The sequence below is a fragment of the Acanthopagrus latus genome, chromosome 22, assembly GCF_904848185.1.
Source record: "Acanthopagrus latus isolate v.2019 chromosome 22, fAcaLat1.1, whole genome shotgun sequence".
NCBI classification, from domain to species: Eukaryota; Metazoa; Chordata; class Actinopteri; order Spariformes; family Sparidae; genus Acanthopagrus; species Acanthopagrus latus.
Window position 1 is genome coordinate 18,232,795 of NC_051060.1, and position 216,245 is coordinate 18,449,039.

At 42.3% G+C, this 216,245-nt stretch overlaps 9 protein-coding genes and 2 long non-coding RNA genes across 21 annotated transcripts; 7 read left to right on the plus strand and 4 right to left on the minus strand.

Moving 5' to 3' along the window:
- Positions 1-1,063: 1,063 nt before the first annotated feature.
- On the minus strand, positions 1,064-22,838 carry LOC119012260 (cAMP-specific 3',5'-cyclic phosphodiesterase 7B-like). The gene is made up of 14 exons (XM_037085909.1): positions 22,697-22,838; positions 22,467-22,616; positions 18,800-18,860; positions 9,604-9,693; positions 8,411-8,574; positions 8,267-8,330; positions 7,999-8,094; positions 6,893-6,993; positions 6,029-6,160; positions 5,828-5,919; positions 5,410-5,554; positions 5,221-5,317; positions 4,959-5,039; positions 1,064-4,868 (listed from the first exon to the last, which is right to left on the minus strand). Exons 2-14 carry the CDS (start codon positions 22,485-22,487, stop codon positions 4,645-4,647), a joined length of 1,368 nt encoding a protein of 455 aa, XP_036941804.1. The 5' UTR covers positions 22,488-22,616; positions 22,697-22,838; the 3' UTR covers positions 1,064-4,644.
- A 2,792-nt stretch (positions 22,839-25,630) lies between these two features.
- On the plus strand, positions 25,631-40,903 carry LOC119012266. Of its 2 annotated transcripts, XR_005072421.1 has the most exons (15): positions 25,631-27,598; positions 29,068-29,124; positions 30,225-30,271; positions 30,386-30,445; positions 30,835-30,897; positions 31,892-33,804; positions 34,775-34,861; positions 34,989-35,026; positions 35,163-35,255; positions 35,687-37,404; positions 38,362-38,418; positions 38,524-38,564; positions 39,170-39,238; positions 39,354-39,410; positions 40,107-40,903. It is a non-coding gene; the product is annotated as an uncharacterized LOC119012266 (long non-coding RNA). The 2 variants fall into 2 exon arrangements; XR_005072422.1 differs by lacking the exons at positions 30,225-30,271; positions 30,386-30,445.
- A 168-nt stretch (positions 40,904-41,071) lies between these two features.
- On the minus strand, positions 41,072-46,209 carry mtfr2 (mitochondrial fission regulator 2). The gene is made up of 8 exons (XM_037085911.1): positions 46,059-46,209; positions 44,861-45,045; positions 44,582-44,686; positions 43,989-44,113; positions 43,058-43,266; positions 42,647-42,932; positions 42,315-42,498; positions 41,072-41,635 (listed from the first exon to the last, which is right to left on the minus strand). Exons 2-8 carry the CDS (start codon positions 44,930-44,932, stop codon positions 41,591-41,593), a joined length of 1,026 nt encoding a protein of 341 aa, XP_036941806.1. The 5' UTR covers positions 44,933-45,045; positions 46,059-46,209; the 3' UTR covers positions 41,072-41,590.
- Positions 46,210-46,236: 27 nt separating this feature from the next.
- On the plus strand, positions 46,237-49,128 carry armc1l (armadillo repeat containing 1, like). Of its 2 annotated transcripts, none has more exons than XM_037085913.1 (7): positions 46,237-46,368; positions 46,808-46,985; positions 47,393-47,484; positions 47,771-47,954; positions 48,062-48,178; positions 48,332-48,406; positions 48,516-49,128. In XM_037085913.1, exons 2-7 carry the CDS (start codon positions 46,833-46,835, stop codon positions 48,708-48,710), a joined length of 816 nt encoding a protein of 271 aa, XP_036941808.1. In that variant the 5' UTR covers positions 46,237-46,368; positions 46,808-46,832; the 3' UTR covers positions 48,711-49,128. The 2 variants fall into 2 exon arrangements, with proteins under 2 accessions (XP_036941808.1, XP_036941809.1); XM_037085914.1 differs by lacking the exon at positions 46,237-46,368 and adding an exon at positions 46,392-46,635.
- An 86-nt stretch (positions 49,129-49,214) lies between these two features.
- On the minus strand, positions 49,215-75,096 carry si:ch73-217b7.1 (ensconsin). 7 transcript variants are annotated; one of them, XM_037085905.1, is made up of 19 exons: positions 74,437-75,096; positions 61,978-62,142; positions 61,795-61,872; positions 61,002-61,165; positions 60,051-60,168; positions 58,887-58,997; positions 58,017-58,112; positions 56,643-56,762; positions 55,319-55,491; positions 54,198-54,352; positions 53,694-53,926; positions 53,390-53,540; positions 53,133-53,304; positions 52,938-53,042; positions 52,805-52,855; positions 52,677-52,710; positions 52,104-52,215; positions 51,827-52,011; positions 49,215-51,110 (listed from the first exon to the last, which is right to left on the minus strand). In XM_037085905.1, the coding sequence occupies exons 1-19, from the start codon at positions 74,480-74,482 to the stop codon at positions 51,100-51,102; spliced, it is 2,280 nt and encodes a 759-aa protein (XP_036941800.1). In that variant the 5' UTR covers positions 74,483-75,096; the 3' UTR covers positions 49,215-51,099. The 7 variants fall into 7 exon arrangements, with proteins under 7 accessions (XP_036941800.1, XP_036941796.1, XP_036941795.1 ...); XM_037085901.1 differs by lacking the exon at positions 74,437-75,096 and adding an exon at positions 69,172-69,796 and having other exon boundaries at positions 52,104-52,212; XM_037085900.1 differs by lacking the exon at positions 74,437-75,096 and adding an exon at positions 69,172-69,792.
- Positions 74,439-87,119, plus strand: LOC119012268. Its single transcript, XR_005072424.1, has 3 exons — positions 74,439-74,577; positions 76,364-76,480; positions 86,288-87,119. It is a non-coding gene; the product is annotated as an uncharacterized LOC119012268 (long non-coding RNA).
- ppp1r14c (protein phosphatase 1, regulatory (inhibitor) subunit 14C) lies at positions 85,625-109,045 on the minus strand. Its single transcript, XM_037085915.1, has 4 exons — positions 108,366-109,045; positions 89,050-89,133; positions 88,212-88,244; positions 85,625-86,133 (listed from the first exon to the last, which is right to left on the minus strand). Exons 1-4 carry the CDS (start codon positions 108,600-108,602, stop codon positions 86,059-86,061), a joined length of 429 nt encoding a protein of 142 aa, XP_036941810.1. The 5' UTR covers positions 108,603-109,045; the 3' UTR covers positions 85,625-86,058.
- A 1,229-nt stretch (positions 109,046-110,274) lies between these two features.
- Positions 110,275-113,364, plus strand: iyd (iodotyrosine deiodinase). The gene is made up of 5 exons (XM_037085912.1): positions 110,275-110,577; positions 111,481-111,678; positions 111,782-111,941; positions 112,103-112,259; positions 112,445-113,364. Exons 1-5 carry the CDS (start codon positions 110,379-110,381, stop codon positions 112,625-112,627), a joined length of 897 nt encoding a protein of 298 aa, XP_036941807.1. The 5' UTR covers positions 110,275-110,378; the 3' UTR covers positions 112,628-113,364.
- Positions 113,365-113,771: 407 nt separating this feature from the next.
- sec63 (SEC63 homolog, protein translocation regulator) lies at positions 113,772-128,088 on the plus strand. Its single transcript, XM_037085908.1, has 20 exons — positions 113,772-113,895; positions 114,816-114,915; positions 116,326-116,440; positions 116,705-116,817; positions 116,922-116,983; positions 117,326-117,384; positions 118,264-118,314; positions 118,428-118,536; positions 118,758-118,852; positions 118,988-119,120; positions 119,867-119,959; positions 120,125-120,270; positions 120,376-120,523; positions 121,676-121,758; positions 121,939-122,007; positions 122,197-122,352; positions 122,459-122,632; positions 122,771-122,971; positions 124,697-124,801; positions 125,580-128,088. Exons 1-20 carry the CDS (start codon positions 113,772-113,774, stop codon positions 125,715-125,717), a joined length of 2,274 nt encoding a protein of 757 aa, XP_036941803.1. The 3' UTR covers positions 125,718-128,088.
- A 2,693-nt stretch (positions 128,089-130,781) lies between these two features.
- scml4 (Scm polycomb group protein like 4) lies at positions 130,782-149,913 on the plus strand. Of its 3 annotated transcripts, none has more exons than XM_037087160.1 (7): positions 130,782-131,161; positions 137,078-137,369; positions 142,274-142,476; positions 144,034-144,163; positions 146,285-146,497; positions 147,474-147,619; positions 148,217-149,913. In XM_037087160.1, exons 2-7 carry the CDS (start codon positions 137,117-137,119, stop codon positions 148,340-148,342), a joined length of 1,071 nt encoding a protein of 356 aa, XP_036943055.1. In that variant the 5' UTR covers positions 130,782-131,161; positions 137,078-137,116; the 3' UTR covers positions 148,343-149,913. The 3 variants fall into 3 exon arrangements, with proteins under 3 accessions (XP_036943055.1, XP_036943057.1, XP_036943056.1); XM_037087162.1 differs by lacking the exon at positions 130,782-131,161 and adding an exon at positions 139,386-139,446 and having other exon boundaries at positions 137,245-137,369; XM_037087161.1 differs by lacking the exons at positions 130,782-131,161; positions 137,078-137,369 and adding an exon at positions 141,244-141,438.
- A 236-nt stretch (positions 149,914-150,149) lies between these two features.
- LOC119012489 (mitoregulin-like) lies at positions 150,150-150,992 on the plus strand. Its single transcript, XM_037086378.1, has 2 exons — positions 150,150-150,388; positions 150,685-150,992. Exon 1 carries the CDS (start codon positions 150,215-150,217, stop codon positions 150,383-150,385), a length of 171 nt encoding a protein of 56 aa, XP_036942273.1. The 5' UTR covers positions 150,150-150,214; the 3' UTR covers positions 150,386-150,388; positions 150,685-150,992.
- The last annotated feature ends 65,253 nt before the right edge of the window (positions 150,993-216,245 follow it).

A 216,245-nucleotide genomic window follows, 5' to 3' on the forward strand; every position in this document is an offset into this window, starting at 1 on the left:
AGTGGTCGGATGACATTTAAGGAAAAAAAAAAAAAGGGGGCTCTGTTTGCAGTGTCAATATTTACAGTGACTCATGCAGGATGAGCACTGACTGACTGGGGTGGATGGTGTGTGTGTGTGTGTGTGTGTGTGTGTGTGTGTGTGTGTGTGTGTGTGTTTGAGCTGGAGACAGAGAGACGGTAAAGCCCAAATTATCAGTATGAATGGACGTCAGATGTCTCGCTCTGATGAACAGATTTAGGTGCACTCAAAAAAAAAAAAAAACATAACTTTCTACCTGCCTCGGAAAAAAAAAAAAAGCCCCAGAGCACTGGAAAAAAAGTTGAGTCGTGGCGATCTGAAAAACAGCGCAGATAAGATAAAGTTTAGAGAAGGTGGCCGGGGCTCTAATCCGTAATGTGATTTAATAGGTGACCAATCACAAGTGGACCCTGGGACGTCTGTCACAATCTAACAAGCCTCGTTCCTTTTGCATTGCAAATCAGAGATATGCAAATGAGGGAGACACAGGCACCACTCTGTATCTCTCCCTGTGCTTTCCCTCTTTTATTTAGACTAGTTCCACATCTCTTTATTCTTTTCTTTTGCATACCGAATCCCCATTAATCCTCTTATCATTTATTTCCCCTTTGTCAGACCTTTTTAACTCACTTGTAATTCCTTATCGAGCTCCGCTTCAGGAGCCATCTGCTTTCTGTAAATAAAAAAAAGATGCCAACAGCCTCCCTGATTCAACAGTGTGACTCATTCGGCTTCACGTTAAAGCGCAACTTGACTCTTGTTTGATTTGAACCCTGTTCTTCTGTAAAGTTTTTGTTTACATGAGCTCACGGCCCCCCGAGCGACGCTTACATCACACAGATCGCCATGTTGATTCACAGGTGGACTACTGTATTTATACTGTAAACAAAGCAGCAGGGAGAGGCGCCCACAATCCCCCCCCCACCCTCCCTCTGCTGTCTCCTGCAGCTTCTCTGCTACTGAAATGAAATGCTTTGATTGCCCTCTAGTGGTGAAACGCTGGCAACGTTTTCTTTGAACACACAAGCAAATACGCATGGGATATCTGAGGCATTTGATATTTAATTAAAAAAACAAAACATTGATTTTACTGTTCACAGTGCTCAGAGGTTGGTTGTCAGAACAGAAATGTACAGTCAAGAAGTCTGATGACCCGTCCAAACACCAAAATACAAATTCAGATTCACTGTCGAGTCGTGTCTTTGTAGGACATAAGTGCAAACATCTCTGTTAGCTCAGGTGCACTCTTAGGCAGGGCTACTTATACCAGAACAAGTATGAATTTTGGAAATCATAGGCTTTGTCTGATAACTACAAAGATGTCGGTGCCTTAAAGGGGCACTGTGTAGTTTTGGAGAAGAAATCCAAACTCAGAATTTTAATATCTACAATATCAACGAGGTAATAATACAAACTCAGTGAATAAGTGAATACACAGGCTGTTCTCGGAGGGAAAATAAGGTCCCCAGATCACTATATGAAGCTAGAAAAGTGGCAGGGTCCGCCACATATAAACAAAGTAAAACAGTGTGTAGCTGTGTCGTCCTTGAAGGTCAGTCAAAACTACATAGTGAACCTTTAATGGGTAAATGGGAAGTACTAGTGCATATGTGAAGAAAACAGTGTAAAGCCTGTTGTGGCTCCAAACGAAGCTGCATGTCATCTCATAAACTGCCTCCTGTGATGTCAGCCAGTGGCTTGGCTGCATTGTGGGTAACGTAGGCACCAGATAGAGAAAAGGGAAGAAGAATGTGTGGCATAGAGGAGGGGGGCGTCTCCAGTTCTGCTGTATCGATTTGATTTCAAACTATCCATAATGAGTCCAACGCTTATAATGTTAAACATCGGGGCGGCATTACCCACAATGCAGCCTGGCAATTGAGTGACATCACTGGAGGCAACTTATCCAATTTCACCAATGTAGTAGTTCTTCCCAAGACCTGTAAACACACTGTGTAAACTTAGTGGAGTTGCTCAGTAAGGTAGCTAATGTGTACTGTGGCTATCTCCTGCTTACAGTAGCATTAATAAGAAGAGGAAACGCAGCTACTAATAGACCTTTAGCGACATAAACTTCTCAACTCAAGAATTAACGCTGCACTTCAGCTAACGTGGTCAAGATGAGCTCCGGGTACTCAGAGAAAATGGAAAATGTGAACATATATGACCCGTGATGAAGATCATGACTTAAAGCTCTAGAACTGAATGGACCTCGTGGTAAGATTGTTTTCATGTTGGTCTGACTCGCTTGAGTTCTGCATTTAAAACCAAGAAGAGACCACATGCAGGATCCTTTCAGGGGGTGAACAACAAAAACAAAAAACACTCCTGTGCAAATTAATAAAGACGTTTCAAAGTTTACAGACATGTTGGTATTTATGTTTTAATTTTGATTCTTTTGTGTCCAGCCTTGTTATAAATACCAATGGACAGGATATACCGTCTAAAACCACCTGGACACGAGTAAAAGTTCAACTTCTTTTTAATAAGTAAGATAATTGTATTGAGTCTGGTATAATAATCACTCTGTCTTAAAAAACATACAAAATACTTGTACTTTATAGTGAAACCAGTATGGCTCAGTGACCCTGTTTCAGTGCTGACTCTGAGAGGTATTGAGCGGCGGCCCGAGGCCCCCGGTCTCGACGGCAGCGATGTGTGACTTACAGAGAATAAATGCAGACGACATAGTGGGTTTTTCAGCGAAGCTAATGAGTGCTATAGTGAAGGCGTCTGAATAATCTGCTTAGAGCTATAGATAGATATTTATTAGCTTCATTGCACTGCACCTCAGAGAGGAGGCTTCTATCAGGTTAATAAACTAATGTGTGTGTGTGTGTATTTCTTTTAACAGATTTTCTGAACTAATCTAATCCGTAATCTAAATACGCTGTACGTAGAACACTGTGTGTCAGCTGGGTTGTTAGAATCATAAAGCTCAGGTTGTTCCTCTATAGCTCAGGGAAGACGTGGGGCCTCTGTTAGCACCGTGTACACAGCATCAACTTAAATCTTAAATGTGACGGCCTTAGCTTTACATATTCAAAGCAGAGTGGTTAAAAAAAAATTTAAACAAAAAAAAACAAACAAAAAAAACATTGGTACAGTTTACACTTGGACCAAAAAGTATTTGGAAATACTTAGTATGCTCAAATTAGCATGTGGATCCATGTCATGACTGAGATTATGGATATAAAATTACAATCTTAGACGATGAATTCTGTATATTTTGAATATTTCCTGTAACAGGCATCTCAATTGTCTTGATATTGACTGCACGATATCCTGAATCAGATATTAGATTTAAAAAAGGTATTTGCAATTACAGTTTGACCCAAGTTCACGTGTAAAAAGAAAGTCAGTACAAACGCCTTACAGAGGTAACGGAGGAGCGAGTCGATGTGTCAGAACAGTACATTGGCACCGTGGCAATGCTGAATGGGTGTATTAACCCAATCTGACCCTGATACTGGGTGAAAGATGAAACAGGAAACAAGCTGCTACGACAACGTGAGTGTGTTTCAGCACAATGCTATGGCTGAAGAGAAAAACTAAACAGGCAGAGACTGTACGAAAACCATGTCCAAGGTAATGATGAGCTCCAGTACAAAATGTGTTGCTGTTAAGGCTTTGTTGTAGTATGAGCTTGTAAAGTGAGGTTCTCCGATAGATAAATGCACCCATTAAGTTGTTACAAAGGCAACACCAGTGTAAGAGTTGCGTTTCCCCAATATCCAGTAAAAAGGTCGATACACTGCAGAGATTTTGGCATGTGAAGTGCTGAGGTCGAACGTCACAGTATGTACAGATTATACTGCTTGTAACACATGAACACAAACACTTCTTTAAAACATCCGTCTGAGGCAACTCCGCATCAGTCTTTAACCGCATCGGCCGGCTCAGTCCATCTTAAACACAGATTACATTGTACATTTTAAAGTACTCGACTTAGTGCTGGAGTTAAAAACACACCTCAGTGAAAAGTAGACAAGTGAGACACTTGTATGAAAGAGCATCCAGAAGAAGTGCGAGCTGTACAAAAGAGAAAAAAAGTGAAAAGAGCATAATACAGCGTGTATTGTCTAAAAGTTTAAAAAGTGTAATATAGTTGGTATATTCATATATTCCTCTTTTTCTTTTATATATATATATAGATATATTTTTACGTCATCTCTTCCTGCACAGTCCCACTGTATATAATTTTGGCTTTTTAAATTTCTTTATTGTTCAAGCAGCATTGTGCAAACACTTTAATACTGTCTTCATCGACCTTTCTCCTGCAACAACCTTTAAAATTCAATTCCTGCTTTATCTCAGTTATGTTGAAGCAGATGTCACGGGGTTACAGAGAAAGGCATGACTTTGTCAAATTGGCATTTATTTACTAAGATCCATCCATCTGCCCCAACCTCGAATCTTTCTCCTTCTTTTATTTTTTCCCTTGCAGGACTTTGGTCCTCCGCTCCAGCAGAGGAAGCCCTCTCTCCATCCCGCCCAGTGCTCCCACTCTCAGAGCTTCTGATCGACCAGCAGTGGGAGAAAATATGCTGGAGGACAAACAAGGAGCTGGATCCTCTCCTCCGTTCACAAAGGAAGATAAAACAGAAGACACGCGGAGGAAGATTACGGGATGTCTTCCCCCTCTTCTTCTCCTCCACCTCCTTCGGGCTCAGGCTCGTCAGCGTGGGAGTGCGTCTCTGTGTCTGAAGGTGTGTGTGCGTATCGCAGGCGGCTCCAGTGGGCCTTGTTCTTGTGCAGGTGGCCCATCATGGTCTGGCTGAGTGGGCTGGGCTCGGTGAAGCGGTGCCACTCCTCAAACAGAGGCTCCACGATGTAGGAGATAAATCCTGAGAGAAGCACAACAAAGGCAGATCAATTGAGGAACTTCAGTTCATGACTCGAGACAAGACTGCGTATATACGTATATGTGCACTCACCTATCTGAATGGCTGGGACAGAGTCAGCCTGCTGGTTACACAGAGGACTAATCTCCAAGTCAAACTTCCTCTCCAGGTCACCTGTCAGGTTCAAAGCCAACATTTAGAAGGCAGAATCCAAATGTGTGAAACTTAAGACATCAATCAATTATAAGGACAATTGTATAAATCCTCACAGAAGCTGACTAGTTCAACAACAAAGTCCTACATCAATTTCTTGATTTATGTTGAATTGTGTTAACTGAAAGGACACGTTACACACCCTGCCTGTAGAATTCCTCACACACCCTCTCACTCCACTGTCGGCTCAGCTCCCAAACCCGACACGGATTACAGACGTCTGCACACTTCAGAGCAATCTGACGGCACGGACGGAGAGATTCACACATGAAGTCTACACAGTTACCATGTTGGTGGAAAATACATGGTGTAGGGTCTGTGCGCAGTGTACCTGCAGTATAAAGTGCCTGTGTGAAGCCAGCTGGAGGTCCAAGTCCTGGTTGTCCAGATGTTCTCTGAATGTCAACAGGAACTCATTCTGCCTGCTGATGTCTGTAGCCAGGATGAGAGAGCCCAGCTGCTGTTCCATGTCCTGCCTGTAGGGGAGAGGAGGGGCGCTACTGAGACAAAAACAACACTAATGCACGAACAATGTTTATTCTACCTGACCACCTCTGCAGGCAACATTTGTGGGAATACTTATCTAGATATATTATTTAGCTCTAAAGATTTACAGTGTCTGTGAATTGTAAAAACCAGTACACGTCTTGGAAAATAAAAATTAATTTGAAAAAAAAAAAAGGTTTTACATTTAAACAAAAATAATCTAAAATATTGATATGAGTCTTATAAACCCAATGTGTTCTTACGAAATGTCCGCAGGCAGGTGGGACAGCAGCCCTGACTCTCGCAGCATGCCCACAGTGGATCTCCAGTGGTGGCTCTCCAGCACAGACGTGTTCTGTACAGGACGGGGTCACATCCAAAATTAGTTTCAGAATCAGACACAGGCTGGACACTAATCAAACACAGGTCAACCCCACACAGACACATGTCACGGCTGCGTGTACCTGGTAGAGGGATGCCAGGTGGTGTCTGGTCTTGATGAGGAAGGGCTGATTGACCCCAGGATGGTCCACATCGTGGGCGGCTGCTGCCATCAGACCCAGGAACACGTCCAGAGGACTCAGCTGCTCTGCCAGCTGCAGAGAGCGAGGGACACGTGCAGTCATTTCAAATGAACTTGACTGCTAAGCTTCAGACATTCAGGAATAAACACCATGAAGAGCTGAATTCATAGTGGTTATCCTGACAGCTGTGAGTTTCCTCGACGTTGTCAGTTAATTGATGATGACTAATAAAACTTCCATTTGTAATTGAAGTACAGCAAAGGACCTATTTGAATACTTATGTCTACAATTGAGTAACTTTAGCTCAAACTGCTTCCATTTTGTACTGCATGCTCAAAATGATGGATTTTAATTCATAACAACCTTTGTGTGTGTCTCAGGGTGAAGATAAATGCTTATAGCTCAGTAAAAGACAAAATGCCATATTGATCGGAGAATCTGCAGGCTTGTGAGCGTGTGCTCTTTGTCAAGAACACACTGGCATGTGTGCTACATTAAATCCAATTTATTCCAAGTGCTTTTAACAAAATAGGTGCATCACAAAGTGCTTTAGAGAGCAACAGAGGACACAAAAGCAATTACTGTATAAAGGGAAAAGATGCGAAGGCACCTGATCTGGTCAAAGGGCGTGTGGGCTGTGGAGGGACGTGTTGTCGTGTCGAAGTGAGAAGGAATTATCCTTCAGCAAGAGACACTAATAGGATCTGTCAAGGAGAAGCTCAGGGCTAGTGAAGCCTTGTAGGTGGTGTGAGACAGAAGGAAACGGTGTGTGAGTGTGTGTGTGAATACAGTATGATTCATTACCTTGGGCTCCTTCAGATAGCAGTACATGGCTTGAGTGACATCCGCAGCGTGAACAGCATTGTGATAGGGATTCTGGGAGTGGTAGTCTTCTTGCACCATGCCTGGCAAGACAGGACACAAAGAAAAAACCCCATTGAACAATCTTAGCTGATTATCAGAGCAGACTGTTGTGTGTAAGATCGATGTTGTCACTCAGCAGGGAATGTTTAAAAGCACAATTTATATTTTTCTTAACATGTCTTCGAATTGCAGATGTTGAGCAACAGCTGCAGTGACCCAGTATATAAACTGAAGCCATAACAATCTAGATGACAGAAATGCAACGCAAAAATTCGATCCATCAAATTCATGAAACAGCCTTTAATAAAGCCTTTCTTTACTTGACAGACCTGTCAAGTGACCCCTTTGGGCAGGTTCTCTGTTGTTTCACGAGGAAGTGCTGGTGCCTGAATCATCACATGGCTGTGTACTCATTCATGGTAATGGGAGCATTATTATTGCCTGCAGACTCACATGTACTTTTGTCCCGCACATAGTATTCATTGTGTTTGGATGCGTGTGCTTCTGTAAAACCTTTAGCACTTAGTCTCCATAACAACACGCAGCTCATTGTTGCTCTGCTGTGTCTGATAGCGCGCTTTAGCATAGTTTGGATACTGGATTAATATTCACTTACAGCAAAGCCCCTTTGTTTTTATTATTGCGAACATAAACACGGTGTCTCTTTTGTGATGACTGATTGGCAGACAAAGGAACAGTTGACGTCAGTCTGGGCTTTCCTGAAAAGTTAAACCCTTCTCAGCTTTCGAGAGCACGCTGGCCCGCCAAAAAGGCCGCTGGGTGCACTTTTTACAGAACAAATGCTTTCTTTGGGGCTGATGATCAGGTTGACACCTTGCGTGGCAGCTCCTGCCAGTGCATGAATATGTGTGAGAATGGGTCAATGTGGCGTGTGTCGTAAAGTGCTTCTTAACAACTATTTTTCCCTGGTGTTTAAACAGACATTTAAACGTAAAATATTTGAATAGTCCAAAAGTAGGAAAATAGTCAAAACTGAGAGCAACTTAAAAGGCGCAGCTATTAACTGACACGTCTGTGCGGCTTACCGAGAAACCTGTGCAGTTTGACCATGTCCAGCTGGAAGTGGTGAATGAGACCGTAGACATTGAAGAGATGGCACATCAGAGTCACCAGGCTGTTACCTAAACCACACAAGGTTATATTTGAGAATCTCATTTTGCAGTACTTTGAACTTTTAACCATCGTTACACTTACACTTGAACAAATATAATATAAAATTGAGACTTTATGATAAAAGATATTTAAATTAATGAAGCATGTAACAAATTTCAGGCGCACAAGAAGCCGTCTTACCATTAGTAAGACGATCGAAGAGGAAAATGTCAAAGTTCCAGGTGCCTACTTTTGATAGCATGTGCTGTAAGAAAAGAAACTGTTTTCAGAACAGATGTGTGATTCACAGCTGATACACACAGTGAGTGTGTTGACTCGTCTTACCGCAGCTTGTCCCAAGTAGTCGTCGTCCAGTAGGTGCAGTGACCCCGGGGTGTGGGGCACCAACCCCCTGAGCAGCCTGGAGGCGTGGCAGTATCTCTGAAAACTCAGCAGACGCCTCACCTTTCTCCTTGTGCCAGACTCTACCTCCCCCTGCTGGGCACTGGCTGAAATAACATAGTCAAGTGATTTACGTCCCCCAACCATAAGGAGTTCATGACAAATGTTATGTGACAATGTAGTCATATGTGTCTCTGACCAGAAACCAAGGAGTAAATTAATGCAACTTCATGCTTCATCAGCACACAAATATGTGTCTCACTTTTGTATGTGTCTTTATGGTGTGCTATATTTTAGATAGTTGAGTGGTTAAGAGTGCATGCCACATACACAGCAGACCCCAGTTTGAATCCTTTGTTTGTTAGTTTTTAGGTCAGGAGATCTTTTTCAAAGCAGATGTGTATTTCAGTGGTTGGTGCCTAAATAACTATTGTTTAAAGGGTTGTTTAAATATAATTTATTTAATTCAAGATACCAAAAAAAGGACTTTCCATTAGGTCACCTTATTATTCATTTCAGATATGCTCCTCACAGTAATGTCCTTGCAGCTTCCCTTTATGTTAAAATAAAATTTCTATCTGTCCACTTAAATTCTGGGTGCACCTAGCTACAATTAATGCAGTCTAGCACAACCTTCATGTGATAAATCCTCCCTTTGTGAAGGCTATAATGTACAATTTTTTGACTGTTTTACGAGAGGTAGTGGATCATTTTGCAGGCTGTAGTTTATGGTGCTGTTGAACCATATTGCACAGGTGTATCTATTATTTACTCAATATCATTCACCTCAGAGAGGGTGGGTTAAACACCAGAAACACTTCTCTCAATTCAATCATAGTTTTAATGTGATTTTAGAAAATTGTTGCAGGTGATAGTTGTGTCAGTGGACTCTTGCTGACTTGGCCAAAGTATTGTATCCTGTTCTATATTTTAGATGGGTCACCAGGAGGGTTGGGTAGGGTTTATATTTGAGCTGATACTCATCTTAGTACCTTCAATTCTGTACCGGTACCCAACCCCTGTGTCTCTTTTAGAACTTTACTCTCTTTGCAATAATAAAAATATCATTTCAGTTGTAAAGTTACGTCAACAAATACAACCAGCATTGATTCAAACTCTAGTCAGGAGAGACTTACTTTTGAGGATTCGCAGGTCAATCAGCGGGTAGGAGCCTCGTCTCTCAACCAGCAACACACCAGCATGACCAGTGTTCAGTCTGCCATCGGCTGCAAACAGACAGGAAGTAAGAGGTCAAGGTGAGGAAGACTGATGAAGAAACATAAATATTTGGTGTTTTCACTGAGGCTCTGCTGTGGTAATTTCTGGCTCCATGAATCCATGCATCAAACTTTCCAGGAGGCAGCAGAGAGAGAGAGAGGGTGGGTGTTTAGGCAACAGAGTAAGAAAAGCATGTAGGAGCATCATGGCTGAACGATAAGCGGAGCAGTCAGAGGGGTGATGAGAGGACAACGGAGCAAAGTGTCCCACAGAGCTGCACATGTCCCAGCAGTTATGTTCGACACGATCAGCCTCATAAAGTCCGATTTAGAGTCGTTCTGAAATCAGCCTCTGTGAAACAAGAGGATCTTTGACATCGCTGAATCACCAGGACACCGTGCATCTGGTCCCAGTTTGCCCAAGCAGAATGGATTTCATGCCACGGTGCAGCTGTTGTGACGCTCATCTGAACACTTTGTATTCATCACAGTGAGGCTGCCCTGACTGCGTACGTTCTGTTCAGACCGTAATTACTGTTGTTTTCAGTGTTGTTTCACACTGATGCCGATTGCCTGGAGTGATCTCGAGGTGATGTACGTTTATGTAAAGTCCCCTAACTGCAAAGAATCAACATGTTTATTGTGCATCTCTCAAACATACATAAAGGGAAAAAAACGTGGATAAAACATCTGACTGAGATACGTAGAAAATATATTCTAAAATAATTAAATCACAATCAACATTGTGTATCGACCGGCCTGATGGACTGATGTATGCATATTAAACAACTTTGTGTCTTTTATTCATATGTTGCATGGGCCTATGTACTTCTGTACACACATTTTCTCATGAATAGATCAGGACTGCAACCAAAGATTATTCCCATTATCAATTATTCAGATGAATTTAGTCTAGAAAATAAAAAAATAAAACGTTGAAAAATTGTATAAAAATGGTGACTGAAGTCTTCAAATTGCTTCTTTCACTCATTAACAGTTCAATACCAAGAAATTATTCACTTAATCAGAAAGACAAAGGAGGGCAGCAAATCCTCACATTTAAGAACCTGGAAGCAGCAGATGTTTTATATTTCTGCTTGTAAACTGACTGAAACAATAAATCTATTGTAAAAATAGCTGGCAACTGAAATCTCTGTAATGGAAAGATCATTTTTAATTTGAGGCTTCAGGATTATTTGGGAAAAGTGGAAGACATACTATTTCCTGAAACACCCCCCTATTGCTTAAAGAGACACAAATTTAGTTTGAGGATAATACCATATTAATGAGGTAATAATACAAACTCTGAAATATAATTTTTTTTACATAGGTGAATACAAAACAAGCTGCTCTTAGGAAAATAAGGGAGGTGGCAGGGTACGCCACATGTAAACAAAGTGAAGCAGTATGAAACTGTGTCGTCCTTTAAGGTCAGTTTGTTTATTCAGTCATAAAAATGGAGTGTTTGTTTATTTGCTTTGTTTAGGCAAAAAAAAAAATAAAAAAATCAAATCTCTCTTTTTCTGATTAAAATGTATTCCCTAAAACTACATAGTGCACCTTTAAATGTTCTTTTTAACAAATTCATTATCATTACTTCATCATCTTTACATTATATTTATTTATATATTGTACACCCCCCCCCTTCTCTACAATGCATAAACATCCCATGTTCCATGTTTGTGCTCTAGAATTACAACATGACAAGCAAGAAGAATGGATCCCTCTGTAGTGGTACGTATGAAAAAGACGACTGTCTATGCTGTTGGTACTGAATGATTCTAAGACATCAAACACACTCTTGTTTATGTCTGCAGAGTCCTTGAAGCACTCTTCTCCATTTTAATCCTTGCCGTATGGGCACCTACTCAACAAAGAAGGGGAAAACAGCAGCACAATGGATCCTTGGATACTGAATACTGCCTCTGTTTAAAATGCGCAATTCGCACACACCCCGAGGCCCGAGACAACAAGACACAACAGAGCTAGGCCCTAAGTCACAGCTCACATGCACGCACATGCAACTTGCACTTGAATAAACTAAAAAACTGTGGGAATGCTGAATAATTTACAGATCAGATGTGAGGGGAACTGGAGCGTATCATGTCCCAGAGGTTGCAAAATCAACATCACCTCTTTGACTCCGCAAAACAGCTCAACTACCTGTTAATGGGGTCGGAGTCGCTGTGGTGACTCCCTCGGGGGGGGTTGCCAGATCTTGCCTCGCACGTGTGGGCTGCCGAAATGACAGGCAAGAGTTTACAGGCGGGTGGTTTTTTTTTCCCCTCCTCCAATGTGTGCTTGTGCTGTGTAGGCTAAGCAGCTATACATAAAACATAGGGTGGAAAAGCGGCACCATTCCCTATTTATGCATCTTATAGTCGGACAAACAAATATAAACCGCTTGGGGGAAGTGACTCAGACTGCTAAAGTGAGGCAGAAGAGTCCCGCTGGCCTAGATCGAGCAAGAAAAAGGAGAAAGCCGCTTTGCTTTTTCATGCTGCGTGCAGGCTGCCAAGGAGAGGAGGAAATACATCATCAGGAAAAGAAAAAAACAAACAAACACTGCAGTAACGCTCAGATCACCCCCCTCCAACACACACACCACCCTCTTCGCTCCATACTTCTATTTCATGTGTCACTCCATTCTTTATTCCTCCCCTCATTCTCTCTCTCCCTCACTACCTTCCTCATCATCCTTCATCCCTTCACAACACCCCCTCTCTCCCCATCTGAGCCATCCTCTCTCCTCTCCTCTCCTCCTTTCCTCTTCCTTTAACTCTCTCTGCGGTAAATAGGTCATTGTCTCTACGCAGCGCAAAAACTGGGTCATTTAGGATGAAAACGTGAATCAGTTGAAGAAGGGTGTTTGAAAGAATGCACACGCGCCTCATCAAACACTCACTGGCCATGTATACACACTGACACACACACAGACTTGCAAATGAGGTTAAATCCCTAATTCCAAAAAAACAAGATCACCCACTCACACTCACATATGGGGCAAAGATATGAACATGTTTGCTTGGTTTCTCTTGAATCTGTGGGTGTTTACAGCACATATAGTGCTGTGGGGCTGTTAGTCACACACACACACACACACACACACATCTCTGCCATACGCAGCGCCAACACTTGAATACAAACAGTTAGAAAACACACGGTGGCAGATGATGTTTCCTGCTGCTTCCTTTAACTGGACACCTACAGCGTGTCCACACAGCTGGCTGGAATATCCACACATAGATAACTCGCTGACGGGGCTGATACATTTTTTTCACTCCACCAAAGTTCAAAATACGCGTTGGTTGGTGTGGACTATTTTTTATTACTCTGAGGAAACTCATGATGATTAGTGACCGTCGACTGTACACTACTTTTCAAGATGCATTGTTGGAAACTTTGAATCAATCATTTAGGGTATAATAAATCTCATTTTACATTCAGACAGCACTTTTAGAAATATAGTACACTATATGGTGGGTAATGAGTGATTTTGGACACAACCAAAGTAATGGAAACGAAAGGTGTCCTGGCATAATGCTGACTAAAATATTTTTGACATCGTCACCTACGATGAGTCGATAAGATACGTACATTAAGTCGATAATGTAGTTATGGTGACAGACCTAGTTTGGTGCATAATAACATAAAATTTATAATAATATAAAAGTGACATTATCTAAATGTCTTGTTTTGTCCAACCAGCAACTAAAAATCCAATGATGTTCTGTTTAATATCAGGATAGGATTAAGGAAACCAATTAATAGTCACACTTGAGGGGTTGGAATCTATTAATATTGTCATCTTTGCTTGAAGCTGTGAGTGACAATATCAATCTAGAGGAAGTAAAAGTGGCCACAAAGTTTCTGTAGATGAACCTGTGGAAGGATTATTACTGGTTCTTTCCATGCAGAACCTGAAGGGGAACTGTGCCTTATTTATTTTTCAAATACAGTGTCTGACCCTCTACTTCATGTCTGGCTATGACAAATGTCTTCACATTAAAACTGAGAATTTTGTAACATATTTTAATAAATGTTTTCAAGGTTAATCAACTATTTCACCTGTAAGCTCGAGTTAAAATGCTGCTGCACAGTCAGTTGTTCATTTTCTACCTAAATTAACTTTTTCAGCAGTTTTCGGTCCACATTACGGTAAATGTCTGGATGACTCAGCCGTGACTAGATCTCACAGTGTCTCGACACATGTTGTATGTGGAGAAATCAAATAATGGGCAGATAGCCTTTCTTGCTCTGTCGTGGGAAGTCATCAAACGAATGAGGTCACCACAACGCACAGGGAAAGTCACAGGCAGTGAACAGCGCGCAATTGTCCATTTTCCACCTTATGAGTCACTGCTTGCGCACAGGTAATTCCCCTTTGTGTGAATCATCACTCTTCAAAAACACATTGAAAATACATTGTACACGCTGTCCAATGTCTGTAGTCAACTGATTACTGATTCAAGTATCACCCTCTTTATATGCCAATATCAAACTCAAGTCGAGTCGTCAGTGCGTCATACTCATTTCACCAAATGGCAATGAGATCATCATTATCAGAAAACATTTGACGGTTTCATTACTTATGTCAGTCTGACATTAACAACAGAATGATATCAACGTTTGAGGCAGAATGTCAAAGATTAGATCATCAAGACAGATCACTAGTTTAAGGTCAAATCATCACTTCTGTACTGAACTCGTTTGCATTCACAACTGGCAACAGGATTGCTTTGTGTCACCGGTGTTACACTCCAGACAGACGGACAGTGGCTCGACTGATGGCGTCACGTCAGTGTCATCGGTCCAGCTGCAGCTCACCAGATGGTAACGCAGCTTTATTTAATGGAGTCTCGTGGGTTTTACAGCCCAAATCCCCTCGCCTCACTGTCTGCTCTCCCTGGATGTCTGAACTGCCGTGAACCTCGTCTCAACCCACGACACTTCTGAGCACACGTGGACGTAAACATACGGCCAGAGGCGTGCTTGTCAAAGATAATCTGTCACACACACGCAGCTGTCAGAAATGAAAATGTGCACTGAGGCATGGTTGAACATTCACAAAGAAAAAGTGATGCACAAAACAAGGCCAGGGACCTTACTCATACGCCGTGACCTGCCGAAAAACATGACCAAGATTTCAACAATTAAATGTTCACAAAATGTTCACATTGTGAAACAATGTGCCCCAAAGTGTCACCCATTCTATTATGAATGTGTAGCAACCACAGTGAAACGAAAAAAACAAAAACAAGAAAAGAATACATAAGGAATTAAATATTTATCAGAAATCTGCCTCCCCTGAGCTTTAATGTACGTGTATTATGTGCAAATTACCTTCCAGATGAGCGCTCCTGTCTTCCAAGTCATGCTTCACCACATCTATATCTTCCTTCTCTGCTTCCACCCAAGTGCTCGCCTGACTTCTCTCAGGACCCAGGGGGCCTCCCCTGCGAGCCCTCCAGGCTGCCCTGAGCTGTCGTATGAGTGCTGGAAGCTCCAGGGCCAGCGACAGGCCCCCACCGCAGGTCACTGGAGGCATCCTGAGAGGACCCCAGACTGGCGAGCGGGGGGCCTCATCTGGACAGACCCCGACTTCTACCCCGACGCCCAGACCAGAGTCCCGCATCCTGAGATCCGGGCCCCAAAGCCCCTCCAGCACTGGCATTTTCGCACCGAACAGAAAACGGATGGATGACGGGCAGGTGCACGGAAAGGAGGGATCAAAAGTAAAGACGGGATTGAAACTGACGGAGGGAAGAGAGAGAAAGTGATGCTGGTGAAAAAGAGAGCGGGAAAGGAAAAGAGAGACGGCAGAGGGAGAAGCTCACTGTCAGGTAGCCATAGGTGAGGAAGAGGAGGATAGACAGGGATAGAAGCAAGTCGAGATGTAGGACAGTGAAAATACTGACCGCAGGGAGAGACAAAGAGGAATGGCTGCAGAGTGAAAAAAAAGGCAAAACAAAAGGAAGCAAGGAGAATCCAGAAAGAAGAAGTGAGAATCCGTCTCTTTCCCTCTTTTCCAGAGTCAGCCACTGACGGTCTGCTGCCTGCTTCTGCCGCATTCTCTCTACCCTCTACAGTCTCACTCGCGCCGATGTTGTTGTGGAGGCTGGAAGCCCCTCCCCTCCCCGCTCGCGGCTTGCGTACACACTCTCTCTCACTCTGCCTATATGCTGCGACGGCGAGGGCAGACGAATGGGATTTGCGCGGATGCCTGTGGTGCTGTAGGTTCACGGACACAGCCTCTGTCCGTCTCACAGTCAGGTCGGCGGAAACGCAGAGATGTACAAATATGAAATGCAGCATCCGATCTCAGTGTTCGAGATAAGAGAGTCAGAACTGTGCTACAACTATCCTATTTTTTTCAATTATTCAAATCATAGTTCAGAATAAAATGTTGAAAAGTAATGAAGAGTAATGACAGAAGCCAGAATCAGAATCCTGGAGCCCAGTTAATGCCGTCATATTGCTTGTTTGGTCCAAACAAGTGTGGACTGTAATGTTCAAATATAAATTAGAGGCACACTCAGTAAATCACATAAAATCATATTAGCGGAGTCGGACAGAACAGAATAATCAACTCATTCTGCTTGAAGGTGAAACAAGATAAACGCTAAGCAAGTCCCCCTTCGTTAAGGCTTCACCAGCATGTAAACACATGAGTGGATTTGTTTTGATTTATTTGCTCTGAATGACTAAACCAGCCTCAGGTTTAAAACACAACTGGGACCTCTGATAGAAGCCGAAGAACGAGATGTGATGATCGAAACGGGAAGTCCTTGGAAAAAAATGCTCCAAGCAATGTAATATAAGAACAGAACACTAACTGCATCCAGAACTAATGTGAACTAACAAGATTCCCACTTTTTCATGAATTCTAAGTCTTGCCTTAGCTGAGTCTTGTTAAATGACTTCAACTGAGCAGCTTTTAACTCAGATGACCTAGATATTCATCTGGAATTTAATCCACTCGCCTCCCGTTGTCTTTCAATGTCACAAACACGGCCGAGAGGCATCCGGTGGTCAATTTTGTGAGTAAATAAGACCTATTTGTTCCTCTTACACACATGTGATCATGGAGGATGCAGCGCTATAGCCATTAGGTTTTTCCAGGGAAATGTTCCCTTGAGAAACAATCACATGCAGACAAAAATACACACACACACACACACGCACACACGCACACAGCACCTTGGCTGTGGACTGTGTAGTTTTGTTGCAGCTATGATCAATGATTTGAAGTTGTAGTGCAAGTTTAGTTTTGCCTTGTTAGTTGTAGTGATATCATGAGAGATACTTTGTACTCAAGCAAGTTAAATCCATAATACAACAGAAACAACTTGATTTATTTAGACAGCTAAAGCTTTAAACAGCCGTGAGCATAATTTATGATTACTGAAACCAGCAGAGGCTACGAACTTTAACAAGCTTGACTATTTTCATCCTTTTCATGATGCTGTTTGCTCATTATCTAGAATGAGGTGAACTCAGGTGAACTGATTTTTTTCACTATCTATTCATTGGCTGATTATTCACTCAGCTTATAAAGATAAAGATTGAAAAATACTCCAGAGCCAAATGTGATGTCTTCAAATAGCTTCTTTTGGCCAACCAACAGTACGAAACACAAAGACTCCTCATTTACTATCGCAAATGATATAGAAACACTGCCAATTCTAAGATTTAGGAAGCTGGAACCAGCAAATGTTTTGACATTTTTGCTGTCTGCTGTGCCTCTTCCCGTCGTAAATATCTAACACATTTAAGAAGTGGCGCCAAGATCACAAGGCAAAATGTGATGATAGGAAAAACATGATTCTTTGAAGACCACACACTGAAAGTTTATTATCGTATCATCAACTGACACGGACAATAGAGAACACAGTATGTCCAGTCATGCTTCTAAATTATAATTCTAACCAGCTCATCAATCACACAAACAACATCATGCTGCCACTCGCAAGAACAGATAAAAATCTGTGGCGACTAGGAAAAATCTTGCCTGTAAAAAAGTCCTGTTGAATGTGACTGTACTAGTGAGTATGTGAATAAAGCTGCAAAAGAATAATGGCAGAGGACAAATGGAGCTTAATATTTGTAACTGTGTGAAAGTGTGAATAGAAGCCATGTGACAGAAAGTAAGAAACAGTGAAACACTGATCACAGTACAGAACGAGAGAGAGAGAAAGATATCAGGGAGTCAATGAGGGCAGTGGGAGTCTGGATGAGTAAACTTGGGAGCCGGCCAGCCGACTACTGGCACCAAAAGAAACCACACACACACACACACACACACACACACACACACACACACACACACACACACACACACACACACACACACACACACACACACACACACACACACACACACACACACACACACGTTAGCAGGGCTTAGCTGCCCATCAAAGTGTTTCACTCCCTTCTAGCATGGCATCAAATATCTCATTAAGTCAGACAATCATACATTAGGTGAGAAGACACAGACTTCAAATGACAGAAACCATGTCTGGGAACAATTTACTTGATGTGTAATTTGCGTTTTTTGTTTGGCCTATGTTCCATCTGCTTACAAAGAGGGGACGGGGGTTTACATTTCTGCCTGTTGGTGCTGCAAGTATGTCAACACATTAGTGCACTTTTTCACCTGACTACACCTTAATTTTTATCATACGCTTAAGGTTGCTTCACACTTACTCTGGGAACTTCTAAACAACTTGGAGGGGAAAAATAGCTTGAGCTACATTTCAAGGTCTGAGACTGTGATAATAAACGGCTACATTTTACTGTCTTCGGTTCACAATCTACTCCAATAAACACAACTGGAGTAAAACTCAACGTGGGCCAGACACAAGTTGGACTTTCTCCAGAGTTATGAAACTTACTGTATTGAGCCACTCAACTGGACAGTGTACACAGAGATAGCAGAAAAGTGCCTCAGTGTTTGACAGAGATTACACTGGGACAAATGTGAGCTGCAGCATGAAGCACTGCCACCAAATATTTGGACACTTTTTGCACTATTGATTGATTTGCTGCCGACCACATACTGTACATGAACACTCCTTTGCACTGTGGTATTCAGGTCAGTTGGGGTTCTTACCCAGCATGCGAACTTGTATGGCATTCTGCTCCGACCTTTTAAATGCGACTGCTCCACACCTCTGTGGCAGAGAAGAGAGAGAGGGAGAGAGAGAATGAGATTAATATTACAACACCCCAAAATACACACTGCTATCAAAGAGCATCAATGAACCTCGCTAATAAATAGAAACTGTGCGAAGAGTCATGGTGACCCTCTACTATTTTTCTGATAAAGTGATTTTAAATTCAATTATGAATTCTGAGTGTTGCCTTGCACGCATTTTTAATGTTAGCTTAATGTATTGTCTTATATCCTTGGAGGCATCTGTTTAAAGGCTTTGTCTCATCATAGTAAGAGTGGGTAGGTGTTAGAGACGGTGGCATCTGTCGTTTCAGTAGCGACGGTCTGTGTGTTAGCCAGCAACACTGAAAAAGTGGGTCAGGCAGCACGCTGGCATAAACTGGCAAAGATCTGGACGTTAATCACAAGCTTCCACATGGCTGGTCCTCGCGGTCAGGGGTCTCAAGTTATCTTTTTTTTTTTTCAGTAATTTTCGAGTTCAAGTCACATGTTGTTTTTCTCCTCTACAAAATACTATCAACAGACAGAAACAGTATAATAGATCAAATTCACAGGATTTTCCACCACAGAAAGTCAATGCCATTGCATCATAACCCCATCCTGTAAAGGCTTATACTGTCATAGTGAAACATTCACTCTCATCACTGACAAATCGTAAATAGTTAAGGTAAATGACCCCGATAGCCATCATCATAACAAAACTTAGAGCTGTGACTAACAGTCATTTTCATTATCATCAATTTCCCCAAGACCAAGATGGCATCTTAAAAACACTACAAGGCAACTCAATTTAATACAGATGCCTTTCATAAGGAAACAAGACCTTCAGTGAGAAGAGTAGCTGCCTCTATATTACTTTTTTTTTCTTATCTTTTTCAAACTTCAGTCAACCAGGAATATTCCAACTGAGATTTCAAATCTCTCTTACAAGGGGGGCTGTTTTGGCACCCCCCCACAGTTTCTGGGTGCAACATTGAACCGCTGTTTTAAATGCAAATACCCGTCAGACATCATGTAGGCGATAACTCATTGTGTCATTAACTTTTAAAGCACTTTCACCAGAGGAAATGCAGGTTTGAGTATACTTTTTCTTCATGCCTGTCAATTAATTCTCATCCAGGTCAGATCAATCACTGAATTTGAACTATGTTTGTGAGGATCACTGAGGGGTGTCACAGCCTGATGAAGCTGCTCTGTAATTATTGGAATCATCACTCTAAAATAGCTCAAAAAAAGGTGGTTTTTTTTCCTATTTCACGTCTGATTCATATCAAGCCTCGATTAGTGAATCCCTAATTATCAAGATGCCTGCTTTGTAACTTCATGCCTCCGCAAAAGTAATGTGACAAGTATTTTCCATCGCTGTTTTTAGATTAACACCAGACAATACCTTGCACATCTCTTTCTGACAAGTTAATATTGACGATCAGCAATGTGGTTATCTGCCACTGTACCCTGATCTGAGGTCAGTGGCCAATGACAACACAAAGTAGTGTGCTGCAGCTCAGGCAGACTCGGTACATCGTTCAAGTGAGGTCATCTATTTATAATAGCTAGTAATGGCTATAATAGTTATAATGGCTCAACATCTGTGTGTGAGAGTTGTGTGAGGACAATGAGCAGTGTTAGTTTAGAGGAACATGAAGGCAAAGACAGGAACACATTTGACGTGACCTATGGACACAGATCAGTCATCTCTTCTTATACACACTGGATCTATTACAGTGTTTAACGCTGGCCCTGGGGAAGAAGACGGTCATAAAAGTGCACCTTGAGTAGGTGGATTTACATTAAAATTAGCTCACAGTTGTTCACTGGCAGGCAGGAAATGGGTGGGTGGAGACAAACCAGAGGCAATGACGCTTCACTCATCCAGCCCACGTGGTTAGGGCATGTTTACAGGATGCCCTCTGTCAAATGTTTTTTCCGTGATCTCTAAGAGTGTGTTCACATCATTACTCACCTCAGCTCGACAGCTCCCAAGTCAAACTCTATTTTTGCTTATGGCTGGCTCCTGTCAAACTGTTTACATTGAACAAGTCTGTTCACTGTCTGCTGTATGTTCACCAAAAATGGATTTGGAAAAGTTTGGGACAAAATACATCCCACTGCTGCTTTTGTGCGTGTGTAGTAGAAACAAACACATTTTAATGTCAACTTTTGAATACATTGCTGCCTTGGTATGTGTTCACACAAAAACACAAGAAGTGTATACAAGAGGATTAAAATAAGGTTGAGAAATAGTAATCCTATTTCAATTTTCCAGAGGAGTAATAAAAAAAGCAACACATAAAATGCCAATGATTAATGCCAAATTAACGCTTACATATTCTAACACATATAGAATAATGTCAATAACAATTATAAGCTTTGATGGGTTCCTTCTTACCTAAGAGCAGACATGTCAAGTCATTTGGTTTAAGTGTCAAGGAAGTTCAAAGTAAGGACAAGTCAAGTCAAGTCAAGTCACAGGTTGATTCAAGTCAAGCTCCTGCAATCTTACCTGCAGCATCTGATCTCTGTATCTGAGAGCTAATTAACTAGAAAGTGGACAAACAACTGCTTCTAAGGACAATCACTCAAAAATCAAGTGGTTGCAAAGTAATCCAGGAACTCTAAATAATAAAAAATATCAAAATATTTCGAAACATCTGGCTTGTCAGTGGTGGAGGAGGAAATCAGATGTTATATTCAAGTAAAAGTGGCAAAAAAACACACTGTGAAAAATTCTCTGTTAGAAGCAAATGTAAAGCATAATACATATTATATTGCTGTATTATAATTATAAAAGCATTATTGTATTTATCTTAACATTTCAGCTTATAAAGAAAGGGCCAATTTGAAACCGTGTGCAATATGTAAGATTTTAGCTTAAAAAAAAATCATGAATTTAAAAAAAAAAAAATAAAGATTTGAAATACTTTGTTTATATGTGGCAGACCCTGCCACCTTTCTGCTTTAAACTGCACTCTGGGCACCTTATTTTTTCTTTGACAACAGCTTGTTTATTCAGATATGGAACAAATAATAATAATAATAATAATAATAATAATAATAATAATAATAATAATTTCCTCACTTGCATTACTACCTCATTAATATTGTAAATATAAAATTCTAAGTTTGAATGTATGTATGTATGTATGTATGTTTTAAGTATTCATGTTTTCAACACATTTTCTGAAGCTACATTACCAACACCTGGCTCCTGGTCTACATGTGGTCTGCAGTATCCAGGTGCTGCAGGTGGACTGCTGCTGTAAAGCTGTCAATACACTGACGTGACAGATTGCAATACTACACAAGGCCCATCGCTGCAGCTTATACAGTAGAGGAGGTCATATATGAAGAAGACAGAACCAAAAAATGACTATTCCTACCATTAAAACACCAAGGTCACCATAAATGCACTTCCTGTTCACAACATTTAAACTCCTATGACAACAACAATCATAGTATAGAGCACAATTCATCATTATAAACACTTTACAGGAACAGTATATGAATGTAAACACTGCTTTTCGTGGGCCTCCTTCAAAAACAACTCGAGCCCGTGTTGTCTTTTTTTTGGACCCATATGTCGGTGAAGTCACGGTCTACGTACCTCGACCATTAAACAGGACATTTAACCATCGCGGCCGCCCGTGGATGCCAGGTGAATGCGACGGCGCGTGCCGAGTGTTTTCATGTCACGGGGGGCGCACGAGTGAGCCGCATACAGCAGGACGAAAGGTGACCGTGCCCTGACTGACACCTGTTTAAAAAAAAACAACACACACCAGCTACTTCATCCTCCTCCCGCCGCTGTGTGAATGTGTGTGTGTGTGCTCCGACCTTCTTCGCTGAAGACAGTGTCGGCTTTTTAAAGAGGCGAGCAGAAGTTGCTTTTTCCGCCCGTCGCGCGTGTCGTGTGTGTTTGTATGAGCTGCTAGTGTGAGCCGCAGAGAGGAGATGAGAGGGGAGGGGCTAGATGTAGCATAAGAGGGGCGGGACCTGCGTGGAGTGGACCAATCAGAGCAGGATACAATCTCTGGCCTCGGTTAAATGACAGTGCTTTTATTTTGGAATATATTGCTATGAGATTGAGGCGGTATTTTCACAATAAAAGGTTGTTCCTGATTTGTGAAAGGGCCAGATAAATGCACTACAGGGTCTCTGGGGCAGAAAAGCTGCAGGCCCCTTTTGACCCTGTTTTTGTATCTGTCCTGGATTATGGTGAGGTTATCTATGGGACACATATAGGGTAAACACTAAATTTGGGAAAAAAAATGATTTCAGTTTCAGTGCTCCATACACTTGGAACATTTTACAACATACATTTAAACTCAGTACAGTTATACCTACAGGTCAATTTAAGACTTTTATTTCAAACTACTCAGCGTGTGAATGTAACTGTTTTTAACCATGTGCTGTCTTGTATGATTGTCTGCCTTACATCTTTTATGCACCTCTGTTTTATGTATATTTTGTCATGTTCGTTTGCTTGCAGTTTCTGATCCTCTTCAGCACCTTTTTTTTTTTTACCCATTTTATTTGTATTATGTCCTACTGCCTTTTATCTGTATTCATTTTTATGTACCCACACTGTGATTATGTTCATTGTTCCTTTGGAGCTTGCGCTCAATGGCTTTTCAGAGATTGAAATGAAGGTTGAATGAATGAATGCATGAATCACAGTCAAAGTCAAAATCAAAGATAGCTTTATTGTCAATTCTTCACATGTACCAGACATACAATGGAATCAAAATTGTTTCTAACTATCCCATGGTGAAGACAAGACAAGACAAGACAAGACATACCTAACACTAAATTAAACAGTAAAGTGCACAACAAATAGAGACGACAGTAATAAAGTAAATAAAGTGCACAGTGGATGAAGACATTTTACTGATAATAAAATAAACAATAAAAATAATAAAAAGTTCACAGTGTAAATGGAAGAAGTAGCAGTAAAGTTATTATTGTTGTAATAGTGCAAAGACAGTAACAGCAGCAGAAGTTTTCTGGCGAATGAACATGTCAGATTTGTAATGTTTCTTGTCTGGGCACAACATATACTGTTTAGTTTATTTACTTGCAGAAGTACCTTAACCCGTTTTGCTAACAGAAAGCAAAATGGGTATATATGTTCATATATGTTTACATACAGTATATATTCATATATATGTATGTGTAAATATGTGGATATGTATGGTAAGTGGACGCTGGAGAATGCTTACTCAAATCATTATAACATACATAATTATTCATGGGAACAGTACATGTTTATTGAGGACAAAATAAATCAATATATAAGCTATAACACACAAGATTGTTGTGGATAAATCAAAGTATAGATATTAGGTTATAAATGGACTTTCATTTCTATTGTTCTTTTCCAGTCTGCTTCACAACACTTATCACATTCACCCATTCGCACACTGATGGCAGGGATAGTCATGCAAGGTGCCAGCTGCTCACCAGAAGCAATTTGGGGTGCAGTTGCCTCTCAAGGACTCACCCTTTATATTCTTATTTTGATATTGTTCAGTGTACAGACTGAAAAGCCACTGAAGCCATATGACTGTGATGCCAGCAAAAAAAATCATTTTGCGAAGCATGTTAATACTGAGGGCAAAGTTCAGGCTCTGATTCAGAAATCATACAATAGACATTTACATTTAGCAGACGCTTTTTTGCCCAAAGCGACTGACAGTTCAGTAATTCATACATACATTCATACACTGATTCTGGTGGCTGCCATGCAAGGTGCCGACAAGCACATCAAGAGCAGTTTGGGGCATAGTATCTTGCCCAAGGACACTTCAACATGCAGACCAGGGGAATCGAACCAGCGACCTTCCAATAACAACTGTCATCTGTATGCGGTTGTTTTCTTACTGTCTGTAATCTGTGAAGATGACCCTCATGAACGTTATGCAACACTTCCACTAATAATTGTGCAGCGTGTGTGTGAGTGTTCATCTGAGACCTTTTGACCTCACTTTACTGTGTAATCCCTGATTAGTGCTGTCAGATTAGTGTGTGTCATGCTGCTCACAACAAAATCAACCTAATGTCAGCATCCTGCGCATGTATCTGTGTGTGTATGATGGTTTGGGACAGTCACGGTTAAAAATACTGCCAGTCCAATCCAATTTAATTCTTTAGTTTACACATTCGTGGAACCAGCTGAAAATGAAACACAGGGAGATTCGACTGGAACATTGCAGTGAGCTTTAATGAACTGAAATACCATCAATTTAAACATGATAACACAATATTTGAACACACTAAAAGTGTACAGAAAAACATTTTTTGGCCTGTCTGTTAAAAGACAAAAAATCACTTATCTATGTGTTTAGTGTCATCACACGTGTTTATCACAGAATGTTGAAACCATGAAGAACAAAAAACTGCTCATGTGCGCATTCACAAAAATTAAGTCAGAATTTCAGAAAAAAAGAGGGACCAGGAAAAGCTACTTTGAATGTATGTATTCCTGAAGGAATTATTCATCTGTAAAACAGACTCATAAAGCTGCAGTTAATAGATTAAATGTGAAAGCATGGGCCTGATGAGCAACAGTGACATCTGTTGGAACAATTCAGGTACTATGTAGAGCACATACAGTACACATTCTCACATACATGAGTGAGTCAATGTCATTTAAAGGACTAAAACTCCAAAACACACCTAGGTATGAATCCCTGGACACAAACACACACACACACAAATACACACACATATACTGCGTGTGTGTTTTTGTATAACTATATAGTATAAACTGTGTGTGTGTGTTTGGGTTTTGTTGTCGGCCGAAATATCTGTTTTATTCATTTATTTAATTCTATGACTCAATACAATAGTGCACAATTATTTATTAGCAGTTCACTGATGTTTGCTAGCTCGTTAGCAGCTGCTTGAATCTGAGTCAGTGAGAGAAGCTATCAATGCAATGTATTGTTCCTTAGCTGGCAGGGTTTGGGTTTTTCATTTTGCTGTAGTATGAAGCGATCTCTGGTACATCAATGGTTGTACATGATGCCTAAAAATAGATTATATAGTTAGCACTTCTAACTCAAAAACCATGATTGTGAGTGATGGCAGCAATCATGGTATTTGAGTTAGAAGTGCTAATTTCGATATCGATATGCTGTGAGCTTTGCTATGGTCAGTCAAATTTGATGTTTGTAGCTCCGTGTAGCTGCCATCAGCTAGTAAGCTCATCTGACAAAACTGTTACAGAAACCTGGGACTTGTATTTACAGCAAGGGTGTTGTACTCAGAAACTATTCAGTCCAAATTCTACTAATGAATCTTATTGTTATTACCATCACAGGTCTTGGAGGTATGTTATTCCAAACTTTAAGTCATCCATCACTCTCATGATTGGGGTCTACTGTTATCTGTAAGTGTGGAGTGTCATTTTGGATGAATGTGAATTCCCTTCATATTGAGCATCTTATATAACATATCTAAATGCTTGCATTATGATTCCTCTTCTGTAGAATAAAGTGAGTACAGTTTACATTTCAAACGTTCACTTAGATGTTATTTTACAGATGACATCTACGTGAACTTTTGACTCTGACTTAACCTCCCAGGATGTGGGTGAGTAAAACCACAGGCTGCAAATGTGCGGCTGAAACAATGCACTACTTTATTTGAATACGAATGCATCATAATTTTAATTGTTGGATAAGCCTTGCAGCAAAGTTTCAATACAAGTCACCAGGATCATTATTCTTTAATAAAGGGCCAAAGAGAGCCCACGACATGCTGGAAGGAACAGTTTATGGGCTTGTAAATAGAGAGACTTTTCCTATACATCCTAAACTTAAGCTTCCTTAACATTACACTGATTTACTTTAGAACAAAAATGAGACGTAGCAAGTACTGTGATGAATTTAAAAAATAGTTTTTAATGTCATCCAGGCATCCTGAATGGGTTTCAGTGTTGACTGTGTGCTTGTGTGACAGCTATAATCAAATCTGCATTTGACACGAAGAAATCAGACGTACTGAGCCCTTTGCAATTTTCATGCACTGCAGCCCTGTGAATTTGAGTCCATCAGTTGCAGGAGATTCTCCAACATGACAAGCCAGTGGGGCTCTAAGATGAATTGTTTTAACATAGACTTAAAATAATAAATACAATTTAGAAAGTCATATATAGCATGAAGATGACAGCAGTGGTCTGTTTCTTCATCAAACTGAGAAAGCGGACTGTTTGTAATTGTGGCAATAACACCTGTCTGTTGTAAGTAGCTGAGGCAGAAACAACATGGGGTTGTCATACCATACCAAAGATCACAAAAGAATTAGATTTAGGCGACTGTGACTTGAGCACATCAACCTGAAGACTGAAGCACGTCTTCTCCACAATGAGGTTTTTTCGGTTTGACGTTCCTCACATACTTTCCTTGTGAACGGAAACAAACCAAACCCTCTCTTACTGTGACATACAAAAGTGAAAGCACCAACATCTTTTCTCATTCTTGTCGATCACCATAAGCAAGGAGATTGTCTCATGTCACCCCGAGAGTTCACAGGTGAAGAAATCGCAACACCAAACCATCAACTTGGTGGTATAATTCAGAAGTTAACTCTAGTAGACTTTTATTAGGCATCTCTACTTCACCAACAACAATGGTTGTTATTTATCTGTTTTTCTCAACTGAGATGGAGAACAAACATTTACCAACATGAAGAGAAGAAAAGAATGGAACCCATATTCTGTGCTCAAGAAATGAGGTAAAGTTTTTGTTTTTTCTAGGTTTTGGGGTGATGAGGAACAATTTTATGTACTTCATTCAGGAATGTGTGATGTATTGTGTGTCATCAGCATAGAGGGAAAGTCTGATTAAAATGTGCTTTACAGATAAAAGTTTTTGTTATTTTAAAAGTAAATAATGATTTCTTTTGTAAATAAATACCTGTGCTACATAAGAAAATACTATAAACACTATAATATGACTTTTACACTAAAATGATTGTACAGGTAAATCTGCTTATATTTGTCAGTGAACTCCTTTTCGTTGCCTGTGGGCAAGTTTGCCTTTCTGATTTTTTTCCCCTTGTGTGTCCTGTTTGTCATCATGAAAGTACCAGAAAAACATGGAACAGCAGAAAGCAGAAGATTGTTTACTTCATCAGAGTACATCCAGAAGACTTGAACTTGTGTTAAAAAGTCTTTATAATATTCTCAATTGAACACAAAATAGTTTAACACATTTATTCAGGAGCTGATAATGAATTCAACAAATTTAAAAAAAAAAGGTTTTAACAAAGTTGTTGAGGAGTGAGACATCTCACTTTTTTATGCTCTCTGATGAGTTGCACATGCGTGGTACTGATCAGGAGCTGACTCGGCTCAGACCACACTGAAGTTTCAAAGAATGGTTACTTTGTAAATATCTTTAACTTCAATCTCAATTAACAAGGCAATGGCCATAATTTCAACACAATTCATAGCATTCTGCTGAAAAAGGAGATTGTGTCCATCCGGAAATTGTGGTCATTACAAGCCGAACCAGAGGTGCTAAATACCTGTGACTATTGCAGGGTTAACCGACCCGCAGTAAATCCAAATAATATACATTAACATTTTCACACAAAAACAAGACGTCAGTGGGAATAAGTGGTGTTTTTTGGCCAGTATGAAATAGTTATAAGTATCTTTCGGGCAGTGTGCAGACATCTCACTTCAGCGTTATCACTGATGCTCGGTAGATGGGAACCAGTGATGTTTGCCCTTTTTAATTACTCAGAATGAATGATAACAAACATACCCATCACTTACTTGGCTGTAGACTATGTTAAAAAACATGTATATATGTGATATGCTCTAGATATTGAGTATTTTTAAAGAAGCACTACGTAATGAATGACGTATGTGATGCATGACAGAAAAACTTGACACCCACAAATCCTCCAGCAAACAACATGACGCTTCATTTGAAAGTAAGAAAACTTTGCTCAACAAACATAAAATAAGTACAAGAGGTAATGATAAGGTAAACAGGTACATTTTCTGATTCAACTTTGTCAGCAGCAAGGAAAATTCATGTTTTGGATTGGACTGAAGGACTGTCGACATAAACATGGTTAGCTAGCTCAGTTAGAAAAATGGACGATCATCACTTCCTTGTTACACTGGAAAGATTTGGTTTAGTACTGTTGTAAATATATGACAATGCATATTTCTTTAAATAAAATTGCAGGCATCTGTTGAAACTGGTGGGATCAGTGTTGGCAATGAACTTATCCTTTCACTGGAGGTAAGTGTTTTACCAGCTAGTTTGATGGGCTGGGAGCTTGGAGCAGCCCTTAGCTACGGTGTTTGCTGCTACCCCTTTTTTCACTATAACTTAGTGTTAGCCTATACCTTGGACCATCACCAGCTGATGATGAGCACCACCAACTTGGGCCATTCGAAGCTGCAACTCTTCTCTGTTTTGGCACGTCAGTGGTGGAATGAACTCCTGACCAATGTCAGGACAGCAGAATCACTCTCCATTTTCCGCAAAAGAGTCAAGACTCATCTGTTCAGACTTCACCTCAATCCTGCATAGCACCCCTGAAGACACCTTGAACAGTGTGTCTGCATGCATACACATGCACACACACTGTATGCAAACTTTGATCCAGCTAGCAAAGTAGCGGGCATAACAGCTAGTAATTTTTGCTAGCAAGCTAAAACATTATTATTTCAATATATAAAAAGCAATTATACGTGTATGTCACTTTGTTAGAGGATTGTGTACATAATTTTTCATTAACTGAGTTTAACATAGTTACTGTGAATCACTATAGATCATGAAAAATCTTTAATGAAGAGGACTTCTTACCCCAAGTCGGTGGCTCCAAGAGATTATCATGCTAAATATTGTTAAGTGTCAGTTTATTAATTAATCTAATCATTGTTAAATGGCTGTTGACTATTCTTAAACCTAATATACCTAAAACATACCAAAAATAAAAATTTGAAATTTGATTGAAAGGTTATCTTGGGCTCAAATTGAAGCTTATAAAATAATTATTTTTTACAATAATTTGTTAAGTGGGTGTAACTGTTTTCGTATTGCTACTTTCCCCTTTATTTCTGGAAACTCCTTGCTAAATGTCATACTTATTTGGCAACTGCAATTCTAGTACATTAAAATTACATTTACAGCATTTTTGCCAGAAATGTGTCCCCAAAAAATGGTTGGGGAAGAACAAATTGCCCTGTGTGGGGGTTGCTGATTATCATTAACGTGTTGTGGCCTAAGTTATGAGCTAAGGGCTCCCAGTCCATTAAGCACAAAGATATGGTTTTAAGAAATGTAATATAACTGTGAGAAGTCTTTCATTATGTTTTTGCTCCTTACATGGCCAGGTTACCCATGATGAATCGGCCTCTGGTGACTGCAAAGACCCTTCCAGGTTAATATACCTGGTGCACATGCAATAATTGAACATTTCACTTTAATAATATTTTCAATCAATATCTGTTTTGTTTTATTACCTGTTAATGTTGTACTTTGACTGATTCTGTAGACCATTCCAATCTCCCAGTTGGGACGATAGTGACATGGAGTGGGAGTCTTCACAGATTAGGTAAAAATGACTAGATTCTAAACTATTCAACTCCAAAACAGGGTCAGGCCCTTGCCCACTAGCAATGCATGACAGTAATTGACACTGAAGCCCTCTACCATCGTAACAGATTGATTTACTGCTCTGTGCACCAGAGAGCGCAAAACAGGACTGTGTTCCCTCAGAGTTGCCATTAGGTTTTAAAGAGCTGCCCAACCATCATTTTGATGTAACAAAATGTGCCTTGAAGTAAATTTAGCTCAAAATATTTCTGTACTTTGATAAGGTTTTGATTGCAGGACTTTGACCATGTGGTATTGTTAATTAGTATTAGTTTTTACTTAAAACATCTGAACACCACTACTTATTTGTGTTTTAATGACTTTTTAATGGCAAACATTGTCATGCAGCAATGTGGCACCGTCTAACTCCACCACAGAGGATGAGATCCCGATGGACACAGACTAGACAGGGTAAGAAAAAACCCTCATTTTGAAAAGATATTTCAGTTGACGAACAAATGGTCATGAGCATTCTCATGTCTAAGCTCTCATTTCCCCACATAGAATGACCACTTAGTCAGCTGTGACTTTATAGAAAAAAAATATTTTTTACATTTAACTGCCTGTTAAATATGATGGCAACCAGCTGCTACACTCATACAACAAGTCATATAACACGTAATGTTAACGTTTCACATGCTGGTAAGTGTATTTACTTCAGACGCAGCCAAGCTTGCTGTTTCACCCCATGTTTTCAGTTTTTGTGCTTACATAAAGTAGTTAACTCCTGGCTGAAGCTTCATGTTTAACATACAGACAAGATTGTGATTTTTTGCAAAAAGTGAAGCTTTTTACTTAAAATGTTTTGTAAAGCAACAATGTAGGCTGTACAATCCACTCAAAGCTTGTGTTTCTTTCAGAAACGTGTTAACTAATTAACTAATGAACAGCAAGCTACAAAGACAGTTCTATTTTGGAAACTATATTAGGAACATGATATCTCAGATTATTAAAATAAAATAATAATCCAGTACACACCAGGACACAATGGAAAAAATTACATTATAAACAACAAGGAACAAACTACACCTTTCGCATTAAGCTTTATCACATCACTTGCTTGATTGCTAATCTGTGTCTCTTAAAATAAAGTGCTGATCAGCAAGTAATTGTCGGCGTAACGACAATTCCACCGTACAAAACTACCAACTGACATTAGCAGGTTGCATTAGATGATGAGATCCAAAAAATCTTTACATCAGAAAAGCAGTAGAAAAAGTTGAAAAGATGCTAGGAGAAAAAAGGGAGGGGAGGGCAAGGGCTTGTGCCAGGAGGGGTTAAGAGGCTAAACTCTACCAACATATGTTACCTGTAGACACAAAAATACAGTGCAGCAAAGAGCGCAACAGATGAGGCAACATACAAAATGCGTAGTTATGACCGTTATGTTATCTGTTATTAATAGGGGCCAGAGGATCTTCATCCAGCCAGCTGTCTGAAATGTGAGGAGAAGAAAGATTTGCATTTCCTGTCAAGTCAAGAGCAATAAATAAATTGATCAGGAAAACCATCTTGTCATTCTTTGTACTGTGCTCAAATGCAACATTCTATATGCTGTGTTTATAGAAAGTTTTTTGAACAGAAACTTCTAGGTAGGGAACACGCTTATGTAGTAGCTTACATCATTTTTAATTTTCTGTTTTGATTTAAACAATACGGAGATACACCAGTGCTATTACTGCAGTTTTGGTATCCATGTGGACAGGGAGGTTATAGGTAAAGATGTTTTTGCATTATCAGTATAAAAATATTTTAAAAAATCACTTGGCAAATAGATGGTTAGTTGGCACATATCAAAACCCAGAAATGTGTTAAAAAAACTCACATTTACCAAATCCTCAGAATTTCAGGAAAAAGGTGCAGAGACCGGGGAAAAGACTTAGACTGAAATTACTGATATTTAATTCATTTGTAAAATAGACTCAACAATGTGAAAGTATTGTCTTGAGAAGCATTACTGACATCTGCTGGAACACAAGTTGAAGTTCAGCTACTACTGTATGTACAGCACATACTAATATGAGTATGCCGAGGTCACTTAAAGAACTAGTACAAGTTTATATGCTGAACAAAAAGGTTGCAATAAAGCAGCACTAGAGGGTGAATAAAGGTGGCAATTCAAATTGTGATCTATTTCCTTTTCTTTATTTCGTCAATACTACATAAGACAAACAAATCAGACTTCTAGCATGATATGTGGCACTTTAATATTTAAATAACACTTAAATTCTGCACACATCTCACGTTTAATAATCCTGCACCATTAAGCTAACATTGTAACAGTACAACACATGGTGGCATTTATGTATAATGCTGTGCTGGGTACCCTTACAAATCAAATCAAAAAATTCAAAGATGAGCAGTTGAAAAAATGAGTATAAAAAGAAATGTAATTTTTTTAAAAAAAGCTTTTGATATTTTTTTACTTGGCAGTATTTGAGAGAGTTGCCACTACCTGTCTTGCATTTTCATTTACAACCATTCTTCCACCAGAGGATTCAGTGACAGGAAGACATTATAAAAACACTTTCTCTACCGTAATACCACTAAGTAATGTGCCCTGCAAAGTCCTATGTAATTGAGCCTGTGATTATAACGAGCAGACTTTGCTCTTACTGACTGTTTGGTCAAATGCAACTGATTTCTCTTGTTTGTAAAGCTTTCACAGATCTTAATTGTAAGTTAAGTCATCTGTTTATCTCATGACAACAGGATAAAAATGGTGGTATTGTGCATATATTTAACCTTAATTTGTACTTGGATGATTATGAAAAATGTTCAGGGCTATCGGCTCTGAACTGTAAGTGTGAAATGTCATTGTGGATCAATGTCCTCAATATTATGTGGGGATCTTGTATAATATATTTAAGCACAGTTGCAGTTGTGATTCATTTATACATTGAGAGCTGGAAAACAGGATGTGGGTGCACAACGCTTTCTGCTGGTGAAGAGCAAAGTGCCTGACCGAGATGAAGGTGTAAAGTATATAACAAGTCTCCTCCCACAGGTCGGGTTGTGGGTAGCACTGCCTCATTTCATTTCCCTGCAATGAAAAGTGAACTGCCAGAACTGAAGCAGTCAGACACAGAAAAACACAGAAGTCAGATTGAATTTCTACTAAGGGAGATTGCCTCTTCTTGGGCAATAAAATCAGATGGTATTATATATCTCTAGTAGACCTCTAAAAGACATTAGGCATCTCTACCCCATCAAATGAGGATGGATGTAAATTATCTGTTCTTGTTAGCTCAGACAGAGGACCAACGTTTACCCATACGATGAAAGGAAAGGACCGATGTTCTGTGCTCCAGAAAAGAGGTAGGCTACATTTTTATCTTTTAAATGTTTTCAGGTGATGAAGTACAATGTTATGTCCTTCATTCTGGAATGTGTGGAATCATATGTCATCAGCATATAGGGAACGTCTACTCGGAAACGTGAATTACTACATTTGTAACTGGAGATGAACTAAAGATGGTAGTTTTGTTATTTTTTATATAGATAGGGAAGTACTTTTATATCATTTCCGGTGAGTGTTCTTGTAAAAATAAATAATGTTGTAGTAAGTAAGAGGATAAATCATGACTATGAGATTCTTCCTTGTGCAATAACAAAACAAAGTCTGAGAATTTTCTTAATTGTCTTAAAATTTCTGTACATTTATACAATATCCCATGAAATATGTTACACTACCGGGTCGTGACGAAACCACGTCGGTATGACTTACCATACGTTGCTTGCAGACAAAGAAGGACACACAATGGACTCCGTTAATGACAGAGCAGAAAGTGTAAGTTTTGAATTGAGGTTGATGTGAAGATACCTGTACAGGTATTATATATATGGAAATACTGCAATTCGGGATGATACGGTCCGTACTTAGATGTGGAAAACTTGGTGAATTGATCAGATTCGTGTCCCTTTGCTAGCATTAGCATGTTAGCACTTTGACATTTCCACATTTAAAGGGTCAAAAGGGTCAGAGGTTTCATTTAATTGTTACTTTACGAGACACATTTAAGTTGTAGTCACGCTGAGGGTAGGGAAGGCAATTCTTTAGAAAGATAGTTGATTGTTGAGTCACGAGTCATCAAATACCGATGCCAGATATCAGCATGTTGAACAAAGTGTGGTGGCAGTGGCTGTCGTTTTAGTATGTTGTGCAGACACGTCCATTCAGTGATATTGTATTCAGCAATGCGCTCTTAAAGTGTAACAGTTTGGTATCATAATATGGGAATTATTTAATACATTTCATTTTCATAATACATTTTTGATAATATTACAGATTCCTGCTCAGTGCGAAAGCAATCCTAATGGAGATCATGGTGTTGTCGTCTATGACGATAAAACAGTCCGCATGTCTTTTCAACAAGTAAGTTTTATAACAATATATTTTAAGGGCACAGTCAAAATATTTGTAGGTATATAACAATGGTAACAATGCATTTTTATGTAGCATATGTTATGTGTTTTGTTTTGTTTTTTCATTGCATGGTCAGGATGCAGAGTTGACTAATAATGGGCAGCGCCCTGCCAGGTAAGACAAGGCAAATTTAACAATAAGATGATACAAAGTGTTTTACACGTGTAGTGTGTGAACTTCCTTTAATTTATTCTTACCAATATCTATATAATGGCAAAACTCTAATCTATTTATCTCTATGTGCATGTAGTTCTGTGCAGCCTTTCCAACCTGGCCATTTTGAGAATGAGGACTCTTCCACGGATAGGGATGCTCTGGAGACCGACAGCAACTCACTAGCCAGGTAAAGAAAAAAAGGGGAGGTCTTTCAATTACAGTAAAACATGAGGCTTTTCATTGGTGCTAATAATTGAATGTGTTTTACTGCTTTGACTTTCCTTTTGTGTGAAAAAGCCAAAGTGTAAAATAAATACTCACACTACAGAGTTAAGTATTTGATAATGTGTCAGTGCAAAAGGAGCTGCGAACATGTGGTGGCAAACTAAACTTTATGTTAATTTTGCTTTCATGTTTGCTTTTTGTTTTTTATTCAGTCCCATCTAATTTCTAACATTAATGTGAAGCCATGTTTTTGCATGTGTTTATTACTGATTATGATAATTATAATTGGTCAAGGTGTTTAAGTTTTCATAAAGTAAGATAAAATACATTTTATACCAGTGGATTTAAGATTGGTGGTATGAAGTCATTCTGAACTTCTGTTGTATTTCCCAGTCTTCAGGAAGAGGAGGAGGAGGAGGAGGAGGCAGAGAATGAAGGGGAAGACTGGGTGCATCTACAGCCATCATGCATCAACGTGGATGACAAGATGGATGACAAGAGAAACTTGCATGTTTAATGTCTTTGAAAGGTCAACAGTTTCCCCTGCTTCCTGCTGTTGTGCTAAGCTAAACCAACATACACACACTAGGTTGGTATTAGACTCTTAATAAGATGAGATGAGACAGTTAGTGAGTGAATTCCCATAACTAATTTTTTATGTAAAGCATTAACCTGAAATACACTAAACCTTTGACAACAATTGAAGAAAAGCTATATGAGAAATACCCTTGATTAATTTTGAATATCCAACACACTTTATATTTTGGTAAATCTGTACCATGGAGTGCAATATTTGGTAGCAAGGCCCCTGTTTGGTTCAAATACACAGGCTGGATTACAAATATAGTTTTTGATACTATGCTATACTATATAATCTGCGTAAAATTGATGTAGTTACAACAGTCAAACCTATCCCTCATGGAACATAACTGTTGAAACATTGTAAATTTCAAACTCATTAAATGGCACTTGTCATATCCTTTCAGAGCCTTTATTTTTTGAAAGTAAAAAACCCTCTAATTCTACATTCACATCCAGAGTCACAAATGATTACACTCTTGACGTTGACTAGAGATTAATTGTGAAAATCCATGGTCTGGTTTGCGAAAAATCAAAAATGAGGGTTAATGACAACAGATTTACTGACCTTTAACTGTCTGTGTAAAGCCACGCATATTAATCACAGTGAAATTATAATTTAAAGGTTCTGTTTGTTAAAAGAATGATTTTTGAGTCCCATTCCCAACTCGTCAACTAGCTCAAACATGATTTTGGCATGAGCTTTCCCTTAAAGGACTGAATTGTAGGAAAATTCTATTATTGAGTCTCATTCCCAACTCTTCAAAAACTGACGCTTTGTGATTATATGACAGGTCGGCCACCATCCCAAAGCATTTTTGACGATTTTCACACTAAAATCTTGTTTGCAACATATGGCTGATTGGTTGCACAGCTCAGAAGCAGGAGTGAAAAGTGAAGTGAAATCTGACTTTCATAAAGGCCACAGTTGAACATGCAGTGGAAAGAAACACTTTAATTCAATAGTGCAGGTCAAATTGCAATACTTTACCTCTCAAATTCTGCAAAATCCCTCACCACGTGTAATGGAAGGGAGGAAACTAGGAAGCATGAGTAATCTGCAACCAACTAACCCTGTCAGCCACTGTGGACAGTCTGCTGATCTTCTAATCTAAGACACTGAATCCAAAGAGGACAAAGAGTGTGACTACTAACAGTTATTCTGCAGATTCCCATGAAAGCAATCGTTTCTTTAAACATTTACCATATGGTTAAGCAGCCTTCATAATATGTGAAAGGATGGGTTTTCTTGAGAACTGAAACTGACTAGTTTGCTGATCCTAGCTGAAAATGCAGAAGTTTTAAATCCAGAAGTGGGAGTGCAGAAGTAGTCATTAGTCATTTGTGTCTGTCACAGGCATTTCTTTATCAACTATTTTGGGTGTTGGCTAGTTTAGACAGACACAGATATCGAACCACTGAGTACAGATGTCACCGCAAATTCTCTCAGCCGAAGCAGTGGACCAAGGCAGAAAGACAATGACGAAAGGAAAATCTAATCAGTGTTTTGTACAAGGATCCCAGGAAAAGAGGTATGTCATATTTCACCATAAATTGCCATAAATTGAGAGAATGTTGTCCATCATGGTGATGATTTTGATTAACCAGACTCGAAACTGGTCCAACTCCTTGTTACATGTCTTGTGAACAAACTGCTGGAAAACTTAAGCAAGACAAGTCCAAACAGTCATCATATGTTACTTTGTAACAGAAGAAAATGTTTTTACAAACTCTGATTCAAATGAAAAATAATTGTTATAGCACAAGAACCTTTTAAGACGCTAAACATTGTTGTATGATAAACATTACAATACTGAATTCAGTTCGGAACACTAGCATGATGACGCACGTCACCATTTGTCACCAAGCTTTTGAGAATGATGGTCTGAGGATGATACTAACTAACTAATTTGAAGTGTGGGGTGTTAAATCTGTAGGAAGAGTTCTTTAAGTACAAGGTATGGGAATGGGTAAAAATAGTGGTGAAAATCAAAATGGCCGACTTCCTGTTGGACTGAGAGTGCAGGGACGGTTTTTGTGCGTCTGGTCATAGCCAGATTTGACGTCACCACGTCGCCATTGCTTTAGTTGAAGAGGAAAGAGAGGCATGGCGGGCTTTACTGAAATACGGGACCATGTAAGATTACACATATTAGGGCTGACATGAACATAATCACACAAGTATTTGGTGTAGTATGTAAAAGTACAGCAGTTTGGGAAGTTAGTGTTTGTATTTAGAGGTGGATTAACTTTGTGAATTGACCAGAAAGAAGAGTGTTCGTTTGAAATATTAGCATTGTTAGCATTGTTGAGTACTCCGATGTCAATTTGAGCAACCTGCTGTGAAATAGTACAGTTTGGTATACTTTGGTAATTTTGCAATGTGTTTTTGATGATTTTGCAGATTTCTATTGAGTGTGTGGAAATAGATTTCTGGCTGTTGTCGTCTTTTATGATATTACGGCCATTTTTTTGAATTTGTACTGCAGGTTTCTATTGAGTTTGGTGGTCATACTGCTCACATCATCCGTACCATTCGGTTAACGGTAAGTTTACTACCGGAAAGTCAAAAATCAAATATGCTTTTAAATCATGTAACATTGAATTTGTATGTATCTTTCATCGTGTGTTTTTGCTCCTTACATTGCCAGACCGCCAATGGGAGGACTCCTTCTGGTGAAGACCCTCAAAGGTTAATATGGTATTATTGTCTAGTGCACTACATTTTGCATACACAATGCACAGACATTTTTACTTTGGTAACATACCTAGTGGGAGTCTTCAGATAAAACTAGGTAAAGATTACTCGATCTAAGTCTTTTAAAAATATATTTAACACAGAAAGTGTGTTTTACTGTCTTCCGAATAGTTGTTGCAAAATCTTTGCAAGACCCTACTTCAGACACAGTCAAAGGAGTTGTCATCATCTTTACTGATCATTTACACTATTACACCGATTCCACATCCATTTTTTTCTACCATGTGACCCTGGAATGGCTCCGTAAATGCAGTAATAAATAAGCCCCTCATCCTTGCGCTGATTTTAAATCCAAGAGCATGGATTTACCAAATCATACACTGTTTACAAATCTGTTTCCATGGATTTCCCTATCCATTTTTCTTTCTACCATGTAGCCTTAGAAGTTCTCCTTAGCATGAAGAACTTTTACTTGCAGACACGTTTTTTTCAGTGTGGTATTAGTATTAGTTTTTACTGTTTACACTTTTACTTTAGTAACATTTTAAATCAATATCTGTTTTCTTACCAGTTTATGTTATACTTTGTCTGTGATGCAGTTCTGTGAGACCATTACATGCTCAGGATGAAGAGGAGCCCATGGAGTGGGAGTATTCAGACACGATGAGGTAAAAAAATAACTTGCAAAAAAGTATTTTCAGTGTTTTCTATTCATTTTTACTGTTCACTGTTCATTTGTTTATGAATGACTTATTAAAGACAGATACTTTGTTCTCCATGCAGCAATGTGGCTCCAACTGATGACGAGATCCCGATGGATACAGACTAGCTGGAGCACAGGTATTTCAGTTCTATCTAAGACTGCTAATAATTACTGAACCTATGATGATGAACAAGATAATCATTTGCTGTTACACAGTTCTGTATGGATTAAACATAAATCATGAAGAACAAGTTAATTGATGAGCCTCAGAAATTGTAGTTGGTGGATTTTGTTCCTTCAGAAACAGCCAGGATAGCTGTTTCCACCTACTTGCAGTCTTTATGATAAGCCAAGTTAACTGTGTCTGAGCTACAGCTTCATAATTAACATACAGACAGGAGACTGACTCTTAACAAGGAAATTAATAATCTTGATTCTAATTCAAACTATTAATTTTAAGTAACAATTGCACAACAGTTGCACAATCCCTACGAAGACTGTGTTCGAAATCATAAACTAATTAAGTGAAAGTAATAATGACTTTGCTAGTAAGCAAAGTTTAAGCATGGCAACAATATTACCTCAAATTATTAACTGAACTTTATTAATGACTTCCTTTTACATTGACAGTCAAGCATGATACTATCATCTGTTATCAGTTATACTGATTACCTGTATACCACATATTCTTTGAGCACTCAGCTTTCTCTTGTCTTCTGTTAACCCTGTCCCATCTGAAATGCTGGGATCAGATTCCGAATAAGCCAAAGTTAATTAAATGGATGAAGTAAAATATTGATGAATTGACTTGCATTTCTATTTTACTTTTCCAGTTCCAACTTCCACTGATCACGACAACCCTTTCTACCTACTGGGATACAGCTGCCTAAGTATTTATGAATGCCCTCTATGGATTATTTGTTGTCCAGATCCGTCCATCCATTGTCAACCGCTTATCCGGAGTCGGATAGTGGGGGCAGCAGCTTCAGCAGCGAGACCCAGACTTCCCTTTCCCTGGCCAGGTCGGCTAACTCTGACTGGGGAGTTGCAAGGTGTTCCCAGGCCAGAGAGGAGATGTACTGCCTCCACCTGGTCCTATGTCTACCCCTAGGTCTCCTCCCAGTTGGACGTGCCAGAAACACCTCCCTAGGAAGGCACCCTGGTGGCATCCTCATCAGATGCCCAAACCACCTCAACTGGCTCCTTTCCACGCAAAGGAGCAGCAGTTCTACTCTGAGTCCCTCCCGGATGGCTTAGCTTTTCACCCTATCTCTAAGGGAGACCCCAGCCGCCCTGCGGAGAAAACCCATTTCAGCTGCTTGTACCCGCAATCTCGTTCTTTCAGTCACAGCCCAACACTCATGACTGTAGGTGAGGGTAGGGACGAGGATTGACCAGTAGATCGAGAGCTTTGCCTTCCGGCTCAGCTCCCTTTTCATCACAACAGTGCGGTGAAGCGCATGCAACACCGCACCTGCTGCTCCAATTCTAGAGTCAATCTCACGCCCCATCATCCCCTCACTCATCAACAAAACCCTGAGGTACTTTAACTCCTTTGACTTGGGGCAAGGACTCATTACTGTCTAAATGTATTGACTAAATAAAGTTTCTAATGAATATGTGTAATCAATATGTGCTTTTGTGTTTGATTGTCTGTATGTTCTTATAATAAATGATTAATATTTCCTGTAGAGAGAGCCTGCACCTCTTCATATCTCTGGCAAGACTCCCTCATTAACTAAAAGTGGATTTGGATGAATACTGAAATATTACAAAACATGCAAACAAGAACACCACAAAAGTTGATCAGTGCATTTTAATAAAAACAAAATCCTTTGAAACAGCAGTTGCATAGAATAGAGCAGTGTGAATCTCAATATCCATTATTCATCATAATCTGGGTTGAGGTAAGAATTAAGGCCTCAAAAAGTGACTTTAGAGGCATTAAGCTGTAGCTAGAGGCTACAGTGCCTACCTGCTTATACACATTATGTCCTTTAAAAAGATTTCACTACTGTATTAATAACACTGGAAACATAAGACTCAAATGGACAAAAACAATAACTGTACCAAACACCATGTTCACAGCAATAGCTCTGACAAAAACACACATTCAAGCCTCCCAACATAGACACTCATTGTGAGACAAACTCTCTTTCACAAACAAAAGGACAGACAAAAATAAAAAATGAACTGTGAGTCAGTAGCTGCAATTGTAATCAGTTTGTGAGGCACATCTGGGGGAGCTGCAGTTGGGACTGTAAATCAGACATCTGAATTTTGAAATTTTGGGCTGAGAAGTTACTATTCAACAGGATCAGAGGTGGAGGCGTCCCCGACTTCGTCTGATATGAAGAGGAATCTGCAACAGAAGAATCTGATTAACGAATTTGAACAGTTAAATCAAACTCAGACACAATCAAAAATGCTCTTTGCACTGGCCTGGTTATACATCATTTAGCTGCCTTATGTTTAAAAAATAATTCAAATGAATGGTTAATGTCAGGTTTGTATTAATACGTAAGAAATAGTGTATGGTGACACGGAGAACAATTAAAAGTAAAAAGCATGTACATAGCAGGAAGACTTACCTTGAAAAATTAAAAAAAATAGATTAGGTTCCCCCAAAAATGAAAACTGGGTCATTATCTAGTCACCCCCCTGCTGATTTTTGGAGCCTCTCAGCAAAACAGAGTTGAAGCATTTTTTTCTTCAGTTATTTAAGAAAACAATGCGATGTTGTTTTGCTCTGACTCTCCAGAAATGTTTTGCAGACTACAAAACCTCATCAGACTTTCTATTAGCATTGGGGTGAGTACATAATGGCTGAAAGATACACCTGTAATTTTGCTGCTATGGTAAGTCAAGTACCTGCTGTCATAATGTGGACCACTGAGCCCCTTTAAAGGGACTGCATCACACTGGTGATCTTGTTCATTCATAAATTTGTATGATATTGATTCATAAATCCCTTTGCAATTTCTCTGATATACCATGGAAACAGGAGTGGGAGTATGGGGTCCATCTCCCAGAAAACAAACCTTGGGTGATTCAGGACTGCCGAAAGGTGACAGTTCCAGTGAATTCTCTTTATCAGAGGAATTGTTGTGACGATGCTGGGCAAACTTTCTCTTTAGTGCTTCAGCAATAAGAGCAGCTGGGTCACTGAGAGATGCTGCACCTCCCTTACTGCGTCTCCTTGTGACTGGTGTGCCTCCTGGTGATCTAGAAAGAAAGGATAAGAAATGCATTGTTGAGAGACAGAAAAACTAACCAACAGGCAAAGAATTAGCACATAAATCATCATATTTTAGTGCAATAATGTTGGTCTACTATCAAAAATGAACGTGCACCCATGTTCTTCCAATCCTACCTCTCCACGGAACGTAATTTAACTTGATTTAAGTCCTTAAGAACATCCAGCATGGAAGGAATCCCTTTAACTTCCAAGCCAGACTCAAAGCCTTTCTCGTTCTTCCTGCGCTGACGGATCAGCTCTGATACAGAAGCATTCTCATTGGAGGAGTTTGGACAAGGAGGAGGAGGAGGTGGAGGTGGAGGTGGAGGTGGTGGTGGAGGAGCACCACAGCGAGGTGTGGAGGTAAGAGCTGGAGGAGATATTAGAGGCGTGCCGGGTGCATTCTGGGACTCGATCAGACCTAACAAAATGTAAGAGTATGCAAATGTTGTTACATTTGCTTAACTTTTAAAAATAAATCACAGCATAACATGCTGAATACATTTGCGTCTTTACTGAAAAGCTTTAGTCACAAACAATGTCAACCTGGAGCCGGAGCAGCAGTAACAATCATGGCTATCTGAGCTCGCAGTTTGAGCAGCTCATTTTCCAATAGTGTGATCTTCTTCAGGGCATCTGGATCGGTCGCCTGCCGTACAGATCTGCCTCCTCTCTGGGCTTGATTCAGGGCCGGTCCTGGGTATCTCACCACATCCCGATTTACAGTACTTTGCTTCTGTGGAGGCAAATGGTTCCTATGGAGATGAAATATTCAGTTTCTATTTAGTTTGAACACTTTAAAAGAAGACCATACATGCGCTATATATATGTATATACAAAACATACAAAAAGTCCAATCAATGATTTTCTTTACACAGATCAGTGTTGTCCTGCTCAGACAGGCTTCCCAAAAGTACATCACCAGTTTATAAATACACCTGTGTTTTTATACCAACCAGAAAGAGAGTGGCTATGTTTACAGTAGCATGAACTAACTAATACACCTGTCTACAGAAAGCAAGCTTTTCTGCTTGCTTCAGAAAAGAAGCTTTATGAACTAAATCAAAAAAATGAACGGCTACTCACACGTTGTGCAGTACACAAGCGTCACTTAGCAGCTACACTAACCATTTTCATCATAGTAACCACAGAAAAGTCTATATTAGTACTTTGCTATGAACACTAAATGCAAACATTACCTGGCTGAAACACTTACTGAGTTGTCTATTGTCTTGTTGTTCCTCTGAGCAGCAGCAGCAGCCAGTGACACCCTGAGCTTCTGCCTGTCACTATTCAAATGCTACAGTGGACTCGGTTGCATGCGCATTTGACTCATCACATTTCGTTAAATATACAAACCACTGTCTTGCTCATGTTAGGAAGAAATATTTTGTCTGACAAACAGCCTATGTGGTTATTCTACACTGTAAACTTGCACTCAGCAATATTAACTTGTTTGATTTGTGTCCGTTCTTACCTGGTCTTGGCAAAGCTTTCCCCCTCATCCTCAAACACCCAGAGTACGTCAGCGAATGAGGGAATGGCTGGTGTGTCCGCGGGGACGTCGACACAACCATGGGGCTTGTAGGCAAGCAGAGGGACCTAAGGACGAAACATTGATGAGGAATGATGACACACTGGGGGGCGGACTAGGTGACAAAGACAATAGAAAACTGCAGAAACTATAAATGATTATGACATAAAAATAAAATCTAACAAATTTCAAAATCATAAACATGTATACATCATTCCACAGAAAAGGAATATAAGAATGAAAAGGAGAAACAGGGAAGTTGCATAACTATAGAACAAGCGAATATCTTTGGTGTGTCTCATGATAAAACAGAGTCTGAACAATATAAATGAGCACTTGCTAATGACAGGAAACAGAATTGCTTCTGTTTAGGAATTACTATGTGACAGTTTAATTCAGATTACATATTTTCTTTGTCAGCGTTGTTATATTCATGTAGAAACACATTGTTGCACGTAAGCAGACAAAACCATCATAATAAACTGGACTGAATTTGAGTGGTAATGTTCAGTCTGCTAGAAAAGTGGAATGGGTACCTGAAAGTGGACACGAGGTTGAGGTGCCAGTGGGAGGTTGGTCCCAATCATCCTCACAATGCTGCGATACTGACCGCACAGCTGACTGTCCCACACTGGAACCAGCTGCAGAGAAGATGACACAGACACAAAAAATAAGACCTCGCTAAGAAATGCCATTGGTAAGCACATTGATATCCCTGGATGCTGGTTTGAGATTCAGTAATATGATAATAACAGAGGTGTGTGTGTGTGTGTGTGTGTGTGTGTGTGTGTGTGTGTGTGTGTGTGTGTGTTCACCATATCTGGAGACACTCCAAAGTACTCCAGGACGATGCGCAGCACATCCAGGACATCCTCTAATAGAGACATTGGAAGGACTTTTTTCTTTTTGCCAGCTGACGACTGCTGAGCTCCTCTTTCAGCTGACTGACTTCACAAGAGGTCAACAAGGAATGGATGCCACTAAGTCACATACTTTACACCTGAAACAAAAGACAGCACACAGGAGAAGAATTGAAAGCCAGTACTTTACTGTCCTGAAGACCACAAATCGAGCCACAAAACTGAGAGGAGCTTTGGACTACATGCACATCCATCACCTATAAACTACTTCAAGAATTTAGGAACCTTATGAACCTCCACCTGCCTATCACTTGTTTCCATTTAATTGTATTCTGGAAAGGGGCTATATAATTAAAGGTGTTGTATGCATAATTGGTCACCTATCAATTTCATAGTCCATTCATAAAAGGGGAGGCATATAAACAGAGTAAGTTAACCTCTAACTGTAGGTGCAGTTAGCTAGTAAACTCAGCTATCTGTGCAGTTAGCATCATAACAGCTGACTCTGCCTGCCCTGGGGGCATGTTGGTGTTATTTCTTCACATGCTGGTGATAATTTGTTATTTTTTTTCATTTGAAATTTGCCTGCTCTATGCTGAAATATTTTTAACACAAAACAAACATCTACATTTTTGATAATGTACAGCTAAATGTGTGAATTAAACAGCTTTCCACCTGAGGCTGTGCTGGTGAGGGGTTTAGCTGTCACTAATAACGAAACTGGACGCACCACAAGGACAAAAAAAAAAACAAAAAAACAAAAAAACTCCCATAGTAAAAGGCGCTAAATTCAAATAAAACTAATTTAGGATGACAAATATTCTCCTGTCGTCCATTTTTGTCCCAACTGTCAAAAGATGTCACCTGGCGGCATCACAGACTGATGCTCGGGGAGGCAGTTGTCTCTACTTAAGGTTAACGACGGATGCTGACTCGGCTGTAGACTCGAAATAAAAGCACATTAGTGGATTTTTTTGTTTTAACCTTAAGAGTAACCTTCTGTTCAGGGCAGTGCAGGTAACTTCAGCCTGTACAGGAACCGCAGTGTGTTCCTCTGTTAAAAAAAGCTGCATGGCTCATCAAAACTCGGATGCGCGACGCTGGAAAACATGCGGGGAAAAGCGGATAAATATATATATTTAACTGTTCTTACCGTACTCGTTTCCGTGTCGAAACGTATTTTAAGAGCTACATTTGTCTGAGACATTCATAATAACTACTAACATGAACTGTTACTGCAGATAAACAGTAAGAACTTGCAGCTTCCTTCTGAGCACGAGTCCAAATCGTTACAGTCAAATAAAGCCGCAGTAGCAAAAGCTCCTCTGATTGGCTGGAGAGGTGGAGAAGCCAATAGGAGTGTGCGATATTGCAGCGTCGGCAACGGCTCGCCGACCAATTGCGTGTCAGGAAACACTGGCACCAAATTTGTATTTTTGTACACGAGCTGCAACTTTTCCTCGGTAAGAAAACACTGCTACATTAAAATTTCACCCCATTTATCGCATATTTAGAGCATTGATAGTGTTACAAGTTGTATCATCAACACAGTTTTATGTTAAACGGTATAAAGAAGCAACTGAAGATGTATTTTTTAAAAGGATGCCACCTTCCTCATTTTTCGAATGTAGCTAACGCTAGCTTCTCTAGCTAACAAGCCAGAGCGTTAACGCTCACGCTGCGACTTGACAGGAGAACTGAATGTGTCGCCTTTAAACCGATTTAGCCGCGTATGTCTAGCTTTTCTTGCTTAAAAACTTCAAACTGTGACCGTAAAGAGTAAATGACTATCGCTTCCTCGTTTGAATTCGTTAAACGTCCGCACAGTATATTTTGTCGATCGTTTAACGTTAAACGTTTGATCATGCTCACACTTTAATAACGTTATTCTCCCTGTCTCAGTTTCAGGTCTGGTGAAGTAACAAAGATGATGGATGCACTGTCAGTGGTGAGTCAGCTGCGGGATCTGGCTTCTGAGCCGCAGAACCGAGAAGTGATTGTCCAGGATCAGGGCTGTCTCCCCGGACTGGTTCTGTTCCTGGACCACCAGAACCCAGACGTGCTGTTTGCAACTCTTCAGGTGGGTGAAAGAGGTTGCCTTTACTGCCAAATGTTTTCCAAGCTTTAGTATTTTTTTCTCAACATTCCTTAATGTGATTTCCTACTCTTAGGACAGATTAAAAAATCAGCCTGCAGAGTCATTTGAATCATGATAGGAATCATATTATTTCAAGGCATGGCCTTAAAATCATATATCTATATCTATATATATATATATATATAGATATAGATATAGATATAGATATAGATATAGATATATATATAGATATATCAATGTTGAATGATGAAAAAACATCTATTTACAAAGGCTGCTTAAAAATTAGAAAATGATGGAGTTGTATGGCGGGGCAGCATGTTTTGATATGTAAATTGTATCATAGCTCTGTATATTTGAATCTGTCTTTTTTAACCTTCCCTTGACCTCAGACCCTGCGCTACTTGGCTGAGCTGACCCCCAACATCTCTACCATGAAGAATGAACTGGGTATGATGGTGAGCTTGGAGAACCTTATTGGGAGGTGAGCTGATGGGGTTTTTTTTAACTGTCCTGGTGATTTGCTGTCAAGCTGTCTGGAAAGTATTTTCGTGGCATGTTTATGTGATTCTTCATGTACATTTGTAGTTCAATTGGCAATGAAGAAAAAAGGCAGTTCTGAGGTAATATCATGTTATATTCAGTCACCATAAAACATAGGATTAGGGATTAAATGCATTCAAATGATCAGACTGAAGTGCCATGTAATTAACTGATAGCTGGGTGGTGTTGGGATCAACTGGCATTAAATATAACATGTCTCCATGTAGGGAGGGACTATCTGTTGACATCTCAGCCTTGGCCAAGGAGGTGTTCAACATTCTGAATGCACCTGCTAATCCCTTGCCATGCACACCTGTGAGGCAGCAGAGAAAAAAATCCCAGTTCTTTATAAACACCTCCAACAAGAAGGCCAAATCTGTCACTCTGCACATCCAGGGCCTGGACAGCGCTGTGAGTAGGCTGACTGACACAACCACACACACGCACTCATATGATAGCGATTGTTTGTGGTTATTAGGCCAGCAAAGGAATAATAACCATGTCCGATTCTCATCCAGGACCAGCGAGGCTTGTGTGAGGAGGCTCTCCTGAAGGTCAGAGGAGTGATCAGCTTCACCTTCCAGATGGCTTCCAAGAGATGTACCATCCGTATCCGCTCAGACCTGCCCACTGAGGTAATACTCAATAATATTTACATTTGGTATTATTGCATTGTCAAACTGATACACGTGGTGCAGGAATTTGGCGTAAGAAAATGGCACAGCTTATTTCTGCTAGATTTGAATTAATTCCAGTTATTTTCTTGGCCTGTGTTTCCTAATTTGCAGAGTTTGGCATCAGCCATCGCTGCCACCAAAGTGTTGTCAGCCCAACAGGTGGTGAAGAACGAGGCGGGCGAAGAGGTGAGTGGTGGGCAAAGAGCACACCTTTTGGTTTAACAGTATAATATTGAAGTAATAAGAGTGGATAAACCAAGAAACTAGAAGAATTTTAACTTTTTTCTCCCTTCAGGTTTTAATCCCTTTGAAGTCTTCCGGAGTGGAAGTGCAGCAAAACTCAGCCATACCAGACTACCTCCCAGAGGAGGAGGAGAGCCCAGAGAGGGAGGTTGACCGAGCAATTTCTCGCACCACAGCGAAGGACACTTCTAGTGGCAGCTGGCTCAACAGTGCTGCCAGCTTCCTCACCAAAACATTCTACTGGTGAGACTGGTGCAGGTTGATTCCCTGAGTTGTGCTAAAAGCCCGGTCCTACTGCTGTATGTTCCTGGAATGGACATTACTGGATGTTACCAATCAGCAATTTGACATCAATTCTTTTGAAGAACTACAAATTGTCAACTTTGTGTTTTACTAATGTGCTCACCTACTCCAATGGAGGCACACACACATGAAAAATATCTTCTGTCTTTGGACTTTCATAATGCTGGTTTCTATCCAGTGTTCTCATTTAATGTAAATATTTTCTGTCAGTTTTTCCAAACTGCCTGTTTCCTCTCTATCTGTAAAAAAGTGTTTTAAAAATGTTTGCTACTTTTCTCTACAGTTGGAAGAGTCTTTTACAGTGTATCCTGCTGTAGTTGTACTGGTTTATTCTAAAATAAATCAACAAAATATCACATGTATTCAGCGTGCACTGCAAATGTTTTATTTCCTCTGTGCTTTGGATAAAGTACAAAATGATTACAATACCACATGAGTGAATAGGTAATCAGTTCAAAAAGTTTTATTTACTTGCCAAACAGTACAGCTGCAACAGTTGTACAGTGTTTTCAGCTTTACAGTGGTTCAAAGATCTCATCCCACAGCCCCTCATCTGAAGTAAAGGGTTTGTTAGTTTCCAAAGCCTCGAGGTCAGTCTTAGTAAAATATATCGACTTTTAAACATAATTTATAGGATATCTATGTATAATGTCATTTACAAAGGGACTTTGCTTCCGTTAAAGCAATTTATTTGCGAGCAACGTCAAGTCACCGTGATGATGACAGCATGCTGTGTAGTACTGGCAAAGACCAGCACTACATAATCAAGACATGTAATCCTTCAGAGGTTTCTTTCCATCAGGGTCAACAAAGAGGAAACTAAGTGCAGCAGTTTCAAACCAAATGCTAAGGGAGCAGCGTTACTGAGAGAGAGGTGTAGTGTTTGGGTTCCAGTGTTTTACTTGAATCCCTCGTTTGTCTTTCTGTCATAAAAAGTGTTATAAAAAGTACAAACTGTTTGACAGTATAGCTCTTATATGATGATATAACAGACAAACATTTCATACTTTCAACATAAATCAAGAAAAGGAAGCCTCTGGAGATTTCGGGCGTGTGGCCAGAATGTCAAAGCTCATATGGGAATGTGTATCTTCATTGAGTACAAACAAGTCACCTCATTCTTCCTATGATGCGGTAAGGCAAAGGAACATCAAAATTAGCAGCATTTCTTCTTAAATCCTTCATCAAAAAAGAGCAAATTAATCCGATTATTTCAAAGCTAACATCACAAACTTAATTAACTTAATTGTTTACTTGGGCCAAAACAAAGGTTAACCTCTGACAAAAGGTGGCTGTGTCCTTCAAGACCGTACGATGCAGCATCGAGGGGGTAAACAATTGAGAGGAAAAAAGCAGGACTTAACGTCAAAGCAGATTTTCTTTTTTTCTTAATTTTAACAGAAAGCAAAGACAGGATGAGGACGAAAACAAAGAATCACATTTCATCTGTACAGCAATTAAATAGAACTAAACAAAAAATCAGTAGTTTTCACCCTAATTCTCAGTTTTTCTGAGAGAACAGTATTTTCATTTTCTCATTAACTTGAGCTCCAGGACGCCCCTGCCTCACCCCAGTAATAACCTATAGTCTTAAACACTGTAGACACAGCAAAAATATATTACACGACACTTTCCTGTAGGTTTAATACAACTTCATGCACTCCTACATCCCATTTCTTCTCTAATGTTTCAATAGAAACATGAGAATTAGGAGGTTCCAGTCAAAGAGAGCAAACTGCGTTAATGAAACCCTGTAATTCAAAGCCTGTTGAGCGAGTTCCAGTTTTAACGCCACTGATTTTGTCAGTCTGATTACAGTGTGTTCTACAGCGACAGGGGAAAAAAAAAACTCTTCAAGTATCACGGCTGAAGACTTTACAGCTGATCTCAGTTTACATTATTATTAGTCTCTCATTCTCTCTCTTACACACACAAACACACATACACACATCTCAAGAGATTCACATGATGGAACAGGTGCTCAATGGCCTCCTGTGACTTCAGGACATTCGCTTCAGAATGAGGGGTAGTTTGGGGCTGTACAGAGAACATTAGGACCAAGTGTGATCATGGTCAGAGACAGAGAGGCACGTCTCCCCACACAGTTTGTAGGGGGACAGGAACTTCTCTCTGGAGATGCTTTTAAGGAGATCTTTGGAGGAGACACCATCTTTGGGAAGTGGCCGCGGTGCGCTTCTGTAGCATGACAAAGTAAGTAAAACCTCTGGCTGTGACGCAGCGAGTCCTTCCTTTGTACAGCTCTGTGCTACCTCTCTCTGACCATCTCACTTCCTGTCTCTCTGGGCGTGGAATCATCTCGGTCGAACAGGGCATCAGGCAACATCTAAAACACATGGACAACATAGATTAGTGGCAGTTGCTATGAAGGTTAAGGTCCATTAAAAAACACCTCTAGCTCTACTCTGTAATATACAAATAACAAATCATGCTCAGCTAACTATGAGTTGTGACTAACGCCTTGTTTCCATACAGTTTTGTTTGTTTTGATTAGTGCCAAATGTTTGTGTTCACCTGCTCTGATACTGAATATTGTTGTAATATTAAACCCTGACTGGTATTCTCAGTTGCTCAGGACAATCTGACAAACATCATAAATGTAAATTCAAATGTAAATGAAGCCAACTGCCCATTCAGCTCACAATGAGGGTACAGTGTGTGAAGCTCAGAGGAAGAAGAGAGGATGGATGGTTAAGCACTGAACTTCCATAAAAAATGGTCAAAAGGAATGTAGCACAGGTCAAGATATCCTCTTTTTGAGTGTGACTAAAAAAGCTTAAAAAACATTTAATCCTACATTTCCCATAATGCTACAATAGGGTTCACACCAAAAGCTGAACACAATGAGCAAGGGTCAAGTTAATTAATTAATCATCGTACAGAACAGGCTTGCCCTTTTGTGCTACTCTCAAAATTATTTAATTAGACATAAATTAATGTGTAATAAACACTAACTCCCCTATAATTACATCTAGAGAATAAAGTGATGCTGATGACATATGAAATAAGTTGAGGCAAAGCAAAAAGAGGATGCTTATTGACCTGGACCCTGTTGGGCTGATATGTCCTCTATTCCACTGAGAGGCTTTAGGAGACCGTTCTCTCTGAAGGCTACAACAGGAACTCTCTCCTCTTCCTCTTGATGCTGTGCCTCCTCCTCTCCCTCAGGAGGAGTCAGCCTGGAATGTGAAGGCAGTTCGATCACCTCTTCAAACTCCCCGTTCTCCCTGAGAATGGAGGATGGAAAGGAACATGTGTTAAATTCTGCTCTCAGTGCAGTCATGGACAACATTAGTGTGAGGATTTACATGACATTTACCTCTGGTCAGGATGGCTCAGCTCTGAGGTGTTGGGGTTCGGGTTGGAGTCAGGCTGGCGACCGTTACTACTGTGCGTCGGTGATGCGGTCACTGCAGATGGACTCGGAGCTGCTGATGATGATGAGAGAAAACCAACACATCAGTCAGAAACAGCCTCGTGTAAATGACTACAGGGGTTACGATTTAAAGTGACAGCTCACCCGAAAATTAAACAAAACTTTTTTTTATTATTCATCCACCTAGATTGTTTTGGTGTGAGATGCGAGTTTTTAAGATAGCGGCCGTAGAGATGTCGGCTGGTGCAACAGTAATGTCTTTCCAGAAATCACGCCCCAGTTACTCTAAGATAACCCACAGACCTTGTTGTGAGCAGTTTCACGTAGGAACTATTATTTTTCTCCATGTGAACATTAATTGCCTCCTTACTTGGCTGTTATCTCGAAGTTACCCACTCCATGAGAAGTCGTACTCTTACTTCTATGCATTTATTATTTTGGGGTGAAATGTTTCTTTAAAGTACAAAATAAGAGCAAAACTTATACCTCTTGTGGTTACAAAAAGAGATAAGTTACCTGCACTGTCTCCATTCCTGTTTGGGACAACTTTCTAGAGATGGAGAAGAATAAACAGAGAATGAACACTCAGGAACAACATTGCTTCTTCGTGATTAGTCAGATACAATATTTCTCAGAGCCGTTACCTTCTCTGCTGTGTCTGAACGTCTTGTCCTCTTCATGATCTCCTCCAGACGCTGTTGGAAAACAAGATCTTTTACATGCACTGCGCCTGAGGGATATTAAGACAAATGACGTTTGTGTGAGAACATGCGTTACCTTTTTTCTCTCCAGGCGTTCGGCCTCCTCTTTCTGAAAGTGTTTCTCCCTCTCCTGCCTCAGTCGTTCCGCCTCCTCTTTCTGTCGAGACTCTTCCTCCTCTTTCTAATACACAAACACAAACACGGTTTCATATTGTGAGAACGACAGACTTCTTGGATGCCTCTGCAAGTTCACTGTTACACTCTCTCTGACCTGTTTCTGGAGTCTCTCTGCCTCTTCTCTCTCTCTCTGAAGTCTCTCTTCCTCCTCCTTCTTCTCCTCCTCCTCCTCCTTCGCTCTCCTCTCTTCTGCCAGGCGCTGAGCCTCCTCCTCTCTCTTTGCTCGCTCCTCGGCCTTCCGGCGAGCCATCTCCTCCTTCGCTAACCTGTACAGTCAAAGATGCAGATATTATTCATCTCCTTGCACTCTAACAGATCACATTCATATTTACTGCAGCTCAGTCAACGTACCTCGCCTGCTCCTCCTGTTGCCTGCGCTCCTCTTCCTCTCTCTCTCTCTGCTCACGGGCCAGCCGGCGATTCTCAGCCAGGATTCGGCTCGCCTCCTCGGGATCTGTGGTGCCTGCTGAGGGCTTGTAGGCTGGGGGACTGCTTATATTCTCTAAAAAATATTACAATTTAAGTTATGAGCATATAATCTAGAAAACGATAGAAATAAATGTTTTCACCCAAATATTAAAAGCACTGCCAAGACAGAAAACATCTACGATTCACTACTGAACAGAAATTCAATCATGCTATTCAATTAACTGACCACTGGATGCTGTTGCTGGTATATGATCACTACTTGACTTGTTCTGCCCGAGCGGCTGAGGCCGAGGCTGAGGAGGACTGAGGACCTGCTCTTCCTCCTCCTCTCCTTGGGCTCTGGTGGGCTGGGGGATCTCGGGTGTGATCCTGAAAGGACGAAGATTTCCAGGGTCCTCTGCTCCCGGAGACTTAAGCAGCTTGGGGGTTGGGGGCCGCCCTGCTGACTTTTGTGGAGGCCTGTGTGCAGAAAGAAGAGCAGCAGTTGGCTTTACAAGTTACTAGTGTTTGGACAGTTTTCTTGGTGCCTAGGTTACTGATGCCATCCATTTTACCTTCATCCTAAAAGTTTTAAAATAAGCATAGCTTGAAAGAAAACCCTCACCCCAACATCACATTCATAGTAATGCTGCACAAAACCTTATAAAGCTTTAACACCATCTTGCTGCTTTCAATAATCCAGAACTACAACCTGTAAGACTATTTATGGGCCTCAGTTGTGTTCTCCTACCTGCCAGGAGAGGTCGCTGTCACTTTGCTGGTGGGGTTAGGGTTAGTCTTTTTGCCCAGTAAGGAGGAGCACTTTTTGGGAGGCAAAGTCAGAATGGGAGCCAATGGTAGAGACAGGTTGCTCCATGACTTCCTGACATGGTCACGGTCCTTGCTCTATTGGTGCAGGAAATGGCAGGAAACAAGAGATTAAAAATTATTACTCAAAATGGCCTGGAAGGAGTCAGCAGAATACTGTCCCTTATACTGTGTAATAATATAATAGTGCTTAAAAGAAGTGTGCTTAGCAACACAGAAAGTAATCAGGTGGTATAGATGTTGCCCAGACTCAGGTGTCGTACTGACAGCAGCAGACGATGATCAGTAACAGGATTTGAATGAGACAGCCTTCTTTTGGCTGTGCTTGACCTTTGGCATCAGGCCACGAGGCCAGCATGAAAAAATAAAACCTACCGTAACTGTCGACAGAACAATAAACCTTCTTTAAAGCATTTTACAAGACATTTATCATCCTCAAGGTGTAGAAATGATTGGTGTTTGACATGCCAAACCTTAACTCAAATCAACACTGGACCTAGACATTATGGCACATAAGTGCTACAACTGGTATATCACCGTTATGCTGGATTGGGTCCAGATTATGAATGTGTTTGTGTGCACGTATGCTCACCGCATGTGTGTCTGGGTCACTATGTGGGATGGAAAGTACAGAAGATGCCCTCCTTCTAAGACTTTAATGGTGTAAGCTGTGACACAGCAGCAACAGACAGATGGACAGAGAGGAAAATGGTGTGCGTGTGTGTGTGTGGGTGTGTGCGTGTGTGTGTGTGTGAGTGTGTGAAGAGAGAGAGAGAGAGCAGAGCCACACAGATACTCTTGATATATTGCGTGTGACTGATCTGGGACATTATCAGCTAGATAAATGAGAGGAAAAGGAGCAAAAAGCCATAATTAACTCACGAGTGTGAGCATTGTGAAACACCCCTAAACAAATGCATCATTGTTGTGTATGCACAGAGACTGATACTCTGTCATCTGTCAACATGGAGATCAGAAATATCAAAGCAGGGGGAAAAGAACAAAGAAGATTATTATAACAATCTCTAGAGGTTGATGACCCACCTGTATGGTGCCAGTGGTCTTCCTGCGGGCAGTCTTGGCAGAAGACGAGGCCGTCTCCCTGCTGAGGCTCCTGTCGTGGCTGCGGCAGTGAGGAAGCGGCTGAGCCTGCAGGGCCTTAAAGGACATGGAGCCCATGGGGTGGCAGGACACTGAGCGAGGACACACAGGCATGGCTACGGTGATGTACGAGGTGAGAGTTTGGAAGTGTTTTGAGGAAGGTACGGATCAGGGACAGTGTGAGGATTTATGGAATGTCAGCAAGGGTTTGATAAATGGGAGCACGTAGAGCGAGAGATCAGGAAGGAGAGGAAGGAATGAGGAGGAGGAGGAATTAATAAATGGAAGCCAAAGGTTTGGGAGGACCAGCAGAGAATTGTAAGGGATGAGAAGAAGCCGAGAAGAAACAGAGAAGAAGAGAGAGAAGACATTAGTGCTACTGACTGGAAGCACAGCTGCTAATATACTGCAAACATCACTTGGGAACTATCAGTCAAAGAAATTAGTGTTTTGTTTTTAATAGAGGAATTTAGTAGTGTTGATTGGCCAGGTTAGAGAGTAAAATGTGACAACAAAGCCAGGATGTAATATGGAAAACATTCCGTTCACTTTCTGCTTTATTAAACCTAGGGGAGGGGGTTTGGCAAACCAGCCTCTAAAGAGTCCCAGTGTTGGAAGCATCTCTACTTTCCAAGATTTTGTCATTCAGTCAGAATAAACTACTAAATATAGATGCATTAAACGCAGACACTACATCGAGGAAGTGAGCATGCAGCAACATTCCCAAGCAAGTACACTGTAGACAAGAAAAACAAGATCAGTGTGCTGTGTGAGAGTCAATACGAGTGAGTTCTTGTGTATGTGAGCATAAGAGTGTGTAATTATTTAAAAAAAACACAGAAGAACAACAAACAGGCATAAATACACCAGAGTTGGTTTCATGCAAACACACAAAAACTAAATCTAAAGCCACTGTTGCCATGGTAACAATAGAGGGAGACAAGGAATGATATCAGCAGGGGAATATTTCCTGAACAGCTTACTTGTTTGTACCTTTGTGTATGCATGTGTCTGTGTGCGTGTGAGCTTTGAGTGCCTGATACAGGCTGGTGAAGGAAGTTTCAGACGGTGTAATGCTTTAAGTCTGGCCAAATCTGATTAACATCCAAACTGCTCTGGTCCAGAGACCAGAATATAAACTGCATTTATACTTTCAGCACCATGAGCTGTGATTCTTGGTTTGGTGTGCACTCTTTAAGCCCCTGTTTCACTCGCTGCTGACCACAGGAACCAGGAGGGTCTTCCATGTGGGATGTGTGTGTGTTACCTGTTTGCTCCCCAGACAGACTCATGGCGCTGCGGCTACGAGCCAAGTAGGAGTGTGTTGGCTGCTGCAGGCGGTTCACCACGTTGCTCTCCCATGGCGTCAGTGGAAGACGGCGCAGGCCTGGACACACACATGTAACATTTGAGCTTTGATAACGACTTAAACTAGTAACCACCCACTGATTAGCCTAATCAATCAGGCAAAGCAGATTAGAAATTATGTGCAAGCACTGTATACGTTACTTAGTCTTTTCCTCACACTGCTTTGCAGTGAAGGCAAGAGCCAGTGGTAACCATGCACAGGCTGCTATGTTACACCTCACACCTGCATGCACCAGTTTGTTAATTATAAGGGGAAGCAAACAGCCTGAAGTGACATGTAAACCAATAGCAAACAGAGGGAGGAGAGCAGTCATATGACCAGTGCAAAACAGCATCTGCATTTTGTAAAATGGTCTCAAGCATTACTTAAGCTTACTTACTTAAATCTGTGAATTAATCTGGAAAATAATACAAGAATGTTTTATGCAAGTTCAATTATTTGGCCATGCAGGGTCCTTGATAACTGGGTAGGGTTGTTGCACAACATTTGCAACTTATAAACCACAAGTTGATAAATTAATCTTCATGAAAACCTGATTTGCCACTTAAAAGAGACAAAGGACAATTTATCAGGCAAAACATGCAGCATTGCATTCTCTGATAATAATGTAACTACTATCAGAGCATGCAGAATAAAATAAATAATAAATAAAGCTAGGGGCAAAGACACAACTGGGCTGGAAACTGCATAAAGGAGCCTGGATTTCTCATCTACACTACCTTGTTTTCAAGCAATAATTAAATGGTTTGTGTCTGATGTTTCTCAGTGTCTGTCTAACATGAGTAAAACTTGGCACATGGGTAGAATTTATATCTATAATTATGCTTTCGTCCAATTGTTAAAATGTGGGTGCTGATGCTGCAGCTGGGATAAAAACAGCACTACAGTGTTCCCACAAAAACAAAAAGATTATCTTCAGAGGATTAGAGAAAGGGGTCACGCTAGAGGGGGGAGAAAAAATCTTGATCCCTCTGATGAAACACAGAGGTGCATGAACATATACAGTATAGTGCATGCTATTAGCTGAGTGTGGACCCTGGAGTTGATTATCATTACTGTAAATAATGAAGATCATATATCTAAAGTCTTATTTCAGCCGTTAAATAAATGTCAACAAGGTTCAAAGCTACAAGGATACATTTGCAGTTGAAGTGAGAGAGGTTTATTTCACAATTTCTTTTTGAAATTCCTCAGCAGTTTCCAGCCCATGATCTCATAGTGTGCAACATAAAGTATGATAGACCAAACTGGAAATAATTCCCAGAAAAAAACCTGTGTTTTTGTGCTGGGGGGTCCTTCCTTGTTGTAGGCGGGGTTTAGACTGAGCTTTGCTAATGACAGGGGAGGAGGCTGTTCTCATCTGTAAGCCTGTCAGCAACATACGAACATCAGAGGATACGTGATCTTACTGTTAAAGTCGCACTTACGAATAGTTTGACACTCTGAGAATTAAGAGATATATTTACACGACTCATTTATTTGATGACTGAATATGAAGCTACAGCAGACAGTCTGTCAGCTTAGCATCAAGAAACAGCAAGCTTGGTACCGTCCAAAGATAACAAACTAACCCTACTAAGACTCACAAATTATGACATTACTTTGTCTTGTGTGGGTGAAGTGACGTCCTGGAGTCTTCACTGCCTAGCATCCTCAGGGTGACGTGGGTAAGATTCTCATAACACCGCCACTTGCCACTGATACACTTCTTGTTTGTGCAGATTAAAATGTGTTTGTCAGTGAGCTTTGTACATGCTGGTAGGCTTCCTTTCACACAGGCGGTCCAGCTGTTTCCAGTCTTTATGCTAAGCTAAGCTAACTGCTGGCTCTAGCTTCAAATTTACCATAGAAACATGCGAGTGGTAACAATCTTCTCGGCAAAAAAGGAAAGAAGTGTATTTCCCCAAATTCTGACCTGACTCTTTAAATGTATAATTCTATCTTTTCTCATTATTACTGCATCCTCAAATCTCAGTTAATAGTTAATTAGTTAATACAGTTAAAAGAAAACAACTACAAGTACCAACACTGCCAAGAGTCTATCTTACAACAAACACAAATGACAGAAGTTGCAGCCAAATGCTGACCATCAAAAATGTGTACTGTGTCTTGATATTTGTGTGTATTGATCATTTTCATTACCTCGGTCCGGTGAGTGCAGGAGTGTGGCTGAGGATGAGGAGAGGCGTTTGGTAATAACAGGGTCTGTGTGTTTGGATAAATTCATTGTGGACACTGACCGTCTGTCAGAATCTAGAAACAAAGAAGAAATGTGGTAAAAGCAAATTAATGGTTATATAAAAGACAGAGGACTAGGGAAGATGGAGAGAGAGAGAGCTGTATCCAGCACTCTCTTTGAAGGTTCACTCTAGTCTATTTTGGTTAAATGTGGTTAGATGTGGAAAAACTACCAACATGTAGCTAAAGGGGGAAAATATTAGAGAATGAGTTAGTGCTAAATGGATCTTAAGTTGTCTAAAAAAATGAAGCTAAAATGGTTTGAATGAATGATCCAGTGTCTTGGGATACACGTTCAAGTTACAAACTGGATTGCTACATGCAAATAAAACAACAAACACTAACCACGCCATTCACACTGGCCTACATTTACACTAATGCCCGTGAGCTAAGACGGTGTTGTACAGTTACAGTGCTAGAGCCAGCGGTCTAACGCTGGCTGGCTAACTGACTCAGTGCTATAATATTCACATTGGGAGGTCATTCCGTATCTGCGGTAGAAACTGAAAGCACTCTGCATGTGCTCCAGTCCAGCAAGGTCGAGTGGATAGAGGAAAGCCGACTCGACAAAACCTGGACCAGGAGGGGAGAGGACAATGACAGAGAAACAAAGAGCCGAGAGGAGATAGAGGGAGATCCCAGAGCGAGGGTAAGAGAGAGGGAAAGTGAGAGATGGTGACAGTAAGGGAGAGAGAGAGAGAGAGAGAGAGAGAGAGAGAGAGAGAGAGAGAGAGAGGCAGATCAGGGTGTGAGTTAGCAGTAACAACAGCTGGCAGGGGATCTGAAAAGTTCAAATACAAACATGGCAGAACAATACTGACACGCAGAGGCAGGCAGACATATTTACACAAGAGACATCTCCCCGATGTCTGACATCGGGGAGACAAAAGTATTCAATGAACCTTAAAACACTCAAGAGGAATAGTAGCACTGCAATACGAGGAAACATCAATGGCGAGACTGGAAGGCAAGAAAATGTGTCTCAATAATTTGTAATAATAACACAAGTGAGAGTGTTGTGAGTCACTGCCGTGATCGTGTATAGGTGTGTGTGATGTGTAAAAGTACCGGCTGGTGTGCTGGGAGTGTTTGTGTGCAGTGCCCCTCCCCAAGACCATCGGTTGGGCTTCTGTCTAGTTCTCTGGCTCCTCTCCAACGTCCGCCGAATCACCGCCTCGTGACGAGCCTTCAGTCACAAAAACAACAATGACAATATCATCACAAAATCAGCATTAACTCAACAACCTCATATGCAAAAGCAGAGCTGCAAGACAGGTATTTGTTGCTTCAATGGACACCAGTTGCACACAAGTACACAGAAGATAAAATCTAAATTGTGATTATGCAACCTGCTCAAAATGAAAGTGAAATCCTTGAGCTTAACTCAGACTTGTCCCTAAAATTAATAACACCCAGGAAGGGATGACATTGTTTAAGCTGTTGCAATTTGTGTACTAGACACTATAGTTTTATGAATTATTGTTCTTTTATTACACATTTTCATCAAGAGCACAACAGTGAGATTTAATAAGAAATACTGTTTGTTTAGGGGTGTGATTCCTTGATTGACTGAGGCCTCAGCCCCCAAAATCAGCTACAGTGATTGCCATATGCTCTTTTCATCTAATTTCCAACCGTAACTTTAAGTCTTTATCACAACTTGTATTTCATACTGTAGCTTTGATAACTTCTGAAATCAAGCCCAAATGAAAGCTTTAATACACCCTGTCAGAAATCCACAGGTGACATCATAACACAGACAGTACCTCCATGTTTTTCTATATCAGACTGTAATATGGGGTTATGAGTAAAAACTAGGAATAAGTGTGCAGATAGGAGTGGGAGAAAGTTCAAAGTCCAACTCACTAAAGAGGAAAGGGGCACAGGGCGTATCAATGGTTCACTAGAAACAGCCTGTTCATGAGGATGAGAAATATGTTGCACACAAAGGGTTTGCATGCATGTGTGTTTGTAACAAGATCATAATCATGGGTGTGCACATGGCCGTGTGTGTCACACCTTGTCTTCCTCCATTTTCTGCCGTCGTTTCTCCTCCACGGCAGCCCGTCTCTTGTCCTCCTTAACCCTCTGCTCCTCCAGCTTTCTCTTCTTCTCCTCAAGTTGCTTCTCATAGTGCTGCCTGGCTCGCTCCTCACGCGCCTGCCACTGGGCCTCCTTGATGGCTGATGCACGCACATACACACAAACACAATCAAGAATAATAACGCCTTGACGCACGTGCATTTGTGTTTTCACATGCTCAAGCACACAAACATAATCATACGCTAAAACATATACCGCATGGATACAGACACAGGCTTATAGCAGCAGTGTGATGGGTCAGCTGTAGATCATGTGACTCGGCTTTAGCTCTCAACACAACTAAATCCCTCAGACCCTCAGCTGGGGCCAGTGGTTTGACCACTGTACTATACAGTGAACATGAACGCACGTCAGCGACAAATACATACAAACACAAACAGGCCACAACTTTACTAAAGCCCATTTGTTGCTGTATGTCATTCAAACCCTCCCACAAAAACACACATTCAAAACATTAGCCTCCCTAAACCCCGTGCCATGGCCTGACCTATTATGTAACATTGGTGCTATGGCAACTGGGGGTGCCTGGCTTCGGCCTAGACTTTATGTAACAACCAGTGAAACGGGCACTTCACCACAGCTACCAACCAAGCTCAGTCATGATATGTTGCGGGAAAGACAAAAAAGTAAGTGAGGGATGCTTTTAAAGCCTTCTGTGCACTAATTTATGTTCTACTCTCTGTCACAGACACAGTTAAAGAATACACACCATTCTGTTTCTCACGCTCCCCGCGACGTTCACGGGCTAACCTCTGTCTCTCGTCAATCTTGTTGAAGAGCAACGAGTCTGCAACACAAACAAGTGTTAAACAGCAGGATAAGACTGAAGACGACAGAAGGTGTCCTTTATAATGTCTTTGTATAACTTTTTCCGATTGCCAGTGTGACTTACCTGTCTTGTTGGGAGCATTGTTACTTGGGCTGCTGGTGGTGCGAGTCGGTGTGGGGGTGGGGGTGGAGGTCACGGTGGGGGTGTAGGTCTGCCCGGAGCCCGCCGAGCTAGGGCGGGTGGCTGAAGACGCTCTGCCATCCTCCGATCTATACTGGGAGTAAGACGCTAGAAAGAAAAACAAACAAGTGTCAACGGTAAAATGACCACCAAGAAACCGAAAGAGAGACAAGAGAGAAACACGAAGAGAATTGTACAGAAAGCTTCAATGTTCTAATGAGTTCTCATCCAAAAATACATTCATAATCTTCCACAGCTCAAACTGGCAATGGCAAGAGACAACATTTTTTGCTTTACCTTATTACACATGGTTAAATAACACCATCCACATATAGATTGGTTTGATATAAAAATCACTTTTGCTGTGCTATTCGGCCTGCCACTGGGCTCGATGTTTCCTGGGAAAATGAGGGTTGTCTTACAATCAAAGTCTGTCATTGTGCAACCGAAACAGCAAGAGGATTTATTTTCTCCATCCCATGTAACGGTGGAACAACTCTTGAAACTCTACACTGCAAAAAGGAAAAGAATGCTGCAGAGGCAAATAGAAACCAAGGTAAATTACATCACTTTACTGAAATGCAGCATTTAAAAACCAGCAAAGACAACACTTACGGCCACGGCTCAAAATAAACTTCATCCATCAACCAAATGCTGATAAAATGTTCAAATGGCCTGTAGATTTGCTTCACTCACCAGCAAAAATATTTGAATATCTCCTTCATGCTTGCAACAGAAGTCAATCATTTACACTTCACGTCATATTTTTTTCGGGTCATAACGTTTTTTAAAGACACATTACACGGGTTGTCATAAGGGCTTATGATTCAAGTTTATGTGACTTGGACTTGTGCAGTACCAGGAGTAACCCATGCTAGATGTCGCATAGAATGGCTGAGTGTGTCAGGAAAGGAAAAGGAAGTAAAAGCAAAAATTGAACAAGGGAGGTTATCTGATTAAAAAGGTGTGCTCTCAAGCTCCACAGGGTCTCTGCAGTGCAGCCTGACAGGAAACAAAATAGGCTCAAACAATATATACTGTTCTTCCTGTATCTCAAATGTTCCCGGTGTGTTGCGGTGTTTTCACTCAGCTCAGAGCTAGGCTATTGATTAATGGCACTTCAGGCTCAGGGTGACTCAGCAGTTTCAGGTCAGCCTCCTGGACACAGACGCAGAGCTTACCATCAGGCCTTATGCAGAAACAGATAAGCCTGTCCCAAATAAAAAGCTGGCTAAATTAGTCAAGGATTTGAGGACAGGCAGTATTAGAGTGACAAACATGATCAAAATTTGCTGAAAGATTTATGACATTAACTAAAATAATTATAACTATATGCAAAAGCAATGATGGAGTGCAAAAATATGTGTTCAACATCTCCTCTGTGTGAGCGTGGTGAGAGAGAGAGAGTTAAGTCTCCTCAGAGACCAATCTGTCCCAGAAAGTTGAAGACGAAATTAAATCCTTCCCTCTGACCCAGACTAAACTACACATGGACTGTACCTGAAATAGCACAAGCTACACAACCTATTCTACATATTTTTATGTGGCTTCTTTATCTCTTGGCTTCAGTGACATGTTAGCTCAGTCGGGTAATTAAAGAGGCCGATGGAAGTGAGGAGCAAAGTACAAGTTTTACATCCACAGCGGTCTCCTATACCTTGATGAACATCTTGGCTCAAGATCTAATTTGTATGCATTTAATGCAAAAACGACAACTTCAACTGGATCCTCCATTTTTCTGCCTTATTCAAGGCTAATGCTGACTTACCATCTCAGCTGAGTTTTGTATGATCAGACATGCCCGTATGATAATCAAGCTATATGTTATACTAATGTTATACATATAATACAATATTAAAGGAAAATCATAGCTAATAAATAAAGATTATGGAAACATTTTAATAATAGATAATGGCCTAAGATGGATCAAATCTTTTTGTTCCACTTCCTAAAAATAAAACTGTATATCTGACAACACAGCTTTTTCCAGGCTTTCAAATGCTTTCATGGTCTTCATCACAGTAGATGGATTATGCAGTGATGGAGAGTATATGATTTTGTGACAGTGCTCAGCAATGTTTGAGTTTACTGGATTTTGGTGCCTCTGCAATAAATAAAGGGCAAAAAAACAAGAATGATTCACACTTCGTTCTATACTTAGGCAGAAATTGCATAAATCTAAAGTGGCTCTGCGGTTTCCACCCGAAGACACTGAGATTTTGTTCGCTGAATCACAAAGGACGTGCTGGACAAAACATGAGGTAATAGCTGCAGAAGTATTGCATGTCACTGTCTATGGGACATCTACAGAGGTGTGCACAAGTATTAACAGGTCTACCCTGCCTCAGGTGCACCAGCCTTGGAAACTGGTTTTTATTACAGCTATTGTTATAACAGGAAAGGCTGGGCTAGGCAGCGTTCCAATAATGTCTAGTCGATGTATTCCTTCCCGTAAAATCATTAGCTCATTGAGCGAGGAGTGTATTGGGCTGCGGTCAAATACTATACTGGAGATTTGTCAATGGCCTTCAGGACCTTAACAATGCAGACAGGATGTAATTCAAATAATTATGTCATATATCCTGTGGCTCTTTATCAAGCAACTTCCACAACAGGTCATATGACCCTTAGTCTACATCAAAAAGAAACACAATGAGGAATTCTCTCGATTTATTCAAGTTAAATTCTAGAGAATGATTAAGTGGACCTTCTGACAAGCTGAGTGGGCCACTTCACAATAAGCCAGCGGTGACAGGCTGAAGGCAGAGCTACTTTCCTCAATTTGACAGCTTGAACTGGAGCACTTCACTGACAAGAGCTGGGGATACACAAATGAGGAACAATTCCCTTCTTTGAAATGTCTGGCACAGAAACACAAAGACGCAGACAAGAACAAGAGGGACAGAGACAATTGGGTCAAGAGGGGAAAAACAACCTGTACTATTTACACTGAATTCATAACTTAGTTATGTTTTCTTAGTGTGGTCCCTATTCACATTACTTGGAAGTTCAATAATAGCCAGATGTTCGCTTATCGATCGATTGTTGTCGGAGGTGTGTGATATTTATCATTTCTGTGAATGATACAATGCTATGTGAGAAGCACATGACTGTTACAGACAATGCACATCTTGTCATTACTTTTGGATTCGATAGTGGCAGATTGATGAAACAAACCACCTCTCTGGCAACCCATCAGTCATCTGTAATAAGGTTTTACACTGACATCTCATCAATAACCCTCAAGCCCTGCCACAGCTTGGCTCTACACATTCTGTTGATGTTTCTCGCTGAGTAAAGGCCTGATGCAGCAGCAGCACCCTCAATTCGACTGAACATACAAAGAAGCCAATGTGGCATTTTTCTATCACCTAGTTTCCTAGACAGAGCCTGCCAAATCAAAAGAGAGTTGTGACATTACGGGCATAATGCATATAGAAGAGGTCAGCTGAAGTCAAAGGGCAGAATGGGGTTTTTGTTTGGTAACCCTAAAAAGAGAGTGACTTAAATAACTCAAGCCTCACAAAGAGAGAAAACGGTCATAGAAATGGACGAATCCATGGTCAGATTAGGACTCCAACCTGGATCCATGTACTCACAGTTCACATCAGGCCTTCTACTTGTAATGCAAGTGTTCACCCCCCACACTAAGATACTAGCTTAACTTTGAAAATCATCTGTAATTCATCTGCCTTTGCCAAAAGGGCAGATTTAGGGCCAAAACCAAGTGCTTGGCTTCGGTCACTGCACTGTCTGACAGGCATCTAACTAACTTATCAAAAAAAAAAAAAAAAAAACTTTCATACAATGGTTCATAGTCTCCTAATGCTCCATCACACGCAATGTGTGTCCTCTGTTGCCTCTCTCAGCCTCGTCCATCTGTTGTCAGGGTCATTAAACAAACAAGCCTCAAATAGCAGCAGGCATATTTGCTTGTGTACACTAGACCGCCATTTAACTGCCTTTGCAAATACACCAAAGACAATTATATTTGGAGAATAGTGCCAGTGCCCAGTAATAAATGTCCATCAGCGAACTTCCATAGACCACCTTTTGCCATGCCAATACAATACATACAGACTATATTCAAGGAAAAAACAGCATTGAAAGAGTTTAAAATTCTTCTAAACTTTAAACGGATTTAAACAGAAACAATGCAGAGTGTTCAGTGTCTTCAAATCCATATTGGGTAGACAGTGTGGGACTCATATGTACACTCAACGTCCTGAGTGGATGTAGACACTACAGCCTGACCAGTATATAAGCCAAGTTATATCATCTGCCAGTATTTGCCTATCACAGATCACTGCAAAAATGTGTGTCAATGTATCAATGTCAAAGTGTTTTACTTCCCAATACTGATATTGGCATCAGCCCCCAAAATTAAATGCACTTTACTTCAAACTAAATGCCCGTACTTCAAAATCCCAGCCATGTGTCATTTTAGAGGAGAGCGCCAAAACAACACTGTCTTGTTATTTAAAGACTTCACGGTTCACTTCCTACCTACAGCTTATACAATGCCCATTTATCACTTAATTATGTGGAATTCCTTGGATCAAATCAAAAAGTCTTTACCTGGATTTTGGCTCATGATTCCTGGGGTGTCAATACCAGGATGAGACCTGTTTAACCCCTGGTTGGCGTCCCACTCCGACTAGCCGGATTGCAGGGCCAGAATCAACATTCCTACTTCCTGAAAACATCCTACACAGCGGAAGATAAGCTTGTATCCAAAGTCCATGGTGCAGCGAGGGAAAAAGCAAAAAGAAGCAATACCAAACAACCCAAAAAAAAAAAAAGGGGACCACCCGAACTGCTACTTTTTCAGAATAAAGGCGAGAGCTGGAAGGGAGAAGGAGAGAGGGGTCAGCTCTGGTCGGTGACACTGTCGCTGAGAGCCGACTGAGTGTGAGACAGGTTGTGGCAACTATCCAACCCCCATCCTTTTGTCCATAAATGTGTGTGTTTATGTGTGTGTGTGTAAAAGAGACAGAGAGTGAGACATAGGGAGAGTGTGACTGTTTAATCTGCCCCTCCCTCCCATAGTGCTGTTGTGCTCCCCACCCCCAGTCTATCTGCATTCACTGGCAGTCAGATTAAATGGTCAGAGTTAGCGATTAATGCTGCGCTGTCCGGGCCAGTGGGTAGCAGGCGAGCTCACTGTGCCGCTCATGCCTCCCCTGCAGCCTGAGAGGATTAGCCACTGCTAATGCTAAGCTAAACGCTAAGCTCCAGCCAACAGAGAGGCAAAGAGGGCAGGGGGTGGGATTCCTTGTTTCTATCCCCAGGACAGGCCGTCGGGCCTGGATAACAGGTGCCTTAGAGGACGGGGCGACTGCATTTGTTGCACATGGCAGGTACAAGTTTCAACTCAGATGGTAGGAGGTTGGTCTAGAGTCACCCTATCACTCAGTAGTTCTTCACAACAGGGCTATGAATAATAGACACGGCTGTCGCCCAGTGCTGAAGTTTTGCCATCTCTTCTACAGGATGGTTTGACAAGGAAGCAATGTTGACAGAAACTTTGCCAACTTGTCGTTAATATAAATTTAGTGTTTGCATCTAATTTAATCTGAGATGACAAAGTCATAGATTCACGTTTATTCAGTATGTCAATCAAAACCTCATCTTAGCTCATCCAAACTACTATTCACATAATTAATCCTCTCAAATACTGAAGACTGTAGAGTTGAACAACCTCGCAGTTACCTGATACTTTGAGATCATGCTTGCTGCAAGATCTCACTCTCAGTCATCTCTTCATTTTCCCTCTTCACTCCGTTTATTCTCCTCTATTATTTATGGTTTAAGTGCTCGTCCCGTGACAAAACTGCAAAACCCTGAGCATGAGAATCATGTCTTGTCCTTATTACATTATGTAGCTGGTGCAAACACTTAAGTCATGTTAGCTAAGAGCTGGAATAAGACTGCAGACTAAGTGTACCTGAATGAAGTGAAAAATAATATAAACTTAATATTTATGTCACTGACTGCCTTCCTGTCTGAAATCAAGAACCAAATCCTACCTTTACAAGTTAAACCGTAATATGCCGACAGTAAAACTTTTAAAAAGAAAAATGCAAGGAGGACAGGTTTGGTTAACAGTTTCTCGCTTGCATCACAGCGCACTGCCAATCCAGAAGGACCCTGAGAAGTCCAATTTATTCATGTTGATTGATCCACATTGGCCCAAAACACAAATCCAGTGCCTTTATGACCCAGACTGTAAAACTACAAAACACAGAAAACATTGCTCATAGCCATTTTCCTCTTCTTTTAGTTCACTTCTAGTTCTTTAGACCTTAATCCTAGTCAGACAGAAATGGGTTACTGAAACCAACTGTCTCTGGAAATGTGACTCAGCGACACTGAATTAAAAGATCTAAAATGACTGAATAGATAAATGAGAATTCTTCTGATTTCAGATTTTAGAAGTTCTGGAATAAACCCAAAAGAACAAGAGAAGATCAGTGAAAACCATTTGCACATTCACACCCGCTGTGACTGCAGACACACGCTGTCCTGTTGACTGACCGCTCTGCTTACTGATGCACTACAACCGCATACACGTGTGAAGTGGACTGCACCTTCACTCTCATCTGTTGCCCTTGAGTTGACCTAATCTTGCCTTGTCAGCTGGTTTTCATGCACAAATGCGCGCGCACACACACACACACACACACACACACACACACTCCTTTCTCATCAGACTTGTCAGCCACCCGTCTTGAAATGGCTGAGCTTGATGGTTAAAATGACTTTTCCTCTGCAGGAGCAAACACTATACACACACATGCACACATAGATATGAAGTAATGTAATACAATTACTTTCTTACTATCCCAGTGCCTGGCACATATACTCATCACTACCATCCTACTAACAATTACCCATGTACACTTGTTTTTAATGCTCCACTCTTTCTGATGTTTTATTCAGTGTATACTCCTGTGACTCTCTGGCTAAACATCACTCTGCCCCAGTTACCTTTCTGTCCCACATATTAATGCCCTCACACACTCACTCACACACATGCAAAATTTAATGAACAGCACAAAGTACCAGAGCGCGCAAACTCATTGTGCTCTCCACTTACAACCCCTGTCAGTTTCCCTCAGTCATTTCCTTCCATACCTTTTTTCTTCTTCCTGTAAGCATCTCTCCGTTTCTGCCCCTCATCTTCCTCATTGATGGTGAAGAGAGCCGGGATGGCTGAACGGCTGCCTCCCTTCTTCAGTTTTCGCTTGCCCCTTGTGCTTCCACCTCCACTTCTTCCTTGTTCGTGTCCTTTACTATCTGGCATCGCCTGCCCTGTTGCTAACCCTTGAGCCTGTGGCTAACTTACCCAGCCCCTGCCCATCCCACCCTGCAGTGAAAGGTGGGGGGGGGCAGGCTGGTGGTTGACGCGCGAGGATGGTGATAGATGGGGCCACCCGTTAAAGTCTTCTTCTCAGTGAAGATGTAGACAGCTTACAGCTAATGCTAACAGCTAATTCCTCTGCATGCACATTGTTGCTCTGTGTCTGAGGCAGCAGAAAGAAGAGAGAGAGGAGGAGAGATGGAGGGCAGAGCAAAAAGGGCAGGAGAGATGGAAGAGGTGAAACTATGAAATGTGGCAAATGAGAGGAAAGGTTAAGGAAGGGGAAAGAATATGGTGCAGAGAGATGAGATGAGGGAGAGAGTGATAGAGATACAAACAGAGCTGCTCACTGTGCCATGTCCACACTGCCCACGATGGCAGTGCCAGGCATCGAGAAAGAGTGAAAGAGCCAGAGAGTGCGACAGGGTCTGAGGATGAGCTCTTGTTGTCTGGCTTAGAGAAGAAGACTTAATCCATACGACTGGCTCGGTAGAGAGCTAGAGAAATTGCACTTCTCTTGACTCTCTCTCTCCTCAAGAGATGCTGCTGCTGCTGTCACTACTGCCACTGCAGCCCCTCGTTTCCCTCCTCGCCTCTCCCTTGCTAGGCCTATGCAAACTTGTCAGAAGAATCACATCACACAGGAACTGGCTGTGGAGTGCACTCACACACACTGACCCACAGATAACGCGGGTAAAAGAGGGCAGCAGGGCGGTTAAAATATTCAGCAGGAATCCAGCGGAGGAAGGTGAGCCGGTACCAGTTAAGGGTTTCCCTGACAACAGCAGCACATGGACCACTGACGCAGTGGATTTGAGACAGCAGAGGACAGGCACACTTTAATGTAATGTATACACACACACACACATACATAACTAGGGATGCGCGCCTATGCACAGCAAACCAAACAATGCAGTACTGGAACTGCCTCTCTGGAAGGGGTGTGCTCAAAGAGCACATGGTATATGTCCCCGCCCCATTCTCCACTTAAAGAGCCACCAGCTATTTGGTATGGTAAATATGAAAATCATGTCCTGGTGGTTCCTTACAGGAATACACAAACACAGAAGTTCCAATATTCAGTGCATCAACATTCATATGAGCAGTACTGTTGTAGCTGCACTGCAGTTACAGATTCTCAGACTTGAATTTGTGCTTCATTTTCATTTCATACACTGACACTGCATGTGCAAATGCACTGGATATGATGGGATGAGAAATAAAGTTTAACCTGGCAGAGACAAACAGCAGGGCCGGTGTCATGGAAGCGAGGGAGAAATCATTGGCTAATAAAGTTATTACTGCTATTATAAGCCACATTATTGGAGGCCTGTCCAATAACAGTGCAAACATCAGCCTGAGCAACCATGTGGCATGTGACTGTGCTTGCTTATCTCACATCTACCAAAGCAAATACACACAGAGATTAAACACCCAGTATGACAGCTTGAGTCTTCCTGCCACTAAGACTCTGTGGCTCAGAACAGCCACGTAACGAAATGATTAAAGACACAACCGACAGGCACCTTGGCTGAAACCCAGTGCAGGTGCACTTCTTGTAGCTGGCCTTACATTTAAGTCAACTATTGCAAATGGCCCAATAGACAATATCTGCAGACTAGCATTTATTAAAGAATTCAACTGATTCCCATTTCTTTCAAATATGTATCTGGTGCATACTTGCATCCAGGGCAAGACTTGCTGCCTCATCTCCCTTCGGGAACACATGCTGCACAAACACACATACCGGTATTCATGAAAGAGCAATATGATCTTTGTCCCCACAGGATAGAGTACTGCTGTAATCCTACACTCAGACTTAAACTGGATAGGCTAGGCTACACACCCTTCTCACACCTTGTGGATATGTGTAGAGGAGGACCAGACATGAGAACAGATCAAATGCAAACAGATACATTTGGCAATACCTTTAAACTACCTTCTTCTTAATTGTAAAGAAGTACAGCAGAGCAATTAGTAGATACGGATTATGAGTTTTGTTCTAAATGCAGTAGTTAAGTAATTTTATTTCAAAAATAAAATACTTGATTTTTCTTGTTGCACAGGATACAAGAACATGATGGGTCGCTAATGTCAGAAAAATTAATTAATGAAAAGCTCTTGCCATGAGAAGTTTCAGTTAAGGCTAATCGGTTCATCTTACAGCAAAGAACAGGCCAAGATAAAAAGCTATGTCTTATCTCTGTGTCCTCCACTGGTGCCAGGTTTTCAAAAACTGTGACAGGTAGACACTTGTTGACATGACCGAGCTCTGAAGTGTCTAACTGCTAGACTCTTCAGAGCTCAGAACTGATTTTTTATTGGTTGCTACTGTAAGACTCTAACAGTAGCAACCAATAAGAAGTCAGTTTGCCAGCTGATATAGACAGAGATATGAAAACTGGTTCTGCCACAGTTTGAGAGAAGACATAAAAAGCATTTGGGGGCAGGCATATTATGGGCCAACAGACTGGAAAATGGCTGATATGAGAGGACGGCTGATAATCCTGCAAAACAGTGATCAAAACATTAGAGTCAGTGTCAGTATTTTTGATCAAAGTTGCAGTGGTGCAGTGGACTGGATATCTTGAAGCTCACGGCAGCAGGAGAGTAAAAGATATATAATACGAAAGGAAGCTGTTTATGAATATGAGGCAGGCAGCAGGATTGGAAAGCATGAAAACATAACAATATGGAAAAAGGAAACCAAGAGTTTGCAGCACAGTCACTTGAGACTGACATAAGTTTTTATTTGTGGGAAAGTTGAAAGATGATGATGACTATGTGGATGGAGAGGAAAGCAAAAATAGTAACCAACAACAAAGCTGCTACTGTAATCCTACAAATGTTAAGTCTACTATTTGTTAATTGTTTGTCATTAAAAGCACTGATTACTGCAGAGTAAAATTGTTAAATTTTGCGTAGCCTCCAGTGAATTCTAGGACAGCATAGATTAGTGCCGAGTCCTCTGGAGGTGTTGTGGACCAAACAAACGGTAAAAGATCCCTGTGGGATACTTGATAAACTCAGTGACACACCCACGCAACCAGTGTTGGGAATGACGGTGAATAAGGATGATGATACTCAGTGTGGTAAAATGATAGATCCTCTTTTTCTGCATTTCGTGCAACCATTTGTGGATAAATGGTTCATTCTTTTAAGATCTGAAATAGGGTTCCTAGTTGAATACTTCCAAACCAAACCAGCACATTTCCTTGTGAAACATGTGGGGTAACATTATGGACACAATGTCCACAACAGCGATAATATTACGAGTATGAGTACATTGTAAGACAATCATCTTAAGATAAATCATGATATCAGTCTAACTGATGAGTACATAATGTCCCTAAAATGGAAAAGAGCAAAAGTTATGCACTTAATGTGCTGTGGTGTCGCAGAATTTGATATGAACAGGGATCAAACAATGTATAAAAAAGTACATAGGGTCTTTGTACCATTTAAAAACATGCGTGTGTGCACACACACACACACACACACACACACACACACACACACTGCAACTTGTACATTCCAATGTAAACTGGCATAAACTGGCAAAAGGCCAAACTCCCAGAAAGTAATACAGCGCCAATCAGATTTACTGGAGTACATACCACAAGCAGTTACGAAGTAGTGACTCTGGCCAGTCAGGGCTTTGTTTACATTACCTGTATGCTTTAATAAAAATACCGATACATGGTGCCATCGTATTGATAATCATATGGCAAACGGAAGCATTACGATGTACTGCCTTACTGAAATGTTTGTCCCAACCCTATTTGCCAATGACCATGCAGAATTCAAAAGCTGTCATGAATTCAATGATTAAACTCATGTTCTATAACAGATCCAACATTGAAAACCTCAGCAACAACAACAGAGCATCTTAAGGTGGAGATGGCGTCAAGTTTGTCGACATTGATGGTTGCACTGATCTGATGTACAGTGATGTCACCGGAGGTGTTTTGCCAATTAACAGCTAATTGAAAACCACCTGTTGTGTCATCATTTTATATAAGCGAGGTCTGGCCAGAGAGGAAACATGCAAACACGACTGAACTCTCCGAACAACAGAGAACTGTGCTGCAGAAATTGAATCAGCCCTGTTTGTGATGCAAAATTGAATTACAAATTAAAAAAAAAAAAAAAAAAAGAATTACCCACAATATTCTTGTTTCTGTGATTCCAGCGACACCACTGGTGATAAGTGGGTATAGCTTTGATGCTTTTTAACAATTGAAAATTAACTGACAGCAGCTCAAACACTGAAAAACAATGATACAAACACCACTATTTGCATTTGCTTTAAGGTTATTACAATGCTAAATGATTGAGATTAAAAGTACATAACACCAGACAAGAGTCCAACAGAAAAAGAGGGTAAAAAGCGAACTGTATGGAGGCTGTGAGTGGCCATTTTCAGTCCTAATGTTAATTTAATAAGTGACACCGCCATGGATTTACTGTTTAGGTTGCAGGTGCGCAGTTACCAAGAGTTAAAGATAAGTTTGGGGTGTTAACAGGCCAGTCCAAACCTGTGTGGACGGAATTAAATATGTTTTAAAACACCTGTACCAGCCAGAGAACAAAGTTGTAGCCTGAAGTCACATCGCGAAGCTAGCAAAGCCTCTGGTCACGTCAAGGATTCACCTGTCAAGTCAGACTGAAGGAGCGCCGCGACCGGGCGACAAAATGTCAGCAACAGGTGTCTGAGGAGCTCAAAATATCTGCCGACGACAATGACGACGACAACCGTAAAACTGACAATATCTGTGTGGTTCAAAGGGGGAAAACAAAAGTTCGTGTGAAACAAACGTACAGCAACCTGTTGAGTGAGTCGCTTGATAGTTAATCCCACTCCCGTGACCGACCCGGCTCCGAGGACTTCAGTCTCCCCCGGCATTAAGCGTTCAAACACGGACAAACTCAAACGAAACACCTCCCTCCGACCGGCACGTAATGGTTTGAATAACAGCTCGTCCGTGTTTAAAAAAAAAAGTTTGTGAGAGTAAACTTTGCTGTCGGTGGGAACTCACCTTGGGACTCGGGAGGAGATGCGTCGCTGCCATCCTGGTCCGCCATTTCTCCTGACGTCAGCTGAGAGGGATCAACGGCAGGAACCCGAGGGGACCTGCCGGAGTGATCCTGAGGCAGGCCGGGCACCCTCCCACGGACAGGTGGGGGTGCGACACCGGCGAATAACTCAACTAAAAACTACAATAAACTCATAGCAGTGTGTTATAATTACATACGAGAAGCAGAATACACCTTTTTCACTCTATTAGTATGAGTCATTCAATACATTTGCATCATTTTGGACCTTAAATGCAACTTGGAGGCTAATTAGCATTAGCTGCTACTGTGTAGGGGTTGTAGTCTTGCCCAGCTAGCTAATAGAGTTTGTGTGAATAATGATATAAATACTGACTGGGGAAAAAAGGGACTGCTTGATAAACTTGAGATGTCGCAAGGTGTACAAGTGGTACTACACAGTGTCAGGTCTGTCTGAAGTATGCTGACATCTACTGGCACTCAAGGTGCACCAATATAGTGACAGCATTGTTATGGTGTCTGTGTACAAGTACATTTGCTCAGGTACTGTACTTAAATACAGTTTTGAGGTACTCTCACTTTCTGCTTCCACTCCTACATTTTGGAGGCAAATATTGCACTTTTTACTCACTACATTCATTTGATGACTTACAAGTTACAAGTTACTTTACTGCATTTTTTAAAATCAAAAGGTGTACTAGTCTTTCACTTGTAGTTTTAGGAAGAAACTCTGATCAGATGAGAAAAATCTTGATTGATTGCTTATCATGACTGAATAAACGTAAAAGTAGCAGTATTCTGTATGTCAAAAGCAAAAGGACAATAGTTTTTTCTTCAGAAGGGGCACAATGTAGTTTAATGTTCAATATTAATGAGGTGATAAAACAAAGTCAGAAATATGTGGGGTTTTTTCCAGAACTGAATAAATAAGCTGTTCTCAGAGGAAATTAAGGTCCCAAAACACAGTTTGAAGGTAGAAAGGTGGCAGGGTCCGCCACTCTCTCTGTTCTTTATTAAAGAGTATTCCCCAAAACTACATAGTGTGCCTTTTAAAGTACCAAAAGTAAAAGTAGTGATTATGCAGATTGGCCAATCTCAAAATAATGTGTATCATAATTTTTGATATATAGTGATACTTGTGTATGTCACTGTAATGTTGCAGCTGGAAAAGTGGTGGTGTTCTCAGTAGACATTTTGACTTGTAATATAAGGAAAGGCCCAGCTGTTGCTAATAACATTAATGATGGCTGACACCTCATAACCCTGTGTATATGTGTAATTGTAGCTCTCCTCTGAAAATTGTGTAACATTTGGAGGCACATAGTTTACACTGGACAACAGATTTAGTTATAGCCAGAGGTTTTGAACAGGCAAACCAAAAATGACATTTCTTTAGTGACCTCATTGCTGTTGTCCATTGTGGCCAGCAGAGGGAACACTTTGCTTACTTTAATATTGTTTGACTCATCAAAACTGTACTCAATCCCCTTTGTGATGGTTCAATACTTTTCTCATTAGGTTTCATTGGTACATCAATACAATGTTTAAATCAACATTATCAGCTAATTGCAGACCTATGAAAATTATTGAAGTGCTGTTTAATGCCTTGAAATATTTACACATGAATAACAGCAGCTTTGATGAGTCCATTACATGCCATTACCACAAATTTCCCAATTCACCAAACACCAAAATCTGGCTCTTGCCAAAAACATAAGTGAACAACACAGTGCATGGAAGTATAAAAGGCTGTTTCACCTCATGAGGCATTTCAGTTAGACAAAATGAGACATGAGTCAAAAATAAAACAGACCACTGTTATTTTAACTAACCCAGTGATATTTGAGCAAGGATTTACTGTTCCTGGCTGAATGTATGCTAATCTCTGCTCATATCGCTGCTATTTGCCAGACTGTGCAGCCCCCCCCTCTCTGGACCCCCAGTAAAATGGCTACTCATTGGTGCACAGCAAGCTGCAACCATGGCAACCAGCTGTTTGGCATGGAAGGAGGAGATGTTGGCCTGTAGGTATGTACCCCAAGACTCACACACTAACACACAGACACACTCTTCTGGGGCTTGTCTGTGGTGCCTGAGATGGAAAGGATGGGCAAATGATTACAAAGAGAAAACTTTACATATTTAACAGGCTTGTATATGGTTTAACTTAAGCCCCTCATCCCCCTACTTATTTTTCAGACAAAAGCCCTCCAGAGAAAACCACCCCCTGCTCTTCTTTTCCTCTTGAGTGTCTGTCTTTGTGTGTGTGCTTGATGTCTGTTTTTTCATTTTTCCCATGTGAAGGTTGGTTGTGAGTTACAGGCTTCGGTCAGTAGGTGGTGGTTAAAGCCTGGGGTGATGTTCAGGGTTATGTGTGTTTGACTGCATTCACATGTGTATGTTGAAAGCCTCCCTGAACTGTCTGTAATTGGCTCTCAAGGGAGGCGGATCTTGAGATTCTTCCTACACAGGAGTAGATCCAGACCATAAAAAGAATATACACACTGAGTCTCTGCATGGCACACAGTATTTACCTGCAGAGCTGAAGCGAGGGCAGACAAAGAAAGGCAATGCATTTCCACTTTCAGATGCTTATCCTCGCTGATTAATGCTCAACTGGGGCCGGGGCGTGGGCTGCTCAGGAATAAGCAGATCCAGGAACTGATTGATTTTGAGGACAAGCAACCTCTCGGCTCCTCACTGATTTATTTGGATTAATTTGTCTTTGTGCTTGCACATGACATAGAGCAGGGGCTGGCAACCGACGGGGTGAAGGTCAGATAAATTTCCAGGTCAACCAGGCTGGTTTCACGAGCGAGATCAACGATCCAGAAACAAGCTGCTGTTTTTTATACCCAGAGGAATGTGGTATTAAAGCCCCTTAAAACTTGGCTCTAAAGCTTTACACTAAGACTTTCTATTTATAACAGAATGTTTTGATGACGTGGGGTAAAAGTAAAATCAAGACATCTTTACGCAGAGTTTTAATGTTGTTTTTCAAGGAACGTTGGTCTGGCAACATGGGCATACAACTCCACAACTGTCATCCAAATTAGAATTTTAAAAGAATCCTGAAATCTAATTGCAAGTGTGCATATATATATTTTTTTCGATTGAGTCCCACCTCCTTCAAACCAGTGAGATGAGGACAGATAAAAAACACAAATCCCCAAATCTTTGCCAGGAAATGTTTTGTTCATGTTAGGGCACATCGCTCATAGTAAGAGGCTGATTGAGAAAATACATTAAAGGTCCAGTGTGTAGAATTTGAGAGGATTCACTGTCAGGAATAAAATATTATACTCACAGTTCTGTTTTAATTAGTGTATACTTACCATGTACTCACTCACCAGAATCCTTGTATTTTGTAACCTTAGAATGAGCATTGTGCTGCCTACCGTATCCCAGAATGGACAAAACCAAGCATTGACTTGGGACAGGGCCTATACAATTTGAAAGGGAAGGAGAGGGGGATTCAGTTGGTTGCAATTTTTTAACCTGGAGGCTAGATGCCACTAAATTATACACGCTCGTCCTTTAAAGTCTCATATGTGGGTGAAATTCAACTCTTTGAATCAGAGGAGAATATAGGAAATAAACTATATAATTATTGTTACCACCTTATTATGTCAAAAATAAGAAGGCTACATCTTTTTACCTTGTGTCATGTAAAATTAAACTTTCCATTTGAGTTTACATTCTGTAGCAGGTTATTAAAGCACGCTCTGTATTGCACCTGGCGTTGCAATAATTCTCACAGCAACTGAGGGCAGCACAGCAGCCAATTATGCGGTGCTGAGCAAGTGTAGAACATCCAGGAGATAATGAAGTAAACAATGCATAGGCTGTAAAGAAATTCATTTCAAACCAGCTTGCGGACACATGCCTCCGTGCTGACGGTAGTAACACATTGCCACCTACAAAACGCTCATCTCATCGAGTGAGCAGATGTCAGCGTGGTGGTGATATCACTTCAGCGATGGATTTTCACAGCTTAGCTTCCATAATCTTTTCCTTGCATAAAGTGCCTGAGAAAACAAGATTGTGCTTGATTTTTTTTATTTATTCATTCAGTGTTGCAGATGTTCTCATGGTGGTGAAATGACATGTACATTTGTAATTAATGAAGCACATTAATATGCAGGTTTTATCCGCTGTCATCAAGCAGCCCACGTAGTGTTACAATGCTGCATTTTTAAAGAGGAGGTGCAAGCATATGATTAACTGTTCATCGTTATCGCTGTGATTGCACCACACGGTACATTACAGACTGTAACCGGGACTCACTTCTGTTCCTTCATCTTATCACTTTTCCTTTCAGACAGACTCTTTGTGTCTCTTTTTTCCCTACTTCTGTCTGGGTAGCCCCGGCTCTTTATCCTCATGTTACCTTAGCAGCAGCAGACAGACTGGGACCGTCTCTGCATAGCAACAATTCACTCCAGACTAGTTTAGCCTCCATGCATACATTCACAGCCTCTTTATACAACAAACAATGTCAGTGCAATGGAGTAGTAACACTGCTTTGAACCCAACGTGGGATACAATTATGTGTGCAATTGGTCATTGTTGTTATTATTACGACATGTAGTCAGTCTTTTTTTCTTCTCGAGATGAGATCTTTATGTCTGGATCTGAAATCTCAAACTTTGCCTGCAGTTCTAACCTTCTTCTCCCCTGTTAGACTTTTCTGTTGTTGTTTGTATTCTTATAAGGGTGCTAAGCACGTCTGTGTTGTTTTGGTAGCATAGTGATAATAGCCCCTTTAATTATCCCTGTCTCTACATAATTCACTAGAAACAGATGGCATAATGGAGAATGATCTGAACTCACCCCCTGCAGATAGACAGATCCCCCACTAGGACTCCCCCCCCACCCCCATGTTGTCTAAATAGACTTGCCTTGCCTCTGAGCACACACACACACACACACACACACACACACACACTTCTCTGCACTCCGTGTTGTATCTAGGTATGAGATCCTTTACTGCGGACCAATCTCATCCCTCCGATTATGTGCAGAAAGGGCCAATCGCAGCATAGAAAACAAACCACAAAAACAAGCAGTTCATACACAAACAGGCCAGCAGACATATGGCTATGTGACCCAAGTAAATAGTGCTATTAATTCTAAATCCCTGCATTTAATCCCTCCAGTGGTCACAGTGGTATTGTCTGCACAGTGTTTACAGCAGCATTGTTTACTGTCTGACATCCAGGCATTTATTGTGTTGCGTAGGGCTCAGGGCAGTACTGGGCTATAACGCATCAGATACATAAAATCTAGGCTCCGTATGCTCCCCTGCTGAGTATTGTCTGTTCTAATGATTCAACAGAAGCTACATTAAGTAGTTATAATGGCCTCTATTATAATGTTTGCCTTCTTGAAGATGTATGTACCATTTCTGCATTGATTGTACTAACATCATCCCAAATGTTTCCAACTATTATTCCAACCAACAAAAAGTGGTGGGTTTACTCAAAGTAACACTGTGTTTAATTTGGCCATCTGTCACTATTGCTTTTGGGAAAACATCAGATAATACGTCAGAGGATGAGGAAGGAAGTTGTCAAACGTGGCTGAACATAACGTGAATAAAAATCTCATACTTTATCTCGTCTGTGAACATTCTGCCCTAGTGCCTGTTTTCATCTGCAACAATGCAGATTGTTTAACATCAACTCCCATGATCCCATGCTAATTACATCTTTTCTTTTGAGAGACCCCTAGCGGTAGAAATTACATACTGTGCATTTAAGAATTTATCATGACAAACATAATCATAATGTTTCATTAATTAATCTGAATTAACAAGTATAACAGTATACCATTGATGGAATGTAACTAGGTACATTTACTCAGATTATCTACTTTGGTACATTCTTTACTTGAATATTTTAATATTACGCCACTTTGTACTGCTCAGAGTGTAATATTATATATAAACTGGACTAAAAGACCTACCTTTATATAAAGTAGTTAAAACTAGGAACATCTCGACCAGATACAATATTTAAATGCTCCATATGTATTGATACATTTGTATTGGGAATCTGGTAATATAATATATGGTGTAACATCAGTTGGGGAGACCAATACTTCTGCAAAACATCAAACATTTTGACATTGTTGTACTGGAACTTATACTTAAAGTTGCTGCTGTGAGTTATATATTTTCATTTGAGTAAGTGTTCAATAAATGTACAATTACTGTAACATGATAATCGTGAACAAAGTAAACCTTGTTTTAGCGGACTACAGAGCAGCTTCATGTAGTCATAATAAGTTAAAAGCTCCTTGTATGTTTAAGACAAGGATCTGAGTACTTCTTCTTCCATTGCGCACCAGACAATTATCACCTCCTTCCCCCCAGTCATGTCAGTGTGTGCAAACAGAGGTAAATATTAGTACAACAGCTTTGAACTTGAACTTTCTTTAAACTGCTGCAGACTGATGTGCTAAAGCAAATTCCCACATATCCAGCCAAATCTATTCGCCTCCAGCAGTAGTTGAGGCAGCAGTGGTAGAAACGGTCAACGCTGGCAACAAAGTCTTGTGTGATGTTGTACACGCCTACATCTTTTTTATGCTTGAGGAGCAAGAGTTGTAACATTTATGTCTGGAGTGCTGGAAAATTGAATGGGCTCAGTGTAGTGAAATTAAAGAGATTTCCCACGAGATACACGGCAGGTTTTATTCCACACACACATGCATGCTGTGCAAGTGGAACACGTGCATGTGTGTTATATAGTATTTATACAGTCAAGGCAGGAAGGTTGTTCTCAGGGATTTGCTTGTACTTAAAGTTGAAGTAGAATAAAATATTCAGTCGTGGCCAAAACACATAATCTCACTGGAAATTACTCAATCTGGAGCAGTTTCTTCTGGCCCTCTTTACAGTTCACTTTGTTTGTTTGTAGCAACTTTTCTGTCACAGTGAGTTAAGTAGAGGAAGGGCAAGAGAGTCCTGCCTGCCATGTCCTCCTTACCCACAATGCAGCAGGTCCAGTGCGCAGGGTAAATACAGCTTTTTGACATGGAGGTGACAGAAGAAAACATCACCTCTTCTCTCCCTCTCCCTCCCTCTCTGTCCGGGTAATCAGTGCTGCTGTACAGCTGCATTGCCTGTCATGTGAATGAATGAGCTGGCTACCACAGCGTGACACGTCTGCCCCAGCATTTTATCTGATGCTGCAGTTGGGTTCCACAGCAGTGGAGACGAGATGGGATCTCTCTCCCGGGTAGGGGAGAAGACAACGCTGGTATCACCCTATCTGTCATCTCGCTCCTTACCGCCCTGGTCATATATACAGTCTCTGTCTGTCTTTTTCCATTCTCAATCTGCGCCCCCTCCTCTCTCTCTTCTCGTCTCCCTGAAGTGTTGGCATGATGGATCGCTGCATCCACAAGGGAGAGAGGGGGAATCATAGTGAAGTATAAGACGAGAGTGGGGGGGGTCGAGGATCGAGAGAGAGGGAGAGAGAATGGGAAAATGAAGAGGGGGATGGGAGGACATTAAATTTACAGAAGGGTCTGCTGGGCTTCTTCACATTAGGAGTTATGATGTGTTCCTTGAAAACAGACCGTGGCTTCGAAATGATAGCAGCTCATAAAAATGACACTCCCTTGCTCTCGCCAGTCTCCTCTCATTTCATCCATCCACATCCTTTCTTCTGCCAAACAACTGTCTCCATTCACATCAGTTTTAATATTCACAAACACCATGACCGACAGTGACTCGAGGACGGCGCTGGTGTGAGATCTGCTGGTGTGCAGCCAGCTGACTGGACCGACCATGCCGGCTGGCTTGCTGGCTGGCGGGGGGGAAGCTCCCGTCTTTAACCATTCTCCTCACATTCACCTTGCAGTCCCAATTATTCAAGGCAGCGTGCGCGAGCGATGCGCTCCCTGCCAGCCAGCCAGCCCCAGCTGTGAAAAGTGGGTCATGGAATTTAAAGGCACACGACGCAGCCTCGTTGCACCGCACAGTCACTCTGGCACCGCTCCGGCTTTCTGTTCCTCCCAACATGCAGCAGCAACAGCAGCAGTGCGCCGATGTGTGCGTGCAATTCTTGTTCCTGCAGTGTAATCAACAAGGCTGTTTGGGAATGTATGTCAGTGAATTAGAAGACATTCATTATCATGTTCTGTTGGTGTGTGTCTCCCTCTCTTTCTGTTTGTCTCCTCTGTAAACTAGCCTATATTCTTCCATGACTTCTCTTTAGAAATAGAAAACATATGAGTGAGGTTGACTTGATCCCTCGCAGATCAATGATCATGAAATTTTAAGTTTCTTTGTGGTCAGTCACTCACATTGGCCTTCTAAATAGTCTTAAAATCTCAGACATCGGTGCACACTCTCTACCTAGCAACAGCGTACAGTAGGACAGTGGGCCAAGCCATATGGGGAAAGACGTGCTGCAGAGAAAGGCTACTCATGCGCACATTGAGCAATAATGTCATACCCCGATGAGCAGTTTACAAAATCAGACAGCGCACATGACTGTCCTACTAAACTCCCGCCACATTGCGTGGATGGAACACATTGGGAACCATTGGTAATTGCTTTAATATGCCCCTCGTGCAAAAACACCTGAACGCAGCAACCTCCCTAATTGCAAAGACTTTCAGAAGCTGTGTAAAACAGAATGGAATGAAAACTAACTAAAACTAACCCTTGGGCTCAGAAATACGCAACCTGCAGCCGCTTGGCTTAGCTTAGCATGAAGACTGAGAACCTGCCATTTTAACCAACATTAGTTGCTAATAGGTGAATTTTGTTACCTTTGAAAAGACATAGGAAAGCTGTTTCCACCCGTCTTCAGTTTTTATGCTTAGCTAAGCTAACGTGCTGCAGGTGACCTAGATGACAAGAGAGATACTACTCCCATGTCTGTAAACTTTCTGCTAACTCTCAGCAAGAAAGCCAATAAGCTTTTTGCAACCAAAATGTTAAATCGTTGCTTTGAATTAAACACAAACACACGTAATAAATTCAAAAATACACAGGGAGAGTATCTGTTTAAACAGTACAGAGTCTTTCTGCATTTTTATTATCAGCAAAACAAACCACACACCACATTACATTTTAAAAACAAGAATGCTTATCGTGGATGTACAGAAAAACAAAACTGCAGCTGAAAAACTGAATATTTTAGTCTTGATAATAATAATAATAATAATAATAATAATAAAGGTATAAAAAGGAAAAAAGTGTTTTATTCTGTGAAATAAAAACCTTTGGGCCAACAAAATGTTCCCCTCGACATGCGACTTTAAAAACACATGCAAACGTAAAGCTTTCTAGTATGGACACTTTCAAAATACTCTCCACACGAAATCCCATAAATTATAAAATATCAGCCTATTGCCCCTGAACTGTTTCTTGACAGAGAAATATCCTATGGAGTACCTCGACGTGAGCCCTGGATGCATCTCAGTTGCCTATAATGGCTCCCTCCTAAACTTTAACTTCCAATTCACTGATCCGGAAAACAACTCAACCATCGCTACCTCCCTCCCACTCCTGTCCAGTTCGAGTGGAGTGAAAGGAGATGAGAGGAGGACGCCACTTTAGACTGTATGCACCCCGTCAATAAAGACAGATACGTTTCTTGCAGACGGATTAGTCTGGCATCATTCGACAGTGAAAATGCGTCTTTTTACGACCGAAACCTGGGAAGAACATCAAAAACAGCACCATATTTTTTAAAATTTTCCTGGATTCTCTCCAACGTGACCGTCACGTTGTTTCAACACAAAAGAAAAAAAAGTTCTACACAGTCAGACATGGCAGCTAAGTCAAAAAGGTTTGTTTTTTAATTTTTTTGTTCGATTATAAGTTGATAATATCTATAGTCTTTATCAGTGTTTTATCTCTGTTGTTAGCATGCAAGACGGGTGCTTCTCAAGTGTCATGTTAAATCAAACATTGCCCTGCTTTTGTCTTTGGCAGCTGAGGGTTTATACTGTATATCACACGGCAGGTTTAGGTCTGCTCCATTCCGGTTGGTTTGCAATCAACTGCTCGGAGTGAAACTGGGCCCAACGCCATAACACCAGCCATGATTGTACCAGAGCTTACAGGTTTGCTTAGAGTGTGTCGGTGCACAGAAGGTCATTAACAATAATAAATAACTGAAATCCACCTCTTTAACCCGGGATTATTCGATTAAAAACATCTTTTCCTGCAACCTGGAGAAGTTTCAAACATCTTGAAATTGCGCGCACACCCCTGGCGACGTCTCACAAAACTTAAAACTATTGGAAATGCCGTTTCACACAAATGCCTCCATGACGTATGACATTTAGGATGTAATACTCCCAGTTTTGGCACACCCTCCCCTTGCAGGACCCGACAGGTTTAAGTGTCAAAAGTTGCAAGTTGTCCTCTGGGTTCTGACTCAGCCGCATTTGCCTTTCAGGTTGTCAGTGATTTAAGGTTCAGTGCTGAGGAAAAAAATGTGAACTGATCCTGAATATTCCTTGAAGGCAACGTCAGCTGCTATTGGAGAGGCAAGTTTGCAGAGTTAAGTGAACCGGAGAGTGAGAAACAACTACAGCTTTTGGGCTTTGTGCTTAAACCGAAATGACCAAACTGATATGTATTCTGATGAGGGAGAGCAATGAACAACATTGCATAACATGGTTGGTGAAAGGCTGCCAATCATACAGGTTTTGTAGCCTCGGACAGAGGACTGCAACACCCATCATGCCTTGCTGTGGTGAAAAGTGTTCTAGAACAGTGGGTATAAAAAGCAAAAAAAAAAAATCTTCGTGCTATTTTAGCCTTCGTATGCTAAAATATCCCCACTCTTCCCAGAGTTACGTATCACTAAAAAAGGACAGAAGTGATGCATTACCTTGCCGCCTTGTGCTTAAAATAAAACTACAGATCTCCCTCACAAGCACCAACAGAGTAAAGATAAGCAGGTCGACTTTGAAGTAGGACAAAAAAAGAAAAACAGTCGGAGACCACATTTCAATCACATGAACAATAAATGGCAATGTACAGTACAGGTTTTTTTTTCTTTAAAAAGAAGAAACAGCAAAACACCTCAGTAAAAAATAACAAAATCATGAAGCACTGTGTTTACATAGTGCTACTGCTAAATTCACACCTACTGCAGTACAAACAATTTTTTTACCACCTCCCTTTTTTGAGATCTGTGGGTGTTTTTTTAAATTTTTTTTTTTTTAGTCTTTATGGCTGTTGGGATCACAGCGTCGGCGTGTAACATGGCTCTGACGTGTGGAATAAGGTGGTGTCGATGTTAAAGCACGGGTTGCAGTTCTGGCACGCTCCAGGCCTGACGTTTCATTGTGGCTGTATGCTATCGAACCATGTCACCTCTGTTTTGCTTAAGTACCTATCAACAGTCAAATATTATAATACGCCTTGTTATTCTATGTGATTGTGAAATAAATGACGAGTGCTGAATGCATGGAGTTCGTGGTGCATGTTTGCAGGTTGCAGAATAGTTACTAATGCTGTTATGTTTAGATAAGTTAATCTTTGTGATGACAGTCCATGTTGAGTGGGTTAAGTAGGTGGAGCTGAGATGATGTAGTTTATGGCTGATCGATGGTAGACGTTACAGCCATTATAGGCCCTTCTTGGTTGGCGCGCTGAGTTTTCTCATTCCTCTTATCCTGCCCAGCAACTCACGGACAAAGTCCTGCAAGAAATGGAGAAAAACAGGTTAAAGAAAAGGAAAGAATGTCTTTGATTGTTTGACATGCAGCAAAGTTACCAAATTAGATCATTAAATACTCCCAAATAAGAAGACCACACAATTAAAATCTCTCTTCAATTTCTGTTTGATTTTGCAGACTAAAGCAGGCAGAGGAGTCCTGCTGTTGTTTATGGGATGTGACTGACAACTGAAAACAACACAAGTAGGCCTGAACGGAATTGATGAAGAGACTTTGACACTTTGAGAAAGTTTAAGTTGTTTTCCTCCCCAAGAGTTAAAGAAGAACACTGATACCACTCTCTCGCAAGAGTTCGATTTACCAACTTGAGCCACTGGTGGTCGTAGTAGCGCTCTTCTACTGTTTATCTGATTCGTTGAAGTTAGCTCACAATAGACGATGGCTTGTCCAATCAACTATTTTTTGTACGTACTCGCCCTTTTCCAAACAGATTCCAGAGCTTCTGTGTTAGCATTGTAAGCACCTACACTTGAGCTGTACCTGAGCTGAGGCAGCTACAGTTAGCACCAATCAGCGGCTACTCTGGTGATGTGCTGCCCCGTTTCTTTCTCCAGACAAAGTCAGACAAGCTCTTTCCCCATGTTAGTTATGCTGGTTTAAGCTTCAAATTCAGTGCAGACAAGAAAGCAAATAAGTGAATTTTCCAGAATGCTGGCAAAAGAACCTGGCAGCAGCTTGTTTCACACTCTAATATTGATATCTAATGCAGCAATACAAAACGTGACTGTCAGCTCTTCAGGGTAATAGACAACCAAATGAATTAGATTAGTTTTTGTGTTTTCGTGCCATGGGTGATTAAAGGAGAGCAGAGCCGAAATTACTCAGTGGAGTCGACTCAAAAATATCTTGTTTTGTTCTGAATCCATGAAGAAGAAAATAAATCAGAATTAATACTAAAGGGATGGGAAAACAAATTCCAATTAAAGTGGGAGTGCCCTTTTTAAATGACTGGATGGATTTTACTGGATTGTTAAGAAAATGAGTCAGTGAGGAAAGAGGACAAAGAGGAGCCACATCTTGGGTTTAAGCTCGAGGTTGTAAAGAGGAATATTCCAGAATATAATCCCCCTCATTATATCAGGGGTGACACCGCTCGTGACCTAATTACTGATGCCCCCATTCGGTACCTCTCCTCCTTCTCTGTCTTTCTCCCTCTAGCTGTCTTTTCATACATCCCTCCTATCCTTCACTTGTTTCTCCTCATCTCCTGTTATTTTCCCAGTATGCCTTTGTCATGTTCACCTTTTTCTCTTTGCTTTTCTGTTTATCCCCAGCTGATGCGTCCTTTGTAGGATTGTGTTCAAAATGACATCTGTGCTACTTCACTCACAAGGGATTACAGTGTGTGTGTGTGCGTGTGTGTGTGTGTGTGTGTGTCTGTGTGTGTCTGTGTGTGTTTGTGTGTGTGTGGAGGTGAGACACCTATAAGCGGCCGTCAACCTGTTCGGACAGTTCTGTAGCTTTGGATAACAGTAGTGACCTTGTAGTGGTTGTCGCAGTACAACATAATGCTTCACACACACACACACACACACACACACACACGCTCACCGACAACAGATGGGGAAGTCCAGCCTGGACGAGATTGCCATACGTGGAGGTGTAATGTGATTGGTCTGCAGTACCTTTAATCACTGGGATAGCTTAACCCTACCTCACCCGCACCCAAACACTTAACTCTTTTACGCAAACACACACACGCACCCTTTCACACAAACACAAACCGACCCAACAAAACAAATTTCGTTAAGTGTTGTTTTTGCTAACAGGGTCAGACATCGCCTTTTTTTTCTCTTTGAAGCACTTTGTGGTATTTAGGTCAGCATGACTGTGAAAAGGGAAAAGTGTGTACGTCTGTCACCAGACATTAATTAACCACACGCATGCACATCTGGGACACGATGCTTCAACATACAGCGCTCTATGCGCTGCGAATCGAGCGGTGCATTAGCATCAATAACGTCTGTCTACACAAAAGCTGCCAGGCCATTGATATTGAGCGTTTCATTGTACAGATGACAGGCACACTAAACATACTCACCTCTGTGGGTTTGTAGCAGTCTGTTAATGATTCCTGTGTACAAAGAGAAAGGGAAAACAGAGTGAGGCGATGATGGATTTTAGTATTTGAATCACTGGAGCTCTAGGAAACTGTTAAAATTAACATACATTTCAACATCAGCAGGTGTGTTTGGTCAGTGAGTTTTAAAATGTGGATGTCAGTGAGACTCAGGCTTTGGCAGCAGCCACAATCACACAACAACAGTGTCTTTGAATGCACCGGCTTAAAGAATCGTACAGGGAGAAATCAAACATGCTGTACAGCAGAAAAGGCAGTGATGCCAATTTATCCACTGACAGAAGACTCAGGAAACCAGCATGCAAAGCAGTGACATGACAAGTTGGACTTTAAAGCAAGGATTTTGCTTCATCTCATCAAGACAACATCTCATCTGTGTGTGTTCAGAAGCCAGAAAGATAGATCCGGTACAATTACGTCAGACTGCTTCATGAGTCTGGCTCATAAACACAGTAAATCAGAGGACTGGAATTCTGGTGAGTCCTGAGGTCAGTCAGAGGCTGAGCACTCTCAAAACCTTGATTTATATGTCACGTCAAATGAAGAGTCTTTTGGTTTTTGACCATTGATTGGAAAATTTGGTCAGTCGGTACATATGGGCTGTTTAGGCTGATTGAACACAAACTGCAACTAAAAGGTCCAGCAGTCAAACTCTGTTTTCTGTCTGAACACAGTGCAGTTCGCTAAAAATAGATGTGTAGCTGCAGAGACAAACACACACACACACACACACACACACACACACACACACACACACACACACACACACACACACACACACACAGTCACAGGGGTATACCTGCAGTTTGCTGGCTCTCTCGTCATCACTGGTGACCTCCAGCAGGTCATCTATGTCTATCTCTACTTCTGGCATCTCTTCCTCCTGAAACACAGAAACACACTTGGTTAGTGAGCTGCTGACACAAAGCGCAGTTCAAGAAGGAGATGAATACAAGCCAGCAAGAGGAGATGAGACGAACAGGAAGTTAAAATGGATAACTGGAGAACCTCAGTGCCAGTGAAACCTATTTTTACATCATTTTCACCCAAATCAATCCCAGTTACATATGTTCTCTCACATTCAGTCCTTTCATTTCACTTCTCAGCACAATTCTTCAAGTCTGTATTCAGAACACGTTCTTGCACTTTCAGCTCCACATAGCCCGAACACACAGTGTGTTTGCCTATTAGGAGCACTATCATATGGAAATGTCATTGTGTCATGCCGAGCTGCCAGGGCTGGGCCGTTTAGTGGCTCTGTGGTTGGAGGCTGTAGTCTGCTCAGCACCACTTCAAAGGTCCTGTGTCCCTCTGGTTCATTTTATTTCACCACGAGGCTTGTGCAAAAAGAGGCATGCAGGGAGGATCAGCCCTTTTCCTCCCAGCTACCGCATGATGTATCTTCCAAACTCTCCCTTCTGGGAATTACAGCCAGAGGAAACCATGTACATGTGCAGCTCCTTCATGCTCCGCCAACAGCTGAACTGCAAACTGACAACATACTGCATGATTGCAGCAAAACTGACTCTGCTGCATATTGGATGAGTCTGCACCTCGCGATTTACGTCCAGTGTCAGCTCTCACTGTCAATGCAGGAAGAAGTATGTCCTTCATGTGTAGAGGTAGAAAGTGAGGGTGGCGACCGGACATGAAGCGAATGGGATTGTTACGAGGGTCCACAGTTTGCATCTCGTTGCAGCCTGGCAACTATGTCTCCTTTCTAATAACTGTAATCATATTTTTTTCTAATCTTGAAGTGTTTAAGATGCCTAACCAGAGTTTATTTTACCATCATTTATATCTTTCATGAGCAAGCGCAAGCAAGATTTTCAAAAATGATGGCACTGGACTTCAGTGGTTTGTAGAATTCTTAATTATCCGTGTTATTGTCTGACTTTTCGCAGCACTAACTTCCATTATCATCGATCAGTGCGCTCAGGTTCCAACAAAGAGCCACGTCAGTCACTTTCAGCTCATTCTTTTGGTCAGTTGGTTGAATCGTGAAACGAGCATTTACCCCACGGTAAGCTGTTTCCAGCAAATAAATTCGACCAAGAGCAAAGAGCTAAAGTAAATAACTGGCTGATCATAAGACAACTGTATATTAGAGCCCAACTATTGCTGGATTTTTGCTGATACCGATTTTAGGGAATACAAAACTTCCAATGTTGATAGATCAGATGAAAAAAGTATGTACACTGAATACATATTTTCCAATGATCCCTCAATCAGGTTATCCAACCCTTGTACCAAAGATCTTAAATCTCTTTTTTTTTAAATCAGCAGTTAAGTATTTTTCACATATATTCTCAGAAAAAAGAAGCACATAGTGGACAACATATACCAATAACAACATATATCGGCTGGGCTCAATTGCATGTATAAAGGTTTTGTTGCTGTTAGCTTGTTAGAAAGTTAATCAAAAATTGGTTCAACGGATCTCGAAAAATGGCTTTAAAAATTACTCCTACTGTAGTTTCTTACCTGAACTTTCTTAACAACACACAAGCTTTCCTAACAATACACTAGCTATTTTTAGCCATAACACCAAAATTAGTAAGTACAATTTAAGACTGAACACCGTTGTGCAAAAACAAAAATATCTTACGTTAATGCTTGGAGCTGACTAACTTTCCTAACACAGCTTCTACGTGACACACCAGTAACATAGAAAGATGATGCGTGTGTGTTTGTTTGCGTGTGTGTGTGTGTGCGTGTCTGTGTGTGTGCTTCAGTCTCCCAGAGAACTCCTGTGTGCTTTTCGCCCGGAGCGTGTGATGGTATTCAGACACAGGAACATGGAGGATGGAAGGATGATTTGATTTCAGCTCTCAGCATTAAAACTCAGTCACCCCGATTACATTTTTTTTGCGTGGGCGGGCTGATGCACGCAGAATGGAATTAGCTCACCATTATACCTTCGGAAATGACAATACCAAATGTAAGACGAGCGGTACATTATGTGCTCCATGTTTGACAGTATAACTACAGACGAACTATTAGCGCAGGTTCTTCGTAGAAATCTCTCACTGTGGGACTGAATATTAAACAGGAACTTACATGTTTCAGATAAGCAATGAACATAAGACCTCATATCTGTGGGTTACACTGTCAGAAATTCAACTTGACATCAGCGATACTTAAACCCGGCTAGCACATAACTCATTTGCATTTGTTCACACACACACAGACAGACACACACACTTGACATTCAATACACGCACTCGCACACAAGGCTACCCCACCTTCATCCTTATTCCTGAGCCGTTAAGAGGCATTTACACAACCAGCATTTTAAGCACCTCAGTCTCTCTGCAGACGAGCGTCCCCTACGACCTCTTCTTCTCTGAAATCTCTCTCCAAGTCTTAGCGAGAGGGTCTCGCTCTGAAGTCCCCCCCCTCCCCCCCACACACTCGTTAAGGAGAAGGAGGCAGGAGAAACGAGGGAATGTGGTGGAACATATCAAAGCCTGTCATCTATGGAAGTGTGTGCGCTTGTGAAACCAGAGGGGCCGAGGTCATATGCAAATGGAAGACATCAGAGGGAGCGATGAGTTATTTCAAACTAAGGACGAGAGAGAAAAGGGATGGATGGACAAGAGACAGAGATGGAGGGAAGAAGAGGGACATTTGTGTTGAAGAGAGGAGAGGAAATGATGAACCTAATGATGCTGCCTAATGACACTGTATATGTGGTATACCAGATGCCAGAAAGTCAAAAATTTGGTTATTTACTCAATTTTAACATCAATAATATATATATATGACACTATATTCTTTTTGGATATTATGTAAGGACACTGATAATTATTAAGATTAACCTTTCTGGCTGAACGAAATGCAAAACGTCCTATTTAACGTTGCATTTCCTTCTGACAGTAAAACTGACATTTTCTGGAAGCTCTGCCAGACAAGCATATTCCCTCACATCAGGAGAGTATGACTTGAAGGCAAGTTTAATTAAACAAAAATTGCAGTTCCTGCTAATGGAATTTGCCCATGGGCATACTGCAATTTAGATAAATAATGTTATATCTAAAAATGCATCAAATTAAAGGTGCCCTGTGTAGCTGTGGAGAAGAAATTATAATCAGAAGAGAGAAAGATCTTCATTGACTGATTCAGCACGGTTACATACTGTTCTACTTTGTATGTGGTGGAAGGGTTAACCTGCCACCTTTCTAGCTTCATACAGTCTTCTTGGAACAGCTTGTTTATTCAGATATGGAAAAAAGTTATATTTCTGAATTTATTACCTCATTAATATATAAATATTAAAATTTATTTAAGTCACATTTCTTCTCCAATACGACATAGTGCCCCTTTAATGTCTGTAAATGTTCACAGAGTCACCTAACCTTTCTTTCCTCAACTTTAATGTTTCTGCAGTCGCCACTCTGTTGTAAGGCAGTATATGTTGATAAAATCCCCGGGCAGCAGGATTCTTAAATCAGGTCTCTGAAAACATTGACAGATGCGGTTGGGCGAGTTTGACGCCCTGAGGCTGGATGAAACCCATTAATGATTCTGGACTAGAATTTCAAGAAACAAATCGTCGCAGTCGACTGCTCCTTCTTGAAAAGGTCAACTTGTTTACACCTGAGAGCAGCTACCTGTGAGTCCGAAGATACCGGCAGAGAGCACAGAGGGTCACGGCCTCGGTTATGAACGGCACATAACAGGAGATGAGATGCATGCTGGCTGTGTTCTGCAGGGATCTATAAGCTACAGAGAGAGAGAGGCTTTAACCTAATAATAGAGATGAATAAGTGCATTAGAATGAGTAACCGTTCAGTGAAAACCTGTCAGGAGAGTTTATTTAACACATTGACCTACTTCTTAAAAGGGGCTGAGGGAAAAGGACAGCACCATCTATCTATATATCTGACTGTCTGTCTTTCCATCTATCTGTCTGTCGTGCTGTGGTTATCACTCAGTTTGACTGCTTGGTGTGTGTGTGTGTGTGTGTGTGTGTGTGTGTGTGTGTGTGTGTGTGTGTGTGTGTGTGTGTGTGTGTGTGTGTGTGTGTGTGTGCATGTTTCAGTGTGTGTACGTGTGTGTGAGAACGCCTGACTATTCCACTTGTCAGCAGGCAGTCCGTCACCCTCTGTCACTGTGATTGGTGATGACTAGGGCAAGCATGGCCTGTGTGTGAAGCATGACCGAAGGCAATCGCCAACAACGTGAAAATCTTCACACACACACAAACACACACACTGACAATCTTTGCCCCCATCAATCTTCTGCAGAGACACTCACCACGGGGCTTTGGTCTCTCTCGTCTCTCCATGGAGCTTGTGAGAAAGTACCTCGGTGTGTTTAAAAATACTGCATGCAATGACAAGAATGGAAACGCTCGTACACACTCACACACTTAACATGCGGATAAACGCCAAACTTGTTGTCGTCCTGCTGGTGATTGAGAGCCTAAAATAGCTGAGGTCACACCCACCACTTTGTCTCAGGGGAAATAATTTTCCATCTTGCCGGCAGTGAAAGGGTGACAAGGGAGGCAGGAGACAGAAAAGCGAGAGGCAATGCACACACACACACACTCACCACAATACATTCAAAATAATGCCAAAATAAGATATAATCGCTAATTTTGAAAGACAGGATGGAGGAACAGGTTGAAAAGGCATTCATGCAAGTACTACAGGACCTCGCTCAAGAAATACATATTTCATATAGGAGATATGGTGAGGTATCCCTTCACAGTGTGTGACAAGATAAGATGTTTTTTTGTTCCGTCTTTAATATCATCCCAAGCGGCAGAAACAGCACAAACATAAACCAGACAGAAATAGAGAAACAATATGAGCATGCCTGACGAGACAAGTGTACAAGAGATCAAATGAGGAGGCAAAAGATGCACAAATTCTTCCGGTGATTTGAGTATGTATGTAGGACATTCATGTGATACACACTACGAATAAAATAGACTTGAAAATGCCGGCATGCAGATGGAAAACTGGCTTTAGGAGAACAAGTGACCCGCAATGAAAACACCAATAAATTAAGAGAAAGTGCAGGAAAATATTTTTTCCTCGATGTTCCTAAAAATTGTGTTTAACTTCTTATCATCAGCATTGTGTTAGTAAAACAAATCTCTTGTGTCGAATGCCAAAATAGTGCACTGGCAACATTAGTTTAGTTTAATGTGTTAGACTAAAAATATGTGTGAATTGGAGAATAATAAAGCACGATTTGTTACAGATGAGAGCCAAGTTGTGTGTTTGTACATTCAGAGGAAAGACAGTGATGAAAACAGGAAAAGAGGGTCAGTGTGTATCTTATTTTCATTACGAGGATAGTCTGTGCGAGAACGATAACAAGGAGCGAAAGTGTTTGGTGTAATGAAGGCAACTTTGTGTTGACTATTCATGAGAGCCGGCGAGCAAAGGAGAGTTTGAGAGAGAAACCGAGAGAGAGACAGCCCAGCGGGTGTGTTTGTTGTTGCGCAGAGAAAGTGTGTTGCATGTGTGTCAGACTTGTTTTTCACCGACTGCTAAGCAGCCGGCAGCGTTCTTTCAGTCTGCCTCGTGTGTGATGAGGTGAATCAAAGCTAATGTAAGCGGCCCGACCCTGTGACTCAACACAAACTCTATTCAAACACTCTCCATGAACAAAGAGTCAAACTCCCGGTGACAGGGAATCAATTCAGTCGTACCAAGTGATTCATGGTTAATCCTATTCATAGCCTATTATATGAACTAGAACTACCAGTTGTATTGAACAGCAGCTAAAAGGACTTCTTGAAGAGATAATTGCTGAGGCCGTTTGTGTTAGCTCGGTTTGATATTTAAAATGAGTTCTATTTTGAGTACTCCATGTACAGTCCACAGGTAGCAGATGCTAGCAGGTTAGCTTGCTAGCGCCAGGGCTGGATCACCAGCACAGAAGTCTAAAGGTAATGAAGAGATACTGCCTGGGTAGCTAAAGCCATTCTAACAGACTGGCCTACAATCAATGATTGGATAATGGCTGATTAGCCTGCTGCTAACTTGCACTCAAAAATACCACAGAAAAACTTAACATCAGTGAACTGGTTTTTAGCTACTAGCTGCTGGCCTGTCTAGTTGAACTAGCATACAGCATGTGACACGATTGTCCCTGAAAAATTAGCACAGCTCTCCAGCAAAAGGACAAAACAAGGTTAATTAGCCTGCCGTTTCATTAATATACCATCTCAGTAGCAATCTAATCTCTATCAAAAATACAGTCTATACCCCCTCTGAATATTCATGCAATCTGATTTTTAAAAAACCTTTTATGTATCACAGTCTGGTTATCACAGTATTCTCAAGTGTGCGCTTCTGCCTCTGAGCAAAATTTCTAGCAGCTCTGTTCAGAATGTCAAGTGTCTGATAATAAAGAGAAAATGGTTGAATGCTACTGTACTTGAAAGACAAAAACAAGTGTTCAAGTATCACTTTCTAATTGAACATATGGTTACATAAAAACACGTCGGTGAAACAACATTGTCAAACCCACAGCCAGTCTGGTCTATATAAGATTACACTGAATAATAGATTGCTCAGCTGGCAAGTAACATCCCATTGACATTTTGTCATCTGCTATATCATAAAACCTTCTTCTATGCCCTAGAAATGTGCAAAATACGCAGACAAAAAATGGCAAATTTGGAACGGCAGTAACAACAAAAGCATTAAAAATCAACATGCCCTTTGGTTCGTCTGGCTTGATACAACCTGGTTTCAGTATGTGAATAATAAATTTCCATGTCAGCTATCAGTGTCTCATGATTTATGATATTTTGTAACATAAAAACACATAACACATAATACTTAACACCACAGCCCTTTATGGTGTATGGAAGATAACACTGTAATAACCACCTGCTCAGCTGGCAGTTACCATGCTAGCAGATTAGCTAGCGTGCAGTAATGACCAGCTAACCCCTTTGAGTGACCTGAAACCTCGGCTTGCATGAGTGAAACTTTAAGCCCTCTGTGTCTGTTTATTAAGCTATGTTGAAAGTGTGAGGTTTGAAAACTGTGCCATGAAGTGAGAAATCATACCATTTATTATTTTAGCACCACCACAGCCCTGACAGTGAGGTGCCGCTGCAAGATTTTGTGTGGGCCACCGCGACAGCTGTGAGGCACAGATGCTAAAAAAAAAAAAAAAACGAGGCTTAGCAGTCGACTGCACCGTCTATTAGTTGTCATTTTCTGTCATTTTCAGTGTGCATGTATTTTGTGCATGCGTAAGAGAGAGAGACAGGCGGAGACGGTGTGGTTTTTTTTTGTTTTTTTTTCAGAGGTGCAAAGAGCACCAGAGCATCCAGTCTGTCTGTAGTGATACTGAAACAGAGCGTCTCAGTAATACATACAGTGCAGAATGTGTCTGACAGTGATAGATCCCCCGCATAACTTAGATAATATTGAGCACGCACACACACACACACACACACACACACACACACACACACACACACGACCTGATCTGTTTTTTCTAAGAGAAGTTATCCGGTAAATAAGATAATAACACCCACGCTTCTTTAGTCAAAGCTCTGTTTGGGCGACGGATAAAGATTGTAGAGAAAAAAGGAACAGGGAGACGGAGTTGGCAGAGAAAGATGGTAGTAGAAAATGAAAGGAAGGTGAATTTTAATAGTAGGCAGACGCTAAAACGTTGAGATAGATATTGTAAACATGGAAATAAGTCATGAAAGAGGAGGGAGGAGGGAAGAGGGAAATTGAGGAATTTAATAAGCCAAACTCTGAACTAGCAAGCGATGTTTTCTTAAAATGTGCAGAGATGAGAAGACTGCCAAAGATAAGTGTGGGGACATTAGAGGTGCGCATGAGAGCGGTAATTAGACTACATAAGAGGGGAAAATGACATACGGTGAGATGGGGAGCGCACAGATAAGTGGGTCACTGTGATGATGAGGCGGAGGGGAAGGAAGTGGAGGATTGTGCAACACAGTAAAAAGCTCACAGCTCAGCTTTCTTTCCCCCTCGCCGCGCTGCCATGCTGTGTCACATCAAAGCGAGGAGGAGCTCAAGGTGGGATGGTTTCATCTCACGAGGCCTCGCGACATGAGGGAGAGGGAGAGGGGGAGAGAGAAGAACGGAGGGTGAGGATGGGGACGGGTGAAATCGCGGCGAGGCCCGGTTGGATCAAGGTGAAGGAGAGGACAAAAGGTGGGAGAGTGCACGAGAGGCAAGAAGAGGAGTGATAAGAACAAAGGTTTTCACACCTCACAAAGTAAAGGAAGGCGATGGAAAGTGTTTCTGCAGCTCTTCTCTTCATCCATCCCTCCTCCCTCCTCCACCTCCCAGCACCCTGCCCCCCCTCCGGCAATTCAATTTGCTGAAACCATACAGCACGGATGATGTGACTTCACTGGATGAAGTTAGCTGCTGCAGCAAAAAAAAAAGCTCTTTCCCACGCTGATTCAGCTGTACTCTAGAGGACACAGTATATCAGAGAGGGAGAACTGCTAGAGAAAGAGGCCCGGGAGGTGGAATTAATCTTCAGAGGAGGACTGCAGTCAAAAATAACAATGATTCTGCATGCTGCGCCTCGGAAGCTAATTATGATGTAAATGTGTTAATCATCCGCGCACTCATTGCTGCGGTTGCTTCTCCACAATAGGGTTGTAGCCGCCCTGATAATTTGTTTCCTTCCACCTTGGACCAACACTGTCGCTGCTCAGCCAGGTGATGGAATCATCCGTTTGAGGTCAAGCTCACGCAGTTGATGGGGAAATCAAATCAACAGCAAGAGAAGCGACTGTTCCAAAACAATAGAAAGAATTGGACATAGATGCTGCTGTAGCATCAGTTTCAATATATCAGAACTGGAGAGTGCGTCGCCATTGACAGACTTCGGGAAGAGTTTCATGGACCAACCGGCTCTTCTTCCACTATGTTGTACGGTTGGTTGATCTGATCTGTCAAAGTAAGCCTGTGATAGTGAGATCGATCGTCCCAAAGAGTTTCAAAGGATGACTTCTTAGAAAAAACCATCCGATGATACAGACCCAAAAAAAGACACCAAAAGCTTTGGTTGGGGGCTCCTGTCTACACCAAGGCAGAAAATAAATCTATTCTTGAGGTACTTTATCTGGATTACAATCATTTTGGGGGCACCACCAGTTGCTCAGTTGGTAGAACATGCACTCATTGTTCAAAGATTGTGTCCTTAGCTCAGGCTTCAGAAGGCCATTGCTGCATGTCATCCATTCTCTTTCATGTCACTCTTCACAGCTTCTATCAAATAAAGCAATGAAAAGCCCCCCCCCCCCAAAAAAAGAGCCACAAACTCAGACTAGGCCATGACTGCAAGGGGTTGATGGCAGTCTCAAAGTAGATACCTAAAATACAGCAGGTGTCAGATTTTCTATATTCTGCTTGATCAAACCATATCATGCTTTAATTATATTCCCCACAGCAACTTCACATTCTTTTACTTTGTACTAGGATATAGAAAGACAGTGAGATATGCACCTAAGCGACCAGTACGCTTCCTCAGAAGTTCTCGTACAGTTGAATAGTTTCAAAAAACCTCTCACCTTTCCAGCGTTGGATGAGGGAGGGTTGTGTCTGATCATTCCCGGAGACTTCAAGAACCGACAATCTCACATTCACACCCACTTCAATCTTGTGATTAGTCAGCTGTGCAGAGGTGAGAAAAGGAAGCCAGGATTTTCATTTGCCACACAACTATTTCTGTCACTTTTCATGTGAACACCAAGCTCACTGCAGCACTATGGATGCCTTTCAGGAGAGATCGTCTGACAATGTGCACCATCATCCGGTCTTTTGCTTTGCTGTCTGGTGCGTGTCAATGGAAAGACGCTTCATTTTCACTGTGGTCAGACAACACATCAAACAAGCTATTTCTGATCAGACATAACCCAACCCTGACTGACAAAAGTGGAGCTTCAGATTCAGCCAACTTCTATTTTCCCCTTTGCCTTCTTCAACTTTCTTAATGTCGTCTTCACTATAGCAGCCAAACCTGACCAGTTATATTCTTCCACGTGGCATCGCCGTACCCTGGACATGTTGTTACAGTTTTAAGAGATGCACATTAGCCATGGCTAGACTACGGCATAGCAACATGTGTTTCAAGGCTACACCATAACCCCTCAGCACACAACCGCTGTATAAACGTAGACATGTTGACCCTATAGATCACACAGCGCTCTATATAAACAGTAGATTTGACAAGAGGTTTCCTAATCGGCCTCTCGTGTCCACCTTGAGCTATTCTCTCTTAAAGCTCTTTGTTGAGGATGAACTGGATCGCAGCAGCATCCCCCAACAGATCCCAGTCCACAGCAGCTGCAGGCGAACACGTGCTGTTTTGTGCTGTTGGTGTAGAAGGTCAAAATCCTTGAAATCATCTCTGGTTAAAATTTTGATTTAAGGCTCAGGGACTGCATATTGTTGTGGATTCAACCGTGAAACTGTCAGCATCTGTCTCGTGACTCGATTTCACAGTGTTGTGATTTTTTGGGGGGGGGCCTGATTCATGTCATTGTATTTATCAGGCACACAGTTCCTCCCTGAGGCTAATCCTATTGACAGCTGGGGCCCATTTGGACATTTTTGGTCTCAGTGCAAGAGCGAAGCCCCGAGCCAAACTGGACTTCAAACGTCAATAGCAGCGGGGTCAGAAGCAGTCTGCAGGTCCAATTTATGGATTAATTCAAATTCAGAGGTAATTAGAAAAAAACCTTTGTTGTATAGACAAAGAGCAGAAGCAGTGACGTGGGAGTGATGGACCAACTTCAGCTCATCTTACCATGAATAAGTTCAAGGTTTAAAGGTTTTAGCGTTTGCTTGCTGATTGGATCCGTCACAACCAAATGTGCAGAGTCATTCAGCACATGCAAAAGGTAGAAATACAAGTAAACTACACACCCACACCATCACACCTTGCTGACTTTGACTGTCAAAACAATGAACCTACTTTCTCTCCGTCTTCCCTTCATCTCCTCCCTCCCCCTTCTCTCTCTCCCTCTCTCTCTCTCTGTCTTTCGGCCTCCCTCTCACGGGCACGTGTGAACGACGGCAGTGTTTGGCATCTTTTTTCCGCACTGCCAACCACAGAGAGTGAGTCAGTGTTTTCGTACACAGCCAGTCTATAAATCGCGTCGGGCCCCGCTGACAATGAGACCAGTGATTAAGCGGATCGTCTTGGGATGGGAGGAGATGTCATAGGAAGACAAGAAATTCAGTGTGCGAGTGTGAAAAGCCAGCGTCTCTTCCTTTAATTTGTCTCGGCGGCTTTCCATTTTCTTTTTTGCATGATTTGCATCTGGTTCTTCACAGATTCTGTCCAACTTTTATCACTTTTTCAGACGATCATCATGTTTGAAACAAGCCTGGAGACTAATTCACTGCCTCGAATAAATTCAAACGCCGGTCCAGGTTGAATCCAAATGATGGTCAAAATGGGGTGAGAGTCACTTAATTGTGATTGCCAATTACCCCGGTCATTTTAACATCCCCTTTTTCTCTCTAGTACCATTATGTCTTGGGACTCCCGAGCTATATTTGCAAGAGCTATATTTCAAGTTAATAACCTGCCGACATTTTGTTCTTTCCCCGATCTTTTCATTTCTCACCCTCTCCATCTTTATTTTCTCTTCCGTGCAGCAGGCAGACTGATACGCCTCCCCAAGGGGTTGGTGGGAACATCTAAAAAACCCCATGACAGCATTATATCACAGCTAAGCCCATAAACACAGCGTACAGGGTTAATGGAGTGGGAAAGCATGAAGGACAGGAAGGAAACAGGAACAGAAGGGAAGTGAAAGAGAAAAAAAAGTACAAGGAAAACTTGCTTGGATCGTTTCGATCTCAACATTTTGTCAGCGCTGTTTTGGCTCACTGATGATTACTACTAATCTGGAGGTAATTATTTATTTCAGCACACTGTTCCATTTTTCCAGGACGCGTCATTCTTGGCGATGTAGTAGCGTGTGATTAATGGCGTCTACTCCCGACGTAAAATGGCTAATCTGCATGCATGTGAAAGCCACAGGGATGAAAGCAGAACAAAAGAGAAGATGGCAGAGGAGGAGGAGGAGGATCGAAAACAGGTAGGTGGGAGTCCCGGCGGGTCAGACGTTGAGACGAGACAGAGGAGGATGAGCGCCGGGAACGACAGCAGCATGAGGCGTGCAGAAGGACAACAGAGAGGGGAACAAACACATAATGACCTCTAAACTCTTGTTGTGCTTTCTGAGATGGATATTTGACACCTTTTCTGCTGCGTGCATGTTCATAAGCGTCTCAGCAGCTGGTGGCTATCCGCCTGATAAAAGCCTGTCCGTGTCAACACCTCTGATTTGTTTTAGCAGCAGATGCATGTGTCTGCAGGTGCTAGGTGAAATGTGTCAACGCGTGCTCGGATGCAGGCACTAAGCGAGCGTCCGGTTTTTGTTCCCTTGCAGTTTAAGCGGCAGAGAGATAAATGTTTTGGCTTTCCAAGCGCAGATGGATAACAATGACCCCCCTTCCCAGTCGGATCCATAAACACATTAGGGTCACTCCATCGTTAAAGCAAACCATCCAAGTGACCGACTAAATCTCCCAACGGTTGGATCTGTCAGCCTGGCTGTAATAATTAAATCGATGGCAGCCATTGTGGATCTAAGTTCAGAATATGTGCACCTTTCGCTCTTCCTCTACAGCCCTCGCCTCCTGCTCAGTTTGTATGTTTCTGACCTTCAGCAGAGTGTAAATTACAGTGGCTTTCCAACATAATGAGGTAATCAAGCTGAGCCCACTTCCTGTCATGAGATGTGTTCAATTGATCACTCAGCCGAATCGCATCCATCGAGGTGTCGGAGGTGATGGATGCACATAATGAGAAAAAATAACACCTAAAACACCGTCTGCTCACACCTGTCTGTCCATGTGTGCATGCAGTACATACCCAGTAACCTTAACCGTAACACAGCGCTTCTGTCTTTGTGTGTCAATAAGTGTGTGTTTTATCCCTGGCGTGCTATCCCAAAACCTATTAAGCGTCGCTAATGACTTGGCTTGGATTGCACTGTTTACTCCTCCTGTGCTGCTCTGTGAGGTTCACATGATAGAATTTCGTCGTCCTTCCCAGAAAGAATAACACGAAAGGGAATGTTATTGACAAGGTCACAGGGGAAGCAGAGGGGGGGAGGAGGGAGCAATGATACAGACTGAAAAAGATTTTTTTTTCCACTTAGAGGTCAGCAGCAAAACCACAAAACACTGCCTCGAGACAGCAAAGCAGTGTGGAAATCACCCCCCACCACCACTCCCCCGAAGAAAGAGAGCGCTGGACAGAAGAGGACAAGAAGATGCTCCATCTCCGAGTTCCCCTTGCTCCATTTGGTCCAAATATGTCCTCAGATCTCTTAGTGTGTGTGTGTGTGTGTGTGTGTGTGTGTGTGTGTGTCTGCCCTACAATTTAGGCCTCGTGCTCATCCATTCATGAAACAGCACCCATGACCGCTCGCCACCCCAAATCTGCCAAAGAGCAGCGGAATATCTTCAACCCAAAAAAACACGTCGGACCTTCAGCAAACATCCACACAGTCCCATAGACACACACACATATGAAACACACACACACATACACACACACACACTAGGCCCGAGGGCAGAGCGCTGTATGTCGGCAGTGTCTGTGCTCGCACACATGAATAAGCCTCAATGAGCGGGGTTCTATTGATGCCCAGCCATGAAAAAGTAGGGCATTACAGTGCGTCTCCCCCCTCCCTCTCATTCTGCTGCGTGCACCCCGACACACGCAGGAAACTGAAGAGTCCGCGGGCCGGCAGCTGATTTACCACTCTATCAGTCTCTGTCCCTGTGTTAGTCTCTCTCTCTCACACATGGACTAAACAACCTGCATTGATTGCGACGAGGTGCTCTCAGGCGGCCGAACTCGTCAACGCGCTGACACATTTTAATCACCTACAGTAGACTTGATTCAGCATTAATCTGCCCTCCAGTACAGCCCGGTTCAGTCGCTCACCATGGGACTCCTGAGTGAGTGAGCGAGTGTCTATGTGCCTTTTTTTTTTAATATCCAGAGGTTGTGGAGAAGGTGCACGTCGGCATTTTAGGGCCATTTAATGGGGTGGGGGGGGGGGGGCCCACGGGGATGAAAGAAATTAGAATTGTTAAAGATTAAAGGAACAGGTCACCCAAAACTGAAAATCCAGTCGTTACCTGCTCACCAGCAAAACATTTCTGGAGCTTTCTGAGGCAAAGCAGCACTGCAGCATTTTAAATTGGATGGGGACTTGTTTTAAAACGTGAAAAACAACAGAAAAAAAAAAAAATGATGAAACGCCTCAACACAGCTCATTAGGTGTAATCAAAGTCTCCCAAAGCCCCAAAGATCCCAAACTGTTTTGAAATGATGTTACTTACACCCTCAACATTGAGCTGTTGCCCCAGAAGGGGCACATGCTAACTATTTTAGCTCAGCAACTTCGGTGACGATTTCCAGTTAAAAAAGGTTGGTTGGATCAACCTCATCACACCACAGTAGCCGCCGCTGCCTGCCTTGTATTATGCCTGCAGTGGATGACCTAATCAAATTCATGGATGCCGATAATTAGGGGTGCTGACGGGGCTGAAACGTTCCCTGAATGTTTGGACGTTGGCATCCTGCTCTTGTAGAACAAACGGACACTGCAGCACCGTCTTTGTAACGTAATGCAGATGTGAGCAGTGGCACCAGCAAAGCAGCGGATGTAAAGGAGAGCATGAGAGACTGCAGTGAAGGCTTCCACTGTATTAAGAGCAGCCGTGGGAGCACTCGGGTCCTCGGCTTGTCTCTCTCCTTCTCACTCTCTCTCTGAAAGTCAACCTCTCCTCTCTGCTCTCTCCTCTCTGTCCTCTGAACAGCAAAATGAACAGAGGCGACATATCCCAGGAGAGCAAAGGGGAATCCATCTCTGACGGAGCTCACCTTCTGTCATCCTATCAGCCCCGAGAGGGAGAGGGGGTGAGAGACCGAGGCTCAAAGCAAATTAAAGCCAATGTTGGAAAAAAAACAGTTTAATGAAAGACGATGAGACACAGAGGACAAAGAGACACGGCTGTATGCTACTAACACTGCATGGATGTTACATTATGGTTTTCACAATCAAAACTAAAGAACATATGTGAGTGCCGTGGGATCATGGGAGTTGTTGTCTTCATTGCTGAGCAGCCACAAGATCGGAGGAGATCAGTACCACACTCACGTGAGGCAAAAAGGTATATCTACTGTAGGAGATGATTAGCACAGCTTAGCATGAAGACTGGAAACAGGTAGCGTGGCTCTGTCTCAGAACATAACATATGTAATAAATGTCAATTTTGCGCAAGTTAACTGAACAGTCAGTTAACTGACTGCTGGCTTTAGCTTCATATTTACTGCACAGACATGAGATTGCCATCAATCCTCATGTGCAACTCTAATAAGTGTCAGATTTTATGATTTCTAATTCAGTTTCGGGAATATGATATTGAATTTAGTTTCTGTATTGGTGTCTTCGACCTGCGCTCACTGTGCTCCTGTACGACCTGAAACATATTTTGAAAGAAGGCCGAAACTGGAAACAGAAATTTCTCACCTGCTTGTTATTGAAAAACGACTCCAATTCTGAATGAGTTCACCCTTCTCTGCACTCCATTAGTTTCAGCATCAATAGCTCCACAGTCACCACCACCACCCCCCGACACACACACAAACGCACCCTGTGATGTTCTCCAGTATCAGGTTGTCTTGTGAAACCGATACACATGCTGACCTTTACGCCGGACCAGCACAGCCAAATCAGCAGTCTGTCCCTCTCTTCATTGCACACACAGTCAATGCAAAATACACACACCTGCGTCTATCTTAGGTCTGAACATGGAGGTGTTAACAGGCCCGACGGGAGGGCAACTTCCTGTTTACAGTCACGTGACCGAACGGCATCAGCGAAGCGGCTGTTTGAGTCCACCTGCTCAAACGCTGCCATCATCCATCTATTCGCGGACGAGCAGACAGATGCACGGATGAAAGTAAGCCACAACAATGCGCCGGAGTGACAACGTGTCAAAAATAATGACGTACTGGTTTCATTACCTTCCGTCCTCTGAAATCCTGCCAGCTTTCATGTCTTTTCGAGCGCCAGTCGACGCTGTGCCCGTTCCAGCAGCCAGCATGATATCAGACTGGCAGCGGCACCAGAGAGCCTCGGGATTATCATGTGATATTATCCCATTTGCCGTGTGAAAGACATAATATGAGGAGGTGTCATGCTGCTGGGAATATCTTCACTGAGACCTGGGGGCCTCACTTATATAAACGTTTTTACACTTGAACTTTTAAACTCTTAAAGGAGACCTATTATGCTTCTTTTTTCCCCTTTCCTTCAGTGTGTTATATAGGTTACCTTGCAGGTAAAAGTTCTTGATAGGAGCTCTCTGTCAAAAAAAAAAAAAAGAAAAACGCTCCAGAATTACCTGAAACGTGTCGTCAGCAGCCCCGCCTTTAATTCTGTGTCTTCTTGACATCATGCTTCGTCACCATATCACATATTTGACGGTACAAGTGAAGCTAACTGCATGCTGAAAACATGACAGAGCCGACTGGAGATGAGGCGAGCGGTCCTGGCTCAGGCGTATGTGATGTGACCAATCAGACTGCACTGGGCAGTATGAGAAAACGGATGTTTTTGAACATCAAAGCGTGCAAACCTACTCAGTATCAACCCACAATAAAATGATGGCCCTGAAAAAGAGCGTAATATGCTTCCTTTAAGATAATTTCCGACGGTGTGCTTGTGCTGGATGCTGACCAAAAAAAAAAACCTTCTAACAATTCAGATGGCTTATGCACCAGTGATCTATAAATCTCATAATAAACTTAAATTGACGACACATGCCTCGCGACGAAGGAATAACGAGGGACCAAAAGAGAAAATCTAACTTTTTGGAGAGCAAGGTTACAGTGATGGTAGAGAAGACTGAAACCAGGCAACACATATTATTCAGTGTACTTTATAGTGGGTTGACAACAAAGCCAAACATGCAGCTTGATCATAAAGCTAATCTAAAGTTCACCACAGGCTGGGAGCCATACTCATAACTGCATGGCCAGCAGGAAAATCATGTATGTCAAGTCAGAACTTTGCTTACAGATAAGAACGTTTCCAGGTCACTCATACGTAGTTCTCAGCTTAAAGGTGGAATATGTAAGATTTGTCCAGCTGTAGAAATCATGCTCATTCTGAATGTTTTCGACTTGATTTTATTGACTGTTGGACTACAGTCCAGTTCTACAGAACTGCCATTGATAGAATAGGACGTATGCGGACACAGCAATGCTACAACCGTGAATTTAAATTTCTGCCCTTTCAGAAATGACAGCAGAGACTGACGGCATCCTGCTGGTGGGTGTTCTTGACTCTCTTTAGCCAAATATAGATTTACATTAAACAAATCACGGGCCGGCTTCCAGAGAGGAGGCAGAGAAAAGGCAAATCCTGCATGACCGAGCTGTGACTCCCTGAGATCAACGCCCTCCAGCCCCCATCGGAACATCAAAAAGATCGGTCGATCCGTGCCGGGGGAGGCATCATACGACTTGTAGATCAAGCGCACCTGCTGATGTCAGACTTGACACGCAGCCAGGAGCTCAGCCGGCTTTGAACTGTAAACGGCGCTCAGACAGGCTATGCGGCTCATCTTGGGCGAGAACCACAGCAGGAGCGTAGAAGGAACGAAGGGAGCTTGTGAACGACATGACTGCCGGCGTATGGGTTAGAAAGCACACATAAGTAGCTCCTCCTCCTGTGTTCACAGACGGTCTATTTGCCTTCAGTATGGGGGAAGAAATGTTTGCACTGTGATGGAAACAACCTGTGATGTTGACGATCGGCGTCCTGCCGTGGCGTTCCACTTCTGCACATGCGCACGCACTGCAGTCGAGCTCAGTTAGAGTCAGGAGACGCTCATGTGGCATAAATGAATAACCACACGCCAACATTCACACGTCTCCTTCTCCATGTTTAATTAAACCCCCCCCACAGTGGAGACTGCGTGCGCGCCACGTGTGCATGCACCCTCACACCGCCTGCCTCCTCTCTGATTGGCTGAGGCTGAGGTGATAGACACAGTGTACGCCTGCCTGCAGTGTGTGCGTGTGCATATGCGTGTGTGTGTGCATGTGTGTATGTGGACCCTCTGTTGCAAGGAAGGGGGTCAGAGCCAGATGGGAGGTGATTGGCTGGTGAGCGGAGTCACAGCATCAGCACATCCTTAACCCACTGCCCTTCTTTTTTCCTCTTCCTCTAGTCCATCCCCCCCCCCCCCCCAGCTTGGCTCTGGGAGCATACTGTGTGTGGCAGCGGGCACACACACACACAAACACACACGCCCCCCCCACCCCCCACCCGAGGCACCCCCCTCCCCTCTCCTCCGTCTCTCTCCCTCTTTAAATGTTAAAGAATGCGACTTGTGGACGTGAGAGCGCAAAAATAATTGGGCTGTCAATACCGTCTGGCGATAGATCATCCCCCTCAGAAGGTGTAAAAAGGTTTAAAAAGGTCAGGAATTTGGCACAGAAACGCCAGAGGGATCGATTCCAGCGCACGGCGCGTCGCTTTCACACTGAGAGAAAAACAAATGGTTTAACGTGCCTCCTGCTCTGGAGGACTACCTATTAGACATGCAGGTACAGGGAATAAAATGATCAGTCTCGATCTACGACGTGAATATGATCGGGAAATGGGAGCAGTACAAACAAAAAAGACGGACGCGATCCGTGCGTAAAAGGCGCAGCCGAGCGGTTTCTCTTGAACCCCGGCACCCATGTCTCTCCCTCTCCGTCTCTCCCTCCGCGGTGATAAGAGGGGAGACAATGCGAGGTGTCAAAGTGTCCAGCAGTTCAGCAGAGAGCCACATTATTACACGAGACAGCATTTGTGTCGCTGCGCCCCCTCGCCTCAGCAGGTTTGAGGGATGCGGAGGACAAAGAGACGCCAATCACCCTACAGACTGCTTGGTGGAGGATGCTGGAGCCTCTGCTCCGTCTGTGGGCTGCACTTCTCGTCCTCCACCTGCCTCCCTGCATCCGCTCTCCAAGGTGTCAACTCACCTCGCAGTCGTACAACTCGCTGAGCTGCTCGATGATCCACTCCTCCAGCACGAGTCTTTTCCGCAGCTCTTTCCTGTCGTACTTGACCGTCACTTTGCCCTGTCTCTTCTGCACCGGGTCGTCCCCGGCGGTGATGGGGCCGGACCCCACGCAGCCCACACCGGTCGCCGCCTGGAAGAAGACGCGGCTGCCGGCGGTCGGCAGCGGGGCGCTGGTCTCGGTGCTGGCGGCCGACATTGCGGGGGGGAAAAAAAAAAGATGCGATTTTTTAGGAGGTAAATTTGTGAATGAGTCGGGTGGTGAGAGGGAGGGGGGGCTGCGATGCTGAGAGGAGACGGAGCGGGTGCTGCGCGGCAGACAGGAGAGTGTGAGGAGCTTTTAAACAGCTGCTATTTAAAGCGCAGCGCCGGAGACAGGGAGAAGGCGGAGCGCACACTGCAAGAAGTGAGCGGCTCCTCAGGCGCCCGTCTCCTGTTAAAAACAAAATCTGTGTCTATCATTAAAAAAAGAAAAGAAAAGAAAAGAAAACACTTATCCTGTGAAGCTGAATCATAAAACACCACCATATTTCACAACTGCTAAAAATAGCAGATTTCAAAGTTAAGTTCTGCAGTGATGTATACAAATCACTTGAAATGCCTCCGTGAGCCGACATTAATATGTTTTTTAAGGTAAACTCACACATTTTTAAATGCATGACACACATCACTTATTTGGATTTAACTTTTTGCAGTGTGCTAGCCATGTTCCCCCTCAATGGTGCTCGTCTGGAGAGAGAGAGAGAGAGAGAGAGAGAGAGCAGGTGCTGGAGAGTCTTTCCCCAACACTCACCATGTGTTACCGTTTATATAATGAACTATGTCTATAGAGCATGTGTGTGATACACAGATGTGTGTGTGTGTGTGTGTGTGTTGGGGGGGGGGGGGTGATGTGCACACCTGATACTGGATCCGCAGCGTGTTTTTGCTCTGAACCCACAGATTTCAGCCTGGTATGCAGTGGTGAGAGATCTTTGCGCCACCTGTTGGTCGCATGTAGAGACACACACTCTTCTTTTCTTTTTCTTCCACGTGCATGCTGGATCACACAGTATTTACATAATCGAATACATCGCCTACATATCATAAAAATAATAATAATGCTCCAAGAAATGGTGCACTCTGGTTCTCCGGGTTTAATGGTTGCACTGGATGACTGGGTCCAATTTGCACTTGCATTCTTGGGTCAAACCAGGTAAATAATAATCATGACACATCTTCATGCTCTGCCGCACATTAAACACAGCGTTAAAGATTGACCCAGGAGGCCACAACACAACACACAAACACCACTGAGTTTACTTGGCTCAGTGCCAGCAGAGTGTGTTGAACCACTGTTGGTGTCTTTTGGGCAGTTTCCTTCCATTTGGGTGAAAAAAAAAATAGTATTTCCATATCGACTGCATGCTGGGCCGGTTATAACTTGTTATTTCTGTGAAACTGGAGCACAAGTATAAAGAAACTCTTCTTTTTAAGGACTTCTTATTACTGACCTCTTGCTTTTACAGTCAAAACAAAACAGTGATTTGCCTAAAATGCTGAGTTTGAATATAGATTATTACACATACACACATTGTCCATCTAAGTTAGCTGTGCAGCTAGCTGACCAGGGATCTTGGAGTGGCATTATGAGACAGGACAGGCAGCGACTAGCCTGTTAGCATGCTGTCTCTAGTAGATATCACTGCAACACATTAGCCTCCTGTCTTTGGCCTGATGTCAAAACTGTCATTTATTCACACTCTGTTTACAATTTTCACTTTTAAATTAACTGGTTTTAGACCATATATGTTGTAATTGTGTTGCTCCTGATAACTCTTGATTATTCTTCTGGTTTTATAGCACCACATGCTCCAACGTCTGATGTGGCATAGACCCAGCCCAGATAAGAGCACTAGTGTTTCACAACACCAGATCATCTGCGGTACACTCGAGCGCAGGTGGCTCTTATCCTCTTCTCTCCACCTCGGCAGCCATGGCTCTCCTGTCCGTCCTCACGCCTGTCCTGGCGGTGGTCCTGTGCTTGGTGATCGGCTTCATGCTGGTCAAAACAAGAGACACCGAGACTAGCTCGACCTCGCCGGGGCCAACTAAAGAGACATCTAAAGTGGACTCTAGACCCTGGGCGGATCAGGATTTACAGGACGATACGGTCATCTCAGCAAGAGAGGAAGGTCAGACCTGTACAGAAAGCTTTACTCTTGTCTTGCTCGGCAGGGCTGAACTTGTTTTTTTCATGGTAGACACAAACCAAAGTGAATCATTGTAGTTTTTGTTCTCAGTTAAAAAACTGAGGTGAAGTTAGTTTAGGTTGGATATTGGACAGACATTGACTCAGACACACAGCAAAGTCTCTTACTCAGCTTCACCCAGTGTTGGCAGCGGCAGGACGGTCAGCTGCCTCTCAGAGAGTCACGCCTCACTGGAAGTTGACTCAGTAAAGTTCTCAACTCTTGTGGCAAGTTTTCAGTACTTTTACTCAAGTGAAGAATCTAAATACTTCTTCCACCGCTGGTTATAAGAGAAGTGCATGCACCTTGCAGGAGTGAACATACTATAGACGGTTTATTGTTTTGAACATTATCATTCTCAGCTGGGTTAATCAATGATGGTAAATGGCCTGTAGCCTAAATGGACATATAGAAAGTAGGATTACAAAGTATGGAACTGTACCTCGGCCAAGGACAATCAGACCCAGCTACTGAATTATGTTCACATGATGCATATTTCCAAATATGTTTTTGCGATTTATCAGGTTAATGACGATGATGTTAAGGATTCAGGTGCTGCAGGCAAAATATAATGAAGCTGACTCCTGAAGTTAATGAGCACTTAAAGCTGACTTGCACTTAACTTCAAAGTCAAAGCGTTTATTACCTTTCCAATAGAATTATTTCTGTGCCTTCCCTTCTGAAGTTATAAGATATTTAGAAGATGCGATGAGGTAAAAGATATGCAAAAGATGTAGAATTTACAAAACCTCCGCATAACAATCCAAGAGCTCAGATTTTTCAAATGTTCTGAATGTTCATATCAGAGGCTGCTCACTGGTCCTGCTCTTTGTCGTCCTTTTTTAGAGGATGGTGATTGGGTGGATGGCGGCGAGGAGGAAGAACTTGAACACGTTCCCTACACACCAGCACGTTACCCTGAGGAGAAGATGCTGGAGCGATCCAGGGAGTTTTACACTCTGCTGAACCAGCGGAGGTCCGTCCGATTCATCAGCCCAGAGCCGGTGCCACGAGAAGTCATCGATAATGTCATCCGCACTGCAGGTATGAGAGAAATTGAATACAAATCGTCTATAAGCTGTTATAGAAATGTTTTGCACATTTGTCTTTTCTTTTCTCTCTCCCACCTCCACCTTCCTCTGGACAGGTACAGCCCCAAGTGGAGCACACACAGAGCCCTGGACCTTCGTTGTGGTGTCAGACCCAGAGACGAAGCACCAGATCAGGCAGATAGTGGAGGAAGAGGAGGAGGTCAACTACCGTCAGAGGATGGGGGACAAGTGGGTCAATGATTTGGCCAGGTTGCGGTGAGCGCCCATCCTTACTCCACGCTCACACACACATTTATATCAATATATCAACAAGTAACTGCACTGACAGGATTCAATCCCCAACCCCCTGTTGTCCTCAACTTCAGCCCAAAATAGTCTAATTTCTCTCTTTCCTCTCAACTTCTTTCCTCTTGCAGGACGAACTGGATTAAGGAATACTTGGATGTTGCTCCGTACTTGCTCCTCATCTTCAAACAGACCTACGGGATTCTACCAAACGGCAAGAAGAAGACACATTATTACAATGAAATTAGCGTCTCCATATCCTGCGGTCTCCTGCTGGCTGCATTACAGGTAAAGACGCCTTGAAAACGCACATCACTCAATCTCTGCTCTCTTGGTCACAGATAAAGAGCATATAAAACAAAAGTTCTTTACAGCCTCTTTAAAATGCATGTAATTGAGGATAATTTGAAAAATATGTCGTGATCGTCTTACAAAAGTATTAAGCCTGTTCTCTCCGCCCGTTTGCCCATCAGAACGTGGGCCTTGTCACGGTCACGTCGACGCCCCTGAACTGCGGCCCCCAGATCAGGCTCCTCCTGAAACGTCCAGCCAACGAGAAGCTGCTGATGCTGCTTCCTGTTGGCTATCCCGCCTCTGACGCCACAGTGCCTGACTTGAAACGCAAGCCTCTGGATGACATTATGGTGCACATATGACAGAGTCAGTGTGCAGCCAACTGTACTTGGAGTCATGCTAGTATAACAGCGGTCTGGTATAGCGAACATTTAATGAATAGGAAATAAAACAGCCAATCATGTGCAGTTTCTCTGCACAGAAAGACTTTTCTCTGGGGCAAATGGCATTTTAACAGTTATTTTTTGTTTTACCATGATTTTTACAGTCTATTTTGAGCTTTATCTTGATTATCCAAGACCACTGAGATTTGCAGAGACAGGTGTACAAACCCTGCACTGAAATCTCACTTGGAATGTTAAATCAGTGATGTCACTCTATATGCAGACATACGAAGGTCAACCACACTTACTTTACTTCTGCCAAGAAGAAAATACATGTTCTCAGTTTTTTTTTTCCTTTTGGGATTGCTTGTCTAATCATTATCTCAAGATTAAGATAAAGATAATTGTTCTGTTTTTTCACGGAAATGTGAGTAATTGAACATTTATTGAAATAACTAATCATTTTTTTGTCTAAGATTGAAGGAAGCCTATGTCTTATTAGTGTTTACACCCCAAAAAAAGGGCGAATCAGATTTTTATAAGCACAGGAGTTGTATGACAGACCATGTAAATCTTAATTAATTCATCAGGTATCATCAAACCCATTTACAAGGCTACAGCCATGGTGTTAAAGTGGCAGGATCACAGTCTGTATGGTTGCCTGGAGTGGGGGCCATGAAATAAGATCTTATAAAAAAAAAAAATTCACTAAAATATTGGATGATTGGACGAGTTTTTATTATCTAGCAAGCTCTTAGTATTTGGTGTATTTTTTCAGCCAATAAAAAAAATGTATATATATCATAATTACGGCTCATTTACCTGGTTTAATCAAGCTCGGTCACTCACACTCAGCGCCTCTGTGCCATCCTCGTTACCGCCTCTAGGGGTCGGTAGCGTCCAGGAAACGCGCCCAGCCAGCCACAGAAGAAGAAGCAGAAGAAGAAGGGACACATTGCGCAGGCGTACACCACGTACACCGATGATCAGCGCTGTCTTGGCTGTCGGATGCTAGCTGGCTAGCTAACGGTCTGTCAAGTCGCACACATTGGGCTAGAGAAGAGAGGGGAAGCGCAGCAGCGGTGGAGAAGAAGAAGAAGGGCGACCCAAGCGCCGCTACGAAATGGCCGGGCAACAGTTCCAGTACGATGACAGCGGCAACACCTTTTTCTATTTCCTAACGTCCTTCGTCGGACTTATTGTGATCCCAGCCACATATTACCTCTGGCCCCGGGATCAGAATGCTGGTAAGGCCCGATGTCTGGCTCAGAGCTAACTTGGCTAACAAACTGTTCCTCAGCCAGTGTAACGCAGTGAAGTGTTCAGTTTGGATTTTTTTTTGGGGGGGGGGGCTTGTTAACGCTCGCCAGTTGGCAGCCCGTTAATCTGGCTAGCATGCTAGCAGGCGCAGAGGCTGTGCGAGCCCAAGCAAAACGTTACATTAACTTGCAAATGTAAGCTAGCAGCAGGCGTTACACCGATGGTGTTCACGTCTCTTCCACTGCCGCGGGGCTTAGTGCAGGTCAGTAACACACTTGCCCTCACCTCGTTTACCTCGCATACATCCTGTGTTGTTCACACATGCAGCCAGTTTTGTCAGCCTGAGGGGGTAAACACGAAGCTGAGTGCAAAGCTAGGTGAGCTAAAGCTGCAACAGCAAAAGCCAGCGTCACTCTCTGTCAGTCTCTCACGCTCGCCTGTGTGCCTTTATTGACCTTATCCTCGTGTATCCTTATCACAGCACGGCTAATCTGTTTGTCAACAACAGGCCATATCTAACAGGGGTTATGCAATATGCTAGCAAACTTTACTCAGCTGGTCAGCTGGGAACAGCTGAGAGTCAGGTGAACATAGATGTGAGCTAACAGGTTTTGCATTGACAGCACGATAGAGGATGATAAATGTGTGAATTCTCTCTCCTCTAGGCTGCATAATGATAAAGTCATAGAAGTGTAGAAGTGTATGTATCAGCTGAATGATGTTATCATATGTCTGTCCTTGCTTGACTAACACATGCACACAATCTCACATTTTATCAATGAAGATTGCTCACTGCGAGCCGCAGTAATCCCACCAGAAGCACTGTGGCATTATCGGCATTGATTTCATCTGTTTTCGGTAACCAACATGTCAGCAATGTCTCATTCCGTTCATCCTCTTTTTCCAGAACAACTGCGCTTGAAGAGCCTGAGGAGGGTACATGGCAGGTGTCTGTGGTACCGGCTCCGGCTGATGAAGTCGCAGCAGAGCATCGTCCCAACACTAAAGTGAGTGCGATAGTTTGAATTTGGGGGTTTGCAGATTTTTCTCCCAAAGCGCCTGGAGTCATCTCTGAACGCTGATCAAGCCCATCTCATGTCAAGATGAAAAGAGACTTGAGTTAATTTTACTCCTGAATAAACACTGATGGTGGTATTTATGTCATTGTGTAGAACACCTTTGTGGATTACTTTCATGTAAATGTCTTGACATCTGATTGGCTGCAACTTACTCGCCAGCTCACTTGTCGGTTTGCTCCCTCCTCCTTATGTTGTCAAATGTGCCATCACTCACTGTTGTTTGGTTCTGACTCCCCTGGGCTGTTTGCATTGAGAAAGCTCAGTCATCCTCCCACCACTGAAGCTTCACTCAAATGTGTGTGTGTTCCCAGCTGGATGGATGTGTTGTCACTGTTGTGTGAAGATGAGCCAAAGGCAATGCTGACCACAGTCATAGTGAAGGGAGACTGGAGCCTATGTACGTGTGTGGAAGTGCTTGTTTTTGGGTGATTTTCGGCACAGGTTTGCCTCAAGTTGCTTTCATGCGTAAAACCTCTCAGTTGCTTGGGCTGTCGGTGTAAACATAGTCTTGCGCTGTTTAACATTGCCTCTAACCTGACCCTGTTTCCTCAGCGTTGTTTATTCGCTCTGCGTGTGTGGGTTAATGGAGAGATTGCTGAGAGTGTCTCACTCATTTACCTCTTTACAGCATTTCTCTCCGACCCTCTCCTCTTTGTTCTGTTTCTGCTGTTTCTTTTTCCACTTTCCACCCCTCCTCCGTCACCAGACCTACATCCTGTTTTTGCTTTCAAAATTCATAAATTCTTTATTTGCATGGTTGTATTTGTGACTGAAGCCAGTGAAAGCATCCAGCAGCTTTATCTAAATGGTCGTCTCAGTCTGTCTCTCAGAGTCTCAGTATCTGTTTCACAACTGTATCATAACGATGGTGTTTATTACAGACATCCAGCGTGTTTTTTTTTGTTGTTTTTTTTTCTGCTTGAGCCACTCAGACAACTCTGGCTAGTGAGCAGTTGTCATGGCAACAGATGCTGCAGAGCAGGCCATGGGGTTTTGCCATTGTCATGGAAACAAGTTCAACTTCCATGCATAAGTACCAAACAACAACAATGTCAGAACCTGTTCTGCCCCTCTGTTTGTATGCAGTAGATTCAAGTAAAGCTTTGTGTTCTCCGTCAGATTGCAACATAATCTCTGTTGCTTCAAGTGCTGAAAGCTAGTTTGCATTGCAGATTTCCTCCTCTGCTGGATAGCAGTTAAAACAATCACAAGCCACTGTGTGAAAATCTCTGTTAATAACAAGGCAAGCCAGATGTCGTCTCAGGAGAACACAGATGTTTGTGTGTGACATTGGTTTTTTTTTGTCTCTCTCCCTGTTTGTGTGTTTGCCATTTTCAGGAAAGCAGCCTTGTTATTTGGCTGGGCTGTGTTCCTGCTGCTAGCGTACAAGGTGTCCAAGCTGGACAGAGAATACCAGGAGTATAATCCATATGAAGTCCTCAACTTGGACCCGGTAAACACACATAAAACATGATGTCTTCTCCATCCTACAAGAGCCTCTGAAGTCCTTTTTAAAGACACCCTTTATCTGACATTTAGAATTTTCATTCCTGGTTAATCTGTTGGTTATTTTCTTGATTAATTGATTAGTTATTTGGTCTAAAATGACAATCAGTGTTTCTCAAAGCCCAAGATGGCATTTTTTCAGGACTTGAGACTATTTCTTACACTGTGTGTGGTGTGGTGTGGTAAGCCATAACTGTTTATCTGTGTCCAGGGTGCATCGCTGTCAGAAATCAAGAAGCAATACCGTGTACTGTCACTCAAGTTCCATCCTGACAAAGGTGGTGACGAGGCCACATTCATGAGAATTGCCAAAGCTTATGCTGCGTAAGTGCTTCATCTGCATTTACACAATCATTAAGAAAAAATAACTAGTAAATTTGCGGCTATTGATTCATCTACTTCCTTGTCTCATTTTTTTTCCCCTACAGTCTGACCAATGAACAGTCCCGACAGAACTGGGAGACTTACGGTAACCCAGACGGTCCAGGAGGTGAGTGAAGCGCTCCTAAATCAATCACAGTATGCGTTTGCGTTTTCGTGCTGGTGAGTCAGCCTCTTGGAGTCACAAGCGTGGAACAATTAAAGATGAAACATGGCGGCCTGTTTATTCCATCGTGCCTTCGCTGAAAATGTGCCTCCTGCATTTACACACACTTCTGCTGTAATGTTTGATCACTGGGCACCAAAGATAACATGGCGGCTGAAAATTGGTTAGAAAATTGGTTAATTGGTTTACATTTCCAATCCAAACTTTGGTGCCACAGAGCTAAGAGTTATAATTTATAAAAGCCAAGTTTTTGTTTCATTGTCTCTTCTGTCTCTCTCTCTCCAGCTACCAGCTTTGGTATTGCCCTGCCTGCCTGGATCGTTGACCAGAAGAACTCAATGCTGGTATTTATTTATTGATTACGTCAATGTTGTTTTAATTGGTAAACCCCTCTAGGGCTGGGTAGTGCCACTGATTTCCCAAATTGATTTGAGTCCAATTTGGAAGGTCCCGGTCCCATTCGATTTCAGATTTGATCCATTTGATTGATTTGGTTCAGGATGCTTCAGTTACAATTCCAGTTTTGCTTGGATATGAAGAGATTGTGAGCAGATTATGCTGTAAATTGTGCATAACTTAAAACATAAATTTTAACTTTCAGAATCGACTTAAACTGTCTCAGATATTTGTGGTTAAAAGTGACATGAAACTTGTTATGATTTTAGCATCTGAATATTAAATAAAGAAAGCTAGAAACTTTCCAGTTTTGAACAACCTTCCTGGCCATTTAAGGTATAGATTTCTGAGTTTATGAGGTGCACTTGAATGCACCACGAAGCTCCTACCTGTGCCAGCCTGCTATGTTATACAAAGCCATGTATATTTCAGAGTTTACGAGGTTCATTTGAATGCACCATGAAGTCCCTGTCTCTTGGCTGCCTATTTTAAACCTCCAGCATTGAAGAGAAGCAGTGTGTCTGTACGTGACACCAACAGGCCGTTGAGACACTTTGCATAGTTTTTAACCACATAAAAGATAGAATAAAAGAGTGTGCATTGGGTTTTATGACTTGATATCAGATAATTCAAATGAAGATCAATCTGAATCGGAAAATAGGTTCTAAAACTGACGTTTGTTTGCTTGACATTCATCGTATTTGACTAGCAGCAAGCCAGTGTCATCAGTAACCCAGGACCATAATATTCTACTTAAACACTAACTCATATTCTAGACATGTATGAGGCATTTTGTTGCTCTGATTTGATCATGCTTGCCTCTGTAGGTGCTCCTGGTGTACGGACTAGCCTTCATGGTCATCCTCCCTGTTGTTGTGGTAAGCCCTCCTCTCTGTTTAATATGGTGCTCTGTGCTGTAACACACTCGTCCCTCAGGATTGCTTCCTTTGCTCGCCATCCCTTTTTTAAATTTTCTCCGTCTCTGTCATAGGGTACGTGGTGGTACCGCTCCATCCGATACAGCGGTGACCAGATCCTCATCAACACCACCCAGCTCTTCATGCATTTCATGTACAAGACTCCCAACATGAACATGAAGCGTGAGTTTCCCTTCCCACACTATATTGTCATTTTTAGTGCACATAGGACTAGATACAAACACAATTAAGCTGTATGGAAAAAAACAGTGAGTGTTTGATGTGATATTGTTTTTTTTTTGTTAAATTAATAATACATCAGTTAAGTTAAAGAAGCCTGACTTCTTGCATAACAAAATCAGGTTTTTGACAAATTCTGATTTTCTCTTTTTTTGGCCCTCCAGGGTTAGCCATGGTGTTGACAGCAGCGTTTGAGTTTGACCCTCGCAGCAATAAAGAAGCCACCATACGACCAACAGACAACATCGAAGTGCCACAGGTAAGAAATGCACAGTGTGTGTGTGTGTGTGTGTGTCTGTGAGGAAGAGATAGATTGTCCACAATTCAAAGGGAAAAAATTAAGATTATCGTCAAGTAACGTGTCATTAAACAGCCTCTTCTGTCCGTTTTGTAGCTGATCCGTGAGTTGGGAAATATCAACGTGAAGAAGAAGGAGCCTCCGTTCTGCTATCCTTACAGTTTGAAAGCCAGGGTGCTGGTGCTCGCTCACCTGGCACGCATGGACGTGTCAGAGGAGTTGGAGGAAGGTAGGACGCTCAAATTTTATATCATACATGTTTTTTCAATTATGTTTTACACTACACACAACCAGGAGGGTTGATCGATGACGTCTGCTGTGTTTGATATGTTCACACAAACAGTCAGCGAGTCCGGCTCGTATTGCTTCATGTCAGCCTCCACCATAGCAACATAAATCAGGAAGTCAGGAAGTGGTTTTTCCGGAGCTCCATAAATGGGAAATAAAATGGCTGCACAAGCTGTTTTGGAGTGAAGTTGTGAAGTCACAAGATTTCATTATGAATACACAATTCTTGTTTACACTCCCACACGGAGGCAACGTTACGTACTCAACTGGAACAAGCTGTTTAGAGTAATTAAATGAGTTTTTTTCCCCACATCTGTTTGTGAACTGAGAAAACGTAATCTTGGCAAACTGTTAGAGTTAGAGCTTATGTACTCAATATACGGCGTATAAAGTGAACAATTCACCAGTGTTTTGACTGGCTGGGTGAATGAATAAGAAAACTTGTTGTTTAATTCAAATTTGAATCTGCTCCAAAAAGCCACTGAGACGGAACCATGCATGTTCACACGACTGAAACCATTTTCAGACAGCGTTACACAATGCTGGAAAAAAGTGACGCTCTCTGTTCAGGGTTTGTTGCATAAGACTGACTGATGACAAAACCAGATGATGGAAGTTTAAAGAAGGGAAAGGTCAAGAACATGTTGCTGAGAATATGCTATGTATGTATGTGTGTTTCTGTTTCAGATCAGAGGTTTGTGGTGAGGAAGAGTCCAGCTCTCCTCCAGGAGATGATCAACGTGGGCTGTCAGCTTACTATGATGGCCAACAGCAGAGGAGGTACACACACACACACACACACACACACACACACACACACACAGTCCTGTTTAATATAAGCAGGAGTTATCACCTCGAATAAAATTCTCACAAGCCTCAACCCACACAACAACTTCTTTGATGATTTTGCTCATTGGTAAACTGTGTGTGTTTGTGTGTTTCCAGGTTTTCACGCTCCTCGACTGGTAACCATAGAAAACTGCATGAAGCTGACCCAAATGATAGTGCAGGGCCTGCAGGAGTCCAAGTCACCACTGTTGCAGCTGCCCCACTTTGAGGAGGAGCACCTCCGCTACTGCATCTCTAAGAAGGTAACTCTGGAGTGTGTACATGCACACACATTGGACTTTAGCATAGTGAAGAAAAAGGAAGGTTTCTTGCAATTGGTCAGTGGATCGTTGTCGTCTTCTCTCTAGTATAAAGTCCGGAGCCTCCAGGACCTGGTGAGTCTTAAGGACTCTGACAGACGCAGCATGCTGCGTTTCTTGGGGGAGGAGAAGTACGATGAGGTCATGGCCGTGCTGGGCAGCTTCCCTCACATCACCATGGATACCAAACTGCAGGGTCAGTCCTACAATACACACAAACAAGCACAAACAAGTCCAGCCACTGGTTGACCTGTGACATGTCTTTGGCCTAAAACACACGTCAGTAAAATGGTTTCATCTTAGTTTACTTAATTTAGATATTTATTTGTGTCATGTTTCAATGTGACTTAGGGTCATAAATGATTCTGCTTTGGATTTTAAGTTGTTTTATGTCCATTTATAAAGATAACAGATCCTTTGGTCCATGTCCTGACAGCTGTCATTTACATTTTCAAAATCTTCTTTAAGGAGCAACTTGAATGTATCCAGGTGGCTTTTGCAATCTAGAGTCTGGCAAGTTAAAATAAAATTCACCAAACATAAAGATTCAAGAGTTCAACACAACAAGAAAAAATACCACCATTCAGTGATTGAACAGTAATCAACAAAATATGAAATTTTGTTACATTTGGTTTCCTTAATCTGTCCCAAGTAAACCCTCTTCCCGAACAACTCAATAAAAGATCTCTGACTTGCTAGTCTGTGACTATGTAACCAGTATACTCTGCTGGTTACAAATGTTCTCCTCTAAGTCACGTTGCATTTGATGGGAGAATATAGAGTTTGGTGTATCACGGCGCCAGTGCATCTCTCATATGAGATATAGTGAAGCTGGAGGACCAGAATGTGACCTTGGTTGTCTGGGAGGCAGTAACTTATCTATCGAGCTGCCCAAGACGATCTTCCACTCTGCAAACACAAATGCCTGAGACACAGATACATTTATCGGTCATGAAATATATAAACAAACTGATGTCGCAGCATCTGAAACTTAACATATGGAAATTCCTTTACACAGCTGTGTTGTCTCAGAAGGGTCTATCGAAGGGGGTAACTTTTTGAATTCAGCGATCAAAATTGAAAGCTAAAATCCACTTCTTAAAACCAAAATCAAAATCATGACCCCCTTGTCATTATGGATAGGTTGCCGTTTCTTAATTATGGAGTACAGTTAAACAGCTGATATTGGAATCTTATTTGCTTACAGAGTCAGACAGAGTCTTCGATGCATCCATTGTTTTACAGTGATTACCTCAAATGCATCGTGGAACCACTGTGGAGATTCTGAACTCGTCCTTGTAAAACTTTTGGATACTTAGTTCCTTTTCTTTCTGTCCTGTCTTTGCAGTCCTTGATGATGAAGACAGCAATAACATCACAGCAGGCTCTATTGTCACAGTAACCGTCACCCTGACCAGAAAACGGATGGCGGTAAGGAATGATTACATACCAACATTATTTTACATATACATATATACATATACATATTATTTTCTGCTGCTTCCTTGTAGCTCTATGTCCACAAATGACCACTAGAGTGTGCTGTTGACTTCATGTATTGTTGAAAAAGCATGAATCAACTCTTATCCATGTATGTGTGTGTATGTACAGGAGGTGTTTGAGAAGGAGCAGGAGTCAACGCCTTGTCTAGCAGAGGAGGCTGCCACTACAGAAGAAGCAGTAAGGATAACACACACACACACACACACACACACACACACACACACACACACACACACACACACACACACAGAGGACATGTCAACTTGGATCCATTCACTGAGGCTGTGTGAGATCTAGCCATGAATAAAAGTTGAACGGTTCAAGAAAGTTTACCTAACCTTTTTTTGTCTGTGTGTGTGTGTGAAGCAAGGAGATGCGAGTAAATCCAAAACAAAAGTGTGGCAGAACAAGAGTAAAGGGGCAAAGAAGACAGCCAAGTCCAAGAAGAAAAAATTAACCAAGAAGAAGGCCACACCAGCACCAGCCAAAACCAAGCAGGCCAACGGCAACGTGGCAGGAAATGTACGTGTCCAGTCGCAGCTCAATTTATTGTAAATGACTTGATTTTTCAGATATGAAAATTCTCTGCTTACATAATTAATTCTTCTTATGGATGCTGATGTAACAGGAAGTTGTAGCAGCATCCACAGCGGCGGCGAAAGAGGAAGACGAAGAGGCCTCCGACAAGGGCAGCGAGTCAGATGAGGGCGAGGCCAACAAGGACTCTCCCAGCGAGAGAGACGAAGACAGCGACAAACAGAGCGACACAGAAGTGGACGAGATGGCTGGTGACGACGAAGAGGTCAGAGAGCCATGTGGCGAAAATTTCATGCCGTGTGCATTGTGTTCCTGTTCAATACCACACCTGATCACAAGATGACCCCTGATATGTGCTTGTCCTCGCACCTAACCCACTCCTCCTCACACCTGTCCCCCCCAGGAGTGGGAGGCTCTGCAGCAGAGCATCCAGCGGCGAGAGCGGGCCCTGCTAGAGACCAAGTCGAAGGTGACACACCCCGTTTACAGCCTCTACTTCCCCGAGGAGAAGCAGGAGTGGTGGTGGCTCTACATCGCCGACCGCCGGGATCAGACCCTTGTCTCCATGCCCTACCACGTGTGCACGTTAAAAGACACAGAAGAGGTGAGTTTGTCCATCCTGGTGATTGTCTTTTGGTTTTATTATTCACCCTTTTGTGCCAGAGAAACAAAGAAATCTTCATTGTAGGAAATACTGTTTTTAAAGTTTATCAGCCCAAAGAGCCCAATTTGATCATACACATTTATGAAACACCCTTTTAAAGATCATTTAAGCCTTTCACATCAGAAAATTTGCTTTATAAGTTACGGTTTCCGAAGCCTTTTTAGCCCGCTGTACAGCTACCTACTCAATGATGAGAATTTTTCAGTACTTGCATTGCTTTACAAACTGACAGCAGGGATGTCACGAGCCAGTAGCTCATAGACGTGCCAGTGCAGAATTGATGCGACACATCAGATAAACTTCAGCCTCTGTTGTTGGAGAATGTCATCTTATTGACGAATTGGCCATTAGCAGTCAACAAGGCGAATATCCACTGGTACTAATGTTCAACCTGTAAATCCAGGGCTCTCAGGTGCGACTAATTCGGTCTGTCTGGTGAAACTAAGCGTTTTCATTGGTGGTGTGCCTGAAATTTAACTTCAGGCACACCACAAATCGCTGCATCCCTACCAATATAATTTATTTTTTTCTATTAGTTTTTGTTGCAGCACTCTGCAGTTTTTGCATTCAGTATTATAAAGTCAGTTCTGTTTGTGTGTATGTGTGTGTGTGATATTAAAATGCTTTGAGGGTATATTGTGGCCCATGCTATAATCCGTCTGGACTAGAAAGGTCTTAATAAGTTAAAGTCTGTCTGTTCACGCTTCTTGTTTCCCACACACTGTAGGCCCTCACACATCCTGTTGCTAGGCAACCTTTTGCACTGCTGTCATTACTTCCACAGAGGAGAGTGTGTGTGTGTGTGTGTGTGCGTGTGTGTGCGTGTGTTTACTTTGAACAATTTGCACCCCTGATCCCGGTGTTCTCCAGCCACAATCGAGACTGACAGCGAGGTAAAGGCTTAATGAGGCCTGTGTACGTCTGCACGACCAGCTGTCCCCGCTCTGAAGGAATGTAATGGCGAGAGGTGACCCACCCATGCGTAACGCTTCACTGTCTGCTGATAAATTAGTCTGTCACTTCAACACTTCCTGCTGTTGTTTGTGTTGTATGACGCTGGGTGTTTGACAGACGTTTTTTTTTTTTTCTTGGGCAGGGAGGGCAGAGGGAGCTGCATTCATCAACGGAGCAGGGGCAGCAAATTGCCACCGTGTTCACGGCTCATTCTCCGCTCACACGCTGAATAATAATTAGCCTCATTGTGCTGATAATTAGATGTTTGCCATGTGTAATTGCACAACACGGCAATCACAGCCTGAGGTAATGTTGGTCTAATATTTACAGTTGGACCCCATCATCATGTGGTGGTTCGTTTGTGATTACCTACCGCACCGCATCCCTCTGGAGGTGATTATGCAGCATCAGTAACAGTCGATTGGCTTTTTGAGTTTGTGATATCCAGCAGCGTTGGGAGAGTTTGTACTTTTTTACACGTTTGCCTCCTTCTCTTGCCTCTGTTGTTGACAAACATCTTCTCCGCTGCAGATGACAGCCACCGTGTTTCATTGTGTGACGGTTGTTTTATCTCGACATCAACAGTTTACAGTCCAGCCCCCATTTTACTGTGACACCAGACTTAATAGCATCGAGCAGTCATGCCCTGTGAGAGCTCCTGTGATTGGATTTGACAGCTATGTGTTTGTGTGTGTGTGTGTTGTTCCCTAGGTGGAGCTGAAGTTTCCAGCCCCTTCCAAAACAGGCAACTACCAATATTCTGTCATCCTCCGCTCGGATTCCTACCTGGGACTGGACCAGATCAAACCACTCAAGGTGAGAAGAGAGCTCTGTGTGTGTGTCTGTGTGTCTGTGTGTGTCTGGTGTGCAACGCTCAGACAATACACCCACCATTCACAGTCAAAATGCACCAGCAGCTGAACAATGGTGATAATTGCTGCCAAGCTGTTGGGAATAAGACGATTTGTTAAAAACAGTGCACGATTCTTTTCATTCTCACACCTGATGGACGTTGAGCTAGGCTACGCTTAAGGTGTGATGTTGCTGCAGTTGGTCTAGAATTGATGCAAGATAATCAGAATTAACAGTACTGATTCTGTATCTTCAACGCTGTTTCAAAGTCCTAAATTTTAGTCTAAGTTTTAGTTGACAGTGGTTTTGTTAGAACTTCATTTGAAGTCAGGTACTGTTGAGCTGGAGACAGTGAGACGAGAGGTTTAGACTTTTTTGAATTGACCTTTCTTCTGCTCTGACTGTTTTGTTGTTTTTCAATTAAGAATTTAATCAGTGGTTCTCAATTAATTTAGACAAGGTGACTCTTCATGGTCTCTGTCGCACATTCAGTTTGCAGTTTAAAATGTGTTTTCATTCAGCGTCATTTTGGTTTATCAGACATTTCAGCTTTATCGGTTTACATTTAATTTTGCACCCAGAGAGTCCGAGCCACTACTAGTTAATGATTTTTGATTCCAAAAAGCTTAACTAGTTTAAAATGTATCTTGCTTTTACAATAGTTAATGCTGAAAGAGTTGCTGTGTGAAATGTAAACAAAAAAGGACTTGGTGCTGAAACATGTTAACTTGGTGTTCTCCAGCTGGAGGTCCACGAGGCCAAGGCCATGCTGGACAACCACCCGCAGTGGGACATCCCCGACACGGAGGAGGAGGACGAGGAGCAGGAGGACAGCGACGGCATCGAGGAGAGTGAAGACGATGATGAGGACAACGATTGAATGCACACACACATACGCTCAACCCCCCCTTCCCCATGGACTGGCCCCCCAACCAACTCCTGACCCCACAACAGCACTCAAGAGCAGCGAACGAGGAGCAGCAAAGCTGTGCACACACACAGAATCACCAGGGACAGTTTATACACACAGAGCCCTCCTCCTCCTCCATTTTATCATTTTTGGTGACATGGACTGTGACCCTGCCCCTCCATTTCCTCTTTTCTACAGAGACTTGTTCATTCACTTTCCTGCTGCTGCTGGAAGAGAATTCTGTGAATACTTACCCAGGCCTGTGTGTGTGTGAGAGGGCGGATGTGCATGTGAGTGTGTGTGGTACAAAATGAGCGATCGTACGTGTGTTTGTTACCTTGTATGTGTTTGTACAGGTGTGAAAGATTGACACACTGTGGACTGGAGGACCTATTATCTGGGCTCTGTACTTCTTTTCTCGAGGGGGAGAGGGGGGTGTATAACAGCTGATACAGTTTGCAAAATTAACAAGAACCACATCGCTCTCGCTCCTAAGTTTAAAATCACTCAGCACCAATGTTTTCCACACCAATGATACTTTCTATTGTACACGTAGAACTGCAGAAGTGTTAGCTTCAGCCCAATTCATCCGAGATCTCAGCCGAGTCAACCCATTGGGACATTTGCTCCTATCGGCGCACAGGGGACACAGTTGAGTCTTGTCAGTTTTTTTTTTCTTTTCTTTTTTTGTTTGTTTGTTTTTTTTTCGCTGTCACACCAGCCAGTCACTTGTATGTCGAAGGAGATGGCCACAGACGATCTCCAGTCAGTTCCGTTAATGTTCTGTTCTGGCCCCGTGATCCACTTTGAGCTGTATTTCTCTGAATGTTGTTTGAAAGCAGGTGGATCTTAAATGAAATGACCTCAAGTATAATGTGGGGAAAATGACAAAACTTGCAGTGTTAAGATTTGTTTGAATTATGACTACTTTTTTTGTTCATAATCTCCATAAAAGTTGTGAGTTTTTCAGTCTTTTTAAGGGGTTCAGATGCTGATATATATAAATAGATATATACATACTCGTGGCTTTTCAGAGAGGTGACTTCCTTTCTCTTCATCTTTTTTGTTTTGTTTTACAATTGTAGCACATTCCAGTGTATACTCATTGTCCACAAGGCCTTATGAATACAACTGAAATACCACAACATACAAATCCTTGGGTGCTATGCACCAGTAGTTCTTGGGAGAGCAGAAAAAAAACCTTTTATTTTGTGTTTGTAAAAATCGTCAATGTCTTTCTTTTGTTTCACTTTAGTTAGTCTCCGTGGTAAACTACAGCCACTCAGTCTCGGACTACATATCACTGATCTGCCATGGCAAAGCCTCTATGAGTACAGTTCTGTCTGCTGGAAGAGGATTAAAAGTGGAACGTGACATGTGACTATGTTTAAGCGATTGGAGTGTGAGGTCCCCGACACACAGCGCTCATGATGAGAATGTGTCCCGAACAAAAGGCTGTTGAATATCATCTTTTAAGTGCAAGACTGAGCGTATTCTGTCTGTCCAGCACCTTTATTCTCTTTAGTCATTGAAGCGGAACAAGCTCGGTTTTCTAAGTACAACTGCCATTTCACATTTTCCACAAAACCTCCTGGAGGATTTGTTTGTTTTTTTTAATTGTTCTGTCTGTAGAGTACAGAGCAGTTCTGACCCCTGATTCATTTAAATTTTGTTTTCTTTTGTCCCAGTTAAGCTGTAGTTATAACACATGGAACACATACATCTTTGTCTTGTTTTCTTCCATGCTAACCTTGGTTTTCCTCATCTGTTTGACTCATAAGTGCAACGGGAAAAAAAAAAGAAAATCAGAGCTTCCTTACGTAGCTCTGGGGGCTCTCGCCGTATGTCGATGACTCGGCAGTTTTTAAAAAGAAATGATTAATCTTTTCACTTCACTCAACAGCTAATAGGTTTTTTTTTTAAAGGTATAATACCAGTGTGTCATGTTGGTGTCCGTGGGCACGCTCTCCCGACACAATGCACACAAACTCACATGCGCGCAGTGCACTATACCCTCCTGTAATTGTGTTCAAGGCAGGTGTATGCTAACAGGTAATATTGTACTCTTGAGTATTTATCGCTCTGCAATAGAATGTAGCATCAGTGATTTTACGCTGTGTGGAGAAAAAAACAAAACAAAACTGCAGTGAGGTTAAATACGACACCATCTCTCCCACGACAGACCCAGTCCAGGCGACTGGCTGGCAGGCCGCCTCAGTTTGGACAAACTACCCAATGACTATCTATCTGCCACTTTTGTTTACAAAGGAACTGTCATTGTAAATGGAAAAATATATTATTTGTATTTAAAATCATTTCAAATAAAAACTTTTAAATGAGATGGTGTAATATCTTCCCCATGTATTGCAAGTATATTAATGCAGGCCTTTAATGTAAGACTGATGAATTTCAGGTGTTAGATCACAGAGAGGTTGTGTGTCATTCTAAATGTGCATTTCTGCAGCTGATGTGCAGAAACTGATACACAAGGCAAGGATAGGGCTCCAAAAAGCCTCATATATTCAGTACTATCACTAGTTTTTAAGTAATTTAATGAATTAAAAACACATTAGGGAACTTTAACCACCAATTTCGTCTTAGATGGTGTTGTAGAGAAACCATTCCTGCATCATTACGCAAACCTGTGTCCCTGTGTTTTCAGTTGATGAGTGCTCCAACTAAAGATTTTTACTTCTGCGATGGAAGTTGATTTTCACCCGTGTCAGTTTAGGGCTGGGAATCCAACTTAAACACTTTTATGGCAGCGACTAAACTGCCTTGATACTACTGAGTAGCTGAACATGTCTTGTCATTTAATACCAAGGTTTAAGCTGCGGTCTGGAGTTCTGAGAAGAAAAGTGGACTTGACCAGAACATTTGAATGATAAAGCTCCCAGGTCCCTCCTTCTTTCTCTCTGCTGTGCTGCAGCCATGCCTTCAGAGCCCCTCCCCACAGAGGAGCCTGCTGGTGCAGGTGCAGGCTTGTAACCACGGTAACAGAGGAATTCAAAATAACAACAACAACATGAGCCCTGATTGTTCTATTTCTGACCAATACAACTAAATTACAATGAGTGCCTTATGCCGATCACTGTAATAACCAGAGTAACGAACACTATTCCTCACATCGCTGTAGATGATGTTACCAGCTAATCATTACCTGGTGCAACATTTTTTCTCTGAAACATGAGTAACGTTATTTCTCTAAACCAATTAATGGTAATGATTAATGTCCCATGCCCTCTTTATGTTGTCTTTGTGTTTTTCTTGCCTCAAATTTCCCCTCGAGGGACAATAAAGACATGAACTTAACAATTCAACCACTTCAGAGCGTCCTGAACACAAACTAACCTTGCTATAACTGCCCGGACACTTGAAAGACACTTTTTCTAACCAGTAGCCATAAACACAAAGCTGTAACATCGTACGTCCATATGAGTATTACTGTAACCGCCACCGTAGCCTTGTGGTTAAAACTTAGAATTAAACATATATCAAGCAGGGGTCCTTACTTGACCAGCAGAAAAGCAGCTAACTGCGTTGCTCATGAGTCCAGCTCTTTCCACCTCTGAAATGATACTCTGATATTTATCCTTGTTTTCACGCTGGCTCGGTCCAATTCTTTGTTTTTACACAGCTTTTCTTCGTCAGTCTTCTTATTTCTTCTCTTTGACGTGGGCAATGGTGGGGCATTTTTTAGCTCTGTTGTTGTTGTCTGTTCTCTACCATTAGTTACAGTTTGGGCATGAACATATCTGACCAGGTAAGAGCAGAAACTGCCCCTGCGCGGGGGAGGGGCATGGCTGAATAGGCACTGTGTGAGAGAGGGGGGCTGCCAGCAGCGATTGACACTTCTCAGACACTCTCCTTAGCTCTGACTGGTTGCATTTTACCAGGAGTGGTGGATTCTTGCAGTTCTAGCAATTCTAGTTACAGTCTATAGCTTTAATGGTTAGTGTCAGTGAACCAACAAGCATGCAGCATGCTTGTTGTGCCAAGGTCTAATTGTGCTGGTGATTGGCTGTCTTGGGGGACATTTTCACTGATATATCTGGGCCTGGATCTTGATTTAAAACATGTTAAAAATCTGGCATATTTAGGTGACTCTCTTATGAATGAGTACAAAAGGGGACATTTGGGCTTTTAGCAAAGGTATGTGCTCTACTGAGTGCCATGCCAAGACGACATCCTTAAATGTCCTGATATGTCCACACCCAAAAAAAACTGACCCATAGAGAAAAATAAGTGTTCTAATTCTAATTCTAAGTGTTTCAGTTTCTTGAAGATGTTGCACATCTCATTTAAGAGGCTTCTTCGGTTCTAACTATTTCAGCCAGGAGACCCGTGAGCACTGAGTGTCAGAGTCCTTGGGGCCACTTGTGGGTCTTGTGGGTTCCCTCCCCAGACAGCTTAACAACCTGGACTCATCTAGCCCTCGCTCACACATGTCCTTAACGACTCTGTGAGGACACTCCCATACAGATAATATGGGCCATCTATTATCAAAAGTTGACAATTCATTTAACACTTGATAATTATTTTACTGATTGTTCAAAGACAGAACAAAATCTGGTATTAGCATATTGATTATCCTCTTTAACTGAGATAAAATTGTGCATAATATGGGAAGTGAGTCGGGGCCCAGCAGAAATGGCTATAGTTTCCTCTGCATTTTGGACAGGTGTGGGACAACCCTGTTGGTAAGGTTTGCAAATTTAGGGTTAGGGGTTTGTCTCTGCTAATCTCTCCTAGAAACCATAATAACCTTTACAAGCTAGGCTAAATTTAGGCTAATGGAGTGAAACAACTGAATTAGCATATCAGTTATAGCTATTTGACTTAAGAAGACAGGAAATGATTATAGCCGAATTACTGTGTGTGTTTGAATGTTTGTGTTGACACAGTGTGTTATCAGAAAAGAGGCTGACTCTGTTCGTCTGTGTTATTTACAGTGATTCCTCCTCTCTCCTCTGTCTCTCTGTTCAACCAGTGCAAGTAAATGAGATGCAGCTTTAAAAAAAAAAAAAAAAAAAAAAAAAAAAAAAAAGCAAGATAGGAAAATTAACCTCAACAGCAGCCCTCCTCCCCCAAAATTCACGTTTTCTCTCCCTCCAACTTTGACGCCCTTGACGACGCTACAACTCCTGCCCAAAAAAAACCCCCAACAACCTCCGTACAGCGTCGGGAAGGTCAAATCCCCTCCGCCCGCAGAGCTCCGGAGCAGCCCGCGGTGCTCGCTCGACTTCCCCTCCGCCGCAGCTGCTGCAGGGGTGGAACCAGGACCGACCCGCGCCGAGAGTTCCGCTGTGTTCCAGCCGCCTCTCTCGCTCCATGCACCGGCGTAGAGTCTGGACGCAGTCCGCCTGCTGTGGAGAGATAGACCCCCGCCGCTGAGTCGACCCCCGTCGAGACAGGTAAGCACAGACTTCATTAATGACCGATTATTGTGTAACGAGGATTAATTTAACAGCAGGCTAACATATAACACCGCCTGACTCCAGCTGAGTGGAAAGACAATGACAGAGATGCTGCTGGTTAATGTCATGATGCTGACTTGTGTGTTCCTATCAGATGTACTTTATAAAATACTAAACTCATATCTGCTTTCAAATGCACCCATTAAGTCTGCATTTGATAATGTTACTGTTTTCTTTGTTGTTGTTTTTTTTTTTAGCATAGATTAATTATTTAAGCCTCATTAATGTATCCTTATTTACTTAAAGTAGGTATTAAATATACATTTCACAATAGACACTTTTAAAGGCCAGCAGCCTAAACTGAGCCAGTGGACTGTGACCTCTCTGTGTGTCTATCTATAGTGTCTATAGTGTTACTGGCAACACTACACACACATATACACATGTACACACACATACACGTAGGCCTATTATACTGGGTTATATTTGAATACGGCCCACTGACAGTTAACCGTTGACCCCCACCAATCTAAATTCGTTGAGGTCAGTGCAAACCTGCAGCGGCGGAGGTGGTGGGGACTGTTTAACTGATGATTTGTTGCAAATGCAAATATGTCGAAGAACATGGCGACGGTTATCCGTTTTTTATCATATCATCAGGGACGTTTTTTGGTCATTGTTCTTGGATTCAGAAAGTTAAAGTTTAATAAATGGCTGCACTGTGCAGAATGACTGTATTCCCACCAGTTCTGGTGGTGGAGGACGTGTTCAGGTTCTTCAGTAAACCAAAAAACTAAACTAGATAAAATTGAATGACATTACTAATACCACAGTGTTTAAATACTGTATTGAAAATGTAAGTTTATGTTTATTTACCGGCAATCAGTTGTACTTACAGTATTAAAAGTATGTACTTGGTGCAGAAAAATGGCCACTGTGCTGTTATATTAATACTAATAATGATTTTCTAGATATTATTTTACATTATGGTTGAGATATAGACTGATTATCAGCCTGGATGATTATCAGGGCAGATATTCACCATTTTTGACATTATTGGCATCAGTGGTTTTTGTTCCTGATTGTCAACAACATAAATCAGTTCAAAAATAAAAGCTTCTGTTGGTAAAATAGTGATACTGCTTTGGGATTGTGGGTCGGGTCGGCTCCCATCTGAACGCATCAGTAATTGATGGTTATACTTAAAATTCAACTATCTCACCGAGGGGAGCTTGACGTAAATGTACTCGGTTACACTTCACCTCTGACTTCCTGCGCAAAGAAATCCATCATCCTCACTAAACACAATAGCTGTAAGTGTTATTTTCTCTCCTATTTTCTCCATTGAATATATTTGACCCTGGGCTAAAAATGCGAGTTGGAATCTCAAACAAACTCCACTGACCTGATAACATTTCTGACATGTTTTTTTTTTTTTTTTTTGACTTACTTGCAGTACTCTTTAGTTGTAGCCTCCCCTTGTTTCTGTACAAGGACATTCCACAGTTTGTTTTGAGCCTCTATCCCCTCGTAAGGCGACGTTTGAGATAGCTTTTCAATAAAGAAAAGATGCTCAGCACTGAATTGCAGAGGGAAGATAGTTTTTATTGGTCCTCTCATGGCGACTTTCTGAAAACTAAGTGAAGAGGCTTTCACGCCTAACACGCACAAGCACACAGACAACCTCCATTGTGCGGATGGAGGTCAAGCTTCACTCTTCAACAGCTGAGAGCTGAACGCTGCTGATGTCGTGCCACATTTGAGCCCCAAATGTACTGTGGTGTTCAAGGCTCATAGGCGTTCTCACATTCTGGCAGACAAGAAGTGACATTTGGACTGCAGTCTGCCAAATCTAGAGTTTTAAGTTGAGTTCACTGTTCTCAAGTTCAGGTCAACAGACTGATCAGCACAGCAGTTAATGTGAGATCCAAAATGTGACCAAAACTCTTCTTCCCCATCACAGAGTCAAGTTTCGTGCCACGATGACACTCATGTGTTACACATATAGTGACTATAAAAATCGCTCATGACAGGAAGTAATACAATATGTATCACTGCTATCTTCTTTCTTTCTTTCTTTCTTTTTTATCAGATCAAATGAGTTTTATTTATACAGCCCAAAATCACAATCACATCGCCTCAGTAGGCTTTACAATCTGCATATCGAGCGACATCCTCTGTCTTTATTGCCATATTGAGGAAAAAAAACTTTTTACAGGAAAATAAAACAATGGAAGAAACCTCAGGAAGAGCCGCAGAGGAGGTGTCCCTCGCATCGACAGAATATCTGATATAAATTATAATGTATGTAAAGTGTGCGGATCCAGGAGGACAATTGATCAGGTCGAAGCATCGCTGAGCAGTGCCCGGAGCCACATGACCTCCTCTCCACCGCGGTGACCCTGAAGAGGGCAGGCCATACAGGATAATTAGCAGTAAAACAGAGGAGATCCAACTGAAGAGGCATCAGATTTTTTATAGAAATACAGATATAAGGAGATAGTAAAACAGGAGAGGGCAATGATGCAGGGGAGCCCAGGATGTGTCGATCCAGATCTGTCAATATGTGAGGCAGCAGTAGAGGTAAGATGTTACCAGGGGCGCGGCGTCCATTGTAAGGGAAAAGAGGGGAGGAGAAGGAGGAGAAGGAGGAGGAGGAGAAGTGACGCAGCTTGTGGAAACAGAAAACAAACACAAAAGATAGAGAAATACAAGGTCAATCAGAACATCTTTCTTTCTTTCTTTCTTTCTTACATAAAAGTACAACAAAAATATGGCCACTACTTTATTGCCTGGATTATATGTTACAGTAATTGAGAAATTGTCCACTACCCTTCAGTAGGCTTTTGTTCTTTTGTCATTTTGAGCTGCAGCGCACAAAATGAGACCAGATGTAAGATCTGTGCACTCTCTGTACGGAAAGTCATCAAAAGAATTTCGGTAACACCAAAATTGCGCAAGAGATAAAGGAACAATTTCCTGTAGTTAGCCGTCAAAACAGGAAGTGTTGCATATCTTGTCACCACTCACACTGATTAACAGAAAAACTCAAAATATGCACACATGATGTAACATATATGTCTTTTGCTCCACTTTGCAGAAAACACAGCTACTAGTGATCTTTGCTGGTTTCTGATCAACAAATGTGATAAAAGAACAGAGAGGTTTGGTCGCTGCAACAGTTTTACCTGCAAACAGGGTGGCGATGATCCTCTCAGGCACTTTCTCCATCATGACCACAACTTATGGGAATGAAATGCAGCTGTGTGGGTGTGTGTTTGCATATGTGTTTGTGTGTGTGTGTGTGTGTGTGTGTGTGTGTGTGTGTGTGTCTGCTCGTGTTTGATTTTTTGTTAAAGAAATCTATCCAACAAGCTTCTCTCCTGGCGCGGCTCCAAGCCACAAGTGTTTTGGTAGAGTGGCAAGATAAAGTAGTTTTCTGCTCTCTTGGGATGCCGAAGCCTTTAGATAGAAACAGAAGCATTCCCCTTGTGTGTGTGTGTGTGTGTGTGTGTGCTGGCTGGGTTGCACTCCGTTTCATCAAATCTAACTTTTTTTCGTTCTGGTTGTTTCACGGTGCTACAGATTGTGGTTGTGTGTGTGTGTGTGTGTGGAGAACCTCTTTCATGTTTGTTTGCATTGCTGTTTGATGTTTCTCTTTCTTTTTTTTTTGGTAAACGTGAAATATTGTGGTTGAGAGCAATTTTTTTTCCATCAGAGCTTAAAGTCCAGCAACGAAAAATGCTCTGTCCTTTCTCTTAGTGTCCTATCGCCTCACACTGCACAGTCATTTCTCATTTTTGCCATGGATGTAGTCCTTGTTTTGTGTGTTTAGTGTTAATTTTGCTAGAGGTACTGCTGAAACAATCAAATGTATTAAATCAGCATATTGATCAGGTGAATTATTTGAATATTCTTTCTCTTCCTTCCTCCCCCTCCTTCCTTCCTTCCTTCCTTCCTTAATTCCTTCCTATCTTTGTCTCCTAATCGTCACCTCAACACTTCGATGTTCTCACCTTTTCTGGCTGGTGGTTAGTCAGTCAGTCTTCGACTTCGACCCGGAGAGAAATAGCTATTTCCAGATGGATTTGTTATGAAATAATGTACTAACAGTCATGGCCCCCAGAGGATCATCCATATTTCCTTAGTGATGCCCAACTTTCCCTCTTGTTATGTCTTAACAACTTTTTGATTCATTGCCATGATATTTGGGAAACACAATCTTGGTGCCCAGAGGATGGATCCTAATGACTTTCATCTAGTGCCATTATCTTAGGTTTATAGCCAAATAGCAACAAAACTAATGGCATTCCCATCAGCCCTGAGCTGTAAGCTGCTTTGTTTACAGCTAATTAGCAAATGTTGGTGTTATTGATCCTAATGCATCCGTCTGGGTAAACATAGGCTGGTCTGAGCTCGTAACACAGGCTCACAAAAACAGTCTTGCAATGAATGCCTCCTACAGTGTGTATATTTCTGTAACGGTCTGATTGCATTTTAATAAATTAATTTCGTCAAAAAAATTATATTTGATGACACTATGGTTTTCCCTCCATCCCTCTCAAATTGTATTTGCTGATAATCTGTAAAGCTCTGGGAAAAAGAAGCCTTTGTGTGAATCGTAAAAGCTTCTAATACACGTTTTGTGACGATGCTGCAGGATGTTAAAATTAAAACTGAACCTCCGAGTCGGCAAAATAAGCTATAAAATTGCACACATTATTCGCCCCGAACTCCTGGCAGCGGTTCATAAAGCCCTGTGTAAACTCTCAACAGCAATTACTGCTGGACTATCCTCCACCAAACAGAAAATAAGATCTACAAAAAGGGTAATGGGGTGATGATGTGAACGTTTCCATCAGCCCCTAACAAGTTTCGCAGCTTCCCTCGCGTCCCCTCTTCATCAGCCTTTGTTCTGTCCAATACTGAGGAGACGTAGAGCTTAGTTAGTCAAAGTTAATCAGCAGATCCGGCACCCTGGAGGCCGAACTGCATTCACTTCACAGCACAATAGACACATTGTCCCCCAATACGTTTATCATTCGCAAAGCCATATTCTCCCATTAGCCACCAGTTTATTTCTTTGACCTCTGAACACACACTGGTAATTACACAACCGCCTCCCCCAGTTTAAATTTTTCTTTGTAGAGGCCAAGATTAATGTTGGGAAATGGAATATGGGAGCACTTTATCATGAGGTAAGGGTGATTAGTTGAATTCAGATTGATTAAGAATGAGCTGTTAATACATTCGCTTCTGACAGCGGGCCTATGGACCAGTGTCGACGTGCTCTTTACCTCACAGTTAAAGGTCCGTTGTACGTGATTTAGGATGAGGACTGCAACCAACTGAACACCCCTCGTCTCTAAGGAGGAAACTGCCAAAATAGAAAACAAAAAATTAGAAATAATACATTAATTAAATGTAGGCATTACTTAATTCGTTAAATGTTTCCTGAATGTTGATTTTTATATCTAAAGGCATGAATAAATAGATTTAAAAATTACTAAATTAAAAAAAAGTTTGATATTTGTCAATTCATGTCACATTCTGTAAATTAATTAATGTCTGCATTCGTTTTTAATATTATTTTTGGTGCATTTAACATCATTTTGATTAATTTATTGAGTCGTTTATTTATTTTATTATTAATTGGCCCCTCAAAATGCCAGAGGCCTTCTCTAGGCCAATGTTTGGTGTCCTTTCTGGGCTACTGTAGAACACAGCGGTGTATCATCGCAAACTCCGTGTAAAAGGTAACAAAAACATGATTCAAGGTGGTAATATTTACATAACATGGTGGTCCAACATATATAATGTTTCTGCTGTGCTTATTTTATTTGCTGTGTTGTTTGCTAGCATCTTCAGTGTTGTATCTTGATGGTTTTGAGCGTTCCCCCTCTGTGTCTGCAGTGTGATGTAGCTCGCCTCCCCCTGGTGGGCTGCGAGGGCATGAGACTGCGAGGAGGGCGGGATTTCAACCCTGACTTGCCTCTGGAACTGGCCCCTCCTCCTCCGCCTCCTCTTCCCCGTCCTTCTATTGGCTGGTTACCCGGCGTCCTCACCAAAGGTGTACGCCTCCGTCTGCGCTTGGATCGCAGTGACGACCGGGGGCGGGGCTGCTGGCAGCTGGTGGACTTGGAGGCGGCGTCAGAGCCAATTGGGCGTAGACTGAGGAGCGGGGCCCCCGACACCTGCGCACAAAGTAAGAGTTTATTCTTAAAGGGGATGTTTTTATGTAGACAAGTGATTATAAAAACATACATCTACAGAGCTTGTGGAAAGGATCACTTACCCTTAAAAAGCAAAAACGTGATTGTGAAGGAATAATTTTTACGATGTTGGTTGGGTCCAAACTGATTGTTTTCGTTACGTCTGTGTTCTGGGGGTCAGGTCCAGCTTCTACCAAGGTTTGTCAGCCATTACTATAATGCTGTTGGAATCATGTGGTATACACGTTTCGTTATGGATCTAGAGTCTTTGTTGTTGCCATTTTTGTGGGGAAAAATGCAAAACTGGCCAAGTATGGCCTAAAGTATGCGCCTAGCAACGGGACTGCCTTCATGTTAGCTAGTTAGTGTCAGCGCTGTTAACGTTAGCATCGTTAACACAAGTGTTGTTAATGTTAGCTAACATTAGCAACATTAGCGTTAGCAAGCTAAGGTAGTTATGATAGCTACAAAGAACTGCAACCATTTGCTACAACCACTTGAGGATGATTCTCAGTAGTTATTTTAAAAGTGCTCTCTCATTTATGCGTCATATTGTATGTACTCCTATTATATATTTTTTTCATATTCTATTGTCAATTCTCATTTCTATTTAATTAATTGCAAACCTTTTTTTTAATTTTTTTTTTAAAACCTTTTGTTGTTTGTTCTTAGTTCTATGTTTACTGTTTTGCACCATAACATTAAGATTCATTCCACATATGTGAAAACTTGCTTGGCTATAAACCTGATCATTATTCTGATTCTGATTCGGTAAAATGGAGTTGAGCAAAAAAGTACAAAACACAAATGCAACTGTCTTGATTGAAGTAGTGAAAATGAAAATATGTATGTAAAGCAGGAGTAGTTGCCATTGTCAACATCATCAGTGGGAAATAGAGCAGCTCAAGAGGACAATTTCAAACGCAGTTTATTTACATGCACTTGTGTTTGTGCATGTGTGTAAATATACATGTTAGTGTGTAAAGAGCGTTTTCATATTCTGTATGTGATTTGCCAAATGTGCCGATGTCCCTCCCTCCCCCCCGACCTGTGACTGATCAAAAGAGCAACACCCTTCACCTCCTCCTCAAGTCTTCTGGAGTGCGTTGTGTTACGAAGAGGGCTCGGTGGAGACAAGGACGGCAGGCTGTGTATGTGTGTGTGTATGTGTGACAGCGTGTGTGCACGCATGCTTGCTTATTTAATACACACATTGTTGTTTATGCGTTTTATTTATTCCCACCTTATCACATGACTTTGGTGCAGGATCCGATTTCACTGTCTGTTACCATGGCGACGCCCTGCCTGAGCTGTAAATAAATTCAGGGGGTTTGTTACATTGATTAGACCACACACACACTGACACACACATACACACACACACACACACAGCAGCGAGGATATATTGTTTCGAGTTAAAATGCACTTATTTTATGCATACATTTTGCTGTGTGTGTGTGTGTGTCACCGTGTATAAACTGTTTGTGCATGTGTGTGTGTAGGTGTGCAGTTCAGTGACGCGTTGGCATAACTCACTTCATTGCAGTTTTCCCCCTCTGCATAAGTGAGAGCAGATACAAATCTCCATCCCCCGAAGCTGCTGATTAAGTTATGCTAATCATTGCTGATCATTGCTGCATTACTGTGGCCATAACAGTGAGCGCCGACCGCTTTTTTCAACATGCAGCCTCCACAACGGAGAGACAATATCCCTACGTGGGAAAATAAAACGGGGCGTAGGGGTTCGCTGATCGTGTAATTGCTTAATTAGCCATAAACAAATTAGGCTGTGGTCCCAAATGTGATGTGTTAGGGCGCGGTGCAGTGGTGCAGATCTTTCCCCCCCTTTGCCTGCACAAAAAAGAAAAAAAAAATGGTGTTGTTTCATATTGTCAGCCAGTGTTAATGGGCTTCACCCCCCTCGTATCCAATTCTTTTTAAGTAAAAGATGATTATCTGCGCTCTCTCTCTCTCTCTCTCTCTCTCTCTGGGTCTGTCTCTGTCTGCAGTGTGATGCACCGTAATGGGACGGGACTGATTGAGGAGGGACATCAGGATTAATCTCACTGTGTAATTACTTTTATGATTTATGGTTCCCTTCCTTCATACAGACTCAATGGCCGCCCACCATCGTGACCAGCACAGATGAAGTGCGAGAATGTGTCGGAGCTGCGACGACCAGTCGATTAATTTCATCGAGAGAGGAATTGGTCGCCAGAAATTTAAATAATAATCGTTCCAGTTGTTATTCAAGTAAAAAATATGAAACATTTGGAGGATACGCATTTTGTAGTTTTCGAGAAGACTATCAGATCAGATGAATCAGATGAATAAATTGAATAAACAAACTGACCTCAAAGGACGAAGCAATTTCATACTGATTTAATTTGTTTCTGTTTGGCGGACCCTGCCATATTTCTAGCTTCAAACAGTTTCCTTGGGACCTTATTTTCTTTTGAAAACAGCTTGTTTATTCACTTATGGAATAAATAAATATTTCTGAGGTTGTATTATTACCTCGTTGATACACTGAATTTGAATTACTTCTTGATAACTACACAGTCACCGTCGGATTTGCTGCCTATGATAGTAAATGAAGAGTCTTTGGGTTTTGGATTTTTTGTTGGACAAAAGAAACAATTTGAATGCGTCACTTTGGGAAACTGTAATGAGAATTTCTTTATTATACTAAATGATTAATCATGAAAATAATTGGTAGATTAATAGATAATGAAAATAATCACAAGTTGCAGCCCTAGAATGTGCACCAGAATTCATTATACTGCCCTTGCTGTTTATTGTCCCTTCTGTTTATTCGGCTTTTTAGTAGTGAATACCCTGAAATGTGTCCTGACCCGTCAGATCCAGTGTTTAAACACCCCGTGAGCTCAGCTGACTCCAGACAAATCTCTTTACATGCTGGCAGCGCCTGTGTGTGTGCGAGCTGGGGGCACGCCGGCGTTTGATCCTCCTCGTGAAAGGTTAACCTGATTTTGATTGAGTGTTAAAACCCCACCAGTGTGGCTTCTTTGACCGCGGACGGGAACCGGGGCGTAACTAATCGATATGTGGCGGTGAAGGGAGAAAAAACAAAAAAAAAAAAACCTGAGTTGCACGCCACACTTGTAGCTGACGAGAACAAATCAGCACTCCAGAGCCCTGCTTTTTCTTTTATTACTGCGCCTCGGTGGGGGAAACACGCACCACCTTGCCTTTGGCAGGTCTTTTTTCTTTCCACGTGTAGATTTTTTATTATAGATAAAACAAAAAGCAGCGTACACGAGCTGACACTGAGGCAGAGAGAGTCTATAAATAAAAGGAAGACGGTGAGCCTTGACAGCAATATGATCTTTTATCACAAACAAAAGCAGCAGAGTAATCCTGAAGGGCTTCTGCTGGAGCCCTTTTGATGTTTACAGAAAAATGGATCTCTTGTTACCTGAAAGCCAAGAAAAGTTCAAGCATTTTTCCAGGATGATTAAAAAGACCTCATATTTTAGGATTTTTGCTGCGATTCTTGGACTGGACTGTGGAATTTTTTTCCTTCAGAAATAATTTGAGGACAGATTACAGCCTGTAACCTGAGCGCTCGCAGCACCAAACACTGCACAGCTTGAATCCCTTGTCAGCCGCTCTGAGCTTTTTTTTTTTTTTTTTTGAAGACGGAAGAAAAAAAAACCCTGAGCTGCGGCAACTGTAATTACATTACAGTCCCACACAGCCACACGCACACACGCACACATCGTTTTTGAGCTCAGCAGGTCTGCCGGCTGCCGCGGGATGTTAGAGGCGTGTTGCCATGACGACTGAAAGGGGACACAGAGGAAGGGGGTTAGGGTAGAAGGGAGAGGGAGGAGGGGGTTGTTTCGGAGGAAGATTGAGGAAGAGAGAGAGAGAGAGAGAGAGAGAGAGACGCAGCAGAGTTGCCGGTGTCTTGACAGCGTGTAGCAGCAGAGAACAGTCGAGGCAGACTGCTGGAGATCCATCAGGGGAATATTCAGAAAAACTGCCGCTGGAGAGAAGCGTCACACAGACAGTGATCACCAGACGGCTGTGTGCATGGTAGGCAACGCTCTGAATGATGATTGTGTGCAAATGTTGAGGTTTTTTTTTTTTTCATGTGATTTGGTCTGAGAGGAACAGGATAGGGAGGCATCATGCATATTCACGTCCCTGTTTTTTCCTCTTTCTGCAATGACAAATGCTGTCATGGCAGGAGGAGGATTTTATTCTCGATAGCGCTGAGGTCTGTCTGTTATTCAGATGTTAAAGAATATCAGGTGTAAGAGGGGTAATAAGGAGAACACCAGCCTCTGTTCAGGAGGAGTCAGTCAGCACAGAGGGACTCCTGATTCAAAGGCCACGTCAGGTGAGCTTTGAGACTGCGCTGCATGAATGAAATGATGGAGAGATCGATTGAGAGAGGGCTGCGCTGTGGAAGTCACGGCCATGTGGGTGAATGGCACTGAGACAAAACACTGTGTGCGAGTGCACACTTGATTCATTGTTTGATTGTGTGGGTGTTGTGGGTATATGTGCTTTGCTTTCACATCCTGCCTGTGTGTGTGTGTGTGTGTGTGTGTGTGTGTGTGTGTGTGTGTGTGTGTGTGTGTGCGCGTGGCTTTGTCTCTCTCTGTGCAGTAATGATATTTATTGCAATCTTTGCAGTCGAAGAGGGGGAGGGGTGAGGAGGAGTACAATGCTCTGTGTGGCTTTGTTTCTACTATTTCCTATAGTTTTTCTGTGTGTGCGTGTGTGTGTTTATGTGCGGAGGGGGCAGTCTCACTTGTGTGTCGAAGTTTCCGCTCCGGTTTGGAGGCAGCAGTGCATGCACTTTAAAGCTGCCACTTCCTGTTACCTTTCAAATGACACTCAATAGTCTCTCTGTCTCTGTCAGGTCTGATGAGTACCCTGTCTGCTGGCTCAGAGATGCAGACTCCCGCTCTAGGCCCACAGTTCATGGCCGGGCCACAGGGTAAGGTACCAGGCAGGAAGAGAGGACGGCCTCCGATCCGTAAGCTGGAGTTCCAGAGCCACTACATTGAGCCTATGATGCCTCTCAAGGTCCCGAAGAAGAGAGGCAGGAAGCCTGGCTTTAAGGTCAGTCAGTCATCATTTCAGTTGCGCGTTCACTATGTGTGACGTGTTTCTACATATTTCTCTTTCATTCTTGTAAAAAAAAAAAAGTTCTTATATTGAGATTTCTCAATTAAATGTATTGAGTGTTTTCTTGCAAACACAATGAGTGAACACATTAATATCAGTATTGTTTATGTTGACACAGGTAGCAGCCTTCTTCTTCTTCTTCTTCTGGTGATTTCCTTGGTTTGTTGGCACGATACTGCGACCAACTGTCGATCAGTGGTTAAACTGTTGATAGGAATGGGTCGTGTACGTAAGCACCATCATATGTGCGCTAATAAAGCACGAGAGCCAAACAAACCAGACATCCACTCAACTAAATATTGCTCCACAGTGCCTCTAGTGGTCAAAAAGTCAATGACGCACCTTTAATTATTGGTATGTTATTGGTCATGACATTGCTATCTGTAAAAAATGGGTAGGGCATTTGTCATATGTACTGGTATTGGTGTATTATGATATTAAAGTTTTTTCTTTAGATTATTTTATGGCATTTTGCCTTTACTGAGCTACCCACAAATCTAGCCACTAGCCACGTTCAACTTTTAGCAGTCTTGATATTATTATAATTCTTTGAATTATAATCATTAGTGCTATCGATGTCACTATGAATACTGATTCTAATATACCTTCTCTATGGCTATGGTGCTAATATTTACAGTGGTGGTGCTGAGTTAGTTTTAGCCGTGCCAGGAACCTATATTTGAACTTTTTATCATCTAAAAATGTCCCATTTCTAATACTTAAATGGATGACTGAATATTTCTAAAACAAATGACCAGTCCAGGCAGGGATGCAGCACTATACAGGTTTCAAGGAATACCGTGGTTTGGTACGTTTACATTTGCTCATCTATGGTATTGAATTTTACCATATCAGTATCATAAATATATATACCTCCAGTCTGTCAGGACATAGTGTCAGACATAGCTTTTATTCCGTTGGATAAAAACCTTCTGTTTTCATTCTTTTAAAATAATAGTGATCAGTGTGCCATACACCACAATACCACATATATTTTCTGAGACCCTAGTCTCAGCTATATTTGCTTCTAGTAATGCATAATTATGACGGCACGCTGTCAGCTTTAAAATTAAATATCTGCATCGACCCGTAATGAACATGTCTGCTAATATGACAGGCTGATGAGATGAGGTTAATTATGCGCATGCCACATGAACCATACCACATAGTTTTCTTGTTTTTCCAGGTGAATGTGCTCATTTTGAAAAGCATTGTATTCCTACATTTGCCAGTGTGCCAGGACCAGACATAATAATACTGTATGTTGAGGAAGAGACTTAATGTTTTATTCAGCTGGATAGAAAAAAAAATGTCTCCGTCAATCTGTCAAAATTAGTTGGATCCTGAGGCCACCCGATGGCCATTGACCCACTTATTGTCTGATGTTTGATGTGAATTGCAGTGATGGGGCCTCCTTGTCCTTATATATTCTACACTGAGACACTACAGATTTATATGTGTGTGTGTGTGTGTGTTTGTGTTTGTGTGTAGCTGAAGCCCAGGATGGTGATGTCCCCACTAGCCAACTCTCCTCCCAGCAGCACACCAGAACCTGAGATGGGCTCCCTCCCGCAGGATGCTGCTATCGTCCCCCACTCTGCCACACCTCAAGTCCTGACAGGTAACAACACACATACTGTAGATACATGTCGTCATCTTATAGGAGCGCCATTTACTTTTGGGAAAGATGTTTTGTTTATTTATTTATTTTGTAATTGGTTTTCATGACTCTATGGATTGAAAATAAAAACTGTCATCAAAGGGACAACTCATATTTGAGATTGTGTAACTTACATTTGTAGGACCTGAGCTTCACACAGCATTCTGGGGACCTAATTACACTCTGAGGACTTCTTGTTTATTCAGTTATGGACATACGTCAAAGAGATATTTCTGAGTTTGGATTACTACAACCTTAATAGTATATGAATTTATTTTCCAAACCTAAGTCGTACACCTTTAACCTTTCACGGGTACTTTCATGTAGGAAGTCGTAAATGATTACAGGTCGGTTCAGAGTTACATGTGATGGGAATGCTGGGGGAAGGGGAGTGATTTGTTCAAGACACACTCTCTAATGATTCTTTTTTAAAGCCTTGAGACCTGTACCAGCGGGAAGGTGTTCCTAATATTTTTACACTTATTATACACTCGCAGCTTGACGTGATGGTGTGACTCTCTGCTCTCCCTTCCTCTCTTTGTTTTTCTTTTTTTTGTATCTTATCTTTGTCATCCCCGCTCTGACTGCGACATCAATTCAGTGCTAAAATACTCCCATCTCCCCTCTGCAAGTGTCAGCGTGATGTTTCTCTTCTTTGTTCTCCATACACACAGAAGATTTGTTCTCTGTGACAGAAACATGCGTTCGGATGTAAAAACATAAAACTCGTGTGTATGTTGAATCAAAAAAACAGCTTCGATGGGCTTACTGTGTATGTTTGCCTACTTTCAACGAACATGCTCTTTCATATTCCCTTTTTAATCTTCTCGTCCAGTATTCCTCGCCTGCTCAGCCTCTAGAGGAAACCAGACATTTTTAATTCTTTCAGAAAAAGGAAAATACATCTCTTCAGTCATCCTGTCTGTCTCGCCTTTCATTTTTTTTTCCTCTCTCCCCCTTTTTTCCCCCTGCTCTGAATAAGCAAATATTTAAAGATTGTCTTCAGTGTATTTGAGGTGGGGAATAGGGGAATCTCGTGTGTCGAGGACCGGAGCTTTGCTCTTTGTTCTTGCAAATCATAAAAAAGTGTTTGATGTCAGACTGTAGACATTCAGAGGTGCACACACACATATACACACTCTTCAATCCAGTGTTGCTCCCTGTGGTGCCACCCAAACACATATGTAAATCACGTATGTGGTGAAATGGAGAAGCAAAAAATAGTCCCATGTATTTTAGGGATTTCTTTTGGGATACTGTAGAAGCATTGTGCATGCTCTTTCAAATACTCATTTTGATTTATTTAAAAGAAAATTAAATCATTTTTTATCCGAGAATATTTGAGATGTTGGGATGTAAATATATAAGAAAAAGCTGTTTAATATATGAAGGCAGCTCTCTACTCTACTGTATGTGTGTCAATCTATAAGCCCTCCAAATGTGCAGATCTTATCCCGTAATTGATTTCCTCACAATACAATACAATACGTTTGACCTTTGTGTGAGCACAAAGTAGAGGTAATTCAGAGTCATCTCAGCGGAGTATTTCGCTCTCATAAATCTGTCATGTGGTAAATCCATAACTGGCTGGCTCTGGCATCACCAGCAGGCATCTACATTATTGACAAGCTGAAAAAAATGGTGGGCACAAAGGGAGCAGATTTAGAGGAATTACCGACTACCTCTCAAAGGTAGTGGGAAAAATATGGGAGGATCGTTACACAGAGAAAAATGGGGGAGAGCAGTATTTATCACTTTGGTTCATCTATGATGTTGAAATACTCAAACGTGTCTTGTGCATCATTGTATACATTTCCTCACAATTCATTATGACATATTTTGTAACTTTTGAAACCTCTGGATCTCCGTTAGAATTTAAAGTAACACTGAATTTGAAGCGTGTTTGTCTACAAAGCACATCTCCCACTAGTGGGATTGAAAAGGTTAAAGCCACAAATAATGAAATAATTAAATTTCTCAGGATAAGTGTAAACTCTGACCTGCTGAGAAGGCCGACACTAAAGATATCTCCCAGATAGACTAGGCTCTAATGATGTCACTTTCCTGTCGATCCTCTCCCAGGAGAGACGGCAATGCCTGGTGACTTCCTGTGTGATCCACCAGTGGACTCCAAGCGGTACGCCGTAGACCCCAGTGACTCCGCCTTCAATGTCATGACGTCACAGTACCCGCTGAAACACTCCTATGGTTACCGTGGCAGCAGCTGCTCCGCTCCGATGGGCTTGTGCAGACAGGCGTCGAGCCCAGCAAGCTTCCAGGACGGAAACAGGAATGGTGAGGCTGTGTTTTGTATTCAGATGTAGTACACCCGGCACACAAGTGAACAAGCGGTGTTACACAGTGCAGACCACACTCATACGTTGATTTCCTACATCAGTGCTGTATTGGCACTTTAGATAAACCAGTTATAAAATTAGCTTGAACATTTTCCTCTGACATCGCTGTCGGGGTGAGGAGCTCAAGTTGAATTAATGTAGGGAATCTGACAAATTCCTATCATTTCACCACTTTTTATTGATCAGCAACTGAGAGGATGACGGATAGTGAAAATCTAGAGCGACATCTGGCCTCATTTAAAGTAAAGCAGCATATTTAATAACCCATTTGCTAATGTTAGCATTCAACCACTTCAACCACTTCCACTTCCTTTTGATTACATGCAGTGTCTGTCACTTCCAGGTTAAAATAAATGTGAGATGTGTGCTGATATTTATGCTTTTCCTATTGTATCATGTGACAGTAACAAACAGTAATGTTACCTAGGAAGTGGTGGAATGCTGATGTTAGCTAACAGAGGCTAATTGTTTTAAAAATATGTTGTTTTACCTTCAAAGATGGCCAAATTTCCCTCCAGATTTTTATTATCCATTTTTTTGTTGTTGATCAATTAGTGAGCCTCCCACCCTGAGTGTGATGTCAGAGTAAAATGGCCGCTGTGTGAATGTTGCTTATTAACACCGTAAAAAACCCACAAATTGTCTACAAACAAGACAGAACGTGTTAATGAGTGGGTTTTAGAGGTGCTAGCAGGTGCCATGCCAGCGTTCCCTCTGTTACCAGTCCAGTGCTAAGCTAAGCTAACCATCTGCATGCTGTAGCTACATATTAAACAGACAGATATGAGACTATTGATTTTCCAGTCTAATGCTCAATAAGAAAGCAAATGAGCATTTTCCCTGAAATGTTTTGTCTATTTGGATCCGCATCATGTAAACCATCTTCGCTCCACGTGTTCCCCTGTGCTACCTAGCGTACAGTCCGATGCCCGACTCTGGAGATTGCAAGCGTCCTGCCGGTAAGGACCCTTCCCGCTGGGGTGTGGAGGACGTCGTCTGGTTCATCAAAGATGCTGACCCCCAAGCCCTGGGACCCCACGCTGAAGCATTCAGGAAGCATGTGAGTGCAGAATAACTTTACTGTAATGCTAAATGTATTGGAACAGTGCTTTATATCCCAGCATGCATTGAAACTCCTCAAAAAAGACATTGCGTAGACTTGAACTTAGAAATCTGTTACAAGCCAACTGCATCAGCCTGTTCCCTGTGGTCCTGAGTATAAACCAGCAGATATGGAGGCTGTATGAAGACTATTACAGCATTTTTAAAGCACAGTTAGGTCCAGCCCTGAGCTATATTACGGGCCTTTTAACTCCCCATAAACTGCTGTGCTGCCTGTGATCCTCGGGCAGGACTGTGGCTTAATATTTAAAGCGGGCAGGCTTTTCTTATCATAGCTGCAAGGCTCTGAAACACCCTGAACACAGGATCGAAGTGTTGGTAATAAAGCAAACTCTACTTTAGATGTAAAACTTGTTGCTTTTCATATCTTCATATGAACTTTTTCATTAGTTCTAGGTGGTTTTCAGCTTTTATGATGTGATTTGTTTTTAATTAGTTATTAATTTTTTTTTTTAGGACACCAGTGCAGTTAAACGATTTACCGAGCAAACAGGTGCCGGATTTTCATCCTGTTTTTTTGTTTGTGTTTTTTCAGGAGATAGACGGAGACGCTCTGCTCTTGCTGAAAAGTGAGATGATGATGAAGTATCTGGGACTGAAGCTGGGACCTGCCCTCAAACTCTGTTACCACATCGACAGGCTCAAACAGAATCGGTCATGATTCTCTGAGGAGGAGCCAAATTCATCACCGCCGCTGGCTAAAACTGTCCCACAGTGGATTCTCTCTCAAAGTCTCTCAGCCATCAGCAACACATTGTGAACGCCTTTGGATCCAGAATCGATTATTTTTCATCTTGATCATCGGCTACAGGGCATCTGAATGGCTTCAGATTGTAAATAGCTCGGCTCCACACGATTGCTATATCAAAACTTGTATTGACGTCCACGCTGCAGTCTGCACACAGCTTACGAAGACACAGGAGCTTCACAAACTCGTATGGTGCTTTACCTCTTTATCATATTTAAACTGAAACAAGTCGTCGGGCTCAGGCTCAATGCTGCTGCAGTTTTAAAATAGTCGTTTTGTGAGTTAGTTTTGTTGTTAACTGATGATAATGTTGAGCCAGGTATCACTCCGCGACACAAACTGTAACAATTATCTGGTCTCTGGAGGTACTCAAATTGTAGCTTGCTTAAGTCACTGTTGAGTAAATCCAAATCAAATCCTGACCCGAGGATTTTTCATCAAGGTTTTATCTGAATATTGCAATGTGAAATGAAAAACTGCATCAGAAACTTTGTTGTGAAACAAAGTAATTTGCTTACACAAGCATGTTTTTAACCACAAACCACAGCACAACAGTGAAGCGATAAGGCGTGATCACAGTTGCACGTAGTCACACAGCGCTCACAGTGACAGGAAGGAGTGGAGACGTCGGCAGATGCCGGGTTCTAGTAAATCATATATCATGTGACATTCGCTGGTGTTGAAATGACAATATTGCAGTCTACCTTGCGAGACTTTTTTGTTTTATTTGAGGTTGCAAAGTAGCATGAGAGAAAGCAACTTGTAGCAAACTTGGTGCTCACTGAAACCGTTGCTGCCACTACAGCCACAACACTTTAACAGATTAATCAACTCGTACACTTCATCACTGTCTCTTCCAGATAAAGCTACAGTTTACATTCCTCTCATGCAATACCTCGTCAGTCATTTTGAATATAAATAGTAAAGCAGTTTTTGGTCTGCTGACTATAAAAAAAAATTACTATTAAGTAAAACTCGAGCATTAAGAGTAACTTTTTCTTTGTTCATTTTTGCAGCCACCAGAAACAGTTTTGTCATATAAGATTGTGCAAACGACAACTTGCAAACACATTAATAACCGGTCACACGCAGTATATGACAAACCTGTACAACTTGCTTAGTTTGAAACTGACTGTACAGTACTTGTTACTCACTTTAATATTTTGTGTTCAACGTGTTTTTGCTTAACATTGTTAAAGTCAGTGTGCCACAGACTTATGTGAGTGCAGCATGTATGTCTATGTATGAAGTCTGTATTTTTGGACCGTCTTCAGCCCTAGTGAGCTATTGGCTGCATTAAATGTTCACATTTCTAATTTTCTAATTTCTGATCAGATAAATTGATTTCGGTGGATATGGTGAATTTCTTTTTTGTTTTTCTTCAAATCATCTGTGAGCCACATTTAATTAATTTTGACTCTCAGATGACACTCCTTTTTCTTTTTAATACAATGTTTTTTAAAGCATACCTTTTTCAGACAAAATAAACCTTCTTCAATGAAGTCTGGCCTATTATTATTATTATTATTATTATTATTATTGTAATATTGTTGCTGAGTAGTGGTATAAATATTTATTTATTCATTCATTCATTCATTCATTCATTCATTCATTCATCTGGTTCTCCAAAAGGGATCCTAAACTCTTATTTTGGAAAGCGCGAGATTAACGTCGCTGTGGTATCGCGAGAGTGGCGGGGGGGAGGGATTCACTTCCTGTATATCTCGTCGCGATGATTTTCATGCGGCTCGCCCGAACGTGTTCATCTGTCAGCCAGAGGTGAACATGGCAGACATCTCGGAGAGGACGCTCCAGGTCGCCGTCGTGGCTTCCTTCGCCGCCGGCTTCCTGGCGGGCTGGCAGGCCAACAGAATGAGGAGGAAGTTTCTGGACTGGAGGAAGAAACGGCTCCAGGATAAACTGTCGGAAACTCAGAAGAAGATAGATTTGTCTTGAACGGTAACGTGAAGTCTGTCATGCTAGCTAGCAACACTAATGAGTGTAACTTAGGCCTGTTATTACATGACCAGCCTGCGTCTACTTTCTGTGAGCAGGGGAGAGACTTGATTTTTTTATTTTTATTTTTATTACACACTTACATACTTGAACACAGAATTCGACCTGACTGCAGTTTCTTACACTCACATGTTGGCCCAGTTATGTAAGACAACCTCCTGGCCAACTATTCTGTTAAGACATTGATCAGTTATTGTGAACATTGTCGAATAATCACTGTATCCTTCTTTATTTGACAGGTTTGGGGCTGTCTGGTCTACGTGAACCCTGGTCCTCTTCTTGGTGGTCTTCCTTTTAAAGCTGCTGGGTCCTGAATGTGCTACACGCCTGTCACTGTGGAGAAGGGACCTCAACCCGTCCTACCTGTGTCCCTTCACTTTTACCACCACACTTTTTGGAAATGAAGGTTGAACTTTATATTTCTGTGGAAATACACCCACACACCGCGTCTTCTTCTTTGCCCTCGGACACTAAACGTGGGAGAATTTGGTGATCTGGCTTCAGTGTTTGTTTCATATCTTGTGAAATAAATTATTTGTATTTTTCATGTGTTTTTTCCTCAGACTGCTACATTATGATCACTGTTGTACATTTGAGGTGACATATTCAAAAATTGTCCACCTGTCAAAGGTCACTGCAAACAAATTGTGAGCAATATATTCCCAGAGTAACCGCTAACTGCCTCTTACTAAATTCTTTGCTGCAGTTTTGGCCATTAGCCAGTTAGCTCAGTTAGCCGTGCAGCTACAGAGGACTCGAGTCTTCCTGGACCAGGAGCTCAAAGCAGCCGAAAAAGTGGCTGGTTGTTATGAAACCGAAAATGTAGTTTAATTTTTTTAAAATAATAATAATACACATATCCGTGTATTATTAATAACATTTGTTTGTGCAGCAGTTATCAAAACCAGCATTACAAAGTGATTTGCAATGAAAACAGAACGATAAAATTCACACTAATGTATGAATAAACAGGCAGGCCTGAGGAATGAAAGAGTTATACAGTCTATAAACAGCGGATGATTAAAAACCATAAATAACACACCCAGTGTGTGCCGTGGGAAAACTGAGGCAACGTGAAGTGCTTCTAAGATGTCTGGGCTTCATAAATAGTCCATTTACCAACAAAACAACAATTAAACAGCGGTCAGTGTTGATTCCAGGTGAGCTTCTGTGAACCTCAACCAGAGTTAGTGTTAATATGTGGAGTGAAATCTAATCATGTAAGACTTTAAAGTTTTGCACTTATGTGGCTCCATCTGCTGGATGAAAGTGAGAATCACAACTTTGACAAGGCAGAAATTAGTAGAGCACACACATCTGCCCCACGGTCCCCCTCTGGTCTCAAAGATAGATGTCAGCCAGCTAGTACGGCTTATTAGTTTCATCAGGATCAACGTATTGTTCCCAGAGTAATTATGCTGACATGCGGCATATATCTCAATGCTAAATAAAAGAAAAAATCAGTGAAACATTCCTTTTATCTTTTCCCACACTAAAAGTTATTGGGGTCTGTTCTGGACTTATCCTCCATCTCAGCTAGGTGGAAATCTGTTCAGTCGTTTTTTTGTGTAATTCTGCCGACAAACCATCCAAAAAATGGTGGACACAGGTGAATACTTAACCTCCTTGGTGGAGTAATGTGTAACTTTTGGGGGGGGGGGGTTAAAAAATAAATCTTACACCACATCATCACTTGTCAAACTGTAGAGTGAAAATTTCTTAAAAATCCCTGTACTGATGATTTATCATCATCTTAACACACTGACAAAATAATCTTCCACTTCTTTTTTTTTTGTCATTCTTTCATGAGCTTTCAACCACATCTCGCTCCATCTGCTGATGAAAACAGTAAGATGCAGTTTGCGATGCCGTGAATGAGCTCAAGTGTTCATCACCAGAGGTCTTATTCGAATCCAATATGTGGTTAAGTTGTACAAGGTCGCCCGTGTAAATATTTACTCTGTAGGTGTTTATTTACAAGATATTTTATTGGCTGGTGGGTTTGCACATACGCAGTGTGTCTACAGGTGGTGCTAGTGCACTTTACCACCACATGCACACAGAAAAAAAACAAGCTTTTTGCCTACAGCATTCTAGTCAGTGGCTCTGAAATTAGATCCTGTGAGCAGCAGGTCTCTCTTTTTCATCATCACCAGTCTAGCAGGCCTATTACCACCTCTCAACAAGCTTTTGACAAGACCTTAAGAAGTCCCCTTTTCCTGTAGCGCTCCATCAGTGGCTTGATGAGAAAGAAGGTGCTGAGGGTACTGGAGAGGCCTCGGGAGAAGTTAGGATGACAGTTAAGTACAAAAAAAAAGTCCTTACCGAGCGCCATCTCACCCAGGGATAAGGAATTTGCATGTCTCAGTTTATTTACAGAGAGGAGTGCGAAACAGCCACATGCTGGTGGGGTGGCTGTCAGTGTTTCAGCACGACTAAAATCAGATTTTTTTTTCGTGGGAGATCTTTTTAAGAGATGCTTCAGAGCTTTTTATATTAAAATAAAATAAGAAATTAACAGAAAAAGAAATTAAAAGCAACTTTAATGACAGCCTTAATCCCTTAGAGCATTAAACTGAAATGTAATCACTGTTGATCTACACGGATAGTTGCATTGTAGGTCATATTTTACTTGAGGGTATTATGTTAGGTTACATCGAAATTTCTCAGTACGTATGCCTGAATATACCCAGATATACTGCTGTCATATGAAACTTACTGCCTGTGTGAAAAGGCAGTATGAAACCAACCTCCAGTGGAAGCTGCATGTAATCTGATGAATTGCCTCACGTGGTGTCATGCAGTGGCCGAGGTGCATTGTGGGTAATGTAGGTGCAAGAAGAAGAATGTGCCACTGAGTGACATCACTGCTGGGAGATTACAGATTACATGCAGCTTCCTCTGGACCCAAAAAAGGCTCAATACGACTTTTTTCACATGCAGTCGTACTCCCTAACACCTGTAACAACACTTTAATGTGTCAAATTGGTGGCGTTTCCCTTTAATTTGTAGTCGTACCAATGCCAACAGGACTGGTCATGAATGTCTTTCAAAAACACCAATAGTATGAGTACAGACGTGGAAAATTAGCATGCTTTAGTCGGGTTCCAGCTATCATTTTTAAAATTGTCCCCCTCTGGGCTTCCGTAAAAGAGAGCTTGAGAAAACTTCACACATTTAAAAAAAGCATATTTCAGAGACAGATCAGCTATTCATTTTGTAATCTAGCTGTGTAACACAATTCAACAACTTTCCCTTCAAAGTCAGTTGAGTGGCGTAGCCTAGTTATTTGGGTGGGGGGTCGGGGTGATGGACAACTTAGCGGGGAATTAAAAAGTGTGAGAGAGTGTGATGACAAATGAGCGTCACGGGAGGAGAAGTGTGTAGCTGTTTGTGTTTCGGACGGTATTCTACAGAGAGCATTATTGTCCCTCAATGTCTAATGCCGTGGCTAAATTGTGATGAATAGCTTGCTGGAGTGTGGTGTGTGTGTGTGTGTGTGTGTGTGTGTGTGTGTGTGTGTGTGTGTGTGTGTGTCCAGAAGGGAACTAGCCAACCCCTGTTTGTTTAGTAACAAGCTTGTGTGTGTTTGTGCGCGGCAGCAGTGCTGGCACGTATAGCTGCGAAGTGCTCTCACAGTAGATGAGAGGGATGGCGACTGGGTGAGATAATGTGCAAGAGAGGCAAAAAGAGGGAGAGACAGCGACGGAGAGGGGGAGAAGGAAAGAGGGAGGGAGACAGGAAGGGAGAGAGGGAGCTCGCACCGACTGCTATGATTGATCAGATTTTCCTAATTGGCACGTAGACCTCAGAGCCTATGTCCTTCGCCTATATTGAGTGTGCTCAGTAAGTGTCATGTTTAATAAGCTTCCCGACTCGCTCTCTGGTTGTGTGATTGTGCCCTCTGGCTATAGAGTGACTGCAAAACAGGGTGAGGAGAGGAGAGGAAAGGAGGCAGGAAGAGTATAGAGGAGAAGAGATGACTTGATGCGTTCGAGATAGAGGAAGCAGAGTGACGAGAAACAGCCTCTGTGAGTTACGTTCCTGTTTTAGAGAAAAACAAGAACGTGGGGCACGGATCGAGTTTTGTTTTGGTTTACACACCTGAGCATTTCAGCTTACAAGACAAATTGGTTCAGAGTCGAAAAAACGGATTCCCCGCTGAACCAAAACATATCAGGCTTTCACTGAGCTGAAGTGCAGAAGATAACAACATCACGGGGCGTGAGTCTTTCTACAGGTTGGGAAAGAGAGAATGGGGAAAGCCGTTGTCATTAATAGAAGGCACATGCTTGTTTGTTGGATGAAAACAAAAAATCCTTGGCTACTGATGTTTACTTCCCTTGTGCAGCATTCTCTGTTGAAGACGCATTCTTGATTACAATGGTTCAGCCACACCTGGTGGAAGCGTGGGGTTGGTTTTCTTGATAGCGCTGAAGTTCCAGGAATCTTGAACGGAACCGGTTCACGAAACAGGGATATTAGAACAAATAGCAACATTTGTTTAAAGTAAGGTTTGAGGTTAATATAGTAATCACTATACGACACAGGGTTGCACAGCAGATTGAAAGTTGTTTCCCTTTATGGTTGAGTCTCACAGCCCGAGGATAGAAGCTGCTCTGTAGCCTGGTGCTACGACAGCAGATACTTCTGTATCTACTGCCAGATGGCAGCAGGGTGAACAGACTGTGGCTGGGGTGGGTGTTGTCTTTTAGGATCCTTTGGGCCCAGTGGAGACATCTCACCTCACAGATATAGCTGGTGCTCAGCAGATGGGTACCACTTGTGTTCCAGAAGGTTTTAATCACTCGCTGCAGAGTCATGCCAGTTTGAGCTGTTTCCAGTCGGAATGATTTCTATTGCTCCTTCGTGAAGGGAGAAGCAATAAACATCAAACTGACTGGAAATCAACCGCCAGTTGTCTACCTGGAAGGGACTGTTGTTGTTAGCATGATGTCTTGGTGATTGGGTTTTTTTGGGTGGAAAAAGGGAAGAGTGGTTTTGTGAGGCTGTATTTACAGGCGTGGCGGTGCTATGAGCTCATGTCTAACGTCACCGTGCTAACATGCTCACAGTGACAAAGCTCATCGTCAATTCAATTCAAAATACTGTTTAGTCCCCATGGGGCCATTTGAGATGTTGATGTTTGCAGGCAAAATGTTACTCATGTTGATCATCTTATTAATGGGTTAGCATGCTAACTTGCAAATTGGCACTGAATACAAAGTAGCCTATGGGCGACTAGGGAACCTGATTATGGAGCTACTTGGAATGCTAATGGCTGAACAAAGCTCTCTCCTGAGGCGATCACACAACTATTATGGGTGATGCTTCCTGGCGTTAGGGGAAACTAGCATACACACCGGCGACACTTTCAAGGCTGTCTCAAGTGTTAGCTGAGTGCGGTGAGCAATTATAATGGTGTCAGTAGTGTTCACAAGATAACCTGTTACCTTGGAAAACGCAGCAGGATGCAGCAGCCGGGGTCACACCTATGATTTGTGCTAAGGTATCAGGGGGACTTGGAATAATCATCCTGAGTGATCATCGGCACTGCAATCCATCCTTTAGTTGTTGAGATATTTCAGTCTGGACTAAGTGGTGTGGACCAAGTACATTAATAAGACAGCTTGTTTGTAGCACGAGGAAACAGTTGGCACATCTGGCTTTTTTACAGCAGAAATCATGACTTTGTCCCAGCAGGACATTAGACGCTCATCATGAAGGATCCTGACACTAAATAGTATTCAGCCATTCTTAATTTAATTGTTTTCTCCTGTGCTTTCTCCTAATGTGACATTTTAGATTGCCCTCCATTAAAAATCTCGTGTGAGCGCGCAAAATATATCAAATTTTCAGCTCTAGACTGGCGCAACAGAAACTCCTTAAATGTCTTATTTGACATATTCCCATCCATCAGTCACTGTTCACCCTCACAGGACAGAGTTGTTTGCATTTATGTGTAGTAGGGCAGAAAAACATAGGCTACCTCTCCCTCCTGCTTTTCATACTCATACAAATAAATATTGCATGAGTACACACACAGAACCATGGACACACACACGCACACACACAAACACAAACACACCTGAGGCTTTATCGAGCTTCAGTCCAACGGCTCGTACACCAGTGAGTGTTTACATGTTTATGGATGAGTGGGACCATGTCTCCGATAAGAACTGAGACTGTGGATTGGAGTAATGTGCTGCAAAGACTTCCATTTAAATGGTGATGTGATTATGTCTCGCTTTATTTGATGGGAGGCTCATTTTGTAACATCCTTTTTCCAGAAGGCTTTTACGTAACGGAGGGGGGGAGGAGAGCAGCAACACCTCCGTCCTGTTAAACAGCAGAGAAATCACTGCATGCAGAGAGATTTCATTAACAACATCTCAGGCCTGCAACCCCCTGAAAAGAAGTGTTCCAGCCACGCTCAATCTCTGATGTAATTATTCAAAGTAGATGACAAGTAGAACAGGGGATTTTCTTTGGTTTCACATTTGTTGCAAAACTCTCAGCGCAACCTTCTAATGAGGCATTCTTTCTAGAGGCTTTACAAGCTAGAACTAATGTCTTTTTTTAATAGTTGATACATAATTTAGTAAGGAAAATGTCTTTGGCCAAAAAACACTTATATTTCCCCCCAACCACACACATACATTGAACGCAATTTGCAATTCAGTGTCTCGCTAAGAAACAGGCGCAATCAGGGATCTGCTGCGCCCACACGTTATAGATCAGAACATTTGGGTTTTTGAAGAATCCAGCAGATCCTGGAGCATACTTTTTGTTTTGTCTAACATAGCAGGCAACCCAAAAGTTGTTCTTGATGATAGTTTTGCTACAGATTTACAAACAACTAACAATTAACTATTAATAAGGGATAACTAATTAAATATTGGTGTCATTTCCTTTTTTAAAGGAGGGGATTTTAAAGGCGATTAAGGCAGAAAGCAAACAAATTGTCAGCTTGCAACTTCTAGTTTATTTGCCTGCAAAATGTTATTAATGTTTTAACTCCTACCCAGAACAAAAAAAATATGTACAAACAAAAGAAACTGCAATATTTAAATGTACAGATTAACAAGCTTTGGGCCTAATATAGATCCTTGGGGGACCCCAGACGTTCAGAAAAACAAGCATTTGTTTAAAGTTTTACCTCTGGTCATTTATGAAAATCTCAAGGCCAGTATTCACTCTCCTTTTAGCTCTGTTTTGGTCTCCACCAGCACCTTAGGGAAACATGATTTCATCTGGTTTCGCTGCTTAATGCGGAATGTTCACCAGCTTGTCAATGAAGTTATCTTTCTGCTATTTTAGCTGTTTTAGCTGTGGACATCTGCCTCCTGCTGCTGCTGGAAAACAAAACAGACGAGAGAGTGAATGTTAAAATCCAAAAGCCGAAAGATGCTCCGAGACACACGTATAGTCATTTGACCCATTGTTCACCTAAATATACCTCTCTGTGCAGCTTTAAGACTTTAAATCTCGACTGAAGAACTTGAAGTAATCCCTATAAAGGGTGTTTATGTAGCCGTTCGATTACTCTGATCAATAAGTGTTTCGCCTCAGCTGGTTTTCCGCCCACAGGATGATTCACACCAAACTCGGTTTGCTCAAATGAGTACAAATGTTTTGAGAGTGTGTTCAGTGGGTAGACTGTGGTGGTGGCAGCGCTGTGCTGTGAATGCTTCATTTCCCACGAGGAGTGCCCGTAGTAAATGGATGCACTCAAGATGCTGCGGATAAAAGCTCCAAATAAATGACAGATGTAGCATTAACCCATATACAGTATTGGTGCAGACCGCGCTCACATGCTCTCATCTCTCCAATTTTAGTCACATTCGAACAATCTGGACACACTCAAGGGAGTGTTTGTTGTTTACGCTCTTCAGTTACAAGGTGAAATCACTATGAAAGCCACATGCTTTTACTGGTCTTCCTAACAGGAGCACCACCAGCACACACACACACACACACACTGCTCTGAAACCTTCAAACCAAAGTCAACCAAAGTTTTTTTATCTTTATGTCCAAAAAAAAAACAAAAGAAAGAAAAAGAAAGAAACCAACTGTCTCCAACTGTCCTAGATTTTGTGGACTATATTTTTGAAAGTCCTGGGGAGAAAACAAAAAGAGAGACGAATATTATGGAAGGTCTACAGCCAAGCTGGCGGCCCCTGTGAGACTGCTTGTCTCAGTAAAAGAGACAATAACACTGCTGGATGAATGAAAACAGAGACACACTTTCTATCCTTAAATCCTCACCACTAGGGCCAAAAAATGTAACTTTTGGCCTGAGGGTGGTGCCACAAAATCGACTATGTTATTACCCACATCCTACACTGAGCAGCAAGGTGTTTGGAGTCACAGAGGCTGGCATGATAGGCATTCAATGTGTAATCCTGTGGTGAGGCACTCATGTTGTATAGTGTTTGGAATTGAATTGACTGCGGCATGTTAATATGAAATCATAATCAGGTAAGACACAAGTAGCTAAACTACTTTTTGCTTCTAGTTAACTACTGAAGAATTCTATGTTTATATCTTACCATAGATCCTCCACTGTAATTTAAAGTTGACTTCTTCATTACAGTGAATACTGGCTATTTTATTTACTGTAACTACCATATTAAATAGCTACAGTTAGAAGCAGTTAGCGGTTACTCTGGTGAAAGGCCCTCTATTTGTTTTGACTATGAATTCAGAATTGGCCAATTCTTACATATTGCACCTTTGATTTATATATAGTTATTTCACTGTTGCATTACACATGTTGCATGTTTATATGTCTTTACAGTTGTTTCATTAATGGTTTATAAAGAAAATTATTGTTTATTTAACTATAAATGTGCATGCATTTTAGTATACATGCACACTTTCTATGGATCTGATGGTGGAACAAGTCGCTCAGCTAAAACACAACAACAGAACAAAATCCCAGACTTACAGAACCTATGACAGTACCCTTGATTCATACGAAATCTCTGCATTTGATCCAAACCATGCAGGTGAAAAAAAAAATAATAATCATATATAATACAACTAACAAAACTATCATCAAACTGTGAAGATTTGAAGGTATGATGTAAGTATTGTGTCGCAGAGATGTCTACTGAAGTTAGCATGCTCACCACTTAGCCACATCCCATCAAGGTCCATAGACCCTGTGCTAGTGGTTTAAACACTGACACTTGCCCTGAATGGCAAACGGAGCTAACTAGCTAACGACAGCTACAGTTAGCAGTTGTTAGCAGTGATCCCTCTGACATGCTGCTGCCCCCTGATTGTTTTGGGTATGAATTTGACAGGTGGCCATTTCTTACATAATGCACCAGTAATTTGTTGAGAGTTAGATGAGAAGCTCGATGCCAATCTAATGTCCAGACACTAAATATGAAGCAAGTACAGAAACAGGAATGTAAAATTCTTTCCTGGAGTCTCATCAAAGTATAACTTCATATCAGGTTTTTCACAGTCATCATGGTTTCACCTCTCAACGCCGCTGGAGTCAGAATATTTCTACCTATGCCACTGCAGCAAGGTGACGAATCAAACCAATAGAAGGCTGCAAGAAAAGGTGATTTGCTGTAAATTTGTCCTCACAATAAGTGTGAGATGAGAAACCTTTGTTGAAAGTCACAGCAGCACATTGATCAGGAATTCATCCCAAATCACCGGAGTCACTGGACCATCTGCTAGCCTGACCTCGACACGCTTACTTACATTGCATACTGTTTTATGCCGCAGAGCCGTTCACTTGTTTAATCAATGTCAGGACACCTCCTGTTTCGTTAAATTATGGCTCTGCCAAATGATGACAGCCTTTTTTGTAACCATAGATGCAAATCTGACACGAGGACAGGCTGACAATTACAGTTAGTGTCCTTATTTAAAGCACAGCTGGCCGGAAACAGAAGCATCCGAGTGAGGTGTCCAACTTTTGGTTTGATTCAAATTAATGAGATCTAAACACATGCACAGAGGAGAATCCATCACATTCGGTGTGTTCAGTATTCATTGTATGTCACGTTACACATTTCTGCACTCTTGGCAATTACTCCTTTTTGAGAAAGATGCATTTTGACACAGGCAATAACCGGCTATGATGACTGTAGGGCCTGGCAAATTAACCTTTTAATGTGAGAAAGTGCACGTGTGTGTGTGAGCGTCCGTGTGTTTTCTCTCATAAACATGCCACACGCACTCACGCAGTTTCAACAAGGGCAACAGTCAGCTCGTCGCTGGAAACTGCTTATTCCAGCTGATGGAGTGTATAATTCCAACATTGGAATAATAATGATGGCATTGTAATTCAGATGGATAGAGTAGAAATTAGATTCTGGGGCTTTTTGCATATTGTCATTATTGAGTTCTGCACCGTTCTCCTCGTGAAAGTGAAATGAATTGAGAGACGGGATGGGTTTACATATCTAACTTGCTGAAGCGACCCGCAAGTCTCACCTTGCAGCAATTTGTGAGTCTAAAGTGAATCTGGAGTGCATCTCAATTATGTCCTAAAATTAAACAGCAACACACACACACACGCACAAACTTAAATTTATGTACTCGCACAGACACCGCACCGTCGGTACGCGAACCTGAAAGTAAATGACCGCAATCGCATTAAACGCCCCCGGCAATTATAGTGAGAACAAACAGCATTTCTGTGCAGCATTCCTCATAATGCCATTTCACATAGTGCCCTAATTGTGCTCCGTTTGCTGCAGAAAAAGAAAAAAATCTATGTCACCGTCGCTTTGCTTTGCCGGAGCACCCAAACAGCTAATCAAAGAGGCTGAATCTTTCCTCCCTCGCTCCTGCTCTCGGAACTGTCGGGTGCCTTTGAAAGAATACCGAGCATCTTAGTGTCATCTGAGGCCTCATAAGAGACGAATAAGATGTTCCCTCTCCTCTCACTTCCTTTCACTGGAGGCTGCGGGATGGCCTGTGGCGAGGGGTTTAGCTAAGAGAGAATTTCCCTCAGTGTGGATCAATAACGCCTTGTGTTATGATTATTATTACTTAAGGCTGCATTTGTGTTTTTATTGGCGGGGGCGGGGGGGGGATGCAAGGAGAACTGGAGGAAAATGTTCCCATCAATATGTGATCTGTCAGCCCGACAGGAACAGAGAGTTTTATTTTTTGTCATTTAAGTATTTATTAACCATGACTCCGCTCTCAAGCCGCGCATAACACCTAAGAGCTCTGGGCTACACATCAATGCGGCCCTAAATTTTATCACCATCAGACTTGTGGTTTTTCATAAAGTAACTCCACCTGAAGAGTTATATGTTCTCCATGGATGGAGGGAAAATGCTTGAGCTGACACTCATAAAACCCCAAAAGATCAATGTGCTTTGGAAGCTATTTGTACTGTATCTGATTCAAACTATCATTCAGCTCGTGGGTGTTGCTACACAGAGAGGCAAGCAGGTTTTTAATCATATTGCTGTAGGGTCCGTCCTGTCTGTCTGAGATGCCCTCAACTAAAGGAGGATGTTTTCTTGGCCTTGATTTTTGTACCTAAATCTAAACTTCCCTTCTACTTACCAACTACTTTAAGTTTCTAAATCTGACAGGACCTTAACTATAGAAAAGGTCATACAAACCCTTTTTTGAATTGGTCATACAGTGTGTTTTGGAGGCACTGACAAATGACATCCTCATTGACATCCGAACTCATTACGACGAATATTTACAGTTCCAGATAGGAGGCTGTAGCTAACATTAAGGCAGCAAAGGAGGACGTCTGGAAAGGAAAGTCATGTATGTAACATACGTAGGTATGTTCATACCTGACTTTACATAAGTTATGTAGTTATTTTGACCCAAACTACATTGTGTCCTAAACCTACTTAGATGTTTTCGACCCAAAACCTTCACAAAATGTGACCCTACGACGAATGTCTGATATGTGTTTCACTGTCATGCAGCAGCAGCTGTGTTATGGGAATGTAATATACTGTATGTCATGTTGGGACATCATCATCTATTCATTCCTTTACGTATGAGGATGTGATGGTTCAGAAAACACTCGTATCTGTTGCTTTGCAAGATGATGGCCAGCAACATACTTTGTTGTTCGGTTTAACTGGCAAAGGTTTCTTACATCCCCATTGAAAAGTCCTGCACAGTCTGCAATAAATATGCTGACTAAATCTAAAGAAGATGTATGGACAGCAGGCGTGCTATTAGTTCTCAGTGGCTCGAGGTTTGGACCTGCATTAAACATGATCGAGCCGATAGCCAGACTTTTATTTTTTTTCCTGAAAAGGTGCCATTTTTCAGAATCAAATGTATTATTGGACTAATATTATTGGCTAAAGCACGAGTTAAAAAAAAAATTAATTGCAGCTTGTGAGGTCCAATTTTTGAATTATGCTGGATTTCAGTCAGGGAATATTCTGTTAATGATTTTTGGCCTTGATGTTTTAATAAAGCCATTTTTTAGAGCACATTCTTATGTAATTAATGATCCCGGATTAAATAGATATCAGTTTTTACAACAAATACCAGTTGGCATGTCCTGATCAGCCAAGCTGCAACCACGGATTCTCAGCGTTCTGAGCACTAAAGTTCATTCCCGATCTTTAGGAATAGTCGATGTAATCCAACTTTAAACTGGAACATCACAACGGAGGACTTTGCTGAGCATGTGTAGCATGCTTCTGCAGGCTGTAAATACCTACAATTGAGATATCCTCTGTGACCTGCAACTGTTATCCCCTATACAGGCCCAGGTGCCACATATTGTGTGTTCCAACACTGGTAGTCCCAGCCGGTAATTGAATTCCAGTGTTAACTATTGTGCTGTCAAATGACAGTAGCCAGTTTCGGCCCAAACAAACAGATGTCTCTCATGTTCACCCACCATCGTCTGCCTCCCACATAGCAAATGTTATGATGAGATGTTTTTGTGTTCAGGGCTTTTCAATGTACACCTGTGGGATTGACAAAATCAGTCTCGGCAACGCTTACGCCAACTCCATCATGCTTTTTTTTTGTTCAGAGTGTATGATCACGCTGCCATTTTTGCCAATCCATTACATGCCTTTAGTCACTGTTCCTAAGATGTGATGTGAAGGAAATGTCCATGCATGCACACACACAAATACCACACAAGTATCTGCACATACACTGCACTGCCAAAAGTATTCACTCACCCATCCAAATAATTGAAATCAGGTGTTCCAATCACTTCCAGGGCCACAGGTGTATGAAAGCAAGCACCTAGGCATGCAGACTGTTTCTACAAACATTTGTGAAAGAATGTGTTGCTCTCAGGAGCTCAGTGAATCCCAGCATGGTATTGTGATAGGATGCCACCTGTGCAGCAAATCCAGTTGTGAAATTGCATTGTGCCAAGTGTAAAGTTTAGTGGAGGGGGGATTATGGTGTGGGGTTGTTTTTCAGGAGCTGGGCTTGGCCCCTTAGATCCAGTGAAAGGAACCCTGAATGCTTCAGCATACCAAGAGATGTTGGACAATTCCATGCTCCCAACTTTGTGGGAATTGTTTGGGGATGGCCCCTTCCTGTTCCAACATGACTGTGCAACAGTGCACAAAGCAAGGTCCATAAAGACATGGATGAGAGAGTTTGGTGTGGATGAACTTGACCTGCCTGCACAAGTCCTGACCTCAACCAGATAGAACACCTTTGTGATGAATTAGAGCGCAGACTGAGAGCCAGACCTTCCTGTCCAACATCAGTGTGTGACCTCACAAATGCACTTCTGAAAGAATGGTGAAAAATTCCCATAATCGCACACCTAAACCTTATGGAAAGTCTTCCCAGAAGAGGTGAAGCTGTTATAGCTGCAAAGGGTGGACCAACGTCATGTTAAACCCTATAGATTAAGAATGGGATTTCACATCAGTTCATATGTGAGTCAAGGCAGGTGAGCAAATACTTTTGTCAATATAATGTACATTGGACACATGTGCTTATTTATCAACAGTTGTTCCCCTATTTAAATGTGTAATAAACTTTGGGATGCAGGATATTGTATTTACCCTCCACATCCCTTTGCCTTGTTTCGTCCAGCCACTTGTGTTTGCCGCTGTTTAGTCGGGTTGGTGGTGCATACAGAAGGGGAAAATAGAATTAATGAGCCTCTGGGTAAATAAATAGATTTTGGCACTCGGCTCCCTTTTTCTTGCACCTCGTTTCGCCACACCACTGACAGTTTAATCAGTTCTTCATTTAATGATTTAATCAACCTTTGAAAAGGTATTTTTTTTTGTACCCAAACCGCTCCACTTGGGGAGCCGTCTGATGGTCCCGATCGTAATAAAGTAAAGCACTCTCAGTTCTGCTTAAATGTGAATTAGGGGCAAAAATGACTTTGAGCAAGGATACATTTGAGGGAGTGATGAATAATGCCGACCTAATGAAATCCTTAAAAAGCCATTTCTGTATCCCCTGTGTGCTTACCTGGCCCAACAATCAGACGGTGACAGGTTTGCCTTAATTCGGGTAATTTGTAAAAGCTCAAACAATCTCAACTCGGACCTCGAGGGCAACCCATTCCGGAGAGATAAAAGGTTGATCGCGATCAGCCGCGCGCACTCATCCTCAGATTTGACAGAGTTGCAGTTTAATCAAATGTGTAATCACACTCGGACGTGGGCGGGTTCGCCGGGGGGGGCGAACACGCTTTTGCGCACCGGGCTGCTGTAATAGACGCACGAGGCAGAACGCTTAATGGTGGCTTTTACAAAATGTCTGATGGTTGCCATCGCTGCTCTGCTTGCTGGATTGGGGGGACGCTGAAGCCAGAAGTTGATAATGCTTCCCCCAGCAGTGTCTGAAAGCAATGCTGGAAACCCACTCGGCTGTATCCGGCATTATTGCCCTCTTTCATCTCCTGTCCCTCTTCCCTTTTACCTTTGATCTTACATTTCTGACTTTCGCGATCTGGCTCCGCTGCAGCACTTACACCTGTAGACAATGAAGAACGAAGGAAAGTGTTGGGCTTTTAGTGAGAAATTGTAGGCGCGCGCACGGGTACAGTTACACACAAAGTCCATATCATCTGCAGAACATCTGCTCGCCATCAAATGTGGCATCAAAGGCCGCTTGTTACTTGGATTGCATTAGCTTCCTGATGTTTTCCCCGCTTTGATATGGCGCGGCGTAACTTCAGCCGGATGACACATCCTCCCCGCCGCACCGCCTGAAAAGTCGGCGAGCCTCCGTCCTTCATGTCCCCGACAATGCGAGTGTCTTTCTGGCTGCCTGGATAATCAAATGAAGACGGATGATGCGCCAGAAGTCCTGCACACGCCGCCTCTCTCACAACAACCCACCCCCTCCCTAAAAGTTAAGGCTGTATCACCGCGCTAAACATTGCAGGCTATTACAGTTTGTCCTCAATTTTCTTTCGCGAGAGAGTAGGTGAGTTTAGGCGCGCTTATCAATACTGTCACTCGAGGAAGAGACATTTTGTTTGTGTCTTCACTCAGGCAGCTTACAGGTGTTAGCGCGAGATAAGTGGAGCTGGATTTCTGTCCTCGGGGGAATATCACATCACGCCTCTTTATGTCGAGCACATCAGTAATCTGGTGCCGTCCTCTCCTCGTCACCATTATCTAAATTAGCTCGCAGGTTCTATATTTAATGTGAAATTAGCAACTGATGCCTCTTTCATCACGCCGAATGGCAGCACAGGGCCCCATTATGTTCCGATAAGTATTTCATTATTTACACGCGTATGGAAAATATTAAGCACGACTCGCACTTTGTTTGTGTGCATCTCTGTGTGTGGTGGGGGTGGGGGTGTTATTTCAGTTTTGTTTTTAGTGTCTGAGGAAAGGGTAGCGCTCCGGTGATTCTGCCGGAGGACGGAAAAAGTTCCTCCAAGTGTTTCTGTTTTAAAGTGATGAGTAAAGAGGTAAAGAACAGTAAAGGGTCTCAGTTTCCACATGTGCTGAATCGCTTAAAACAACTCAGATATCTTACCGAGATTGAAATCTGTTTTAGGGTCCTTAATTTTGGTAAGTGTGCGCTGTAACTTTAATGGGACAAACTTGAGAGCCTCTTAATTCACACACACTCCTGATCTCCGTCCTGTATTTCCATATACGTATGCCGGAGTCAGGCACACTAATTTATGTGATGCAATCAATATGAAAGCCAGTTGACTGATTTTTAAAGCTTTAAGGGGTTCCCATAAAAGTTTTATTGAGAGTCCAGTTCTTAGCCATTGCAACATTTCTGTTCTGAGGATAGTTGGAGAGCCCCACATATTGGGTGTGAGTTAATTTGGCATCTTGGGGAAAAAAAAATGCAAGCTCAAAACACCCCTGATTGAGAGTTATAGGAGCATTAAAATCATTATAGCTCTAATTTGCTTATTTACACTGATTTTGTGCATATAAAATAGCAAAAGAACAAGTGCCTGACTGGAAAAAGAGAAAAATTCATAAACGTCCAAATTTAGAGCTTTAAAACCCATTTAGATAATATATTCACTGATTTGAAATCTCACTGGCTAGGTCAAGTCAATCGTCAATCATCTGCAGAGTGGCATGTAAGTGATTTAGGAGAGAGGTGATGAAAAAAGTAGTGGATCTCTTGTCTATGAAATCAGTGGGTGGTCAAATGAGGTGCCAATCAAACTTTCAGAGGTTGGCAGTCATCTAAGGTAACGCCATAGTTGCAGTTCTATTGGATTTGCTTTCAAATAGTGTAGTTTTTTGAATATATAAAAGTGTGAAAAAGTCACCATTTCTTAGACATTAATGGGTGGAATTCTATGTTTTGGACCCAATATCTTACTGAAATGCATCAACTGAACTTGGGAATAATAGAGGGCAGCTTTTGTTGGATTTTGAAGCACCCAGATGTTCCATCGGTGAGTTGTCAGAACTTTGTGCACACTTTGTTTGTTTGTTGATTGGATATGCAGCATGTGGTTTTATCTTGAAATGGTTTTGCATGAACCGAATCACAAGAATCTGAGTTTACCTACAATGTATGCCGAGACTGCACACTCAATTTGAGCCGCGAGGGACGACGGGCCAAACGGGTCGTCTGGCTTCTGCCCGCATTGTTGTATCATGGTTGTTAAATCTGTAAAAAAAACCAAAGTGTTTTTGTTTTGTTTGTCTATATTGATTTGTGCTCTGAGTTGCATGACATTATCGAGAATGCTAATCACATGTAGCATCATTCACAGAGTGCGAACGAAGAGAAGGAGCTGTCATTCTGAATATCACGCACACGTATTATACACACTGACATGCAGACAGAGCTGATATGCAGGCAGATCAAACAGCAGTAGCCCACCGGGACTTCGCTGAAGAGTGCCGTGTGGAGTTATGCATGGTAATTACATGGATCAGTATGCCTCTTCTAATATAGCCCTCTATTTGCTGTCAAATTCTGGCTGTTTGCTCTGTCGCGCCGCTGACATGGACACTTGCGTGCGCGTGTGTGTGTGTGTGTAACCAAAGAAAAGGCTTTGAAAAAGCCAAGTCCCTCTGTTTCCAGTCTTTAGACCGGCCATCCGTAGATTTCTCAGCAGCCAAAATGAAACACAAACTGGAGGCCAAACTGCCTGACTCCCCCTAAAAAACTAGACAAGACTGCAGAGCATGAAGCTACCAAGTTAGCTAAGGCTAACATCCGTACTGACACATTAAGATTTCTGAGTTTGATTGAGGGATCATATGGGCTTATTCAAGTTACTTGCATGAGTTTGACAAAATAACAAAAAACTGTACATTAGCCGGCATTAGCGAACCGTGTGTGTTAGTGTTTGTGTTCAGTTTTGTCGCTAAATAAAGTTAGTACTCACCAGACTCTGCATCTCTCTCTGTTATCCTACAGCGTCTCTTCTTATCCTCATCTCTTCTCTGTATGTTCACTGGGTAAAGTACATTTCATTCAGCTCCATTCAGCAGTCAAATAAGGAATTGCAGTACAGTACAGTTTTGGCACCTCCGTGGTGATAAATCCAGTTTTTAATCCTTGAAGTAAAAATGAAAAATGACGATGTGCTCCCCTCGACTTCAGGTGTTTATTCCTCCAGAAGCTCCAGGCTTTACCCACGACTGTCTCCTCTATATTTAGCGTACAGACGTGAAGGCAGCGTCGCCCTATCGCCTACTTTTCAGCAAGGAAAGCAAATACGCATATCAGATCGCACTGTTCCTTTAAACATTTATTACTCAAACTTGACTCTGTGGCTCTTTGTGCGTATTTCACTTTTTCACCGCCTGTAGCGACAGGCCCACACTAACATGGACCCTGTGCTATCTTCAGTCTGAAAGCCCACTTACCAAGGCTGAATTACCAGCGGAGCAGAGCGGGCGACTGCCCCGTGGCCCCCTTTAGTCCCAGGGTACATGTGTGTTTACTATTTTAGTAACAGACACACAGACGCCTCTGGGCCAGGTAGTATATTTCCAGCACAGAGGCAGTAGGTGTATAATAAAGCTGCCTTGTTTGGTGCCCTGTGTGTGGTGTACTCGATGAGAGCTTGGAGTGACAGGATACATACACAGTTCACAGAAGGTGGTAGATGGACGTCAATACAGCCAATTTCTGCCCCAGGGAGCCCTAACAGGTTTACCCAGCCATGCCAGTATACATTATCAATACATACAGTCCAAAAGAGCTTCCCTGGCATCCACGCAGACGCTGAAGAGCTGCACCAGGAACTCATGAAGTTGCAGAGAACATAAAGACAAGTACCAAAACATTCAGTGGGACCGTTTTCTCTCTTTTTGTTTTTGTCTTCGTCATTCTGCCTCAACCTTAATATCCTTCAACAGCTCCAGTCACTTCTGCAGCTTCAGATGGACAGATTATGTAAATCTGTTGTCGAAAAAAATTTGTGCTAAACGGCAAAATGGTTCAGTTTAAACGCCCGTCATTCCCTGAGCCCATCATCGTCTCAGACAAGTGTTTCACTGAAATTTGGAATTTTTTAAATTATTATTATTCCTAAAAAATATTAAATATCGCACAGGGTTCCTCTCAACTTTTTTTCCACAAACAAACTGTACTCATGAGGCAGAACAAATTATTCACCAACACACAGCAGACACTTTTTTCGCTCCCTGGGGGCGAGGGTGCCGCCTGCGACATCAAGCACCGGAGCATCACCCAGCAGAGACAGACAAAAGCGAGAAATGATGAATGCCGAGCCGAAACGGAGGTCTAATTTTCCCCCAGTATGCACTTTGTTTGCCTAATTAATTTGCTTTGGTTCAGGCATTTCGCCCAAATGCAGTTAGATAGACAGAGGAAGAGAGAGAGAGAGAGAGACGCACACACACACACACACACACACACACACACAGAGGTTTGTGTATTGGCTTGTGTTGTGAGTACTTGTGCGTGTGATTCTGTGTGTGTCTGTTTTGTACTTTGGCGACTCCACCGGGTTTTCTTTCTGGTCTAATAACTCACTGACAATAAAATACATGGATTCATTGATAAATGATTTTGCAGTCTTTTGGTCCAGGCTTTCATTTGTTTTGTTTAAAAAAAAAAGAAAAGAAAAGAAACCCCGAAACAATAAAAGAAAAAGCTCTGCCAGTGAATCCTCCTTCTGTATTTGTGCCGTTTGATTCTTTGTGGGAACACGCTGATTGCTTCTGTCTGATTGAAAATTAGGTTCAGGGTTTGATTTCTTTCATCAAGTGACTGTGGCAAATGCCAGACCGAACTAAACCCAAACTGTTCCCCAAAACAAGTGTGAACTTGCGAAACTGCTTCACCCAAAGGACACAACGCGAGTCACTTCATAACTTTATTTTAATTGGGGTTAAAATCACACCGTTTTTGCATTTTTAAACATTGTTAGTTGTGGTCTAGTTGGATGTGAGTTGGTGTTGAACGCTGTGATGAACCAAAGTTACAAACCAGTGATGCTCAGCTTGCGTCGCGGGGGGCCAGATCTGGCCTGTGATCAGGGGCCAGGTGGCCTGCAGAACTCTTTGTAATACACAGTGAAAGCGAATCGATTCAGACTGGGAATTTTTTGTTGGTTGATACCAAATCGAAAATTTAATAAAGTCCCCTGACTGACGAATATGCCAGGTTTGTTTGGGGGATAAATTAGGCTTTTGTTAGAGAGAGACGAGCTGATCTTTCTGGACACCGTTTAAAGCCGTGTGAAGTGCTCTGCAGGGGACGGAGGCCCTAAACGGTCGTGGTTTTGAAAAATATTATTCCCCCCTGTTTTGTTTTCTCGAGATCACACATATTTTTATGTCATTATCATGGAAAAACAGAGACAAACTTGGATAAGTTAACCTGTTGTCACGAGAAAACAAAAGTTAATTTAGCCCAGTTCCTAACCACCGGGCTGTGGACCGGCACCAGGCTGTGACAGCCCTATAGGAAGTAAGCGGATGTAACTGCCACATATGTACTGCATTGTGTTTTGTTATTCATTTTCCAGTTAATGCTAAACTTTGTATCACTGATCACAGGGCAAATTATTTCCATTTAACATTAAAAATGATGAGACAGGGGTAGAGCCAGTGTCTTGTTATCGGAAGGTCGCTGGTTAGATTCCCCTGGTCTGCATGAGGAAGTGTCCTTGGTATCAATTACTGTCAGTCACTTTGGACAAAAGACTCTGCTAAATGTAAATTAATGATACTGTATGCAGATTCAGACTGCAACAATGAAAACATTTTACTGGTTATGTTACACATGGGTCGGACCCAGCAGTCCACAGACAGTGAGGGTGTTGGAGACAACAGGCAGAATAAAATCTAAATTCAACCGAAAATACGATGACACCTACATAAAATTTGGTATCATGGCGACCGGTGGATGCAAATGCTTCGAATCCCTTGTGGTCCATCAGAAAAAAAACAATAGCTATCTGGTCCTTGTCGTCAACAAAATACAACCTGGCTACGCCTCATGTTTATTAGATCAGCACTTTATTAGATGTGCATGCACAGATGATGGCGATGGCGTCCTGTCAAGTGTGGCGACTCCTGCAGAAGAGACGAGTAGTTTTTGCTGACGAGGAGCAAATGTCGAGCAGAAACATTCGGATTGGACAGTTCGGATCCCCATGAACATTTATTTCACATTTAAAGTGTTGAAATATGCTATCCGAGTTTGTCCACGGTCGTTGTTTTGACGGTCCGTGTTTTTGTTTCTTTTAAATCTTTCCAACATTTCAGTGAGTGTGTGTGATGGACCAGAATGTGGCCAGTAAATCCAGTAAAATATCATGAGTCATCACGGCCTCGAACCAAGTTAATGTATCTAATAAGTGGACAGTAATAGAAAACAAGATTAGACGTTTTATCTGTTAATATCATTAGTGAGGTTCGTTTTGTATTGATAATAATAACTGTACAGACTCAACTTGTCCACATTGAGAGAGGCAGAGGTAAGAAATAAATGACTCCACAAATATGCACAAAAAGCAACATAATAACGAAGCAACGCAAATCCAAGTTGGCCAGATTCCCACAGGCAGACACTCTCCAGGTTTTCTTCTGGCCCTGGAATTGAATGTACTGGTTTCCAGTGCCTGAATAAATAATTGAACAGCAGCCCTCAGCACAACGAGCACACCGAGAGTCGTTAGAACAATACACCTGAGAGAACGAGGCCTGGCTTAAAAAAAAAAAAAAAAAAAAAAAAATAGGAATGGAAAATCATCTCGTTCAGCAAGCAGAATTGAAATCAACTCTGATTCATGAGGGACGACTGTGAAAGAGCAACACGGTCGGTTTTTAGCCAGATTGAGACGCTCAGAGAGCTGAAACCAAACATGGGAAGGAAAGATCACAGCATCTTCCTATTAAAGCATTTAAATCATTGCTAAACGCCTTGTTTTTTATTTAATATCATGAAAACTTCTCACCAACTGTAGAGGATGTGAGTCGTTCTACCACTGTGCCTGTTTCTGACTCTGATGAAGACACACATGGCGTTGAAACGTTGGTCCTTTAGCAAAGTTTGTTGCCCAATATCCGCATGCTCCAGAACACTTTAGACTTTTTTTTTAAATCTCTCTAAAGCCTCTCCTCATCCAGCTATTGCATCAACAGCTTGTTCAGATTAATTTCAAAATGTCCACTTCACACCACGAATTGTAGAATTTGTGAGTGCCCCTCGGTTGGCTTCATCAGATGCCAGAGCGGAAATGTATCGGTTTAATATTCATTTTTAAATGGATTCATTTTAATTATTGGGCTTTATTTGGAGCGGTTCCTCGCCCATGTAGCTCAGTATTCACATCATGTCTGCAGATGTAATTAAAAATGACTTTCTTGTAATGCTTTCTTCAATAGGTCCGTTTCTATTTATGTTATTTATTTATTTATAGTCGTGCTAAGAAACACACAGGTGTCACTAATTAACACTAACAAAGGCTCAGCTCTATTAAAGTACCAGGTCCCTGAAGCTGAGGCAGCTAAATGGAATTCAGCCATCATTAAAGATCCCCTCCAAGCATGTAGTGAGGCATTCAGAAAAATACTCCAATGTGTGTCTGACATTGTTTTTGCAGAAAAAGAAGGACAGCGTCGCATTAAAATCCTTAAAAATGCTCCACTGTCTATGGCGGAGTCCGCCACTGACTGAGGAAACAGGGTAATAAAAGTAACGCAGCATCACTGTTGGTAGTTTGGTGTCATGGCCAGTCAGCATCTGTTTACTGCATTAAAATCTCCCCTTCATTAAAACTTCCAAAAATACATAAACATGAAGATATTTTTGACAGACGTAACTCTTGGACACAGAAATCAAGTTCCCGCGCTACACTTGTGTTTCATGAATACTGGACCTGGATTGGCTTCTAAACTTTGTGATGTCACAAATGCTGCTTGTAGGCCGCCTCTTAAAATCAGATTTCGGTGAGCTCAGAGAAAATAAGAAAATAAATAAAAACACTTTCAGTAATGTATGTGAAAGGAGCCTTCTAGTGCTAACGGGGCACTACGTGGCTTTGGAGAAGAATTAAGAGTTAGAATTTAAATATTTACAACATTAAAGAGGTAATAATACAACCTCAGAAATCAAGCTGTCCTCAGAGATATATGTTAACATTGTTTGAAGCTAGAAAAGTGGCAGGGTCCGCCACATATAAACAAAATGAACAGTATGACATTTTGTTGTCCTTTAAGGTTCAGGTTTGTTTATTCAGTTCATTCAGTCGTGAAACCAAAGTGAGCTGGTTTATTTGGTCAGTGATGATCCCTCTCTTTCGATCCCAAAACTACATAATGCACCTTTAATCTTTTGGCTGTACATCATTCTGCACAGTGAAGCTCAAACTTTCAGCTGTAGGAGCAAGAAGAAAAACACATTTCTGACTGGAGGGAGACTTTTTTTTTCTTTCATATTTATCATTTTTACAGCTGTGCTTTTTCTACTGGGACATGTCAAAATGCGCTCTGTGAAAAAAGGCTGATTCCAACGACTGCAGACACGGTGCACCGAGCTCAACAAACCATGGCGCTATATGGCATACTGCAGGGTTATTAATCAGCCCTTTAACATCTTGATGTGAGTGTGGATCTCTCTCTGAACACGTCAACAAGGGGTAGCTTTTCAAAAGGGTCTGATAACAACATCGACACGTCAGTAAGAGCGAAACATTTTTACTGTGAGTCGATGTTTTTACTGTATTAAAACGAAACGCAAACCAGCAGCTGCCTGGAAACGTACCAGTCAGTTTTTAAAAAATGTGTTTTGGAAACGGTTGCCAATAGTTTAACATCAACACTATTCTTAATTAATGGGCTATGGAAACATCAAAAAAATGTCAGTATGTTTTCTTGAACAACACCCTCTGCTAAATCCTATCCATCCTCCCCTCCCCTCCTCTCCTCTCCTCTCCTCTCCTCTCCTCTCTCTCCTCGCTTTCTTCTCTCCACTCCTGCCTCCTCCCAGTGAACGGCGCTGGCTATTGATTCTCCCGCAGGGGATGATTAGCCCTAACCTGTGTCAGAGTGCCAAGTCAGGGCGGTGATAATGCCTTCACTCAATGCACAATAACAACTCAGGTGCCTCAGGAGCAGGAGCTAGCTGCTCCGTGCGCGCTAGCATGCTAATTTGCAGAGACTTGTGATAAATGCGTGCTGTCATTCCCGCCGAACAGCCTCTCAGCAGTGCCGCGGCAAGGCCGATCCGATAAGCCACATCAAACACATAGGAGGGAGGGGGATTATATATGCAGGTCGTCCAGGCTGCACGTAACACGTGGCATGTCTGGATACATGTACACACTCGTGTCTGCAAACAATGCGACACAAACACTCGCACTCTCACGGCCCTTAACAGCCCAGCGCACGACCGACACGGCTCTGACACCTCATTAGTCTTCATGTCCCCCAGAATGAGGGTCCCGCTTGGGCCTGAGGTTTCGGCTCCAGGCCAACCTCCTCCGATCCCGCGTGAGCTCGAGCTCAGTCCTGACTGAACAGAACCGGAGCCAAAAGCGAGCGTTTTAATCAGAATACAAACAAATTCCCTCCCTTTCCATCTTTTCCTCTCGCCCCTCCAGCCGTCTTCCACGTGCACGCTGCGCACACAAGCCGAGACCCAATCTCGCCGTCTAAAAATGCATTCAGTGTAACAATCCAATAAAGACGCTGTTTACTCGGCTGCCATATCGGCCTATCCATCACGATGAGGAGGCGAGTCAGAAAGTAAACATAAAGACATAAACAGTGGTCACCGAGCATTAGCGAGCCAGCCGTCGCACGCACACAGACGAGACTGTTCAAAAACCTTTCTTAAACAATCATGATGGTGAACAAGAGAGCAAGTGTGCAATAAATCAAAAGTGACTGACCACTTTGCCTTGATGTGAGAGGAGCACAATGACAAAAGGCAAGATGACAAATCTCCACCACCCACCCATAAATCCTAAATAAAACCAGACAAATGGGCCACTGGCAAAACAAAACAAAACAAAAACTCCCCTTGTTTTATTTATTCTACGCGTCAGAAGGATGGAGCAGAGGGCTCCCAATGTATTATTTTGAATTTTTTAGATATCTGTCTCTTCAAATTCTGTCTGCCGACCCGATACACTGGAGGGCACAGCTCCATGTTGTTTTTTTAAATGTGTGAAAAATAAAGCCGAGTTAAGCAGAAGAAAATATTGGCAGTTAGTGTTTTGCAAACCACTGATACATTTACATTTGCACGTATCGGCAGCTGTGTTGATTTCTATTCAACGTGTCACATTGGATGATTGTGACATGACTTTCAGACGGGGGGGAGGGGGGAGACGGTGGTGGAGTGAAGCAAGACGGACGCCAACCTTTGACATTGTGTTTCAACATTTGTAAGCGTGACACCACTGACCACTGGGTAATTTTCAATTTTACAGTAATCTTGGGAAAGTGGCGGACTCAGGTTTTTTGAGGGGCAGGAGCTATAAAAATTACAGGCGATATGTGGTTGGGACACTAGACTGCAAAAAGGGCTTTATGATGTTTTGTCTACCATAGAGGTGTTAATGAGAGCACTTTGACAGCATTTTTGTCGAACATGGGGGTCACCAGGAGGGGCTATCGTCCACCAATGCCTCGGGTTAATTTCCAGCCGATCTTTTCCTAACCCTGACCGCGTGGAGTTGGCACCTAAACCTAACCAGACCACAAGCACAGCATTGCCACAACATAATATTGAAAATTGTGTCAACATTGTTGAAAAAACTTCTTTCTTCTTTTCTTTTCTTGTTTTCTGACATTCATTCTGGGTTGAAAAATAACACTGCGGCTACTAGAGACCAATAACTTGAACTTAATGTTCGGTCGTGGTCGACACAAAAACACACCTTGGACTGAAAAAAGAAAGAAAAAGAAGGCTCGGAAAAGTTCCAATGGAATTTTTATTCAAATGTTGGTTGGATGTGGTTTCGGAGAGAGCAAAGAGAGACGAGCTTTAGGCTGGACGACGGACTGGCGAGACGCTGGGCGGACGGAGATCACGGAGGGATCACGGACCTGAGGCAACAGGCAAACACAGGATTAGTCAGAGATTGAGAGTGTCGAAAAACTGAACCGTCTGGCGATGAGCGGCTGAAGAACCGGTGTTTGATACGCTGCAGACTTGTGTGCCCGGGAGCAGGCGACTGCATAATACCAGGCATGTTGTAACGTACCCAGGATATCAATATCACTGTCTGACTTCACCAAATCTAAAATACTGCAATCACAGTAAGCAGTTATTGAAAGGTGGGCGTCAATTTGATGAGTCATGCCGGGTTTCCTCAATCTAGCCAGGACCTGCGTGTAAAATGACAGGGGAGCAGAATATGGAGTGAATGAAAAGAAAGCGAATCAAACACATAATAAAGGACAAAAGCAGACATAACGGCAACATGTAGCTGTGTCACGGTGAACCCATCATTACGGCATGTAGATATGACTGTAATAATGTTTGTGTTTGCCTCTGGGGTGTATTTTTATTGTGTAAATGAAAATGTTAGCCTTGTTCTTTCAGCCGCAACCCCCTGCTGTGTCAAACGGGGCGAGCTACAATACATATGCAAACAGAATTCAAAGCTGTGCTATCATATATTCTACGTACAACAAATACAAGACTTACTTTGGGGCTTCAATCCGTCTCTGTTGTCGGATGATATCAGTACACACAGCGTACAGTGAAATTTGACGTTGCCTGCAGCCAACGGCGATAACAATGAAAGGAGGAAGGCGGGAGTGGGGGGGGGGGCGCCCCCCTGCAGGAGTTCACCTGCGAACAACCGGCGCACCGAGCTCAACAGGAACTGCTTTGAATGATTATGGCAGTTTTTTTTTCTAACAACTTTTTTTTACTTTTACATCTGCACTTTCTACTCTTTACATTTTCTCAAAACGACATCACAAGACTGATTTGCATCCGAAACGACGTAAAAGACAGAAACAGACAGGGAGGGGGATTGAAGGGGGAGGAAAGGCGTGTGAGACCCTGCAGCTCTCTGCCTGGATTTGGTTATTTGGTTGTTAGTTTGTTGCTGTTCTTGGGATGATTTACAGACCCAAAATGTGGCTATTTTGTTTCCTGGGAACAAGACACACCAATCAACCGTCTCTATGGTGCATTTAAGAACAGCTTGGAACAATGATTCTACCTTTGCGTTTAATATTCTTTGAACAGAGGGATCCTTTTCACTATTACACTTCTTACTTTAAGTATTGCACCATTACTTGAGTAAAGAAGTGTCACAGTCACTTTTGCCACCTCTGCTGAAATCCTGGGGTTGAACCTGAACCTAACCACAAATCCTTCTTTGCTCAGCAACAATCAAGAAACATAGGAAACACAAGGGCAGGTGGGGGAAAAAAACAGGAAACATGAGAAATAACTGGAAGTTTTTACATACATTATATATTTGAACACACAACAGGCAGAGGGAACGAGAACCTGGCACGGAGAATGCCGAAACCTCTTTTTTCCTGTCAGTTGTTTGGTTCGAGTCGTCGTCATTGGTTCCTCGTGCTGCTGCCAGCTGCTGCATCGCTCATGTGGAACAGTGTCCATGACTACCTGCGAGTCAACGGGCGACAAATTGAGAGGAAAAAGCGGCTAAATTAATGCAGATCCTTCAGCACAGGGCACGAGGGGTCACTGACTGGTTTGATGAGTATGAAAGCCATTTACATAACAGCATCCAGTACGCCGCACTCACAGATCTCAGCCGCGGTAACCACCGACGGGTGAATCCGGACTCAAGTGTTTGCTGATCTTAAGTCTCTCTTTTAGAACTTTATTTATTTAAGTTATTTAAATGAGTAGCTCCGATGAGCTGTGTGTGTGTGGGGGGGGGGGGGCGGGGGTTGTCACTGCGAGCCTCCGGCAAGACGCGGGGTTTAGTTATTTATTGAATTTTGGACAAATGTGCTACATGCGGCGCATTGAAGTTGCAGTGTAACAGGGCAGACGCTGGGCGCGGGTTTTTATTTTAGTTTTTTTTATTTTCCTGCACAAAGACATACAGTACAAAGAGGATCTGTTGGCAGCGCTGGCACACGGCGTCAAAAAAAAAAAAAACGAGACCGCAAAAGGGAAAAAAGAGGGCGGGAAAAGCTTTAGAGAGGAATTTGTGATCCTCTTGCTCTTACAAATCACCAGAAATACCCACGCAGACAACAGTGCGTGTGAGGGCTTTAAAAAAAAAAACACGCACCTATTTCCCAACGTCTCTCTCTCTCTGTCTCTCACCCACATAAACACATGTACGCAGCCTACCGACACACACACACACACCCCTAATCAGTGATCCTCTCTTGGAATGGCTCGCGCATCTGAAATGAGACAAAGAAGGAAAGAGGAGGTGGAGGAAGGGAATAAAAAGCAGATTTACAAGGCCTGTTCCAGCACCAGTCAGCAACTCCATTCTCCAGCCACGGTGACGCTCTACAGCGGTGACACATGAATTGCACACACACACTTTGATGTCTTTTTTTCTCAGATGTAAAGGAACAATCTGGAGGCTTGGTGCCATGTTTTTTTTTTTTGGCCTCGGAAAGGACTCCTCTGAGAGGCATCTGCACGAGGACGGTGCAGAGGAACGATACCAAGCGATTTTCATTTCAGTTTCATTTTTGCTCTTTTTCTGCTTCGTCATTTTTCAAATAGGGTGAGTGCACAGTGCGAGCACAGATCGGTCGAAACATCCGTCGCAACAATTACAGCTCCTGATTCTTGACAAACTCGTTCTGTAGATTTGTATCTGCGCGTTGACCTTTAGCACTTCCCCTCGCGGCACAAAAACAACAAAAATGTGTTTTTAATTCGCTGCACTGCAGATCGTCCCCCAGGCGCGACAAACAGATGCTAATAACGAACTTTCTCGAGCTTGTTTCATTAATTCAGACGCGTCATCAGCGATGACATGAGGAGCCGTTTTTCTTCTCCACAGTAAAAAGTCAAACAACTGCTCATTTAATCTCACAGATACACAGGACTGATAAATAAGAATAGCTTTTTTATTTCTTTTCTTCACACCCCCCTCCGCCGTTTTCATCTCCGAGGGTGAGCGCACGCTCCCTTCTGATCTTTTTTTTTTTTTCCCCGGCTCTTGGAGACACAGAGATCAGATGGTTTGAGCTTCACTTCAGTTTCCAGTGTTGGGATTATCGGTTCCCTTTTGAAATGAAAGATTGAATCACTTTCTTTGAAATGGAATTATATGTGGCACTTTCTTAAAAGGTTCAGAACATGTTTCAGGAGACGCTCATGAATAAGTAATCTGTGTTTATAGTGGAGTCGCTGTTATGCAATATTTATGTAGCACGCTCCTGGCGTCAAAACAAAAGTCCTTGACATGTGGAATTGCTGATTTCAAAATGCAGCATTTAGCCCAATTGGATGTATTTTCTGTGGGGGTGGTCAGGACAAAACACAGTCTGGTCGACACAGCGCTGAATATTAACCATCTTTAAGACCTCCCGACTGTCATGTCGCATCTACAGCGCGTGTTCCCCGAGAGAAAAGAGCAATAACTCCTCCGACAGCGCAGATCTACTGAGATACCCTTATGCTTGTCAGGAGACACACCTACTTAAGTCTAATCCAAGTGGGAGGGCGAAGATGGCTCTGCTTTGTGCGGAGCTGAGTTTAACCAGCGCAGCGCCGAGATTTAATCTTGTTATGGTGGATGAGGCCAGCTGTCAGGAATTATCCTCGGTTATGATCATCACTGCAGGAGGCTCACGCCGAAGGTTTAGATGAGAAATGGTCCAAGCTCAGGAATTATCTCGGGGGATTCCGTCAGGCGAATGAAGACGTCACGAAGAAATCAGTGCTGCAGCTGATTGCAGACAGCATTATCTCAATAATGCAAGCAAAGTCGAAGTCATACGTTCTGATATCAGCGCGACACTCGAGCAAAGATATCATGTAGATATCTTGAAATGAACGAGACAAAGACTAAGACTCGCTGCTCTTAGATGCCCCCATGGTTGACAAAGCATGATAAAGTGTCCTCTGCAGTGGCCCAACATGCAAGAACACGTCGTTAAGTGCCTTCTTGATGATGCAGGTTGCCCTACATGCTGAGAAAGGACCATAAAAAGACCATAACCGCCTCATTTACTCCCACACCATGAATCATGTGAGTCCACAGGATGGAGAGTGAATTAAATTTAAAGTTTCTGAAAATGTGTACCCTTTATCCTTATATTGAGCATGATCAGAGGGCTCATCAGTCAAACCTCTGCGTCTATCAAAACCCTAACCATGTCAGCAAATTAGCACGAAGCACAACGTTGAGGTGCTGTTTGGTCAAAAAACGAAATATCTGAACTGATGATGAAACGTAGAGCTAAGCAACATACAACATGGCAAAACACAGACGGCCGGCATCGATCCATTCTTGAGCTTGGACCATTACTGGCCCTTGATGACAATGTAGTCAGTCCTGGAGTAACACACACACACACACATACACACAATTCAATAGTTTTCCAGTTGTTGTGGGTACATTTTCCATACTTTTCCATCGAAGATAAATGTAATCCTTTAACCAAGACTTGTTTTCATTCTTGCAGCCAACAACAGAGCAGTCTGCATGATCAGCTATAAGCGCTGTGCTGGCATCCTAAAATGTCCAGCTGTTACAGATGTCGAAATGCCGGGGCACTTGAGAAAGAAACATCCAGTGAAAGCCGTCTTTTATGCTTGTACCTTCCACATCTTTGTGTGACAATGGCAGCGAGGTGGGCGATATCTTGATCTGTAAGTGGCGGACGGTCACCTTGTGGCTGTGTTACATACTGTAGTGACATGATTATGTTATTGAAGGCTTCAGGCAGTGGGGAAAAATCCAACCTAAAGCACAGTATGTCTTTTTGAGATATACTGACAAAATCTTCCATGTTTGTATTCGTGCACCTGAATGTTCCATTTTAAAGGCGCAATACGTCAGAATGTCAGTCAAAAATATAAGAAAAATCAACTGCAATCAACTGAGAATGAATGAAACAGTTGAGCATCCCTGGTCACCTGCTCATTTCTGCCTGCCCTGTCACCAGCCCTCCTCACCCAATCACCTCCCCTCACCTGTTCTCACAGCTGCTCCTCATCACCAATCAACCCAGTATATCTACCCCGGCCTCACAGACCAGGAGCTGTTTGCCAAATTGTTGTTTGTCACCCATGTGAGACTCTTCGTAGGGCAGCTTTCCCGTTGCCGACCCTGCCGGCTTCTGACCAGTTCATCTCGTCTGATCCCAGGTAAACACACCAGCCTTTTGTCCCCGGCTTTGTGATTTAATGCTGCATCCTGCGGCCGCCTGGCGTAACCTTTCCCACCACAACGCTACAGAGTGTTGTGGTCAGCTTCTCCATGCTTCCTGTTGGTGCTGAGACTGTGTTTCCAACTTTGCTATTGTGTGTTTGTGCGTGTGTGTGTGTGTGCCGTGTGATTATCCACCTGCTGCTTCTCCGGCGTCCCAACCTGCTGCAACCTGTCGTATCAGCCAGTCTGCCAGAGGCTTTGTGAAGGGACTTTCTTTAAACATCATTTCCAACCATTTCTGGTATCTCGGTACTGCAATTGGGTCCCAACACAGCCTGTTCCAGAGACATCTACTGAGGTTAGCATGCTAACCAGCTAACCCTGGCCCAACCCGCTCCCAGTCTGGATCATTCGCTGTACAGCCAACTGAGCTAACGGCAGCTACAGTTAGCAGCAGTTAGCGGTTTCTCTGGTAATATATTTAGGTGTAAATCCGACAGCTGGTCGATTCCTACATATTACTTTAAACTTTTGCACACATTTTGTCACTATTTCATGAGCTGCCATGATGTGTTGGATCATCCATCAGGAGTATTCTCATACCTTCTGTTCACCATGAACATCTGTACAAAATGGGAAAAAAAGCTATGATGCTGGTGTGACAAGTAAGAAAAACATATTTGAGAATATTGCTTTATCTTGTATCGTCACCGAATCGATTGCTCGCTGTAGATCAGATCCACTCGGTAATACAGTATTCAAACAGATGACTTCTCTCTGTAGTTTGGCTGCTAAGTACTTGGAATTGAAGCGCCGCCAAGTTCACCATCATTTAGTCCAGAGCATTATTCAGTCCAGAGTAAATATAGCTCAGATCCTCTCCCAGTGCCTCTCCATCACTGGCTTCCTCACTGTTTTGTTTTTTTTGTTTTTTTTTGTCCTCACCCTCTCTCTCCAACTGATTTGGCCCGTAGTTGTTGCAGGCCTGCGTGAGTGAATAGACCCTCGCCTCGTCAATAAAGCAATCATTAGAAGCAGATTGAGTTTGTGCTTGTGTACTGACAGCACACTGGATGGGGTGAATGCAGCAGGGAGGAGAGGAGCGAGGGAGGGACGGACGCTGATGGTGAGATTCAATATTTTGATGCGTGTCGGCTGAATCTGTCTCAACCAATTTCAGTGATGGGAAACACTCGCATTGTTTTGGTTTTGTTTCCACACATAGATGCTGATGTGTCTTATTTTCAAGCACACATGCTCATATACAGATATAATCACAGATGTACACATTTCAAGGGCAAACAAAATCTTTCTCCTTCTTCGGACGTCTCCTATAACGCAAATGTATCTCCAGGAGCGGTTAGTTATATTTAAAACAAGAAAAGGATTGTACAATTATCAGATTTTGCAGCGGCAACTTACTTTCCCACTCAGTCAGTAGCCTCTCAAACCCTGCCCATCCTTCTCCGTCTCAGTCTGAGCTGTGAGTCCCCGGGGCCAGACTTGGTCACTGATCAGCTGTGATTTCGCATTGTTTGAAATGCAATCAGTCCCCAATTCTCTGTGCTCTCTCAGGCCCTCTAACAGGGAACCGGCATCAACCCATCCACTGAAGCCCTGTAGTTAGGACAGCAGAGCAGACGGAGACAGAAAAGAAAGACAGAGAGTCAAGAGAAGTTTGGCAAAGTTAGATGATCAGTGTGTTTGTATGGGCGCTGTGTTTGCTGCTCCTATCTACAGCACCATTGTTCTTAATGTGGAGGAGGACACACACATTACTTTGGAGACGGATCCCTCCCCTCTCTCCTGAGTTAAATGCTGCACTGCAGAAATTACGGAGTTCAAAATGTCAAACTTTTGAACTTTTTTTTTTTTTTTAATGGATCTATTGATTGGACAGCACAGCGATAACAAACAGGAAACAGGATGTACGGGACTTGAACCTCAGGCCACTGCAGAGAGGACAATGCTTCTTCACATGGGATGCCCACCCTACCAACGGAGCTAAGGCTAGCACAGAACAACATTAGCACAGAAGCTAGAAGCTAACTGTCTGCCACTTTGTGCTATAGAAGAGGTAGCATATATACAGTTTTTCCAGAGGTTTCTTTTTTTAAAAAGGCTTATGACAGTGGTGCCACTTCACCAAGAAGCTGCAAGCTGCAAATGAGGCCAAAACAATGAGCTGAAAGTTGGTAAAAAGCTACAGATGCTACAGAGCTGAGGCGAAGCCTAGAGCTGGGCGATACAGCCAACTTGTAGGCAAACAGTTTCTTCATTAGCATGTATGTCAGTGGTGACACTTCATCAAACACGCTCGGAAGAATGAGCTGAAAGTTGCTAAATACAGCTGAGAAGAACCTGCAGAGCGAGGGTGACAATTATCTTCGGCTCCATCACCACGAGCGACATCTTTCCCATTAGTTTGTCTGTTTTTAATATAAAAATATTGATTGCAGCAGCCTTAAAGCTCCTCTAAGGCTTTGAGGAGAAAAGGTTTAATCATGTGTTGTTGTAGTGAAACGTGTATTGTAAATAAGCCTTCATGGGTGTGTGGTGTACTCCAAGCATGTACTGAAGCTTAATAAAATGTCAGGGTATTAAACTTTGTTCAGGTCACATAACAAATCTGACTGATTGATCAGGGTAGGTGAACCAGCCTTAAGGAGAAAGTAGTAAAAGCTGTTATGTATTATTCATGGCCATACATCATAAAAAGTTATGCCGGAAAGTGTTTCATAGAGAAGATGGCTGTATTTCTTACAAATGATCTTCCCCCTTTTTGGTGCATCTGCCATGTTAAATCACAGGAAATGAATGCTTGTAACTATGACTGATAAATTTTGGTTGACTTTTATTGTGTCCCTCTGGATTTCTGCTTCCAACAAAAGCATGTTATACAAGGCTGAAAGTGCACTCGAGGTGTGACCGTGCAGAGTGTGTATCTCTTCCCTCCTGTGTTACCGTGATGCAGCGTAGCATGTCTCAGTCGATGATGCAGCATGTATCCAATATCTGTGTTTGGACTTGAGCCATTTCTCCCCTTCGCCTCTTTTTCATGTTCCATTTAACGTGAATCCAATTTTCACACTTTGTGTACAGCTATCTTTCGCACATGAATAATGGGTCCCCTCAAACGTAGTCTTTGTGGACGTAATGGGCTTTTTGGGGAAGAACACGCCCAGCACACAACAGTGATCCTGGAGCGGAGACGTGTGTTTGACATGATCGTTTATTACCTTTATGATTCCTGCTATCTGTTCTGCGGTGTGAGCAGAGAAGCCAGGCACATGTGTTTGTTTCAACACGAGGCACTACAAGCCTATGGCTTATCGTTTGGAAGAGGACTCCGTGATGCATGCACAGGTTTATCGTCACTGGATACCGTGAATGTTGTCTGCAGTTCGGATTGGGAAGGACTCGCAGAGCAGGCAGAAATGATTAATTTCTCTCCAGTGTTATCTTTCTTTCTCATTTTTTAAAATTTTTTACACTTTACACATTTTATTTTACTATCATGTAAAAATCCTGCACACCACAATACACATAGGAGCCGATTCAGAATGATTTTCCGAGTAATATGGTTATGGTGGAAGATGTCGGGCTACGTTGATACGGATCTACAAGTCCATGTGGCAAGCAGCACCATTCACTTACCACCTAATCTAAAAGTGCTCGCTGGATGTGTGCATTTTTCAATGGTTTTATCAAGTAGCCACAGTCCCTCACCAATATTTCACTGAGATATGACCATGACACCAACGGCAGGCTCTGTTAACACATCCCAGAAGCAGCCCGCTTCTTCAGCAATCACATACGCTGCCTTGGTTCACACAAAACTCCATAATTTCTGAAGTCACTGCTGGTCTCGACAACAGGCTAATTGGATGGCTGACCCTGCTGATTGAAAAAGCCAACTCAGCAGTTTAAAAAACCAAATTCTATCAGCAAGTACAAAGCTTAACTAAGAGCTGTCAGCTGTCAGTAATTTACAGATGGCTGATGAATGAAAGGGACAACTTCCTCGACCATGAGCCCCCAGAAGTTGCTGCAACTCTAATGTTGGAAAGAGTCCAATACGTACCTCCAAAATCCGCTGTAGGTATTCAGGACGCCTAAGAAGTGGTGACAAGGAAGATCAATACATATCAAGTGCTCCGCATGAAAGGCTTTATCTTTCTCTTTGTTTATTCAGGTTTTTCTTGATTCAGCATTTACAATCTTTTATTATCTGCGCCTCACATTTTTTATCCAAAGCCAAAGTTTAGTGCAGGAACCACAAATAAATAATGTGCCAGAAGTTATGTTGAGGGTGGAAAGTGGGCAAAGAGGCCAGTGAAGTCATTGTGGAGTACAGCAGTCATGCAGGAAACTGGAGTTTGTGTTCTGTCACCGACCTGCAATTAATCTTCCTTTTATCAACTGCATTCTTACTCAAACAATAAAGGTATAATTTTTAAGAAATGGTCAGAATTTGAAATAAGCTCCAAAACTAAGCGGTAGCAGTACCACGTTTTGCTGTAGCTATCATTGGTTGTTGCTACAGTGGCTACTAGCTGATGTTAGCAATCAGCCTGGGTGAATGTCTAACAAAGTGGCCCTATCAGTGACCGGCATCTGACCTCTCTTCAAATCATGGTCAACAAGCCGCAGCTAGTTCCAGGTGATCAAGACTGGTGGTGAACAGTTTAAAGACAGTATACAGTATGGAGATGATTTACAGTGGCTCTGCAACACTAAACTATACACACTTTTTAATATGAATTCATACAACAAGTTGGAAAGTTAATGTCACAGTAGTCGCAGACGTTTAATGTCCCTGTCGATCTCTGTAGTGTCACTGAGCCACTTGATTGCTACTATGTAAACATATTAAAATTCACACGTTGGGAATTTACTATTGTGTTTTATGTTGTAGAGACACAGACCTTACTTCAGGCATCTAACATGCAAACATGCTAACCAATTTCTGGGTTTCAGGGTTCTATGAAACTCTATGCTCTCTGGGATGAGCAAAATGAGCTTGATTTGTAATCTCTGCGGACTTCTCCCTTTAAATAGCAGTGCAAACAAACATTTCTCTACCCCATCAATGCACATCACATTCCAGGTAGATAACTAACCTGTACATAAAGATACCATGTCTTTTCTGCTCCAGGCATCTCATTAACTGACATTGCGTCCCTTTTATCAGCTAGTGGAAATGACTTTGCAACAATCCAATCTCACCACACAACACTGTGGCCTTCAGACCCTGCTGCTCCAGTTTTACTGCAGACTCAGTACTGTTAAGAATTTCCTTTTATATAGCTCAGCTACTGTGTCCTTTCATGGCACTGTGAGCTTCAAGAAATGTATACGGTCGGCTGCACTTCTGACAACAACAACAAGGCTGGCTTTAAGGTGGTGCTCACTGTTTCCTGTGGGATTATCAGGATCCCCCCCGCCAAAAAAAATCTACCTACGTCTGCTATCTGCCCTGTCAAGCTGGTGTTCATATAGAATTATATTCAGCCTTAAAATGCTCTTACTGAACTGTTAAAGGAGACGTATTATGCCTTTTTCTTTCGATCAGTGTTTTATACAGATTACTGTGAATGTAAAAGATCTGGAAAGTCCAAAATCCAAACCAACAGAAGCTCCTCTCACCCACAGAAAACTACCTTGTCGGTAGTCCCGCCTTTAATTATGTGACTGTGTGACATCACACTGCGTCAGCATGTCACACTTCCACATTATTCATGTCTAGCAGCTAGTTTGCACGTTGAAGAATTAATTTAACACAGCTGCTCTGTTGTTTGCGGTGCTGTCTCAGGCGTGTGTGAGCTGACCAATCAGAGCAGACTGGGTATTCAGGAGGAGGGGGCCTTAAAGAAACAGAGACAATGCCACATTTCTTGCCTGTCTTAACAGTAACAGCTGTTCTAAACTGACCTCACACTTGATGTAGTGTAGATGCTTCTTTAGTTCATGACTGGTGGATGAATTTTTGGAGACTTTCTTTTTTGTAGAAACTCAGGCATACACCGAACAATGGACTGAGTGAGAGGTGAACTTCAGGGGAAAAAGCATTTGTGCACAGGTTAACTTGCTGACATCTGCTCTTTTGAGCGAGGCTGGCTGGTGAAAAGTGTCGCTGCAAGGCTTTATGTTGCTTCCCCCGATATAGAAAAATACCTGTCGAGCACGTCTCAACTGATGACAATATCAAGCCCACCTGTTTTTGCAACAAGGCATGGCCTTGACGTTGGGTTAGCTGCCCTGTGCAGTGAATACACACACTTTTTTTTCTGTGATTTTAAAGCGTAAGCGGGTAAGATTGGGTTTTGTTTAAATAAGATAAATTGCAATTTGACTTAAATGAGAAGTTAGCCATATGGCTGCTGCAGCTGTACATGTGCAGTCACCACAGAATCTCTCAGCCCAGCTCCCCAGACATCACCAGTCCCCCTCCTCTAACCCACTGACAGAACTCAGCGAGAACCATAGCACTTTATAAACTGCAGGTATAATTGATATAATTTCGCTTCATACCCTGCAACCCCCCCCAAGTTTCTTCCTTTCCACACTTCCTCCTCTGACCCTGCTTTGCCTGAGAGACAAGCTTGGCACATCCTGCTGTTTCTCTACCTGCTGATCTGCCTTTTTTTTCCCCTCCATGGCCATCTTTCTTATCCTCAACAGATTTTTTCCGACTCCATCTAGCCCTCTGTATGTAGAGCCTTAAGCCTCCCCTCCCTACTCTTTATTGCATCTATATCCCCGTGTCTGACTGTGCCAACACGTTTTTTTTTTTTCTACACGTCGATGAGTTTTAAGATTGTGTCAGCTTGTATTTCATAGTTGCAACACACTGTACCACCTCCCTCAGCTTTTTTTCCCCCTCCAGCATTGCAGGATTTGTTTTCTCATCTTTTTGGGAAAAAAAAATATTCCTTGCCATTTTCCCTCTGAGAAAGTTCTGGTAGTTACTCAGCGTGACATATTCTTTGTAACCAAAACGAGGTCATCAAATCATTACATATCTTCAGTAAGCTCTGGATGAAACATGCCACAGTAGTCGCACACAGTAAGTCTGCATGTGTGTGGATCGGTTGGAGGCACAGCTGTCCCTGCGGGCATCCTCTACCTACACTACCATCAAATCAGTTTGATGGCCTGATGATTACTTCTAGTACCATAGAGACAGCATGAGGGGATATTACGCCTCCTGCTATGATGTCTGTTGTAGTGAAGCACATTTGATTATGCTGAACACATCCTCTGACCACATTTTTTAATGATGTTTGGAACTTGAAAAGCCTCCCACAAATGTTATTTGGAATTGCACTGAATGCATTAGCGGGGTCCAAAAAACACTTTTCTCCTGCCGGGCGGACTGAATTTAAAGCAAAATTATACAAGCGGACTCAAAGCAACGAGAACAACCTGATATTTTAGCTTTATGTGTCTATTAATACACAGTATTCTTCTTGACAGCCTCGGCAGTACTTGGTATAATCAAATGTAATCCCTTTATAAATTTAAAAGTGAGCCAAAACTTTCAGATGTTCAACTTTTTGGGGGATTTTACGTTATGCTGTTATTCAATTTTATGCACAACGCTTTGTTTTATACGCTTATCATAGTTTGTATTATTGTGTTTAATTCTGTGTTTTGGCACCGACTATGGCTTTTGTTTGATTTTTTATGTGTAGGTTGTTTTATGGCTCAATAAAACCAAACCAACCCGATGAACATGCTTCCTCCTCCATTCCAACATTTGACAATTAACAGATTCTTACATGCTAATTTTGGCACATTTTACCACACTGTTTACCTTTTCCACTCACAAGAAATGCTCTTTGGGGTGAGACTGTTTGCTGACCTGCAACTCTAAATGATTCATGTGTACAAGCAGCCCTCCTTTAAACACGTCCTAGATTAAAATCTCTTTCCTACTGTATCTCTACATATTTTAAGTGCTTTTTATTGCCCCTGCTTTGTTGCTTTCAGTCACTCCTCTTTCTTTGACAACATTAATGTGAAATGATACTGTGCTATCATACTTTAAAGACAATGAATTCAAGCAGAAAGCTTGGGAGGAACTTTCTATATTGTATAGATCACTTTATTAAGCCTGTCTGCTGAGAAAATAATACAATTTTTATGATGAAAGTCCAAGTAGAGTAGTGCAGTTACCAGAATGAAATGTTAGCATTGCATGTAGGTGCTACAAAGGCAAGTAGACTTGCTCGAGTTCCTTAAAGAAAGTTGTGCATCTCAGTGACGTGGCTTCTTCAGTTCTGTCAAACTGATATTTGAGGATCTGAGAATGAGACCGTCTCTGTCTACATTACATAGTGTTACTTAAATTGTCCACCATAATGCATGCACACTGGCTGCTTCTCCTTTCTGTCTCTCTCTCTCGATTGCAAGACATTAATATACCTTGGCGGACCACCCAAGTAAAATATATATGTGGGGGGAAACACTGAGAAGTGCACACTGGTGCTGTATTTACTGAAAATCCTCCCCAGTTTTTCAGATACTCCCATGACCAAAGGATTTTTTGGGTTGCCGCGGGTTTGTAGGTGCTCCCCGGATGCTGGCATTGTACATTTCTGCTAACCACTGCATAATGCACAATGCATTAATTTGTACGCATCATATCAACATCCTACAATATGTGTTAGTACTTTCATGTCGTGAGGTGGGTGGAGACCAGCAGTCAAGACAATATTTCACTGTTTGCATTCTGTATGAGTGTGTGATTATCTTCCCTCGCAGCAATACAGCAGCTCCAGTAGATAAACATACATTGAGCCCGGGTGCACACAGCCTGAAAGCAATGTGACTCTGAGGAAACATTTTTGCACTTTTCAGTATTGATTTTTGCAGAAATTCTCTAAATAAATCTTTATCATTCACAAAGGAAATGGAAAAAGAGGAGCCACACTACTTAAAAAAAACTGCACTTTAAACTTTGTATAATAAGGGCTGCAACTCAGTTCAGAAGATGTACTAGAGTCCTGAAAAAAACATCCTATTCATTGCCAGAGACTGTTGGCATTGTGCGAGTTCCTGAGTGTGTGTCAGCAGTTTCTTTCAACCTGTGCACGAAGCAGCAGGTGATTTCCACCACCTGGTACCAGTTGAAGCCAGAGGCCACCCACCCCCTACTGTGCCACCATGTGCTCTGCGCAAGCATCCAAAGGCCCTGACCACCGGCACGCACACACACACGCAAACACACCTTGGTCTCGCTGTGCAGCACCAGTTGTATATGAACAATTACTAAAGCTGCCAGACGGAGTGGGGTTAGATTGGATCTATACCAGCTGTCAGGCTGACAGTTACCCCCAACAGGGAACGGACTGCAGCATGAGGGAGTGCTGCAGCGCCTGCACTCTCTAACCTTCACTCAATCATGCTGCCCAAAACTTTTTTTTTTCTTTTAACTTGCACTCTTCACTACCATTGTTTTCTAATGGGCATTCACACACCATGCAGACCCAACCCTTTGCATTGTCGCAGGTCATCTGTTGAATGTTAAGGCGCTTGAACAAACCTCTAAGGCTGTAAGTACATATGCATGTGATGGCTGCCTCAGTAATTGATGCTAAACCTGCACAAAATATGCACATGGATGATAGGAGCCTTGTTGGAGGAGTCTCGGGATGAAGACACGTCGGTAGAGACTATGCATTCAATGTGTCATCAGATGCCTGAAATGGGAAAGAAATCTATCCATCACCTGTTCACTGAGACCAGCTTTCTGTGAAAATAAAATGGTCTGACGTCTCTGGTTTACCCTCGAATGGAATCCTCCAGTTACTCATGTAGTTACAATCTATCCACAGTTTTGTCATCCTGATGGTGCATACTGGGAATTTCCATACATCTGTGACGTACACACACCTACTGCATGCTAAGATCACTCTAAAGTTTCTCTTTCTGAAGTTTCTTCCATTTGTTCCCCTTTAAGGGTTTTGTTGAGTTTTTTCATATCAGAAGCAAAGGTTTAAAAGAAAGAGGCTGGACAGATTGTAAAGCCCCCTGAGGCAAATTTCTGATGTGATGTTGAGCTAAATCACTAAAAGTGACTTAACTAGTGCCAAAGGTGTTGGACACACTGTATTATGAACAATGTTCAATCTTGGACAGCGCTTAACAAATTGCCCAAGTTTGACTCGATTGCTGAGTGACAGCTCGATTTGCCCAGGAGTCATCTCCTACCGGACCTTGTTATATACTCAACTCCTTAATTTCTCCCTTGTTCCCCATTCTTTCTTACTGTCCATCTCTTTGATTTTCATTTGACAAAGACAGCTGATTGTTCTACATTAAGGCACTTTCTGAGCATGTACATATTAGTTTAGGCCTTTTTCATCCCCCTGCATCTCTGCCTCTGGCTAATTTCTACCTAAACTTCCGTTGCCTTCTACACTTTATCCATTCTCACCACCATCTTTGTTCTTCTCGCTCTGTCAATCACCGGGGTCAATTGGCCAGGTCTTCCCCGAGGCTCATACACACTATTATCAATCTAGTTATTAATAACACAGATGATGGAGAGGTGCCGGGAGGAGAAATTGATTCTCCTCCCAATTTCACCTCCCCCGCACAGCAAAAGCAAAAACAGGCTGGGAGAGCAGAGTTTCAAAGAGAGAAAACAAAAAACTGTGGAGCCTTACAGACTGGAGCACGTCATGCTGTACAGTGTATCATACAAACATTGGCTCTTCTAACAAAGCCTACACTGAAGTTACATTAAACATTTATCACTTTTGAAGACCGATTGTACTTTGAAGGTTGTATATTACAGCCGAAGCTAGTCATCCTAGCTTATCAACGTTAGCACTAATTCCCAATGGATGATATTTTTCTTTTGTTTAATTTCAACACCTGCTGAGTCTTGGACAGCTCCTGGACTCAGTATTCCCACTTTCAAGAAAGGAGAGGGTCTAGCTTCATTACCTTTCTTTCTTTAATGTGTGTAGATGTGGTCATGGCAGACGGAGCAGAGTATTGAAACTCACAGAGAGGCAGGTGATTACAACCTCCTGCCACAAAAAAGTTAAAAGCTTCTATTATAGTAGATAAAACAGGTGCCTTTCACCCTCCAGATCCTACCGGGCATGTGGTTACAGCCTCGGAGATCACTTGCACTGTCCTTTTTTTAATGGAAGCGGCAGAACGAGGTCAACCTAAACACACTTCAGAGACCACGTAGCCTTTTCACCCGTGTAGAAGGAAGCACAAAACTAAGGTTAACAACAGAAAATGATTGATGCCCCTGGACAGAGCTATGTGTGCTGATTCCTTTGTGAAATTTGGATTTCATTTCAGTTTGAATTGTCAACATCGTGCTGTTGAATACGCCACACTATGAGAGGTTTTGGGGTTAACCACAGTGCACCGGAATCACAGCGCACCGAGAGCAGCAGGGAGGATGTTGAATATACAGGCAGTTGTATATCCATGTGTGTGTGTGTGCAAGTGTGTTTTAGGGCCTTAATCCTACCAGTGCTTCCATCAGCTTTTCTCATGGACCATGGACAGAGCAGGAATAGGTGATGAGCTTACAATGCGGAAGCCACAGGAAACATTCATTCGTAATCAAACAGAGGTATTGGTGTGGAACGGCTCCCGACCGACCGTATTGCACTGAAAAGTGATTTTTGTTCTGCAGTTCCGAGATTAGATAGCAGGGGCGGCGCATAAAACTGAAATCCAGGATTTTTGGGCACTGATATGTCGTATTTGAAATGTATTGCCTGTAGTGTATGTGTGTGTCTGTGAAGGAGAGGGAGCGACCGATGGAGAGGGACGGAGATGGAGGAGGAGAGATGCTGCACTGGTGCGTGGCAGGCGGGTTATTACAATAATGAGGATGGATGTGTTTATCATGAGTTGTGTATCCCATTCCAATCCCTTCCCTCCTTCGCGTCCTCCCTCCATACCTCTTTCGCTCTCTGGCTCACTTGAGTAGCTCCGTCTGCGTCCTACATCTGGTGGACCGGGACCTCATCTCGACGCTCCAGGCTAGCTGTTACAGCTTGTCTCGAGGGGAAGGTGTGTTTTGGTGTGTGTGTGTATGTGTGTGTGTGTGTCTACCGTCTCCGCCTCCACCACCCGAAGCCACCCCTCCACCTTTGTGGCTAAGGCCAGGTGCAGCGATGGTGGGGTAATGGGGTGTGGAATTTGGGCAGGAGAAAAAAGAGCCACTCCACGATTCAGCGCTTTATCTGACAGGGCCTCACGGCGATCCCTCCATCGACTCCACCTTTACGTTTTTTCTCACACTCCTCCCTATTTTCCTATTGTTTTTTAGCCTCCCTCGGCTAAGAGGCAGAGGTGAGAGGAATCCAATTTACAGGGCACCTTCTTTCACGCATGCTTGTGCACATCCATCCATCCGTCCATTCAGACCCGAGTCCCAGACCACTGGAATTCCTCCACAGGTCATTGCATCCGCAGAGGATTACGACTCTTGAGTGACAAAAACAGACCCAGAAATAGCTCTTGTAAATAATGGAAGTTGTTAAAATGTGTCAAACTTTTCTTTCGTCAACGAAACTTCCTCCTGTGGGGAAAGTGAAAAGGGAGAAGCACGACCCTGTAATCTAGAAAGTTCCAAAACTCATCTTCTGAAATATAGTTTCTGACAATGTCTAACTCTTTCATATTTGCTTTCATTTCGTGTGATCAAAAGACTCAATCTGCCTCGCATCTGAGTCAGAGACGCTCTCACTTTGCCCTGGATGTGCCTCGCAGAGTTAATGTTGCTTGTTTTGAAAAAGGGGCTGTTGAGCTAAATTGAACAGAGAGTGTCTGGGCCCGGCCGACTGCGTTGCAACACAAGACGAAATCTGAAAGGAGAAGGATGCCGTGATCCACAACGGCACACTAGATCACTTCAAAGCTCCTAATTAAATCATGAAATGGACTGACACTAAATCAAAGTGATCGTGTCAACAGATCAATACTGCGCAAATCCTCCTTTCAAACGTCCTGTCACTCACTTTCTCCCTGACTCCCTCAAAACAAGTACAAGTGTGAATGCACCCACGATGCATGGAGGCTGCATTAAGGTCCAGTCAGTCAGACCACATTCAGGGGTGGTTTGGGTAGTCCACACCTGCGTCTTCACCTGCGTCACAAGCAACCACTTGTGATCGCGTCTTACTCTCCCGTGATACACCGATCAGCAACGACATTAAAACCGCAAGCAAGTAAACTGAACAGTGATCACCCCCGTTGCAAAGCAAATGTTTGGGTGGGAAACTTTAGGTCAGGATATTCAAATGGATGCTACGAAGCAAACCTCCTCATGATATCTGCAACAAAGAGCTCATCAACCTGGCATCCCAATCCCTGAGATCTTAATCTTATTGGTAGTATGTGGGACATGCCAAGTCCTATCCATGTAGGCAAACCTCAACTGCTCCACCCCATGCAACACCTCCAGAGGTCCTCTGTCCATCCCTCGACTGTTTAGATCCATTTTGGCAGCACATAGAGGAACTACTATGTTGGCTGGTTGATCCATGATGCAAATAAACACGTAACATTCCAGTTTTCAAAGACAAAATGCGTTCCTAAATGAAAGTCAGACAGCGCGTTTCGTGTGTACTCGAGTAGACGATCCTTTAATGTGGCCCCTGACACTTCTGCGAGCACTCCACTGTAGGATGAGGTCAGATGTGAGGGAGACCACCTCCAAATGTGGTCTGAGTGATCAGATCTGCATCCAGAACCCTCCACTTGTGATCAGATCACCCTAGATGCATGTTAATTACAGGTGTAAACAAGGCCATCGACTTTCTCGTTATTCATCTCTTTTTTTTTTTTTTCACACACACACATCGCTGCAGATCAATTCAGCTTCATTGGTTCGAAAATAACATTTGCCTAATGGCACGCAAATAAGTGGGGAAAAAAATGGTTTCTAATGAGCAATTGATCTTTTTCTTTGACCTTCGCGCGCTCGTCTTATGCACACCAGGCTGCCAGTAACATGCTGCTGCATTGTTGCTCTCACAAAACTTTTAACGCCTCACAGTCAGACCTACTGATTTTCCTCTCAGTGTCATAGAAAGTTCATGATGAAAACCGAGCTCCTCTCAACTCAGTCTGGCGTTTAGTTGGCTTTTTATGACTCGACATGATAGTTATCAGCTGTGTGTGTTGTGTGAGTTTCACTGGAGTGAGCGCGAGCGAGCGCTTTCTGTGTTATTTTCCCAGAGATGGCCTCATTCCTGGGAAATGAGCGCGACCAACCAAGCAGGCGCTCAAGAGCTAATCAGCATCGTGTGATTGGCTTTGGGTAATCGTTACAGAAAATTGCTGCGCTTTTTTTTTTTTGATGAGTCGAGAACTGATCTGCCCTCGAATAAGTTGCTTGAGATATGAGTACAAGCGGTTTGTTTTTGTGTGCAGTGCAAATATGCCTGTTTTTAACACAGTATTTTAACTTTGCAGTCCTTAAATTATACTTCTGAAACAAGTGGATAATTTACCAATGAGATGAGATGATGCAATACACTCAGTGCTTTGAGGGTTCTCTCATGACTGACTTTAAGAGGTAATATCTTGCAATCAAGATGATGCTTATACAAGTTTATATCACTTGAGAATATCTTTTAAAAAAAAAAAGTTTTAAGAGGTCTTATTAGAATTATAACTTCCCAGTATAATTTTCTGTTAAAAAATAAATTTGTTTGAATATTTCTGTGTCTAAAGTTTTGGACTGACTGACTTACCAGCTGCCATGCCATCCCCAGAGCCATGCAGATAGTATAGCTAAATAAGTTAGGTTATTATTTATAGTTTCTTTATGAAGTCTCTGTAAAGCCTTGTATCTCACTCGAGTTACCCGCACCAGTTTAAGACTGCTTCGATCGACTGGACAGAGATTAAGAAACCCCAGCAACCCGCACAAAAGTGAAAGTGTCGACCATGTGCCCTTGAACTCGGCACCTACTTTAAAACCCTGAGTAAGACAGCAAGTTGAATCTCTAAGAGTACATTGTTGGGCCCGCTGTGCCTGCTGCGCCTGCAGCTAACAAGTGCTGCCTCTCAGAGTCTCTTGCTGTCATGCCATGATGCACCATGTAATCTTCCCCTCTGACTGTTTGAGTTCTTTGAGTGTCATGCCTGACAGAGAGGGTTGGCCTCCACAGGGCCATGACAACTGATGTAAGATAAATCAGCTGTTAAGTCAGCCGTGCACATTGGAAAGTGAGTTACATGCAGGACGCAGACACCTCGGCGGCGGTGCAGCCACTCTTCATGCAAGGTTTGTTTGATGGCTGTTATTATTAACAATTAGTTGATGGCAGATACGTACATAAAGCTAACTCGTAATTTTACAAAAAGATGGAATGGATGGTTGGATTAGGTTAACATATTATCTTAAACGTTCATGTGTCTGTTTGTCTGTGTGTCAGCACCTTAAAGAGTCCGTCTGCTGTTCGTCAGCTGCCGTTTAATATATTTGAGGTACAATGGGGAGAGCTGTAGGCTTGAGACTTGGACATTAAGTCAAGAAAACTGAATCATTCAGGTCTTGTCTTGACTTAATGGAAAGCAGGAATAGTTAAGTGATGAAATGACAGTACACCAGCTCCAAGCAGGCCTTGTATATATGCACATTTTGACTTTCAGTATTGTAAATATTGCTTTTAACACAGGAAAAGAAAGTGTTCAATGTTCTGTCATTTTAATAGTCAGCAATCAGAGATTTGAGGACCTTCTTTTCACTTGTGTCTTGACTTCTGTTAGAGGACTTGGATATGACTGGAAAAACTCAATGTGAAGGACTTAAGACTTGACCTAAATGTGAATGAGAGACTTGACTTGTCCTTTAGAATTTAGTATCAGAAATAGCTTCAGTAGAGGCAAAGCATGTGATGTCACAGCAGATGGATGTCACCATGATTACGACTATGAGTGCCAAAAAACTTGAGTGGCAACATTGTCAGTGTGTATCATGTTCTGCAATCTTAACATTCAGATTGAATACAAAAAACATCTAAAAGGTTAAAAAGCTGAGTGAATTCGCCTCACTTGACGACTATTGTACATGTGCACAGCACAGTGTTGTACCTCAGCCTCACCATGTGACTTGAGAAGTTGATCCCTCTGAGCATAAACTTGTCCCCAAAAGACCTGAGACTTCACCTGAAACCCTCGAGTCTTGAAGTGAGAGACCCGAGACTTAGAGAGAAACCTCGAGATTTGACCTGTAAGATTTCAGACGTGACCCAGACTCGCATTTAAGTCCTTGAGACTTGACTGGGTCGTTCTCTAATGGACTGAAAACTTTACTTGCATTATTTAACGTCACCCTATTCCGACTTCCGAGACTTTACTTTCTCATAAAAACGGCACCGCAGCAGTTTGAGTATATAATAAACACGAGTGCCGGTTTCACATTTAAGGCGCTTTCAACAGCGGCACACTGTTAGTGATAATAACTAACTATCATGGTAGCTAATGGTCACCTGTGTGGGAAAGTGAAAATGAAGCCTGAGTGAGAGAGTATGGGGGAGAAAGAAGTTTTTCTTTTTTTTTTTATCCCGGCCTGAGTGAAGGCTAACAGAAAATTGTTTCTGAGCCGCTCTAATAGAATGAAGAATAGAGAAATATTGATCATACCGGGTTGCTGAAAAATCTCTACTCTGCCATCCTCTCATCTCCCCCCTCTCCACGCCTTTCTCTCCCATCTCTCTCTCATCTTCATCACTCTGTGTGTGTGTGTGTGTGTGTGTGTGTGTGTGTGTGTGTGTGTATTTTTCCATCTCCGACTGATAACCGTGTAGGCCGGGTATTGCAGGGGAGAAGACGATTTCATTTCATTCTGGATTGGTTGAGGCAGGACTCGGGTAAAAAAAAAATAAATAAATAAATAAAATAAAAAGATAAATAAATAAAAACATTCTTAAGGCCTGCGGTCGATGGCGCAGTATTTTGGGATGGAAATTGATTTATACATTTTTAACCAGACAGTGATGAAAAAACATTATGTATCAGATTTCGGAGGTGGCGAGGACGCCCACTGATGCACCCCGTCATTACCCCCCCCCGGTGTGCGTGCACCCTGTGTTACACGCCCGTGTGTGTGTGCGTGCGGTGGGTAATGGAGAGTAATAGCCCGCCCTGTGGAGAATTGCCCTGGCTGTCGCGGGATGATGACAGATGATGCCTCGCGTCCCCTGATGATGATGATGACGCTAATGCATTCACAGTCCGTTTCCCCTCGCACTGATCTCTGCGTGACGGAACGAAGGAGATGGGAGGTTTTATATATGTGTGTGTGTGTGTGTGTGTCTGCAACTGAAAACAGAGAGAGGGCGAGGTCAATAACAGCCAAACATTAGAATATTAATGCCCGCCTCTAGTCACGCTCCTTCTCCTCTTTCTCTCTCCCTCCTCGTCTAACTTTCTATCCATCTTTATTTACATTTCAGAGCTTAGCTTCCTCGACCCAACTTCCTCTCTCTCTCCGTTTCTCTCGCACATTTTTTTTTTCCTCAGTGGGGAGGGATTAGTGGTCATTAGCTGGGGACTCTGATATAATGAGGCTCATCTACTCCCACATGAAGGGCAGTTTAATAGAGAGCGAGCGCTGCCTCGCCTGCCCAGGAGGTGAGCGCATTAACCCCCGGCTCACAACTCAGCCGTGTGGACACCCCGGAGGTGCCACAAACACTCGCGCGCACTCACAGTAAATCACGCACGTGCCACCTCCGGAGGGGAACGCCGATGGATAGATGAAATGCATACAAATCCAGACGATATGTATTCAAGCCCACGTGTGTAAGCAGACATTAATGCACATGCACATTAGCGTCGCTTTATTCAAATTGGAAAACAATTTAAATCGGATTCATGTATTACAGCGGTTTCACTCACACACGCAGCACACACACGCACACAAAACCCCTCAATCCTGCACCCTCCCACCTCTGACTGTGAAATTTCTTTCTCGATATTTCCGCCGCGTCTCCCTTCGCTTCATTCTTTTTTGCCGTCTGAGCCAGAGCTGTAGGTGTGTGTCAGAAGTCTTTTCAGCGGCGCCCATGCTTCCGGCTGAGAGCTCTATCTCCCTGCGAGAGCTACCTCTCTGAACACGACAGATAAGGCCTCCTCAATGCCACAGCTTCTACCGTAAGCCAGCAAACGCGCACGCACACACACACGCGTAGACACGCATTCGCGGTCCTGCTCGACACCCACGCAAGAAACATTCAGAATGCATAGAGCCGGTGACACGCACAGCTGGATAGGTAGAAACTGTATAAACAGGTGCGTGGCCACGGGCTGTGACACACAAACACAACTTTTAATTTAAACGAGCAACATGCAGAAACACTCACTCCTTACTGCTGTATTTCAACGCGAACATTTATAGCAGCATCCCGCTGAAAAACAACCCAGTGCGTTCCACTCATAGGGTCTGGAAACCAATGGGTGGGTGTGAGAGACACCAGAAATACCAGATGGCAACATGGTGCGTTTGTGTGCATGTGTGCGCATGTTTGTGCAAATGTGCATCTGACTTTGAAATGTAAATGGTGTGAGTGGACGAGCTGCCAGGTACAATGACTGAGCGCATGGCGGGGGAAGCGTGCCCGACGTTACCGCGCGATGAGCCACTTAAGTGGGTCTCGGTACACGCAGAGGAGCGCTTGCAGCTGGTGAGGACACAGGCGGCTTTAGATTAAAAGGAGCATTATAAACAGCCGAAAGGCAAAAGCAGCGTTTCTCTCTCTTCAAGTGACGAGCGGCGGTATCCAGCACGGGGTCACTTTATCGTTGAGGCTGGAGATTGCAGTTACAAGTGGCGTAGGGTTGTATTTTTCCGGTCGATGTGCCTCACAGGGCCGCAGATCCAGCTCCATACCAGCCGAGGGGACTGAAAGCACCGGCCCTGTATAACTGGAGGGGTCGAGTTGTCCAACGTATATCACTGCCAAGGACTAAAACACCTCATGTAAGTCGTGTTCGGTGGAGCGAGAGCAGAGAAACCAGCGTTGACTCCAAGACAATTCTGTTGCTTTTCATAAACATTTACTTAACTGCTTTGCCAAAAACAGTTTTAAAGAAATGTTAGCTGCTGCCTTGATTATTTATGGATAAGGTACCCACTGGTGACTAGAGGTTCGTGCTCTGCATCCCATGTGTTGTTAGATTTAGTTACCAAGGTTAGGGAAAGATCTGTATTTTCTTTTCTTTTCTTTTTTTTTTTGGTCGGATAGTTAAATATTTAAAAACTCAACACTTACTAGACTTTTAAATAAGACCATGAATTGCCTTAAATAAAAGATTAGCTTAATAACAAGCTGAGAAGTAGTGTCTCGCTGCCTCCCCTGGCTTCTTTGCACCTTTTAATACAAACAACAAGCAGCCAAAGTCGAAGTACAATTCTGCATCGCTGCAGCAAAAACTACACTAATTCACGACAAAAGTCATCTTGCCAAATCGAGCAGGTACCGATTGATCGATTGATTTATTTACAGAGACCCAACATTTCTCTCATGGGTGAGCGCTTGGCGAGAGTAGCAAGATAAAACTGCCTTTTAACAGGCAGAAACCTCAGCGCAGAACCAAACTCGATGGTGGACGGCCATTTGTCTTGACCATGTGGGATGAGAAAGAGATGAGCTGTTATTCCCGGGAAAAGACAATATTTATACTAAAGGTGTAATGGTACAAGGAATGAATGTGTCGATGTCAGTCATAAGAAGAACACATCTGACTGTCACACCATGGCCAGAGAATGTATACATGGCTGAATGTTTAACTAGGGTTGATCGGACAAAGACAGTGTGTCCGAGTTCGACAGTTTTACGTGAGTGTAAACCCGTTGAACATGCCGATATACGCTGGAGTTCAACACCTTCTTTCTGCTCTTTTTTTTTTTTTTTTTTTCTTTAACAGCCTCTGGATGTGAAAGCAGACAGGGTCAAATAAATTACCAAAGCACTTGGCATTTACATCACATTAACGTTTGTTTTTCATCAGCCCTACATAAAAAAAATATGACCTATGCTAGAGTGTATGTTCACTCTTTACTGCTTAATGCACTAGAGCCTGAACCAACCATCTCAGGTGGACACCAGGCTGAACAGACAGACTTAGACTACTGTCTTTTGAGAATAAAAATAAAAGAAATCCAGCCTCATGCATTTGTGAATTTCTGTTTCTTTTTCTTTCCTGTTGTGCCGAAATTCATACCAAACCCTGACCTGAAAACCAAGGACGTATGAAACGGTGACTTAACTACGAAGCAATCTATACAGCTTTTGTAAATGGAGATTCCACTAATAATCCGGTTTAAATGTAGCAGTGCATATTTTGATTTTTTTTGGAGGAATAGGTCTTGAATAGGTCAGATTTGCTTTATCTGTGCATACCCTGATATTCAAAAACATAACTTTTCCTGACAGGACACGTACAGTGTTTTCTCTGCTTCTTACATGGTGTACATACCCATGTTTGTTCTCTTGACGTTGCTGCCTACAACAATAATGTGGCCCAACTTTCTCTTTTTTAGTTTTCACCCCAGGACAACACCCAGAGAATTGCAAACGCACCCAGCTTTGAAGGGCCATCAGGCTCTGGCAGTCAGACAAATCACAGTTTTTGCAAAATAAAGTATCTTTTCTAAACACAGCTACAGAAGCCGAGAACGGCCATGGATGTTTCAATCTGCTCGCAGTCACGAGCCAGGAGAGGGCGGCACATATACAGCACTCAAGTTGATGTTTTCTCTCATATATTTATTCTTTAAGCACTAAGTTGATGGGGAACAGATAAATGTTGCAGTTTATTTTCATAAAGTATATATTTTCTTCATTCTATTGTACATTTTACCTTCTTCTCTTGTGAGGTCAGGGATTTAAAAGTAGCGTTTTCAATTTCAGTTCTACATGTCAAGGATGTTATTTGAAAGGTTCATTTTGTGCTGTGCGCAGTTTTCAGTGGATGTATTTATTTTTGCCAAACATGTTATTTTATTCATTGTTTCGTTAATGCAGCAGGAACAGCTTAATGTAGCAGTTTACTTCAAAAAGTGTTTCATATAGCAGATGTATATTCAGCATAGGAAGATTAGTGGAAATATGCCTCCTGATAAATTGAACTGAAATGATGTTTTTTGTTATACAGAGAGATTAAAGTACATTAAAAAAGGTACCTTTAGATTCCAGAATCGAATTCCAGTTCTCGGTATTGGTTGAAATGTGAATAGTACCCAACCTTGATTGTCAAGTAAAGTGTTGGACATGATCCCATTTAAAGGTCAACCATAGCTTTGCTGACCAGCAGTCATCTGTCACCCTTTGACCCCCTCTGAGGACGGACCTGCACACGGCACACAAATGAAGATGTAACACATATAGCATGTGAACAAGAAGGGGAAAAAAAAAACAGCCTTAACCGGAGCTACTGGTGGTGGAAGAAAATTAGCTCGAAATGATGAATATGAAGAGTGTCTCACTCCAGATTTTTCATTTAAGGGATATACACGAGGCAGAGAAGGGATACAAGTGTTCATGTTTCATGTCACAGTCAAGCAGAATTTGTTCATTTACATATAGCATGCTCTTAGATGAATAATGGAATGTAGCAGATGCCCTGAAGGAAATGAATGTTTAATGTTTACTGTATCTTATTAATTTTCCCTTTTGCTGAACACACTTGACTTGCCCAGGCCGTGCTGAGTGAATCAGTTTTCAAGAAAAAAAAGAATAATAAAGAGCACAAAAAAACAAAAAAAAACCCATCTTTATCCTTTGCCGCCATCTCATGACTTATACAGCAGTACAGTATCCACAGCAGAAAGATGAAGGAACATGGCCACATAAAGTCTCTAACATGTCCTCTGTGCATGCGGGAAGCGGTCATGTCAATCAGATATGTTGCTTGTTAGCCTGCTGTGTGTCCTGGCGAGCTCCCCTCAGATGTTTGCGCCCGGCTCGGATCAATACTCTCGGATAGGATGGTTGCACCCTGTCACCAAGAATCATCAGAAATCTATTTGTGGATCACGTGCAATCACACACAAGCACCACCCGCGTCTTCACTGCATGCACATAACGTCCGCTACAAATCCACATTTCCTCTGACATCTTTTTTTTTTTTTTTGCTTTTGCCGGCTGACCTCCGCGAATGTTAAACAACCACAAAAGTAGCTCTTGCAGTGTGTCGCCATACTGCAAATGCACAGCTAAATATAAAAAAATAAAATAAATGGAAGACTTTCTGCACTTTTGATGAGAGTTGCGTTTTGATGGGGGTTTCAGAGGAAATGCTATGCCTCTGCTGTCAAATGCATAGTCTGCCAACTGCGCCATCTGGAATACCAAGAAAATGAGAGTCGGTGCGAAATGTAAGGGGGAGGAAAAAAAATGATAGTAGCAAGATATGCAAGACTGTGTGTCCAGAGATGATGCAGGGGATAAAATTCTTCTCAGGGACTCTTTGCTGGTTTGAGATACTCTCCAGCATCTCATCTCTCTCTGCTGCAGTCTGGAATTAGTTTCACAGGGCAATAAAACTCAATTTTACTGCAACAGTTACAGGGCTTTACAAGTCATTAAGTCTCATATTTGACCTTAAAAATCTGGTATGAGATAGTTCCTCATGTTCCTCACGCTCCGGGGGGGGGGCGGGGGGCATTTTGCTTTGGTGGTATCATGTTGAAAAATGACACTTGAATAAATTATTTAAAAGAGTTACTTTTGCTCCTGCCCATAAGTGGGGTGGGGGTCTGGGGGGATGTTGTGGCAGTCCAAGGATGCCAGCAATAATCATGTTCATCCTGAGTAAAGGAAATGATAACTCAGTTTATTCGGAACTGAAATATTCACCAAAGCTTATCAAAACTATATCAAATCAAACTGTTTTCAAGGACACCAGCCGCCTAAATATGCTGGATTTGTTTCATCAAGATCTGAGAGAACGCCCTATCTTGCAACGTTTAAGAAAGTGAGAAAAAATTTCTGCCTTTATCCAGATCCTCACCAAACGTTAATGGGGTTTACTCTGGACTGAGAGCCGTCCTCCATCCAAGTTTCATGGAAATCTGATCAGTGGGTTTTGTGTAATCCTGTCTGCAAATCAACCACCCAGCAGACAGAGACAAAACATAACCTTGGCAGAAGTAACGACAAAAATAAACATTTTTATTTGCTTTATTAAACATAGCCTGTTTCTCGCTGTCAGCCTGTCCTGCACACAGAACTGAATTGAAAAGAAAAAGACCACAATAGACCAAAACTAGCACGTAACTTCTTTCAGTCAGCTCAGAAAACTGCTGCCAGCCAGGCTGAAGAGGCAAATGATAGTAAGGGGGCTAACTTTACAGCTAACGTTACTAGCCAAGAGGTTGCTAGCGCCAGTGAAGGAGCCACCATCACCTGTGAGGATGATGTTGTTCAGGCTTGGGGAGTAATGGAATACATAAAAAAAAGGTTCCTTTAGGTACATTAAGTAGAAATTAGATTACTCACAGGCTTACTACTTAAGAATGAAGCAAGACATGCTAATCTGCAGTCATGGACATGAGCACACATGACAACACACAAAAATTAAAAGTAATCTTGGTGATTTTTTTGATTGTGTTTAATATTTAGGTTCTAAATTAATCAAGTTCCATTTCTTTATTATGATACTTGGATTACTTTATTTACAGCCCTGGTTGATATTACGTGAAGACATGATGCATGTGTTCACGTACGTTCAGCGGGTCTTTACAGTGGCCCGGCCGTCTCTGTGGGCGGCGCGCTAAACTGGAAGGATTGGAAATAACCCAACCTACTGACATTTTCTTTTCTTCCATATAGGAGAAAATGACCTGAGTAAATTCTAGATTAAGTGATTTGCTAAAACAGATATTTTATGGGGTATGGAACAGATTGTATTCTAAAGGTGCAGCCCATCAAATCATACAAGAGTAGTAACAGCGCAGTGAACATTCATCGCTTCAGTCTTCACTTTTTTTTCCGGCTGTATAGGAAAAAAATGCTTGCGCAGGGTAGGTTTTGATGTAAAGCGAGACGTGGCAGCCGGGGGGGGGGAAAGGCCCCTGCTGGTGTACTCTCATCTTTCTGTTTGGGGTCACTGAATGTGATCCATGTACTGGTATTGATTTTGCTATAAATCTTGAAAACATCCACATACTCTCCGCGACTGCTGTGTGGTGAAAAGAAAAAAAAATAGAAAAAGAAGTGAACATGCCTCGTTTATTTATTACTTTTTTCCCTTTTCTGTAGAGTAAATGCTTTTGACCCAATAAACTGGAACAGAATTGATATTCAACTGCACCGCCACCATCCCTCCTCCTCTCTCTTTCTCTCTCTCTTTCTTTCTCAGCTCCTAAATAGGTTACCTCTCAGGCATTCAGACACAGGGGAACACTGACTTCCCCCATGAGTGTTTCCTCCTCGCAAACTTCACTGCATCTGCAAAGAGAGGCCGGTTGCCTGTGAGAGACAAAGTAAAAAAAAAAGAAGGGGGCGGCGGAGGGGCAACCGGAAGGGGTTATTGTGCAGAAGTAGGTCAAAATGGCCTCAGCTGCAACTGTGTTTTGGCTGGAGACGAGGAGAAAAGGGGGGATGGAGTTTGGACTTTTGGGGAGAGATTGCGATGAGTGATGAGAGAAATGGGGCTCTGGGCAAAAGATGTTAACGATTATGGTCCACCTGTGGCCGCTGATGAGGTAAGAAGGTGATATATTGGAGGAAATGAGGTAAGCAAAGTCAATCGTCCCGTGAGAGAGACAGAGATATATATAAAAAAAAAAAAAGGAGATGACCAGTCAGAGGATTAGATGTATTTCAATACATTTTTTTCCCGCTTTTCATTTTCAATTCAGCAGAATCTTTAGCTGATATAAGCTGTTTTCCTTCTGCGCTGTGCTTTTTCTGTCTCAACGGGGAGAAACTGTGGACGGGCGACAGAGGTCCTTCAAAACTAAGTCCGTACTTTTTTTTTTTTTTTTTTTCTCTCTTGCAAATAAACCTCGTCTAAAGCCCATCCCGCTGCTGTGGCTGGAGATAAGAGCCAAGACAGAACCTTTTGAATAATAATACTGCGGGACTCTCACTGTCTTTCTGTGTGTGATTGAAAGTAGCTAAGTGCAATTTAGGAGTTCTTTTACTTCAATTGATTATTTGTTGCATTTTCTTTTTTTTTTTGCTGCCTCGTACATCAACTCTATTGCTTTTAAGGAAAATGATGTATTCTCTTCTTTCACTGCATTCATTTGACAACCATAGTTGCCTTTTAGATTTTAATCCTCACAAATCTTACAAAAGACAGCTCCTTGTCACTGATTTCAGACGTCTATACACTGTACGCCGTTGGAAGTTCTGCCAAAGAGACATTTCCGCTCCAGATGGATTCATGTAATTACTTGTCCGGGGCCCAAAGACGTAAAGCCCTCTTAGGATCTAGAGACTAGACCCCCCCCCCAAAAAAATTGAGTAATATGTGTAGTAAAATATTTCATTCTTCTTACTTGTCCCATTAATCATCTTGCTATTGTGCGGCTGTGGCTCAGGAGGGTGCAGCGGGTCCTCCGGTAAAAGATGCACAAACCTCAAACCTACACCTCTGCTATCGGTGCATGAATGTGTTTGTGAATGAGTCAGTGTGACAGGTGTTGTAAAGCGCTTTGAACAGTCGGTAGAATATGAAAGCACTATAGAAAATGTGACTCCATTCACTGAGTCACCACTTAAAACTAGTTGCACCCGGAGCAGCTACAACAGTGAAGTGCTACTTACAAATTGCTGAGGCAGCGACCTGACTTTGTAGCTTCCCTCAGCTTAGACCTTCATATTGTCCTTCAAAAGCCAATTTACACACACGCGTAGAGAACAGACAAAGTGAAGCTAGCAGCTAATGAACCAAAAACAGAGTGTAAAGAGAGAACGTCGGACCTTTCATTCCCCAAAGTCAATGTGTAAATAAGCTGTTTGCTAACTGTTTGCCATGTAAGCTGAAAAAACTTTATGTTAAGTTCAACACGTGTCCATTATCCCCAAGTGACAAAAATCAGTTGTTGCAGGACTAAACGTAGGGTTGTTAAATTATTCTAGAAGCATTTTGTTAATCTCTCAACAGGTTAGAGAGATGTATTGTTCAAGCTATTTGAAAAATAGTGACACATGAATAAAAACTAGAATATGCAGCAACAATATCCCACTGCTAACTAGCTAGACATCTGTGAGTAGCCTGCTGTAGCCATAGTTAGTTAACCATGCTAACCGCGTAGCACTAAGTACACACCCATTCTGCCTGAGTGTATGTCTTTGTGGCTTTTGACGGAGTTGTTTATTCACGTTTTTATTGGACTAAAAAAGCTGACAGAGTTTTATAAATGAAGCTAACTTTAGCATAGTCGCTAACACATGGGTCAAAGCTTGCTCTTGCTGGATTCTACATTCTTACCGACCCTAGCTTTGGTAAAGTTTGATTTTTATATATATATATATATATATATATATATATATATATATATATATATATATATATATATATATATATATATATATATATATATATATATATATGGTTGTGTTGTGGTTTAACTTTAGTGAGGGATCTTAGGGGTGACTTTTTTCTTCACAGAAGAGACAGAGAGAGAGAGAGATAAAGAAGAAGCTCTTTCATGTTGCACCTCTTCAAGATATAAAACCCACTGAAATTCAGCTTTGATGCAGTAAATCTAATCTCTCCCAAAAATCAACCTTCCGTCAAGAAACTCTGTGCGGCAAAGAGACTAAAACTTCCTGTTCATGCAAACTCCAAAGCCCGGCGAACACCCTCCTCGACTGTGATTCAGACCGCCTCCAGGAGCGGCGCCGTTATGGGCCGAGGAACCATTTGTGTGGGCCAAAATAGCTCCGCTCCTTCATTCGTCGGGGTTTGCACGGGCAGACACACACTTTACTCAAATCCTGATTAGTGGAGAGTTCTCCAGGCACAATGGCATGGTGGGATAATACACGCTGTCCACAAGACCCATTCTAAATTAGAATTATTTCAAATTAGGCCGAAAGCCTTTCTTGCACCGCGAGATTGCAGGCTGCCCTCTTCGACTGGTAATCTTCCCCCTATTCTTCCACCGGCGCGAAGTGGCTCGGCTATAGGGAGTGATTGTTTTTCAGTAGATGCAATCAGCTTGTGCGTGTGTGTGCGTGTTCGTGTGCGTACGTGCCCGTTTATCATCTACAATCATCCTAATCAAGTCATAGCCAAGTGGATTGGGACCTTGGCTGTTCTGACAGTCACCCTGATTACTCTGAGCGTGGCTCAGTGGGACGTAAAGGGTTATTCAACACGTGACACATGACTCATAGGTATAGGCGAGCTACAGTAACACACACACTCATGCTTCTTTTTTCTCTCCCACACACATTGACGCCCACATGCAGCCTCTCTCGGCCCTGTTTTCCATTCCAGCTTGGATATTGCTCCGCTGTACGGCTTTACTCCTTCTATTACCACAACACGGTGCCATTACTTCCACTAATCTGCAGCTGCTTAGTCAAACACGCACACACACGCGCGCACACAATCTTTTACTTTAATATGGCCTTGTCTGTATTGGACGACTAGAAAAAAGGTGCATTCTCAGCAAATCCGGCTGTAAGAACAAGAGCTTGCAGAGAATATCTCACGGCCCCGTCTGTCTGCTCGTCTGTCTGTTTATGTTTGTTCTCGCGTGCATCTCTCTCCTCCGTCCTCCCTCCTTCTTCCTCCTCTCGGCATCCACGGGCTGCAAACTGCTTGCAAGTGAAGTGTTTGCCAAGTTTCAGATGCATCAGTTGTTTTTCGACAAGGCTGCATGTGGGTCTCATTTTCTACTGTTCCTTTCGTAGCCGTCCCTCGTGGTATGTTACGTGTGCAGGTTAAAGAGAGGACATGAGAATATCAGATTGGCCCTCGACACGGCAACCGAACACACTCACGCATGCAGACAAACACAGACGCGCAGACATGGCCCAGACTTTTGAATTCCCCCAAGGCCCGGGGACGTGTCATTTCCTATATGTGTGAGTGACTAGAGGGTGCGAGGAGAACAAAAACAAGTTGCAAGCAGAGGGGAGGGAGAGAGGAAGAGTGACAGGCGGTGGTTGTCTTCTGGCCGCAAGAAACGGAGAGAGGGAGGGCGAGTAGAGATCGAGACGAGGGGCTCTAAGTTGTAGCTAATTAAGGCTCTCTAATAAAAAAAAAAAAAAGAAAAGAAAAAAAAAGCCCTGGACATAGCACTGAGGAAGATGTTATTAAATCATAGCCAGTGGTGAGGGAGAGCATAAAAACATTAGTGCGCACATTCAAAGCACCGCCCAGGGCCTATTGGCTAGAGTTAGATTTAAAAAGTAACTAATATGAAAAATTAATTAGGACTCTTGCATCGTTAGGGGGTTATCTCTCTCTGTCTCCCTTGTAAAAAGAAGGAAACCAGAAGCAGACCTCCAGGTGACCCAGCGGACAAGCAGAGGGCGCCCAACATATAATGGACCGGCTTTATTGCGGAGTGTGATACCTGAGACCTGTTCAAAATGGGCGTGCAGATTTAAGAGTACTCGTATTATTTCAGGATGTGTGGTGGAAAATGTGTGGACTCGGGCAGGAAATTAAACGGCAGCATCTTTAAAGCATTTAGGAGGAAACCGAGACATGTGAGAATAATGTATGAACACGTGTATTAAGAATAGAATGGAAAAGTTCTCTTAACTGTTCCTATGAATAAGATTCAAAAGAGAAAACAGATTTTTTTTTTCACAATTTCTCATTTTTGCGTGATATGATGAATTGATCAAAACCATCACAACACTATGTGATAGGCCGGAAAAAAATTAGAAAGTAGGAAATAAAAAACATGACTAACATGAACAATTCCATAATCCGGCCACACTGAAGTGAACACTAAGCAACATATGCAGCAATCTTGTGGTTTAAAGGTGTAAAACATTAATTTAAAACCGTCAAAAAATGTTCTGCGATTGCACAAGATGCAATAAGCGGGCGGCGCTACATGAAAACAGGAAATGACGGAACGGAGTGCATAGAAAAACAAAGACGATAAGATACGATATGATGTGATGTACTTTATTGTCCCCATACTGAAATTAGTATTGGACCTAAATGCCGCGCACATAAATGCCTCAAAGTTACAGTAAATTCGATTCAGATTGCCCTCAGACACTCAGGAGATTCACAGGAAACAGCAAGATTATCATACAGCATCACTGTTTGTTCTTGTATCTCTGTTCTACAAGCCTCAGTGTTTACTGCTCTCAGCAGTCAGATGTCCGGCTGACGTGTCCTCTGAACGTTACTCTGAATCTCTACCTGCTAGCTTGAGAGTTACTTAGGACAAAAGCATTACTTAAACCCCTAAAAGGTAAAAATCAGGATTGTGATTCAATGAATGTTCTAGGTGGCCATTTCAAAGTTTGGGTGAGAGTCACATGTAATTACTTTCACTCAGACTGTAAACTGTCACATTGTCTTTCACCTTCACCTGTTTATGTGTAAAACCTTTTGTTTTGAGCACTGTCCTGGATCACAGTGGTTCTAAGAAATTCTTTGTTCACACAAGCTGAAATACCAGCTCTCCATTACTTCCATCCACCGGTGAAACAAATTGGATTGGAAGTGTTGAGACAGACGTAGAAACACGAGACAGTCTGAAACGGGAGTGATTAGGTGAAAGTCAAATCGGAGTATATTCAATTATTTAACACATGAGCCGTTCATAATTTATTGATTGTTTTATGAGGGAAGAGCTTGAATGAAAGGAAAATCATAGCTTTGAAAAAAATCACATGACCTACATTTCGTGTTTACTTGTATCACGGTGCTAAACGCCTTTTTACATTTGTCTTTAACCTTTAAAATATTCAATGTGCAGCGTGTGACTGTAAAATAGGACTCTCGCAGCTTTCACAGTTTGAAGTGTCTCAGCAAAAAAAAAAAAAAGCTAAAACACTTATATGGACATCATAATGCCGGCAAAATAGAATATTTCTTCCGCCTTTTTTGTTTAAGACCAAAATCAATAGGTGTCAAAGTCGCCTCTCAGAGTCAAAAGAGCGGACGTGGGATCCATGAGTGCTCACCATTAGGAGAACAAAAGAACAAAGCACAGGAGGGAATAATAGCTTTCTATTGTGCTGGAAAGAGGAGAAAACTAAAAAAGAAAGTCTCTGCGCTCTCGCTCCTCATCTCCGGGTCTTAGCGCCATAGAGGCTGATGATCCACAGAGCTGCTCCGGTATGCCCTGGATAAGCCGTGCCACTCGGATCCGTCTCCGTAACTCCGGAGAGGACGGAAGGAGGTGGGGTGGAAGGGAGAGTGTGAGAGACAAGGAGGGGGAGGCCAAAGGGCAGCGAGAGCAATAAAGACAGGCCTAACACTCATCAAAAGTCCCCCCCCCCACACACACACACACACATTGATTACTTGTTGATGATTAACTCCTGGTGAGTGCACTGGATGTCACACTCGATGATGTGAAAATGAAAAACCTGTCACGTCTGCATTAGTGTTTTGACGTTTTCTCCCCTTTCCATAGAAGACATTCAAAGACAGTTTCTTTTTTTCTCTCTCTCTCTCTCTCTCTCCACTCCTTGTGTATATATCGCCAGTGGCATGCTAACTGAATTATCCAAGGGTAGCTGCGAGGCATGCTTTGGTCTTTTTAAAATATGGGATAAAAACAGTACAGCCTAGTGAGGTGTGTTTTCACATTCTGATGCAAAAATGCCGCAGGATCACTCTAATATGGGATGGACTTTGATTCAGAGATGGAGGACAAACGCATCACATTTTTCATCTTCATTATGGCCCTTATGCCATTTCCCCGTGGCACGCTAAGTGTCTCAAATTGGTCTCTTCAGGATATGTGGGTTATTTTTTAAAATCCAGAAGAACATGTTCCGTGTTAGATGGCTGGCAATTGACTTGGATGGATATGTAACACCCCTGGTTCAATGTGCCGAGGATGAGAGACTGTTAGAAAATAGCTGGTAAAGAGGTACAAGCAGGAGGCAGGATTTGTAGAAGTCCAAAGTCCCTAAGAGCACTCCCCATTTCTGCCTTAGATTATTCTGATAAGACACCAGACGACAATCACATATTTAAAAAAAGATTGTCTGTCACAGTTTTTGGGTTTTTAGTTTTGTGATTTCCTGTTTTTTGAAAGTTTCCTTATGTGTCATGTTTTACCTTCCACTTCCTCTCTTTGTCTGTTTTCCCACTCTTTGTCTGTGCGCCCATTAGTTAATCATTGCCTGTGTTTTCCCCTCACACTTTGTTGGGTTGTCTGTTTTCCACTTGTGTCTCCAGCATCTCCTGTGTTTCCTGTCTGCTCCCTGGTTCTGTCTTCCCATCATGATTAACTTTCATTTGCTGCCTGTTGCACTGGTTTGTACCTTCTCTTGTTTTTGGGTTGTGCTTAGCTTGCTATTGGGTTGCGACTGTTTTGTTTCCAGCCTTTTTGCCTTTGGACTTAAAGCTCACCTTTAGTTTCTAACCTATTCACCTATAGATGCCAATCCATTGACATATATGCACCCGCCTTTGGTTGATTGACATTTCCAAACAGAATAACTCCAAAGTTCCTGTCCAGCCCACAAGGCTGTTTGTTAATATAAAAACTACTGAATTAAATTACGACAGTGCCGACGGCCAGTTTAAGCTAAAAAACGAGTCTGTGCCTCGTGTCCCTGACTGATTTTTTTTCAAAGAAATATCAGCTGAGTCTCACGGATATAAAAGTATTTAGTGCCAACCGCTAAACCGCGAGAAAGGACAGTTTTTAAATAAAGTTGAACTAATTAAAACTGAAGGCCATCACACAAACACACACTAACTTGTTGAGGGACTTTTGAAAATAACATTCAGAGAACACATTCAAATGGGCGTCAATGGTTGGAAGCAAAACAGCACCTCCAGTTGTTTCTATAATCTCCATCATGCAAAAAAGTGACTGTGGAAAAAGAATCACAAGTGAAGTCGATCGCCTCCTTCCCCATCACCCTCTGCATGTACGTGAATGAGATATCACACGGAGGAAGCTTTTGGAGACCTCTTCCCGACGGACTCTGATAGACTGTATCTCGCTTTCATTTATCCTCTCATCTCTCCTGTGGCTCTTCTCATTAAGCAACCGCGCCACGTCGTGGGTATAACAACGCTAATGGGAGCTGATGATCAATCCTAATTGGTCTCTTCAGAGTGCCTGTCCACTGTTTGAGAATGTGACCGTCAGCTGGCGCCTCGGCACCCTAATGAACTATTCATCTGGTATTGGCGCGCCCAAAGGTCAGCACCCCCGCCTCCCACCCCCCACCCCTCGCACATCACACCGGCTCCCCCTGCAGATACACACAGAAACACACCAGACGTGCGCTCACTCACATGAAGACATCAGTGTGAGCGTGACCGAAGGTATTGACATGTACATGAAAGCCAGGAAGATGCGTGTGTGGTTTGTTTTTTTTTTCGCACTAGCATTGCACATGCAAATTTGAATGCCTCACATTTCCCCACGTTAATGGTGCTGAAGTAAAAAATGATATGGAGGCGAGTGTTATCTGTATTAATGATGACAGTGAAAGATGGTTCCGGCCACGCGGTGCTGATAAAAGAGACGGGAGAGGCCGGTGCCCACGTTGTCTGACCACCCCGCTCTCGCTAAACACAACACATTTCTGTGTGCTATGGTGCGTTCAAGCGTCTGCTGACAGTTCACACTGACCAACTCTTTGCTGGATGTAGATGTAAACTGGTTAATGTGGGCGGAGGAAAATGCTAAACGCTGTGGTGAGACGCTAATCTTCCTCGAGTTGTTTTGCCGTATGCAGGGATGATGCGCACACACCGTACAGCGGCAAAATGACACACAAGGCTTAAGTTGCCGGTCAAAGCGAGCAGCAGAAAAATAACATCAAAGTTAAGACCTGCTGATAAAGGAAAGGGAACGCGGTCACATGTATGTGTCTGGACTGTGTGTGTGTGTGTCAGCTGCTTCCCACAGGATGAGGCCGAGGCTGCTTGTACACGCCGACTGTAAGTCTGTAGTTCCGTTTCCGCTCGGATGGTTAGAATAAGGATTTGGTTTAAGGGGAAAGCCGTTCCCAGATCTGTGTCCATGAAGGAAGAAATCCTCCGTCTGACTTAAACCCGCTCACAGCTCTCTCTCTTTCTCTCTCTCTTTCTCTCTCTCTCTCACACACACACACACACACACATAAACACAGAGAGTCCTCAGTTAATGTAATGCTTCAGTAGGATGAGCATCAGGCGCTGAGGGCATGACCAGCAAACAGACTGCAGGTTTTCTTTTACCGCAGAGCGAGGGAGGGGGAAGAGAGAGAGAGAGAAAGAGAGAGAAAGGAAATATTACTTGACATGGAGAGAAAGAAGGTGAGGGCATTCTTGTGACACCTCTCCTCCTCCCCCTCTGTCTCTCTGCCCTCCCCTGTCTCTCTAATCCTCATTTTAATTTTCATCATCCTGGATGTAGCAGCCACCCCTGTAACCTCTTTTCTCACTCCTCTTCCTCTTGTCTTCCTTTCACCCCCCCCAACCCCTACCCATCCTCTTCCAAATCTCTGCACGTTATCTTCATCATCTCCTCTTCCGTGGCAGCTTCCATCCCCGCATCCACAGCCCCGTTACCTTCCCCTCTCCGGCCCTCTTGGAATTGAAGAGAGTAGCAGGAGTAGGTTCAATGAGGAGCTGCTTGCGAATAAGTGATCACCTCAGCGCTACCTAAGTACAGGTGTGTGTGTGTGTGTGTGTTTGTGTGTGCGCAAAGAGACAAGGAGAAGGGGGAAAAGAATGAGCACTTGTAAGAGTCCTTCTGCAGTCTCTTCCCTACCTTCCACAGTTAACGATGTTGGGAAGCCTTGGATCAAGTGGGCGGAGTAAACACACATACTCACACATGGCAGGAAGTGAGCGTGCATAAATAATTAAACCACAAAGTTTTTCTTTTTATTTTACTATGTAAAAATGAGGAGTGGCGCAAATAACTTTTTACAGATATCTTATTTTGAAGGAGTTATATAAATGTCCACTGCAGTGAACACCAGGCATCAACTGTACAAAATAAAAATTCAACTAAATAAGAGATGATGAATCCAGATTTTTCAAATATGTTTCTTATACATCTTTTCTGTGACTTCTGTGACGCCGGTCAGGAATTATCTTATCACAACACAGAGTTGTTGTTGGGCGGAGACTTCTAGTGGCTGTGGTTATTATTACAGTGTGTAAGGAGGAAGTGAGGAGAAGTGGTGTGAAGAGCACAAACACCGTATAGATGAGAAGGAGACCGCTGTTCATGTTAAGTGTGAAACCAAAAGTAGGCATTCCTAACAAACTAGATTTCTTGCCCTAAACATAACCAAGCAATGAGCCTACGTCGAAGGTCCGGTGGCTCTAGTTGTGTCGCCGTTATACTGCAACACAGTGTCTGCTGACTGTAAACCTATTTAGTCATTTTGGTGTGAGGATGTGCTGGAAAATATTCACTGTCCACTGGACTTTATGCACTAAAGAGTCTATTCTGCCTTTACTGGTTCTATTTTT

Coding starts and splice junctions, on each gene's coding strand:
- LOC119012260 (XM_037085909.1), bottom strand. CDS start 22,487: ATGTCCTGTTTAATGGTCGAG. Junction 5,920..6,028: donor ACCTGGCATCCCTCTACCAG/GTACACGCAGCC, acceptor CGTCCTGTACAG/AACACGTCTGTGCTGGAGAG. Junction 4,869..4,958: donor TGTCCCAGCCATTCAGATAG/GTGAGTGCACAT, acceptor TGCTTCTCTCAG/GATTTATCTCCTACATCGTG.
- mtfr2 (XM_037085911.1), bottom strand. CDS start 44,932: ATGTCTCTATTAGAGGATGTCCTGGATGTGCTGCGCATCGTCCTGGAG. Junction 44,114..44,581: donor AACCTCGTGTCCACTTTCAG/GTACCCATTCCA, acceptor TTTCGTCCTTAG/GTCCCTCTGCTTGCCTACAA. Junction 42,933..43,057: donor TACTGCTGCTCCGGCTCCAG/GTTGACATTGTT, acceptor ACATTTTGTTAG/GTCTGATCGAGTCCCAGAAT.
- armc1l (XM_037085913.1), top strand. CDS start 46,833: ATGATGGATGCACTGTCAGTGGTGAGTCAGCTGCGGGATCTGGCTTCT. Junction 46,986..47,392: donor TGCTGTTTGCAACTCTTCAG/GTGGGTGAAAGA, acceptor CCTTGACCTCAG/ACCCTGCGCTACTTGGCTGA. Junction 47,955..48,061: donor TCCAGGGCCTGGACAGCGCT/GTGAGTAGGCTG, acceptor ATTCTCATCCAG/GACCAGCGAGGCTTGTGTGA.
- si:ch73-217b7.1 (XM_037085900.1), bottom strand. CDS start 69,340: ATGCCAGATAGTAAAGGACACGAACAAGGAAGAAGTGGAGGTGGAAGC. Junction 62,143..69,171: donor TTACAGGAAGAAGAAAAAAG/GTATGGAAGGAA, acceptor TTTTCTTTCTAG/CGTCTTACTCCCAGTATAGA. Junction 58,113..58,886: donor CCTGCACTCACCGGACCGAG/GTAATGAAAATG, acceptor TGTTGCTGACAG/GCTTACAGATGAGAACAGCC.
- ppp1r14c (XM_037085915.1), bottom strand. CDS start 108,602: ATGTCGGCCGCCAGCACCGAGACCAGCGCCCCGCTGCCGACCGCCGGC. Junction 89,134..108,365: donor GCGAGTTGTACGACTGCGAG/GTGAGTTGACAC, acceptor TCTGTGTTTCAG/GAGGAAGAGATGCCAGAAGT. Junction 88,245..89,049: donor AGAGAGCCAGCAAACTGCAG/GTATACCCCTGT, acceptor CTTTGTACACAG/GAATCATTAACAGACTGCTA.
- iyd (XM_037085912.1), top strand. CDS start 110,379: ATGGCTCTCCTGTCCGTCCTCACGCCTGTCCTGGCGGTGGTCCTGTGC. Junction 111,679..111,781: donor TAATGTCATCCGCACTGCAG/GTATGAGAGAAA, acceptor TCCTCTGGACAG/GTACAGCCCCAAGTGGAGCA. Junction 111,942..112,102: donor AATGATTTGGCCAGGTTGCG/GTGAGCGCCCAT, acceptor TTCCTCTTGCAG/GACGAACTGGATTAAGGAAT.
- sec63 (XM_037085908.1), top strand. CDS start 113,772: ATGGCCGGGCAACAGTTCCAGTACGATGACAGCGGCAACACCTTTTTC. Junction 116,441..116,704: donor AAGTCCTCAACTTGGACCCG/GTAAACACACAT, acceptor ATCTGTGTCCAG/GGTGCATCGCTGTCAGAAAT. Junction 122,008..122,196: donor CTGCCACTACAGAAGAAGCA/GTAAGGATAACA, acceptor GTGTGTGTGAAG/CAAGGAGATGCGAGTAAATC.
- scml4 (XM_037087160.1), top strand. CDS start 137,117: ATGAGACTGCGAGGAGGGCGGGATTTCAACCCTGACTTGCCTCTGGAA. Junction 137,370..142,273: donor CCCCGACACCTGCGCACAAA/GTAAGAGTTTAT, acceptor TGTCTCTGTCAG/GTCTGATGAGTACCCTGTCT. Junction 146,498..147,473: donor CCAGGACGGAAACAGGAATG/GTGAGGCTGTGT, acceptor TGTGCTACCTAG/CGTACAGTCCGATGCCCGAC.
- LOC119012489 (XM_037086378.1), top strand. CDS start 150,215: ATGGCAGACATCTCGGAGAGGACGCTCCAGGTCGCCGTCGTGGCTTCC.